We start from the raw sequence: 273438 nt of genomic DNA, 5'->3' as shown, positions 1-273438 counted from the left end.
ATATAACTCACTGTTCCTGAGATATCAATGAAATCCTCTACTCTATAGATCTATATAATACCAATTATGATTCCAGAAAGTTTTTAAAAATGCAACTTATGAGTTGAGGACTGGTGGAGTGCTTTCATAACATGGAGAGGTCCTGAATTTGATCCCTAGCTCAGCAAAATTAATAAATAAAAACAAATTCCAGGCATGATATCACTCCTATAGTTTCCAGCTACCCAGGATGCTGACACAGAAAAGTGGTTTGAATCAAGGAGAAATATAGTAAGACTCCTCATCTCTAAGTAAGTAAATAAAATGTAATCGATGATTCTAAAAATCATTTGGAAAGGACCTAGAAAACCAAAAAGTATTTGAAAATTGAAGAACCAGGTTGGAGGGATAACATTACCTAATTTCAAAATCCATTATAGTGGCATAATATAACCAAGACAGGTGACAGTGTCTAGAGATGGACAGAAAGACTGATATATTTGAATAGATCAGAAGTATTTACAAACACAACTGGACAATTGGTTTTTGACAAAGGTGCAAAGAGAATTCTGTGCAGAAGGGACAGTTATTCTGTCGAATGGTATTAGGGTAGCTGGGCAATAGATGTACTGAAAAAACAATTTTTATTTATTTTTGAAGCTGTGTTTTAATTACATTTCCCCTTCCCTTTCCTCCCTCCAAACCTGTCCATGTATCCTTTTCAACTCTCCTGAGAAAAGATAAGTTTAATTGATACTTTAAATAATATACAATAATTAACTCAAACAGAGTACAGATTTCTATGTAAAGCCTGACTATAAAACTTATGGAGAAGCCAGCCCGATGTTTAGTGCGTAGAAGCACTGGTTGCCAAGCTCAACCTGAGTTCTGTCCCTGGGATCCGTGCAGTCAAAGGAGAAAACACACCCCTGAAAGTTGACCTCAGATTGCCACACACACGCAATGGCATGCCCCCAAATAAATAAATGTAAAACTATTGAAGAAAACACTTATCATATCTAGTGTGGCAAAGATCTTTTAGATAAATACCACAAGCAGTATCCATAAAAATTGATAAATCAGACTTACCAAATTAAAACAGGGTGTCAAAATATGCTGCTAAAGGAATAAAATAACTTGGAGAAGATACTTGAAAACTGTCTATCCTATAAAGGAATTACATTCAGAATTATTTTTTAAAAAAAACTCTCACAACTCAACAGGAAATGACTAAAATCAGCAAAATTCTTAATTATTATCAGTATTATTATCAAAGAAAGTTTGTGAATGGCAAGAAGCCATGTTAAAAACTGCTCAACTTCATTAGTCAGTGAGGAAATGCAAATTTAAAAAAACCACAATGGGAACCCACACTTACAGGGATGGTAAAAATAAAGAACTTGACCATATGCCAAGCATTGATTGGGGTGTGGGGGATCTGGAATTCATACACTGCTGGTGGGAACACAGAATCACACAAGTACCCTGGAATGCAGCTTTTCTGTTTCCTAAAAATTTAAATGTACACCTGCAGTATAATCTATTCATCCCTTTTGAGGGTGTCCCCAGGATAAATGAAAGCATATGTCTATAGGAGGACATGGGCATGATGCTTATAATAGCTTTATTTGTAACAGCCCCAAGTTGGCAATAACCCAAGTGCCCATTAACACGTGACTGGATAAACAAACCTTAACATAAGTAATACCATGCAATAGAGAAGAACGGACCACTTGTGCTGCTACACACGAATGAATCTCAAATCTCAGAATTATGTTGTGAAAGAAGGCAGATGAAAGAAAGAGTACACACTGAAGGACTTAACTTTATGAAGACTTTTAGAAAAAAGAGCCAGAATACAGTGGCATTCTGTGTCCAGTGGTTGTAGCCATGCAGGAAGCCATGGCAAGACTTTTGCTTGAACCCACATGTTTGAGGCCAATGTAGGAAACATAATGAGACCCTGTCTCACACAAACAAGCCAATTCGAGAATATATAAACCTGTGTATAGTTTTTAAAAATCCTAGGGTAGGTAGGAGAGGAGAGAGGAATTTCAAAGGGAGATGAGCAACTTGCATGAGTATACTTTTTGAATTATTATTTAAATTACTTTGATGATGTTTCATAGGTATACTGAACATGGCAGTACTTAGGAGATTGTGCACATGGGATATATAGTTTATTGAGTGCCAACTATACCTCACTAGCCTTTTCCAATATAAAAATATATTAATAGTAGTATACAACATTCCCGTCATCTATCTTCATTAAGTTTCAGAATTTTGCTATTCTTTTTCAAGGAGTATAGCTGTAAAGCAAAGCAGGAAAATGGGCTGTGTCTAGGAATATGAGAGAGCAAATAGGGATTGGGGATGTTTCCTAAGATGGTACATGAGAAAGTATATTTACATGCCATTGAAAGAAGGGGATGGGCAGATGCTTGTGGAAAAGGAATGGACTGAGTTCTTGAGAAACAGGGAAGCTTGGGCTGGTGGCCTGTGTGCTAAGGAGGGACAGGTCTCCTTGGCAGAGATGACAGCTCCTCTCTAAAAATGGGGAAGAGAAAGACGTAAGCAGGGTTACTTAATGTGTTATACTCACTCTTTGTTACCAGCAGTGGAGGATTGCACAAGGAGGATAGCTAACAGGCCTTTGTGTTCATTAATAAGAGGAGGCACGCAGATTCCTCTGAGCTTGGGGTTGTTGGGTGAGGTTTTCAACAAGGCCACCAATGAGTGAGTATACTGTAAGCACAGATTTCTACATATTTTCAACCAAGGAAAGATCCTGCTCCCAACTCCTACTGTCCTTAGAAGTAATGTCCACTTGGCCTGAACTGGAATGATCAATCAACAGGATGGAGAGTCCCCACCTCTGTGTTCAGTGTAAAATTAAGTTTCCATTCAGTGTTTTCAGTGTCACAGGTATTCTCATAAATGTCAACTTCTGTCCTCTAGTTCCTACCCCCCCTTGCCAGTACCACCATTATTGCTCTCAGCACCAGTACCCACAACAAAAATAACAGCAGCTGCAGTCTATTAATTGTTGCTAGGCACCACTATCTCCATCTACACAACATCCCCATGAGGTAGATGCTATGATTAGAACCTGTCATAGGTTGTGGAAAGTTTGTTTTATAGAGTTAGGTGACATTATTGCCCAATGTCACCTCTCAGAGTGATTAGAGTCAGAACAAAAATCCAAGTCCTTGGCACTCCAAAGTCACTGCTCTTCACAAGAATTGTGTGTTTCACCACTGCCTGTTCTAAATGAGTTTTACTGGCAAAAGAACATACATGCATGCTTCCTTCCAATTCTAATTCATTGTAAAACCACACTTTGACAATAATAGAAGAACCCAGAAGAATGAAAATAATTCACAGTTCCAACATCCTGTTGCAACAACTGTTTCCATTTTTTCTCCGTTTCCTTTCAATCCTTATCCATATGTACATGTTTTCCATATTGTAGATGCAATTTTAATATTCTGATTTTCTGTTTAACATTAATCCAGACATTCTTCTTGTTGCTATTTAGTCTTTACTGGATGCATAAGTATTGCCTTATATAATGCCATGATTTGGTTGAACAAAACTTGTTTCCAGGGTTTTTAGTTTTATAAACTTTACTATAGCCAATGATTGGATTTTCCCACTAACTTTGGTCATTTTATTCTTAGTTTAAGTCCCTAGGAGCTAGATCACTAAATGAGAATTGGCCTATACTTATGTGTTTGATACTTTGAAAGAGGGGGAAATTAGGAAAGCTTTATCTTTGATTTTGGTGGATAAATTTCATACCTGGCAAGAACAGACTAACAACATGAATCATTATCAAGGAAGATTAAAGTCAGATCCAGACGGTACAATGACTGCTATGGGGTACAAGGTTGATTTGGGGGGTGTTGAAATATCCTGGAATTCTGCAACAGTGAGGCTTTCACAACCTTACAAATGTGCTAAGAACACTGAGGTATATGTTACACTGAGAAAGTGGATTGTGGGGTATGTGAACTCCAGCTCAATACAACTACCATAAAAAATTACAGGAAAATTTCAGTTATTCTTCAGCATGCTTGTTTTAACCATTGTCTTTTGTGTTTGGAAAGAGTGTGTCACAGTGTTTAACAACATCAGACTTATCTGCTGTGTGACTGTTGGCAAGGGCTATAGACTGGGTCCTCCAGAAGTGGTGATGAGGAAGCTTGGGATACAGGGTGTTTATTAAAGATAAGCACTCCTGGAGGCAGGGTACAGAAACAGGATGGGGCAGAGGAAGGGGTAAGGTGAGATGTAGGCCAAACTGGATTTGAACTCTCTGAGATCCTGTACTGAATGGAAATGGCCACATCTTCATTACCTGGCCTCATGAATATTCTCCACGGACTCATGAGTTTGAGTCTTGCTCTCCAACTGGTGGTGCTGTTAGGAAGGTTGCTGAACCTTTAGGAGATGCACTGTCAGTGGAGAAAGTGTGTCACTAGGGAGCAGACCTTAGGGTTGTGGTTTAGCCCTGTTTCTGGTTGCTGTGTCTGCCATGACAGTGTGACCAGCCAGCCTCCTGGGCTCCTAACATTGTGCACAGAGCTGTTCTGCTGTCGTACCTTCCCCACTGTGATAGGTTGTACCTCCTGAGACTGTGAACCAAAATAAATGTGTCATCTCTTAAACTGCTTCTGTCATCTTTGCCACCATGAAAAAAGGTAACTAATACACTGGCCTTGACCGCACTTGGAAGTTTGATATGTGACCTGGGAAGGAGACACTTGTGTGTGTGTGTTTTGATGGCTTTGTTTTTGTTTAACAGGATCTGGCCTGGAACTCACTATGAGGACCAGATTACCCTCCCACTCACAGTGATCTTTCTTGCCTCTGCCTCCCAAATGCTATAAATTAAAAGCCTGTGACACCAGCCCCTGGCCCAAGCATGGGCTCTTTGCATGCAGTAGGCTGCATGTACCTAATCTACTGCCTGTCCTTGCAAAGACGCGGGTTAGACAGCTCTGAATATAGCTCTTTTTTTTTTTTTTTTTTTTTTTTTGCAGATTTTTTTATTTGAATTAGAAACAAGATTGTTTTACATGACAATCCCAGTTCCCTTCTCCCTCCCCTCCTCCCCTACCACTCCACACACCTAAAACCCTACCTATCACATATCCTTTCTGCTCCCCCTGGATGGTGAGGCCTTCCATGGGGGGGGTCATCAGAGTCTACTGTATCCTTTGGGATAGGGCCTAGGCCCACCCCCTTGTGTCTTGGCTCAGGGAGTAACCCTCTATGTGGAATGGGCTCCCAAAGTCCCCACCTATGCTAGGGATAAGTACTGAACTACTACAGGAGGTCCCGTAGATTTCCGAGGCTTTCTCACTGAAACCCATGTTCCTGGGATCTGGATCAGTCCCATGCTGGTATTCCAGCTATCAGTCTGGTGAGCAAGAGTTCCCCGATGTTCAGGTCAGCTGTTTCTGTGGGTTTCACCAGCCTGGTCTGGACCCCTTTGCTCTTCACTGGTTCTTCTCTGCATCTGGGTTCCAGTTCAGTTCAGTGCTGAATATATCATAGCAAGTTGTTTTGAACCATTTTTTTTTTCTTTTTGCCTCAATTCCCAACTGTGAAGTTGAGCTAACAATAGTATTTACCTCTTAGGGTGGTTAGAGAATTAAATGTGATTGAAATATAGAAGAAACTCAGAATAATGCTTGCCACACAGTAAACATTCAAACAGTATTCTTGTTATTTTTACTACTATTCAATCAAATTATATAGTTGGCTTTGCCAAGACTATGCTAAAAATTAAAATATAGTATATATATATATATATATATATATAGAGAGAGAGAGAGAGAGAGAGAGAGAAGGCTCTTAAAACCATTAGAAGAATTATATATATATATATATATATATACTTATATGTGTATAAGTATATTAATATATTATATAATGTATGTTTGTTTGTTTGTTTGTTGAGAATTTCTAGGTTCACAGCAAAATGAGCTCTAACCAGGGCATATTCCTATATTTTCTGCACTGTCCTACATGCACAGCTTTCTCCATTGTTCTTGAAGACATTCCAGCCCAGGGATGATATTTTTCAGAGGTGACATGTACAATTTGAGGAACAAATGGGAAGAACCTGCAAGGAAGGAACTGAGTGGATCGTGAAGCCCCCCTGCCTCCAGGTTCCCTATTATCTGCCTACGTGTAACCGAGACTTCTAATCTTTCAGTCACCCTTGGCACTTCCACATGGTGAATATAAGCTTATTGGTTCTTTTCCACTATGACAGTTAATGGAGAGTCAAGTCTCAAGCTAAGGAAATGAGTTTTGATAATTAGATTAGGGTAATAGTTTTATAGTGGGAGAGGTCCTCAAATGTAGGATTCATAGGATGCTGCTAGTATTGGAGCCTGCTTACCTGTGGCGAGGGCAGCCAGAGCCCTTGGATACCTTGCTTACAGAACTCTGTAGAAGGATCCAGGGAGGCAAGCCAATGGTTCAGAATGAAGGGCCACGGGGAGCCTTTGTCTAGCTTCAGCTTTTCCCAGGCATAACTCTGAATATATCTACAAAGGAATGACAGCCTAGAATCTAAGCCCTAGCTGTTTTACTTTTTGGATAATTTGAATTTTCAATTGTATCCACATTGTATAGGACAAAAAAATATTGTGTTGAAATAGCTGTGCTTTTTTTTTTTTTAATTACCATACAGTGAAATGGACTGGGGTGGGCTATGCACTTCATGAATTTTAACTTGTGCATATGTTCATGTAATCAACCACAACCAGACCAGTCAATCCCCACCACCACCACACAAAATGGCCTCTGTATTTTACTAATTTCTAGGATTCCATCACTGAGGCGGGTCTGTTAATACCCTGCAGGGAGCTTGCAAAGACATAAGTCCTCCTCCACCACTGTGTATGGGATTTAGAGGGATTAAGTAAATGCAGCATGGAAAGAAAAGGTAACAAACGCACAGGGCTCCCTGTCCCTGGAGGAGAAATCTGTCTTCTCCAACGTGACAGCTAGGCCCTTCTCAACAGATCATAATAAAATTAAGTAGGGGTCTAGACCGGTGTGATTTACGGTGGAAGGGACAGAAATTGCTTGGGGTAAGAGAATAATGGATTTGACAGGTGACATGAGAGAGGTTAAAAAGAAAAGTCTCTCATAGGCTTAGTAACTTGGCTTAGGTCATACAGGTACTGGGTGGCAGAGCCAAGATTCTGAGCCAGATAGGTGCTTACTCCTGGCCTCATGTTTTTCTACTGTTGTTTTCACAGTAAAACTGTAAAAACAGTGTTTTTGTTACAAGACTGTAACACATGGAGACAAGGAGTGCATATTGTTTTTTACATTTCACACTGCATGTAACAGCTCTGACACTTTACCTTTTTCACATAAAATAGAAATGAAAATATTTTTAAATGTATTGATATCTTTTTCCTCATTATAAAATGTCCTCTCTAAGGTTTAGGGTATAGGAAAAGGATCTCCCCAGATCCTTGGCAGAGGAATTATTAACTGCAGTTGCTCTGGGAAGGAGAGTCACTCTCAGGTGGCATAGCTCCAGTGGGCTGTCTGAGCCTCAGTGGATGGCCCCATAGCCACATTCATAGGGCAACTCTAACGGGATGCAGGGACTATCAGTCATAGCAACAATGTCAGGAACAAAAGGGGTGGAGACCAGAGGTGGGGGTGGCGAGTGCTGGAGAGAGTTGGAGGAAAGTAGTGATCAATGAAACTAGTAAGCTTCTATCTAGACTGGTTAAAGATACAAAGACAGATATGACCCTCATTAGGAGTGAAAGAGAGAAGCCACTACAGGTCCTACAGTATCATAAAATGGACTATTGTGGTCAGTTTTATGTCAGCAAACTTGATGATGCGAGTAAATTGAATTTTTTTACAGCTTCAAACATACTTCAGTTCATTGTTGTCTTGAGCCTTGGTTTTGTTTTGTTTTGTTTTTCGAGACAGGGTTTCTCTGTGTAGCTTTGGAGGCTGTCCTGGCACTCACTCTGGAGACCAGGCTGGCCTCGAACTCACAGAGATCCGCCTGCCTCTCTCCCAAGTGCTGGGATTAAAGGCGTGCACCACCAACACCCATCGAGCCTTGGTTTTTTTGGTGTAAAGAAAATTAAACAAGCATGTTTGTTCTAATTTCAAACCATAACAATCCATAACCAGTATGCTGTTTATTATAATCACATAAATATTCTTTTTACCTTTTTGCAACAGCTGCAAAAGCCTAGGGAAGAGCTATTGTAGTTGGCTTCTTTCAAAGTGAGTCCTCATGACCCTTCCCACCTAGTCTCTCCATCTTTGACTTAGAATCCTTAGAATTTGTTTCTAAGAATAGAAACAGGAAGTCATCGGATAATACTCCTAAAATTAAATGGTAAGCGATGGCGACTTGTCTTTTTCACATTTTCTCTGGGGTTCTTTTTTAAAATATAAATTCTATTTGTTCCTTAACAATTTCATACCAGCATGTAATGTACTTTGATCATAATCTCACCATTTCTCCCGATCATTGATCTCCTTCTCACTGGCCCTGGAATCTGTCTTCTCAGCATACCCACTTCCTACTGTCACGACTTCATAAATTCAAAAACAGTTAATTAAAAAACACCTATTTTGTGTGTATGTGTGTTTTGTCTGCATGTATGTCTGTGCTCCACATGCATACCTGGCCCCTGAAAGGCTGGAAGAGGGTGTCACATACCCCGGAATTGGAGTTAGGGATGGTTGTGAGTTGGGAATCAAACTCAGGTCTGCTGGAAAAGCTTTCAGTGCTCTTAACCACTTAGCCATCTCTCCAGTCTCTAAATTAAAAAAAAAAGAATATTTACTTTTAAAATTTATTCACATGTATGTGTGTGTGTGGCTGTGTGAGTTTATGTGCTCCATTTGTGTTCAGGTGCTCACAGAGGCCAAGAGGCGCCCCATCTCCTGGACTTAGAGTTACAGTCAATTGTGAGTGCTGCAAGCCGAACCCAGATCCTTAGCAAGAAGAGTAAGCACTCTTAACCAACGAGTCATCTCTCCAAGATTGAAAAATAAAATGTGTATAACCCACCGAATCTAGTTAGGATTGCTTGAGTGTGCACCCCTGCAGGATTATTTACTGGCCCATGAGCAATTTCCAGTAGCCATGGAAATTAGCTAAGGATTGGCCCTCATGTGCCTTCCTCCATCCATGCTGCAATGTTCACAGGCTCTATCTTGTGCAGGTAACCACAGCTGCTGTGAATGCAACAGCTGTTTAGAACTGTTTCACAAGACGCCTCCTCATCTTCTTGCTTTTATATTTTTCCTGCCCATCTTTTGTGATGTTCCCTGGGCTTTGGGAGGAGAGGCAGTGATACAGATACTCTGTTTAGAGCTGACTACTCAATAGTCACTCATTCTTATTTTAACCAGCTATTGGTCTCTGCATTAACTATTAAATTGCTAAAGATTGTAAAAGGAATCATATCTGGCCAAGACTGAAAGCATTTCTAATCTACGGATATAAATGTAAATATTTAGAAGACAGTTTAACAACCCTGTGTTCATTTAGCAAAACAATAGTAGTGTGTTCCTCCATCCCTAGGTATATGATAGCCTGAGCCATAAGTTTTTAACCAGGTTTATAGTGCCAAGCATGAATTCTTTCCTGCGGAGGAGGCCTCAAATCTAACCAGAAAGTGGCTGGTTACATCTAAAACCTCCATGCTCCTATTGCACCAGTGGGCATGTCTTGCCTGGAAGGTTACTACTACAGCAATACTATCCACATGGATTTTCTCTGACAGTGGCCTGCACAACACTTCTGGGTCCTATAAAGGTGGGAAAAACATTTCTAGGTGAATTCCAGCTTCATTTCTCTATGTCCCGCAACAAAAATATGTGGTGTCTTCTACAATTAGGTCTCACTCTATAGCTCTCATAGCCAATAAAGAGCAATTGCAATAGTAGTTTGTATTGTTTGGGGGGACTTGGGGTCTCCATGACTAACAACACACAGGGAGTCAACCTACACCTGACACTGAGATTTTTATTTGATAACACACAGTTTGAGGGAACAGTCATATCCATCCGTGCAGGGTATTTCTGTTCAAATTGACTTTAAATGTTTTAAAATTAGTTTGGAGGCCTGGAGAGATGGCTCAGCGGGCAAGAGCAGTTTCTGTTCTTCAGGAGACCTGGGTTCAATCCCCAGTAGCCATCTGGAAGTTCATAACCTCTGAAGGTACCAAGCATGCACATGGTGCACAGACATACATGAAGGGAAAACATCCATTTACATAAAAATATCATGAAAACTGTTTTAAAGAAAAAAATTAGCTCACAAAGTAGAGGGTTTCCACACAGCATTTTATACACCCTTAACTGGGTTAACTTCCCCCACCCACTTCTTCCCTCCAACCACAACCCCCATTTCTGCTTAAACCTCCCCACTCTACTTTCATATCGCATGTAAACATGTTTCTTGAAAGGCAAAAACCTACTTAAGCTTATTCAGGAGGAAATGAGCAGCTTTAATAGCCTTCCATTAAACAAACTGAATGAAAGAAATTTGGTTTGTAGTTAAAACCTTTTCCACAAAGAAGCCTCTTGCCTATGTGAATTCAATGTGAGTCTTAGCAAGCTTTAAGAAAAGTAGTATACATTACCTTCAAATTCTCCTAAGGAATAGACCAAGAACCTGTTGTTAAAACAAGACAAAGACACCATTGGGGTAAAACTTTACAGATCAATATTTTCATGAGGACAGATCTTACTAATACAAGAAAATGCAATCCATTAATATGTCAAAGGAATAGTGTGTAATGAGTATGAGCTTGTGGAGTTTATCTGAGGAAAGACAGATGTTTATGACGTTTATAGTGTAATTTTTAAATCACACTAACAGATGACTTAAAACAACTCTGATTATCTCAATAGATGCAGAAAAGATAGTTAACAAAATTTCTCATCAATTTGTGATTTAAATCACAGGTAGATAATAATGTCCATAATCTTATTTTTAAAAATCTATAAACAGCCTTCAGCTAACTACAAGCATAATAGTGAAAGATTCAATGGAGCATCTCTCTCTCTCTCTCTCTCTCTCTCTCTCTCTCTCTCTCTCTCGCTCTCTCTCTCTCGCTCGCTCTGTGTGTGTGTGTGTGTGTGTGTGTGTGTGTGTGTATGCAGGTGCACATGGCAATATGTGTGCCTGTGTACAGGAACAGAAGACAATATCAATATCAAGAACTGTCCAGCTAAGTTGAAGACATGGTCTCTTACTGGCCTAGGACTCACCTAGTAGGCTAGGCTGACTGTCAGTAAGATTCAGTGATTGTTCTGTCTCTAGTGCAAGGATTATGAGCATGCACTACTATTCCTCACAATTTTAAATGGGTGCTGGATATCAAACTCAGGTCCTCATGTTTGCAATGCCAGCACTTCCACAACTGAACTATCCCACAGCCTCTCAATTCCCTCTCTTTCAGGATGATGATGTGGTAAGGATGTCAGTTCTCACCATTTCTACTCAGTATTGTCTTACAGATCCTGTCCAGTGTGCTATGGCATGAAAATTATATAAAGCACACATAGATCTTTAAAGAAATAATACTCCACTTGTTCCTGAACCAATGGGGTCCTTGCTGCAGCTTGTGTCCTCGAGTCAATAAAGAAACCTTTGTCCTTGTAAAAAAAGAAAGAAAGAAAAAAAAAAGAAAGAAAAAAAGAAAGAAAGAAATAATACTGTCTTTACACATAGATTGCAGAATTGTTTACATTAAAAATTCCCAAATGATCAACTAAAGCTATTTGAAGTAATAAAATGGTTTTAATTAAGTTTACATGTTCAAGGCTCATATAGGTAGTTGGATGCTGAAACTAAAATAATTTGCAATATCACAAGGGTTGGACTCCACAGACACCTACACTCACATGTATGATCCCTCACAACACACACACACACACACACAGAGTGAGAGAGAGAGGGAGAGGGAGAGGGAACGCACATAATTTAAAAAACATGTGAAATATTTAGGGATAAATTTAATTTAAATGGCAGGATTTTCACACAGAAAACTGCAAAGCATAACTAAATTTATGATGTTTTTTTGTTGTTGTTGTTTTGTTTTTTCAAGACAGGGTTTCTCTGTGGCTTTGGAGGCTGTTCTGGAACTTGCTATGTAGACCAGGCTGGCCTCAAACTCACAGAGATCCACCTGCCTCTGCCTCCCGAGTGCTGGGATTAAAGGTGTGCGCCACCAAAGCCCAGCCTAAATTTATGACAAATATATTGTCTTCCATAGTTAAGTATCTTTTCAAATCTTGGGCTCATTTCTAAGCAGGTAGTTTGTTTTTAATTCCCTGGGTGCTGAAAAAATTTAATTGTGTTTATGGAACAGAAAATTCAATATTATAAGATGTTGATTCCCCCCTAGAATGATCATTATAGTCAACATATCCCAGTTACAATCCCAGAAAGATGCAAAACCGCAAAAGGATTCAGGCGGAACATGGAGAATAAAGGTTTTGTGGCCTTAGCTTAGGGAAAGGTTTCTTGGGTAATAGTGAAGAATCAGGATGCACAAAGAGAATCAGTCAGTAACAGGGATCACAACCTAAAGGAAGCAAAAAGCCAAGCAGTGGGTTTGGAGATGTTCGAATAGCACAACTGATAAAGGAATCCTGTGGGGAACGTAGAGCTTCCCACACCAGGAAACAGAAAATAAACTACCCGCTTAGAAATGAGCCCCAAACGCTTGTCTAAGGAAAACAAATAGCAAAAGAGCACAGGGAATAGATGAGCAGCAGCCTTAGTCACATACCAAACTGTGAGGAGGTAGCAGCACGGTGTATTTCAGTATGGCTAAAATTAGAGTAGCAATGGCAATGGTTGGTGCAGAGCACCTGGGACTCCTTTACTGCTGGCTTGGATGTGAAATTATGTAGTGTCCGCAGATTCTTTTCCTCTTCTCTTAAAAAATTTCATGGTGTGTGTGTGTGTGTGTGTGTGTGTGTGTGTGTGTGTGTGTAGGTCAGAGGACAACTTTGTGGAGTTAGTTCTTTCTTACCACCTTTACACAGGTCCTGGGGTCACACAGCTTTCAGGGCAAGCACCTTTACCCACCAAGCAATCTAATTTGCACCTTCTTTGTGTGTGTGTGTGTGTGTGTGTGTGCATGTGTAACTATCTGCACATGTATGTGGAGGTCAAAGGTCAACATCTGAGTGTCTTTCTCAGTTACCCTCCATGCTCACTGAACCTGGCAGGGCAGTTACCTCCAGGGATCCACTTGTCTCTGTCTCCCTCCCTCCCTCAGCACTAGAGTTATAGACATGCTTTACACACATGCGGCTTTTACATGGATGCTGGGGATCAAATTCATATTCTCATGATTGTGCAAAAAGCATTTTACCAACTCAGCCATCACCCCAAGTTTGACAGATTCCTGCAGAATCAAGTATATTATATATTTTCTTTGTGACTTATAACCTAGTCTTCCGTATTAACCCAAGAGAAAGAACATGTATTCATATGAAACCTCTATATGAACCTTTCTAGCAGCTTCATCCATAGCAGCTCCTAATTGGAAATCAATGTAATGCCTATCATCTAAAACATCCTCAAGTAGTGACATATCTGTGCAAAGGTATACATACAATTTAGTGGCATAGGGATTAAAATATTGATACTTGGAATAACCTAGATAAAATAAAAAAATTCATGTTGAGTGAAAGTATACAGAAGCAAAAGATTATATGGTTTGTATCTATCTAAGCTATGCCCTTTAAATTTTGTTTTTCAATGTTTTATTTTGAGCCAGGATCAGCAGCAAATACCTTTAATCCTAGCACTTGGGAGACAGAGGAAGTTGGATCTTTGTGAGTTTGAGGCCAGCCTGCTGTACATAGAACAGGCTAGCCAGGACTACATGGTGAGACCCTGCATTAAAAAAAGAAAGAAGGGGGAAAAAGAAATGGAAAGGAAAGGCTTTATGAGTACAAGTTTTTTCCTTGCATGTAATAAGTGTACCACATGTGTGTCTGGTGTCTGCATAGACTAGAGGAGGACATTGGAGCCCTGGAACAGGACTTGCAGACAGTCCTGAGCCATCAAGTGGGTGCTGGGAAGCCAACCAGATCCTCTGCATGAGCTACAAGTGCTTTTCTTAACTACCGAGCTATCTCTTCAGCCCCAACATTCTTCAAGTTTAAAAGGAAAACCTGTGGGAAGAAAAAATCTGACTACGGATGACTGAGGTCAGGAACCAGGGAGGGGATTGATCTTAAAGGGCCATCAAGCACTGTTTGGATAACTGAAACATTATGCATGTGCAATTAGTAGCCATATACATTTGCCAAGACTCATCAAATGGAGATTAAAAGACAGACTTTATGTTTGTATATTGCCTGTATAAACTTGACTTTAGAACTGTAATACAGATGTTTTTAAAAAGCATGAAAAAGAAAGAAGAGTGAAGACAGAGAACAGCAAGGACAAGGGTCAGGCTAGGGTAGGAGGGGTCACTGAATCAGAGGTACAGGATATGAGAATCCTCATCCTTAAAATCAAACTTGATACTGACTTTTGCTTTGCTGTATAACCTGAGGGATAGTAGTTAACCTTTGTGGCTGTGTCTTTTCATCTTTAACATGAGCACGGCAATGGTGGTGACCACCTCTCCTGTGACTAGTGCAGTGTCAGCAAAGGAGGTGACTAATTACCACAATTTGAATTGTATTAGGAAGGAGAAACGGTAACCTGTCATGCTTGTTGGGTGGCAGAAGTAAGGCAGTAGAAGGAGGCAAAGCTGGCTCGAGTCCTCGGGTTAGAGAACCACCAGGGGACTTGCAGATTTGAGGGGAGACTTTGAGTTCAGACTCATACCTGCAAAGATTAAAGAGATGTCTGGAGTGGCATGTAGGTGAACCTTTTACTGGGATGCATGTGGGCATCAAGGATTGTTTATAGCAAAAGGCTGTGGCTCAGACTGACCTAAGTTTTAAAGCAAAAGAATTAAAAATAAAATCTACAACTTGGAAAGTGAATTGTGTTTTAAATTTAAGCTCATGTTAAATACGTGCTCCCGAGGGGTTCGATAATACTCTAAGAGTTAATCTTATTGGGTTGATATCCAAGATAAATAAATAACCTTTCCTATCCATAGGCCCCATGTCTTCAAATCCTACCATCTGGGATTTGGAAAACCTTCTAAAGAAAGATATGCTATCTTGTTGCTGCTTTGTGCTATTAAGTTAGGCCTGTGATGGCTGCATCTGCACTGAGCATGTCATTATCCCCTACCCAGCTCCCTCACAGCTATTTCAAGTGCTCTACCATTGAGCTACATCCCCAGCCTTATGTTGTAGTTTGCATTGAAAGTAATCAAGACAGGATTAAAGTGTAGGGAAGAAAGCATGTGTGTTAAATGAAAACAATATGGCATTTAATATGGAGGGCTTGGGCATCCTTGGGTTTGAGGATCTGAGAGGGGTCCTCTAGACAATTCCTTAAGGATGAATAGGGATAATTCTATTGTTTCAGTGCTCCATGTTTTAGTGCCTGAAAAATGGTAAGTGCTCAACAAATAATGTTGATGACAAGTTTAGGAAGGGATTGAGTGTGTAAGAGCACTTGTTGCACAGCATAGAGACCTGAGATCAGGTCCCCAGTACCCACATTAAAAAAAGACAGGCATGGCTCTGTGCACCTGTGACCCCAGTGTTGGGGAGTTCGGAGAGGTGAGGATCAATAGGTTATGATGGCTGTCCATCTAGCCGAAAGATCAGCAGGATCCAGGGACAGTGAGAGACACTGTCAAGAGAAAAGCCAGTGAGTGAAAGAGGAGGGTACCTCATGTCCTCCTCTGAGCTCCACGCACATGTTCATGTACTTAGGTACACGCATGCATAAATCATATTTATACAAAAGCAACCAATAAATAATAATAATAATAATAATAATAATAATAATAATAATAATAGTAATGAGCAAATCTATTGAATACTTTCTCGTTCCTAAGTATTGAGGGAGGTGGGGGGCTCTTGGAATCCCTGGACGCTGGGATTCTAGCAGGGTAGAGATGGATTTGAGATGTGACTTGGGAAATGGTTACATGTCTTGATACTCCCTTTAAATTGGTGTCTTCTGGAACTGACTTTAAGTGTTAGTTGGTTCAGTCACTTTTCATCACACATGGGTTTCTTCGTTTGCTGTCTTCCAGGATGTTTTTCTTGACCAAAGCTGCAGTCTTCTCTTGTCCATACATGGCACTTTTTTTTTCTTTTGCTTATTGGCAGTTGGAACCATCCAGGAAAGACCTGCAAGTTCTCTGAAAATCGAAGTTTTGCATTTCCTGCTGTGACTTGGGCAACAGGGCCGGAAGGAGCCACAGAGAAAATACACTTTGCTATGTGGCAGGAAGCCAGTTTAGTCCATTGTTACCTATTCAGCCAGGGCACCAGAGTGTTGGTTAGGTTCCTAATCACAGAGCTGTGTGTGCCTGCTATTGTGGAGCAATTTCCTGCAAACTGGTTAGGATGGTTGCATTCCCTTAACTCAGCTGGGCAGGATGGCACATGTCCCAAACCTTGCTGCTGTCTCTTATTAGCAGTTCCTTCTCATTCCTCAAAGTCCAAGGAAGCAACCCTGCCCCATCTTTGATTGTTCCATAGACCCTCTGTTCTTATTGGGTTTTCTCTGAGCGTCCAGGGCATGAAAGCAGGTTGGGGTTGAATGTTAGGTTTATTGAGCAAATTTGAAAATAAGTGGGTTCACTAGAGTCAGAGTGAGACTGGTAGCTGGTTTGGTGAGGGGAGTGGGAAGTTAACGGACTGTAGGAGGGATGAGTCACAGTTGCTCTGAGCTTCAGAAACAGCTCAACCTGGCCGGCTGCAGGCCCTGGCTTGGCAATTTTAGCAAGCAAATCTGTCCCCATTCCTCTGAATGGGGTAGGGCAGGAAGGTGTTGGGGAGTCCTGAATAGGAGATTTCCCGTTTGGAAACTGTACCATGGTATCTTGGTTCCTCTCATAGGTAATCTTTGAAGTCTCGTCATCAGGTTGAGCTCAGAGGAGCAACCTGCCTAGGCAACAGAGGCTAATCTTACCTTACCTTGTGTGGGGGAGATTTAAATAGATGGATCTGATGATTGCTGTGTTTTCAAAACTGAGACAGTCTCAATGCTTTGTCGTGTTTTTTTTTTTTTTCTCAATCAGACAAAAAACGTTTACATATGTGTTTATACACCACACTGTTACACACTAATAGCACGAGTGAGGAAGGGTTTCTATCTTTTGGTTGAAAAGGAGGATGCGCACTCGAGGTTTCAGTAGGAATTTCCCAGGACTAGAGCACTAGCTAAAAGAAGCCCAGAGCTGTTAGAGAAGAGGGCAAAGAAAGGTCAGCAGATGCAGGTGGCGTCAACTATTCAGAATATCAAGGACATCTTTAGGCAGGAGCTGTCCAGAGAGATTCCTGGACCTCAGTGCCCCTGAAGGATTTTGTGTCCTAAGATCTTGGGGAGGCTAACAGGTTAAGAGGAAATGCCCCCTCCCACTCCCCACCCACCCCTTTCTGTTTTCCTTGCAAGGATCTAGAGTCCCCACTTCCTTCTTGGCTGAAGGTCCTTAGTTCTTGGGAAGAGTGTAGTGAAATGAAGATATGCTAGTTTCTTCTGAGTCCCATCCCTGGGTTCAGACATTGGGACCAGACTAGCTCTGAGAGACTCTGCAGACTCGAAATGCCAGAGTGCCTCTAAATTGAGCAGCACAAAAGTCAGAGACGCGATCTAACACTTGCCTTGGAAAACCTGGCACAGTTGGCTGTATCAGGCTCCCAATTTATTATCTGTGGAGATTGACCCCAGGATCCTCCAGTAAGGATCTTAGATTTGGGTCAACGAGAGAGGTCAGCTACAGCACCCCCACACACCAAACCCTCTTGTATTGCCTTATGCCATTGGTCTGAAAGATCACCTGTATTCAAGACATTTTGGTTTTGTGGAATAAACATTTTTGCCCCCGAGAATTAGTGTGTCATCTGGGAGCAGAAAGTTTAAATGTATGTGTGTATGTGACAGTTAAACGGTTTAAAGAAGACTTGGATGTTTTGCTCCCAGTCTGTCTCTTACAAAAGTAAATGCCACGCAGGAGGGCTTGGATGCTTACTGGAAGACAATGACAGCTATTTGCAATGTTTTCTTTTGTATTTGTGGAGAATCCATAATCATCACCTACCCAAAAATTCCTCCAGAGCATAATTAAATAGCATTGTTGGACATTTATGTTACAGATATGTGGAATGTGACTTAACTGTTATATGTTAATTCCAAATAATCTGAAAAGAAGTGACAGTCTAGCAAAAATCCAAAGCTAATAAAAACTGTGCCTGAAGTGCATTTGTAGGAAAGGACATGGGACTGAAGGCCAGCCAGGCTTCCTGGGGTAGATCGGGCTTGCCAGGCAAGTATACTGTGACCCTTCCCCCTGTCCTTCTACCACCTCAAAGACATGGAGTTTTAGAGCTGTAAGGAAACTGCCTGAACTCACAGTAATGGGGTTTTGTTTTAAAATAAAAATTCTCTTTAAAGCTGAGATGTTACAAATATCACTCTCTCTCTCCCTCTCTCTCTCTCTCTCTTTTAAACATTTAAATTAGAAACAAGCTTGTTTTACATATCAATCCCAGTTCCCTCTCCCTCCCATCCTCCCATACCCCCAACTGACCTCCCCCCCCATCCCATCACTTTTCTGCTCCCCAGGAAGGGTGAGGCATTTCATGGGGGAATCTTTAAAGTCTGTCACATCATTTGGAGAAGGGCCTAGCCCCTCCCCCATGTGTCTAGGCTGAGAGAGTATCCCTCTATGTGGAATGGGCTCCCAAAGTCCATTTGTACACTAGGGATAAATACTGACACTACCAGAGGCCCCATAGATTGCCCAGGCCTCCTAACTGACACCCAAGTTCAGGGGATCTGAATCTATCCGATGCTGGTTCCCAGCTATCAGTCTGGGGTTCATGAGACCTTTTTAAATTTTAAACCATATTAACTCATTGCTTCATCTGACACTCTTGACCTCCGATTATGTTTGCCCCTTGTGAATTAGGTATCAACTTTTAGGTGCTCAGTGTTGCATGCCAACACAAGAGGATCCAGAGATGGGGTATTACTCCTGCTTACAGGTGTGTCCTGCAGAAAGGGCTGCAGGCTGCGCTGGGCAGAGCTTTCCAATCTAGAGAGCACAGCTTTTAAAAAGCAGCTCTACTAACTCTCTGCCCCCCTCCCTCTCTTTCTTATTCATCACTGAGTCTGTAGGTCTGGAGCTTAATTGAAAAAATGTCGACAGCTCCACTGATAGGTGGCCCCTCACTGATCTTGGAAAGTGGAAAATCGGTTGCTTTTGTTCTAAAGTTGCTCCAGGGGGCAATGAACAATCTTCAAACTTCTTGCATTCAACGGTCAAACAGCTGCAGATTATTATAGAAACTGGAACACATTTTGTGATTAAAACGGAGCCCTTGCACCTTATGGCAGCTGGGGAAGCATCTGTAGAGTCAGGAGAAAGGCTCCCAGGAACTGAGCCTCTGAAACACTACACCTCAGGATAAAGGCCCCCCTGCTGCAGGGGAAGGGACATTTGCAGCAATTCCACAACCATTGCATGTGAAATCTCTAATTACATTTACTTATCTGGGTCTCTGAATTTTCTTCTCCAGGCAACCACAGGCTTTGCATGCCATCCACCTACTCTTGCTTTTGAAAATGCCTGTCACATGATGAGCTGTAACTATTAATGAAGATGCTCATTAAGTAAAGTCATATATATTTAGAATATTCATGCCCGATGAACTTTTACTACATTAGCATCAAAACGACTAAAAGGATATAAGTTATAACAATTCCAAATAGAACTTTAATCTTCCAGCAGAGAAAAACACAAGCTCACTAACACTAGGGCACATTTTTCTTGCCCAGTGAGACAAAAGCCAGATCCCTAAGAATCTTACACCTGATGATTCCCTTGACCTAATTAGATGCAAGAAAGGAACAAAGCAGCTTTTAAATGAATGAAAGTCAAGACTTTTTTTTTTTTTTTGGTCACAGATTATCTGCTTATCTCCCAGATATATGTGTCACTCAGCAAGCCAAGCACAATGCTCTTGTCTTCGCTGTGTGAACCTTGAGAATTAAACAGGTGAGAAAAGTGACTGTCACCATTTTTTCAAACGAGGAAACCAGAGTCTCCCAATGTCAGGTGGCTGAGAACTGTCTGGCAGCAGAGTTCTGCACTAAAAGGATTCACCTTTTCTTACTTTTCAAAAATAACCAAGCCAGTCCTCATACATGAGTGCCACACTATGAGCAGATGTTGAAGTGTGAAGAAAGATAAAAGTCGTAGAAGCCAGGCTGGGAGATGGCTCAGTGGATACAGCCCTTGTCAGGCAAGCGTGAGTATCCCAGCACTCTGCAATCCCAGCTCCTGGGAGATGGAGACAGAGGAACCCATCGCAACTTGGCTAGGTGGATTAGTGGAATAGATGAGCTCTGGGCTCAGGAAGATGCCCAGCCTCAGGAAATAAAATGGGGAGTGATCAAGGAAGACACTTGTCAACCTCTGTATGAGTACACAAACACAGACATGCACACTCACCTACACATATGCAGTACACACATGTGAAAACATATATACATGTGTACACATATACAAAGTAGAAGCAAAAGAAAACACATTAAAATGATGTGAAATTTATGAGGGGTTGTGCTAAGTGTCGTTTGGGCATATCTAGTCAACCCCTTGTGTTTCAGAATGAAAATATTAGAGGTGCAACTACATGCTAAATGGTTTGTCAAAACACAATCCACAAAAACCCTTTGGTTGCCACCCAAATGAGTCACAGTTTTTGTTGGTTCCTTGAAACTACAAATATATGCCAGTTCCTGGAATGACATAAGGCTCAGGTCCTTGGTGTCCAAATACAAAATATATTCATCTCCTCCCCAAGAGACCAGGTCACATTGCCATGTGGCATCAAGACAGGTCAGGGCAGAGCAGAAGTCTCGGATTCCCCTCACTTTCTGGACCCCACAGGAACTATTGTCCTCATTCCTTTGACATCAAAGAGTTTTTTCCTGGAACCTCTTCTATCTATACCATAAAAATGATTCTGGACCTCAGCTCCTATGTCATTGCCCAGAATTATTGCAGGGAAACGCTTGCCTAGCATGTGTGGAGCCCTGGGCTAGTCCCCAGCACCAGATAAACAGGGTATTGGTATGAGGATCAGGAGTCCAAGGTCATCTACCACTATGTGGTGAGTTTCAGGCCAGCCTGAACTACACAAGACCCCATATCAAATAATTATATATATATATTCATATGTGTGTGCTTATTTTGTAGAGGAGAAAACTGCCTCTCAGAGAGCACGGTCATACATACAGCTAGAGTGTTAGAGCACTGATATGGACTCACACGTCCTAACTCCAAGCCCATGGCACCATGAATCCCGGACAGCAGCCTTGACAGGTGCTAAAAGCACTCCTGAGCCCAGCCACTCTGGTTGCCACTTGGGTTGGACTGTTTTCTTCTAAGTCCCAGTTCAAAAGTTCCCTCAATAGCCTCAGTCACAAGGCTCCCCCTGGTATTTATGTTTGCCATTCTCAGTAACATCGAACGACTCCTACAGAGACCCCACTGCCTGATTGCTTTGGGAAATAATAGGCACCTTCTGAATTAAGACTGTCACACAAATGTTTTTCCCTGGCTTGGGCTTGATCTTTGACCTCTGCAGTTTGCCCCTTTCAGTATTTCCATCCCTCACCTCTGCCTAGGACAGGCAGCACCCTGCATCTCACTGTATATGTTCGTGATCTAGAAGTGTCCGTTATTTTTTCTGCCTGTATTTTTTAAAGAACAAAGTGTACATGTAAGGGTGTGCAAACTTAGTTGAATTTCATTAAGATCTTTGATATCGTGTGTGTGTGTGTGTGTGTGTGTGTGTGTGTGTGTGTGTGTGTGTGTATTACAGGGTATTCCGTCTGTAGAATTGTGTATGGCTGTTTTATGGTTTGGGGTACTAATGAAATGTTATCTATTCCTTTTACATTTGATTTAAAAAGAAGTTTTATAGATATTTTCTCATCCGATTTGACCTAATCTTTGGGATTAGGTATGTTTACATTTTGCAGATGAGGAAACAGGTTTCAGGGCCAATGACTGGTGTGGTCCTCCAGTATACTCCAGTGACTATGTGGAAAGAGGAAATCTCAGATCCGTACAAACTGATGACTCATCAACTTAAAGATCTAACTTATGTCCGAAGGGCTTCCTGGTTCCTTCTTCTGTAGATCAGTCTGCTGTAAAGTTGGAGGTCCCTTGCTCACAGTTATATTAAGGACTCAACAACAGCAGCAAACAACTCTAGGCTATAATGGGCTGGAGATATGTCTGAAATGGTACATGAGAGTTTCAGTAATATTTCCTTTGGCTCCGTGAGTCCGGGTCTTGGAATATGCAGTCCCTTCCTTCAGCTTCTAATGTGTGTTCAACAGGAGAGGGGACAGCCATTCACACTCTTTGCAGAAGGTGTCACCATGGTAATGGAATTGCACCAACCATGTTCTCACGAAAGCATTGCATTCCCTTGCTACTGCCAGAGACAAATAAAAGAATCTCAAACCAAACCTTTCCATCCAGGATCCAGAAACGAGTTTGTTGGGTGGAAAGACATGCATTCCTATCATAAGTGACTTCCTGCTGGTGTTGTGCAATATATACAGTTCAGTGAGACCTTATGAAAATAAACACTATCCAAAATGTTAGAGGAGAGCATTCTAGAAGAAGAAAGACCTGGAAATAGCGTTCTAGGAAGCAAGACTGTACAGGCTGAATTTTAAGCACAGAAAAGAGGACGGTGTGGCTCAAACAAGGGGTCCAAAACTTCTTTTGCACTGGTGAGCATTTTAATTTCTATGGGTCATTCAGTGTGGTCTGCAACAGCACAGCTCTGTTAATTGAGCACACAAGCAACCCTGGACAAAACAAACAAGCATGACTGTTGTGTACTACAACTTTGGTTATGGATACTGGTATTTGAATTACACATCATCTTCATGAGTTGAAAAATAGTGTTCATGGGCTGGAGAGATGTCTCAGAGGTTAAGAGCACTGGCTGTTCTTCCAGAGGTCCTAAGTTCAATTCCCAGCAACCACATGGTGGCTCACAACCATCTGTAATTAGATCTGGTGCCCTCTTCTGGCCTGTGGGGATACACTCAGGCAGAATACTGTATACATAATAAATCTTCAAAAAAAGAAAATTACTGTTCATTTGATTTCCCCCCACACTGAACCATTTGAAAAATGTGAAAAAATCATTCTTGGTTCAAGATCTATGAAAAAACAAGGGGCAGATACACTATGCCTATACACTGTAGTGTACTGTAAAGGATAAGGAGAGGAATGAAAGGGAAAACAATAGAGAGACGGGTGGGTCTGGGTTGGACTACATATGGGCCGTGTGATATATTTCAACAATGTGTGGTGCATCTGAACAGAACCAACTGTTGGGAAACAACAGTAGCAGCAGAAATGCTAGTTAAGAACTTGTTCCCATAGATTGGAAAACAGGGATAACTTACTGTGGTAGTTTGAATACAATTGCCCCCCATAAACTCATAGGTAGTGGCACTATTAGGAGGTGTGGCCTTGTTGCAGTAGGTATGGCCTTATTGGAGGAATTGTATCACCATGGAGGTGGGTTTTGAGGTTTCCTATGCTCAAGATACTGCCAAATGTCTCAGTTCACTTTCTGTTGCCTGCAAAAGACGTAGAACTCTCACCTACCTCTCCAGTACCATGTCTGCCTGCATACTGCCATGTCTCACCATGATGATAATGAACTGAACCTCTGAACTGCAAGTCACCCAATTAAATGTTTTTCTTTATAAGAGTTGCCATGGTCACGGTGTCTCTTCACGGCAATAGAAACCCCAAGACACATACTCAACTGGGAATTAGACCCTCAGCCCCCAAGTAATTGATCCAGGGGAGGATGAAGTGTTCAAGCATCCAGCACCAGTGAGGGACAACTACTTTACACTCAACCAATATTCCTTGTGCACAATTTCCTTCTTTCTTTGGTGGTAAAGCTAAGAGCACCTGTCTTGGCTCAAAATTCTCACCAGTCTCAGAAAATTAGCCATTCTACATAAAAGTCAGATATTAATAATAAAACTGAACAGACATGTGCTTAAGTTTTGTTATTGATTCCATGTATTCATGTGTGTACAATGGTCAGGATCATACATCAACTTCACAGAGGTACAGGTGCCAAGATTGTTTGAAGTACATTATTTTTGGGTATGTCTGACAGTGTTTCTGGTGACTAATGCTGGTTGAGTATTGGCTTTTTTTTTTTTTAAATAAAAAAGGCTATACAGAAAGTAATGTGTTTCATTATGACATTTTCATATATATATGTCAGTATATTTTGTTCTTATTTTTGCCCTCTGCTCAAGGACTAGCTCTTGAGCTGGTAGACAGAATGAAGATGATCTGCCTCAGGGATGTGGGAGACTCATCCTATGTGTTGAGGGAAATTTTGAATAAAACATAAAGGAAAATGGTAAATTCAACTTCTTCATCCAGCTTAGGACACAGCATTCCTAGTCGTTGGGCTTTCAGACTGAGGCTTGCATTCACACAATCATCTTGTTAGGTCCTCAGGCCTTCACACTTGGGCTTATTTCCACCACCATCTTGGGCCTGGTGTTCAATTCCCAGGGTCTCCAGTTGTCAGTGATAGGTGGTGAGATTTCCTAAGCACATGAGACAAAACCTGAAGTAAATATTTCCTTCCCTGTTATATAACACATAATATATACATGCATGTATGAATACATGTGTGTTATATATGTATATACATGCACTGATATGCACATGTACATACATTCATTTTTTAATTTTTTTTTATTTTTTGGTTTTTTGAGACAGGGTTTCTCTGTGTAGCTTTGGAGCCTATCCTGGCACTCACTCTGCCTCCCGAGTGCTGCGATTAAAGGCGTGTGCCACCAACGTCCGGCCATTCATGTCATATTAAGGTATGAATATACACATATATTCATGTTTCGTTGATGTATATGACATAGTGAAACGTATTCTGCTGATTAAAGTGTATTGAGATATCAAAACCATTGATCTTACAGTTGTTGCAAAAGCACATTCAGTGACTTATTTTTCCATGTTTCAGGTTTATTTGTACAAATAGTACTAGAGGACATCAGCCCCATGTGTACCTCACAAGCCAGGAGTTATAAAAGTCCTTCTGTCCTCACCTTGGTAAATATAAAGAGTCTTTATGTGGAGCCCTCGTGGTGGGTTGGACACCTTGTGGGAGCCTGTGCCCAGAGCTGGAGCTAGTCTCCAGACATACACGATCAAACATCTGGTGAAATGCTATTTTAGTACACAGGTGTTCTCCTTGGCCATAAGCTAAACATCTGGATGGAAGATATTTTCTTCAGTTTCCACCAGATGTTCGGTGTTACAGAATAGACACAGGCATGTAATTAAAGTAACTTGTGAGTGAAATGCTGAGTTAACACATAACTTGAGGCTAATCTTCCATCCATCCTGAATGTGACCACAAATAAGTCCACCACTATCATTACAGCTGCATATCTACTAATGAACGCCCTAAGAAGGGCCAGGAATTCACATCTCCGGCCATTCATCTGGTAACTGTAACTTGTCCCTTCCATTCTTGGGATTCAGCTGAAGTGTCACAAGGGAATTGTTTTCTATCTATGGCCTTAGGGGCTAAGAGCTGTCTTACAGATCTTTGTAAAGGCACACATTTTTTTTCCCTGCATTGGCTCCAGGTTTCTGCCTCTCAGTTCTAACTTCTAATTGGAAAAAACTAGGCACATATCTCTACTACTTCTTGAATAGATACTTCAACAAAATAGCTTTGGTTTAAGACTGTAACCATATTGGGTTATAGTACCAACTCAGTTTGTCAAGCTGGTGCTCTTCATGGAGGGAAGTGGATCTTTTAAAGTCTGAAAGCTCTGTCATGGTTTTAAAATGCTCGATATTAGTAATCAATGATTCACATATAAATCCCTTTTTAATTACTCTGCTGTTTACTTTTCAGCTCTTCTTTAAGGCAGAGCTCAAGTCCCACCCAGTCCTGGAAGCTGCTAAGCATTTCCTTTGCAGTGTTTTGCTGTGCTTCATTGTTTACTGTCTGTATGACGCTGGCATTTGCAGCTATGATAGAATATTCCACAATCAATGTAAATATAAAGATGTATGGGGGACACAAAAAGAGATTCCTCTGTGGCTAAAAGTTCCTTTCGCACCCATACTGGGTGCCGCACAAGCATCTGTGACTCCAGCTCCAGGGGTATGTAGTTCTCCCTGGAGCACCTATACTCGTGTGCACATAGCCTTGCACAGAATCAATCACACATAATTAAAAATAAAGCTTTATTATTATTATTATTGTTATTACTATTTAGCTCACGTTTCTGGTCATTCAAGAGCAGGTTCCAGCAACTGTTGGGTTCAGGGCAGGACTTCTGGTCACATCACAATAAGGCCAATGGCATTAGTGTAGGAAGTCATACAAGAAGAAGGGATAACAATGACAAGATAGGAAGCCAGACAAGTTCAGGGGACAAGCTTGCTTTTCTTTCCTCTTCTTTCTTATGACAACCCACTATATTTGTAACTAATCAGGGTCCCAAAAGAACTCCATTAACTCTCAAAGATGCCAACTAAGACTAAATAAGCTTTTATTAGGTCCTACCTCTGCAAAGTTCTACTCTGTCTGCACTGCCACCCTGGCACCAAGTTTCCCAGCACATGAGCCTATGGTAGGAGCTGGGGTAGGAGTGGATGGACATTACCATACACATACGCTGAAGCTATAGGCAAACTAGCCTCACTTTGTGGCTGTTTGGCTCTGTGTTTGACTGATAAGTGCCATATCAATGAAACAAGCACCCATCTCCTCCTGGTGAATAATTGTCCAGATCTGGACTTGGCTGTGGGCTTCCAAGCTGTGTTGAGCAGAAAGGTACACGGCACTTGGCTTTCAAAGTATACTCAGTGAATTGGACTCAACTAGATGTTTGCTTCCTTCCCACAACTGCGCTATCTGAGCAGGATGCCTTGTGGTCCTTAAAGATGGTATATATAGATGTTGCCTGTATGTATGTCTGTCTACCACATATATGCCTAATGCCCATGGAAGTCTGGAAAGGGTGTCAGATTCCCTGGAACTAGAGTTACAAATAATTGTGAACCTCCATATGGGTGCTGGAAATAGAACCCAGGTCCTTTGGAAGAGCAGCAAGTACTTTTAACCACCGAGCCATCTCTGAAGACCCTGATTTGGACATTAAAACAATTTCATATTGGGCTGGGCATGGCGATCCATGCCTTTAATCTCAGCATTTGTAAGGCAGAGGCAGGTGGATCTCTGTGAGTTTGAGGCCAGCCATATCATAATAGTGAGTTCCATACCAGCCAGAGTTACACAGTCAGACTCTGTCTTAAAAAAAATGTATATTTTTTTTGGAGTGGAGAAATGGCTCAGAGGGTAAGAGTTCCTGCTGCTCTTGCAGAAGACACAAGTTTGATTTCCAGCCCCCATACCCAATAGATTATGGCTGCCATCAATGCCAGCAGATCTGATGCACTTTTCTGGTCCCCTAGGAACCCCCCCCCCCCACCTAGCAATCACCCACACAGGCACATACACAGTAAACAGGAAACTTTTGAAAGGCTTATTCTTTATTAGTGTGTGCACCTGTGTGCATGATGTATGCGTGGGGCAGGGTGCGTGAGCAATGGCATGTATGTGGAAGTCAGAGGATTTCTTCCAGAGGTCAGTGTTAGCCTTCCATGTCCAGGAATGGAACTCAGGTCATTAGGCCCAAGTGGCATGCATCTTTAGCCATCAAGTCAGCCTGTCTGCTCCTTAAGCTGGATTCCTAAGAATCTAGTAATTGAACTTAAGAACTAGAAAAGACGTTTTTATTGTTATTATATTTCTTTGAACTCTTGACCTTTTTCAAATAGCACATTTAAACTGTGGTGTTTTAAATTTGAACATGAATTATGTCATTTTCATATTTTGTGAGCACTGAATTCCAGAAACGCTGCTCTTATGTGTCTATTTCTTACATGTCACATATGCTCCTTTGAGGGTGAATATTTAAATCACGAGGATCAAATTATTTTGAAAAATAAACATTTTTGAAAAAAACTAAGAAATTATATAGCAATTGTAGGAAAATGATCTTCAGTGTAACTTGATATATGGATTTTTAAAAAATCTTCAAATACTGTGCTTATGGTATCATGGATTGGGAATTCAGTGCTTTCTTTTTGAAATATTGTGGAATTAACAACTAAAAATTTCAAGGAGTTTATATAAAATTCCTAATAGTGCTATGAAGCAAATCCCTGAAATCACATGCAAAAAGTATCCCAGATTTTATGTTGATAAAAATGAAATCTATAATCAACTATTACTTTTAAATAGAAAAAGTACCTTGCATTATACATGGAAATCATTAGGCAAGCAGAATAGATGGTATGAGGAGCAAATAGGAACACTCCAGAAGAAAAGGAAGTAACTTATTCAAAGATAACTCTTGGCACTTTGAGAATTCCTTTGGGTTTTATGCATGATACCATTGAGGTGTTCACATAAAAATTTAATTTTCTCTTACCTTCAATGTGTGTCATGAATCGTGTCCACTGTCACACTGAGGTTCACAATAAACAAAGATCCACATATGAACAAGTGTTTATGTGATCTGATGCAGGTGCTGTTAAAGATGACAGGGCAAGTGATAAGATTGCTCCAGTTTCTCAGTCAGGAAAAAGAATACACCAGGATGTTTCATGGATAATGACTCTTATCTATCATAACATCTTCTTTCTGCTTTTCAACCAACAGATTCTCTTCTCCAGCCCAGAACTTCAATATAGCAAACAGGTAAAAAGTAAACCTATTTAGTTAGAAAAGAGGGGAGCCAACAGGCCATGGGAGCATGCACCTGTAACTCCAGAACTCTGGAGGTAGAGGCTACATAACAGATTTAAGGTCAGTGTGGTCTTCTCCAGACCCAGTTTCAAAAACAGACATAAAGAGTGGAGTTTAAAGCCAGGTACCCTAGATTGAAGTTCAAAAACAAACAGATGTTAAGTCATGAAGTTCCACACATGTCAATAAAACTTAAAAATTATAATAACTATTACAAAAGGATTTTTCATGGAAAAAATATCTGAAAAATGTTAGAAATCAAAACACATCCCAGAACCACTACAATTCTGTAATGAATGTTGATTTTTTTAATGATGACACAATCTCTAAAAATCATCACTTTTCACCCAAAAATCTGAGGAAAAAGTGTATGCCTGAGATCTGTCCCCCACACCCTCACAAGATAAGGTTACTTTGGGTATGTGGTGTAAAAGTGACTAAATAAATTCATTTACCCGTGGAGAAGGCAATCAGAGGAAGCTAGCTGGAAATGAGTATTTTGACTTAAGAACTTATAAAACAGGATTGAAACACTGACAGGAGAACAGCATGTTTCAGTAAATCCCTCGGGTCATGGACTGAGCTGTGATGAGGGAACAGTTACAAATTCCTCCAAAAGGCCAGCACGTTGAGAAATCTTTGCATTTCTTTGATGCTGAAGAGGCGATTGGGAAATTTGCAGCATGATTTTTGAAACCATAGGTGTATCCCACATAGACCCCCTCACAATTCCCACTGCTCACAGAATAAAATCTAGATTCCTTGAGCTAGCTCTGCCCACCTCTTGCCACATTCTATGTCTTCCTAACACTTTCTGTCAACTCCCAGAAGATTCGGGGCCTTGGACTCTGGGTGGATCCGTCCCAACTTGTTCCTCAGCTCCAGCACTTCATCAACAACTGGTATGTTGTGTTATGGGTTAAGTCTCACCCCACCCCATTACATGTTGAAATCTGCCAGTACTCAGGATGTGACCTCATATTTACTTATTTGTTTGTTTGTTTAGCGACAGGGTCTTACTGTGTAACCCTGGCTGGCCTGGAACTTGCTATGTAGACCAGGCTAGCCTGGAGCTTAGAACTCTGCTTGCCTCTGCCTTGAGATAGCTGGGATTATAGGCATGTAACTCCCCATCCGGCCTGTAGATGAGTGCTGAGGTTATGGCCCCTGGTCCCCCAGGCTTTCACAGCGAGCACTTCACCCGCTGAGCTCTACTTTGCTGACTTTAGGTTGCACATTTGAAATTTCTCTCCTTAATCCCCAAAGGCATTACAGCAGTCCTTTCTAATGAGCATCAAGATAAAGCTATGGACACTATCTCACTTGGCTTTGAAGGTAGCAGTTGAGCTCACAATCACTTGGGAAGTGATTCCAAAAAACATCCTATGACAGCTTTCTAAAGTTGAAAGCCTTCTCTTTGGACAAGAACACTCATCACACACAGGAGAGAGGGCAGGGAGAGGGGGGATAGAGACACCGAGAGAGGCAGAGAAAGACCTAACCTAGAGAGACAGAGGCAGACACAGAGAGATGGGGGGTGAGGGGGTGAGGGGAAGGGAGACTATCTTGGAAATTTTAGAGTTATGTTTCCCTTTTACTCATCAGAATATTTATTACTAAGCATTGGGCAATATATTACCCAATGTAAACTCATGATTTTGATGATTTTGTAACAAACTAAGCTTTGTTTCTGTTTCTAGTGAAATAGAAGCAATGAGCAAACATGCTCAAGAATTTTGTCAATGTCTTAGAAGTTTCACAGAACTCCATTATAGGTTTAGTACATCACTGCAGTTCCGTTGTCTTTGCTAGAATTTAACCTTTAACCCAGCTGTCTTTATTCATTTTGGACTTCACTGGAAGGTTTTTGCAGTGCAGGACTTACCTTTACATTGATTATGTTCTCTGTCAAGTGTGAAACCCTCATCTTATGCCCTTCCCACACCCCAAATTTTAGAACCTCGGAGGAGAACCCCAGTGGCCAGCACAGAAGTGGTACCAGTGACTCTGTGGACAGAACTGGAGCATTAGCTGACAGTCTGCTGAGGGTCGCTGGCTTCATCTCAAATGTACTTATACTTACCCAAGTTAACATGCCATATATTGTACCTTCTTAGAGCTATGATGTACAATTCTAAGGGATGCTATAATAACTACAGGCCATGACCCTGCCATTACTGAGATGCTACAATGGAAATGAACACAGTAACCGACTAGTCTGTAAAAAAAAAAAAAAAAAGTCGCATACAACAGTGGTTTTCATTCCTTTGGTTCATTGCTATGCAGCCAGTGCTGAGACACATTCTGGGTACCCAGCAAATATTTGCTAATTGAATGATTACTTTGTTAAAGCATCTCACTTATCAGCAAGATAAATTAAAAGCCCATTCATTTAAAAAGGAACTCTCAGTGTATTTTCAATCTTTCCCCCTTAGTCAAGATCTACTCAGAGAAATCTACCCACACTGTGTTTAAATAACCAATGTCTTTACTTAACTTGCCTGAGGAGAAAGAAAACACTATCAATATACCCTGGAAGATTCTGCAGGACATCCATTCTGCAGATGAAATGAAAAATTCAATCCCTGAGAAAATATTTTAATATCATTCAGCAAATGAGACTTTTCTCAAAGACTGTCAAAAGCATTGTATTTTGCTATATTGATTAATTTTCTGCAGAGATTAGTGTGTGTGTGTGTGTGTGTGTGTGTGTGTGTGTGTGTGTGTGTGTGTGTTGTATATCATCAAAGAGCCAAGAAATATTTCGTGACTATGTATCAGTACCATGTGGATGTTCTGAGTCATATTTATATCTATGATGAGTAGTGACATTTCATCAAGGGCATAAGAACATGGTACTATTCATCCTAGGTTTTATGAGTTTAAGGGTCTGGAAAATTGCAAGCAGTACCTATGTCTAGGGAAGCCCCAAGGGCTCAGAAAAGCTGTGTGTGTGGGGTAGGGAGCTGTGATATTTCCCAGATTTCTAACTCTTGATAAAATGACAAATCTGAGTTTGTAGGGAAAGATGTTATGAGTTTACTTTTAGACTGTAATCCCAGAATTTGTGAGGCTGATTGAGGAGGACCTTGACTTCAAGGCAGCCTGAGTGACATAGGGAGACCCTGTCTGTGTTTTCCTTGTGTGAGCATTGACCTGAATTTGGAGTATGTATGTATGTATGTATGTACGTACATACTTACATATATATGCATCTCACGGGCACCTAGAAGGTAATATGACTGTAGCTCAGAATTTTAGTTTTAAACCATCACCAAATATAGATGTTTCTCAACTTATAAGAGGTCTGACCTTCACAAACCCATCACAAGTGGAAATACTGTATCCTAAAATGCATTTGATATACCTATCCTAGGGAAAGTTATAGTTTAGCAGCTGGTACATTGCAGAGTGTGGGCTGTTTCACCTGGTGATCTTGTGGCTGCCTAGGACATGAGGATGTCTGCCATTGCTCAACAAGTATTACACAGCATAGTGCTAGCCCAGTAAAAGACCAACACTCAAAATTTCCACTGAATCCTTGTTGCTTTTGTACTACTACATAACTGGAAAATTGTAAGTAGAATGCTTGTTAAGTAGAGGACCATCTGTAGTGATATCTGGGGCTTTGGGCGTGGATGAAAGCACCCAAAGATAAAGAGCATATAAAATGAGAAAATAAGAGGGTTGAAGATAGAATGCTTGGAAACACCATAATTTAGGGGGCTGGCAGAAAAAGAGAAGCCAGCCAAGAAATGGAACAGGACAGAAAGATATCACATAAGCCCAGAGGGGGATGGGAAGTACAGTCTGCTCATGAAACGGTTAGCAGATGAAGATTGGAAATAGCACATTTGAAAAATTACTAATTGGAAGCACATACAAATATTGGTATACCTATTCTGAGGGTAAAATTTTAGGTTTCCCTCCCCGTGTGTGTGTGTGTGTGTGTGTGTGTGTGTGTGTGTGTGTGTACATTCATGCACATGGTGGGGGCTGGATTTCATGTCCTTGCTCATATTAAGAAAATAGTAACAGCTGAGCTATATCTTCAACCTTGTTTCTTTGAGTCAAGGTCTCCCTATGTAGCCCAGGCTTGCCTAGAACTCAGGATCAACCTCCCTCAGCCTCACACATGCTGGGATCACAGTTGTGTGCTACCATGCTCAGCAATTCTATTTTCTTTCAGCTACTCTGTATTTTCTGACTTTCCTATAATGGTAATCAGTTACATTTGTATTAAAATGTTATTATAAGGGTCCAGGTTGATGGCTCAACAGTTAAAAGAATACTCACCACTCTTGTAGAGGAACCAGGTTCAGTTTCTGAACTCCAAATGCAGATCCACAACCATTCATATTCCTGTTCCAGGAGTTCTGATGTCTTCTTTTGACTTCTGTGGGATCTAGGCACATACACAATGCACATATATACACCCAGGCAAAACACTCATACACATAAAATAATCTTTTAAAATGTTATTAAAGTATAAAACAAATGCTCTGAGAAAGTCTACACTATTCCTACAGAACTTAGAGAAAGAAGCAGGGAATTGTGAATTCAAACATACTTGATCATGTATGTGCTAGGCACCAAGCTAATGATAAACAAGGAATGTGAGGAATACTCTGATGTTCTATAAAAAAAAAAAGGAAGCCAGCTGGCTTAGCAAGGGATCGATGCAGGTCTTTTAGGGTGCACTGGCAGCACATGAGGTTAGATGGCAGTCTGCCACCACATTAAATTGACTTTATATGTCCTATAACTAATATGGCCTCTATTCTGAAAGCTCCAGATGGGTTTCTGAGGGGCAGAGAGAGGAGTAGAATTGAGCTTTAAGTGAGGTAAGTTTCTGCTTAACTTTGATAACAATGTGTCTACTGGCCCAGAGGAACCCAAGGAAGGAGATTGGGCAGGGTTCTCAGGAACTGCAATGATTTAAGGGAGTGCTCTAGGGATGCCCTTTATCCAGAGAAACTGGGGAATTGCACAGACATGTATGGGACATGATTGATTGTGACTGGATGCATACTGATACAACCAATTGGATGGATGTTGTGGGAAGGAAGGTATCAAGGACAACTGCAAAAACCGAAACAGCCCAAGAAAACATTTTGTTGCTTATCAAACCACAATACTTACAATGGGACATTGCTCTTTCTCAAACAGTGAGATGGAGCTGTACTCAGAGCAGGCAGGTCCAGTTCCCGATGGAGCATCTCAAGAAGACTCATGGATGGGAGGCCAATCATCAGAAGCACACAGTTGGGACACTTTCTGTACCCAGCAATGGGTGTTCCAGGCCAGCCTCTGTGCATGGCCATAAGTCATTAGGATTTGTGAGTATGTCCTGTCTAGATTCCCCGAGTTTTCACCACTGAGGCAACTATTGTCATGGATACCAGGGTGACACTGGTTGGCCCCACCAGATCTCATTGTTTCTTTCTCACCTTGGGCCTACACTTAAAGGATGGTGAACTGACACTGGAATGAACCAGAAGTTCAGACACACACCTTTCTTCCCTTCCTCTCCCTGTTCTAGGGAAGACAATCATCTGGGTACGGATTAAAATCAACAGATACAGACAGCACATGCCTATAATTCCAGGACTCAAGAGCTAAGGCAGGAACATCTTTTGTTCCAGGACTACTTGGGCTACAGTTCTGGCTAGCCTGGAAGATCCTGTGTAAAACCAGACAGAGACATGAACAAACAAACGAACAAATGAGCAAAAATAAAATGAGCAGATCAGCCTCAAAGAAAACAACAATAAGAAGGGGCTGTGGAGATGACTTGGTGGGGAAGAGTGCTTGCCTTGAAAGCATGGGGAATTGAGTTCAAATCCCAATACTCACTTGAAAAGCTGGGCTATGTGCCCACCTAATTCCAGTGCTGTGACTAGCAGAGACATGAAGACTGTTGGAGCAGCTGGCTGCCAGTCTAGTTCTAGATTCAGTGAGAAACCTTGTCTTAAAGCAGTACTGTAGAGAATGACAGAGCAGGGCACTCTGGCCTCTGTGAGTACATGACTCGCAAGCACGCGCGTGCGCGCACGCACACATACACACACACACACACACACACACACACACACACACACACACAAACACACACCACATGTACTCATGCACACAAAAAGTATGCAAGAAAAGAATGGCTGGTGGTTATGAGGTTTTTAACTTAGGTGCCTAGTTGATAAAGAGGGACAACTATCTCAAAGTTTGTATACTCTCATGGTTATTGATGTATATAAAATATGAAAGCAAGGTTTGTACAGTGTTATTAGGGGAGGAATAAAGGACAATGTGTGCCTGAGGGAAATCTATTTTTAAGACAAGACAGAGTCCTTAATCTCACCTATTTCCTTCCGCAAGTACATGGGTACACTTCCTTTTCCTGTCTGTGGAATGACAAACAGGAGGTAGAATTAGCTTTCAGATGTGTACACATAGGTAGTTACAATCTCCTAGGATGGGACCTTCTCTAATGGCTAGAGAAGGACTATGAAACTGTAAGCCAAGAAAGAAACAGGTGTAACTAAATGCAACAAAATACTTTTAAAGTTAAAAGGCCAAAGAGGAGGTTCCAAGTGAGCTGGCCCAGTAGAGCTAATAGGCAATAGCTGCTGCACCTGTCATAGGTACCCGGCCTTCTTCTTGAATTCTTTATCATCTCCACTGTACAGCGTGGAGGACAGCGGCCAAGGATGTCCAGCTAATAAGGGGTCAAATTTGAACTCGGCTATAAGTAATTTGCAGTATTAGCTTTCCCTCCAGGGCCAGCCACAACCAAGACATTTTAAGTTAAGTAATACACAGCCTTGCCCATCTCATCTTGCAAAGAATGGAACATGAAAGTAGCCTTGGAGAGTGACTTACTTGGGGAAGGCCTTTCTAATCATCCTAGCTCCCACACAGAGTGCCAGGCTGCCCCTTCACCACTCACCCCCAGTAGAAGATCCAATAAAGTAGAGAGGCAAGTAATGCTCTCTTTTCAGCTGACTTCGTTCCTAACATTCCTTTGCAACGGGCGACTCTCCAAGATAAGTTTCTGTGTGCAGCCTGAGCACAGAGGTTCTGAACAGTTAACACACAGGTCAGAAAGGGTCCCCAGGCTTCCCAGCCTCCCTCTGGTCCTTCCCACCTTCAGGTAGGATGCAGAGACAGGTACCTCCTTCCTTCCCCATGGCCACTAGCTGGTGGCCAGATCCCAAGCCTGCGCCTGGCCCGCCACTTCTGGAGCCCCCTCTCCAGCGTGGCCACGGTGAAAAGCGAGCGACCCTCGGCGCGAGCCACACACTCACGCGCTACCGCTTGTTGCTCCCCGCAGCCGCGACGTGGGGAAGTGAAAATGAAATTGACTTTTCCGAGAAATGATGAAAGCCGCGCTGCCCGCCAATGAACAGCGGCGGCGAACTTCCGCACCTCCCGGCTGGCGGCTGGAGCCCTCCCTCTGCCTCCACCTCCGGGTTGCACAAGCTTGAAACAAACACTGGGGAGGAAGGGCGGGGAGGGAGGAGGGCGGAGGGGGAGCGAGGGAGGGAGCGGGGCCGGGAGAGGGCGGGGGTGGGGGGATTTCCAGCCTCGGCTCCTCGCAGTTTCCTCTCCTTGTTTTGCTTTCGATCTGGACTGTTCTCAGGCGAGCCGGGGAGTAACTTTTAGTTTTGCTCCTGCGATTATTCAACTGACGGGCTTTCATTTCCATTTTACACACCCTAACAACACTTACACCTTGCGGGATTGTATTGGTAGCGTGAAAAAAAGCACACTGAGAGGTAACATTTTTTTCAAATAATAGTTGTGACTGTGCGTGTGTTTTCTCTCGAGGGCATGTTGATGGGGACAGGAGGAGCTCTGTATGTATGTGCGTCCTGATGCTTTGACACGATGTTTTGCAGACGGAAAATGCCGGGGTTCATAAATATTAATACCGATTTTTGGAGGAAGAGTCGGCGCAGTTATGGATCATCTGATTTTAGGGGAAGCAGGGTCTGCTGCTGTTGCTGCTGGTACTGGGGCTGCTGAGGCTGCAAGGAGGAGGAGGAGGTAGAGAGGGAGGAGGAGGTTAGTGGAGGTTTAATTTCACTTTTGGATTTGCAGATGCGAAGAGGTGGCTCCATGGACACAGATCTGCTCTGTGTGATTCTGCGCCCCAGGTGTCGTGCGTTGTGGGTGCAGGTCCGCCGGAGTCGGGCCTCATTTAAAATAATATTGGGGTGCGTGTGTGTGTGTGTGTGTGTGTGTGTGTGTGTGTGTGTGTGTGTGTGTGTATGTATGTATGTGTGTGTTTACAGACACTGTCGCCACCGAAGGTCCGAAGAAGGGAACCGGGTTCTTCTCGGTACCCGGCGGCCCTTCTCTCTCGGCAGTCTCTGGTGTAAATAGACTGGCACCCGCGGTCCCCAGATACCCATGCCCGGGCAGTGGCCACAGTAAACTTGATGGGTGCTGTGAGGCGCTCCCGGGATGTGCTCGCCCATGGGGCTCGGGATCGGGTGACGGGCGTCGGGTGCCAGCGATCACTCGGGCCGGGCGGGCTACGCGCGCGGCTGGGCGCGGGCCTGGCCGGCGCGCCCGGCTTCCTGGGGGCTGGGCCGCCGCCACTCGCTAAGGACGTCGCGTCCTCCTACCCGCCGGCCAGCGCCTGGCCTGGCCTCGGGGCTTTGTCACTGAATTTGTCTCAGCGCTCAAGGCTCCCGAGAGGCGCGTCCCAGGAGGGCTCTGTGCGCAGGGGTCACCTACCCCGGCGCGGCCTAGCTGCGAGCGCCTCCGGGTCCCCGCGGGCGCCCCCGGGCCGGCCTGGCGCGCTGGGCCCGACCCTCCTTGGCTACGGAACGGGCGAGGTGTGGGGGCGGGGAGCCTCCGGGGACTGAGCGGCGCCCCCGCGGGCAGGAGTGGGGGCCTGGCAAGCCCTCGGGGGTCTCCAGGACGCGGTGGAGATCTGAGTGCCCGCCCCGTGCCCTCCGACCCGCTCCGGGCGCCGGGTGACATTCGCCCGCCGGCCGAACATGGTTGGTGCAGAGCGGCAGCCGCCACTTCCTCTCCGCCCAGCCGGCCCGGTTCTCTGGGCGAGCGATGAGGGCCGCGGCCAATCGCGGTGCCCGGCCAGTCCCCGCCACACGGCCTTGGGGGCCGGCGCCCCTAAGTCGCCCGGGAAGCCTTAGCGAGAGCGCAGGGCCCGGACGCGGCAGCCGGTGCCTCCGCTGGGCCCCGGGTCTTGGATCCTTGGCCACCCTCAGCCCCTTGCCCCTTAGGAGCAGGGAAGTGAAGGAGGCCGGCAGCCTCAACCCTGGGCCAGGACTGTGCTCGAGCACCAGGTGAGACACCCGGGTCAGCCGGTGGAGGCAAGACCCTTGGAGGTCGGATGTAAATAAGACCCTGGGGGTTGGCAGTCGAGGTCATCACTCATCTGCTGGCCCGTTTGCAGTCCTTCTTAACCCCTCCGTGTTTGAAACTTGGGGACATGTTCCTCCTCCCCTCCTCCCTCCGGTGTGGGCACTCCCTATGTCCTTGGTTGCGTCTGTGCCAGGAAGGCAAAGTGGTGCTGGGGTTAGCTTTCTGCCACTGGCCTCCCTGTGGCTGGGACTCCGGGCTGCTCTTGATGAATGGCTCCGGAGGGTGGAGGATAGTTACATTTCCTGTTGTGCATTTTCAGGAATTACCGAGGTTGTCGTCAAGCCTGAAGTCATTTATTAGCTCTTTCACAGCGACTGACTGCAAATAACATTTGAAGTTAGCAGCCTGTACTTCTGGTACTTAAGGGCAGGTGCAGGACGGGTCTGTTAGCCCACTGTTTACAGACGGTGCATGACGGGATGGTAGGGTAGACAGATGTACACTGCCTGGTTAGGGCAGGGCCTCAGAGGTCGCCCTGTTTAACTTAATCGCTCGTACAAGTTCGGGATTCTATGATTTTCTCAGCTCTCATTCTTTTTTGCTGGAGTGGGGGGTGTCACAAAAATAGAAACGGATGCAACCTCAGAATTTGTCTTTTCTAAGGCAGATTCAAGCAAATGGAATATTTAGGATTTGAGTTGGCATCTCTTCTAAGGGGTAACTTTGGAACGTCTATTGATTGATGGGGCAAAGTCCAGAATTTCACTGTAATTGGTGAATGATTATAATTTACACCCTCGCTTGTGTAAGAAGTTAGGTGTTGGCCTGCGCTTAAACCCGGGAGATCTTGTCTGTTATGATTTGTTACTGCTTCTTAAAATTAAACATATTTCATTCTCAATGAGTTGTCTTTTTTTCTGTTGACCAAAGTTAGGAATAGTTCCACATGTTTCAGACTCACTTACCTGTAAAATTCGAGGGTTTGTAATCAAATTTGGAGCAACTTAAGTCTAAAGAGGAATTGCCATAAAGTCTTGACAGCTCTGTGAACTATAACTGTACTTTTCTCCTACTCTACCTCCTGGAAAACTCCATTAAACAAATATTTAATATAACACAACTAGTGAGAGCTACTTAAATCTAGGAGTAGAATACTTAAAACTTTGGATATCCAACATTTGAAATCCATCTATTTCCTCGCATACCCAAGGGCACTGCCCTTTTATTCTCAGCTTTATTTAGTAAAAGCTTTATTTATTTCCAACATTTTCACTTCATTTTTAAAAATAGCAAACAGACTACTGAACTGTACCTGGGGTATTACATCACAGGTCCCTTATCTGCTTTCCACCAAACAGGCTTAAAGTAATTGAGAGAGAGAACTTATTTATACTTATTTATACATTTGACAAATATTTGTGGGACATGAACAGCCAGATACAGTGGTAGGCTGTGTGAATTCAACTGGAAGCAAAGATAGCCTCCTCAGCTTCTACAAAGGTTGCCTTCTATCCATGAGCTGACAACAACCAAAAATACATGCAGTAATTACCTGTAGAGGTTAGTTTAAGAAAGGTAATAATATGTTATACTTACAGGGCTGCTTTTGGGAACAATTGTGATGCTGTGTATGAAAGAACACTGTGTAGATTTTAGCAATCCACAAACATGTCACACATTAACTTTGTAAGTTCTAGTAGATTATTGTATTATGTTGTATAACAGAATATATAATATATATATATATATATATATATAATATATATATATATATATATATGGGAGGTGAGTGTTCTGGCACTACCTCTAGTTCCAGCAATAGGGAGGCAGAGGCAGGAGGCTTTTGAGTTCAAGTTCAGATACAGACCAAGACCCTGCCTTTAAAATAGAAGTGGGAATTACAATTAAGATGATACTTTGGGGGATATATAAAATAATGGCAAGATATTAAATATGGACAACTATTACATACAAAGTATCAAGAAAATATTTAACAGAAATATTATGTGAATAAAATTTTTGTATGTGTGTGTGCTAGGAGAAAGTTAACTGGTATTCATGGAGACCAAATGATATGGCAACAACTGATTTGGATGAATGTTTTTTCTATTTATTTATACATTAATCAAATCTCTTTATTGTAATGAACTCACACATATAAACATACAGCTAGATTAAGGTAGCCAGTCAAACAAATACTTGCCTAGTCCCAAACTCTATGCATCTCCGTGAACTTCTATCCAGTTACAATGGCCTTTCTGAAGTCATGGAGCATCATTTGGGGATTTATACTTCACTATTAATTACATTTGTACGTACTTACCTACCACTAAAATGCAAACCTGTAACAGGGTTGAAACTAGAAAAATATTAGCTTTATATCCTCTTTCCCGACCCATAGTTCCCTTTGCCTACATTCTGTCCTTCCCCCTAACTCAGTAGTACCCTTTCTTGGTCTCTTTTCTAAATAGCATAGGGTATCCACATGTACAGCTGGGCACATATGTATTGTATATTAGGATCTGGGTATGAGAAGATGTTTTCCTTTTTATAACACACAGGTTTGCACTGTGCTTTGTTCTGAATGTTCTTCATTACTGTTTTATACTAGTTGAGTCATTGCTACTACAACAGATATGGCTTAGCTCTAGGCTATATTTTCTTGCTTTTTGTTTTTTTTTCGAGACAGGGTTTCTCTGTGTCCTGGATGTCCTGGAACTTCCTTTGTAGACCAGGCTGGCTTCAAACTCACAGAGATCTACCTCCTCTGCCTCCCAAGTGCTGGGATTAAAAGCGTGTGCCACCACTGCCTGGCTTGTTGCATTGTCTTTAAAGGGGCTTGGTTGACTCTCATAGACTGCTGGAGTGCTCAACACTATATGTCTAAAAATAACACGGCATGGAAGGTGAAAATAAGCATCAATAGTATATATTTATAATAAATGTAAAATACATAATCATATACACAGATAAATTTCTACAAAATAACAAGAATTATTAATAATAAAGCCATTTTTCATCTGTATGGCACCCCATGTTCCCTCCTGAATAGGGGGAGGAGATGAGTAGGACTTTTTACCTCTGTTTGCTCTATTCATTCCCTGCTCTTTGGCTTTCATGGATTAATATTTAATTAAGAATATCAGTTTAATGTATAACTGACTGGCTTGAGGGGGTGTGTTAGCTGGTAGAGGTTGTAACTAAGGAGGTTTGATTTAGTTCCCCCCTCCACACTCTGTAACAAATTATGTATAGATATCAGATTTAAACCTGGAGCCATTACTTGAAAAGAAAATACCAAAGAAAATACTACCTAGAAAAATGTATGCCTCGAGCACCTGACATGCAACTGTGGCCATGTCATGAAGATTCCCTGGGCTTTCTCTGAATTAAGAGAAAGAAGTAGGCCTGTGATTCCCAGCCTTTGACTGTCAGGGAGCCCTTTAAATTGATTTCAGCCCTTACAAGATTCATCTTAGGATAGATTCTCTGAAACAAATTGTGTCCATTTAGGAAGCCTTCATGTGACTTCTTTCACTACTTACATACCTGTGACTTCCAGTCAGAACTCCTGATCAACTTGAAAAAGCTATTTTCATCAAATCTGGTAAATGACATTCTATCCAAACACAGGGAATGTGTTGGCACTCTGGCAGGTCTGTGTTAGAGTGACAGTCCCAAGGGACTGGAACCAGCTAACGACTGCCCTCAGAACTTTGGGTTCTTCTGGGGATCCAGGAATCTCCTATCGTTACTTAAGTGAAGAGTTAGTTAAGCGTAGTAACACACAAACTTATTCACTTGTCAAACATTTGTGGACAACTGGCCATGTACAAGATTTTGTGCAGAGGAAGGTGAATGGGTTTGGAAGCCTAGAATTCAACACACACACACACACACACACACACACACACACACACACACACACTTTATATACATACAAATATATAGTACATGTATATAGATTATTTAATTTCAAGTTGTATTCATATGTAACATGAACATAAAATGTGTGTATGTGTCCTGAATTGAACCCAGAGCCTTCAGCATGTTAAGCAAGTGCTCTGTCACTAAGTTATACCCCAAGTCTTGGTGTTGACTTTTATCTCTTTTATTCATTGTTTAGTAACTTCCCCTTTTGGGACCTTAATTTCCATAAAATGTGGCTAGATAGTTCTGCAATTCTTAGGGAACCAGAAAATACATTTGTTTATTATTATTATTAAATGACCAAGGGAAAGAAACATTCACAAACCATTCAGGATTCTTTAGATTTGAGACTGGCTACAATCCTTTATATTTGAGATGGGCTATAATCCATAGTATTATAATATATTACAGTATATAATATATCTCTTCTCTTCATCATTATGAACCCTTGCTCCCTAGAGTATGCCAGGTCCTTCATTCCAGCCTCCCTCAATTGCATGGCCAGGGCAAAGGTATAGAACCACTCACACTATTCAAGGATCTCTTCCCAGGGTGAGTCTTTGGTCACGGCCTTGGCTTAGAGGTTATACCAAGCAAACAGTAAGCAAAAGCCACTTTTTTTCTACAGTTTACACATTTCTTTGAATAGGGCTCACTTGTGTTGGCAATGTCCATATTGACCTTAGTCCTCATACCAAAAATGGTATTCACATCATGGTTGTCCTACTCTGAATTTTCCATTAAAGGGTCAAGGACAACAGTGTTGTCTCCTTGTGCAGGAAGGTCATAGTTATGGTGGGTTATTTTTCCTGTCTTGGTTTGTTTCTGTCCTGGTTTATACTTCCTTCTATCAGCTCTGATAAGCCAGAAGGAACTAGAGTTGAGTAAAGAGACATGTGGAGACACATAGGAGAAACAGGAGGCTCTTGGGTGGGATTTCCTAAGCATTTTTTTTTTTTAAATCCTGAGATCATAACCAACGTAGTTGAACAGAGATTTTTTTTTTTTTTTTTTTTGGTTTTTTCGAGACAGGGTTTCTCTGTGGCTTTTAGAGGCTGTCCTGGAACTAGCTCTTGATGGCTCAGGATGGCCTCGAACTCACAGAGATCTGCCTGCCTCTGCCTCCTGAGTGCTGGGATTAAAGGCGTGCGCCACCAATGCCCAGCTCTGAACAGAGATCTTAATTTCGAATTTTGTGTGATAAAAGTCTGTCCAATTTTCATTAAACAAACTTATTTTTGGAGCAAAAAGTACTTCCCATGTCATTTTCCTAAATTATTTACAAATGTACTTGTCAATCTACTGCTCTCTGTGTACAGTATCAGAAGCCCACGCTCTGAGTGACCAAAGGAAAGTGAATGTACAACTTAATTGGTTCTTAGTGAGCTTCTGCCTGTCAGATTTAGGGACAACCCAAAGAAATCCTTTTGTAGATAGAAGATGCTGTTTGGGTCCCATGAGCTTTGAATCTTTGATTTATTCCCCCTTTCATTTGGTTGACATTGTGAATGAGAATTTGTATGAGCTTTGTACAAATTGCTTTATTTCAACCGATATCAGTTATTTTTAATTTTCTTCTCCTTACCCTAGACTTATTGAAGACAAAGAACAGTGGTGAGAAGAGAATGTCCTAACACCTAAATATGGGGTTGGTCGGAGGGTGGAGTAGAACTGGGGAGGGTGTAGCAAGGGGAAAATTGGAGAGAGAATAAGGAGTAAACTAAGTAGTGGGTTTTTGGTACTGGAGGAGAGGGAAGAGGAAGCTAGGCAGGTAGAAATTTTGTCTATGTACAGCCACATCTGGCTTGAATGGTTAACATTTATTTTTATTTCATATGTATGAGTGTTTTGCCCAAATGTATGTCTGTGTACCATGTGCATCCCTGATGCCTGTAGAGGCCAGGCCAGGGTGGAAGATCCTCTGGAACTAGAGTTAAAATGGGTGTGAGTCTCTGTGTGCATTCTGGGAACTAATCCTGGGTCCTCTGAAGACCATCAAGCTCCCACTGGGCCATCTCTTAGGCTCCGATGTTAACATTTTAAATACTTAAAAAGCGTATGCCATGAAGTTAAATTCCAGGCAATTCCTTTCAGTGCAAAGTCTCAACTATACTGTGGAGTTAAGGAGGGAGAGGTGAGCGAGGTAGTTAGTACTTACCCAAGGGTAAGCTGAAATGATAAAGGAGCCTCTACTTTTAACCTGGTGGAAGACAGAATGTGATGGGAAAACTGCCAGCCTTTATGCAAGTGAACCTGGTCTTACAAGTGATTGTTACTTGGGCATGGTAGACATCACCTTAGAGGTATTGATGTTGAAGTTTTGGGAACTGAAGGGCTGAGACTCACACTGTAAGGCCCCTAAACTTTCTCTAACCCCCAGAAGATAGGAGGCAACATAGTGAATCAGAAAAAACTGTGGCCTCTCCTTCTGCTCTTCTTTGGTTTTTACTCTTGTCGGATCACAGGTGGTGTATGTGGAAGCAGGTAAACAAAATGGCTAGTATTGTACTTCCTTGTGAAGAGTGAACTGTGAGATCCATCCACTGTTGGGAAACCTAGTGTAACGTCAAGTAGCTGAGGCTTTATACCGAGAGGAGTTTTCTGGAATTTAACTTAGTTCTATGTTTATAGTGTTAAAAATGTTAAATGTTTCAGCCAGGCAGTCACAGTGGTGCATGCTTGCCATCCTAACACCCTGGGGAACTGAGGCAGGAGGATTGCTGTAAAGTTGAGATTGTACTGGGCTACATAGTAAGCACAAGGCTAGCTTGGATACTTTGTGAGTCTTTGTTTCAAACCAAACAAACGTCAATCAAAAAGAGTTCAACGTTCTGTTCCAGTGATGGTGTTCCTAGGAACCCATTTCCTTGAGGTAACTGGAGGTTAGAACAAAGATTTATGTGTGAGGTTGTTTATTGAATTGGATTTTACCATATAGGAACCTGGGAGCCTTTTGAATAGCCAACAGTAGGAACACATGTAAATTATGGCATATCTAGAAAGGAGATAGTTTTTTAAATTCATACTTTTGGATAACATTTAATGAGGGAAAATACTTATCACATGTTGGTTGGGTTGGAGAAAAGGATATTAGATTTTGCCCCCCACTCTAAATTTTAAAATTGTGTATATTGTGTTTGTGCGACGTTAAAAAATTGCTGGAAGAAAACTGTTTGATAGTAGGGTATATTAGACTTTTTTTTTTATACCCTTTGAGACACTTTGTATTTGCTTAAATTTGAATCAACCGTAGTTACTTTCATAACTAGAGAAATGTTCCCAAGACAATGCTCATGTATCCCCACTGACCTAACTCTAGCAAGTGTGAAGTTAAGAAAAGGAAATTGGGCCAGGAAGTTTTGTTGCTTGCCTTTAATCCCAGCACTTGAGAGGCAAGCCGATCTCTGTGAGTTGGAGGCCAGCCTGGTCTACAGAGCGAGTTCCAGGAGAGCCAGTTGTACACAGAGAAACCCTGTCTCAGAAAAGACAAACAAGCAAACAAAAAGAAAGACAAGTTAGGAAATTGAATGTTGTTGAGGAGGATGCTACTTGTTGACTTAGCTGTTCTCCATCTCACTCTGCTTCCTTGTGCAGATCTGGGCTAAGAATTGTTGATCTCTTAGCCAATGCTAGGCTCATTATGCCAAGAATTAGTAGTGGTCTAAGATGTTATACCACTTGACAAATCTACATTTTATGACTGTAAATAGCATAGAGACACACAACACCTGAGGAGGAGACAAGAATTACTGGTATTTACAAGGAAGTCAACAAGATGATCATTGCAGTATTGGTACCCAACACCTAGAGCCTGATGGATCATGTTGGGGACATTCACTCTGTAGAGAAACTGTCCCTCTCCCTTCCCTAGAGGGAGGAAGGGAGAGAGGAGTGGGAGGGGGGGTCAGGAGAATGGGGGCGGGGAGGGGGGAGAAGAAGGGAGGGACAGAGACAGACAGAGACAGAAATCTCCAAACTTATGCTCCATTGAGATGGAAAGGAAAGGATTCAGGCTTCTTCTAAGATATATGACTTATCATCTAGGTCTGGCCTCTTAAGTCCTGTCCTCTATTCTTTTTGTAGTATAAATGCTTGGGCAGACCCTGGTTTTTTTTTAGCTTTAGCAACAGGGAACCCTAATTAAGTAAGAGGTCTGGACCAGGCTGTATTATTTGATCCTGTTGAGGAGATAAGAGGTTTCTCCTAGCAGATAAGAGCAGTTAATTTAGACAAATGGCCACAGATCTACTTCTCAGTATGTATGCAAATTAAGAGGTCTGAAGAACATGCCCTCCCTCTATATCCTATACCTTCCTTGTTGACCTCTCTCTCTCTCTCTCTCTCTCTCTCTCTCTCTCTCTCTCTCTCTCTCTCTCTCACGCTCACAGGGGGTGGGTGCAGTCTGGGGATAATTTTGATTCCAGGAATGGAGTCTAAAAGGACCAAAGGGAAGTAGGTAAAGTCTTTTGCTTTAGTGGGAACCTCATGATTCGCCTTTGGCCTCTCACCATTGGGCTGACTTGATTTCTTCAGCTGAAAACAGCAAATATTCCGAATGCCCACAGAGGCAGCACACAGCACATACTGTTCCTATGGCCACAAGCTGTGTGTACACCTGAGTGTCTGTGGGCCTCTGGGTGTGTTGTGAAAAGCTTTGGTTATTTGGACTTTTTCGTTTCTCTCACCTCCGTGATATGTTATTTGAGAGCTGGATCATGTGTTTCTTTGCATTCCTCACGGGTACTTGATACGCCGTAAGAACTAGATAAATATTTGTTGCTTTGCTTTTCAGTTTAAAGCAAAGGTTAGCTCAGAAAGCTGAAATTCAGCTCAGAAGGAGTGGAGGCACAGATCTGCTTTGTGTTAGAAACCTATTGGTATGTGTAACTAGCACATAGGCATGGAGTCTTGTCACTTAGCAAGGGGCCTTGTCACTATGTATAAGAGGTTCAACACCCATAAGATGAAAAATTGCTCAGCTTTTCTCTTTCCTACAAGACTTTTGAGAGAACCTGACATTTCATTCCCAGTGGTGATATTTACACCTTTTTATGAATATAAATCTATTTGGTGGTGCACTGGAGATGGGCTTCTAAGAACTGAGGCTGGATTAAACTAGCTATACCTTTGTTATTGTTATTAACCAACGCTTTTGGCCCTTAACCTGTGTAGTGAAATTCTTTTGAAATCAAGTGCAGTTTTTTTTTTTTTTTTTTTACAGCTGCCTCCATTTGTTCCCATTGGTTTTTTAATTGTTTGGGCTCAAGCACCAGGCCTGTCTACAGAGCTCAGGCAATTTATTTTTACTGAAGCCAACCTAAGAAATGCTTAGGTAGCTTGTCGCTGCGAGATTAAATGTGACCTTCATGGAATCCTGTTAGCAGGGCCAGCAGCTAGAAAAATAAAGGCTAAACCAAAACCTGCAGCAACAAAATTCCCAGCTGTTCAGTGGGGCCGGACTTTCCTGATTATTCTCCTCCATAAAAACACAGCAGATTGGTTTTTAAGTGAATTCCAGTTGATTTAGGGATTTGCAAGTGACAGAAGAACAGAAAAATATAATCGCACCTTAAAATAATAATCCAGAAGGCAAGTCTATAATGAGTGATTCTTAGGGGTATTGGGATTTTCCTCATATGGGAGAATTTAACTTCCATACACAGTTGGTCTCACCTTTCTAGTTAAGGACCTCATAGGTAGGAAGGAAAAGCTGCAATAGGGAAGGCCGACTTGAGGCTGTTGTTCCAAGAGCACCTGAGGAGGCATGTGGGGCATGCTGGTACCTGCCGCCATGTTGAGGCTCCCTTCTTCTTTCCACTGTAGTGTGAAGGTAGAAGCCTGGGGAGCCCCTAAAGGAGCCCTCACTAGGGACAGTAGTTGAAATGCCTCTTCCACTTCTAGTTGTGTTGTACGGATGCCTCCTGCCTTCAGAGTGGTAAGAAAACATTATAGGAGAGGAACTGCTGACGAGAGACAGCTTTAGGGCAGGAAAATACTGTTTACTGACTCATTTTATTTTCTTGAAAATCAGTACATTTACAGTTTGGTAGACAGGATCAAGGAAGGTGCTTGGCAGGAAGAATCAACTGTTTTGATCATGCACCAAGTTGTTTACTTGGGTGTTTGTTAACATGGTGCGGAGGAGGGATGCTGGGTTTGACTGAGCTAGGTACCTCCATTCCCAGTGTTGAGGAGCCTCAGCCATCTATAGCAGTATCAATCAACTAGGCAACTGAAAAAAATGGTTTTAGCAGCCACTAGAGATCATCTGTGAGTCCAAGTGCCACATCACAACTATCTCATCTTCTCAGGGAAGCCACAGTGAGCCTGAGACAGACTTTTGATCAGGTATATATAGCTCATTGCTTTACAAACCAGATTCTTGGTAGATTGTAAAACAGACCTAAAACCATAGATGGTTTTGATCTCGCTGGTGTTTTCCTGTGATACCTCCGAGTGTAGCTGTGGCCTGTAGAGCTCCTGTCAGAGGTCTGCTTTCTTGGAGGAACCTCATGAGAATAAGGCTGGTAGCTGTCTCCACTTGATCTTCCCTTTCCCTGGGGATAGATGCAGCCACTGATCCTGAATAAATGCTTCTGCCCTGAATGTTTCCCTGAAGCCTTGTGCCAAGAGAGCCTATCTCTTGGAGTGATTAGCGGGGCTTCTCACTTGGGCTGAGAGGACATCACCACCAAGGGAAAACTAGCCTTTAGTTAATTCAAAAAGTGCTTCCTCTCCCCCTCTCCCTCTCTCTTTGTGTGTGTGTCTATAGTGAATACTTCAAGTCACCTACGTTAAAAATAATTAATTTTCACAGGAGAAGACTGAAGAAAACAGTAGCAGCAAGTGGTGAATTAATAAGTAAATGCACTCCTTGTCACTCTAGCTTTTCTGTTGCAAAATTTAAGTCATAAAATTTGCCTTTCCAATTATCTTTAAGTGGACAGACAGTTCAGTGGCATTAAGTTCACTTACAGTATTGTGCAACCATCATCACTAACCATTTCCTGAATTAAAAAAAAAAAACTCTCAACCAGAAATTCTGTTCATATTTAACACTCACTTCATTTTTCTCAGCCCCTGGAAACCATCATTCTACTTTGTCATCGAACCTGACTCTTCATGGTAGCGGAAGCATTCCGCATTTGCCTTTCTGTGTCTGACGTACTTTACCCAGCAGCATGTTTTCTTTGTCCATCCTTGCTATGGCATGTGTCAGAATCCATCTCTGTTCAAGACTGAAAGATGTGCCTGTATTTTGTTAATCCATTCACCTGTCAGTGGACACGGGTTGTTATTACCTTTTAGCTCTCATGAGCAACACTGCTGTAAAAAATATCTGTAGAAGGTATTTTTAACCTGAGCATCTCTCCATTTCTCTGGCCCACTAAACCATCGTGGACATGTCTCCATGAAGACACTTGCTCCTCTCCCTCTATTGGAACCCACCCTTTCCCCAAAAGCCTCTCCCAGTTCAGGTATTTTCTCCTCAACCTGCTCTAACCACTCTACTGGGTGTCACTTCAGAGCTGCTTGATTTGTCTGCTGTTACTACAAAAGCCACACTGGTGTGTTAGAAATCTCCTTTAGCTCTCTTTGGCCCCTGTCTTATGGAAAGGGACATCTCTCCTATGTCATTTGGGACAATTCTGACAAGTCTCTCTGCCCTCTTTGTTCTCAGCTCTTTCTTGGAGCCTCCATGCCTCCCTCTAGGAGTTGCAGTCCCACAGTTTCCTTAAGCCCTTCTGGGCCCCTAAGATACTGGAACCCTCCCTCTGATGTTGCTCCTATCTGACCCTGCTCCTTCTGCCTCTCAGCTCCCTCCTGGAAGTCACACTGCTTCCTTATGCCCTCCTGGGCCTGTAGCTTCCTTACACCCTCCTGGGCCATATAGGACCCTTTCTGTCTTCCTCCTCTGACTCAGAGGTTTTGTTAAAACATCACTCACTATCTTACTGCCAATGGCCTGGCCTCAGTTCAGCTCAGTCAATGGCCAGAAATTGCACACTAGTTTTTCAGATTCTCTCATTTGGTAACAACAACTCCTGCCGCTGCGCAAACAAATGATTCCCACATCTCTTATATCTAAATTTTCTCTGATCTTCACTTCTAAAAGTCTCTTACCTCTCTATGCCTTTTCTGTTTTCCATGCTTAAAAAAATCTTTCATCTCTACGATTTCTCTGCTCTCTGCTCTCAAAAAAAATCTTTTAAGACTATGCTGTAAAAACCATCTTAGGATTTTTAAGTTCATTGGGTATGGTTAAAAAAAAATCTGTAACAAAATTTAGCTTAAAACTTATAGCAAAAGGCTTATAGTTAAAAGGCTATACATGGATAATCTTAATTTGCTACAACTTAATAGATATGTGGTTCAACTTTTATTTAGAATATACTGTATGAGTAATTTGGATTCAACTCTTGTTTAAAAAATAGACTTACTAGGAAAGTTGATGCTTTTATATAGCAACGACGTGGCTCACCTCCATCTTAGCTAAAGACTTCATCAGAATGGAAGCAACCATGTGGCTGGCAGCCATCTTTACTAAGGTTAAAAGAGTATGTGCAATATAACATAGAAACCATCTTGGTTAAGAAAACCACATGGCATAAACTAAGTAAGACACCACTCATAAAACTTGTTAGTCCTACTGAGCCCTCTGCTTATTGTTGTATCTCCATTTTAGACTAAGGAGGTAACAACAGGTCTTCAGAATGTCCTGAATTAGGGTGGGTTTTCCTACAATGATATATTCCTAAGGTTATAAAGATATACTCATGTTAACAGAAACTGACTTAGTGGTGTTATGTCTAACTTCTTATGTCTTTGCTAACTGCTCAACACCAGACTTCTAAAGATTTTGAGACAAGGAACAACATATGCTTGATAAATAAGACATATGATAAATAAGGTTTATAAATTCCTAAGGTCTACCTAGGTTAACAGTAATTGACTTAAAGGTCTATGTCTAGTCTCTTTGTTTTGACAAACTGTTAAGTTTTAGCTATTTGGGTAAACTGAGTCATACAAGAAGCTATGATATTATGTAATGGTGCTCTATGAACAGATCAGAAAAGTAAGGTTTCCAGTATCTATGTGAACTATATTTTTGCTCAAGTAAAGCTCCCAGTTTCTTTGGGAACTGGGATGGATTTATGGTTTAAAGTTTTATTTTTGATGCTGAAAGATCTTCAAATAAATTTACAACTCAAATTTTAAGAGTCAAACTTAGTGGGAATAAAGCTGTAAAATCCTAATTTTATAAAAGCTATTAACTTGATATGAACTTTTAAAGATAATCAAGGAGTATGTCAGTCACCTTATAAATGACCAAATTCTTTAAATACCCAGAACCATGCTCATAGTCATGCCAAGTACAAATGTAGTTCATTACAGGAACAAGCTCTATTTAGTTTCCTGTACATGTTTTCAAGGTTAAGCCTAAAACGAGTAACTAGAAACAAAGCTTGTTTAAAATCAGGTACACTTAACAGATAATGGTCCTCAAACTCTTCATAGATCTGCTGAATATAGCACTTCAAGAATTCAATGAAAAAAGCTTCCCTTGATAGAGAGAAATGCTAGCTCCTAGTGGTGACCCCAAGGTCACCATGGGGCATGGATGACTCCAACTGGATTTGATAATGCTAACCACTGGGAAAGAACTGCTCCATGCTTTTCTCTCTGCCAGAGCCCTGCTCAAACTGTGGAGACTATTTGGTTGACTGCTCTACTCTGCCTCGACAATGTAGGTCAGTTTTCCCAAGTTCCTCCTCCACAGGAGAATCTCTCAGATTTTCTGGGTCTAGTAGCTGAAGGCCTGCGCTGTTCTTTGTGACAGCAGAAGACCAGCCTCTGCCCTCAACAAAACCATCTAGGAGTCTAGGGTAGCTGGTAAAATCTCTTTCACTTTAATTGATACATAGACCATTTGGGTTATACTTCTTTGCTACAATTTATCCTTCTCAGATCTCTGATAGTGTTGACCACTAAACTGGCTTTATCAGTTTAGCAGCAGCTAGCAAACCAGCTCCTCCTGAAGGCTGCATCTGTCTGGTCAGTTGTAAAATCAGGCACCAGGACTCACTTTTCTAGAGCTACTAGGTCTCCTGTTGAAAAAGACAGACACAGATCCAGTTTACCTTGCTGGAAGACTTCACACAGAAAAAGATAAACTTACAAAACCAGTTTCAATATAGCTTTTTATGATTTGTTTGTTTGTTTGTTTTTGGTTTTCGACACACGGTTTCTCTGTAGCTTTAGAGGCTGTCCTGGAAGTCAATCTATAGACCAGGCTGGCCTCCAACTCACAGAGATCCACCTGTTGTCTCTGCCTCCCAAGTGCTGGAATTAAAGGGGTGCACCACCACCACCTGGCCCTATTTCTTTATTTAAAGGAATTTGCTTTGCAGTGACCACTCTCAGTAATTAACTACCTGTGCCATGGTAAATGCTTGAATGGAAAGAAAAGGTTTAAAGTTTATGTAAGTCATGAGGGTCTAAGAAAGTAACAAGGTATGTAAATGCAAGTTTTAAAGGTCTGAGGATGTGCAAGAGTCCCAGAAAGTGTTTTAAGGTGTGTAAATGTAAATGTAAAGGTCTAAGGAGGTGATTTAAGAAAAATGAGAAATGTTTCATTCTCTTTCCTGGTCTCTATGCTATTGTTTTACCAAGACTTCAGAAGTTCAGAGTTTTAACACTAGTCAACAGAGTTCTGATAAGCTATTAATCTAGCCCCGTTAAAGAATGACTACTAATATCATAGTCACAAGCTCAAATTTTAAAACTTCTTTTGTTGTCCCTAAGTATAGACTTAAATGTGGTTTTCATTGTACTGCAAGCATGTCTGCCCAGTCTTTCTATGCAGCGCTCCAGACAGAGGAAAGAATGTTCATGCTTTTAACTCCCAACTGTAGCTTTTGCTGTGATCTGAAGGTGTGAGTCTACCATGCTTTTCTACCATGGGGATTTCACGGCAGATTACAAACAGTGGTAATGCTAATGTCTAAAAGTTTTAACTTTTTTTTGTAAACTTAAAAAAAAATCAGGAAATCATGACTTGTATCCACCTGTCACAGGTCAAACAGACTCTAAATAAGTACTCCTGTCAATAAACAGCCTAAGTTTCCCCACCTGCCTATTCCTGAGGGTGGGATCTCTCTCTCTCTCTCTCTCTCTCTCTCTCTCTCTCTCTCTCTCTCTCTCTGGTCTTGGGACTCCTGCTCCTTACTACCAGGACTATGGACCCAGAAGTTTCAAATGTACACCCAAGATGAAAATATCCCTCTAAACTTCTTAACATTACCTTCTGTCCTTAGTTTGTATCTGTCCCTACAGATTTCAAATAGACTGCAGACTGCTCCAAAGCTGCCTGCAATGCTGAGGTCCAGTGTCATAGACTGCCAAAGCTTGCCTGCACGTCCCTAGCCCCAGGTGGTCCCACAGAACCTGGGTGGTGAGTGAAACAGAAAGAGGTGTGTTGTTCCCCAGCCTGCAAGGCTCTTCCTTACATCTCAGCCTTCCAGGACCCTGACAATGACTCCCTAATTTCAGCTAAGAAGCATTAACAAGGGATTAGTTTGCCTCTTATCATCAACAAAAAGGCTCAAATATTAGTTCCTAGGAACCACTGAACTGTTTTACATAGTTGCTGTACCATTTCTTTATGCTCCTGCTAGGGATGCACACTGGTGCCATGACTTTACTTACATCTTCACCAACATTTGTTACTCTTTCGGGGGCTATGTGTACTACTTCTTTTTAAATAACCCCACTGGTTGTGAGGGATTCCTCATTGTGATATTTTGATTCCCAGTTCCCTAGTAACTCTAATGAGGTAGAATGTCTTTTCATGATGCAAAAAGGCTATCTAAATTCTGTACCTGATTTTAAATTGTTTATTTCTTGGATGTTCAGCTATAGATCAAATCATTCTCTTGGTAGGTTCCAGATGACATTAAAATATGATCTGGAAATCGATCTTCCCAAATGAGATGTTGTAGGCGTTGGTAAAATGCACTTTGGGCAACTAAGTTTCTGATGAATGAAGTGCATGGGTAAACAGAAAACCAGAAAAAAAGTACTCAGCCTTCCCATAGAATGCTGGAATTGGGAGTTTCTTTATACATTTTTAAAAGATGTATTTTATTTTATGTGTATGAGTGTTCTGCCTGTATATATGTGTGTACACCATGTGCATGTGTGGTGTCCATGAAGAGGGCTTTAGATCTTGTGGAACTGGAGTTATGCATGATTGTGAGCCACCCTGTGGGTGCTGGGCAATGAATCTAGATCCCCTGTGAGAGCAACAAGTGCCTTTAACTTCTAAACCAACTCTCCAGCCCCTGAATTAGGAGTTTCTTTAGTGATCAGAGCCTGTCTTGCTGTCCAGGCTCTTATTTTGTTGGACTGTATAGTAAATGATTTTTTTCTATTATATTTCAAACCCTAAAATTTCTTTTAAGGGGAAAAACATCAGGGGCTGGATGTGGATGTGACTTAATTGCAGCACCCTTGCTTTTGGGATAACTGCTTAGGACTGATAAGGAAGTCCATTGGTCCCCTGGGCTTTGTTGTATGTCACTGTCCTGGGGGCATGTGAACAAATCTTTGCTCACCCCAGACAGGGGACTGATGACAGGCCAAAGTGAGGACACCACCAATGTTCAACTTGAATAATAATTTATTGGGGTCACTCACAGAGGTGTTAACTCCCAGGAGCATGGGTTATTCAAAGGTAGGAGCGTCCCTGCAAGCGGGATGCTCTACACAGCTTGTGGCAGCTATACTGCATGCTATATCTATCCTGTTCTCTAGCTATAATCTCTCCTCAGCTGACCTTTTGCTTAGGGGAGGAAGGGTCTTGTGAATCAGTTATTTAAGGGACTCCCTGAGACTGGGGAGTTATTTAATGTCCTTAGTCTCCAGGAGCTTCTCCATAGGAAGGAATGTTTTAATTCAGATGAAATCTCTACACAGTAGGCTTAGCTTTTTTTTTTGTTTGTTTTGTTTTAGCTTTTTTAAATCGTGTTCCAGGGGGATGGTAAGTCAGTTCAGCCTTAGAATGGCAATTAGGGGCTTAATAATTAAGCATAGCCCTCTCTGTAATGGCTCGGTACCACTATGTGGATGGGAAAAATATATTGCTGTAATAAACATTCTGCTAAGCGAATAAAGGCACTTGAATGTTTGTTATGAATCATCAACAGAATGAAGAACCTCCTGTTTCTGAGACAGAGTCTCAGGATGAAGTTCATGTTGGCCTCAAACTTGTGATTAATCCATTAATGTGGATGAAGGTGGGGAAATAGAAGTCACCTCTTTTTTTATCCCCTCTTTTAAAAAAGGATATGTATTTATTTTTTTATTCCTGAGTGTGGGTCTCCATGTATATCTCTGTGTACTATGTGCATGCAGTGCCCATGGGAACCAGAAGTGGGGGTCAGACCTCCTGGAACTGCAGTTACAGATGGTTGTGAGCCACTGTGTGGGTGCTGGGAACCGAACCCAGGTCCTCTGCAAAAGCAGCCTGTGCTCTGAATTGCCATTTCTTCAGCCCAAGGGACAACCCCCACCCCCAAGTATCCCTGGTCTACAGAGTGAGTTCCAGGACGGCCAGGACCGGTTTCACAGAAAAACCCTGTCTTGAACAACCAACCAACCAACCAACCAAACAATCAAACAACAACAACAAAAAAACAAAAACAGCTCCCCCACCACAAAACCCCCCAAACCACATGTGCACGCCGACACACACACACACACACACACACACACACACACACACACACCAAAATGAATTCTTAAAATTATCTGTAAGTTCTATGAACGCAAATATGACAGTGATGAAATTAAGCTGAGTCCATCTCTGCCAACCACTTTAAAGAAAACTCTGCGTGGAGTGAATTCTTGCAGCAGATACTTGTGAGCAGCTGTGTGTGCAGCACTGTGCTGTGAAGATGTAAAGTTGACAATTTCTCAGCCGTACTCTCCAAGATCTTATAGCTTATTGAAGGAGGAAGCAGGTAATATAACACGGGCGGTGACAGAAGGTGAAGAAATGTGAGCGTCAGAGAAGCATAGCAAGTAAAAAACTCAGGGAAGAAAGAGGAAGGAGGTGAGAACTTGGGGTGTGTTTTATTCACAACTTCTGGGAGGAGAGAGAGAGGGAGAGGAAGCAGGAGAGAGCTGGGAGAAGGAGGGAAGGAGAGGAGGGAGGGGGGAGACAGACAGACAGACAGACACACACACACAATGCCAGTTGGTAACTAATGGGCAAGCGAGGCATCTGTGGTTGAAGGACCAGCAAGAGAAAATAAAGTCAGAGAAGGTTGTGAATTGCTTGTGTTGCTGCAGCCTGGAAAGCTGTCCAGTGGATGAGTGAGTGGGGCAATGTCATGGCTAGTGCTTGATGGCATGCATTACACTTTCCCAGTTAGGAAAGGTTTTATCTGCAGTTGAAATAAAGTATTTTTTTTTTTTTTGAGGGCAGATCACCAGGGATTTGGAATATGTTTCAGAAAATAATGACTATGGTTGAGTGCATCAAAACTCTGAACCTGAGATGTGTGAGAAGCGGTAGAAGGGTGTGAGTGTTTGTAGGCTATACTTGATGGGCAGTGCAAAAAGGACTGGTTCCTGGCTGTGATAATAACCTGACTCATCTTTCAGATTGATTCACCTCTCTCCCTCCCTCCCTCCCTCCCTCCCTCCCTCCCTCCCTCCCTCCCTCCCTCCCTCCCTCCCTCCTTCCATAGTGATGGGGGTAAAGGACAGAAGCCTTGTACATGCAAGGCAAACACTCTCATTGAAGAACACCCCAGCATAACGGATTTGTGTGTTTCTAAGGGGAAGTAATGCAAAGATAGAAAAAATATTTTTTGTACTCTCTTGTTTTGAATTGATTCATTAAAGAAGTGGAGTGATTCTGAGTGGGTACATAGCGCTCAAAGTGAAGAACAGATAAGGGCAATGTCTCAAATCTGGCTAAGAAACCCAGGTTAGGGAAGCCAGAGAATGGCAGTGCTCCGAGGCAAGGCCTTAGCAGGGCAGACATCTGTAAGATGGGGCTTTCCTTGCTGGGGGAGTCACTTGGCTCCTCCTTCCAGCACTTGCTCTGCTTGAGGACTTTGTCCTAAGACCACACCATGCTAGCCATAGGATGGCAGGAAGAACTCCAAAGCATCAGTCTTAAACACTGGAGGACCAGATGAGGCCCCTTGTGTTGGCTGTCATGTGACTGTGACTTCTTCCCACCCAGTCCCCTGGCGTGACTGAGGTAAACATGGTGTTGCCCTTGGCTGTGGTGGGCAGAACACCTGGCCTGATGGACTGCCCTGACAGCATCTATTAGCGAGTTGCTGAACACTTCATTATAGGAATAGATCTGGAGGTCTTACTTAGAGGCCATGGCTGTATCTGGGGCTTATTTTCACTTATGACGTCCTACACTCAATTATAAATAACAACTGCCTTTTGGAAGCAGCCATGGATGTGGAGGACTGTGGAGTGCTTTTCCCAGGGAAGAGTGAAGTGGCTTGCATAGACACATCCATAAATGTGGGTCGAGTTCAACTGTTATGGTTGAATTAGTTCCCCAGTTCCTATTACCTGTCCACTGTAGGTTAGGTCATGTAAAGAGGTCATGGCCTGTGTTTCCTAGAAAGGGTCACAGCAGACAGCAGGTAGGAAACTACACCAGGCACGCTCTGGGGTGTGTTGGTGTTTCCTGCAACCAGTCAACAAGGACTCCTAGGAGAGCAAGGACAGCATGCTCTCTCTTGACTCGCCATGGTCAGTCGAGGCTTGCAGCTCTGCCTCCATCATCTGTCCATTGCCCAGTGGCACAGCTTCTTACTAATAATGGTTCCATTACATCCTTATGCTCTCCTCCTCTTGTTCTTGCCTTTCTCCCTGTTTTGTTTCTTTGTTTCCCCCCTCCTGGAATGTTTTTCCTTCTCTTCACCTGAGAAACACTATCTTTCAGGATTAGTTCAGCCGCCCTCTCTTCTTTAAAGCCTTCTACAGACCTTCTTCTGAGTTTTTATGTAAGAAAACCCTCTCAAGGCAGTTCCCAAATAACTCACCAATAGAAAACACAGGGTTACAGCCTTGTTAAATGCCTGTGAAATGATGCAGTGAGTGTGACATGGAGGGTAAGGTAGACCACTGCGTTAAATGCCCACATTGGGAATGTGCAGTACCAGGAGAGGCATCATCAACACAACTCCACCATGAGGATGCTTCTCTAGTAATGCCTTGAGGGCATCATGACTTGTCTTTGCTTGGATGTGACTGGCTCTAACATTGCACTGTACCTTCCTAGGGTATCATGTCTGAACCATCGTTGGGGCCTTCACACAGCTCTTCCTAATGCTGAATGCATAGTACTCTTCTTGGTGCACGAGTCAATGAACTTTTTATTTATTTATTTTTTAAATGAAATGTTGAATCGATTCAAGCGTTTGTTAATATACTAGACTGAATTCCCTGGATAATGTGAAAATAGTAAATTGGTTCACTTTTCAGCCCTTACGCTTTTTTGCAATCTTTTTATTTTCCTTATCACTCATGTAAGATACACTTATCACAACATATAGTTAATATGTTAATACGCCTTTCCCTCCCAGCCCCATCTGCTCTCCAGAGGGATTCATCTACTTCCTTGTTGATTAATAATTGCTGTATATCATTATGTAGAAGGTGCCATGCTTGATAAATTGAGGGGGCGTTCAACGATGTGAAGGTAAGCCTGTTGCTCATAAGGACTTTGTACATCGATAAGCCTGCTTTCAGGTACATGGTGTGTATGTTGGTGTCATTAGGTGGCCAGAATCGGTGGAAGAAAGGGATGGGAAGGTGGAATGAAGGTGAATTACAGTGGCTTGGGGTGAGAGTCCACCTTGTGGAGTGACTCAAAGATTTGGAGCCAGAAGGTGTTGGGGACATTAATCTGGTCACCCCTGTGCAGGTCAAGGATACACTTCTGTCCTGTAAAATGGACCCTGGATGCCTTTGTGGTCTCTGTGGAGAATCTGTCCCTGTCCTCTCTCTATTAGATAGAACTTGCCTTGCCATTTGATGTTTCTTTGGAGAAATCTTAGAGGAGGCCAGTTCAGTTTCATGGTAGTTCTGGCAAGAGTCTTAGATTTTGGTTGGTGGTTGAGGACTGTAGACATCTTTACAGGCTGTATGTGGGTAACATTCAAATCTAGGTGTGCTTGACACCAAACCTGAGCTATTTAAACCATATTATGTTTTAATAAGAAAAAGGAAGGAAACCACTGTGGTTTTAAAAAACTTTCAAAGCTTTAAAAGCTACATTTGCTTATTTACTGTGTGTGTGTGTATGTATGTATGTATGTATGTATGTATGTATGTATGTATATAAGTATGTATATATGTGTGTATGGGGGATGCACCGTCCACACCACATGTATGGAAGTCAAAGAAAAACTCAGAATATTCAAATCTCTCCTTGCACTTTGTGGGTTTCAGGGATTGAACTGGGGTCATCAGGCTTGGCAGCAAGTAAATACCTTTAACCACTGAGGCATCTTGTTAGACTCACTGTGGGCTTGAAAGGGGTTGCTTCAGAGGAGAACCTGGCAACCATACAATGCATACCAATTCCAGCCGTTGACAACTGTTTGGAAACTGAGAGGCAGCGGGTACTTTTTAAAAATATGTTAAGACAATTCTGCTTACAGGGCAGAGGTGTGTTCTTGTGTCAGAGAGATTCATGGACCTAGAGAAGGGCGCAATGTTAGCTCTTTACAGTTGGAAATCATTGCTAATGATGGCTTCTCCCAAGGATAGAGCCAAACTCTGAAAATTCAGTGCCTAAGTTTATCATTTGGGTTTGTATGTTGGAACCAAACTGTATCTGAACATAAGGAGCTATATTACATGTGGTGATGATGACAACAACAATAAGTAGGTACCCTTTATTGGGTGATCACCAGAAGGGCAGCTTAAAGGAAACCCCTGGAGGAATTCTGGCAAGAATGGGGTGGGCATGAACTTGGATGTGAGGAAGAGAGTCATTTCATCTCACAGGAGGACAGCACAATGGCCTTTTCTAGAGCAGATAAGTCTTTTCTCTGTATTTGGGAAGCCATTTGTCTTCAAGGTGCTCTGCAAGCAATAGGCTTGAAATAAGATAGCAGAAAAAAATTGTAGCTTTCTCCAAAGCTTCCTTAGGTGTCAGTAAGCTGGCCCTTCTAAGTATCCTGTGCTTTGGATTTTCTAACTGATGTACTGAACATATTAATTATAAGAACTGGGATGCCCTCAAAATACACCCCTTTCCCTCTTTATATCTTTCTAATGTGTGTGGGTATTTTGCCTGCATGTATGTCTGTGTAGCATGTACAAGCCTAGTGCCAGAGAAGGCTGGAAGAGTGTGTTGCATTCTCTGGAACTGGAATTACAGATGGTTGTGAGCAGCCATGTGTGTTCTGGCAATTGAACCTGGGCCCTTTGCAAGAGCAAACAGTGCTCCTAACTGCTAAGCCATTTCTCTAGCCCCTGTTATTTCTCTCTTTATTTTTGTGGTGCCAGGAGTTGGCCTCATATACGCTAAGCAATTCCTCTACCACTGAGCAATAGCTGGAACCCTGCACAGATGTCTATAGATCTGTTAAGTGCAAGAAGGATGTGGATCCATGAATAGCTCAGATCATTTAGAATCTGCCTATGTGTTGCCACGTTTTCCTCCTCAAGGTCTAAGCATCCATTTGCCCTTTCTACTCATGTACCACTTTTAAAAGCAAATCTCCGTGAGGATTAGCATCTCTTTGTCCTCCTTACTTTTATTTTATGTCTAAGTGTTTCGCATGCCTGTGTGTCTGTTTACCACATGCATGCCTTGTATCAGAGAATGCTAGAAAAATATGTCAGATTCCCTGGAACTGGAGTTACAGATGGTTGTAAGCTGCCACATGGGTACTGGGAATAGAACCCGAGACCTCTGGAAGAGCAGTAAGTGCATTTAACTTCTGAGCCATCTGTCCAGCCCCCTCATGTACCATCTTAATATACTTTTCCATATATAGCCTGTCCTTGACTTACAATGGGTTGGTTTATGAGTTTTGACCTAATGGTGTTCTTTTTTCCCCCTGGGGTGGTGATTTGCATCAGTATATTATTTTCTCATGATTGTAGGTAGTACAGCTAGCCACAGCTCCTACTCAGCTAGCTAGCTACAGGACCACAAGAAGGTCTATGTGCATGCTGCAGTATGCTGTGTGGCTGTCCTGTGGTGGATAGCTTAGGTGTGACATGTGCATTTTCAACTTGACTATGGCTTGTTGGGATGTCGCCTCCCTGAGAGCTGCAGAGCATCTTGTTGCTTTTTTTCGGGTGTCCATGAAGACATAGCAATGCTTCTGGACTTGCTGACTTAACAGTTGATGTCAGAACACCTTAGTTTCAGAAAGGAGAAGAGGGGCATCTTAAGTGGATCTTCTTTCAATCCCTGGGATTAGAAACTGTTGTAGAGCGTGTTTATGTCTCCTGTTCTGTGAGACAATGACATCTCAGAGGAGATGCTGATCAGGGGAAAAATAGGGTCCCTTGCCCTTCATTTTCCACGTAGACAGAAGACTTAAAAATGCAGCATGAACTCGAATCTGGCAGTCGATTTGCTGAGTTGCACAAAGTGGTGACACCTAGGTTCTGGGACCAGGGGCCAAGCACAACCACTTTCCCAGTTTCTAGCATGGTTTTAACTTTCTAATGTCTCAAAAGCCAGGCTACTGTTTAAGGTATAGAATTGTTCTAGGAAATAGCTACTTAAAAATTGATGGAGTAAAATATAAAATTTTGTAATTTAGTTGTATCTGGAAAAGAATTTATTTGTTGCAACTCCACACAGCTTTGTTTAAAAATACTTTTTATTTTTGCAAAATTATTACATTTGTATATGGAAAATTAATTGTTAATCGTAGATTTTTTAAAAAAAGAAAACATTTTACGCTGCGATTAAATTACTCGAAAACATTCCTAGAAGTGGCATTGCTGAGCCCAATAGGTGTCGTTTAAAATTTTTGATGCTTATTGCCAAACTTCTACCTGGAAATTTTGTACCTATTTATAGTGTAGAGTGCATGTGAAATGTTCAGTATTCTCATCCCCCCCCCAATTTGGTGTGTGTGTGTGTGTGTGTGTGTGTGTGTGTGTGTGTGTGTGTGTAGACCAGAGGACAACCTTGGGTGTCATTCTTCAGGTGCACTAGAACTTAATTTTAAAGATTTCTTTATTTTTATTATACGTGTTTGAGCATTTAACTGTATGCAAACCATGTGTGTGCAGTGCCCATGGAGGCCAGGGATGGCACCAGGTATCCTAGAATTGGAGTTAAAGGTGGTTGTGAGTTGCCATGTGGGTCCTGGGAACCAAAGCAGAGTTCAGAGCTGCCCTTTACCTTGCAGCCTTTAGCCCCAGAGGAGAGGCTTCCCTGACTGGGAAAGAGCAGTTTCTCATTGGCTGGCTCCTTCATTAGGCTAGACTGGCTGGCCAGCAAGCCCCAGTGTTCTTCTTGTCTGTCTTCTTGTGCTAGTCTTGTGAATGTGTGCCACCATGCTTGGATTTTTTTTTTTTTAATGTGGGTTCTAGGATCAAACTCAGATTTTCATGCTTCAAAAGCAAGTGTTTTACTGACAGAACCACTGCCTACTCCCTTGGTGTTGTTTTTTGTTTGTTTGTTTGTTTTGACACAGGGTCTTGCAGTATAGCCTGGGCTGGCTTGAGATGGCTGCCTTAGTCAACGGAGTAGTGGGATTGCAATAAATGTTTTACATTTCTTTTCATTTTATCCTTATGAAACTTGTTAAGAGCAGAGAGGATCAGTAATCTGCCGAAAGCCACAGAGTTAAGTAATGGAGCTGCAATTTGATGCCAGGCAGGTTCAACCAGGTCCCATGCTGTTGCCTAATATGCTATCATTGCTCTGGCAGGGGTTTTAAGAAAACTAGCCACACGATGCTGTGACAAAATTTTGCCTTTCTCCCTCTGAGTATGGATATGGCTTTGCCTTTTGGCTCTCCTCTATGCTCCTGGTAGGTTAGGGATAGAATGATTTTCCTGGAGCAAAACCTTTAGTCTTGGGCTGGAGAGATGGCTTAAGAGTGCTTGCTGCTCTTCCAGAGGATTCCATATTGGACAGCTCATAACTGCCTCTGCTCCAGCTCCAGGGACCCAATATCCTCTTCTGGCCTGGGGACATCTGCACACACTACACACACACACACACACACACACACACACACACACACACACACACACCTTAAAAACTAAATAAAATTACCCCCATCCCCAACAAAAACAAAAACAAAAAAATCCAGCAAACCTCTGCTCTTTACACTTATGGGGAAACTGTCACTTGGAAAGTGTTCTTTTGGAAAGAATCGAAAGTCGCTTAGGAGAGCAAGTCCCTGGTCAGTGTCCCCACACTTCCTCTTCTCCCCTCTCTGAGGGCTGCTAGACCAAGAAAGGCCGGGGACAAGTGCTGTGTTTTTCTTCCGGGACCTGTCTTCCTGCCTCTTTCTCCACGGAAGGATGAGTGTGGGCCCTTCTTGGCTCACTGTGTTCTCTGAATGGGTGCTGCAGAGGGAGCTGTGGGAACTCAGGCTTTGAAGCCAAGCTCCCTTTCCTCCTGGGTTTGTTGTGATGTATTGCAAAAAGCGTGTTTGTTCTTATCTGCACAACCGTGGGGGTTATGCAGGGTCACAAGACTTCCTTTTTGAGGAAAAGTCCCCAGACAGCTTGCTTATCTTCGTGTTCCATCTGTGTTTGTGGGTGATTGCATTTTTAATTGTCCTTCCTTTAATCTAAACAAGGACTGAACAAAGCTGAAAAGTGTTGTGCACAATGAACAGTGTAGACTTGTGTGTTCTATGTGATCATACATTTCAGGTTCCAGACCTGGGGAGACAGTTGCCATAGGTAGAGACATGTCCAAAAACTCTATCCCAGCATTTGTGATTGAGGACCTAAAGGGCACATGTGAAAAAATCCTGTCCCCTGGGGATTTCCTATTAGCAATGTTAACCTCTGGAGGTTGAAGGTCAGTTTTGGGGTGTGTGTGTGTGTGTGTGTGTGTGTGTAAATTTTTCCTGTCCATACCTACCTTTGAAGTTTAATTATCTGTTCAGCATAGTAGGGGATTAAGAATGAGGGCCAGAGAGATAGCTTGGAAATTAGGAGTGAGTGCTTGCTGTTCTTCTAGAAGGCACTAGTTTGGTTCCAAGATCTTACAACCACCTGTAGCTCCAACTCCAGGTGATCTGACATCCTCTGGCCTTTGCAAGTTACGTGCACTTATGTGCACATATCCACACCCCCCACAGACACACATATACACAGACACATACACACAAACAGTACAAAGAGATAAAGAATGTCAATAATAAAATCTAACAATGTAGCACAATGAGTTACTTTAAATTTATGAATTATTTATTTCTGGATTTCCATTTAATATTTTCAGACAGTGGTTGACCTCCAGTAATTGAAACCATGGAAACAATTGATAAGGGAGACGGCTGTAGTAGTGGTTATTTATTTTAAAATATTTATTAACCTTTGGCTTTTGCCATACTCTATTCAAGACCTGGCAACAGAATAATAAAAAAGAATTGGTTTTGTCCATGGAGATTTCTCAACTAATGGGGCACACAGATTTGGGGGGCTTTACTTGGGGAGGCTGAGAAATCTTGCTTAGGGAGTAATTTTGAACCTCAATCAGAAAACTGAGTAAACCAGTGAATTAGTTACCTTTTTGTGGGGTGGGAAGAGAGACACTAGGTTGCCCTAGCTGGCCTAGAACTCACTATGTTGACCAGGTTGACCTGAATTCACAGAGATCCACCTGCCTCTGTCTCTGGTGCTGGGATCAGAGGCACACGCTACCACACCTGTGAATGAGGACATGCTTGAAACTGAAGGACAACAGGTGAAGAGGTCTTGAGGGAGACACTCCCTGCCCACACCCCCAGAAGTTTGGGAGCAAGGACCGCACAGTACAGGGGCTGGAAAGGGAGTCAGTGTGTGTGTGTGTGTGTGTGTGTGTGTGTGTGTGTGTGTGTGTGTGTGTGTGTGTGTGTGTGACATCAGTGGGCTTTCAGCAGAGCGACAAGATCTTATTTGTGTTTTTTGACAGTGTTCTGGCTGCAGAGCCAATTGCTGGAGCGGGTTTGTGGGTGGGGGAGGGCAGTGGGGATGGCCATTTGGTACAGTCTTTGTAGAAGGAAGCAATTGTTCTTGAGCCACTGGCTTCACTTTCCATGCTCACAGAGTCTTAGCTGTTTCCCTGGACAATAGTTATATGTACTCCTCTTGGTACTCCGAGGTCAGCCCAGTGACTGCAGTTTCCAGGCTGGCTGGAACAAGGAGAACTGAAGGTTCATTCAGGCTTCCTTCTGCAAATGAGGAAAAGTTGCAAATGAGAAACAGAGAGTGAAGCCCTTACTCATGGTGGGACTTTGTGGAGCCAAGTACCCAAGAGGCTGTGGGAGTGGGCATTGTTGTCATGCTAGAAAATGAAATGATGCAGAGAAGGGCAACTTTAGGGACTGGTGGGAGATGGACAGACAGCCTTTAGGAAATTGCCTGCCGAGTCGAGTCGTGGTGGTGTGGGAGCCTCTAGGATGTGCAACCTGTGGCTGCCCAGGGATGCCCCCCATGGTTTTCTTTGTTACCAAATTAACCAATAGGTGGTGAGGCAGTACTTCTGGGAAATCAATGGCATTTTAAAAATGTGAAAAGCTGCCCTTAAATATTAGTATAGGAATTTCATCAGAGGTATGTCTTTGATGTCTAAACTTGAGAGACTTCTCTAAGCAAGCCAGCAACCTCTCTGGTCATCTTTTTAATTTTCTATGCACCCTAATAGTTTAAGTGAATTATGAACCGGTAGTGCCCATCTTTCCCAGGAAATGAAGTTCAGAGGCACATAATAATAGCTTCGTTGGGGTGTCCCCAGATGCAGACAGGATGGATGGGTAATGGTGTATGTGCTCAGTGTCTCAGTGCCTGATTTGGAAGAATGGTGAACACCTTAACCAAAGAGACTTTAACGAAGAGACTTTTCTAGGGTTTGTTATGTTTGTAGAAGTTTGTTTCCCTCCTGCCTTGTAAATTATTTACATACTTTGCTATTGTCTTCCCTGCCAAGTCCTTTTCTTTTGAACTCATTTCAGACTTAGACTGAAGTTACAAGAATAGCACAAAGAGCCCTTTTTTTCCACCCCACCCCCAGAATTCGAGAGAGAGTCACTTCTTAACTCTAGTGTCCTTTCTCTCCTGAATACTTGAGAGTCCTTCCTATGTTAAAGACTCTCCAGCATCACTACAGCATCACCACCAGAACCAGGAAATGCACTGGTACCATTAATCCACAGACCCATTTGCGTTTGCCAGATGTCTCAATAATGGCCTTTGTGTCTGGTCCAGGGCCCAGTATTTCATTCAGGAATCCTTCCTTTCTAATATATCCTCAGCTTGCATGGACTTGACATTTTTGGCAATTACAGGCCATTATCCTATAGAATATCTGCCAATCTGACCTCATTGGGTATTTCCTCCTGATGTTACTCAGGTCATGTACTTTTAAATAGCATCATCACAGGCATGACGCTCTCATTTAGCATCCTTGGGGCTTATACACGACTCTGGTTGGTTCCTTTACTGATGATGTTGGTTTCATCACTTGATTAAGGAGTTATTAGCTTTTTTTGTTATAAAGTTATTTTCTCCTTTGTAGTAAAAATATGTTGTGAGAGGTACTTTAGAACTATATAGATACCCAATTTATCAGTCTTTCCCTTATAGGTTAGCATTTATCAATCTTTCTTCTCCACCTCCTCCTTTTTCATTTTTGCATTTACTTATTTATTTTTGCATGTTGAATTGGGGGTGCATGCTAGGATGGGTGTGTGGAAGTCAGAAGTCCACTTGCCACAGTCAGTTCTGTTTTACAATCACGTATATTGTTGGAATTGAACTCAGACCCTCTGTCTTGGCACCCAGTGACTTCACCCACTAAGCCATCTCCCCAGCTCTGTCTTTTGCTTCTTGAGACAGGATGTCATGAAATAGCCCAGGCTGGGCTCAGACTTACTATCTATCCCCTGCAGGCCTTGAACGGCCTCAGGCTCTCAGGTGCTGAGTTTACAGTTGTGCCAACATGCTCTGCTTTTCACCTTTGCCTCTTAATTGAAGTATTACTACTTTGCTAGGTACCAAATGTTAGTCTCTGTTTCCCATTGTTCTCCTATGTTCGTTGATTGACATTCTACTCTACAGAGTGTTTACTCTGTGTTTCCTTATTCAAGGATCCCTACATCTTCTTATTTATTTGATGCTCAAGTTCTTTCTGATTTGGCCATTGTGGGCACTTTATGCTGAAATTTGCTGCCCCCTTTGTTTTTTTTCCTTTTTCGATGTGTTTTGCTACCCTTTGAAGACTTTCCTATTTTCTTGTCCCCAAATAAGTAAGTAAACATTTTGCTTAAGGCATTTGTGTCCCCTGGCCTAGCCTTGGAATTAGCCATTGCTCTAAGGATCTCTGGCTCTGATTAGTAGAGTATCCAGACACTAAGATTTGAGCAGGGAGGGTGCTTATTGCCATTGGTATGTGCCTTAGGGTTTGCTATTGCTGTACAAAAGACACCATGACCACTGCAACTCTTACAAGGAAAACATTTAATTGATGGGGTGCGCTTGCGGTTCCAGAGGTTCAGTCTATCATCATCATGGGGGGAGCAGGGCGGCATGCTGGCAGATGCGGTGCTGGAGGGATATCTGAGAGTCCTACATCTTGCAGGCAACAGGAAGTTGACTGAGACACTGAGTAGTATCCTGAGCTTAGGAAACTTCAAAAGCCACCCCCACAGTGACAAACTTCCTCCAGCAAGGCCACACCTACTCCAACAAAGCCACACCTCCTAATAGTGCCACTCCCAATGAGATTATGGGGGCCAATTATATTCAAACTACCACAACATGCTTGCTGCACATCTCAGGCTGTCTGAGAGCACAGGGATAGAGTAGACATGCATGCATGCACATACATGTATATTTATAATGTATATGTGTACATACTTACACATCTGCATGCTTTTCACATCTACATTTTTTTCTGTATTTTAATATGTGAAAAAATAAAACCATGATTCCAGACCTGTTTTCTCAACACTACCCAGTGCCCTCTATGATTCTAGCCTTCTGTCTGTGAAACTTCCTTCCATTTATTCGGACTGCATTCTGTGCTTACCCAGTGGCCTGCACATATGACTGTCAGGCTCCATGGTTGCCTCACTGTCACTGCTCCTGCACAAGGCTGCTGCCTCCTATAGAGAACCCTGCCATCTGTTTCCCAGCTGCTGTTTCCTTCCTACATCTGTCCTCACTGCCCCACATGGCCTTCCTTCTTCCATATGCAATGATGCAGCTGCCTTTTCTCTGATGAAGCTCACTCTGTGCCAGTCCGCACACTCACCACTTTGGCCTTCTTTCCTCACCGGTGTCTATTAGTTTTCATACACCGGTGACCACAAATGATGCCTCTGAAAGCCAGAAGTCTGAAATCAAGGTGTTGGCCAAGTTGCTTCCTTGTGGAGCTCAAGGGAGAAGCTGCCGGGCAGCTTCCCTGGCTTCTGGTGGTTGCTGGCAGGTCTTGAGTCTGTGGCTTGTAGATGGACTGTGGGACTGTGCCAATCTCTCTCTCTCTCTCTCTCTCTCTCTCTCTCTCTCTCTCTCTCTCTCTCTCTCTCTCTCTGTGTGTGTGTGTGTGTGTGTGTGTGATCTACATTGAAAGACATTGGTCATATGGGACTTGAAGAATGAGCTGGTTGAGGCTCAGTCTACACTATTTCAATTGTAATTAAAGGAGCCTGGATATACCACCCTAGATACATTTCTTTGGTAATTTTCAAACTGATTACCCTGAGAAACTCAGGCACAGGAGTAGATCTGGGAAGCCATGCTTTTGTAAAAACAATGCAAAATATACATCTAAGAGAAAATATGCATTAGAGAGATGGCTAGGGTCAGAGAGTGTTGCCATGACCACTCTTATTACCTACGACAGTATCTGGCCAACAATGTTTTACTCAGCACATACTCTCCATCCTTATGTAACCACAATCCCTCACAAGTTCCAAATGTTTTTGTAGCTCCAGATGTTGCTTACACTTCAATCCCCTGCTTCTTTTTGAGTCTCACATTCAGTGGGATGCCTGTGTATATGGTTTAGATAGGGGTTTAGATATGGTTTTCCTCTTGTTAATCTGCCTTACCCCATCTTAATTTGTAGCCCAGCCAAAGAGTCTATAAGAGTAGAAGAAAACCCCCCTTTTCCCTCCCGTAATATTCTCACTTTAATCCAGGATGGCCTCCTATTAATGTGAGCATATCTGTAGTGACCTCCTTCCCAAATAATGTTACAATCAAGTTTTTGTTGGATGAGAATGTTGTGGGGCTAGGGGCTTGGGGAAACTATTCAAGCTCATGGATCTGTGTGCTGTGCTCTGCTGAGTGGGCATTGGACTAAGTCATTTTCTAGAGATGTGAACGAAGGAGGAAAGCAGGGAGATGGACTCTCCTTCAGGGGTGTAGAGTAATATTGCTATATTATTCCTATTTCTCATCTAAAGTTCAGGCTTCTGCTGATATCAGAACAGACTTAGAGAATCCAGGACTTAGAGTGAGCATAGGCTAGCCCCCTTCACTCTGTTCAGGAATGTTTGTACCTTCTATACTGGTCAATGTAGTGTTGGGGTATGAGCCTATCACCCAACTGCCCAGTTTGAAGCCAGACAAATGTCTGTTGGTGCAAGTTGCAGGCCAAGCTCGTGCCCTGAATCCCATAAGTACCATTTGGCTGGAGCACCTGGGATGGATCAGCTCTGACTGTCACTAACACAGTAGAAGCCAGCTTTGTCATCATGGGTCCACACTGCCCAAGGGGAAGCCTGCTGTGGCACACAGCTCCCCTTAGTTTGTGCATGACTCTTAATTACCTTGATGGCTGAAAAAAATTGTTGCTTCCTCCACTTTTCTTTTTGAGCATCCTCATCCAAATTATACCTCTGAAGTCCCAATATTTCATTATTGGACTCTACCACGTTTTATTTAAACATCTTCCTATAATGAATGCTTCAAATGATAAACGGTGCTCCTTAAGCATTTTTCAGAGCCAAGAACTGAACCCAGGGCCTATACTTTCTAGACAAATGCTCTATCTACTACTGAGCTACACCCCCAATCTCTCCTTCAATGTCTTTAACCATAAATTTTGTATCTGCAGAAGTGAGTAGTTATTAACTAAATGCTATTGGTCAGAAGAAGTTACATTTTCAGGGGAGAAAATGTAAGCATCGGGATCTTGGGTTCTGCTACCCTCTGCATTTGTTTCTTGAAGCAGTGCTCTAGAAAGTGACTGCAGTTATAGTGTACCCCGCCTCCACTTATCAACCAATGGCTTCTAAGTTGAGGAGACAGTAGAAAGGACTAGATGGTTTCTGGATTTTATAGTGGCAGACTGATTTCTCATTTCAGATAGAAAAATCCCAATTCTTATTTCATATAAGATATCATAAAAAAGAGATGCCTGAGTGACAGGCTCACTCTGCATACTCGTGAGACCCGCAGGAGCAAGGAGGTCTTCCCTGGTACCCATTTTACCTTTGGGGACCTGAGATGTCTTGGAGGCATGGTGGCTATGACAATAAGTATCATCCTGCATCCTTCTCTGTGGCCACTGTCTTACTCCTTGATAAGTAAAGACAGTGTTGGTACCTATGGAAGTCATAATGACTATTAAGATGTTATCTCCTGAGTAAATTGGGACCATGGAGGGAAATAGGGAGGGTGGAAGAAGAGAGGGAGGAGGGAATGGGAGTGGGGGAAAATGTTTAGTTCAGTTAAAAAAAATTTAAAAAGTTTTTGAAAAAACTTGGGACTAGGGAAATGGATGAATGGTTAAGAGTGTCTGTAGAACAATTCTGAGGAGCACAATTTGTATTTGTCTGGCCTGTACCAAATATTTTGGTAGTGTTATCAAATTAGTCCCATGGTAACAGTTGGGACTCTGCTGGCCCTTGTAAAACTTTCTTGGGAGGGGTGGTTCAAATCACCCCCCCAATGTCAAGAGAGGAAGTAACTTGGTATTGAGAGGTACAGGCCAGACAAAGTGCTGAGGTATTTAAGTGGTTGGAGTAGTTCTCCAGCTTGGGGATCTGGTACTCTTATGAAGCCCTCATCATTTTGGAGTGGGAAGCAACATGGCCTCCTAGCTTCCTGCTTCTCTTCCTCCAAACTGGCAGGAGGTGGAGATGGGCAGATAGGAAGGGGTTGAGTCCTGTAGAGACTTTCAACACCTTGAGTGAGTGTAAACGTGAAGTTCACATTAGATGGTGAAACATTAGACTTCTGAGGGACGTGAGCTCCTGAAATAGCTCTCCAGGTTAATCAGAAACAGGCTAGGTGGGACGCATGCTCCTTCTCCTCTGCTTTCAAGTCCTTTTGAAGACCTGGAAGAAGCCTGTGCACTGGCAGGGTGACCCTGCTTTGGGAAGCAAGCTCCAGTGAAGCAACTGGAGAGTGTACCCAAGTGATGAAATGGGGGAAACCCCCTCTGGTTCTTTCCTCTCCCCGTTTCTTAAAGAAAGGAGGGAGGAGAAAGGCTGGAGAGGAGGAAGATACTCTCGTCTTAGAACACAGGGAGTGGGAAAATACTGTTTTGCTTGGGCAAGCTACAGAAGGAAAGCTGTGGTTGGTCAGGGTATGTAGTAACCTCTGCAATTCCTATTTTTCAGGGAAGCACCAGAGGGGTTGGATAGAGGAGGTCAGAAAATGGCCTCCTATTTAGTACACTCAGCCCCTGGATCTGGTACTACGTTTGTTGTTACTGTATTCCCTAGCCCCACCCGTGGCCCCTGCAGCATAGGTTCCCAGTATGGATGCGGTGAGATGGTGTCATCCAGCCCTGTGGACCCAAGTTTGGCCTACAAGTGTGTGTGTTCTTTATCCAAAGGGAAATAACAAAGGGTCTAAGATGGCTGTTAAAGTCCCAGCTTCCATGATCAGCAGCTCCATCACCTTGGATGCCTTATTTAACCTCCATCTTCATCTGGAAATTAGAAGTCCCAGCAGCACCTCCATGCTTATGAGTGCACCAAGCTAATGCTCTTAATGCCTACAACTTTCACAACACCATTAAGAACTTGGACCGGGTACCTATTGTTAATATTCTTCTGCCCAGTGTAGGGAGATCTGGACCTGACAGCTGGTGGTATTTGCAGGAGCTTGCAGGTCTAGACTGAATCATTTACTTATTTACACTCAAGGTCCTCCACTTACCAATAGGTTGTGTTCTGAGAGGTGACTAAACTTGTAAATATGAGTCAGGTATTTGTTTGTTTTTGTTTTGTTTTTTGCTAAGGGTCCCACTGTAGTACAGTTTCAATGTCATGTGGCTAACCTGTCTCTTCTGGCAGTTCCACAGGGGTGTCCAGTGTAATTACTTTGTTTCCGTCAGGCATCTGATAAGTGACCGTGATTGGGGAATGTGAGAAACTGTCTTGTAGGGGAAGCTGTAGCCACGCCTTCTTAGGGGCTGGCTACAGGGGTACCTGACCAGGCTGGTGAGGGCGTGGTCAGAGTGAGTAGGGGGCTGTGGTTTGGTTTCGGTTTCTCTCTTGGCTGCTTGTTGTACAGACTACCACCGGCTGGCTGGTTCGCTCTGTAAGTAAGGCTTTTCCCTATTAAATACCCTTATATTTCTACCTGACTCCGTATTGGTAATTTCCTACTATACTGTCTGGAAACTGTTCTTCCTTCTTTGGTGACAAGAATTGTCTCATTTTTGCCTGCCACATTTGAAGTGTTAGGTGGCCATAGGCGGCTAGCAACTACCGTATTGGACCATGTAAATAGAGCAAGTCATTGTTGCAAGAGTATGATGGGTAGAATTGATCTATACTTCTTAGATGCAATGTGTAAGACTGTAGTTATATGTATGTACACATATGGCATTGTCAACACAGGCTTCGAGCTCCAGAGGGACCTTTGTGTTGATGGATTAAAGCACAGAAAACTGAAACAGACTGGAAGACAGTGTAAATGTGTGTTAAGTTGTGTTATGAGTTTAAAGAAAGGGGGATGTTTGGGTCTTAAGTTGTGGGTTAGACACTGTAGAAGAGATAGCATTTGGAAATCTGCAGAGGCCTAGTTGAGTATTTCTTGATTGGGCCTTTTCAGAGCTTCAGCCTCATGCATATAATTGACCATCCAACACTATTTTGATTGTCCCAAGGAGATCTCAAACTAACAGGCCAGAAACCAACCTTGGCATGTCTTTAAGCCACACTGGGTTGCAGATGAGTAGCAATGGTTACCACCTTGTCTGAAACCAGAGGAAAGGAGGTCACAGAAGCCCCCAGAAGTTTGAAGGCAGAGGAGAGTTAAAAATTTAGAAAGAAGAGCCTGTTGGTTTCTGCATTCTCCGTGAAATTACCTGAAAGATCATTTGTTGCCCCTGAGGGAGGAGGTGAATCCCGGAAGCTTGGGGTAGATGAAAGCTGAGATGACTTGAGAACTGAGAGTAGGGACTGGGAAGTGCAAAACAGAGGAGGTCTGCAGGGGCTTTGAAAGCTCAGTGGAGGTGATGAGCTATTCATTTGACCTGTCATGAAGGTTTTCGGCATGAGCAAATGATGCAAGGTGAGGAGACCTATTTGTTGTGAGGAAGTGGTAGAGCTACTGAGATGGGATGTACATGGCTTCAAAGAACATTCTGGAGTGGGGAAGCAAGAATGTCAGGTCAAGTCAAGGAAAAGCAAGTTGGGGAGTCTGTTCTCAGTGGGCAGAGCTAAGGCACAGGGTTCTAGAGGGCCAAGGTACTAAAATGATTCTGGGGGCTCTTGTAGGTCATGGTAAGGGGTCTGGACTTTTCTGGAGGGATACCAGTTGGGAAGTCATGGAAAGTTTTCTCAACATGTGAGAGACCATGGCAGACTTGTTTCTGAGACTGCCAAGTAAAAGAACATTGAAACAGACTGAAGGCAGAATGGCCACTACAGGATTTCTGGGTAGCCCAGGTGAGGAAGGCAGCATTGGTAACCAGGCTGCATTGCTGAAGATGGAGAGGGTATGGGCTCAGGGCAGCCCCATGGAAGCAGACTGCCTGACCAGGCAGTAGGTGGGAGGGCGAGGGAAGTGGTAGTGAGTGAGGACAAATACAAAGGGGTCAGTCAAAAGTGAAAAGAGATGTAGCTGTTTTCCAGTTAGTGTGCTTGACCTGGGCTCCTTAACATTGTCTTTGTCTCAGTGCTGCTCTTCAAGCCCGATGGGACCTCTCTGCAAACACATAAGCATTGCAAGTTACATGCATCTTCAAGGCTTCCTCCCTGCCTAAAGACTTGTTCTGGTGAGGATGTAATGAGAACCACTTTCTGGGGTAACCACCCTATGAGCTATCAAACCCCAAACTGGTGATGTGATTGTGTCTCTAGAGCACACATGTCAAGACCCTTGGGCACTTCTGCTGTGTGTTTATGGTGGTGATGCTACAGTATCCATTATAACCAGAAGCTAGGCCAGACCACATTGGGTGCCAGAGTAGTCTATGCCCACAGACAATGTCGATTTTAGTAAAATTGCTGTGGTAGTTTAATATCTTCCAAAAGGACCCAGAAATCACCTAATCAGAAAATAGCAAACTATCATCCTCATGATTCTCAGCGCAGAAAGCATGTTTTGTGATAAAGGCATTCTGGAATTTTAATTTCCTACGCATTTGTTTTCCATTAGTAATGAACTCCATTCACCATTAGCCTCCCCTTGTCCCATGACTCATTTGGAGATGTTTGTTAAACATCAGGGATGCGGAAGGCCATTAGATTAATGGGTACTAAGTGGCAGTGATTCCCCTGCTTAGTGGAATATCAGAATTACTCTAGGATAATGAAAGTGATTCCTGCTCCTCAAGCCCCAGAGAGTCCTGTTAGAGTGGAGCTAGGGAATTTTCTTTCAAAGTTCGACAGGTGATAACATCTCACAGCAGTTTTAGAGATTGGGATAAATGCAAAATAGAAAAGGTATCTATGGCTTATGATGCTTTGGGGTGGCCATTTACCCAGTAATAGAATTAATGACTGACTTGCTTTTATCTTTATGGAGAAAACAATGGACTGGAAACTCATTCTGTGTGTGTGTGTTCTTTTTGTTTACTTTCTGTGTATCTGTGTGTGGCTGAGTGTATGCATGTGCGCGTAGTGTCTGCAGAGGCCAAAAGTGGGCATTAGATCCCTTGGACCTAGAGTTACAGATGGCCACGAGTTGCTCATTGTGGGTGCTAAGAGCTGAATCCAGGCCTTCTGGAAAAGTAATGAGTGATTTTTCACTACTGAACCATATCTCTAGCCCCCCTTGAAACGTATTCTTTGATGAATTGGACATATATTCTTTTAAAAGTTCCACAAAACAGTGAATTCTGAAATAAGGATGAAGTTTAACAAAACCTTTGAAAACCAGTTTTGTATTGGCGTATAGCATTAGGTTTCCCCCACTTTGTCTGGCACTCCCCTGAAATGTCAAAACATCTTTCTGGCTTCATGACTGGCAGTTGTGCCTGCCCGAATAGGTAGTGATATGTACAAATACCACAGATGGAGAAATAAGAAGCATAGCCAAGTGTGATGGTCTCAGAGCGTTTAACATACCATGTCATATTGTCTTGGCTCTGAATGTGATCTTTTTATGCAAGCAAATGCCAGAAAGCTCTTGTATATTCATTTCTATTTCCCAGTAGTCCACAGGTTACCAAGGATGGGTTATTTCTTCTTGTCTTTCTGTATCCCTCTTTTACGTCCCGTTTCTTGCCAATATCTAAATGTTCAGTCTAAATACAATTCTTTTAAAACTTTTTCAACCATAGTACTAGTATCAACTCTTATGCTACAGCACTACATATGTTAAGATACAAAGTAGAAGGCAATTTCTTAACATTATGTTGACTCTATTTGTAGGACCCTCATATTTTCTATTTCAGTACATTAAAATTAAATTAAACTTGCTGATTGTAAATCAAAAATACCAATCTTAATAGAAACAAAGAGACAACTACAAAAACCACAAACAGACTACATAGTGCCTTAGTAGGCTATTGTCAGAGTTTTGAGAGCACACGGAATACTAGAGTGGCCTTTGAAGGCAGAGAGATTTGTATTTGAACTTGACCTCCACATCTCTGAGGTCAGGCTATGCACGTGGCTAAATCTCCTGGGCTACAAGGTGGCGATGAGACGTTGTACTCAGGTGGCTGGTTGGGATGTTTAATGATTGAAAATCATGGTGACTTTCATTGTTTAGCTCCAGCTCCCTCCCCATTCATGTACTTCTGCCCAGAAGTTCTTACTGTTGCCGAGAAGCACACAGCAGTCAGTGTGAGGAGCATATCAGATAAGAAACAAGCTCAGATTTGGGGACAGCTCGTTGCAAGCTGAGGAAGAATTCCTGCTTGCTGTCATAGTCCTTTAGCTTTACCATATATTCTTTTTTCCTTTCCATTTCCAGAGGGAGCATCTCCCCCTCTTTCCTGGTCCTCCTCTCCCCGCACTCCTACTCTTCCTCCCTTTTATTTTTTCTTGCTAACTTACTACCATCTTTTCAGATGGGGTACCTTTTTAGCTGTGTTGACTCATCTCTAACATGTAAGTGATAGTATCTAATGGTTAAGGCTGTTGTGTGTGTTACTGAAGGTCGGCATTAAGTGTCCAGGAATTGTTTCTACCACAGTTGGCGACTTAGGAATGTCACCCGTGATGGTGCATGGGTCACTTTCTCTGTCCTTATCAGTCATACTCACCCCTCCTCTCCCTGCATTGACCCACTTTTATCTTTACCCATCTTGTCCGCTGAACTCTCCTTGCCCAGGAATTTCCTCCCATCCAATATGCTCTTCCTCCATCATAATGCTTCCCTTGGAAATCCAATTAATAGTGATTTATGCATTCCGTATGAACTAGTTAACTTAGTTGGCAATTAATCACAGACAAATCTCTGGTCTCCACTGCACCATTTTATTATGATAATTACAGAATTATTAGTTAGCGTTATATGATTTATGTCCTCAGCTAATTTATGAGTTCCCAGAGGGTAGTGGTCACATCTTACATATCTTTGAGCACTCCCGCCCACTACAGGACTTAGCATAGTTTCTTGTAATACCATGTTTTAGGATATACTGAGGGTAACTGGAGACCCAGACAGCCTGTGCCTGAAGACAAGAAGTAGCTAGCACCGTGAGAGAAGCCTTTCACCAGCAAAATTAGAGTTACACCAGCTTTTGTTAGGAGAGCAAAAGATCCTGGAGGTTAGAAAAAGGGCTGGAGACATAGCTCTGTGAGGAGGGCTGGTAAGTGACAAGAACCCTCACAGGCACTTTTAAAAATGGTGTAGCTGCAAAAGAACTAGGGCAGGGTGTGACTGTTGTCACCTTCCAGGACATAGGCTCAAACTTCAGTCTGTCCTTAGTCGTTGATGTCCCATCTTTTCCTTATCACATTGGGCTTTTACCTGCCCTGCTGTGACTTGTACTGTAGTGAGCCAATAAACTCTAGAAAATTCTGGGAGGTTAACAGTTCTCTCTCTCTCTCTCTCTCTCTCTCTCTCTCTCTCTCTCTCTCTCTCTGTTTTGAGTCAGGGTCTTACTGTGCAATTCATGCACATTTTGCACTTGACTCCTCCCCTTCCACTTCCTGAGTGCTGGGTTGTGGATACTCCGCCATGTGTAGTCTGTGGTGGGAATCTGTATATTCTGTCTGAATAAAAATGCCTTGATTTCATCTTTATTCCTGCCTGAGCATAAAAATCCATAAAGTGGTCACTCTCCTTGAATACTTTTTCCTTTGAAACTAAATTTTTCAGTGTGTGTGTGTGTGTGTGTGTGTGTGTGTGTGTGTGTGTGTGTCCATGCAGCTACAGTGCACATGTGTAGGTCAGAGCACAACTCGTAAGAGCTGGTTCTCAGCTTCCATCATGGTGTAGTGGGGACTGAACTCAAGTCATCTGGGTTGGTGGCATGTGGCTTTGTCTGCTAAACCAAGTTGGCCCAAGACTTTTCTAGAAGACTTTCTGTTTTTCATTGTTTTTGTGTAGATTTGTAGACATTATAACTCTGGGATGTTTTATGATTTTTTTTTAAGGTAGTGAGTCTTTTGCCCTTAGTGGATCTTTTAATTTTTCTCTGTTTCTGGTTTAGATGTGTTTTTATTTGTGTCTGCCCATTTGGGTTTTCAGTGACTTTTAATGCGATTAGAAAATGTCTGGTCATTGTCACCTCAAGAACTGTTTTTGCCTCATTCTTTTTCCTGTCTTCACAGACTTTCAAATTACCCACATTTTAAACTCTACAGTGTTTTCTCTGTGGAGTTTTTTGGTCTTCTTTTTACATGTCTTCATCTTTTTGGTTTCAGTTTCATTCTGTATATTTCCTTTGACCTGTTTTCTGTTTCACATATTATCTCCCCACCCCAGGTATAAAAGTTATTTTTAGGCCCATCCATTGAGTTCTTATTTTAATGACATCCATTAATTCTATAATTTCAAATTTTTAGTTTAGCTAACAAAAAATTTCCATCTTTGCCTTTGATTTTCTAAACATTTTACACATAGCTGCTTTTAAAACTGTCTGAGGGCTGGGTGTGGTGGTTCAGGATTTTCAGTCAGAATTTGGGAGGCAGAAACAGGCGAATCTCTGTGAATTTGAGGCCAGCCTGGTCTACATAGTGAGACCCTGTCTAAAATAAATGCCTGAAGACATTTAGTCTATGCCGTTGTATACCGTTATATCTGTTTAAGACCTGTGTCTGTTTCCAGTCATTCATTATTTCTCTTGGCTTGCTGTTTGTTGCTGTTTATCCTTAATTTCTAGCTATAGTCACTGAATGCTGGTGACTGCATATGAAGAGCCCAGAGATAATGGTTAACTCTTTGATAATGTTACTTTCTTCAATACAAGATTTACATTTACCTTTTGGAAGCTCCAGTCTAGTTTAATTTGATCAGTAGTTGAGATGATACAAAATTGGATTTCCATCTTTACCCCGTGTATTTCCACTTAGGGTAGGGTGTGCATGTGCGTGCATGTGTGTGCGCTCGAGTACATGTGAGTGCAGGTGCCCTTGGAGGCTAGAGGCATTAGATTCCTTGGAGCTAGAGTTACAGGTGGTTGGAAGGTACCAACTTGGGTGCTGAGAAACAAGCCTTGATCTTCCAAAATAGCAGCAAGTGCCCTTAACTGCTAAGCTACCTCTCCAGCCCCACTGAGTTTATTACTTACAGAGCTTGGGAAAGCTCCAGGGCCTCCTTTTCCTGATTGAGTGCTGATCTTTAGTGGTTGCCTTCGTCACTTGAATTTCCCCCAAATTCTGGTTGGCTTCTGAGCCTCACAACCCCCCCCTCGCCTTCCCAGGAGTCAGTACTGCTTCTAGGATGTTTAGACATCTCTGGAAGAACAGAACATCAACATGATTGAAATTGTATTTCAGGCAGATGCATGCGCTGGTGGCCTATAAGAAAGAGAAACTGGAAACGGAAATGTCAGGATGATAGAGAGGCCATCCTCATGAAGGGCTTTCTAGAGGAACAAGTAGAGCCTGGGCTTCCCTCATCACATAGACTTGATGGGATCCCAGCTACCCTAGCAGGTTAATTTTCAGCAGTTCTCCAACCTACCCCTCTCTAAGGGGTGGTATGTCCTCATCAAGTCCCTATCTCCTAGGGCTGCAATATTTAAATCACAAACTCAACAAAACCTTAGTGTTAATACCCAGTATGTCAGAAGATAATAGTAATAGCACTTGTTTAGCTGGAAACTGAACATGGCTGCTGATGGCACTAATCAGGACCATGATGTTGTCAACTTCATAGGGGGACCACTCCAAGGTGTGTTAATCACAACAAGTATCTTTCAGTGGTTCCATCTTATCGTGGGTTTTGCTGACTGTGGTTTCTGCTGAGCCGGGTCAACTATATTCTGAAGATATTAGGTGTAAAATTCCATAAATTAACATGAAGTTTTAAATCACACACTGTTCTGGGCAGGGCAATGAAATCTCATGCATTTGGCTCTATCACACCTGAGCAGTAAGCCATCCACGTGTCCTGCATATCCGTGTTGTGTGTTACTTGTCACTAGAGTCATCTTAGTTATCAAATCAGTATGCATTATCTGCATTCAGGTAACTCTTATTTTACTTAAGCTGGCTTCACAGGGCAAGGGTAATCTAGCTATCAGTGAGGTTGCCAAAAAGAAACCAGAAAGTGCTTTCTTCATGTTCAAAGATAAATACATGGTCTACATGTGGTGGTCAGAGGACAGCTTTGTGCAATCAGTTCTCTTTTTCCACTTTTGTGTGCTTTCCTTCGTTGAGCCAATCCTGGTTGGTTGGAGAAATTTAGCTTTTTTTTTTTTTTTTTTTTTTGGTAGATAATTATAAAAGCAAGGATAATGTCATCACTTTTTTAGAGGTAGCTATTATAGATACTAGGGCACTTCTGTCAGAATGTAGGGCTAAATGAATTCTCAAGGGGCAGAGCAAAACGAACAAATCCAAGACACTTTCTCCTTCAGCTGTGGTGTGTCTTAGTACCTATGAGTATGCTGTATACGGTGGGAGCAAAACAATGAAAATAAATACAGAAAATGTCTAAATGGTTTTACATGCTTATTTTTAGTTTATTTTATGTCTCTGAGGCTGTGCCTTTATGAAGAAAGTTTTGTGTTAAGCTTGGGGTTCTGGAGGTTCAGGAGCATGGAGGTGGCAGAGACCTGGCAGCTGACATCACAGTGACTGGAAGTGTTTGGAATTGAGATTGAGGGGAGGTGCAAGGCCTGCTTCTAAAAGCCCCCCTTTTTTGTGATTGATTGACTTTTATACTATGTGTGTTTGCCTGCGTTTATGGCTAGGCCCCACATGTATGTAGTGCCTGTAGAGGCCAGAAGAAGGCATCGGATTCCTTGGAACTGGAATTATGGACTGTTGTTAGCTGCCATGTGGGTGCTACAAACCAAACTCTGGTCCTCTACAAGAGCAGTTGGTGCTCTTAACCCTTGACCCATTTCTCCAGCTCCCTCATAACCACTCATCCAGGAACTAATCCAGTCCCAAGAGATAGCAGTGATCTGCTCATGAGAGTGGTGGCACCATAACCTAATGACATAGCAGTAGACTCTATCGATTGAAGTTCCACCAACTCACCCTATTACACTAGGAACCAAATATCTAGCATACAAACCTAGGAGGGACAAAGCAAACAACTAGTATTTTGGCTAAGGAAGATATAAGCTTTGAATTTGGCCTGAGCTGAATCACTGTTAGTGATGGGCCAACAGGGGATGAAGCAGTAAAGCCTGGCAATTAGATGAATGGAAAAAATCTGCCTGCCAGAAAGAACAGGCATTGTAGGATGCCACAGAATACCCAGGCAATTCATATGGAACAATTAAAGGGCATCTGGATCCTGGCTTCTCAGAGCATGGTCCAGGGACCTAAGAGCTTATTAGTTTTCTCTCTGGCATTAGGGGATATAACACAATGGCCTTCCAGGACCAGCTGCTGTTGACTGCTGTCTGGTTGCTGGTCCTTCTGCATCTTATGTCTTCTCCTTTTAGGGTCAGTTCTTGGGGTTTCCATAACAAAGTACCATAGACTGTGTGACTTAAAACAATAGCAGTGCACTTACCACAGTTCTATCATGAGTCAAAAATCAAGGTGTTGGCAGGGCAGTGCTTCCTCTGAAGGCTCTAGGAGAGGCTCCATCCTTGTTACTTCCAGTTCTGGAAGTCCTAGGCATTCGTTGGTTTGGAGAAGACTCACCCAGTCTCTGTTGCTGCCTTCATGTGGCTGTCTTCTCTCCATGTCTGTGTCTATAGTTCCTTCTTGGTAAGTGTCTTTGTCTTCAGTTCCCTCTTAGAATGACATCAGCTTCTAGAGGGACTCTGGTCAGGAAATCTTCACCAGTAGATAAATATAATATAGCTTTGATGTTTTAAGATGCCTTGTTTAAAACATGCTGGTGATTAATACTGAGTTTACAGAGTGAAGTGGCACACACCTTTAATCCTGGCACCCAGGAGGCAGAGACATGCAGATCTCTGTGAGCTTGAGGCCAGTCTGGTCTACATATGGAGTTTCAGGATAACTGGGACTACATAGAAAGTCTCAAAAATAAACAACAACAACAAAATGAACTCACAGCCAAGCATATATAATACTGATATGACTCATTCCTGAATTTCTGAATAAGCTTGTCTGATTACATTTATTTTCCCCATAAGGCATAACACAGCTGTGTGTGTGTGTGTGTGTGTGTGTGTGTGTGTGTGTGTGTGTGCGCGCGTGCGTGGAGAGAGAGAGAGAGAGAGAGAGAGAGAGAGAGAGAGAGAGAGAGAGAGAGAGAGCATGGGTGTGCTTAGAAACGAAACACAGTACTTTAGCACTACTTTGGGGGCATTTTAAATGACAAGGTGATCAACAAAAAGCACAGAGATATTAAAAATGCCATACTAAGCAGACTGTGAAAAGGACTCTGGTTTGTGGTAGGAGAGGGGCAGTAAGAATGTAGACAAAGCAAGAATGTTGCTTTGTTTGATCTCAGCAGCTGCATTCATATGCGGCATCTACATTTTCCCCTTTGGCACAAATCTGTAATGACCAGGCAAACACTGTAAGGATGTGTTTTGTAATTACAAATACATTTCCAGTAAGATAATTCCCATGTACAGAACTTGGAAATAATGTGCTCCAGCTATACAAATAGGTTATTTATGAATAAAAAATGAAAGGAAACCTACTGTGATGATTGATTTTGCACTGGAAGCAGGGCTACTCTTGTACTGTGCCTCTTGTACTGTCTTGTCACTGAGTTTAGGTATGCCCGTAGCAGTTCTCTTATTGTCACCTCCACTAATGGCTCCTGTAACTGTCCCTAATTTTGCTATTCTGTCCCCACTCTATGTCTTGAGGTTGTCTTCTGAGGGAAGATTTGAGTAGGTTGTGGTCACCACTCTGCAGGGCAGAGCCTCTATGGCGTCAGCAGTGAGTGTGGCTTTTCCCATGTTTCCAGAATTCCTTGCTAACTCCATACACCTATACACAGGGCTCCTTGTGTTTCTCATTCCCTTCTTTAGCAAGTCCTGAGTCCTGTAAGAATCAAGATGTCAGGGAATGTTTTATCATATCTAACTCCCAGACTCTCATTTTCAATCCAAGATCTTTGAATGGATGGATGATGGCTGTGCCAATGAGTGAATGAATGCATGAATGGGACAATTTGAGATTCATGAAAAGCAGCTGTCTTGGTGACTGCTCATCATCATCACGTGTCCTTTTGTAATGTCTCTAAGGTTCCCATTACTGTCTCAAAGAATGACCACCTGGAGCCTGCAGATGTTGCACAAGGCCCCTGTTCCATAGCAGCTTTGCCTGACTTGCTTAGAACTTGCCTGTCTCTTCTGTTGAACACTTAGCACATAAAGCCAAGGCAGAACTTGGCTTTACAGGATTATTCATTTTACTCGAAGGAGTGAAGTTCACCCTCTCAAAGAACTCCCAATTTGCATGGGAAGCGAGGCTGTGCACAGCTGAAAACTTTATAGGCATAATAAGAGATGAGATGAAAGCCAAGACTAAAGCAGCTGCCCTAAAGCAATGTCTGCTTCTCAAGTCAGCAGAGTAAGATCTGTGAGGAGTGTAGGAGTTGGAGGAGGAAGGGTTGCTTCAGGCTGGAGTGATCCCGAATGACTTTTCAGGAGAAGTGTAGAGCTTAGGTCTTGGAAGACAGATAAAGATTGACAGGGCCAAGGAGGTAGGGAGGGCTTGGTGCAAGCAAGGAGCACAGTGGGCTTGAGCTTTGGGAGGGTTCTAGAGAAAAAGTGGGTGGCTCCCATGTACAAAGGTGAGGCCCTTGCTGATTTACACAATGGTTCTTGTTCTCTTGGCACTGGCTGGGGCCAGAGCATAGGGGAGAGCTTGGCAAATAGAGGAGTGAACAATGAGGCACGGATCATCTTGACCCACATTCATCTGAATAGACTCTTCAGTTAATTTTGGAGGAAGAGTTAAAGAAATGAGAGGGCTCCAGGTTGGAGGGAGGACTGTAATGTCACATTGCCTACCAAATCTTGAAGAGTGGAAGCCTGGTTCATTGTCATCTTTGGTTTCATGTGTCAGGCTGAATGGAAATTTACAGACATAAGCATCATGAAATTTCAGGGTGGAAAACTGAAAGCCACTTTATTAGTGATTCCACCGTAGCTGTGTTTGGGTGGGAAAAGGCAAGACTATCATAGAAGGAGTCTGGTAGGAGTGGAAAGAGGCATTTCGTGCACTGGTGGGGGAAAGATATTCCAACCATGCAAGTGACTTTCAAAGGGAAAGTGAGCATAGAGTAAATGCGTGCAGCTGAGTCAGAGCAGGAAGGCTGGTACTGAAGAAAGATGCTGGATAGAGTGACTAAGAGATGGCATTAGGGTCGATGGAGAAGGGAAGATGAGAACAGGAAAAAGGGCTGGCGAGCCCTCAACATAAAGTAAATCAGAAGGAATGACTTGTCGGTGACAAACCTTTAGTGAAATCAAATTAATAAGTGCTCTAGAGTCAGTATTGAGAGGTCAAATTATTTATGCTCTCCAGATCCTCCAAAGAATGAATTGGTAACCATAGTTGGTTTCAGAACTGTTTGCTTGGCATTTCTTGGCATTTGGAAAGTAAAATGTTGGCCCTTGAATGTCTGATATGTTGACCGTTTATGCTATATGCTCAGCTTAGAGAGGACGGAGGTGGGTAAAATTTGGCTTGAGGCAAAGTCACTAGGAGGCATCTGGGCCTCCGGCTAGTTGGGTGTGTGGCATACCATGTCAATAAAAACTTTCTTTAGCTGAGAGTCAGCATAGAGACAGTCAGGCCTGGTCCATTTTGCCACCCATTGAGAGAGCGGGATAGGTAAAAGAGCAGGTGGCAGGCAGGAAAGCTGAATATAGCCAACTCTTCCCTCAGAAGGGGAGCCTAGGGTGTAGAACTTTGTGGTGCAGATAAGACAGTCAGTCGCAGAAATAACCAATACTATGCTTCTCTTCTGCCACAGGGTACCATGCCGGTAGAAAGAATGAGAATGCGCCCATGGCTGGAAGAACAGATAAATTCAAATACGATACCAGGGCTAAAGTGGCTGAACAAGGTAGGTCTGTTGGGTGTGTGTGTATGTGCATTGTGGGGGAGAGAGAGGGAGGGAGGGTAGGGAAGGAAAGAGAAGGGAAGGGAGGGAAGGGAAAGGAAGGAGGTGTTTCCTGTTGAAAATGTGCCCATTGGACCACTAAATAAAGTTGTGTTCAGAATCTTACGCTCATTCATACAGGAAGCACCCAGCTAACAATGACAACAAAGCGCGACTTTTTCATGTCATAAAGGTTTTGGTCACATTTCTGAAATAAAGTGGGGTACAGAGAAAGGGTGAATTTAGGTGACGAGGAAAGATGGGATCTGGGTAATGGGCACGTGAGTCATGAAGGGGAATATAAAGCTAATTGCTTTTCTAGTTGTAACTGTCAGTGGTTTGTCTTCTTTTGTGTTGTGCATAAGTACACAAAAATACAGCAGACAGGGGAAGTGTCGATCCAGTGTGGAGTCCCACAGCCTCAGCACGGCTGCTCCACTGTTCAGGAGTTCACTGAGATGTGTAGACTTTGGGTCTGGTTAATCTCCTACGAAATGCTTTTCTCTTGCAAGTTCTTTATGGTAAAGTTTTAATTTTTTTTTTTTTTTTTGTCATCTTCTCAGATTGTCACCTCAGTCTGAGTACCAGTTGTAGCCTTTGGTTTTCAGGTGACATTGTGAAGGTCCTCTGTAGTTTCTCCACTGGCCCTGCCCTTCCATCCCTTCCTGAGATCCCAAAGGGCACAGGGGATCCAAGGTGGTGTTTCTTTTTGTCTTTGTAGAGGATCTTAACCTTTAAAAGCTTCTTTATTTCTGGAACTTTTGCTTTTTTTTTCTCTTAAAAAAAGTATTGTTGTGCTGGGTGTGGTGTTGCTTACCTTTAATTCCAGAACTTGGGAGGCAGAGGCAGGGAGGTGAGGATCTCTGTGAGTTTGAGGCCAGTCTGGTTGACAGAGTGAGTTCTAGGCCAGCCTGGATACACAGCAAGACCCAATCTCAGAAAACAAACACAAAGGTACTGTCATTATATGAAACCCTGTTTGTATGTCCACTTACCCTAAAAAAGTAGTTGGTAATCGTTTACATTTCCCCAAACACACACACACACACACACACTTTGTTAACCACAACACTCTCAATTTAACTGATCATAGCTATTAGGGATGAATCAAGGAGAGATAATGTGGGCAATTTTGTTTTAAATCTAAAAATGCACACCTACAGACTAGAGCAGTGGTTCTGAACCTTCCTTTTGCTGCGACTCTTCAATACAGTTCCTCATGTTGTGCTGACTCCCAAATCATAAAATTATTTTCATTATTGCCCCATAACTATAATTTTTCTACTGTTATAAATCATAATGTAAATATCTGATATTCAGGATATTTGATATGTGACTCCTGTGAAAGGGTCATTCATTCCCAAGAGGGTCATGAACCCATGGTGGTCATGTCCCATGAGGATCACGTTCCCACAGGTTAAGAAATACTGGTTCCGAGTAACAGCTAAGTAGAATGGTTATGCCTTTTTTAAGGAGGCCCAAGGGAGGATTTTTTCTCCTACTACCAAGGACATCAAGAATTCTGAGCAAATGTCCCCTTCTTCCTTTCCACTCTCCCCCCTCATTTTTTAATCTTAAAGACATGGTGAATAATTTAATGGGTCAAGCTTTATTTTCGCTCCAGATATAAGAGCTTAAAGCCAGAGAGAGATTGTGGCTTGCTTTTAATTAGTGAAAAGGATATTGTGGAGCAATTAAAAAAAAATCCTCAAAACTTCTGGTTTCATTTTATCTTTTCAGATCCCTCTCAAATCTTATTCTTTCCTCTAACCCATTTATTTTGAAGTCAATATGAGTGTAATTGAATACTTGTTTGAGTCTTTTATGAAATAAGGTGAACCACAGAGAAAATAGAAATAAATAATCCACATACTTACTTCACAGGTTCTATCATGTACTGGAACGTTTTGTGGCAAGCAGTGTATTTTTTTTCCAAGCTTGCAATATCTGTAGTTAGTTGTGGTTTAGATATATTGTTGGTCTCTTCTAAAAATACAAACAAGAACTCAGGTCACCCTTGATTGCTCACTGAGCAACAGCACAAATATGGGTAAAAGGAAAGAGGGTGGTGGTAGTTCAAAGACAGTATGGGGAGATGTAGGGTAACAAATAATAGTAATAGCAGCTCATATTCTCTAGTATTTTGTGCTACTTCCTCTTGTAAGCAGAGCATCACATACACCAACTTACTCTGGGAAAGGGCTGGTTTTTTTTTTTTTTTTTATGTTGCAGACTGGGAAACAGAGAGGTAAGGGAGATTTGTTTTGACTCATGGTCTGAGATTGAAGTATGTGTTTCTCAATTCTCAAGAAAAGCAAGTGGTCTATTTCTGCTATTTCTTTTTCTACCACCTGAGTTTTCTATTCTCACTTTTGTTTGTCCTGAACCACATCTGCATGTGGAGAGCAGGTGGTGTCATTGTGTCTATTGTGTAAACTAGGCACTGGAAACCTATAGTTAGGTGTCCTCTGCAGGAGGTTGACCAGTGGTCTCTACCTCCAAAATCTCATCTCAACCTTTAGAACTTGGGAGTACGACTTTATTTGGAAAAGGGTTTTCAGGTATAGTTAAGGACTTCAAGATGAGAGCATCTGGATTATCTGCCTGGGATGCCCCAATTTCAAAGGCAAGTGCCTTTAAAAGGGACAAAAGAAAACACACACACACACACACACACACACACACACACACACACACACACACACACACACACCTTTGTGAAGACAGAGGGGGTGCAATGAAGCCATGGTGAAGGGACTTCTGGATCTAACAGAAGCTGCAAGAGGGAGAAAAGACTCTTCTAGACGTTTTGAAAAAAATGAAAGCCTGACAACACCTTAATTTTGGATTTCTGACTTTCAGAATTGTGACAGAATGCATTTCTATTGTAAACCATATAGGGTGTTGTCATTTTTTTTGTAGCAGCCATAGAAAACAAGTGTACCCTCCAAGTACTTCCTTCTCTGTGGAGACACCTTTTCCACTACCCACTACCTCCGGTGCTGGGGATAAAAACGTCTTGTGCTACTGGGCAAGTACTCTGCCAGTGAGATGCATCCCCAGCCTTGTCCATATTTTTCTGCTCTAGGGCTAGAGACAATAATTTTTTATTATATAACCAAACCCTTAGCATGCTCAGGGACCCCTTCTCTGCTATGTTGGCACCACAATTCTCTTCTCCAAAGAAGAGTAAGGAAGTGGACTTCCTTGACATCTTATGAACACTTTTGCTAGAAATGGACTTGAGGCCATCTGATTGAAAAGAGCATGTCACTGGCTCTAGTTACTTTGGCTTCTCAGGACAACATTGATACAGGAATGCCTTGGCTGCTCTGTGTCTGAGGGTCCCTGTTAGGCAGGTGACCCACAAGGGCTAGGCTACAGCAGGTGTTTATCTTGTGCACATGAACAATACAGGCCTGAGATGGGTTAGGGTGTTTTCTATTCATACCTAAACTCACATGGGCATCTTGGCTTGTTGGCATTTATCTGTCACCAAGAGCCTGCTGTTTTTCCCTCACTAGCACTCCCAGAACCCTGTTATTATTTTGAGTGGTTTGAGGTCTTTCTAAAACCTTGTTTCTGATTGAAGACAGTTGGGATTCTATGAAAAGAGATGCAGCATTCCTAAGACTTTGTGATCCTCTTATGTCACAGTTGGTGTCTTGGTGCACTTTGTGTTGCTGTAACAGAATGCATTAAACCACATGGCATAGAATTTATCTGACTCATAGTACAGGTGGCTGGAACAGTACAAGTCCTGGTGAGGGCTGCTTTACAACATGACTGACTATAGAAGAGGCAAATCTATAAGCTAGGAGAAAAGACCTGGGCAGGGCCCAGCTTGCTGTTAAAAATATACAAGCAAACAAACAAATGAACAAAAACGCTAGCAGATTCTTTAAGGAGCTAGGATACTCCTACCAGACCTGACCCACTTCCCAAAAACAGTGCTAACCCATTCATTAGCATCAAGCCTATGATCTAATTATTCTCCACTGGACCCCCCACTTAAAGCTTCCATCATCTCCACCCATCTATGCTGCAGTCCAAGAAAGCCATACAAGAAGCACTCAAACCATACCCAAACCATAGCAGTTGATGCTCAGATTGCACCTTTACCTATGCCTGGAAGCTGTCAGTGCAGGGCATGGCTGTCCTGATAGTTACTCTATGCACAGTGCTGGACCTAATGCCTGAACAAGTAGGAAGCTCTCTATATAGAGGGGCTTGTGAACCTATGAATGAAGGTAATGGGCCCAAATTCACAGATTTTTTAAAAAAATACTAAGATTAATAAGCTTGGTGGTGTAAATCTGCAACCTTCATACTCTTTATTGCTGAACATTTGAGTCTAGATGGACTACCTATGGAAATCCTGCCTCAAAACAAAACAAAATAAAAACAAAAAGTAAACAAATAAGAGAACAACAACAATAAAAATAAGCCAACAAAAATAAAAAAGGAAGAAAAAGAGAGATCAAAGTTAGGACTAGGGGGTTGGCTACTATCTTATCTATCTCTAAGGAAGAATCCAGCCAGTGTAGGACATTCTTAAAAAGACACAAGACGGTGATGAATTATGCTTTAATTTGTTTCCATTTCTTACTTCTAATAAAACTGAAGGAGACCTGTCATTTAACAAGGTCCAACCACAGTGGAAGAGTTCAAATGAACATCTAGGATGTTGCTGGAGCAGGATCTGTATCACTTGAGAATGAGGCCCAGGAAGTACTTTTTATGACAGTATTTGTAAATGATATAGTATAGCCTAGTCATATGTCTAGAATGAATAGGAGGCCAAATTCCCATAGGCCCTCATCGAGATTTCTTGCTATTTGCTTCATCTTTTCTGTGTGGGTAGGAAGGGGTGGTATCTTAAAGCCATTGGATGATGGTGTACATCTGTAGGATTTTCTCACCTATCTGCCATATCATTATAAATTGGACAAAGCCAATAGTAATATTTTTAGTATCATTGTCCCCCTTATATTCAGATGCCTTGTGTATTCCCAAGATAACATTTAAAAATAAATTGTTTATTTTTTGAGATTATAAATATAATCACATCGCTTCCTCCTTCTACATCCTCCCATACACCCCCCTACTCTCTTTTAAATCCATGGCCTCTTTTTCTTCAATTGTTTTTTATGTGTCTATTCCCAAATGTAATGCTGGTTGTCCTTGTGGTTCATAGAGGTCAAAGCTGGGTTGGATTGTTGGCTGCCTCCCTCCTTTGGGATGGCACCTTCTGATATCACAAGAGCTAGTCTTCAGGGAAGAAGCTTTCAGGTTAAAACCAGCCAGCTGAGAGCTTCTGGGTCCTTGATCTGAAATGCATAGTGTCCTAAACAATGGGACTTAGCTTCTGTCTTGGTGCTGGTGTGGGGTGGTGTGTACACCTCAAGACAATAACAAGAGCCTAGAATGTTTTGGGAATCTCTTGGACAACGGTGACCAACAACTCAAAAGAGGGCTTCTTATGTCTGTTGTTGGAGTTGTTTTTTAAGTGGTCTATGGCTTTTGGGGTAAGGATTGCGAGCCCAAATGGGAAAATTTCATTTAAACTATATATATATCTACATATCTACACACCAATGTACAGATATTACAGATATTTTTGAGTAAGTAGTTAATTGTATGGTTCCTTGTGCTTTTTCAAACATCCTTACTGTTATTTTACCCTCCTCTATCCTTCTGCTGTATTCCTCTCCTTCCCCTTCCTAATTAGAGTGCCCATGGTTTTCCCATTTCCCCTTTCAGATCCCCTTTTACCCTGCTATTCTTCTCTGTTGCTATCCCACTCCAACCACTGCAATGGTCTTCTACCTTCCTGGTTTCTGTGGGTACTCCATGTTATATACTCACACCTGAAGATTTGGAGCTGGAAACCTCAAGTGAGAGAGACCATTTATTTGATGTTTGTCCTTCTTGGTCTGGGCTATTTCACTCAGTACTATTTTCTAGTCCCATCCATTTACCTGCAAATTTCATGATTTCACTTTTTTTGGGGGGGTGGTTTCGACACAGGGTTTCTCTGTGTAGCTTTGGAGCCTATCCTGGCACTCGCTCTGGAGACAAGGCTGGCCTCGAACTCACAGAGATCCGCCTGCCTCTGCCTCCCGAGTGCTGGAATTAAAGGCGTGCGCCACCAATGCCCGGCAATGATTTCACTTTTTCTTTGCAGCTTGATTTCCTGTGTGTGTGTGTGTATAACATTTTCATTATATGTGTATTGGTTGAAAGACATTGAAATTGTTCCCATTTCCTAAGTATTGTACATAGAGCAGCAATGGACATGTTAAGCAAAATATCCATGGAGTGAGTAGGCTGTGCCACCGAGTGGTAAAACTGGTCACGGGTGTTAGGTCTCCTTTTAGCTTCCCCACAATGATTTACAGAGTGGTTGGGCTAGTTTGCAATCCTACCAGCAGTGAATGAGGGTTCCTCTTTTTCCACATCCCTTTTCCAACAGTCTTTGTCAATCAATTGTTGATTTTTGCCATTCTGACAGCGGTGAGATTAACCCTCAAAATTGTTTTGATTTGGGTTTCCCTAATTGCTAGGGTCAATGAATATTTTTGGAGGGATATTTCTTAGACATTTTTTTCTTCTCAAGAACTGTATTAAGATTCATATTCACTTTTTGAATAGGTATTTTGTTTTGTTTTGCTTGGCCTTTTCATTTTTGAGTTCTCTATATAGCCTGGATATTAATCCTCTATCATATGTGTAGCTGACAATGATTTCCACCCATTCTCTGGGCTTCCTCGTCACCCTACTGATTATTTTTTTAGTTGTGTGGAAGACTTTTGATTTCATGAAATCCACTTGTTGTCAATTGTTGGCCGTAATTGTTGGTCCACTGCAGGCCTGTCCAGGGAGTCATTTCCTATACCTATATCATGTAAATACTGCCTATGTTTTCTTATAGGAGTTTCACCTTTAGGTCTTTGATCTCTTTGGAGTTAGTTGTTGTGAAGATACAAGTCTAGTTTCTTTCGTTTGCATGTGGACAGTAGGCTTCCCCAGAATCATTGTTGATGCTTGACTCTATATCCTGCCACATTGCTGAATTTATCATTTCTAGATATTTACCAGTAGAATTTTTAGGATTTCTAAGATATGGTATCATGTCATTTGCAAATAGAGATGGTTTGGCTACTTTCCTTATTTATATCTCTTTAATTTACTTCTTGCCTTATTGCTCTAGCACTAGCTAGAGCACAGTATTGCAAAGGAATGAGGATGGTGGACATACCTGTCTGGTTCCTGATTTCAGTGGGATTGATTTATGCTTTTCTTCATTTAGGATGACATTGTCTTGAGTTTCTTACATATAGCATTTTTATGTTCCTTTTAACCTACTTTATCTAGGACATCTAGGACTTTTATCATGAAGACATGTTGGATCTTGCATCTATTGAGATGATCATGTGATTTTTGTCTTTAAGTTCATTTGTGTGGTTCATTACTTTATTGACTTGCATATGTTGAACCATCCTGCACCTCAGGTATAAAGCCTACTTGAATACAGTGCATAATCTTTTTGATATATGTCTGTGTTTGGTTTGCAAGTTCAGTTTTATGACTCTCAGGTCTCTTCTGACTGTGAGCACTAAGTGCCCTGTTTTTGTTTTCTTTCTTGTCATTGACTTGTTGGAGAATCCAGGCTAGTTCCAGATTTGTCTGTATGGTTACTTGTAATTTTTTTAGGTCATTCATCTAGGAATAAAGACAGCATCCACTGCTGGGTTCATCATTTCTCTCATAGCTCTGTGTGAATTCCATTCTGGCTGTTGATATTCACAGTAGCGGTCCATTTAGACCAAGGCACTGTGGCCTCTCCTCAGATCAAAGAGCTTTCTCTTTTCTTCACTTTGAAACAGGCTTGTGTCTTTTAAGGCTATCTCTGTACAGGGTAAAAAGTCTAAACAGAAAGAACAAACCAGTTAGACCATCTTATCAATGTTGGAGGAAAATGAAGCAGAGAGAGATGACAGAACTAGTTTCCATGGGGACCAAGGTACATGCAGTTCACTCTGCTCAAGAGAGCCTCAGGTGATTTTCTCAACTCAGCCAGTTCTTCCTGAGTTGGGTAGGTCTGTTCATATGCACACATGGTAGGACTCAGGAGCAGTCTTTCCATTCAAAGTGTGTACAAACACTGTGTATGCAGAACTATAAGGCACTAGGACTCAGGAGCAGTCTTTCCATTTGAAGTGTGCACAAACACTCTGTATGTAGGACTATGAGGCACTTGGGACCACTGGACTCTGAGGATGCATCAGTGACTATGCAGTCATGTAGCTACACTGTTTCTGTTTATGGAAGCACAGGAATCTCTGACAAGAATGCTTGTTTCAAATCTCAATCTTAAAATAAATCTTGGATCTGGAGAGATGGTTCAGCAGTTGAGAGAGGATACTTCTCTTAGAGGGGACTCTACTTCAGTTCCCAGCACCCTCATTGGGTGACGCCAAACCAGTTGTAACCCCAGCTCCAGGGAATCCTCTGATTCTGCACTCACCTATACACAGAATGTCCCCCACAACACACACACACACACACACACACACACACACACACACACACACACACAGACACACACACACACCACACACACACACACACACACACACACACACACACAGACACACAATACACACACTAAAATGGATGTTTAAAAGGAAACTCATAGTTTTCCATTAAGTATTTTTAAAGCTCTGGGATATATTTATTTAGAAGTGCTTTTTATACAGTTTATATGAAAAACTAGTTAAAAGTTAGATGAAGTTTTCAAAAAGCTTACCACTTTAACTATTTTAGAGTATACATTCCGAGATAATAGGCATCTTCACAGTTTCCTGTAGCCATCACCACTATCTCCTTCCAAACATTTTTCACCCCACCCAAATAAAACACCATATCCATTAACCAGTCACTGCCCATTTCTTCCTTCCCTAGTTCTTGGAAACTGCTGAGCTGCCTTCAGCTGGCATAGCTTTGCTCTTCCTGGTTATTCCCTAGAAATTGAGCCATTTGATGTTTGTGCCTTTGTGTTGGGGTTCTTTATGTCAGACAGTCTTGCAAAGTTCACCCATGTGGTTGCGTGTGCCAGTACATTGTTCCTGACCTGTATAAACTAAGTGGAATGATTCCAATTCAGTGCATGAAAGGGATACTTCTTTGTATGCGTGTGGTTCACTCAGTTTATGGGCATTTGGGCTGTTTCCATCTTTGGGCTTGGTTAGTGTGTTCACAACCACATGTCAGTTTTTGTTGAATTCTTGTAATTCTTTGAGGACACATCCAGACATTAAGTGAAACCATGGCATTGCCAGCAGGCAACGTATGTGTCTAACTTTCTGAGGAATAGCCAGAGTATTTCCCACAGTGGCTCTGCTACTCCACATCAGCAGTGCATGGGAATTCCAGTGTCTCCCAAACCTCACAAATGCTATTTATCTTCTGGTTTTCTCTTATTCCCTTTCTAACCATTGGGAGGGGTGAGATACTTGTTTTAGTTTGTAATTCTTTAGTGATTCAGGTCTGTTTGGATTCTTTACCCATGTCAGGAAGATCTGTACTGGCAATTGCTAGGTTTAGTCACCATTTTTATGATTTTATGATTTTTGTTTGATTCCTGTGAGACCACATTTGTGTGTATATGCAAAAAATGTATGTGTATGCACGTGTGTGTGTGTGTGTGTGTGTGTGTGTGTGTGTGTGTGTGCGCGCGCGTGCACACATGCATGCAATGCTTGAATCCGTGTCTATGGAATAGAATTCAGATTGTGTTACATTAGAACTCTTTAAATCTAGAAAAAAAGCACAACACATTCTTCAGAGTCTGTATTTTTCTTCTGTTTTTTTGTTTTGAGTCAGCCCTGGCTGTCCTGGAATTCATTTTGTAGAGCAGACTGACCTTGAATTCACAGAGATCCACCTGCCTCTGCTTCCCAATTGCTGGGTTTAAAGTCATGTGCCATCACTGCCCAGTTAAAGTCTATACTTTTAAGCAGGAAGCTTTAAATTATAGGAGTGAATTCCAGGGAAAAAATGCCTGGAATCTTTTTAAAAGAGTATTTTATATTTATTCATGCATGTAAACAATATACAATATCCCTCCCCAATTCCTCTTCCCACTCCTCCTGGACCTTTCCCAAATATATCCCCCATCCAACCTTCGTGTTCACTGTCTTTTGTTTTTAAGTCATCCACTGAGTTCCATTAGTAACTCCAACATGTGCATGGCTGTGAGGCCAGCAGCCAGGGCATGAGCAGTGTATTAGCAGCCACACTCCCAAAGGAAAATGCCCTCCCTCCTGGATCACCCCTCAATTGACAATAGAGCTCCTCAGCCTTGGTGAGACTTTGAGAGCACATCCTCCTTCCGGTCTGAACTTTGACTGGCTTGGTTTTGTGCAGGTAACCACAGCTGCTGTTAGTTTATAAGTGCAGTGGTCATGTCTTGCCACAATACTCCTCCCCATTCTCCCACTATTAAAGTCTTTTCACCCCTTCTTCTGTGATGAACCCTGCGTCTTGAGGAGATTGATGTAGATGTCGTGTTTAGGGTTGAACACTCAATAGTCACTTATTCTCAGCACTTTGACTAGTTACAAGTCTGCATGGAATACTACCCACTGCAAAAAGAAACTTCTCTAGCTAATGTTGAAAACAACACTATTTTATGGGTATAAACAAAAATATCCAGAAAGAAGTTCAACAACATGGAAACTTAGCAAAAGAAGTTGTACTAGGTTCCTAACTTAGGGCCTATGACTTTCACGGTCATGGCTTTTGAATAGGTTTACAGTGCCAGGCACAAATTCCCACCTGTGGAGCAGGCCTCTAATACAATCCAAAAGTAGTTGGTTACTAACATCCATGCCACTATTGCACCAGTGAACACATCTTGCCTGGCTGCATTACAGCATATATTACATACAGCATGCAGAGTCCACTGCTGGACCATTGGTGGTTTAATGCCGTTGATGTGTTTTCTCCCCCAGCATCCTGGTAGCACCCCTTCTAATATTCTGAAACTTAGCCAGCAGGGAAAACTTTTCCACAAAATCAGTTCTGTTTTATTTATGTTCATTTTCACAAGAGCATCATCAAGGAATCCTGTTCTCTGGTTTTCGCACACATTAAAAAAAAAAAAAAACAAAACTCCACTAAACCTTCTGATCCCCACAGGTGGGCAACACACAGTGAACAATGAAGAATTTATGAAAATGCCTGTTGCTTTCAGTTCTTCTTTATTAACGGACTGTTATAAATACAGTAGATCCCCTCCTCCCCATAACAGTTTTGGAAACTCTGCAGCATTTTAAAATATTATCAGTTCAGTCTTTGTGTGTGGTTCTGTATAGAGATCTCTTTGGGACTGCTGGGACCTTTTCTAGATTTTACTGTGTGAGATCCACTGGTGGAAATCCCCTACTGACCTCTTTCTTTTTTTCCCCATTGTGTGATGCAGGGAGGTATCCCTGGTAGTTAGCAATGATCAGAACTACCAAAAAGCTTTAAATAGGCAAACAAACAAAACACACCTCCCCACCTTGCCCCCTAACCCCACCACATTGTATCCAAGACAGCAGGGCAGAGAATCTGAATCTAGAGAGTGAGAGACAACATGTGGATTAATAAGGGATCACATGACTGTGGCTCTGGATTTACATAACTTGAACCAAAAGTTTCTTGGCAAAATAATCGAGTTCCTTTCTTTGGGTTCCCTCACTTGTAAAATGGAAACTGTCATCATCTACTTAGCTCCTTGAGGGACTGCAAGAAACAAAAGTGGGCCTCACATGGTCACACATAGTCAGATGTGCAGTACACGGGCAGAGCTGGAGGGTGGGCCTACCCACCTTTCTTTCACCCACCAGATCTCGCTATGAGCAGGACCTTTTTCTAGAGCATTGGTTTCTGAGCATGTGTTTGCTGGGTTTGATTTAAGCAGTTGTGAGTTGTATTCAGGTGGTAAGAAAGATAAGAGTCCAGTATGATGTTTGTATTGAACTTTTTGCTGGAGAATGAATTTGACCTCACAGACTGGATATCTTTGCGTTTCCTGCTCTTATGTCCAGGACGGTGGACTTGGAGTGACACAAATAAGCTCTATGCTTGGTAAATACCCATGCAAAACTGAAGATACTTGTTTTCTGTGGCAGTGGTCTCCAATAAACTAGACATTTCTTTAGCAGCGTGCCAAGAAGAAATAATAAAATACATACTAGAAGTTTCAGCCAGTGACCGTTTATCCATGGCTGTATGAAAGGGAAGGGAAACAAAGCAAGGAACACAGCATTGTAGCTTAAATCTTCACCTTTGATCTTACAGTGCACTTCTGTTCTGCCAGGCAGTGCAAGACTCTGAATTCCCTCCTGTGTAGATTGTCAGAATTAGGGACCCAGTGGGGCAGTGGAATTTTTTTTTTTAAATTTAAGTTTTCTTCAAATTATATGTGTGTGTGTTGCATGTGTACATGCTCCTATGTTTGCCATGTGCATGTTTGATGTTGGATGTCCTTCTTAATGGCTCTCCACCTTATTTTTTTGAGACAGTGTCTCTCACTGAACCTGGAGCCTACTGATTGAACAAATTAGTTGGCCAGCATGGGGTCTGCTGGTCTCTACTTTCCCAGATCTAGGATTATAGGCTGTGCTGGATAGATTAATGTCAACTTGACACAAGTCATCTGAGAGGAGGGAAAATCAATTAAGAAAATGTGTCCATAATATCTGGCTGTAGGCAAGCCTGTAGGACATTTTATTAATTAGTGATTGATGGGGGAGGACCCAGCCCAGTATAGGCAGTGCCATCCCTGGGCTGGTGGTCATGGGTTCTATTAACAACAACAACAACAACAACAACAACAACAACAACAACAACAACAAAACAGGCTCATGGGGAGCAAGCTAGTAAGCAGCTCTCTTCTATGTCCTTTTTTGATCTCCTTCCTGCATCCAGCTGCCTGCCCTTTTTGAGTTTCTGTCCTGATGATGAACAGTGATGTTGAAGCATAAGCCAAATAAACCCTTTCCTCCCAAATGCTTCAGTCATGGTGTTTGATCACAGCAATAATAACCTTAACCAAGACACAGGCACACCCCACACCTGGCTTTTTATGTGGGTGCCTGAACTTGGGTCTTCAGGTTTGCATGGCAAGCACTTCAAGTGAGCCACTAAGTGAGCCACTTTCCCAGCCCAAAAGCTTGTTTTACAGTCGACATCATTGCAGACCCCCACATGCTCAGTTTTGCTTAGTTGTGAAATTTATCACGAAGACTTCGGCAATCTGTACTATCCTCAGTCAAACCCCATGACTTCAGTTTTTACTTAACTTTCCCCCACCCCCATTTCAGGAAAAGAAGATTTTCCAGATCCCCTGGATGCATGCAGCTAGACACGGGTGGGATGTGGAGAAGGACGCGCCACTCTTCAGGAACTGGGCGATCCACACAGGTAGTAACCCTTGCCTTGCTTATTTACACAGTTGTTATTGGTGAATTTTGCTTCCATTACACAAATATCCTGGCTTAGGACCTCATGAAGACAGCTCTGAAATCCAGAGACTTGTCCCCAGGTACCTCTAGGGAATGTATGAGGAATGTAGACAACATCACTCAGAAGTGATGTCTCACCCATCCTAAGGGTTCCCAACCCTTAAAATTCCCATGGTTGTGGCATTCTCATAAGTTTTAGGGGTTAGTTACTAGGGGAACTTCAGCACTTTTAACTTTTAGTAATGTATTTATTTATTACAAATTTTCTACAGGGAGCTATCTATAGAAGTGGACCTTTTACTTAATATTTGAAGCTAGTTAATTCTGCTTGTTGGCTTTTTAGTCATGTGTATAGTTTGATTCCTCAATCTACCATTATGTTTTCACTTCAAGCTGTATGATAGAAACAAAGAGGCCAATGTGGTTCCTGTTGTCTAGAGTTTTGAAATAAAATGCCAGTACCCTAGAAATGTTTCAGCTTCCAGCAAAGTGGGATTGTTAATCATCTGGAACAAGAGGCTTTACATTGTCTGTCTGTCTGTCTTTCTGTCAGTACTGTTTTGAGACCTTTACCTCTGTGTTAATGTCCCCCTTCTTTTTCTTTATCTTTGACTATTTTGCTAGGAAAGCATCAACCAGGAGTAGATAAACCTGATCCGAAAACATGGAAAGCAAATTTTCGATGTGCCATGAATTCCTTGCCTGATATCGAAGAAGTGAAAGATAGGAGTATAAAGAAAGGAAACAATGCCTTCAGAGTGTACCGGATGTTGCCCTTATCTGAACGACCTTCTAAGAAAGGTAAAGCTATTTACTGACTAAATAAATGATCCCTCACTATAGACCACGGTACCCTTAGTTTCTTCATTTCTGCTTCTGTCGTCACTTTGAAGGGTAGAATACTTGTTCACTCTAGAGGTGATAATTCTGTCATTGCTTGGCTTGGAAAAATGACTTTCAAGGCACCAAAGGCACAAAAAGCTACATTTGTACTTTTGCTCTTGTATAGCTGAGGCTCAGTGGGTTTCGGAAAGAATTTAATGTAGGAAAGCCCATCTTTCTCTGTTCTTCATGAATTGATCCAGAACTACCTTTTTGTTGCCACAGGAAAGAAACCAAAGACAGAAAAAGAAGATCGAGTTAAGCATATCAAGGTAATCTTGATTGTTTAGAAAGCCCATGTTGTGGCCGTATATTAATGATTCATATTCTGGCTCATCAAAGCAAGTAACAGGACCTTTGTGGAGGCTTTGCCCTTTTTCCTTTTGCTGTTGTGTTTTATGTGCTATTTATATTTCCTCCTCTGCATATAGCCACTTGTAGACTCAAGTACACATATACTTAGCTTACTCCAGTGTCCCAGCGAAAAGTGCAAATGATGTAACAGATTCACAAAGCTTGACTGTCACCTCTCCTTAGCTGGTTGCTCAGCTCCAGCCAAGTTCCAGCAACCTACTTATGTCTAATACTGTGGAATATGTTTTCAGTCTATGAAATATGCTTGAAAGCTACAGCAATTATTATGTACATCTGTCAAGAAGTATAAACTATCTTTCTGTCTGTCTTATTGGGGACACAGTAAGTAGTTCAGACACTTCATTAGTGTGAGTCTCAGTGGTTCTTTCCTGTTCTGTGACTGAATCAGTCCCAGGAGTTCTCTTTTGGGGATGGGGATTGAGTCGACTAGGTAGTCTAACCATCCCTTGTTGCACAGAAGGTGTAGCCCTTGTTAAATAGTGAGAGAAGTGTCGAATTCCATGCCTGACTGGGGAAGCCCATCAATTGCTAAGCAAAGGGCAGATAGTAAGTACAGTTAGAGACCCAGGGGCCACTCAGGAAGTGACAGACAGAAGTCACTGGCTTCTGTGTGCAGAGGAAGGGACTAACTGACATATAAGAGTTGAGTGGCTTGTGTGCAAGGTATCATGGCTCCTTAGAACTGAGCTTGAAGTAGATGTAGAACCTTCTGATTTATAATAAAAAAATAAGCAAAAAACACTAAGTGACTTAATTTAGGTATCTCATTAGGTTTGGGAAGGGACAGCATCCTTGCTATCATTGGGGCCTGGTTCCTAGGATTCCCCTCCCCTGCAAGGTATCCTCATGGAAAATGATGTAATGTGCTTGCATAGAACCTATTCATATCACCCATTTACTTTAAATTACCCCTTAGTTATTTTTAGTATCTAATAGTGCATAAAAGTTGTTGTGTTGTATCTTTAAGGGACTAATCACAAGAAAAGAAGTCTGTATATGTTTAGCATAGGTCAGTGGTTGGTTGAATATTATGTATAGAATTGTGGTATACATATGGCTAACTGCTGTTAGATTTATTTATTTTTAATGTGTATAGGCTGCCTGCCTGTATGTCTGTGTACCATGTACATGCCTGGTACCTATAGAGGCTAGAGGGCCTCAGATCCCTTGGAGCTGGAGTTATGGACAGTTTTGAGCCTCCATCTGTGCCCTAAGAATTAAACACCAATCCTCTAGAAGAGCAGCAAGTTCTTGGAATGGGGAAGCCATTTCTCTGGTCCCTGTAGTTAGAGTTTGGGGAAAAACTTATCTAGTTGTTTAAGGTTTAGAGGTGTTTATCTCTGCAGTGGAAAGTAAGTATTTACAGACTGGTTAACAGTGATATTTTATTTCATTTTTTATATCTTAAAATGTCTTATTTATTTTAAAAATAATACAGGATTAGGAATTGGGGAGGTGGCTCAGTGGTTAAGAGTGATTCTAGGAGACCCAAGTTTGGTTCCTAGGGCCCATGTCAGGTGGCTCACAACCCACCTTTATTTTATTTTATTTTATTTTATTTTATCAGTTCAAATTAGGAACAAGCTTGCTTCAGATGTCAATCCCTTCTCCCTCTTCCTCTCCTCCCTCCCAACATCCCACCTGCCCCTAGCCATCCCCCCTCCACTCCCCAGGCAGGGTAAGGTCCTCAAAAGGGGCTCCCCAAAGTCTACCACATCATCCTGGGCCAGACCTAGGCCCTTCCCCATCACAACCCACCTTTAACTTTAAGCTCAGAGAGATCCAAAGCCCTCTTCTTTCTTCTACAGACATACACATCAGTAATACACACACACACACACACACACACACACACACACACACACACACACAAATAATAATTTTAAAAGTGCAGGATTAATAATGAATTTTGTTGTAGTTTTATTGTGGAACAATTTAATACACATAGGAAGTAGTAAAATTTACACTAGAGCACACCCTAATTTTAGTATTAATCAACTCCTGACCACATTTGTTTCATTAGTGCTTCTGGACTTTCAATATGACATCATAGATATTTGACTCATTTTGACTTATAGAAACAATTTCTGATAATTGTCAAAATATTGTGAAGCAAATTTCAAATATGTTATTTCTTCCCTAGATATTTTACTACTATGTGTCTTTAAAAGTAAATACTCTAAAAATATTATGGTGTCATTATTTTAGCTGATGAATTTGACAAATTCCCTGGTATCATTAAATATCTAGACAATGCTCATGGTTCCAGTTATCTTGGAAATGTTATTAAGGCTTCTATATAATTTTTAACCTTAATTAAGACCCATATTATGGGCTGGGTATGATAGGGAGCACATATCTATAATCCTTGAAAACAAGAGGGTAAAATAGGGAGATCTTAAGAAGGAGGTTGTCCTGGACCATAGAATACAGAAACTTTGTTTCAGAAAGAAAAAGAAATTGATATGAGAACCATATATGTATATGTAAATATATATATATATATATATATATGGTGGTTATATATATATGCCAATCATATATATATGATTTTTCTTTGTTTGCTTGGTTGGCTGGTTTTTCTTTGAGACATGGTCTCACTGCATAGCCTACCCATGCACCAGATTTGCAGTAATTCTTTTTACTGAGCCTCTCTTTCCAGTGCTGGGATTATGGACAGGAACCATCACAACCAGCTTAAGTGGTTTTGTTTTTAATCAATGGATTTTTTCCTACATCTCTTTTTATTTAAAAAAAGATTGTTTTCTCCCTGTGATTATAAAAAAAACCTAGTTATTAGCCATATTGTTTTCCATTGTGCTACTTCTTTAAACCTAAATTTTGAGCATCTTGTTCATTAAGTGATGTATAACTGTTTTTCTCCCCACAATATACATAGTTTGAAGAATTTTTTGCAATCTTAGGTGTGATTATATCATATTTACTATTTTCACAGCATTCAGTGACTAGTTCATAGGACAAATATTTCATGTTTGATAAGTGAGTGGATACAGGCATTTATTGAATAAATACATGAATAAAATATGTGTGGTGGGAGTCAAGGACTTTATATTAGGGTACAGATTTAATTTCATAATTGTAGCTAGAAAAATGACAGCAGAATAATGTCTGCTTTTCAAGATATTTTGCCCACATGTGAGCACTATATTCCATTTGATATCAAATACCAAAGAATAGTGATAGATGATCATATTATGTCTCTTTAAGACAGAATAGCTGCTTCCTGGGAAACTGGGGCCCACAGTCAAGGTTAAGACATACAGTATTTCAGGGACTGTGGCAGTGTGAGGAAATGTGAATCCGAAGGTGGATGGCATGTAGGGTTTTCACAAGTAAAGAGTACCTTCAGTTACATCAGCCTTGTGGGGCTTATCTTTTGTGGGGCCACTAAAATGAGCATGCTGTGGAAGGCACAGCCCTGGGCAGGGCTTAGCCATGTTGACCCAGGAACTGAGAGGCCTTAGGTGCAACCATGTGAAGTGAAGCTCCTGCTTAGCAGCGAATGTTGTGAAATCCTTGTGTAACAAAGATATGACTAACACTGTGTTCCTCAAGGGACATTGTTCCTTCAGCAGAGAGCTGATGAATCATACAGACATAGTGCAACCTAACTATTGGATGTGGATCTTTTTTTTTTTTTTTTTTTTTTTTTTTTGGCATATGCCTTGCAATGTTACATAGTGGGACAGGAATCAGGCTTCCCCAGTTCTGGGGTTCATAGTTGCTAAAGATGTTGCTTGACTTAGGGTACCTGCAGAATGTTTCCAAAGTTAATTCCATGGTTGTTCTGGAATCTTGTAGTCAAAAGATTTTCTTTAATAAACTTTTAAAAGTTTACTCTTTTTTGTTGCAAGTCAAAAATATATAAATTGAGCTAGGCTTAGTGGTACATGCCTATAATCCCAGAGCCTGGGAGGTGGAGATAAAAGGACCAGGAGTTTCAAGGTAAGCCTTAGCCACGTAGCAAGCTTGAGGCTAGCCTGTGCTACACGAGGTCCTGTCTCAAAAAATAAAACAAACCCTGACAAAACAACAATGAAACTAACAAAATACCTAAGTTGAATTCTTCAGCTGTATGCAAATGTGTGTGGCTAGACTAGCTAGATGCCTACTGAGAAAACTGTCCATATGTTCCTACAACTGCAATTGCTTACAGTTGTTGGAGCAAGCACTTCCCAATCTTCAATTCAAGCTAAAGTTTCAATTAGCAAACAATATTGAGGGCATGCTAGCCAGGTACTTGAAGTTTTTCCCTGGGCCACAGACATTTTCATTGTTGCCCCCACAAAACAGTTTCTCCAAGATTCGTGACTTTATAGTGGAAGTGGTGATAAGGAGAGAAGTTGTCAGGGTTAGAATGGAGTCATACTGGGTGTGGTAGTGTGTTCCTGTCATCCACACTTACAAAGCTGAAGAGGTAGGATATTAAGTTTAAGGCAAGTCTGGGCTTCATGATAAGCCCTTTCTCAAACCAAGGTAAAGTTGCTTGTGCCAGTTCTTCCCAAAGTCAAGGGGTTAGGAAAAGTGCTTAGGGAGGCATACCTGATGCAGACTAAATATATCCTAACTTTGTTCCTGTCCACATTGGGAAGAACAGAGAAATCCATGGAAGCCCTCAAGTCCATCTTTGGGCCCCTGAGAGGCAATTAAAGTTTAAAAAGAGGGCAGAGAACACAAGCATCTTCCCAGGCCTGGTCAAGGTGTGGTCCTGCCTGCCACTGGCCCATCATTTTCTGGGCTTCAGTCACATTTTGTAATGTGACAGTCTAATTGAGACAGATGCATCTCTAAAGTTTCTTCATTTCCACCACTCTTGATCTGAGAGTGTACCCTTTGCTTTTAGTGAGCCACCCATCACTGAACTAAACCTGTCTACATGGGGCTGCTTGTCTACTAAGGAAACTAGAATAAAAGAAACATCAATGAGAAGTCCTTCATCAGTGAATGTATGTGTTTCAGAAAATATCGTGGAACAGATTGCTCTGTGAGCAATATAGGCAAGACCAAGAACAATAAGGCTAAAAGTGGGTAGAGCAGTAGGTGTTGACAATTTTTAGTTTCTCTAAGTGATCTTGTTACCTTATTTAGTTCTTCCTGTGATGGTCAGATTTTTCTCCCCTTTCCATATCAAGGAAGTATAGGCACAGGGACTGAGTCATTTTCCCAAGGTGGCATAGCTTCATAGAGTCAGTGGACTTGGGCCTCAGCTTTTTGGAAACCATAGAACCTGAGGCAGATCTTGAGGAGGGAAATGTGGCCCATATCAGATGGTCCACATTCACTAGTTCTAGGAGCTTCATGAATGAAGGTCTAGAGGTTAGAGTTATTTGATTTTCTCTGAATGAATATGGAAACTGGCTTAATTTGAGTTTTGTGTGGAGAACAATGGAAAATAAAGACACACAGGTAAGATGGATATGAATGAGTGCTTCCTGCCTTGGGGGTTTGGGGTGTTGTTTGCAGAAGAAAACACAAAGCATCAACATCATTATGGAAACAGAATAGCAAGGGACCTAAAGTCACTTTGTAAGAGTTGGTCTCTGTTAGTTCTGAGGGCAGACTTGTGGATAGAAGTTACGGAAGAGCAGATACAGTTCCGTAGAACTTTCTTGCAGGACTATTTCCTCCAACAGAGACCAGAACTGGTTTCAATCTGTGAATTCCCAGTTAGACAGTACAGTGACTGCCTGTGGGAGCTGTTCCTGCAGCAGCCCCTTCCTTGCTTGGGAAAGCTCTTTAGGGTGGAAGCTGTGGTTACAAGAGAACCTGTATCAGCGTTCTACCTGAAAACACACCAGAGCTGCTCTGGATAAAGCAGTCTCGGAGGATGAAGTTGCCTGGGGGCATCTCCAGTCCTCCCCTTCCCCTGCTGGTGGGCTAAATCACTTCTGTGGACACAGAAATGGTAGCTTTCACCTTAAAGGAAAGAAACAATAGTTTATTCTAGAGCTAAATTTGAGTGACTGTGGCTCTGGTACATAGATTTAGGTCACTCCAAATTCCATGTTCCCATGTGGTAGCAGTTCCATGAAGTTTTATAGTTTTACAGAATCAAGAAAATCACAAGTCACGAAAGTTTAAAATACATGGATGGGTACATCAGAGAAGTGCTTACAGAGAGATGGGGCAGCTTTTCCATCTTTGATGTATCTGATGGCATTTGTAGTTTTGGAGTTGGTGGAAGGGAGTAGACTAATATGTTAATGTAATTTTTAAAGTTCTTATTGATTAGTTCCAGGAAGTTAGCTTTGAGGGGGCAAGGATGGTTATTATGGAGGCTAAAGCTAGCTCACGATAAGCTAATTGGCCCTGGCTCTACAACATTCCAATCTCCTTATATTACTGAAGTTCTATTCAGTGGATCAGTCTCTCCAGACCACAGCTTCTTACCAGGAATTTTTGTTCACACTTCTATGGATAACTTCAGGAAATAAAGTTGAACTACTTTGGGCAAAGTTTCAGAGCCTAGTGGGGTTTATATTTAATGGCAGTTCTTGGTAGGAGGAAGAGAGTGACAGACTCTAGCAAATACCGACTGAGATGGTGACCAATGCGATGGAGAGAAGGGGACATTTCTCCTGAGCATGGCCAGTAAAGGCAGGAGCAGATGAAAGAGGAGGATCCAGGGAGGGGACACTAAGCCTGGAGCTTGTTTGTGAGTGAAATGAGAGAGCGCCTTGGCAAGCAAATGGCATGCTGTCTGAGGGTCAAAGGTGTGATTATTCATTCCAGAACAACTTTGGAAGCCTTGAGAGAGGGCCTTCTCTAAGACAGAAATTCTCTGAGATGAAGGGAAAGAAACGGAAGTGAAGAGTGAGCCGAGGAGAAAGGTCAAAGGGGAAGCTGCGGTGAGAGATGGGGAAGAGTCAAATAATGATGGCCTTGCTCCAGGGAAGGAAAGGTCAAGGTAGGCTGAAGGCTGTGCTGCAGCTTGTTCTCTGTGGTTCTCTGTGCAGGGTGTTTCACAGTTGTAAGGATGGCCACCCCTCACCCTTAAAATCCTCTATTGTGCCCATTTCCTTTTGCTAAAAAATCCTTCAAGCTCTACACTACATCTTAGATTCTGTAGATGCAGAAGATGTCATTGAGCTTTAATATTTGGCAGCGTTGTTGCAAAGTGGAGGGAATCTGCCTGACATGGTTTGTTTGTTTAGTTACTTTGGAGTGAGGCAAGAGGCGTAGAAACCAAGGTAGCCACAGGTATCACTTTGTACAAGAGCCTCTGTCTTACTTACTGGGCTAGAGTGAGGTTTTGTTGAGACAAGGGAGAAATGGATCATTAGAGGTGATCAGGACAGACTATCTGTCTTTGTGGTTGCTCATAGAGGACTGTCACCTCTTTTCACAGTTTGGAATCCTTGGGTTTATAATGTAATTTAGGTTTTAAAAAAGTATTTGCATTATATTATTATTTATATATTTATATATTATATATATAAATATATAAATATATAAATATATATATATTTATATATTATTTATATGTCTGTCTGTACATATGCATATAGTCACACATTCACAGTGTATAGTAGAGGTCAGAGAGCAACCTAGGGGAGTAGATTCTCTCCTACCACCATGCTGGTCTCAGGATTGAGCCCAGGTCATCAGGCTTGGCAGCAAATGCCTTTATCACTGAGCCATCTTGCTGGCCCAGTTTAGCTTTTGACATCCCCATTTCTAATTATTTCAAAACTTTTGACTGAGTTCTTGAAGAAGCTTCTCTCTTGGGATCATCTGTTCCACACCCTCAGAAGAGACTTGGCAGGGAGATAGATGTACAGCACATTATGTTAGTGTCTCATCCCTTTGAGTGGCAGTAGCAATGAGAGTTTGCCCAGAGTGGTGATAGGAGGAGTAAGGCAAGTTCCAAATCATCTCTCAGTAGCCATTGGTTGAAAGTTCTGCCTCAGGCAGGACATCAGGTAGGCAGAGGGCAGCAGGGGTCCACCCCATCCATCTCTGTTCCACCCTGGTCCTGCTGGGCCTCCGTTGGGATGGGTACGGAAGACAGAGGTTCCTGCATTTGAACCTGCTGCACAGCTCCCGCCTCTCACCAGGCTAAATGGAACATGATCTTGGAAAATTAATTTAGTGAGTCATAATTTTCTCTCACAAGAAGTGACAAAAGTATCACTTGCCACCAGTTACACCGTAGATCACGTGAAACACTTAGAGGTCTCTGTTGCAAAGTCAGAATAATTCAATTTTTGAACAATGCAAACCTGACTGTTTTATTACTTTGATAAGAAATCTAGAAATAGAATGATTTTTTTTTAAAGGAAACAAAAGAAGATCACAGTGAAGCAGTTCTTCCTATCCTTTCTTTAGAGACCCGTACTTAGTTCCCCGGGGAGGGATTGAGGAAATGAAGTGGCATAATAGAATGTGGAACATGATTAGGGAGGAGGAAATGTAACAGGATCCCTGAGAGATCCACAGGGAAAGGATGGTGCCATGCGGAGGTGGGTACCACAGCAGCATCTCAGGATTCAGGCTACGGAAAAGGGAGACATAGTGCAACCTTCAACCCCAGCACTCAGGAGGCAGAGGCAGGTGGATCTCTGAGTTCAAGGCCAGCTTGGTCTACAGAGAGAGTTCCAGGACTGTCAGAATTATTCAGAGAAACCCTGTCTCTCTTCATTTCTTTTAAGCTTCACCTCACCCCATGGCATGGTACCCATTACTGTTCTCAGCACACAGATGTCTGCAATGCTGTAACAAGGGAGTACAGGGTTAAATTCAGCCTGCAGACTAGTGAGGAGCAGAGTCAGACAGAACCTGGCTCCATAGTCCTCTTCTTAGCATGTCCTCTGGGAACTTCATTCTGCAGATGGAGGCGAGATGGGACTGTAGGCCTTTTCAAGAGTGTGCATGGAGGAGGCAGAGTTAGCAAAGGCAGGAATTTGTTCAGACGTTTGACTATAAAGGAAGAAAAACCTGGTAAGGTCCCCCCTCCATGAAACGACAAGCCTTTTATTGGAACTTATTAACAAGGAGAAAATACAAGATGCTGAGGAAGAAAGGGCTGAAATTATGGCTCAGTGGGATGGCCCTGGGCCCTTCCGGGTATCTGACCTTTGGTAAAGCTGGCAAACTTTACTGTGAGTTTTTTGTTTTGTTTTGTTTAGCTTTCCTCAAGCTGAGTTGAACATCAAGGCAATGCCTTTAAAGCCATAATTGTCATGGGAGTTTGACAGAGGATGGTGGAGACTGTATGCAATTTGATCTTTATTTCCCAGTATGACCAAGTGATAAGAATGTTTCATATACCTTATAATGCCAAGTACTCCTGACTTTACCACTCCTACAGTCCCCCTCTGCTTGCAGCCCTTGTCCTCATTCTCCTTCTCCGGCCTCTTCTTCCATTTTGGATCCCTGGGGAGTTGGCTATGTGGCTTTTTTTGGGGGGGAGGAGGCTTATTGCTATCATTGAAACAAATGTAGTCTTACTGGAAGGAAGGGTTCTCATCAAAGCTCCAAAAGTCACGTATACCCCAGGACTGGTTTTCCTTGATTGGTTGGTCCTCTCGGGGAGTTGGTCCACTCAGGTTCAAGTGCACTTGAATGAAGAAGAGATGCAGAGTTCAAACAAGGAAAGAGTATATTCTCCTTTTGTCAGTGTCAACATGTACCTTATGGGGCTGGGTGAGAGTTTTAGGCACAAGGACATTTGTGTCAAGTTGTGGAGGTGGGGTTGCCTGCCTGGTGATGGGCCAGTGAGAGGAGAGTTCAGCTGAGGTAGTGTGCCATGTTATCATCGGACCGCCAGAGCAGTGTGCTCAAGGGGCTGTTCCTCACCCCAGAGTGTACCTGAATGCTCACCACCTCCCACTGAGCTCCTGTCACTGGCTAATCATGGAGACAGAGTTTGTCCTAAGAGTGGCTGCAAAAGCAGGGATATGACTTCTCCCTTGGAGAGAATCCAGGAGTTGGTCCCTATGTCCTCCTTCAGAGGAGGAAGACTCCGACCCATGCAGCATGGGACTTCCGTGACAGTGCTGCAGCTCTGTTCAAGCACAGAGCTCACCTCTACAGCTGCAGGTATTTCCTGAAGGCAAGCCAGATGTGCTGAGAACATTTCCTTGAAGGCAAATGAAAGAAACTGAATAGCCAGCTTCTTTAATGTCAGGCTAATTTAGAGAGGCAGGGGATACATTTGGGACATGACGTGAATGACTAACCCTAGGATCCAACAAATTAGACAGGGGGAGAATGTAAGCTAAGAAAAGGGAGGGAAAGGAAGTGTTCTCAATTCTTTTTTCTTTTCTTCTTCCTAGCAAGAACCAGTTGAGTCATCTTTGGGGCTTAGTAATGGAGTAAGTGACCTTTCTCCTGAGTATGCGGTCCTGACTTCAGCTATAAAAAATGAAGTGGATAGTACGGTGAACATCATAGGTAAACTGTTTTGACATCTTATTTTTATACTCACGAGCAGCCTCCAAGGTCTAAAATTTGCAAAACAGTAATCTCAAAATAACATAGTCAGTAAGAGGTAGTCTTGGAACATGTCCAAATCCAAGTTCTGGTGCCTAGATTTCAGGGCTTCACAGATGAGATCAAGGTCTGTAGACGAGTTAGGTCCAAGAAAAGAAAGCCAGGCGTTTGAAATGCTTCCTCCCTGGTAGCTAGAGGTTAGCAATTCTTCATCACTCGTTGTTCAGTCACAGGGACAAAAATGTCATTTATTTAACTTGGGAACCAAGGAGAAAAAAGGCCAGCCTTGTGAGTCCTCCCAGCTTCTGCCTTGTGACACCTGCCCAGAGGTAGCACTGGTTTTACAAGCCAAGAAACTGAGGCACAGAAACTTTTTGTCAAAGGACTGACTGGCTCTACAGATTCAACGAGCATTCTCTACTGTCCAGATACAGTTCTGAGGCTAGGAAGTAAATAGGGGACAAGTTCAACTCTATTTCCATTTTATGGGGATGCAGTAAACAAAGACACAAGTAAGCATAGCACCCCCATTTGTGGGAGAAAGCAGAGGTGATTTGGAACAGTCTAGAAACCATATTTACATGGTGGTAGCAGTGGTGTCCTCAGAAGAGCAACATTCCCCTATAGTGGGTGTGTGACGAGCAGCCAGTGACACATGGAGGAGGCAGACATGATGCTGACAGAAACCCTGGGTATTAAATTTGGTGATCAAACTGACCAGTCCTGAATGCACATAAACAGCCTAAAGATTTCTAAGTGTTCCCTGAAAGACAATCTTCTCTACAGCAGCCATGGAGTGCAAGTTGTGGAAAATCAAACCAAAGCCCTCATAAGGTTGGCTGAGTAGCAGTGAAAATTCAAGCCACAGCCTTGGAGAGTGTCAAGTTGGAGAGTGTTGATGGTTACAGTAAAGGCGTTAATTTGTGAAGAATGGGATCCTGTAACTTGGGGTGGAGATGAGTGGGAAGACCCTATTAGAGTTGAGAACTTTGAACGAATGCTCAAGGGTTTATCTTACCTTAGGAAGAAATCTCTCCACTCTTAGTCGATGGTGTACTCACATATCTAGCCCCTGAAATACTGCCTTTTTCCTCTTTGACAGGAAATTAATCCTTCATTGTCTGCTAAATCATCAGTGACTTTCTCTGAAGGAGATGACAGGCAAGACAATGCTTCTGTCCCTCAGGGCCCACCCAGTAGTTTCTTCTAGACCTATAACCAGACAAGGCTAAGCAGGCTCCTAGAGGAGAGATAGAAAGTATAGACCATAAGAGGTGCACCAAATACACTGCTAAAGGGCTTAATGAGTTTGCTAATTTGTTCAAGCACAAGTCCAGGGAATATGTGTGGTAATGGATTTTAGGGGTGTGGGATAATGGTGGAAGGAACATAAAACTGGATAAGGCTGAGTTTACTGATATGAATCCATAGAGTGGAGGTTTTATTTTTAGTATGGAAGCATGTCAAAAGTTTGAATGGTTAATGGAAGCATTTGTCAAAAGATGGCAGACTGAAAAGGAATTGGAGATGTCTGATATCCCTGGGCTTAGTGTTGGTGAAGGGATTTTACGGACCAGGGAAAAAGCAATGCTAGAGTGAGTGTGCTATGTAAAACTAATCCTCCACAGTGGGAAAACCCTGAAGACATGCCCTTTGCTGATCCTATGAGACAGCAAAAATGGTGAGGGGGCACTAGCACATTTGAAGAGCTTTGTTGCCCTTTCCCTTGTGTCAGACCTTAGGACTGGAGATGCTACTGCTCAGTTGGATGAATTAATTGCAGTGGGTTTAACTGGGGCCCAAAGTAGCAGGGGCCAGGTGGCACCATTGAATTACCAAAGGCAAGGTGATCATATTATCGTCATGAGCCAGCAAAGCCAAAGCAATGATCATAACAGCCTAACCCATAATGGGCAACACAGTTAAAATGATTTTTATGGTGGCATGACTTATATGGACCATTGATACTGGCTAATCAATATGGTGTTTCTAGGGATGAACTAGATAAAAAAGCCTACTATATAAGTGAAAAAACTCAAACAAATAAAAGTTACACTGGATCCTGGCAAAAGAGAATTTCAGCTTATGAACTAATTTCCAGACTTGAGACAGTTTGCAGACCCAGAACTCCTTGAATGAAGGGACCTCCAGGTTCTCCTGTGGAAGGACTTTGGTAAAGTACATAAAGGTTTTACTGTTAACATTTCTCCAGTCATTCCCCCAGAGGAATCTACAGTTACAAGGGTAACTGTCCACGGGGGGGGGGGGGGAAGGGGGAGGAAACAGGCAGACTTCCCAGGGTCTATTGGATACTGGCTCTGAATTGATGCTGATTCTTGGAGATCCCAAGGAATGTTGTGGCCCAATTAAAATAGGGGCTTACAGAGGTCAGTGATCAATGGAGTTTTAGCCCAAATACAGCTCACATTAGGCCCACGGGTTCTGCCAGTTCATCATGTGGTCAGTTCCCTGGTTTCAGAATGTGTAATTAGGATAGATATATATTTAGAAGTTTGCAGAATTCTCACATTAGTTGCCTGATCTGTAGAGTGAGGGTTATTATGGTTGGAAAGGCTAAATGGAAGCCAATCGAGTTGCCTCTGCCACAGAACATAATGAGTCAAAGACAATGTTGCATTCCAGGAGGAACTAAAGAAATTAGTGCTACCATCAAGGACTTGAAAGATGCAGGGGTGTTGGCTCCAACCATATCTCCCTTTAACTTTCTTATCTAGCCAGTGCAGAAGACACATGGACCATAGAGATTGACAGCTGGCTATGGAAAACTTAATCAAGTAGTGACTCCAATTGCAGCTGCTGTACCAGATGTGGTGTTCTTACTTGAGCAGATTAACACATCTCCTGGTATGTAGTGGTATGGAGCTATGAATCTAGCAAATGCCTTTTTCTTAGTACCTGTCCATAAGGACCACCAGAAGCAGTTGGCTCTCAGTTGGCAAGGCCAGCAGTATACCCTTACAGTTTTGCCGCTAGGGTATATTAACTCTCCAGCCCTGTATCATAACTTTGTTCAAAGAGATATCCCATTGATCCACAATATCAATGACATGATGATTGGATCTAGTGAGCAAGAGGTAGCAACCACCTTGTACTTTTTGGTAATATGGGCTTATCAGAAGATGAGAAATAAATCCAACCAAAAATTCAAGGGCCTTCTACCTCAGTCAAATTTTTAGGAATTCAATGGTATGGGGCATGCAAAGATATTCCTTCTTAGGTGAAGGTTAAGTTAGTGCATTTGGCCCCTCCTGCCAAGAAAGAAACACATTTAGTAGACCTATTTGGATTCTGGAGACAGCACATTAACCACTTGGGTGTGTTACTCCCACCCATATACCTAGTGATTTGGAAAACTGCTAGCTTTGAGTAGAGCCTGGAACAGAAGAAGGCTCTTCAGCAGGCCCAGGCTGCTGTGCAGGCTGTTCCACCACTTGGACCATATGATACAGCAGGCCTGATGGTGTCAATGACAGATAGGGATGCTGTACGGAGCCTTTTGGAGCAAGGCACTACCATCATCTGCAGACAACTATTCTCCCTCTGAGAAACAGCTCTTGGCCTGTTGTTGGGCCATAGTGGAAACTGAATGTTTGACAATGGGCTACAAAGTTACCATCCAAATTGAATTGCTCATCATGAGCTGGGTGTTGTCTGACCCAACATGTCATGAAGTAAGATGTACACAACTGAAATCCATTATCAAATGGAAGTGGGCTATATGTGATCTGGCCCAAGCAGGTCTTGAGGATACAAGCAAGTTACATTAAGAAGTCGCTCAAATGCCCATTACCATGGGCTGATTGTGCCCATGCATGCACCTATAGCCTCATGGGCCATATATGCCCTGTGGTCAGTTGAGTGAGGAAAGAAGACTATGGCCTGTTTTACTGATGGTTCTGCACTTTACGAAGACATCACTCAGAAATGTACAATTGCAGCATTACAACCCCTTTCTGGGACAACCTTGAAACTCATTGGTGAAGGGAAATCTTCACAGAGGGCAGAACTTTGGGCAATTCATGTGTTCATACATTTTATTTTGGAAAGAAAAATTACCAGCTTTGTAATTCCTCACTGACGCATAATGAATGGGCTGTAACCAATGGATTTGCTGGATGGTCAGGGACTTCAAAAGAACATGGTTGGAAAACTGGTGAGAAATGTATCCAAGGAAGAAGTATGTGGATAGAGCTCTCCAAATGGACTAAGGATGTGAAGATACTTATATCCCGTGTAAATGCTCATTAAAAGGTGACTTCAGCAGAGGAGGAGTTCAGTAATCAGGTCCATAGGATGACCCATTCCGTGGACAGTCCGCCTTTTTCCCCAGCCATTCCTGTCATTGCCCATGAACAGCGTGTCATGGTGGCAGAGATGGGGGTTGTGCATGGGCTTGGCAACACGACTTCCACTCACCAAAGCTGGCCTGGCTGCAGTTACTGCTGAATGCCAGATCTGCCGACAGCAGAGACCAACAATGAGCACCCGCAGATATGGCATCATTTTCTGAGGTGAGCAGCCAGTGACCGGGTGGCGGGTTGTTACACTGGACACTTCCTCCGTGGAAAAAGCAACACTTCCTCCTTACTTGAGTAGATAATTATTCTGGTTCTGTATTTGCCTTCCTGCACATAATGCTTCTGCCAAAATGATCATCTGTGGATTTACAGAATGCCTGATCCACCGACATAGTAATCCACACAGTATTGCCGTTGACCAGAACTTACTTCACAGCCAGAGAAGTGTGGCAGTGGGTCCATGATCATGGAATCCACTGGTCTTACCATGTTTCCCATCATTCTGAAGCAGCTGCCTTGACAGAAAAATGGAGCGGCCTTCTCAAACACATAGTTACAGCACTAATTAGGAGGCAGCAACATGGATGGCCGGGGCAAGGTTCTCCGGAAGGTGGTATATGCTTTGAATCAGCAGCACCCAATATATTGTACTGTTTCTCCCACAGCCAGATTTCATGACTCCAGGAATTAGGGGGTGGAAAGGGGGAATAGTTCCACTCAACATCACCCCTAGTAGCCCACTGGGGAAAGTTTTGATTCCTGTTCCTATGACCTTGAGTTCTGCTGGCCCAGAAGTTTGGGTTGCAGAGGGAAAGCACTCATGCCAGTAGCCATAACATTCTACTGAACTAGAAATTCAAACTTCCCTTTTCCATGCTTAGGGCTACTGATACCCTTAAGCCAAGGCTAAGAAAGGAATACCAGTGTTAGATGGGGTGATTTATCCAGATCGTCAAGGGGAAGTTAGATTGCTTCTCCACCATAGAGCTAAGAAAGATTATGTCTGGGGTATAGGAGATCCTTTAGGGCATGTGTTGGTGCTACCAATCCTAGGATTAAAGTCAAGGGGAGCTACGACAACCTAATCCAGACAGGGGGAAAAGGACACAGACCCTTCAGGAATGAAGGAATGGGTCACTCTTCCAGGAAAAGAGCCAAGACCTTTTGAGATTTTTTTGCCAGGGGTGGAGAAAATACAGAATGGACAGTAGAGGAAGGAAGTTACAAATACCAGCTAAGGTCATGTGATACAGAATGGACAGTAGAGGAAGGTAGTTACAAATACCAGCTAAGGCCTTGTGACCAGTTGCAGAAATGAGGAATATAACTGACATGAATATTTCTGTCATATTTTGTTAAGAATACAGATATTTAGGTTTTCCTTTCTTGGTTTCTTTATCACCTAATTTAATAGTAATTAAGAAAATATCAGTGTTATATTTAAGTTTTGAGATACCAAAAGCATGTCCATCAAGGCACATTGCCACCTATTGAAAAAATTTTTAGGAAATATTTTAATAAATTTTAGTATATAAACACTCACTTTAAGTAATACCTAGCATTTTATTTTTAAAACAAACTATTATAAATTTTTCCTCATCTATTCTTAATCAAATTCCTTTTATTATTTAAAACAATTTTTAAATTTGAAAATATTTTGATCATATTCTTCTTCTCCCCAAGTTTTTTCAGAACCTGCATTTGCAGTTATATGAGGATAGTTGTATCATGTAAACATAATTATGACCTGGTTAAACATATGATGCAATTGTGACTGTATGTATGATAATCGTATCCTGTTAGGCATAATTATGACCTGGAAATTAATCATGACATAAGGAGATGAGTGTGTATCAAGTTGACAAGGAGTGGACTTATGAGGGCTATTGTTAGCTGTCAACTTGACAACTAGAATTAGCTAAAAACCCAAGTGGCTGGGTACACCCTTGATGCTTTTTCCCCCTCAATTAAATCATTTGAAGTGGGAAGACCCACTGTTAATGTAGATCTCTTGAGGTGGGACTATCCACCTTTAACCTGGGCCACACCTCCTGGAAGAAGGGAGCACTTGCTCTTTGCCTTCTTGACCTCACTCTTGCTGGCAAGGCCATTTCTTTACTGGTTTAGAGCCCACTTCTTCAGAATTTCTGTATATCCTGATGATGAGCTGAGATATCCAACCTCATGGACTGAACCTCTTGGACTTCCTGTTGGTCGACAGCCATTGTTGGACTAACAGGACCACAGCCTCTAAATCTAATATATGTGTTAGATGTATTAGAGTATACATTCATTCTATCTACACTGTTCCTCTAGAGAACCCTGACTGATACAGGTAGGCAGGAAATGTCATAGGGACTTTGTAGATCATGGTTAAGAAATTTGGGTTTTATTCAAATTGTTGGGGAGTGTTTAAAATTGGCATTGGGGCCTGGAAAGTTGGCTCAGCAGTTAAGAGTGCTTGCTGCTCTTCCAAAGGATCAGAGTTCAGTTCCAAGTACCAGTGTTGGGCAACTCACAACTGCCTGTAACTCCAGCTCCAGGCAATCTGACATTATTGTCTAGCCTCTGTGGGTACCTGAAAAATGCATCCATGTACAAAGACATACATACAGACAAACATAGACAAAAATGTGCACAAACAAATACATGAACACATAAATAAAAAAAATCTTTTTTTTTTTGCATTGAAGCATAATATGAACAGTAAAGTGCCCCAAAGCAGGCACTACTCCTTCAGAGTTTCAGGCAAGTGGGTGACAAGTCACGAATTACATCACAATAATATCTTGCAGAGATGCTGTGACGATTTGGATTGGACTGGACTCTGGAGATGCCTTGTAAAACTAGAGGCCTGGCAATGAGCTTGGCTTGAATATGTATTTAGAATTCAGAATTGAGGCTTCCTGGCCCAGGGATACCTTTCCATCCATAAAGCTTTGCTTCCATCTGGACTTCTGATGTTACTAAGAACTAGAAAGAACTAACAAAGATATAACAGGCCTCTTGAATAGATAACTTTCTGTCTGAAGTCTTAGCTGAACACTGACTCATAGGAGGCTATAGCAGAGGCTGTCAGTACCCATCATTCCCCTTGATTTTTAGAGATTCATTCCTATTTTGGAGGTATCCCTTCTTTCCTGCCTCCTGCCCCTGTGGAAGTATCTCCCTTTCCTGTCTTTTGCCTTGTTGTACCACTTAGCTTTCTTAGCAGACAGGCCTGGAGAATGTACGTATGAGTTGGAGCCCTTAAAAAAAATCCCCCAAACTCCAGGCACAATTTCTTAAGACTTAGCTCATTTTGAATGTGTTGGATGGTTCTGGAGTTTCCCTTCATTTATTAGGTGAAGTCAGCCTCAAAAGATCTGCCAAACTCAAGCTAGGGTTGTGCCATGATTTTTCACGATTGTTGTTAATGCTGTTCACTTACTTTTGATTGACATGTAATAATTGTGAATATATTAATTCATCATGGTAATGAAAGAATCTGCTACCCCATCAACTTTTGTGGTATTAGGATTTTTTAAGACATCAATTCTTTCAGCCATTTGGAAGTACACAGTACAGTATTACTATCGCTGACAACATGCAGTGCTGAAGACCTCTAAAAGTCACTCCTCAACTCTAAACATGCTCTGAGCCCTTGGATCCGCAGCTTCCCTCACTCCCACTGCAGCCTCCAGTGGTGACCTTTCTTCTCTGTTTCTAATGAGATAGAATTTCTTTTGACTCATGGGCTGGGGACAAGCAGCACTGGTTTTGTGTGCCTGAGTTACTTCCCTTAGCAGTGTGTCCTCTAGTTCTACCCTGCAGTGCGTGCAGGCTTTCTGATAATTCTTTACCCTTTTGCATGGCTGGTGTAAGACTGAGTCATTACTCTTTTCTGGGACAAAGATGCTGCTCAGATTTCCTGAGACCATCACCCACAGGATTAATGATTCCTTTCCTGGTCTTAATAGTGACCAGGCAGTTAATAGTTAATAGACTTAATAGTACATTAATAATGAATGGCAACAAAATGAGTCTGAAGATGTCTTTCTGTTCAGCTGGTTGCTCTTACAAAATAAATCACATTGAAATGAGGTAGAGTCAATGCTGTTGTTCACCATGTTATTGTCTGAGACCTTAAACCCAAATGGGGCTTTTGCCTGCAGCCTTCCATGTGTTCCTCATTAACCATTGGTCTTTGAGACTTGTAGGTAGAGCTAAGAAACAGGGATCTGGATCCATGGCTGCAATGGCTTTTGAGATACTCTATCTCTTTACCTTGAAAATTGCTTCATTTACAAATGACACCATTTCTCACTTTCCACTGACTTGCTTCAAAACCTGGCCTGCATTTTAGATAGTATGATAACATTTCATGTGCTGTCTGGTGGCTCTCTAGCCAGGAAGCTGGACTGAAAATCACTGAGGTCCCTGGAGATTAGCTACCAGTATGTTTTTACTGTGGTCAGGGTGGACTGGTCTCATAAGTGAAAACTCTACAACCTGAAATGCACTGTTGCCTTGACATATTAACTCTTGGTTAGTGTCTACAATGTTTGACTCACTTTTGCCATAAGTCACAGCAGCAACACACACACACACACACACACACACACACACACACACACACACACACACGACACACACAGAGAGAGAGAGAGAGAGAGAGAGAGAGAGAGAGAGAGAGAGAGAGAGAGAGAGAGAGAGAGGCAGAGACTGGACTCTGCTACTGCCACCTTCTCTGTAACATCTAGTAGCATCTTTGGGCAGTTCAAAAAGAGAGCAATGCCCCCTTGCTGAATTGTGTCTTCTAAAGTTCCTTTGCTCTAAATGGTTAAAGTCACAGGTATAGCATCCAGAACACCTGCCCCTGTTTCCCCTCTAAGGTAGGGAACTTTATTTTTCCTTTAGCATTGAATTGGTTGTGTATGTGGTGGCTTATATGTTTAGGACATAGAGAAAGTCAGCAACATGTTGAAATGTTCTGAAGGTGCCCTGCTCACCTCCTGCCCTAGGTAGTAGAGCTTTTGCTGAGCTGTGTGGGAAGGATCTGCAGGCTAGCCCAGGACGCCCACAGGTGCCTCGCTCTGCCAGACTCACTGAGGCCATGCTTTACAGCCCCATTGTCTTTCTTGATAACAGGGAACCCCACCCTTGGCTAAGGCAGAGATCACCAGAAACAAGGGGCACTATTCAACAGTCTGATGGGCATGAAGCAATCTAATGTGACTGGACACAGGGCAATTAGGAAGTGATGTATTTTGTCTTAATTTTAGCTACTGAAAACACACCTTGGAGCACTGTCTTTTGCCCGTTTCTTCCAATTTGATTAGCTTTTATGGAAAGTAAAGCTCGAGTTTCAGGACTCTGATTTTCTTTCCCTTTTATTCTGAGTTGCTGGGGAGCCAATCCAGGACCTCGTGTGAGTTAGATTAAACACTCCAGCACTGAGCTGTGCAACCTTAGCCTCAAACAGGGTTTTTGTTTCTTCGTTTTTTTTTTTTTTGTTTTGTTTTTTGTTTTTTGTTTTTTTTCAGAGCCTCAAAATCCAGGTATCAGCACAGAACAGACACTATACTGTCTGTTTAGTTTTTGTCCCCCCTTTGCCAGCTGAGCCCCCCACTCCAAGCTGAGTCATGCAGGTGGGACAGCTACCATGTGCTAACCAGGAGCCATAGGTGGTAGAGTTTGGCTGTTGTTTTGCTTTTCTAACCTTATCAAGGTTTTTTTTTTTTTTTTTTTTTTTTTTTTTTTTTTTTTTTTTTTTTTTTTTGTGCTTAGGAAGGCTGTTATACTTCCATGAGGTTTTCTCTCCTCCCCTTATCCTAGCCACCTCCACCTGTTGATAATTAACTGCCGGGTCCTCCTGCCCTCCTCCTCTGTCCTCTGCTCCACCTCCTTCTAGTTCCCACACTGTTTCTAATCATTCTTTGGTTCTCACCTGGGCTCTGCTTCCATTCTCCCCTCTCCCTACTCATCCCTCAGTCACACAGTGATTTTTTTTTTAAATGCCCTTATTACTGTGTTCTCATTGCCTCCAACGCAAAACACACAGGAGTCATCTTCATGTCTGGCATCACCTGTGCCTGCCTATCATGTGCAGACCATGTTTGAACTTTAATTAGCCTGGTTGATCTAACTGTATGTGGAAAGCTGTTGAAAAGGAGGTTGATGGGAGACTTTAGGAGCAAGTGGCAGCAACGGGGCTCTCACTTCCATTGCGAAGCTGCTAGCCCAGCACAGCATGCTCATGTTTTTGCTTCCAGATCATCGGCCTCTGAGATGCTGATGAGCTCTACTGAGTTTCACTTGGAAACCTTGTGTGGCCTGCTCTGTGCAGTAGCTGGCATATGATGCAGTGTGCTCTCAGGTCTCAGAGTTCCCTCTGCGGCATCTATACTCTTGCTTCTTCCTACACCCTTCTCAACTAGTTGAGGTAGGAGTAGCCTTGGGCCCGAGGTAGCCTAGACAGCTGAGCCATGCTAGGACTCAACCCTGGCCTTCTGTTCCTAACCTTATTATGACTCTCTCTCAACCTAGTGTTGACTATCATTTTATAAAAACAGATGGTTGCCATATTTGACAAAGATGAGTACCAGGTTAGCTGTTCATGGACTTGAATTGTCGGCCCACTTGTGCAGGTTTTGATTCATACCCCTTTAAATCTGAGACTCTGTGTATGTGCAAATTGGAAATGGGACATGCATATTATCTGTAAATGGAAAGATACACTATTGTTTAAAATGGAAAGCTACAGTATTGTATAAAAGGAAAATGCATGCAGTTGGAAGGTCAAATGAAACATGCAGTTGATCGTCCTCTGTTTAGAAGGAAGATAGGGTGGTTATATTTCCAAAATCAAATTGACATGCATCTGAGTAGAAAACGTGTTTCCCTGTATGCCGTGTCAGCAGAGTCGGTATTAGCAGTCTCAATTCTCAACCAGTCTAAGGATACATTTCTCCCGATAGTGAGATGTTCATTGTCTGGCTTTATAACACAGCCAATAAGTTGATTGCTTAACCCTGTAGTTACCTGGTAACCCTGGCCATTTACCTTACCTCAGTATTTCAGCTTTTTAAACTGTAAAATGATAGGCCCCTGTCCCTCTCAAGGGCTTTTCAGTTTCCAATATTCCCTGCTCTAAATCGCTTTCTATGAAGCCGGGGAGCAAGCTGCTTTCTCAGGTGGGGCCCCCGAATCAACTCAACAATTGTTAATAAAGAATGACCTTTTAAGCCATCAAACCGGTCCATCAGTAACCACCTATGAATAATATTGTTGTGATTCTCGGAAACTAGATTCAGATAAAGTTACATTCCGGAGGGTGACTTTGCTTAAGGGCCTGGCTGTATGAAGTTGGATGAGCTTGGTGGATTGCTTGCTTGCTGACCCAGATGAGAATTTCTGGCACCAAACAGGAAGCTGGTGAAAAAAAAATTCACTGTTGGTTATGGGCTCAACGATTCATGATGGTGAGATTTGGAAGGTTTTATCTTGAAAGAGGCCTAGGAAGTAATAGTCGAACAGTTTGAACTGTATGGGTCACTTTTATTTAAGGAGACCATGTCACAGAGGAGTTGAAATTTGGAGTCAAAGGAAAGCTAACCTGGACTCCTCAGATCTGTCATGTACTAGCTAGCTGACCTTTGCTTGATTATTATGTCTTTAAATTCTATCTAAAATGGGGATCATAATCACAGTGCACTTTCTTATAAGACTGGGAGGCTTTCTGGGGGTGTGCTCAGGAAGTTGGATTTTATTGTTATTTTTCAGTCAGGTTACTCATTATCTAGTACATAGAGGCGTGTTGTAGAAAGAGTGGCAGTGTAGACACACACCCACAGAACTTCTCAGACTCTGGGTTTTTCCTGTTTCTATGGAGGGACAGCCCTTGAGAGTTAGGACTTTTCCAAAGGGCTCTCACCAGCATGTGTTGGAGAAACTTGCCTCCCTCTCAAAGTAGCATAGTCCTATGAAGGAAGTCTGGCCTCAGAGATGACCATGTAACTGTGTAGATATGGTGTCTAGTTCTTAGCCCAGAAGACAAAAACTTAGCTGTCTGTCCTCGTAGCTAGTGCTCAGGATCCACTCACAATTGAAATGGAGCTCCTTGTCAGCATTTTTCTCTCAAGTCATGTATATTAATTGAAATAGAGGACAAAATTAATTCATTTTAGGTGTAGAACTCAACACACCCAGCCCTGGCAATTCTCCAAGTTTAGACAATGCCTTTGGTTGTGTAACTAGCAGCACATTCAAGCTAGAATGTTTTCATCAACCCAAAACGTTCTCACCCCTAACTTCTCATAGAAACATAGTCTGCCATGTCTTTGTCACTTTGGAAAGTTCTAAAAAGCCCACTTATGGCAATCCTTGACATTTATGGAAAGCACGAGTTGTCATGTCCCACATTTTCGAGTTGTTGAACTCCTTGAAGACTCTGGCTTTAGTCACTGAGTCTGGCTCCATTCACTTATTACTTGTTCAGGAAATGTCTATTGAGCTCTTTTCTGGAGCCAGCCATGAGCCTGGACCGTGATGGAGTGCAGAAAGTGTTGATGGCAGTTCCCAACTCTCGGGAGATACTGTGCACACAAGTAAAGGGTTAAATAAAGATGATAGGGTTAACTAGCAACCAAGGCAGAAAATCAAGATGTGCTGCAAGATCTTATAGTTGGGGCTGAGCTTCAACTACAGGGTATGAAAGGCGCTTAGGGGAAGGTCAAGTGCATGGGGCTCAGGGAGGGCGCTACAAAATAAAATAGGGCCACCTGAGCAGTACCCATAGCTCAGCTTCCATCTCCTCTAGTCCTGCCTTATTGAAGCCTTTGGTTTTCCAGCTGGGGGAAAAACAAAAACAAAAATGAAGCAACAACAACAAATTTTACTTCCTCAGTTTTGATCTCCCTTTGGATTTCATCCCTTGCCTTTTCCCTTTCAGTCTTTCTCTGCCTTCCACTCTTCCATAGATGGCTACATGCTGGCCCATTGCCCTCTAGACTTCTTACAAATCTATTCCTCATCTCCATTGCATCCTCTCTGCCCCTTTCAGTACCAGATAGCAGTGTCTGTGCCAGGCAGGTGCTCCACCTGTCTGGGTTGGTTGAATAACTAAACTGAGCATTGTGAGGAAAAGAACAGAGAGAAAGAACTCCTGGGTAGAACAAAGGGACAGATGCAAAAGATACCTGAGCTGCAGCCATTGTTTACAGTCCTAGCCAGCTTCCTGTTGCTGTTAGGAATGACAGCATAAAGGAGAAAGGAGCTTTGTGGCATTGAAATCAAGGAGGCTTTGATTGTAAAGTTATGGTAGGACCCTATTTTCATTGCTCCTTCTGCTTCCTCCATGAGCACGAGCGTGCACGAGTACACACACACACACACACACACACACACACACACACACACAGAGGAGGGGAGGGAGGGAGGGAGGGAGGGAGGAGGGGAGGGAGGGAGGGAGGGAGGGATGGAGAGAGACACACAGACACACCAAGCACACACAGACACATACTACACATACATACAGACATACACACAGACACACACACACACAGACACAACACACAGAGAGAGAGAAAGAGGGAGAGATACACAACAGACACATCAAGCACACACAGACACATACAACACACAGGCACACATACACACAGACACACACACATACATACAGACATACATGCAGACACACACACACACAGACACAACACACAGAGACATACAGACACAGACACAACAGACACAGACACACAGACACACAGACACACACACACACAGACACACACACAGACACACACACACACACACACACACACACACACCTGCTTAGTTTTTAGCATCACCCAACTACTTTGTAGAACTTTGAGTAGGGTGAGACTTTGCTTCGTGCCATTTTCTCTGACCCTCTTTCATTTGCTTTGCTTGGGGAAAGAGACAGAGGAAGCCACAGAGGACACAATGTCAGCAGCCAGAGTCTAGTGAACTGCACAGCTGACGTCCTCACACTCAAAATGGTCCATTCGGAAGTGTGAAATAAGACTTTAGGTCTCTGCCTCCATGTGCAGCTTATCTTTCTTCTCTTTAATTTTTTGCTGCCAGGAAAACTTAGATAGTATCCAGATTCCCTCCCATTCTGTGTGTCATGGCTTTGATTGATCTTTTATCACTCCATGGTCCCCTACCTAACCTCCCTTTACTATAGATAATATGAAATCTCACTACCCCTGAAGCTCTCCCTGAGTAGAAGCCAGATAATAGCCTCACTGTGCTCTTAAAGCAATTAAAACATAAACTTACTTAAAAATAAGTCAGCCTAGGGCTCTTTTCTTCCAGAGAACCTCAGTTTAATTCTCAGCACCCACTCTGGAGGGCTCAAAAGTCAGCTCCAGGGGATCTGATGCTTTATTCCTATCTCTGAAGGCACTCACACAGTGCCACAGGCACACACACACACACACACACACACACACACACACACACACACACACACACAAAACAAACAAACAAAAAACACGGGCACAATCACTTGTGTTCATATATGTCTGTGACTGGCTGTGAACTTACTCTATTGACCAGCTGGCCCAGAACTCAGATAGCTTCTGTCTGCCTCTCACATGTTGGGATTAAAGCTATGACCACCATGCCCAGAGATATTAATGTTGAAAAGAGATGGCTTGATAATTAAAATTTTTGTCCTGCTCTTGCAGAGGACCTGAGTTCAGTTCCCAGGACTTGTGTTGTACAAAGCACAACTGCCTGTAACTTGAGCTCCAAGGGAATCCAAAGCCTCTGGCCTATGGGGGCACTTACACTCACATGCACACACACACACACACACACACACACACACACACACACACACACACACACTTAATAATAAAATAAATCTTGGCCAAAGAGAAGCTTTGAGTGGCTGACACCAGAGCTGTTGACATTAGATAACTTTCAGAGAGACTGGCATGTGGCCTCTTCTGGCAAAAACTGAGCATTTTGCCTTTACAAAAGGATGGGAAGGGGAGAGGAACAGAGGACTGTGCAGAACCACACTGTGAGCTTGTGGGTAAGTGGTTCTGCCTCTCTGAGACCTGGTTTCCTTTTTGTATCAGGATCCTGGTGCTTCATTCTGATGACTTAAATGTTAAAATAACCTCCATATGCATAAGTACAATGTTGATCATGGTAGCCTTGTGCTTTGAGGACCTCAGGGAAATGTTTTAGCATAGCACTTTCTTCCCTTTTATTAATTAGAGAGAATTTTCAGAGACATTTAATGCAATTAGCTGCTGACAACAGTATACAGTCAATTCCATTTGGAGGTAAAGCATAGCATCAGAGACATTATAATGAAAAACTTAGTGGACTATCATTATTTACCCAGAAGAATGGTTAAAATAAAAAACGGTAACAACACCAAATGCTGGCAAGGACGCAGAGAAATTAGATCACTCTAACATTGCTGATGAGAATGTAAAATATGCACTCGCCCCGGGAAACAGTTTGGCTGGTTCTCGGGAGCTAAACGTGGAATTTCCGTATGAGCCAGCAATTACACTCTTGGATGTTTATCCCAGAGAAATGGAAACATGTTTATGGAAAACTTGAACACAAATGTTCACAGTAACCTTGTTTGTACTAGGCAAAGACTGGTATCAACACAAGCATCCTTCAATGGGTGGATAGTTAAACAGATGGAATATGTTCTCCAACAGTTTGCAAAAGTTAAACAGCAGAATATGTACACCAGCAATAGGGAGCCAGCTAGGGGTACGCACAACTTGGTGGCTTGCTGGGGAGTTATGCTAAGTGAAAAGAAGCCAACCTCAATGGCTTGCAGTATGAATCAGAGGAGAAGACCGATTTTCCTTCTCTCAGTAGTCATCAATTACCTAAAGGTGGGGCCACATGAGGTGTCCCCCATGTCAGCTGGTGTTGTTATGTTCAGTCCTTGGTTAGACAACTATTTGGTTGAGATTTCCTAGGTACAATTTCTCTGTCTTCTATAGAAGAAACTATCTATAGTAGACTACCTGGTCCTCTGGCTCTTAGTGTCTTTCTGCCCTCTTTTCTCTGATGTTCCCTGAGCCTAAGTGAAGGGGTTGTATTGTCAATGTATCAGTTGAGACTGGGTACCCCACAGTCACTTGTCGTCTTCACCAAAATTAAGATTTTAATTTAAAACATGTGGAAGCAGTTTCGGAGTCTTTAGATCCACCTTGCCAGTGTTTGGGTCATTAATGTGCTTAGCATTTGTTGGGTTCAAGGACTTCTTCATTATTTCAATATTCTGGACAGTCGATCACATTCAGATCCCAAAAGGTATGAAAACTTCCCCTTTCCATTCAACATAAAATGGCAGAGCAGAAGGGTTTTTGTGTCTTTTCCTTCTCATGAAGGTTTGACAATGTCTGTCTGGACCACAGAATCCTGAAAAATAAGCACAGCACCGTCTTGCAGAGCAAGAGCAGAGAACAGACTAGGTTGGGTTTAGAGAATTTGGATATCTGGCCTGAGATTTGGTCAAGATGAAGCCTGAGGTCTTGGCCATGATCAGGTTGAGAGTGATACTCAGAACATTGTCACCAGGGTATACCATTAGCAGGCATGTGAGGGACACATCTGGGCCAACTTACTGTAGGCTACTTCTCTGAGATGTTAACTCAGAACTCAAGTTTGGGTTTTAGATTTCCAGGACACACGGGGAGTTCTGGAATCTGAACCCTAGTTGGCTGCCTGCTTGAGCTGAGGAAGACTTTATGTTTGAGAGTGTGTGCTATAATCGTGAAGTCTCGAGACTCTGAGGCATGATAGTCTCCTGTTCTTTGAAGTTGTAGGACAGTCCCATCTGGACAGCAGCATTGAAGATCAAGAGATTGTCACTAATCCGCCAGACATTTGCCAAGTTGTGGAAGTGACCACAGAGAGTGATGACCAGCCAGTCAGCATGAGTGAGCTCTACCCTCTACAGATTTCTCCTGTGTCTTCCTACGCAGGTAAGGGGAACAGGAGGGTGACTTTGAGACTAAAAAGGGAGCACATCACCAAGTCTAGCACCACCCAGGTTTACCACACCACAGGAATCTCTATTCTGTACTAGAAATTATTTTTGGGGGATTATTCTTACTCTTATGTTCTTGACAACGTCTTGGACACCTCTGTTAGAAGATGTATCCATGGTATTCCTTTACTTGACTGCCCATGATATGGTTCATTTAGGTCTACAAATAACATTTCCTGGAATAAATGCTTCATGGTCATGATAAATATACAAGAATTGATATAGTTATTGAGAACTGGCAAAGACTGAAAAGCACTGGCACATATGAATTCAAATTCACTTGTAATGTATTTACCTAAATTAACAGAATTGGGCTCAGAGTGGTTTGATGGAATCTAGATTTTATTAAGGTAGATAAGATTTCAGAAATCGTCTTTTCTAGATTCTCTGTTTGTGGAAGTGAACTACTTTTCTCAAGGTCACTTGGTCAGTAGTTACCAGCCTTCAGCTTCGAGGTCATTGCTAGATCTGGTTCATTCCTCTAGCTTTACTTGCCACTTCCATGTATTTCCTCCCTCCCTCCCTCCCTCCCTCCCTCCCTCCTCCCTCCCTCCCTCCCTCCCTCGCTCTTTCCTTTCGTGTTATACAGTGCTGCTTCTAGCTGAACTGGGCCACTGAGCCCATTTCTGCTTCTCCTGGGGACTGGCCCTATCATTGCAGAAATTAGTGTAGGCAGAGTTATAGGATTCAACACAGACTAAGAAAATGAAGCCTCCTTTTGTCACCAGAATTACAGCATCTTACACTCCCTTCCTGACCATCTCCATTTAAGCTTTTTGGGACTCAATCACAATTAGGAAATCTAAATTCAGAGTCAGTGTTAATGCTTGCGGCTATTAAAAATAAAAAGCAGAGGCCCAGGCATGGGAAAGGTCAGTCAGCTCTAGCAAATGGATCATTTTCTCCCCAGATCTTTTTTGCATGCGTTGGAGGCCACACAGGGATAGTATGGTTGTTTGTAAATTATCAGCAGATAAACTAACCTCATATAAATTAACCTGCCATCTTTCTTTTCCAATTTAGTTTTTAGTAGTAGTAAAATACATACTACAGGAATTTGCGATTTGGTCAGTATCCAGTTGAATGGCTTTGAGTATGTTCACAGCAACCTTCACTGCCACCTATCTCCAGCAGTCTTTCATCTTCTAGAACTAAAATGATGTATCCATTAAACATAAACATCCATTAAACATGTATCCATTAAACAAACTACCTGAGTCTTGAGAACCATGCCCATTTTCTGTCTACTCAGTGGGGTCTTGTGAGTGGAGTTGTGCGGTCTTTACCCTTTGAGGACTGGCTTATTTTACTTGGAATACATCACAACTTGCTTTTGTGTTAGGAGCATACAAAGAATGTGAGAATGAACCTCAGTGACAGGAATCCTATAACCCATCAAACAACTTGCCATCAGTAACTTCATTCATCACACATAGTTTGAACTCGGATATGTGTCCATCTCTTTTTGGTCTTTGCCAGGGCCCAACAACTATATTATTTGTTGTATGTTTTAACTGCTTATAGGAATTTATATTGATTGACCTGCTTAATTATCAAGAGAATGAATGTCATTCTCTCCTCTTCAAAAAACAAAAACAAAAACAAAACACCGAGGACTCTAATACTAATGTGAGTCTAGGAATGAAAAACTATTGACATATAAACCCATGTGTAGCTGATGCTGTTAGACATTCATCAGGGTGCTACACAGGGTCACATGCGATAGTCTCATTTGACTGTCAAGGGACACACCAGAGGAAGAGACCAAAATCTTCCATGTAGAACCAACGGAAACATTAAGCACTGAGCTATTTTTCCCGCTATTTGTGGAGCTAAGGCTAAAGTCATGGCTTTCTTCGAAGTCACCCACCTGCTGTGGGGTTTAAGGGGTGGAGCCTTAAAGTAGACGAGTTTGCCTGTTTGAGGTTTTCTTGTGGACTTTGGAAAGACCTTCTTGTTCTTCTGTCAGCTGTGGCATTTTGCCTTAGCAAATGCATCCTGAGAACAGATGTTGTGTAGAGAAAAATGAATATTTCATTTCCCGCTCTGGGACATTTGCAAAGATTTCAAAGGAAGGGTTTCAGCTCCAGGGTGGAGCAGCAAGAACATGAGAGTCTAGCTTTTCAGCTGGGTATTTGGTTTATCCCATTGTTTTCATTGTCAGGGAGGGAGGTTCATTGCATGGAGTCAAAATGTTTCACTGTTGGTCCCTTTGTAGATTTGAAGACGTGTTACAAAGTGCTCTGTTACTGACCATGGCCCATTCAAGGCTCCCAGTCAGGATGTTGGTAACATTCTGTAGCTCTCTGTTCTCACCTTCTGATTTTATGTTCCTCAGTAGCATAGGCTGTTTGCATGTTTTTGATGATAGAGTTCCTTGGTACAAACTGTACATCCAAATATCAACCACCTTCATTCACCTGTCCAGGAAACTACTCTTTGGAGGCTGTTGTTGAATATTCCTTCCCTGTAAGGCTCACTGACATATCATTCTAGGAGCATCACAAAGTCACAGTCAGCTTTGCAGCTCTGTCTCCTAATGTATTATTTAGCTGTCAGGGTAAGAAGGAGTTGAGACAGTGTCTTTGGGTGGAAGGAAGTATTTGCATTGGATAATTTAAGCTGATAGAAAATTCCACTTTGATTGTAAAATTTTCAGAGCGCCCAAGTATGTTTCAAAGGTCAGGCTGAGGAAGCACTAAGACAGAGTCATTTTTCCTTTTGCTTGTTTGTTTACTTCATTATTTTTGCAGTGCTGAAGAGTGAATCCAAGGCTTCAGACATGATAACAACAAGCCCTCCGCCACTGGACTGTATCTACCAGCTTTTGATGTATTTTGATGTGGCTATGTGTCACATCTTCCTAGGATTTAACTAGATTGTTGGTGGTTTAGTAAAAGAAAACCATGATGGCAATTCAGAAGAAAGGAGGTGGAAAAACAGGTTGTGTAGGAAGCAAAATAAGAATCAGTTAGTTATATGATCAAGAGAACAGAGATTGCATGGGCAGCCAGCCATCATTCTCCCAGAAACCACATGTATGTTATGAATGAGGCAAAGCACATTGACATGGAAACTAAGGTTCAGAGTTAAGCTGCTGAGTGATCAGTTGCATCTTCTAGTGAACATAATTGAGGAAATTATATGGAAAGAAATCAATGCTAATCATATTTTGTTGAATGAGAGCCTTCCAGAAAATATATTAGATATCACATAATACAATAATGTGTTCCATAAAATATATCATCTCCTTCCCTGTGATGTTCTCAAAGTGGTTTGGCAATATGTATCCTCCAGGCAGATGTTAAAAACTGGACTGGAGTGGCATGATTCTAGAACTGCCTCTCTGGAAGAGTCCTTGATGTCAACTGATCTGAGTCCAAATTACTTTCTTCCCTCTTGGCTGCTTGTAAGAAAACAGGCCAGAAAGGTTAAATCAATTAGTCGTGTATCTGCTACTACTATGTAAATATTTCAGCTTGTTCTGACCACCCTTGCAAAGCAACTTGAATATTTTTTTTTTTATCCATTGTATTGGAAGTCAGTTTGAAAAGTATCCAAACTAATAAAACGGGGAAGTGACATAATCCACATTGACATTTTGGCAGTCACATCGATCTGGAAGCCACAGCTGCAGTGAACTCATTTGTCATGTAAGAAGTCATTTTGGAAATGGAGTAAAACCAAGAGAACAGGAATGAGGACTTGGAGCCAACTATTGAGTAATAGTTAGAAAAACCGCCATTCATCCAAAAGCAAACTTTGGGATCCTTACTATGGGAGTCCCAGGCACCTGCATCTCCTACACTGAAGGCTCTCAAGGCTCTAAAAGAGTCAGAATTATAAAGCCAGTGTGTTAGTACATTTCACATTGCTTTAAACACATGAGGTAATCAACTTTAAAAGAGCAAAAGATATCGTGGCTCACAGTTTCAGAGATTTCAATGCAAAGCTACCTGGATCCGGTGCTTTGGGCAAGTGATGGAGCAGAACAGTGTGGCCAGAAGTGCTTGGTAGAGCAAAGCTGCTCAGATCATGGCTATGAAGAGAAAGAAAAATAAGAAGAATCTGGGGATCCCCCATATCCTCTGCACTGGTATGAGTGCAAGAATCTTCACCTCCTTAAGTTCCCAGTCCATCCCAACATCACTTTCAGCACTTGAACCTTTGGGATACAGTTAAGATCCAAACTCTTAATCCACTGCCTGAAGTGGAGAGATTCCATAGGTACATCAGGAACAGTTGGTCTTAATTTAGAAATGATTCTCTCCAACTTGCATTTGTGACAGCCGAAGAAACAAGGACAGAGTATGTGTGCCATTACTTAGCCACAACTTCATTCCTCTAGTTGAATGCTGGGTTCCTTACAGGAAATTGACGTTCTTATCCCCTACCAGTTCTGTTCTAAGTCTTACCAAGGAGTTTAGCCTGGCATCTAACTTCCAAACCCTCCAACAACTGTGGCTTGAGATTGTGGGATCCTAGAACCTTGGTGTCAACAGCTCCTTTCTCTGAATCTTCTGCCTTCCAAGGCATGCCTGCTGTCTTTGTGCGCTTGCTTTTATTGGAAGGGAAAAGGCACAGGAAGATTTATGGAGAGTCATTAGGAGGAGAGGGGGCTTGATGCATGTGGAAGGAAGAGAAACTTTGGCTTCAGAGCACAAACAAAACTAAGCATGAAAATAGAAAGGGGATCTTGAAGTTTTGCCAGCAGGAAGGCAGTCTCTGTGCTGTGTTTGTGACTCTGGGATCCGAAGTACAGTTTTGTTTTCTTTCCTCTGCTGACTCAGTCTACAACTTGGCAAGTTTCTCAACATCTCTGTTCCTCGTTTTTTCTTCTTGGAAGTAGCAGTCCGGCCTCCTCTGGAGGCCAGGCTCATGTGGCCTTTGTGTTTGGAGGGTTGTTTCCTTTTCTGGTCTTCGTTTACTTGTGCCTGAAAACATTTGTTGTGCCCGTTGTCAGATTGTCTTTGTAGCTCAGATCATTGTCAGCTAAGACCTAGGCTTCCTCATGGCATCTGTGGCCCCTATATGGGAATGTGTGGGACAGATCATTCTGAGTTGGAGGAACAAATGATTTGATTTTTGGTCAGTCCCTGGCAATCTCCCAGGCCTGTCTAAAATCCCTGGAGAACAGTGGCTAAGAATCATACAAAAAGCATTCCTGGGTGAGACTGGTCGCTCTCACATGCTTGCTGTCTGTTTAAGGAATGCGCTGGGGGTACAGTTTGTCCATTTGTTCTTTAACTTGATATATGTGGGGAGACCAGTCTCTGGCCGGGGCTCTGAATGGTGGAAAGGGCTCTGGCTGGCCTGGAGCCATAGGAGCTTAATTCTGCTATCAGGTAGGCATTCGACTGGAAGCTAATCTCCCTCAGTAGTGGCAGGGTGGAATAGGGTAGAAAGCTGTAGACAACTTATTGCCAGATGATAGCAGCTGCTTCCCGACTTAGGATTGTTGTAAGGGATGAACAAGACTGCTACACAAAGGTCCTAGCTGAGCCTTTCTATGGTTCTCTAAATGTCCAGCTCTTGTCATTAAAATTAATGACCCAGACAAAATGACCTCCAAGAGTCTGTGTATTTTAGATGTTCTACCCTCTATGCATTAATTTTTGCAGTGGCAATGAACAGTGAAAAAAAAAAACTGTTGCGTGTCATTTTTTAATTTGTAGAAGTTAACACACAGATGATGAATAATCACCAGTTAGTGAATTTGACTCTGCTGAATCCAGCCCAGTGTGCAAACTTGGTGTTGAATACCAAGGACATTGCAGACACTGTGTGTCAGCTCTGTGCTTTCCAGACACCCAGCACTCTCTCAGTAACTCATCATGTAATCCTCTTTGAAAAGGGGCAGGTAACTGTAGCTCACTGTGGTTAAGAATTGTTCTTTGGGTCTCACAGCTGGCAGGTCCAATAGGTTTATAATGGATTGTCTATTGCCCTGTAGCAGTATGACCATAAGCATAGTGGCTTAACACAATACACAGTTAACTGTCTCACAGTCTCTGTGGGATGGGAGTCCAGGTATGGCCTAGCTGGACACTCTGCATCAGAGCCTTGCTAACCTGTCATCAGAGAGTCAACTGTTGAGCCACTGGCTCACATGGCATTGGACAGAATTGAATTCCTTGCAAGTGTTGAACAGAGATCCCCAGTTTCTTGCTAGCTTTTACCTGGAAGCAGTGCTTAGCTTAAATTTGCCATGTGGGCCTCCCTAACACAGCCAGCAAACAAAAGACAGGTTAAATCTTTTTTTTGTTTTCTTTTTTTATTTAAATTAGAAACAATCTTGTTTTACATGTCAATTCCAGTTCCCTCTCCCTTCCCTCCTCCCCTACGCCCCACCAGGCCCCCTTTCCCATCTCCTTTCTGCTTCCCAGGGAGGGTGAGGCCTTCCATGGGGGACCCTCAAAGTCTGTCATACCATTTGGAGCAGGGCCTAGGCCCTCTCCCGTGTGTCTAGGCTGAGAGAGTATCCCTGCTTAGCACTTGGATGGGAGACAGGTTAAACCTTATAAGATGACATGGTCATGGCCATACAATATTTATCTTTGCTGTGTTTTGTTGGCTAAAAGCAAGTCAGAGTTCCTACCCACAGTCAAGAGGGCGGGCCCAAAGATGGTAAACACAGAATGAAGGTCTTGGGCCATCTAGAACATGGCCACCTGCTAAGACTCCAGTAGAAGCTGGATCTCTATAAATCCAAGGGGAGGACACTATTGTTAGGAGGAGGCAAGGAGAGATTTAGGAAGATTTCTTGGAAAATTTCACTGTGTCAGGACTTCCTGTGACTACTGGGATGGACTAGAAGAAGACAGTGTGTGGCATTGTGGACAGAGCTTCAGAAGAAGATGTCTCAGGGGTGGCATGGAACCCCAGGAGGCAGACTATGGCAGCATGGCATTGAAAGTGAGCCTCTCCACTCAGCTCCAAAGCCCACTCCTGCTGGGGAACCAAGCAAAGAACTGAAATTCACTCTGCCTTGTCTCGCTTGGAAGTGTGTGACCTCGCAAAGTGGAGGGAGAGGGCGTGTGCAGTTTCTTATTTCTGAAGTGCTGGCATAGGTTTTTAAGGTACTTCCTGAGTCTCTGAAACAGCTTGAGCAACAAGAATATTTCTGTTTTTCTTTCCATACAGAAAGTGAAACTACCGACAGTGTGCCTAGTGATGAGGAGAGTGCTGAGGTGAGCTATTGCCTCTTGTTTTAAAGCACAGGTTTTTCTTTTGGATCTGTGTGTGAGTGAGCGTTGTGTGTGTATGAATGTGTGATTGTATGTGCGAGAGTGTGACTGTGTGAAAGAGACAGAGACAGAGACAGACACAAGACACAGAATGCACATAGCTTAAAATTTACCTTAGCTTTTCATTCCGAATTGTAAAATGTAGTACTGAGCACTGGGTGGGAGGAGGGGGAGTAAAATGTGCCCATCAGAGGGGTGAATACAACATGGCAGGAAGAGAAAATTGAAGGCAAGGCCAGGAAATGTTGATATTCTTATGGCTGTAAACATCCTGGTTTGTCAGCTGGAGTAGAACGGCCTGCCCAGCCCAAAGCAGTGGACAGAAGTAAACATCGGGAACAGCTGGCAAAATTATCTTCACACAGATCAGTCCCTTCTTTGAGTGGTCCTGCAGAGGCTGGTGTGTGTCCAGCCTCCACTCCCTGCCAGCCTGCTTCCAGCTTCCCTCTGTAGGCTAGGCTCCCACAATGGCAGGAAATGGGCTACGATGCTGATGGGGAAAAGAGGGGCATGGGGAAGACGCTGATGTTTGGTTGAATTCCTAATATTCCAAAGTCAGGAATTCTGAGAAGACAGTGGGCACCCATGGGGGCATATTGGATGATCCGTCTTCTTCAAGGACTTTAACTCATTTTCTGCCTGGCAACTGTGATGCCTGTTGTGGTTCAGAAAATGTGGCTCTCAGCCCCATCCACTTAAAAAGCAATCAAAGGGCATTTGCTGACTGTTTCTAAGTTCCTTATTCTCTTCTGAAAATTCAGGGTAACTCATTAGGTTGGGCCATCCATTGTGGCTGGAACTGGAAGCCAAGTTGCCACCTTATTTTGTGTCTTTGCAGAATAGTCTTGGCCAGGTTTCTGGGAGATAGCAAATGGGAATTGATTTGAGAAGTAAGAGAAGCCATTGCTTTACATATGGCATTCAGTGGAAAGGAAAAGAACATATATATGTTGATTATTTTTTCTCAAAGGGGAGACCACACTGGCGGAAGAGAAACATTGAAGGCAAGCAGTACCTTAGCAACATGGGGACACGGAGCACCTACCTGCTGCCCAGCATGGCCACCTTTGTCACTTCCAACAAACCAGATCTGCAGGTCACCATCAAAGAGGAGAGCTGTCCAATGCCTTACAACAGCTCCTGGCCCCCGTTTACAGACCTCTCCCTCCCTGCCCCAGTGACCCCCACGCCCAGCAGCAGTCGGCCTGACCGGGAGACTAGGGCCAGTGTCATCAAGAAGACATCTGACATCACCCAGGCGCGTGTCAAGAGCTGCTAAGCCTTTGACTCTCTCTGGTGGTTGTTGGGATTTCTTAGCTTTGTGTTGTTATTTGTTTGTATTTTATTTTTCTCTCTGATCCCTATCTTAGACAAATCGAAGGGAAAAAGCCTTGACAATAGAATATTGATTGCTGTGTCCAACTCCAGGGCTGGAGCTTCTTTTTAACTCAGGACTCCAGCCCCTTGGTAGATGCATATCTCTAGAACCTGCTGGATCTCCCAGAGCTACTCCCTCAAGTTCATGGACCAACAGCCACAAGGGCAGTGGAGGTGCTGCGTTGCCTACGGTCAAGGCCAGCATGGTGGAGTGGATGCCTCAGAATGGACGAGAAAATGTGAACTAGCTGGAATTTTTTATTCTTGTGAATATGTACATAGGGCAGTACTAGCAACGTTGCAGTCTGCTTCTGCACCTTATCTTGAAGCACTTACAATAGCCTTCTTGTGATCTTGCTCTTCTTCACAGCACACTCGGAGCCCCCCTTCTGTGCCCGTTACCTCACTACCCACGCCTCCCAACCCATCCAACCCCACCCACCCCACCCACCCCGTTCCTTTTCCCCTTTTCTCTCCTCAAAGGCAATGTTCCACATCTTGGAGGAGGAGGAGGAGAAGAAAATTAATTTCTCCACAGCTGTCCCACTTTAAGACTGCTTGAAAAAAAAATCTTTCTAATCTGCTATGCTTGAACGCCACGCGGTACAAAGGATAACTGTCATGGAAATATTATGCAAATTCCCAGATTTGAAGACGAAAATACTCTAATTCTAACCAGAGCAAGCTTTTTTATTTTTTATACAGGGGAATATTTTATTCAAGGTAAAATTCTAAATAAAATATAATTGTTTTTTATCTTTTCTACAGCAAATTTATAATTTTAAGATTCCTTTTCTTGTTTATCAGCAGTTGTTATTACATCCTTGTGGCACATTTTTTTTTAATTTTGTAAAGGTGAAAAAAAAAAACTTTTATGAGCTCATGTAGCAATCAAATTATCCTGTGGATTGATAATAAATGAATATGGTATATAGTTAAAATTTTTAACGGGTATCACTCCTGGCTTTATCTGTGTCTATTTGCATAATCGTGGATCAGGGCAGACAAACTGTTTATTCTTGGAGTCCAACATGCTTTCCTTTACTGATCAAAAAACAAACAAACAAACAAAAAACAATAGCAACACCTTAGGAGGTTCCTATGGTGAGTCTGTGAATAATTTCTTCTTTCAAATGCCCACTGCACTGGGCCCTGGGCGGAATGTCCTACACCAGTTTCCATTTTTGCTCATCACAGTTGTGCCCAGAAAGGGCATTCATCACTATTCCATATGGTAGAAGTGGAGAGCTGAGATGAAGAGCCTCTGCTCAGTTTATCCAGGCAGCACAAGATGAGGATGCTGGTGGAGCCCAAGTCTGGAGAGTTTCTGAAGGAAGTCTGTTTCCTTTTCCCCAGTTCTCTGCTGTGAGTAGATTCCTCTCATCTCGGTGTGTTTTCTGTCCTATCTGTGGGCTTAGACATAGCTCACGTTTGTGTTGTGTTAAAAATCTGAGCACAGATAAAACACTTTGAGTAGTGAGAAATAGTTGTTGGATTCTACCTTTCTGTTACTCTAGCTTCTAAGAAAGACCTGGGCTCTTTAAATGAAGGCCCTGCTCTGAAAGTATACGACTTTGAGAACACTGGTTTCCATCACCTAGTTGGAATTTTGTTTTCTTCCCTTTTGAATTACCCTATTGCCTTCACATACACAACTTGGTATTTCAAGGTACAGCCCCAACCTTGAGAAGGTTACCTCCTTTACCTCCCAAGCTTCCTCAGAATACTAAAACTTAGCTTGCCTTCCTGCCACCTTTGAGGGTTGTGAAAAGATCACCAAGTTAATGTTTGAAAGGTCCTTTCAATTTATGAAAGGACAAAGGGCTCTTTTTATGTCTATCTCTATGTGTGGCTGCATATACAGCAATGACCATAAAATTATCGTCCCTGAACACAAATCAATGGAAACACGTTACTGTTTGGTGAGTTTGAAATGTCTCACACAGGTGACCAGTTGTTTCTTTTCAGAGCTCCGTTGTGGGGAGTGTTTATTTGGATTCCTTAGCACAAGTTGTAAGGTCCTCAGTATATGAGCCCTCCCCTTTGGTAGTTTATATTTTAAAATCTCATTAATCACCCTGTTTTGTTTGCAAAACAACAAAAACCCAGTAATAGATGTTGGCCCTGACTCCCGTGGTGATTGGTAGGTCTAGGATTGTCTGCTGTCCCTTCTGCACCCATAATGCCATGCCACTGCTTTGTTCTATTCCTGTGGCAGTAATCAGACTAGCAGCCAAATTCAGGATTCAGACATACACAATTTAGGTGCTCAAGATAATGCTCTATTGCCAATAAGACCACAAAGAGAATGATGCTTAAAATATCCCACACGGAAGGCTGAGTTATTTCTAAGTCACACTTGCCAGTAGTACAGGAAAACAAGTGAGTTACACAATGCCTGGGGTAGGTGTGAGGGAGCCAAACAAACCAGATGGGCAGCTCCGGAACTGGAGCACCAGACCTTGTTGTCACTTAAAGGAAGCGCTGGGGACACGTGATTTATTTAGTTGGCCTCTGTGTGTGCTGATATGGCTTTTATGATGTGTTTTGCTGTGGGTGTGTTTAAGTAGCTGTGTAACCGCCTTTCGGACAATAGTTTCCATTCTCAATAGGTCACACCCGTAACAAAGTTCCTTATACATCTGTGATCTGAGAATTCATTAACAGCAGTAAGGTAGGGCTAACTGAGCCCCTTGATGAGATTGGCCGCCACAATGTTGTTTGGGTGCCTTCCATAAGTTCATCTTCAACCATAGGCTTCTTTCCCTATCTCAATGCCAAAGCAGTATTGCATCTACTTGAGTATATCAGATGTGGGCAGCTAAGAAATACAAATCCTTTGGCCATCAAAGCCCTTTTTGTTGTTGTTGTTGTTGTTGTTGCCCCAAGTGCAAAGGGTACTATCGTGTAACCCGCTCCTTAGGTAGAAATTTTAGGAACGAGGAAGATGAGTGATTTGGTTTCAGAATTCTGAGTTTCCAAGTTGATGCTTTTAAAAGTGTTTTCCATGTGAATGAAAAAAAAAAGTGTTAAGCCCCAAATGGCCTCTTGCCCCTACATCTGAGAGGTGAAACTTTAGACCCTACGTTTGCTAGAGGCTGTCCTTTGAGTGTTGAATTCATTAGGCTTTAAAAGCCCCATGTCACTTTAGCTTTGGACAAACAGATGCAGATAAAAGGAGGAAATCAAAACCCAAGTCTTCCGCCAAATCTTTACTGATGACAGACAAAGAAACTTAGGAAAAGGCTGGCAAACAGATAGCTGGGTCTCACGCTTGCAGGGGTAGAATATCCAATACTTTACTACTTTGGGGTTTGGAAATAGTATGGAGGCAGAAACGTGTTTTAACTAGTTATATTCAGCCATTTCATCTGAAACTCTTGTTATAACCTAAGGCCAGGATGACTGAACAGAGCCACAGGGGTAGGAATCTGACCTGCCAGGGAGCCTGGAACATCACCCCACTGTGTTCTGGCGGCAGTGGACCCCTTCCAAGGGGTATCCCAATTGTTTTTCTATCTCTCACAGGACTGTAAGCCTCTTGAAGTGGCATCTCCACCATGTTCCCATTCTCATAAGTGGCACAAGTCAGGTACCTATAGATAATCACACCAGCATCCCCTGCACCAAACGCCACCATTCCTAGTGTTACGAGGACAGTGTCAGTCCCCAGCTGTGTCCTTCAGCAATGACTTGGATTTCTGCTGCAGACCTGGAGAAGGGGATCTTGCCATGGGTGTGTGGAGCTTTGGGTGAGGAGATACCAAAAAGTACGTGCGATGATAGGGAGGGATTGTTCCTGAAGCTGGCTGGCTTCTGCACCCCTAGTGGACACAGAAATGATTCTATGCGGGGCCTTGGGCATTGGTGGTCCTGCTGTGATCATAAATGAGGGTTCTAAAGAGATTTGCCTCTGTGGCTGTTCTAACAACAGGTGCTGAGGCACTGTCTGAAAATAGAGCCTCAGAGGAAGGAAGTGGCCAGGCCTGATAGCTGGTTTTAGCAAAAATGTCTGTCCAAGAACTTGGTCATGCTGCAAAGGGATCGGAGTAGTTTACATAGTCTAGGGGTACAGCTTAGTGAGAGTGCTTGTCTGACATCTGCAGGGCCTTATGCAATCCCCAGAACCCTGAAAATAAATAAGTAGCAAATAAGAAAAAAAGAATAGTTAAGAGTCTCTACAGTCTGGCAAGACCACATTCTAGAATCCCTTGGCATGACTTCAAAAGAAAGCAGAACATGTGTCCCGAGCCTCTAGGTTTGGTCACGTTCTCCATATCTACTCTCTCACCATGTTCAGACAGATTGCTGGCTCTGTGGGAAATACTGTGTTGTTGACTTAATACCTTATACTCACTGCTGAAGTGTCACCTCTATCACACTCACACAGTGTGTTTGAGTGACACCACCTTTTGTGCAGGTCTGAAAAAACAAGTCTAGGCCACTAATATCTCTAAACTCCAGTTTTTGCTGAGAAGGATGTATTAAAATTGGAACCCCTAACACGCACCCACACAAACTGTCAAAGGGAAAAGACTCCAGATAGCTTCCTTCTGATTAAAGCTTGGGTCTTCTATCCAGGATTGCTCCTGTTGCCCTCAAACTCCCCAATATACCATTTTGAAGAAAATTTAGGTCCACATATTGTATTGGGGATGCACCTGGGGTCCAGGACAATGTAAACAGCTAGTTGGAAGTAGTTCCTATAGGTAGTGATGAGCCAGGCTTTATCCACTCTGAGCATGAACACTGACAAATATTCTCTGTAGAGCACACTACTCTGTCTGCCAACAATTCCCCTCCAGGGCTGTAAATCCAGCTCTTATCTTCATCTGCAGCATCTTTGCTGTGGGAAGCCTATACATCATGTTTTTATGTGGCTGTGAAATGCAGAAGAGGGTTCATAATCTCGACTCCACAGCATTCCCCCAATAGGGAAATTAGAATTTTAGGAGAAGTGCGAAATACAGCCAAAAGCTATTGCTTAAATTCGAACTAGTGACTTTAGGGGGTCACATGGCAACCAGGCCACTGGATGGTTTAGTGTGTTTTTAAGTTTCTATTTGCAGGGTTTAAAGTGGGATAATTTTAAGTGCTTTTCTTCTAGCAGCTCATGGCTTTAATTTGGTAACTAATGACGGAAAGGTTCTGCAGAATAAGGGATTTTCACTGTCGAAATTGGGACTGTCTCAGGTAAAGGACAGGTTTTAGTTGCCCTGATTATAATGCTAAAATCAGAGGATAATGTGTTATGCTCTTTTGGGGATGTCAAAAAACCATTTAAGCTTCACAAGAAGGTATTATTGGAGGTATTTTGCTGATGAGTCTATTACTAATCCATTCATTTAGGCATGGTGTGTTTTATGAAGAGACATAGACTTTATTCATGCAACACTATCAAGGTCCCAGTATGTGCTGGTCTTACGTGTTAAAGCCACACAGAAGTGACTGGAACTTCTAAGAGAGCATGCATTCCAGTGGTGAGTGGGTGGGAGATATTTAATCAATGAATAGTAATCATTGGATGACAATAAAGGCTATGGAGGAAGATAAGGTGGGGCAAGGCAGACAGGGCAGTGGAGATACTCCAAGCCATCATTTTCGTGTTTGCAGGGCTGGCAGTTACAAAGCTCAGCAGTTAGAGGAAAAGAAGGAAAATGGTTCGTATCAGCAGTACTCTGTTGTAGGAAGCAAAAACCACATTAGCTATTTTAAGCACAATGACATTGACTAGGGAGAAGCAGGCGCTTATGCAGGCAAGCTGGACAAGCCTCTGAAGGGTGGGTTCCACCTCCATCACCACTGTAGAGGTGGGATACTAGGAAAGGTCAACTCTGTGAGCGAATTGCATTAGCTTCAATCTCTTCAGAGAGTTCCTGTCACAGCCACCTCAACTATCTCTTGCTATAAACGACTTTCGTAAGTGAACCCCAAGCCATTGCTTTAAAAAGTCCCAAGGCTCTGTGTCACATATGGAACTGGTTACAGTTGAATCAGGAAAATGGCTTCGGTCTCACTACTGACTTCCTGTTCTTGTACAAGTTGAGCCCAATTTTGCAGTTAGGATCTCAGCTGTGACCAAGACTGAGAAATAGGGTTCCGGATTTCCAGCCACAGCAACAGAGAAGGGTACACCATGGGCAGGTGAGAATGGAAGTTACAGGTTGTTCTGGGCATCTAACCTACCTCCAGAAACCGTTGCAAGAATGCTACAGGCAGTGAGAATAGCCAGAGGGAAGCAACTTCATCCTGCACACTTCAGCAAATGTGTAAAGGTAACTTGACACAGTGGCTGGAACAAGGCTTTTTGTTTGTTTGTTTTCTTCATTTTTTAAACATTTTCATTATTTTATGTATATTGGTGCTTTGTCTGAATGTAAATCTGTGCACCATGTGTGTGCCCTCAGAAACAAAGAGAGGGCACGGGATCCCCTGGAACTGGAGTTACAGACAGTTGTAAACTGTCATGTGGGTGCTAGGAATTGAATTCATGTCCCCTGGAAGAGCAGTGGGTGCTGTAACTTCTGGATAATCTCTCCATCCTTGGTGATGTTTGTTTGTTCTTAAGACAAGATCCCACTGTGTAGCCCAGACTGACTTCATACTTGCTATATTTGCTATGTTGCTGAGGCTGGCCTGGAACTCAGTCCTGCCTTTCCATCCAAGTGCTGGCATATGCTACTATATCAAGTGCAGGGTATACGTTTGAAGTCAGATCAGCCTGTATTCAATTCATACTTACTTGCTAATGGCTTTAGGCAACTGTCTTGACATTTTGAAAGAACAGTTTCTTTCTAAAAATGGAGCTGTTAACACCTTACTTGTAAGGCTGTTATATAATTAAACATGATAGTGCTAGTTATATAGGAAGAATAGTGTAGATACTCACTTGCAGCCTCTATAGTACCTGTGTATAAGATAGCTATGGATTGTGGTTTGGAGAACTAGTGCCAGATTATCCATAGTTTCCCAGACTCATATGAATTCAATAGTTTATCAGTGAGGAACTCAGATCTCAAACATGTGACTGCAATACACACACACACACACACACACACACACACACACACACACACGGGGGGTGGGGGTGGGGGGGAGGCGGTTTGAATGAAAATGGCCCCCAACCTATGGGAGTGGCACTATTATGAAATGTGGCTTTATTGGAGGAAGTATGTCACTAGGGGTGGGCTTTGAGGCCTCAAGCCAGGCCTGGTGGCTCACTGTCTCTTCCTGCTGTCTGCTGATCCTTAGAACTCTCAGCTACTTCTCCAGCACCATAACAATAACAGACTAAATCTAAAATGTAAATCAGCCCCAATTAAATGTTTTCCTTTATAAGAGTTGCCATAGTCATGGTGGCTCTCACAGCAATAAAACCCAAAGACTATATAAATTAACCTCACCCCCAAGCCTCATGTCTTGGACTTCATTGAAAGAGCCTACTTCTACTATGGCACTGGTCTAAAAGCATCAATGGGTAAATTCTTCTCTGGTAAACACTGAAGAAACAAAACTTTCTGGAAGTTTAAATTTTAAACAAATAGATTCAAACAACATTTGAAGCACCTTGTAAAACATGTGGGTAGACTCACACAATGTGTGATGTTGGGCATGTTGCAATTTGTATCATTCTGGGTCATCAATATAAATTCCATTGAGGGCAAGTTTTTGCTATCATTCTCACCAGATTTGTCATGTGGGGTACTTTGACTCAATAATTTTCAAAGTAGAAATTTTTTATCACATTCATTGAAACAGAGCAGTGAATTGCTGGGTCTTTGTGCTTTCTTGTTATCTCCTCATTCTGATAGAATCTTATTCGAGCTCATGCACAGGATGATCAACTTTATGAGGATGATGCCTTTTAAATAAAGATTTATTTTATATTAATTATATGTGTGCATCCACATGTACTCACATGCACACACCCAAGGGTGCTTGGGATATGTGCATGCAAGTGCAGGTGCCTGTGGAGGCCAGAAGAGGGCATGGGGTCCCCTGGAACTAGAGTTATAGGCAATTGTGAACCTCTTTGTATGAGAGCGTGGAACCAAACTGGTCAGTGTGTTCTCTTGACTGCTGAGCCATTTCTCCAGCCTGGAGCAGCTGCTTTTTAAGAGTTTAGACATATGCCAGGTTTGAAGCTATGAGTCACCTTTCTATGGCATCTGCTTAGATGAACTCATAGACACATATGCCATGGAGCTTCATGGGAGAAGAACTGTCCCAGTGTGTTAGGGACTGAAGTCCAGTGAAAGGATGAGACAAGCTAGAGCCAGTTCTACCCTGAAGGTGGAAGAAGCTGCCTTGGGTAACAGGTTGGAACTACTACTGAATCCCATAATGTATCCATTGTGAAGGGCTTGCATACCTGAAGAATAAAATGGCTCTGAGTGATGGCTAATGTTCTGGCCATCCTTCTGTGGAAGTGTCTGTGGTCCAAGCCTGGGTGACAGTGAGGTAAAGAGATAAGACCTTCCTGGAAGGAAGCAGTGGGGAGCACACTATAGAGTTCCCTGGACATTTTGTAATAGGATTGTTTTAATTGTCTGCTTGACACAGCCTAGAATCACCTGGGACAAGGATGTCAGTGAAGAACTGCCTAAATCAGGTTGGCCTGTGGGCATACCAGTGAGGGATTTTTTTTTCATAATTAAGTTAATTGAGATGGAAAGAAACAGACCATCACAGGAAGTGCCATTCCTTGGGTCTGAATCTTGGCCTGTAGAAGAGTAGAGGAAGCTAGCTCGGCACTAGGTTCACATGCATTTATTCTCATTCTGCTCTTGGATGTGATGCAACTGTTGCTTCAAGTGCCTGTTTTGACTTTGTTGATATGATGTATTGTAACCTAGAACTATAAGACAAGTAATCCCATTTTCCCAAAGCTGATTTTGCCAGGGTGTTTTGTTTTGTTTTGTTTGTCACAGCAGCATAAATGAAACTGAGGGAGACTACATAACTAGATGATATGGTGTGAGTGTTTGTATTCACTCCACACTCCATATGATGTAAACTAATTCCTAGAGCAGTGGTTCTCAACTTTCCTAAAGCTGGAAACCTTTAATACAGTTTCCTCATGTTGTAGTGACCCTAAACACAAAATTATTTCTGTTGCTCTTCATAACTATAATTTTGCTACTGTTATGAATTATAATGTGAACATCTGTGTTTTCTGATGGTCTTAGGTGACCACTGTGAAAGTGTCCTTTGACCCCCAGGTTGAGAACCACTGTCCTAGAACAACAGGACAAAAATGGAGGCAACTAGGTCCTGAAGACAGATCCCTCAGATTTATCGCTAGCATCCTTCTAAAAGAGGCACAAAAGTTGTGTGTGCCTACTATGTGCCGGAGCACATAGTAGGTACAAAATTCTGGTGCCTGAGTGTTGGGATTTCTGTGCTCCCAAAATGTCAACAATGAATTTCTATTTGCAGACGACATAGTCAGGGATATGTTTTTACATTTTCCTCAACTGACAACAACAGTAGAGTAAGCAGAAGAAGCATTAAGTAAGGGATGAAAACTCGATTGGAAGCAAGGCAGGGATTGGGATCAGAACATTAGCAGCTCAGACACCAGTGTAGAAGCATACATAGTGGATCCATACACAAAGGCGGAGACCTGGAGGAGAAGGAATCGGGCAGATGGAGGTCACTGGTGGCACTGAGGTGCTGCCGCCATAGCTTATGCTAGACTTGAATTTCAGACAGCTGGCCTATTAGCATGCATCCTGTGCACGTACACATGGGAAATCCTTCAGCATGCCCATTATAACCTGATAACAAAAACAAGGGTCTTCGTTGTGATGTGACAACAATGCTGTGAAAAATCAGCTCTCATTTCTTCTCGAAAGTCTTCCCCCTTCATCTTTTTCTTTGCCCATTCTGCAAAGAGCACCACTCATTTTCCATACACTGGTCAAATGAGACCTGATATGTACATAATGAAAGCCCTGGGAAGAAGAGAAGCCAGCAACGGAACAGAACTGAAATCCAAGAAAACCTTACATAAATAAGAGAAAATGTAAAATTATACATTGAGAAGACCCACTGTTTATTTAGGAAAACTGACCTAGAAAGAGCAATTTTGAGGCATTTTCTAGAAGACTCTGAAATTTCAACCTCTCTTTTTCTGTGTGTGTATGTCTGTCTCTCACTGATACTGTCTCTTTTCCCCTCCCTCCCTCCCTCCCTCCATCCCTCTTTCCCTCCCACCGTCCCTCCATGGTTCTATTTGTAGACAACATAGTCAGAGATATGTTTTTACATTCTGACCAAGCAGTCTGTATGAATTTCCTAATGTTTCTCTACAAGTGACCATAAATCTGATGTTTAAAATAACATACATGCATTCTCTCACAGGTATGTCAACAGGACCATGATTCCTTGAGGGCTCAGGGGAGAGTTCTCCCTTATGTCTTCCAAGCTCTGGTGACTTCTGGTGTTTTTTGGCTTGTGGCTATATCGTTCCAGTCTCTTCCTGTCTCCACATGGCACTCTTCCTGGTCAACTTCATGCCTTCCCTCTATTTTTCTCTCTCTGAGAGCTACACCTTGTGCCTCCCTGTTATAGGAAGATTTTTCACTGAATGTAAGGATCACCTGGATAATCTATGACAATCTTGTCTCAAGATCTCTTAATGACAGCTGCAAAAGTTGTTTTCTAATTAATCTAGTAGTCACATGAGCCAGGAATTTGAGACTGGATATATCTTCCCAGGGCAATTTTTCAGCTCATTCCAGAACCTCTAGGTAAAAGATCAAATAGTTTATGACCTTCAAGCTTCTCATGAATGACATGAAGTGAAGTAAGGTCGAAGAGTTCGAGCTGGCACTTTCGAATCCAGCTAAGCTTCAAAGTTTCAAAGAAAAACAGCTTAGAAATAACTCCAGGAATACTGTTCTGGTATCAGTTGATTTTTAGGAGGTGAGTTTCATACAGGCAAGAGGCAACTGGGATAAACATCAGCAAAAATACTGGCAGCACACATGTGCCTTCTCATGTCATTTTATCACATGATAAAAATCACTATGTTTAGTTGTATAGCTCAGGCTGTGTGTTGAAAAGTAGTATGTAAATATTGTATATTCTATAAAAATAACAGACATGGCTGGAAGCGGTGGGAGAAAAAGGAAAGTAGAATGGCACAATGGGCAGATCTACATTCAGTGTGCCACAGGGAGCCTACAAATAGTCTACAAATTTCAGCAGGAAGGGAAGGGGATGATGCACACTGCAATCAAATAAATAAAAAATAACAAAAGTAACAAATACATAAATATCTGGAAATACTGAAAGAAATGAAAGACAGGTAGCAAATAAAACAAGCCAGTTAAAGTATAAAATAAAGGATAACAATCCAATAATTATAAATTAGTATGACATGACTAAATATAGCAGCAATGCTAATTAATGGAATAGGTTTTTACCTTCTTTCTTCTTTCTCTTGTTTTAGTGACAAATATAGGTCAATTTTCAACTTGATCCATAACACAAAAGCTAAACCCATACTATGTATAATAAACACACCTCAAATATGGTTAATCAAGGGCCCCTAATTAAAACTCAGAGTTAGCAGAGGTATACTATAGAAATAAACACATGAGGAGGGTGGATTGGTGATTCTGATCAGATAAGTGAATTTAACCCCAAATTCTCCATGATGTAGGTTTTGAAAGTCACATGGATTACATTTGAAAGATGTAATAAAATGTAGAAAAGTGTGATTCACACAATGAAGACAGAACAGTTAGAAATATCTATGTGCCATGTACCATAGCAACTACCATATGAAACATAAATTTCATGAAATAGAAACACATTAATAATAGGTGATTTTAACACCCCATCTTCAGTACAGACAGTACATGAATTAAAGAAAAAACGATCTAAGCATAAATAATTCAGATAATAATAATAGAACACACACACACACACACACACACACACACACACACACACACACACACACACATATATGTAAAGCATATACCCCAAAGATGAAGAATGTCTTCCTATATGTATCATTTTAGCAAATATTCATTTTGTGGCTGTATGAAATGACCCTGGACTGAAGCAATACCATTGCTTATATTTTATCCTATCTTTTGCCAAGGTCTTTGTAATGTGAGACACATATGCGGGTCAGCCAGTTCTCACTGTAATGTGTGATCAGATCTGAAGCTTGGTACTGTTTCTTTCCTGACCTTTCCAGACACTGCATACTATTATCTCCCTTTAAAGCACAGCATGTGGGGTGACTATAAATGAAATGTACTTTAGACAGGCGTTTGGGAATACATAAGTCCTTTAGGCCCCCCGGCCTGGATTCAGGAGTTTTGAATGTTTCCATAGGACTAATGCTCTGTGTTGTGGTCTGTGGCATGCACAGTTTTGTCATGTTCCATTCACAGGGTCAGCAGGAAGCATGGAAAATGTAGGTCAGGGGCATATAAAATATTTATGAAAGACAAAAGCACAGATGTCCCCTCTCAGTGCATCTGCAAAGTACAGAATACTTGAAAATAGTGGTTTTGAGTTGTAGTTAAGATATGTACCTTAACTATTTACATTGCTATTTAGAAATTCCTTTCCTTTTTACTTTTGCAGTAATTCTAGCAGTAGTGATTTTTTTAAGTGAATAGTTGGAGCTGAAGAGAGGGCTCAGCAGTGAAGATCATGCTGCCCATGCAGAGGCCCAGAGTTTGATTCTTATCATTTATGACTGATGGCTCACAACCACCTGGAATTCTAGAGCCAGGGGATCTGATGCCCTCTTCTGGCTTCTGTGAATACTTGCATTCATGTGGCATGCATTCATACAGACCATACACATATATACATAATCAAAAGTAAAGTGTATCTTTAGAAAGGGAAAAAATTAAACAGTACATATTTAGTGAAAAAAGCATTACTGTCTTGCGGTTTCTCAAAACTTTTTGATAAACAAGTGCACATTTAATGGGAAATGATTATTGTCTTTTGATTTCTCAAAGAACTGGTGGCAAATCCATAATTTGTGGAAAATATTTGTAGACCCTGCCATCCCCTGGGGCCCCGTGGTGATTTCACTGACCATAAGAGAACTTGAAGCCAAAATCTTCTGGAGATTTAAATATCAGCATCTATCTCAAGATCTCGTAATTATTTTAAGGAAGTTGTGCTGAAAAAAAAATGGTTAACATAAACAGATGCAGAAGAGGAATTTATGTTTCCCTGTGAAGCAGTAATGATTTTTTATTTAGTTCAAACATCTGTTCTTCTAAGTTCTTTGCCCCACCCCTTTTTCCAGTAGGGCCTCCCCGGTGAAAGGCCATTGATGCTGATAGGTTTGACAATAGGTGGAAAAGTCCAAGACTTCACTCTGCCACACAGACACATTTAATAGTCAAAAAATGAGCCTTTGGAGGCCTAGGAAGATAGTTCAGTCAGTGAAATGCTTGCTGGGCAAGTGTGAGGACCCAAGTTCATATCCCTAGCTCCCATGCCACATAAAATAATCCAGGTATTGGTAGCATGTGCCTGTAATCCCAGCAGTAGGGAGGCCAAGACAGAAGGATCCCTGGAACTTATTGGCCAATCCCCCTAACCAAATTGATGAGCTCCGCGATCCACGAGAGATCTTGTATTAAGAAATAATGGGGGAAGGAGACTGGAGAGGTGCTTTAGCAGTTACTAGCTGCTCTTCAGAGGACCTGAGTTCACTTTCTCCATTCACATGGCATCATACAACTATGATTCCAATTCTAAGTGATCTGTCATCCTCTTAGACTTCTAAGGGCACTGCATACAAGTGGTACAAAGACATAATATTCACACATTAAAATAATAAAGTAAAAATTTAAAAGAAATAAAAGGGTAGGGGAAGAGATTGAGAAAGATATTCAATGTTGACCTGGCTTCTCTATGTATGTGCATGTACACACATACACACATAAACACACATACAGAGAGAGGTGGGGCACATATGTAGACACAGATACACAGGGAGAGAGGGCGTGCAAATAGGTAAACACACATGCAAACACATACACACACATACACAGAGAGGGGGCACATATGTAGAAATATATATATATATACATATACATATACATATACATATACATATATATATATATATATATAATGACAGACACACTCATAGAGTGAGGCTTTGTGTTTGTAAAAAAATTGACTTTTTTTTTTTTTGGTTTTTCAAGACTGGGTTTCTCTGTGGCTTTGGAAGCTATCCTGGAACTAGCTCTTGTAGACCAGGCTGGTCTCAAAACTCACAGAGATCTGCCTGCCTCTGCCTCCTGAGTGCTGTGATTAAAGGTGTGCGCCACCACCACCCGTCACTTTTGTTTGTTTGTTTGTTTGTTTTGGAATATACAAATATAGGAGATATATCTGAACACCAGTGTGATGAGTGAGGGGCATAAGTGTGGAGCCTGTGGCCAGGAATAAAAAGACAGGGTTTCTAGCTGTCCCAGTGATGCTGCTGAGCAAGGCAGTGTGGCTGAGGTTGAGGAGCAGCGGCCCTGAGGCTTGGCTTGTGTGTCTCGTGGTTCAAGTGTATTGATAGATCTGCAGGGTCAACTGGCCATCCAGGACAACACAAACCATGTTCATTTCTCATCTGGGCCGACTGAGGGAGAGGGCACTGAGCTTCACAACACAGTTCTTCTAGGCCTTTGTAAATTCCTTGCAGAGGTTTCTGATCACTGGCCTGCTTTGGTTTGCTTCCTCCTCTGTAGATTCTTAGCACAGGCTCCTAGCCTGTACAATTTACCCTTCCCCCTTTTCCAGAGCTGGCTGGGAACTGTGCAGAGTCTATGAAGCAAAGTGATTACTGTTTTATGTGTGAACTTTTAACCACCGAGAAAAAAGTTGTTTGAAGAAGGTGGAAGAAAAAACAATGCTCACACTAAGCAAAAATAACCACCCACAGGAACAAGAAAACAGCAGAATACTTTCATGGGATTAATTCTTAATTCCTCTATGAGATTCAGATGGGTGTTTCACACAGCCATATGTCAATATCAATTCAGAGGTTTAAAAACCTAGACTACGGAGCCTTCTTTTCTTAGCAAGCAGTGAAAATATGTATTTACCCATGAGCCTTCAGGCAATGAAGTCCGATCTATGAGAAATTACTCTGCTGGCAGCTCAGGCAGGAGACTTCAAATAAGCTTAATTACTGTCTTTTCCCTCCAGAAGGCTTTCCCTCCAAGCTGAGATTTGAACTCTCTTGTCACTAGTGTTGGAGCTGGAGGCAGGCTGCGAAAACAGAAAATGAAGACGAGACAGTCTCTAACAGAGGGACGGTGCTCCAGCTCCGCAGGCCAAACGGAATTCTCAAGGCTTCAACATCTTTGAGAACTGCCCTCTTTTTGCTAGTGTGTGTCACTTCATTTGTTCACATGTGAACTTTTTTTAAAAATTGAGATATAAAAAGAAAAAAAATGCCAGTTGCTGAGCCTTGGAGTGAAGTGCTAACATGGTTGGCATTGCCTTCGGGCACAGGAGCTTCGCCAGAGTCGTAGAACTAGCTGTTCATGTCACTTCCATTTTGCTGTTCGCATCTGTGGCAGCCCTGCATTTGCTTAGATTCATGATCCTAATTGTCATGGAAAATGTCTTCACAAAGTTGTCATTGCTTTACTCTATTGAACAGAAGTCGCCATGTGCACACTGGGTTGCCTGGTGTGTGTCAGCTGGTGCACAGAGCCTCATTGCAACTGAATAAATGATACTCCTTTTTAAAGCTGGAGGGAGTTGGCATGACAACTTCAGGCATCATTGAAACAATTATCCAGGCTCCAAAACCTACCAAAGGCTTCTAGTGATTTCAAAAGAAGCCGCTTGCTATTTAGCTTTAAGAAAAGACAAGCAAAATGAGAAGTATGTTAACTGTTTTGGTTAGCTTTCTGCTGCTGTGATAAAAACACTGACCTAAAGCAAGCTGGGCTAGAAAGGGCTTTATTTGGCTTATGAGTGGCAGTTCATTATCAAGGGAAGCCAAGGCAGGAACTCAAGGCAGGAGCTTGACATGAAAAACATGGAGCAACACTGCTTATTAGATTGTTTATCTTGTCTGGGACAGATAGTTTACTTATGCAGCCAGGGCCCTCTTGACAAGGGGCAGTACCACCTACAGTGGGCTGGGCCATCCTACATCAATTATCAATAAAGGAAAAGCATCCGAAGACATGTCCGGAAGGCCAATTTGATAGAATCAATTCCATGGCTGAGAGAGCCTGTCTTCCCTGGTATGTCTTGGTTTGTATCAAGTTGACAAAAAGTGAGCAACACAGTAACATGCCGCCAGGAATTTTCATGATGCTATCAATCGTAAGTGTGCTAAAGAGACCAAGCTCACAAACACAGCAGGCAGGTGCCGTGCCTCCACAGGCCTGTGAATGACTGTGGGTGTCCAAAAACGATTTAGAAGATTTAGCGTTTGACTGTGAAATGCATTGCAGCTAAACTCTGGGAACGCAAGCAGCATATAACTGCAGCATTACGATTTGAGCTCCCACAGGTTCATTGTTTAAAAGCTTGTTCCCCATCTGCTGGTGTTACTTTGGGAACTGTGGAACTTTTAGGATACACGGCTTCATTGGAAGAAGTAAGTCACTAGTGATGGGCTTTTAAGGTTACCTCTTGGCCATCCCTGGTGCCCAGCTCCCTCTCTGCTTCTTCATTTTCACACGAACAGTTCACTAGTGCTCCTCTTGCTACAAGTAGAACTGTTTCACCATGCCCTTTCTGCCATGATGGACTGAAACCATGAGCCAATGTAAGTGGTTATGTCAGGTAACATGGTCACTGTGTTGTATGAGTAACTAATGGGTGCAGATGAATGAACCAAGGTCATTCAAGGATCTTCACAATATGCTTAGCCTCCTTCTTGCTGTCTACTCTCTCCTCTCCGCTCTTCTATGTCTTCTCTTTTCTTTTAAAAATCTCACTTTCTTTCTTCTCCTCCATCCCTGCCCCCCCAAAAGGCCACTGTTAAGTTGAGATAGCATTATACAGGTGATGGAATCTTAAGCTTGGGAAATAGAGTATTTTCCAAGTTACTTGAGCTAGCCATTGGTGGTGGCGGTGGGAGATGAAAGATAAACATGATTTCAAATCAACAAGTGTCTTAAGATTTCCATTGCTGAGATAAAACCCCATGGAACTTGGGGAGGAAAGGGTTTAATTCAACTCACAACTTTCAGGTCACACTCCATCACCGAGGGAAGTTGGGGCAGGAACTCAAGGCAGAACCTGAAGCAGAGGCTGTAGAAGAACACTCTCCTTCCTGGTCTGATCCATATGGCTTGCTTCTCAAGGCTTGCTGAGCCTGCTTTCTTATATAACTCAGGACCACCTGCTAATGGGTAGGACCACCTACCACAGTGAGCTGGGCCTTCCCACATCCATCATTCTGCTGTCTAGTTTTATGTCAACTTGACACAAGCTAAAGTCATCTGAAAGGGGGAATCTTAATAAAGAAAATGTTTCCAAAGAAAATGTTTCCAAAATATCTGGCTGTAGGCATGCCTGTAGGGCATTTTCTTAATTAGTGATTGATGGGGGGCGGCGCTAGTCCATTGTGAGTAGTTCCATCCTGGGCAGTTGGTCCTGGGTTCTATAAGAAAGCAGGCCAAGCAAGTAATGAGAAGCAAGCCAGTAAGCAGCACTCCTCTATGGCCTCTGCATCAGCTCCTGCTTCCAGGTTTCTGCACTGTTTGAGTTCCTGCCCTGATTTTCGTCGATGATGAGCAATGATGGGGAAGACTAAGCCTAATAAACCCTTTCCTCCCCATATCACTTTTGGTCATTGTGTTTCATCACAGCGACAGTTAACACTAACTAATACAATCATTAAACAACAAAATGTTGGGGTGGGGGTGGCACGCACCTCCAATCCTAGCACTTTGGAGGCAGAGAAAATTGAATCTCTGTGAGTTCAAGGCCAGCCTGGTCTACAAAGTGAGTACAAGGACAGCCAGAGCTACTCAGAGAAACCCTGTGTCAAAAAATAAATAAATAAATAAATAAAAAGTATCTCATAGGCTTGCTGACAAGCCAATCCAGTGGGGACATTTTTCTCGGTTGAGGTCTTTCTTCTCAAATGACTCTAGCTGATGCAATCTCGACAAAATCCTCACTAGGACAGGGAGATGACTAAGTCTCATTAGAAAAGGCACTTATGAAATGAAATGACCAGAGCAGAGACAAAGGCAGATGAAAAACATGAGCAAAGGACAGGTCCCTCAACCCATTTGGAGTGGATAGAGGAAAATAAATATGTCGGGCTTTGGAAAATGGCAAGTGGGTTCTGTTGAGGCAAAAATATAAAAAATAAAAAAATAATAAAAAAAATAAAAAAAGCAAGGGGCAGTCTCAGAAGATGGTGAGGAGTAGAGTTTGCACACTAGGAGTCTAGGTTCAAGATGGAGAAAATCATGCCACCCCATTGCTGAATGTCTTCACTTCATGGAGGGAGAATATGTTGCACACATGCCATAGGTCCTTAGAACCAAAGGGAAATACTAGGTGTCCAGTTATGGCTTCAAAAGCACCCTCTTAAGCTACAGAGCCTCTGTACTTCTGCCTCACCGGAACCCCCATTCTTGCCCTACCCAGTCCTGTGTCTTTCTTCCTTACCTACCTCACATTTTTTGCCAAAATTTCCATTTCTCAGTGAGATTTTCTCTGAGAAGTCAGGATAGGCCACCTAGAAATACAATTGCAAGATTTTAGAATATGCCACTCCTAAGAAGGCCCCTTGGCCTGAGGATTATTTTAAGCTGATTATTTGAGAAACTGTTGAAGTGCAGGCTCCCCTGTGCTTTACAACTGTTCGTCTTAATCATCAGCTGGACTGGATCTGGACTCAAATGAGTGAAGTGCCTCTGGCGGGTCTGTGACAGCACTTTCTGGAAGGACTAACTGAGTGGGAAACCTTTCCTTGACTGGGGGAAACCCTTTCCTATGGTCGGCAGCTTCCCACAGCCCAGACATAGAGAACCCCAAGAGACAACCCATGCTACTTTTTGTCCACTTGCCCTCACTCCTCATTGATGAGTATATCCACCCTACCTTCAGCACCACCCTCACCCTCTCCTTTGCTGACATTCAAAGCCAGCATCTTCAGCCCTCCAGCACAGACTGAAGCAGGACTTTACCTTCGATGAGGATTATGCTTCAGGGTGATGACTCAAGGTCAAGTGAAAAAAATCTTGAGTTGTCAAATTAGCATGAAGTTTATGCAGTCTTTAACAATATTTAAATGTTTTTTAAAAAGATACAGAAATGGAATTCTGGGAAGAAATGAAAGCAAGAAGGGGGAAAGTCTCTCCTGACTTAATTTCAATTTGTGTCTGCACTAGAGCAGCTGGAACGAGGTGTTTGGTGGAGGCCTACTATTTGTAGATGAGTGAATGATGGATCCTGGTGTGTGATTATACAAGAGCTTAATCTGACTTCAATCCCTGTTTACAAACTGTTCTATGTAAGAATTATCGCACAGACATGAATAGGTGTTTTGCTTGTTGGCCATCTATTCTCTATGTGGTTCTTTTTTTTTTTTTTGCTTAGTCTTATTTTTGTTTTTTAAGATTGCTATTTAATTCATATGGAATAAAATTAGTCTTTAAAAATCTACGTTCTATGAGTTTTGACAAAGCACAGCAATGGAACATGGCTTGTCCTGATATACAAAGGAACAAGAGAAAGTTACATCAAGATTAGCATAGGCAAAAGCCAGCTTGCAGGGTAATACTGGAAACCCTTTCCCTCCTTGGCTATATGAATCAAACAGAACATGCTCAGGGAAAGCCCAGTGACACAGAGCTGGGCATATAGAAGAATCTACCAGCCCTTGGAATTCTCCTGTATTTGTTATCAAAAAGAAGTCTGGTAAATGGAGGATGCTGACAGACCTGAGAGTCATCAATAAAGCCTATGGGCTCTCTACAGCCTGGAATGCCATTGCCTTCCTTGATTCCTAAAGGATGGCCTATCATAGTCATTGATCTAAAAGATTGCTTCTTCACTATTCTGTAATTTATTGGGGAGTTATACTTACATGAGGAGTCAGTAACCAGATTGGCACTTTGAGCGGTCCGGTCCAATGCTGGTTCAACAGAGAGAGAAAGAGAGAGAGAGAGAGAGAGAGAGAGAGAGAGACAGAGACAGAGACAGAGACAGAGACAGAGACAGAGACAGAGCGAGCTCGGGTCTCCCGCACCCTTATCTACACACTTCTACATATCCATATGGGTGTGGTCAGCAGTACGTGAATCAGGGTCCCTCCCTACAGTGGGTAGCATTCCTTTTGGCAGAGCTGAATGACCCTTTCACAGGGGTCGCCTAAGACCATATGAAAACACAGATATTTACATTACAATTCATAACAGTAGCAAAATTACAGTGATAAATTAGCAACAAAAATAATTTCATGATTGGGGGTCACCACAACATGAGGAACTGTATTAAAGGATCGCAGGGCAGCATCAGGAAGGTTGAGAACCACTGTTGTAGAAAGAATACGAGGTCACAGTAAGGGGTCCCATCTTGAAAGTCAGTAATAGAACCCTCACCGAAAGCAACTGTGCTGGTAACTGAATTCTGGCTTCTAAAACTGTAAGGAATGTCTGTCTATAAGCTATTGGTTTTATGGTATTCTAGCACAGCAGCTCCAAGTGACTAAGTACACATTTAGTTTTATCTGAAAAGACTTCCAAGCTGTTTCCCAAAGATAGGGCACCATTTTGCACTCTAACCAGCCATGTGCAGATGTTTCAAGTGCAGGGTTGAGAGATGGTTCAGCAATGAAGAGCACCAGAAGAGGCTCAAAGTTCCATTCCCCACACCCAAAGGCTCATCACTGTAACTCCAGCTCCAGGGAGTGTGATGTCCTCTCACCACTTCCATGGGTACCTGCCTGCACATGTTCATACATGAACATACATCCCTGTGGCCATTTGATATTATGAAAGTATCTCTCATAGTCTAAGAGACTGGAACTTTCACTGGATCTCAGGGCCAGAGTTACTAGTACATCCTGAAGTGACTAACTGCTAGCCTACTGTGTATGCAGCCTTTTGGTTAAGTCTCTTTTAAGAGAATAGTACAACAGCCAGCCACATATGCCTGAGACTTCCCTTATAATCAACTTTGCCATCTAAGCTAATACTACAATCTTCAGTTATGTGTTCTCTCTCCCATGCTCCTCAACCGGAACAACGCCTATGTATCCTTTTCAGAAAGCAGCAAATAGAGAAGTTGAAAGCAACCTTCCAAAATTAATATCCACCATAAATGTTGAATATAATATTTGGATATTGGTTAATAAACAACAATACATCTAGCACTGTTTGTTGTCTGGGTCAGTTGAGATTGGTTGGGGCCAGTGACTTAATCCCTTGTTAAAGATGTCTGTAAAATGTCCCACCCCTCCCCCATGTGATACTTTCTGTACTGTTCAATAGTACATTGATTGTACTATTGAACGACAGATAAAGACAGGCACAGATAGACACACGGATACACACTGGCAGGCATAGACAGACACACACAGAACACACTGTCACAGACACAGGGACAGATTCGAGACAGGCACAGATTCAGACTCAGATTCAGACTCATACAAGACACAGACAGGGCAGAAGACACAGGAAGCACAAAGTAGAGAATTCAAATCTGGACTTGCCCTTGGTTATATAAGTCCAAGAAAAAGTGCTTTTTATTTCTTTCCTTAACATGACACGGATGTGATTTTGGTGACTCAGAGTTAATCACTAGTGTGTTTAATCCATGCACATCCCTAAGAAATTTTTTTTTTTCTAATCTTAAAAAAAACCCTCTCTTAAAAAAAAAAAAGCCAATTTCTTGAAATCCTCATTAACACCTGGTATCACCATTCTCATTTTCCTCGGAATGCAAAGTATTCTAATAGGTCTATTGTTCTTTTAATTTCCATATCTCCAATTACTAATGACGATGATCTTTTATGTTTAATAGAGCTTGACACTCACCTAAGTGTGTTCCTTTACTAGACTACTTAGTCTTTACTAGGTATAACGCACAATGTGCAACTCAGAGTCACAGAGAGCTGGGAAATCTTTACCCCAGTGAAGGTTCCCAGTGAGGACAATCTGGAAAGTATTGGTCTCATTATTGAAGGGATCCAGAATATGATAGTCTAAAATATGCCACTTTGTCATGAGCAGTATTTTGGGCTGAAAGCAGCTGAAAAGCAGTAGATGCATGAAAAGTTATTCTCTCTTTTCTCTGCCTGAAAACCAAGTAGTAAAACTCCACATGGGAGGTTTTCTCTCCGAGTTCTGTGCCTGGAGGAGCTGATGAGAAATGGAGAGCAGCACTGAGATAGATGTGTGTACACAAACACCACCACCATTCCATTACTTTCTTCGTGTTTCCCAGTCACTTTCTCAACCCCACTTTCCTTTGTTACAGTGACATAATGAGGCCCCAGGTGTCATGCTGCTAGTTATTGGGATGCTTTATTACATATCAATGAACAAATGAAACACACAAAGCCTTTTCACTTATCCCCTACTCCAAGTACCACCCTCTGTGTCCTTGTCTTTCCAAAGGGAAGAATCAACACGTTGAGCCACTTTGGTATTCTTCCTGCATTTCAGTTGTCGTCAGAACACATTTCACAGATGAATTAGTTTCCTAGAGCTGTTGTAAGAAGTTACCATAAGCCTAGAAGCTTCAAATAAAAATTATTCTCTTAGACTTCTGGAGGCCAAAAGTTTCAAAGCAGCATGTGACAAGGACATCGTGTCTCTGAAAACTTGAGCTTCTAGTGTCCTGAGACATTCTTGGCTTATGGCTAAGCAACTCCAAGCTCCACCTCCATCGTCATGTGTTCTTGTCTGTATTTCTCTGTGCCCATTCCTTTTCTTATGGAGGTGCCCATCATTGTAATTAGAGCCCATCTTACAGCCATCATGACTTATTTTGACTGGATTCAAAAGCTCTTAGAAGGACAGATGATGCCTCCTGGCGATCTGAAGTTTAACTTATTCTGCGTTCTTCATATTTTTCATAGTATGTTGTATCTTCAGAGCAAGAAGTTGGGACATTTGGAGTAACAAGACACTGAGTTTTGGGGACTTTAGTCCTGGGCTTCTTATCTTCTTTGTCTAAGGACTTTCTGACAAGATTTCTGCAGACGTCATCTTCTGTAGAGAAATTGGAAAGCTTTTGGATTCTGCTAGCTCTTTTGGACCCCAACTTCTGAGGCAGAATACTATCAGCCAGTCCAGGAATAGCTCCCTGCATCTTTTCTTCTTCTTTACAATACATAGATGACAATAAAACTGTTGACAATACAGTTGACAATACATAGATGGAATCCTCAATGCATCTCTAAAAAGACTTGCACTTCCTAAAAGTGCTCCCTGGTCTGTATAACAAGAATGCCCCTTACTCAACAGCAGGTACACTCTGCTGTGGGTCAAACAGAGAAAACCTTGTTTGTCATTCCTACTATGGATTCATACCACATAACCTTTCCATCTTCACCAGAGCATTAGCAACCACTTCTGTGGCCATGGCTTCTCGTGGACAGTGTGACGCTTGCAGTCATCTCGAGTTTCTAAAAGAGGATGGCTGCCAAGGAGCTATTCATCTTCCTGGTGATACAACTGCTGCCTAGGAGACACCACAGAGGGGAAAAAAAAAGGCTTGGCTTCTTCTTGATGTCATATTATGGTTGTACCTTAGAGTATCCTATTTCCCAATAGGTTCTCATTCTCCCGATGCTTTACTCAAATCTCTATTGGAGTGACAAAGTGCCAGAGATAGATCAAATCAAAGGAAGAACTGGTCCAGAAATTTCAGGCCACGGCTGTCTGGCAACCAGTTAGGTCTGTGAGGAGGAGAACATCATTGCGGAGAGCATGCAATTGGGCAATGCTGTTTATTATGAAGAGAGGAGAGAGGAGAAAGGACAGAGGAGAGGTGGGAGGGTCTCTTCAAGGGCACATCCTCAATGATGCTCTTAACCAGTAGTACCATCTCTGAAGGTTTATACTAGTTCCAAGAAGCATTATCAGCTGTGGACCATCCCTTCAATACATGAACTTTCAAAGGACATTTAAGACCCAAACAACATTTCCTTCTTAGTTCCTGAAGATTCTTGTCGATCTCAAAATGTGGATTGCAACCAGAGTGTCTTTATCATCTTAATTGGACTGCTCAAAAGACCAAGCCAATTCCCCTTTGAGACTCAAGATAAACTCCCAGCTATAAGAGTCTAAAGGAAGTCATTTTTCTAAGGCAGCATAATTCATAACTAAGTTCCAAATACTTATTATTATACCCACAGATGAATGTATCTCTCACCCTTTACTGTTGCTCCATTTGCTACCTACATCATTCTTGGATAGACAGTCCTGGTTCCTGATCTTCCCAGGGTTTCCAATGCAGGCTCAGCTGCGGTCTCACAGCTTCACACATCACCCTTCAGAGGCTGCCTGGTTCTGCCACGCCACCTAGACTCCTAGAGCCTCTTTCACAACTTCATTGGAAGACTCCATGAACCCATGACTCATGAATTCTGGATCCAAGTGAAACCAGAATCAAATAGGACAATCCAATTTCTGGGGCTGACTTCAGCAGTAGCTGGGTCTACTTGGAGCCAACTACAGCGGCTTCTGAGTGCCTAGACAGCTAAGCACGGGGAAACAAATCCAGGGAAATGATTTACTGGGTTGCTCAGAGGGAGAGCAGTATACCACAGGGGTCTCTTTTTACCAAAGCCTTAAACCCGAGAGCCTGGGTGAGTCTTACTGATTCCTGGCATGCCCTGGCACATCTTTTATAATGTTACAATGCAAAGAAATGAGCTCCTTTGTTTGCTTGGGTTTTTAATCTTCTTTGTTATTTCACGCATGTATAAGATGCATATTGGTAATTTTCATCCCCTCCTACACTCCCTGAACCCTCGCTCCTTCCTCATGCCCTTCCTGTTTTCATGCCTTATTTCGTTTTCAGTGACCCACCGAGTTTGGCCAGTGCCCCTAGCATGAGCGTGCTGGCTTCTTGGTTGTTGTCAAACATTGCTAATTTCCTCAGCACACACACCTTCCTTGGCTACAACTTTAAAACTTATGTTTTGACTATTAACTATTTCCCATGGGCCCATGCCTTCATAGTTTTTATCCAGCTAGTTCTGAAAACTTCATAAGCTAGGATCTATTGAAGAAAGTTAAATACTTCTGTAGGTCCTGGGGATCTTGTCCCTAGGCCTCTTGTCCTTTGCCATGCCTCCTGTACCTGAAAAAGTGAAGAATTCTTCTCCTATGTACTTTTACCACCACTGTATTCTGTGGAATTGAAGGGAACCAAGCAGCCACCGACACTCTAAGACCATGAGCTGTCAGTTTTCCTTTAAGTCAGCAGTTCTCAACCTGTGGTCAGGACTGCTTTGGGAGTCAAACAACCCTTTTACAGGGGTCTCAATCAGATATTTACATTATGATTCATAACAGTAGAAAATTGCAATTATGAAGTAGCAATTAAAATAACTTTATGTTTGGAGGTCACCACAACATGAGGAACTGTATCAAGTAGGAAGGTTGAGAACCACTGCTTTAAGTTATTGTCTCAGCCTGCCCACTACAAACACTCTTTTCCTCTCGGCGGTTTGATCCTGATTCTTATTGCAAATCTGAGTGGAGGGTTTGCCATGTCGCAGCCCAAATGTTCTCCTAACTTAGTGCTTTCTCACAAGCTAAAAGACCATCACCTTTAAGCTCAGCCACTTACCCCTTCTCAGAGCATGTCAAATGTAGCCAAGTTCTTTGCCAGAATGTACCACAAATGGCTTCTTAATCAGTCCCCCAGGAGACCTTGTTTCTAGCTGAAATCGTATCAGTGCAATCTTCACTGTTCACATTCCTGTCTGCATTCTGGGCTTGAGATCCTGCCTCCCCTGCCCATTAAACACCACTCACCGCAGTGCATGCGAGGCTTTTTCTAGTTCTTCCAAAACTTCCCTAACTCATCCAGATGATTCCAGCTGACCCCACTTCTCAGTGCCAGGTTTTCTCTGTCAGTCAGGTTTCTGCCACTGCAACAAAGTAATGGCGGTAGAACCATGTAAAGAGGACATGCTTATTTTAGTCATTGGTCTCTGAGGGTTCAGCCCACAGTTTTATGGACACATTGCTTTGGGTCTATGGTGAGGTAGAATCACGCTGGGAAGAATGAGGTAGAGGAAAGGTGCTAACATTGTGGTGGGAAAGGGAAAGTCAGAGAGAGAGAGAGAGAGAGAGAGAGAGAGAGAGAGAGAGAGAGAGACAGAGACAGAGACAGAGACACAGAGACAGAGGAACTGGCTTGGGTACTGATAGCCCCTTTAATGATACATCCCCAAGAGATGTAACTTACTTCCTCACTAGGCCCTGCCTCCCCAAGTTTTAGCTACTTTCCAAGATGTGAATTTTAGGGCTTTTCTTTCATTTATTTTATGTGTATAAATGTTTCCTTCCTTCCTTTTTTCCTTCTTTCTTTTCTCCCTCCCTCCCTTCTTCCCTCTCCGTCTCTCTGTCTCTGTCTCTGTCTCTGTCTCTCTCTTTCTCTCTCCCTGCATGCAGTGCCCATGGAGGCCAGAAGGTATTAGACTTTCTGAAAAAGGAACTACAGGTGTAAGCTGTCATGTGAGCTATCACATGTGTGCTGGGAACCCAGTTCAGGTCCTTTAGAAGAGCAACCTGTTCTCTAAACAGCTGCGTCTCTTTGAGAATTTTTTTTTTTTTTATGCTCTGTAAGACATTGATGACACAGGGGTCATGGCATGAGGCTAGTGGCACATCCTATACAGGATCTGAGACTTGCTTGGGCTGCTTCTAATGTGGTGTGTGTGTGTGTGTGTGTGTGTGTGTGTGTGTGTGTGTGTGTGTGTGTGTTCAAATGTTCATGTGTTCGTGAAATTTGCAACAGCACAATAATTTTGAAAGGACTGACTCTTTTCATCCTGGCTTCCTTTCTGTTTCTATTTTCCTTGTGTTGGCATTGGGAGTAGCCTTGAGTATCTTTGTACTTGCCTTAATGACATTTGTGTAGGGAATGCATTTAGTTTGGGTGAAATGGGATATATTTATGTGGTTTCTGCCAGGCTATTTTGCATATGGCTGAGTTATGAATAACCACCATGCTGAGGAATGACTTCCAGGAATACTCCCAAGCCCACAGGGTTGATTTGCTCGATGTCAAGACAAATGTGCAGAGCCAGAGAAAGCATGGCAATTTGCAGCAGCACCAGAGTACGTGGGGAGTGGAGGAAATATGGGGCTGCAAACACATAAAACCAGAAGTCAGTCTGTGGGAAATCCTTCCATTCATCAAAGTAAAGGATTGAGTTTCCAGTAATGTCCATTCCAAAGTGTATCTCTTCCTAGTCAAGGCTAACTCTTGCCATGCAGCATATAGGAGTTCACCATGTTTATGCTTTTGTTTACCACAGCATTTTCATGAGATAAAATCTGTAGGGTGGTGATGTAACTCAGTTGTTCTAGGTTTGAGTCATGGCATTGCATAAAATAGGTATGAGCAGTGGTGGCACATGCCTTTAATATCAACAGTTGGGGGAGGCAGAGGCAGGAGGATATCTATGATTTTGAGGCTAGTCTGGTCTACAAAGCAAGTGCTAGAACAGCCAGGGCTACATAGAGAAACCCTGTCTTGGGATGGGGGGGATAGCATTATAAAAAACCCAAATAATCAAACATACCTGATATACAGCTATAATCCCAGTTCTTAGGAGGTGAAGGCTGAAAGACCAGAGGATTAAGGTCATTCTTGACTACACAGTGAGTGTGAGGCCTGGGATATATGAGGCTCTGTGTTAGTATTGGGCACAATCTCTAACAGAATTACAGACAGTAACTATATCTATAACAAGTCTTATACAAAAAAAGACTATATAGGTTTCCCCAAACATGAAAACAATCCCAACGTTTATTACAACATCAATAATAAATTTGTGAGAAGCAATCTTTCCTAAATTTCTCAATAATAAAAGCATGTTTTGATTAAAGATATAAAGAAAATAATGTATAATATTTTTTTCTTTCCATTTAAATATGACATTATAGCTAGGCATGGTTGCATACATGTGACATAGTAGCACTCATGAGGCTGAGGCAATATCGTGAGTTTGAGGCTAGTCTATGTTATATAATGAGATACTCCCTCAAAAATATATATCATTAGATTACTACAGAGTAGATAATAATTTTATGGAAAGTATAAAAGAGGTGCTTTAAGGATCCAATTAATAAATATTTCAAGTTTCATGATGCTCATTGTGGTGTTTTGAAAGAAAATGTCCCCCAAAGGGAGTGGCACTATTGGGAAGCATGCCTTTGATGGAGGAAGTGTGTGGGGATGGGATGGGCTTTCTCTCAAGCTTCCCTCAGTGTGACAGTTGACTTCCTGTTGCCTGCAAGATATGGCACTCTCAGCTCCAGCACCACAGCTGCCTGCACACAACCATGTTCCCCATCATGACAACAATGGACTGAACCTCTGAAACTGTAAGTGAGCCACCTCAATTAAATACTTTCTTTTTAAGAGTTGTTGTGGTCATGGTGCCTCTTCACAGCAAAAACAAAAACAAAAACAAAAACTGACATTCATGTTGACAAATTTTAAAAATGTATATATTATATAATCTTTAATTCTAAATATTAAAGCTCATTTCTAATTTGTAATTATAATTTTACATTTTCTCTTAAAACATATTTTCCAGTTATGTAGGCTTTTGGATGCCACAAATTCTAAATTTAGTTATGTATCTCTCCTAATCTGTTCAATGCAGGCAGCAATTTTCATTAGTTTTTCTTCTATTCTTCCATACCAAGAACTTGCCCCAATAATAGGTTTCTGGCTGATGTCTAAGATTTTTTCAAGCTATTGGTCAAAACAGGAAGCTAGCTTGTACAAGGCTTTCTGTGGGTTGTCTCTCTTGATGGTCAAAATGAATTTTAATACAGAAGAGGGCCATGCTACTTGGGAAGGAATTCTTGCCTCATTCATCCTTGAGTGGGATGAAGGAGAAGCAAATCACTGTGGGGACAAAGCAGGGGGTCTGGCTATGGTTCTTAGACTATAAAGAAGCATGTCGAAAAGTTATCCTAAGCTGAGGGATCAGGAAGATAACATTTCTTCCAGATACAAAGCCCTTTCATGCACCTACAAAGAAACAGTAACAGTGAGATCTCTTGAGAACTGGGAGCATCAACGGTTGGTTTTATTTAACATTTTTTAGAATGAACTAGGAGACAGGGCTGTTTGCTACATTTCTCCAGGTCTGTGGTGTGATCAGAATTTTTCCAGAATTGAAGTATGAATGTCCTGTTAGGGATTTCTGTTGCTGTGAAGAGACACCATGACCATGACAACTCCTATAAAGGAAAACATTTAATTGGGGCGGCTCACTTACAGTTTCAGAGGTCCAGTCCATTATCATCATGATGGGGAGCATGGTGGCATGGTGGTGCTATGGCTGAGAGTCCTACATCTTGCAGGCAACAGGAAGTCAACTGACAAGCTGGGTGGTATCTTGAGCATCAAAGCCCACTGTTCAGTGACACAGTTCTGCCAACAAGGTCACACCCCTCTCCAGTAAAGCCACATCTCCTAATAGTGCCACTCCCCATGAGATTATGGGGCTAATTACATTCAAACTACCACAATGGTGTTCAACTCCATGAAGTTTTTTAATAGTCCTGGAAAAATCTGGAATGATGTTGGTTTACTTTACCCTAGGCTACAATAAGGTTAGGTGAATGAGGAAGAAACCAAGAAGCTCAGATCTGGCAGAGCAGAGGTTTTCTTAAGATTCTTGTTGTATAGTCATGCTATGTACTAAAAGAGTGAAGGCCTATGGGTGTCATCAAGAATAAAACTAAAAGCTTAGTGTTATCCATTATGCATGGCAGTCATCTTAAGGGGAAACTCATTTTAACACACCTTCAAAGGATCCTTTGTGTTTCAGCTAGAAGTTTATGATGAAAGCCAAGCATCCCAAAGACCTTCTGTTCACCATGCTTATTGCAAGTTGAGCATGCCCACAAATGTTACTGTCTGTCATTTTAAGCTTGACATATGTTGAACATATGTTCCATGACCTTGATGTGTCCGCCATCTTTCTTTCTTAATTACGACTGAACATGCTCAGGACTATACTTATTGAGCATGCTTAAGAATGCACCTTCCCTCTAACGTGCTTTTCTGTATGAATGAATATGTGTAGACGATCCCAACAAAACCCCCATGAACTCATTGATAGAAAAGTGTATTACTCTGCACATAACTCCTGTGCTTTTCTTACCTCCACAAATAATGAATCTGTGTCCACTTTTTATTTTTTGGGAGTGCTTGATTTTACTCTGTATTTACCAAGAGTCAAAGCTACATCAGCATTGTTCCACATGCTATCAACGCATAATATCTCTACTCTAGAGACACTCTCAGCTCACCCCAATTCTTTTAGAGGAGCAGAGAAAGAGGTTAGTGTGGTCCAGTGGATGGAAGAGCCCCAAGGTGTTCTCACATTTTAATAATAGTGTCTTATGCCTGAAAGTTCTCTCTGATCACAAGTGCTATGAAGGAACTCAAAAAGAAAAGCTAAGAATCCTGTGACGTGAGGCTCAAAAAGAAGATGGCTTCAGGATCTCTGATATGATGTGCCACTTCCCTTAGCACAGAACAGGCTCTGGTAGTATTGATGTGTGTATAACATGGGCTAATGGGGGCTGTCTATATAAATTAGCAACCTGTACATGCATAGGAGCCCTTTCCCCCTATGCCCAAGGATTTTCTAGAAGCTTCAGAGGGCTAGAAACTTCAGTGATGCTGGAGTCTGCAGCTGCTCAGACTTACGTGCTTAGGCACGTAAGCAACTGGGGATAAAAAAGGTCAGGTTTGCTACTGAGAGACATAAAAGTGGACCTGATTTGGAAATAGAGTGAGATGGCTCGGTGGTAAAGGCACTTGCCGCTAAGCCTGAGGACCTGAGTTAAAGCTAAAGGACCCATTTGGTGGATGGAGAGAACCATTCTGACAACTTGTCTTCTGACCTCCACATGTAAAGCAGTACCTATGTGAGAACATAAACACACACACACACACACACACACACACACACACGGAGTCGTATACACACTTACTCTCTCACACACTCACTCTCTCTCACACACACAATAAATAAATAAACAAATATATAGATGTAATGAGGAAGAGTGACCTGGGCTTGAATCTGAGCTCAGCTATGTACTACTCCTTTAGATTTAACCTCTCTGAACTTTAGTTTCTTAAAAATTTTTTTGATGTTTTCAATCATGTGTATGTATGTCTCTGAGTGAGTATGTGTACTTGTGTGTAGGGGCTCACAGAGGACAGAAGAAGGTGTCTGATCCCCTGGAGCTCAAATTACAAGGAACTGAACTTGTGTGCTCTGCTAAATTTCAGTTTATCTGTGTTATAGTTAACAGAATATTTTTTTGTCACAAACTCAGAAGTTGTCAAGGTTATATGTAGAGTAAGACAAGTTGAAAACACTCAGTGACGCACTTCATGGATTCATTTATGCCTGTAAGTTCTTAAAGCCAATAGTTACAAATACATTATAAGATAAATGGGCTTTTTAAGTAAAACTTTTTGTCGATTTCCTTGTAGATTTCACGTCAAGTGCCCCAATCCCACTTGTCTCCCCATCCCTTCATTACCACCCTCTGCCTTTGCAGTCTCCCCCCAAAATAAAATTAAAAAAAGACAAAAATGATAAAAACAGTCTCATTGTGGAAGCTGGAGGGTGTCATAGTGAGTCATCCAGTGAACCTGTTAGTCTGTACATTTTACTTGCAGATGTTCATTGGTCTAGTTCAAGGCATCTGGCTTCTGGGACACTATTAATACTGGATCCTCACTGGGACTCCTCTTGGATATCCTGCTGTTGCCTGTGTGCCGGAGATCCTGTAGTTTTGGCTCTGCAGGACCCTCCACTTCACATGCTCCAGCAGTTCATGGATGGGGTAGATGTTAGGGAGGGCCAACTCATACTCCTGGACCTGGGCCTGGGTGGTTGCTGAGTTGGTCAGTCTGCCAGCTTTCCCTCATCCTCATCACCAAGGTCATCTCTCCAGCACCGCCCCGGCTAGCTCACCCAATGCTGCAAGCAGCAAGGGTTGGGACCAGTTCTCAAGCTCTCAAGCCCTGCAGGCTCACTGGCACCCACACTACCAGGGCCAGCTCTACTGTGCTGCTCAGGCAAGGTGCAGGGCCCATTCTCTACTGTGCTGCAGCCAGTGAGGAGCAGGACCAGCTCTTCCACTTTTATGTCCCTGATGCCAGCTCTCCTGCCTCACATGGGTGAGGAGGGGTGAAGAAGGAGGGCATCTTTCCCTCACTGACACCATAGCATGGCATCACATCAAGAGGGGAGAGGTGAGTCCAGCTCTCCCTCTCTCCTGATCTTAGGGCTGGCTTACACCCCTCCTGCCTCCAGGGCCAGCGCTACAGAACTGCCCAGTCTTTTTTTGTCTGCATATATTTGTTGCTTAAAGCATATGAATCACTTCTTATGGGTGCCTGACCATTTATTTATTTATTTATCTATTTGTTTATTTATTTATTTTGAAGAGACATTTTGGTAGAGGTCTTTTATCTAATCCCATCTTACTACTGTTGCCATAAATGGCCGTGAATCTCAAACGGACAGCATTAGATCCATGACTGAGGGCAAAGGCAGTGCTGACAAATTTTAAAAATTCCTTCTATCAACAAACACCAGTTGTGGAATCTTCCCTATCAAAGCTCACTCCCAGCTTCTTTGGAATTCTTAAAAAAATAGTCCAGAGAGTATTTGGGACTAGTTATAAGTAATGACACCATTTGTTAAGGAAGAAACAAACTATCTAAAATGCACACACTCACAGAACAGGCACTGCTGTCACAGTTTTCAGTACTCTGAGGGCTGTGTCACTTGGTCAAGCAGTACACAAAAGGATCCTTCTGAGATCACAGTCCAGCAAGGGATTAGTCAGAACCGTGTCTGATGGATTCCATTTGCTCTGTTTACAGTTCTTGTGCAACTTCAGGACACTGTGTTCCCTTTCCAGTAACTGTGCAACAGCAGCCCCACTGGGTAGCTCCAGAAGCGGCTTCCTGCTCCACGTCAGACCTTCCTCCTGGCATCCTTTACTACCAGCTGTGAGATCTATAGGTAAGCTGCAAAGGAGAAAAGAAGTAGTCAGGCAGACCTGGGCTAGAGAGCTCCTAACATCATTTGCTTTGTCCTTGTTTAATCTGACTCTAAATTTGCTTATGTTTCCTTCTGTAAAGTCAAAATGATTTAGTCTTTGTAGGATCATTGCAAAGGTTAAGCAAGACAGTGTGTGTTAAACACTTAGCACAATGCCTAGAAATATTGATCCCCTAACAAGTGACGCTATTGTTCTCCTACGAGCCTAAGGAAATGTGCAACATGCTTCCTTGATATCTCTGATCCCCAAATGTTCTACCACCATTTAGAGTCTTTAAACACATGCACACAAATATTTCCACCAGGGAAAATAATAGTAAGTGGTTCTTCGCTACAGTGACCATTTTAATGACTGGTTGGTCAGCTATGCTTTTACAATATTTCTGGATACAGAAAAGGGATGCCTGGTTGGTTGACTGTGGAGAAGCAGTTATGTGAAACAAAGAAGAGTGGGCCTCATGAGATTGATGGTGACATGAACACTTGGCATTGGTCAGTCTTTTCATTGCTGTAACAAATACCTAGGAGTCAATTTAAAGGAGAAACAGCTTATTTTGGCTCACAGTTTCAGAAGTTTTAACCTATGACCCCACTGGCTCTGATGTTTGCTTGAAAACCATAGCAGGGAGCATGTGGTAGAGCAAAGCAGCTAATGTCAAGGAGACTCGGAGGCAGACTAGAGCTTAGCTTTCCGGAACCTGCTACCAGTGTCTTAGTTAACGTTTCGAGCACCTCCTAAAATTGTGCTGTGTGCTGACTACCAAGGATTCCACAAGTGAGCCTATGGAGGGAAGTTCATATTCAAGCCATAAAGCACTCATAAGCATCCAAGACATCTGTTACACTTTTGCCTTTCATGCTGTGTGAGACTGAAGAGGGGCAGGGGTGGCCACAGACTACACATTTTATAGATATAATTATATATGATGAATACATACTGTTGAGTGAGTGAAAGGTATTGCATGTGGGGGCTGCTCTGTGAGTTTCATTTTGGCCCCAAGCATTCTGAAGAAACCTCATTTGGGAGACTCTTGCCAGGAAGGGATGTATGGGCTGGTGATTGCCTTGTGTCTTTTGCCAACTGGTTATTCCTATCATAGGACAAGAAGGAAGAACACTTTAGAATCACAGAGGTCTGGACTCAAGCTCTCAGTCACCTGCTCACCACTCACTTTGATCTTCTGAACCCTGCTGTAGCATCTCATTTATTAAAACTAAAATCATGTCTACCTTATAGTGTTATTGCTGTGATTATAATTAAAGTACTGTCCTTGTACAGACAGTACAATAAGATGACAATAAATGGAGATTCCTATTGTCATCACTTAAGTGAAAGGAAATGAGGGGACCACAGAGCTCACCAACTCGTTATGTAGATGAACAGGTCTCTAAATAAACTTGCCTTTTCTTCACATCAGAGCACAACCTTTATGATATTAGTGGCTAGTCACTGAAAAAGGCATCTACAGTTTGTTACTAAATGAAACCATGGCTAAGAGCTAGTCTCAATAAATCTTCTGGATACTCTGAGCTGGCTTCCCAAAGTTTCTCTGAGGGCGATGAAGACAGTAATGTGTTCATTTATCATTAGGAACATAGCTCACTTTCCATTCATAAAACTATCCCCCATTGGCTGGACTTCTTTAGGCGAATGAGCAATGAAGCAGGAAGGGCCAGAGCACTAGTGTGCTGTAAGTGTGAGCTAGGCAGGCATAGCCTTGTCCATCTTCACTACATTTCCATGGGAAAGGCTATCTCTCACCTTCACATTAAACCAAATTTAATACAAATCAAGACTGTGAAGCACAACCTTGTGGATCTGTTGGGACTGGGCTTCACTCTGGCACTATCCATGCTAAGGCTTGAAGGATGGGGAGTGTCCTCAGTGTAAATATGTGTGGCCAAACTGTTGGTTATTCATCAGAGATCTCTGCTGGTACCCAATCAGAGATGACAATTTCCAGAAAGATTTGTATTAAATTTGGATGATATGTCTTAGGTCTGTAATTGGAAGACAGGCAGAAGTGATGTAGAATGCTTCTAGGCTTGTCCAGTAAAAAATAAAAAAAATCCAGTATACTCTCTTGCTTTCAGTATCCTGTCTGTTGGATGGCTATCAATGCCTTGGCAGCACTGAGAGTCTGTTAAATATGATTTAGAAAATGAACACCAACAGTTGGTCCAGACAGGAATCTGACACATAACTCCTTTAATGAGGTTTATTAGAATGGAAGGGCCTTGAGGCCATGATTGAGCCTTGAGGTGAAAGGAAGAATATTAGGCAGAAATAATATACCACGTGGAGATCTAAAGATGGCAGAGTCACAAAGGGAGGAGAGACTCACCTTTAAAGTTTCGGGAGGAGCATCACCAAAAGTGATGATGATGGTGACAAAGATGATGATGATGATGATGATGATGATGGTGAAGATGATGACAATGATGATAGTGGTGATGACAATGATAACAGTGGGGAGAGGAGACAGAGAGAGAGAGAGAGAGAGAGAGAGAGAGAGAGAGAGAGAGAGAGAGAGAGAGAGAGCTGCTATAAGAGAGATGGTTGGGGGAATACCTTCTGAGAAATATTCCTCAGAGGATTCTTCAGACCAAAATCCACAGAACAAAGAGAACAGAGGAGCTATCTGACCTTTTCTAACCTTTTAGGAGTGGTGGGAGGTTTCAGATAGCATGATTTACTTTAGCATAGCATACAAGACAAAGAGCACGGAGGAGCTGGATAACAAAAATTGAATACTGTCAAGTCACAGCTGAGATGTCTTCTTAACTGTCTTAGAGAAAGGTGCAGAAAGGCATGACCTGACTCAGGCTGTGGACTTAAAGATACAGACCCATGTGCTAAGAGTCATATCTCTAACATGGCATTGCCTCTCTCAGATGGAACCTCCACAGGATGGTCATATAAATACACAGAGCATAATAAAACATTAAAAGTGAGAGGGGATAAATGTTATAATCAAAGTATAATCTAAAAAATATACTCATACCTCCATGTTCAAAAAGTGAATTATATAAAAGCAACCACAACCAAGATCATTTCAATTAACTTTCCCTAGCCTATCAGCTTGAGTATGCCAGAAATGATCAAGTAATTGAGGGCATTTGGAAAGTAAATACACTGAGAAGATCAAGATACCTTCTGGCAACTTTCAGTGCACATTTACATGTTCCAGGACAAGAAAAGGGAAACCAGATATTTCTATTTTAAATGCATCATTTGACTGATAAGCAGATCCTGAATGCAAAATGAAAGAGATACATTCATTGCAGATTTAAAATGTCATTTCTTGAAGTTTCTATATCCAAATGAACATCTGGAGTTAACTGCTCAGTAATTATTGATAGATGAATTAAAATTTAAGTGGTTAGATATCTTACACAAAGGGAAAAAGTCAAAACAATTATCATTTGGGTACCCAAATACTTAAAGAATATCTATATACTACTTTACTGTACTAAGATAGAATCAGCTCTATTCTTTCTCATGCTAACCTTTTTCTATGTAAGGCAGGGTCCCTGAGTGAGAATCGCTCACTTTCACTTCATGACTCTGGCGGGGATTACTTTCCTATAATTACAGTATGTTTCATAGACTTCTTGGGAAGTTTGCCAACTTCCTCACATTTTTGCCACAGAAGGCAAAATTCACCAGAAGCTTGTACTTCCCTTTTCTTCCAGCAGCAATTGCTTTCCTTATTCACCAGGAAGTCCTGCCCACTGCCAGCTGCTAGGAGCCTGTATGTGTGCATCTGTGTGTTGCACTGTGACATAAAAGGGCAAGTGTGTGAAGCAATGGAGGAGGCTTTTTGCAGCATTGCCTGGAACTCTTACTATACTATTCCCATAAGCACTTTGGTGGCTATCTTCCTGTAGGGCTCAAGCCAGCCCCAGTTGGACAGTGGTCTTCCCACATCCATGGGCAGTACACTGTGAGGAACACAGCTGGGACTGTCAGCCTATTCGCACTGATCTTTGGGAATTCAAATTTTGCTCTTTTAGAACAATTATTTTTTTCTTTGTTATACTGTATCATTGCTCTTGGAAATGGTTCTTTGCATATTCCCTTGACGCCTGTCACTGCATCGGAGATTCTAGAGAGGCCATTCATGCTCCACTAGCCGTCCTAGTATTGGTTTGTCTGTTATAATAGTGGCTGTGATCATAGCTCTGATCCAGGAAACTTTATTTAACAATAAACTCAGTGGAAATATGTGTGCTGCTGTTCAGTAGGAATTACAGAAGCCTATTGTTTGGTCTAAGCTGTCACAGATAAGCCCAGCAGACCAGGCTAAAAATCAAAATGGAGGTACTCACACTAAACTACCTCCTCACCAAGTTTAAACAAAGCTGTTTATTTGACCTTTCAAGTAATAGGGATTACAGAGATAACAAGCAAACTTCCCCAGAAGGCCAGTTTCGTTTGGCATGGTCAGAAAGTTTCCTCTATCTTAGTCCTTACCACAAAATTAACCTAAAATAACCTGATGCTAGCCAATTGATTATTTATTATTGTTTTATCTCCCTGCCATCACTTGAAAGAGAAAGTAACTTTGAAATTACTAATGTTAAACCATAAAAATGGGCAATTATTATGAGTCAATTTAGAAAATACTGCAAAAAAATTCACCGCTTCCCCCCCCCCTGCCATGAAACCAGCATCCTTTGCCTTGCTGGTTGGAACACTTCTTCTACCATGCAGTATTTTGAGATGGGGAACCTTTCACAGCCCAACTGAGCATGTCAAGGGACCTAAAATGTCAGATACTTACTGTTGTCAAAGATGAACCTGGGACCATGGCTCCAGAGTTGGTTGTCTTATGCCAATGAATAGTAAAGTTGTAGACTTTTATGGCAATAAGCTAAGTGGAAACAAGTTTTTATTAAAGGTTATTATAGAAAAATAAGAAAATGAATAGTAGTGAGAAACTAAGGAAAACCTAGGGAAATTTCCAAGAGCTGGGAGGGGTTTCCAAGAGAGGGAAAGACTGTTCAGTTTCTTTGGTGGTTTTTAATGGAGCAGTGGCAGAAACTGGACAAAGCTGAGATACTCTCTATTGAGATTGGTTAACTCTCTGGGTTGCTGCAGGCTGAGCCAATGAGGGCCCATATACTCCATGCCTATCTCCCTGGCCCAAACAGAATATGACTATGTGCTGTTTGTGCTCCGTCCACCCAGTTAAGGGCAGCTGAAGTCTCTGTCTGCCTATGTCTGACTTGTACTTTGTTAGTTGTTGACCTTGACTGTCAGCTAGCTGTTAGTCACTTGGCAAGTGTTAGGACTTTCTGACCCTGCAGGTGTTCCAAACACTGTTAATTGTCCTGAGATATGTCTGTTCTCTTGGTAACCAGGAAGTGGACGAAATGTTTTGGGCTATGTTTTTGTCTACAGCAGGATGGCTCGGGGTCTCTGTCCTGAAAAGGAGCAGACTTATTAGACATCATTCTTACACACAACTTAGTCTTTTATATACAGCTGCATTAGAAGCAGTCACTTAAGAATATGTACTAAACAATGTTGCCTAGCTTGTGTTTCCCAAATGAGAAAGGTCATGTGGAAGCTAGCCAGACATCCTCTATAACTGGCCTTGCTTCTGAGAGCCTGGTTGTCTCTTATCAGGCCCATTTGTCTATCTCATTTCTAACTAAGCATCTTTGTCCCTCTAACCTTTTGTGCTCCTGGTGGAACCATTTTAACCCTTACTTTCCTTTCTCACCTCAACTTCCATTGTCATGGTAGAATAAATAGGCAACTTGTAGTTTTCGCCATGGCCCTTTTCTCTCATTGCCTACTATGAGCTAACTCCTGCCTCACCATTTTATGGAATGAAAGATTACTGGATTAGAGAGTAAAAAAAATAATAATGTTATTTTTGTCATTTGATCCTGCTCATATCTAGGGTCCTAGTTACTAGTTTCATAGATGAAATAACCCCCATATTTAGGAGTTTAATAAGTCATCTTGTCAGGTATGAGGGTGCATACTTATAATTCCAGCACTCAGGAGGCAGAGAAAGGAGGACTCCCTCAAATGCCAGGCCAGCCTGGGATACACAGCAGTACCTGCAGGAGCCTGAAGAGGGCATCAGATCTCCTGGGACCAGAGTTAATGACAATCATGAGCCACCATGTGGGTGCTGAGAAAGGAACCCAGTCCTTGACAAGAGAAGCCAGTGTTCTTCACCACGGAGCCACCTGACCAGCGTTCTTCACCACGGAGCCACCTGTCCAGCGTTCTTCACCACGGAGCCACCTGTCCAGCGTTCTTCACCACGGAGCCACCTGACCAGCGTTCTTCACCACGGAGCCACCTGACCAGCGTTCTTCACCACGGAGCCACCTGACCAGCGTTCTTCACCACGGAGCCACCTGTCCAGCGTTCTTCACCACGGAGCCACCTGACCAGCGTTCTTCACCACGGAGCCACCTGTCCAGCGTTCTTCACCACGGAGCCATCTGTCCAGTGTTCTTAACCACGGAGCCATCTGTCCAGTGTTCTTAACCACGGAGCCATCTGTCCAGCTCCCTTTGCTATCTTTCAGCCTCTCATTATTGAACTACTTCATTTTAACTCTCTCTACTATTGTGGCGTCCCCCCCCCCCCGTAGCATTATTAAAAGTTTGAGGGAAACATATCTTTTGGCTCCCTTTCTACCTGGTTCTCCTTTCTACCCTTTCTTGTCTCCTCAGCCTACAGAACTGCATAGTCTCTAACAGCACATTTTTGTATTTAGTTTTATGTGTTATGCATGCTTCAAAAGCCTACATTCAGAATACTGGTCAGTCATTTGGAACATTTTGCAAGGCAAATTTATGGGAAACTGAGGGCAATAATGAATCATCTTTGCATCCCTATGGCTAACAAAAAAGTAAAATAGGGTTGGCATAGCATAGCCCACACCTTAAAATAGATTTTGTGTGATTCAAATCAACTCAAGGGGAAAAGTTAATTGAAAATAACCCCTGAGTCTTTACTGTTGGACACAGAATGAAAAATAGGCATCTAACTTCTTGGGATAGCAAAGTACAATTCGCAAAAGAGTAAATAAATAACAGCTAACTGGGAAGGAGAACAGTGGGCCCCCTCAATTGCCTGCATTTTAATCCTGGAACCCGTGGACTTTGTTGAAGATCTAAGAAGAGGAGGTGCATTTAGGTTGTGGCGGTAGTCTTGGTGTATCTTGAGAGTCTCTGTAAGTGGAGAGGGTGGGTGAGGGAGTCACAGTGTGCAGAAGGCTAGACTGGCTTCAATGGATTCTGAAGTGTGAAGAGGACTGTGCATTTGAATAGTGTTCCCCTATTTTCAAGGATTGAATGCTTAGTTCCCAAACAGTGCTGCTGTTTGGAGATGTGTGGAAGACTTTAGGAGATAGATGGCTGTGGTTGGAGGAAGGTGAGCAGGGTGGGCCTTCGAAGAGTGTATGTAGCTGGTCCAAAAATCCCTTCCTTGCTCCCAGCCTCTTGCCTGGCATGAGATGAATAGTCTCTTCGACATGCTCCTGCACCATGAGGCTCTGCCTAAGCATGTCTCTGGCTAAGAGACCATGGACTGAACCTTCTATAACCATGAGCCCAAATTGATCCTTCCCCCCTTGAGTCACCTTCCTTAGATGTTAGCTCACAGCAAGGATAAAATTAGCACAGGGGTGAAGGGATAAATGTATTCTCTAGGAACTGGAAGAGAAGGAAAGTGCTCTTGCTTACAAATCACAGTACAATAACCCCCCCCCCCACACACACACACTGTAGACATCTGCCTTTAGACAGTAAGCCAACCCATTTATGTTACTTCAAGCCTCTCAGCCTCTAGTAATTTGTTATGGCGGCATTAGGAAACCAACACAGATGACAAAGTTAAATGAAACAAGAAGTGGGGGAGGAAGCGTACGAGGTCAGTAAGGCACAAATTGCCAAATTCCTCATTTTCTACTGTCACAGCATATATCCGCCCACCCCACCTCTCCTTGTGGTTTCACTTCTGCAAAACCAAGTATGAAAAAAATAATTGGACTTATGGGAAAATTAGAGTTGGCACAGTCTTCTCAAAACACGTGGAATTTATAACTGAAGCACTAGCAAGAGTGAGAATGATGTAGATAGCAACATCAATTTAGTTGACTGGGCTTTTCATCTCCATCGGTGGTTCACTCTTTCCACTCTTATAATCTGGGCTTATCATTTCTCCAATAGAATAGAGTGCTTTCAAAGGCAATTGTTTGTAGGGAAAGGCTCCATTTAAATTAAGAACCCAACCCAGGGGCTGGAGAGATAGCAGTTGGTAAAATACTTGGTGTGCAAGCATGAAGACATGCAGTGGGATCTTAGTACCCTCGTAAAACCCAGTCATAGCTGCATGTGTCTGGAATCCTAGCATTGAGGAGGTGCCTTCTGCTCCAGCCACCATGCCTTCCCCACTGCTACAGTCTGTATCACCTTGAACTGTGGGCTCAAATACACCTTTCTTTTCTTAAATTGCTTTTGTGAGATGTTTACATTACAGCAAGGAGAAAAGTAACAAATAGAAGGCTTCCTCCTTCACATAGCAGTCATGGACATGTGGGTTTTCAAACCATAACCTGACCCCAGAGAGATTAAGGCTGTCCATATATTAATATATGTGACAAATTCATACTAATTTCTTTCTTTCATGGGTGTGATTTTTTGGAAGGATTTTACTATCTAATAGCCCAGATTAGCCTTGAACTCTGGTTCTTACTGGCTTAGACCCCAAAGAGCTGGAATTACAAGTTTGAAGTACCATGCCTCTCCTCTTAGGCATATATATATATATATATATATATATATATATATATATATATCTTTTATTCATGTGTGTGTGTGTGTGTGGTGTGTGTGTGTGTGTGTGTGTGTGTGTGTGTGTGTGTGTGGTATGTGTGTGAGTAGAAGACATATGTGTATGGGTGCCTGAAGAGGCCGGGAGAGGGTATCAGATCCCCTGGAAGGGTAGGCCATTGTGATCTGCCTAGTGTAGATGCTGGTTTCTGAACACATATCCTTTTAAGAATAGCAATTGCCCATAACTGCTAAACCATCTTTCCTAAGCCTTAACTTACTTTTGATTAGGGCATATTAATTGTACAAAATAATGGGTTCCCTTGTGTTATTATACATAAGCATATGCTTTGATCGTATTCTCCTGTGTAATTCTTTTCTCTCCCCTTCTCCTTTTCTTCCCCCTTTCCTCCCACTACTTATGAGTCTTGTTTTCCACATCTCACTTCCAGTCCACTCTCTATCTTGAGGGTGACACTCCTGATTGAGAGGGCCAATATGTATGCTCCTGCCAAGGCTTCAAAGCCCTGCACATCCATAGGGCTCCCTCATACTGTGGACACACAAGAGCCCCACACCCCAGCACTATGTTCTCAGGCTTTATTCTACTGCCTGCTCAACAAACACTTTGGTATTCAGGCTAGCTCACATCTGGCACAGCCAACTATTTGGGTTGGAGGAACAAATTCTCAAGAGTACAAAGGAGAGCTGGATGGGTGATCAGTGAACCTTAGGCCATTCATCCTAGGAAAAGAAGCTGTAGTACTGGGAGACTTATTTTCCAACACAGAATAGGAAGGCCCTTCATATCTGTGCAACAAGAAAGAAATCCATTGAAATTTTCCTCAGAGTAAAGGGCTATGGAAGGGTGGGGGTATCAAGGCAATAATATGTGGAGTACTCTCTAATATCATGTCCAAAGTTTTAGAAGGAGATCAGGGAGTCAGGAACGAAAGTGTGATTTCTTCACTCATTCATGTAAGAAATAATCTTAAAAAAACAAGCTCCACGCTAGAAATTAGTACACGCTGATCAGATTTGAAGATGTAAGTGGACTGGATATAAATTGCCCATGAAGGACCTCTACCAAGCACAGCTGGGAGTTCATTGGAAGGTTCGAAGAAGAAAACCAATTAAACTTGGTTGAAATGGGGGAATTTGTTAATTGCAAGAGGAATGAGAAACTGTGAAGAGATTTTTTTTTCTTTTCTTTGCGCATTCAGCCCCTGTTCTGTGAGGCAGTGCTTGCTGGTGCAAATAGTTGCTTACTTGTTAGTTCAGCAGATCATTGTAGACTACACCCAGCTTGCTTCCCAGGTGTTAGACTTGAAGCTAGTATGTGAAAATGATACCTGCCTGCCTTTGTGTTCTAGAGGAGCTGCACGAAGGGCAGTTAACCTTAACCTTAGTTAACACCACAGTCTTCATGACCCCATGAACCCAGATCATGCCACCGGATTAGCAAGCCTACTGCATTGTATTTTTCCATGAGGCCATACAGAGCCCTGAAGAATAGCCTGGGGAATTGACACAACCCAGCACAGTATAGCGAGCCAGCAGCAGAGAGAAAGGAAAGGAGTTTAGGTGTTTGCTTTTTGAAAAACTGCTGCCAAAAGATAAGGTTGTTTATGCAGGTTCTAATACCAAGAGAGGAAGGACTATGAAATCAGAAGTGAAAGAACTGTAGTCAGCAAATAAATACAGAGTTCACTGTAGCTAGGGGTGGGGGAGCCAGCAGGGGAGGGCCTGAGCGTACAGATGTATGTGAAGGGGTGATGCGAGAACCCTGCTTCTTGTGAGGACTGGTGACTGGTTTCATTTTCCTTGTGCAGAGGGATTATTTGCAGTCTGCTTTCGGAAAAGGTGTCAATCCAGTGACTACAAATAGAGGATGTTCAGCAGACCCCTCCTGTATTAGCCACCAAATAGCTCTACTATTGACCTGTCAGTGATCTCTGGGTCACAGAGCCTTGTCTTCAGGGACAAGGCTTTGGAAATCATTGAGGCAGTAGAAAATGACAAAGGACTTATGTCAGACGTTCCTAGTATGTTCAGACAATGTCCTATAAAGCTGTGAATAAATACGCATGTCAGAAGTTGGAAACAAGACCTTTGCTCAAGGGAAACTTGGAGAATCTATTCACTGATGGTGCTAAGATGCATCTTCTCTCCTTCAAGGAACTGCAGTGTCTTCGGGCTGCTCTGGCTCCAGTGTGTTACTAGACAGTGCCCTAGTAACATCAGGTATGGTAGGCAGCAGGGACCTTCACTTTGCTGATGTGGTGGAAGCAGAGGGTTTTGTGTGTGTGTGTGTGTGTGTGTGTGTGTGTGTGTCTGTGTGTGTGTGTGTCTGTGTCTGTGTCTGTGTCTGTGTGTGTATGTGTATCTGTGTCTCTCTCTGTGTGTATCTGTATCTGTGTGTGTATATCTGCATCTCTCTCTCTCTCTCTCTCTCTCTCTCTGTGAGTGTGTATCTGTGTGTGTATCTCTCTGTGTGTATTTCTCTGTATGTGTATCTGTCTCTGTCTCTGTCTCTCCCTCCCTCTCTCTCTCTTCCTCTCTCTCTTCCTCCCTGTGTGTGTGGTCTGTCTCTCTCTGTGTATATCTGTGTATGTGTATCTGTCTCTCTCTCTCTCTCTCTGTGTGAGTGTGTACCTGTGTGTGTATCTCTCTGTGTGTATATCTGTGTATCTCTCTCTCTTCCTCTCTCTCTCTCTCTCTCTCTCTCTCTCTCTCTCTCTCTCTCTCTCTCTGTGTGTGTGTGTTGGTGGCCAGAGCACAACCTTGGGTTTCATTCTTCAGGCACCATCTGTCTCTTCTTTTCTTCCCTCCTCTCCATTTCTGTCTTTGTCTCTCTCTGTTTCTATCTTTGTCTCTATCTCTCTGAGGCAAGGTCTTTAGAATGTTGGGCTGGCTGGCAAGCCCTAGGGATACACCAGACTTCACTTTATCAGTGCTGGGATTACCAGTTTGTGCCATCACACCCAGCTTGTTAAACTTAGGTTCTGGGGTTACAACTCAGGTCCCTGTGCTTGCCAGTTCAGTGGTTCCCTGTAGGAGAAAATAGGTGTGACCTGGCAGTCAGCCTAGTTGGCACACTGTGCTTCTAAATAAGAAGCATGGCACACCGTGCTCCTGAAGTCAGAACACTGAATTCTGAAGTAGCTTGAGTAGGCGGTAGCTGGCCTGCAGGAGAGTCTGCACTCTCCACATCTACTTTAATGTGTGTCTTCCCATAGAGACCCTGATGATGGGAGCGCCCACCATCCAATCCAAGGTAATGTACTAACCAATCACGGTAGATAGGCTTCCACTGTATAAGTGGTTGTTGATGTGCAATAAAGCAGATACTGTTCACTAAAGTTGTCTCTATGCCCTTACCAGCCAGTGGGCATTGCCATCTTGGTGGGGGGCACCCTGATAATAATGGCAGTTCCCAGCCCCAAACTAAAGACTTTGATAGAATTATTTATTTACTTGCTTATTTGTTTATTTATTTTTAGACAATGATCATCTGTGATTAAAGTCCAGGAGGCAAGTAGAACTTGAGATTAGCGCACTAGCCATTCCCTTCGGCTGCAATTTTTCTCCCTGAGGAATCTACCACTGGTTAGATGAACACAGTGGCAATGGGTGGGTATAGGACTCAAACCCAGAGAAGTCTTTTGGACTTCACTGAGTCAACAATCCTAGTTATGTGAAGAATCCAGCTCAAGTCATGCCTCTGTATGAGGTTTCTTATTACTAAACTTTCCATGCTGGTCTGATGCCTATGTGTGAGTTTTATTTTTAACTTATGACTTCCCTTCTGCAGATACATGAAAAGATGGAGGACAGAGTTAGTTTTCCAGGTTTCTGGGTAGAATCCCAGGTTAATTAGAATCTTCCACCACTGAGAACACAGGCTCAAGGGCTCAGAGGGAGGAGTCAGACACTGTCAACCCATGCAGCCCACTTGGAGCTGAAGACTCCAAGACTGTAGGAAAGGTTATTTGAGTAGTAGTCCTTGCTGTTCCACATGTAAAAGAGGAACTCAAATGTAAGGCAGGAAAGCGACATTTCAAAGCATCTGCAGAGTCCACTGAGAGTTGGGAGGCAGTTTGTCACTGGACTATTCTACAAATTACCAGGAGGTATGTCTTCTTTCAAATGTCTTCAATGATCCGCATGTGCATTCCAAGAGGGAGGTGTGGCAGCAGTGCCGCCATTGCTTCTCTGAGCCCTGGTTGGAAAGACAGTGGGTGCAGAGTCAGAAGACAGTGTGAAAGAGGAGATACCCTTCTTTCGGTCCTTGGAAGTTGCACTTCCCACGGATGCTTTTCCCAAAACCATGTGGACCAACCAAAGCATTTTCTATGGGTGATGTTCTCCAACAGTAGCTTAGTTTAGTTATGACCTTAAATGAAAACTAACATCCTCCCCCCTCTCTCTCTTCCTCATCTTCCCTGCCCTTCTCCCCTCCTTCCATTTCTGAGCATATATGTGTCTCCCTTGCACCAGTGAGTGGATCTAGGTTGAGAGGGCAAAATCCTGAGCTAGAAGGAATTTCTAGCTGCCGGTTATGCAATAATGCAAGCTCTCTTCTTTTTGTCTTCGTCAAAGGACAGCTGGGTATAGAAGGGTAAGGACATGACTACAACCCATGGGGAGAAAATGTTGATGTATCTGTTAGCTTCACCCTTTATGCCATTTAATGACACCAACTCTCTGTGCCCTGAGGCTGCTCACATGTGGCTTGCAAATTTCAGTGTGATCCCATGACATTAGCTTCAGAGTAACACTTCCTAAGATGATGGGGATTAAAAAGATAAGTTAAGGTGCTTTTTCAGATGCCCAAGAGATGGTTATGGACCATTTGCTAGGTTCAGAGTGACCCAGTAATCTCTAGGGATTGCCTTGGGTCCTGCCTTGCTACACCCAAGAAGACGACCTTGCATCTGTCACGAAAAGAGCTTCTTCTGGGGAGCCAGTCCTCAAATTAGGGTGTAGGTGGTAAGAAGAATTGCATCCATTGTGGGTTATCAGTAGAATTATTTGATTGGGTTCAAATATTCAGGCTTCTTCTAAGTGCCAGAAAAATAAAAGTGGACTGGGGTGGGCATCTCTGAACTTCTGAGAGACACAGAGGCCACAAAAAGTCAAATAACTATGCAAGTGTATCATCATCCCAATCCCCAACTTTCTCCTGTTGCTACATGCCGTCACTGCTCAGTTGCATGGCTCTTGTCCTATCAGCAACTGTATTTTAGATACTTACACTCTAAATTCCAAGATAGATTAACAGATGCCATAGAAAAATGACTTGGGAGAAAGTCAAACTTGTGTTTAAACCCTCTGTTTCCACAAACTTGTGACATTAGTCTTTGTTTCTACTCCATAAAACAGAAGATCACTCAGGGTGCTTAGGAAGAGTAGAGTAGGCAATTTGTGTCCCAATTGGTAACATAGTGCCTCGTGTACAAAAGTTGACCAGGGGTCATGACTTATCTCTATTTCTTGCTGCAAGAGCGACAGGCCTCATGTGTTAGCCGGTACTAGCTTGTGCATATAGTGGACAGACAATGAATCCCACTCTGTTACTTTCCAGATGTGAGCTCTCGTTTCCTATTCCTGACAAGGAGATAACACAAGGCTGTTTATACATATGAATTAAAATGAGAAAATGACAAAGCATGGCCGTAACATATCTAGGAAGTCAAGAAATGTGATGTCCTCACATATGGCTGCACCTGTTGGCCACCTCTTACCCCTGTCTCTGCTCCCTGCATTCTTCATGACCTTAGGAGGAGCCAGGAATGGAGGCAGACTCAATGCTCCATAGCAAGTATGTGGGACTTCCACTTCCAAAAGAAACCTTCTCCACTTTCCATCTTTGCAGCTGCTTGTTTGTGTCGTTTGATATAATCTGGTTTTACCTGTGAAATGAACCACAGGACAGGGATAGCACTCCCCAAGTTCTGACTAATGTGTGACAGTGGCTCTGAGCGATCACATTCTCCTGTTGTCCACCTGTTTACATGGACAACAGTGTGGTTGTCACTTCCAAACATCAGTGTGGTTTGAACCTATAAAGAAAAAAATTCCATTTCAATAAACCTATGAGAAAGTCTAAGAAGAATCTGTTGGCCTTAGAGCTCATGTCTCTAGATCCAAATCTATTGTTTCAAAAGACACAGTCACTGCTAGCTCAATGGAATAACATTTTACATAATTGTGGATCTATCTGACTTCATATATAATCATTTGCAAAAATGTTGATTTTTTTTTTTTTTTTTTTTTTTTGCTGTTTGAAGTTTGGTCACTTTCACCCTTCATTTTCTTCCTCCCTCCTCCCCTTTCCCACTGAAACTCTTCTTCCCACAAGTCTTCCTCCCACTTTTGTGTCTTGTGTGTGGACCACTGGGTTTAATTAGAGTTCTTTGCCTGGATATGGATGGGATGTTGGTCCACCAGAGCAAGGACAACTTATCAGTGGCTGTACTACCAAAGAAAAGTGATACTTCCTCCCCCAGCAACCAGGAACTGCCAAAAATCCCTCAGGTATGGTGGGGCCTCCTGGACCTCTCCATGACCTGTGATGAAATGTTGATGGATTCAGTCTTGTACAGATCTTATGCAGGCTACCACAACTTCAGTAAGTCCACGAATCTAAAACTTTGCCATGTCTAGAAGACTTTTTGCTACATATCTCCCCATCTTCTGGCTCTTCTATGCTTTTTGCTTATTCTTCCATGATGTTCCAGAACCTTGGAAAGGTGACACAGATGTTTGATTTGGGGCTGAGAATTCCTCCATCACTTATTCTCAGCACTGTGGCCAGTTTTGAGTTTCTGCATGAACTGCCATCCATTGGTGCAAGAAGCCTCCCAGAGAAGGCTGGGAGTTTATGGGTATAAACATGAGCATTTAGAAGACACTTTGCCAATACGACCATTGTCATATAGCAGAAGAATAGGTTCTTCCCTAGGGCCTATGGCCTCTCTGTCTTGGTTACTTTTCTATTGCTGTGAAGAGACACTACAACCAAGGCAACTTATGAAAGAAAACATTAAACTGGGGATTTGCTTATAGTTTCAGAGGGTAAGTCCATGACCACCATGGAGTGCATGGCAGCAGGCGGCAGGTACAGTACAGGAGCAGCAGCTGAGAGCTTACATCTTATCCAAACGTCAGATGCAGAGAGTTCTTACTAGGCCTGTTGTGGGCTTTTGAAACCTCAGAGCCCACCCCCAGTGACACACCTTCTTCAAGGCCACACCTCCTGATCCTTCCCAAAACAACTCCACCGACTAGGGATCAAGCATCCAAATACATGACCCTATCAGGGCCATTCGCATTCCAACTACCACACTTCCTTTCTATAGGTTCTTGAGCAAGTTTAGGGAAGAAATGAGGGATAATTTTGAGGAAAAAATAAGAAGCATCTCTTTTTAAAATTTTTTTTATTAGTTCAAATTAGGAACAAGCTTGTTTCACGTATCACTCCCTTCTCCCTCACCCCACATCTCCTCCCCCACCCCTGACCTACCCCCACCCCATCCACCCTCCACTCCCCAGGCAGGGTAGAGCCCTCAATGGGGGCTTCCCCAAAGTCCACCACATCATCCTAGGCCAGGCCAAGAGTGTATCCCTTCACTTGGGATGGGCTCTCAAATTCCCTTCTTACACTAGGGAAAAATACTAATCCATTACCAGGGTCCCCCTAGAGTGCAGGGGCTGCCTCATTGACATCCATGTTCAGGGGTCTGGATCAGTCCTGTACTGGCCTCCCAGACAGCAGTCTGGGGTCTATGTGCTCCCCCTTGTTCAGGCCAGCTGTTTGTGTGGGTTTCACTACCCTGGTACCACCCCTTGTCTCTTCATTCCTCTCTCTCTGCAACTAAGTTCCAGAGTTCAGTTCAGTGTATATCTGTGGGTGTCTGCCTCTGCTTCCATCAGCCAGTAGGATGAGGGCTCGATGATGGCATAAAAAGTAGTCATCAATCTCATTTTAGGGGAAGGGCGTTTAGGTTATCCTCTCCACCATTGCTTCGATTGTCAGTTCGTGTCATCCTTGTAGAACTCTGGAAATCTCCCTAGTGCCAGATCTCTCCTTGGACCTATAATGGCTCGCTATGATATGGTATCTCTCATTCTGCTCTCCTCTATTCTTTTCCCAACTCAATATTTCTGTTCCTCTATTTACTCCTCTCCTCTCCTCTCCTCTTCTTCTCCTCTCATTCTAGCAGGTCCATCTCCCCTACCCTCATGTTCCCAATTAGCTCAGGAGATCCTGCCCCTTCCCATTCTCTGGGGTCCATGCATTTTTCTCTTAGAAGCTTTCTTGTTTCCTAGTTTCTTTGGTGAAGAGGATTGTAGGCTGGTAATCCTTTGCCCTATGTCTAAAATTCATATATGAGTGACATAAAATTCATATATGAGTGACATATTCATATATGAAAGACATACCATGTTTGTCTTTTTGTGACTAGGTTACCTCACTCAGGATAGTTTCTTCTAGTTCCATCCATTTGCCTGTGAATTTCAAGATTCCATTGCTTTTTTCTGCTGAGTAGTACTCCATTGTACAAATGTACCACATTTTCTCTATCCATTCTTCAGCTGAGGGGCATCTAGGTTGCTTCCAGGTTCTGGCTATTACAAACAATGCTGCTATAAACATGGTTGAACATATGTCCTTGTTGTATGAATGTTCATTATTTGGGTATATGCCCAAGAGAGGATTGCTGGATCTTGAGGTAGACTGATTCCCATTTTTCTAAGCAACTGCCATACTGATTTCCAAAGTGGTCTTACAAGTTGTCACTCCCACCAGCAATGGAGGAGTGTTCCTTTTCCTCCACATCCTCACCAGCATCGATTGTCATTGGTGTTTTTGATTTTAGCCATTCTGACAGGTATGAGGTGGTATCTCAGAGTTGTTTTGAGTTGCATTTCTCTGATGGCCAAGGATTTTGAGCACTTTCTTAAGTGTCTTTCAGCCATTTCAGATTCCTCTGTTGAGAATTCTCTATTTAGTTTTGCACCCCACTTTTTAATTTCATTGTTTGGTGTTTTGGTGGCTAGCTTCTTGAGTTCATTGTATATTTTGGAGATCAGCCCTCTGTCAGATGTGGGGTTGGTGAAGATCTTTTCCCATTCTGTGGGTGGTTGTTTTGTCTTACTGACTGTGTCCTTTGCTTTACAGAAGCTTCTCAGTTTCAGGAGATCCCATTTATTAATTGAAGATCTCAATGTCTGTGCTAGTAGTATCAGGAAGCAGTCTCCTGTGCCAATTTGTTCAAGGATATTTCCCACTTTCTCTTCTAGAAGATTCAGAGTGGCTGGATTTTTGTTGAGATCTTTGATCATTTGCACTTAAGTTTTGTGGTGACAGATATGGATCTATCTGCAATCTTCTACATGTCTGAATCCAGTTGTGCCAGCACCATTTGTTGAAGATGCTCTCTTTCTTCCATTGTATAGATTTAGCATCTTGTCAAAAATCAGGTGTTCATAGGTGTGTGGGTTAATATCAGGGTTTTTCAATTCAATTCCATTGGTCTATCTGTCTATTTTTGTGCCAATACCAAGCTGTTTTCAGAACTATGGCTCTATAACAGAGCTTGAAGTCAGGGGTGGTGATGCCTCCAAAAGTTCCTCTATTGTACAGCATTGTTTTGGCTATCCTGAGTTTTTTGTTTTTCCATATAAAGTTGAGTATTGTTCTTTCAAGGTCTGTGAAGAACTGTATTGGGATTTTGATGGGGATTGTGTTGACTCTGTAGATTACTTTTGGCAAAATTGCCATTTTGCTTTGTTGATTTGACCTATCCAAGAGCATGGGAGATCATTCCATTTTCTGGTATCTTCTTTAATTTCTTTCTTTAAAGACTCAAAGTTCTTACTGTACAGGTCTTTCACTTTTTTGGTTAGCATTACCCCAAGATATTTTATGTTGCTTGTGGATATTGTGAAGGGTGATGTTTCTCTGATTTCTTTCTCATTGGATTTATCATCTGTATATAGTAGGGCTACTGATTTTTTTTAGTTAATTTTGTATCCCGCTACTTTGCTAAAAGTGTTTATCGGCTGTATGAGTTCCCTGGTAGAGTTTTTCAGGTCACTTATGTAGACTATCATATCATCTGCAAATAGTGAAAGTTTGACTTCTTCCTTTCCAATTTGTATCCCTTTGATCTCCTTTTCTTGTCTTACTGCTCTAGCTAGAATTTCAAGTACAATATTGAAGAAATATGGAGAAAATGGACAGCCTTGTCTTGTTCCTGATTTTAGAGGAATCGCTTTGAGTTTCTCTCCATTTAGTTTGATGTTGGCTGTTGGTTTAGTGTATATTGCTTTTATCATGTTTAGATATGTTCCTGTTATTCCTGTTCTCTCCAAGATCTTTATCATGAAGGGATGTTGGATTATGTCAAAGACTTTTTCAGCATCTAGTGAGAATATCATGTGTTTTTTCTTTTTCAGTTTATTTATATGGTGGATTACATTGATGGATTTTCATATGTTGAACCATCCTTGCATCCCTGGGATGAAGCCTACTAGATCATAGAGGATGATTTTTCTGATGTGTTCTTGGCTTCGATTCACCAATATTTTGTTGAGTATTTTTGCATCACTGTTCTTGAGGGATATTGGTCTGTAGTTCTCTTTTTTAATTGTATTTTTATGTAGCTTGGATATCAAAGTGATTGTAGCCTCATAAAAAGAGTTTGGCAATGTCCCTTCTGCTTCTATTGTGTGGAACAATTAGAGGAGTACTGGTATTAGCTCTTGTTTGAATTTCTGGTAGAATTCTGCAGTGAAGCCATCTGGCCCTGGGTTTTTTTTTTTTTGGTTGGGAGGCTTTTGATGACTCCTTCCATTTCGTTAGGGGTTATAGGTTGATTTAAACTGCTTATCTGTTCTTGGTATAATTTTGGTAAGTGATATCTATCCAGGAAACTGTCCATTTCCTTTAGATTTTCGAATTTTGTGGAGTACAGGTTTTCAAAGTATGACCTGATGATTCTCTGGATTTCCTCAGTGTCCGTTGTTATATCCCCCTTTTCATTTCTGATTTTGTTAATTAGCATGCTCTTTCTCTGCCTTTTGGTTAGTTTGGATAGAGGTTTGTCTATCTTGTTAATCTTCTCAAAGAACCAACTCTTTGTTTCATTGATTCTTTGTAATGTTTTCCTAGTTTCTACTTTATTGATTTCAGCCCTCAGGCTGATTATTTCCTGGCGTGTACTCCTCCGTGGTGAGTTTACTTATTTTTGCTCTAAAGCTTTCAGTTGTGCTGTCAATTCTCTCGTGTGACTATTCTCCAGTTTCTTCATGTGGGCCCTTAGTGCTATGAACTTTCCTTTTAGCACTGCTTTCAAAGTGTCCCATAAGTTTGGGTATGTTGTGTCTACATTCTCATTAAATTCTAGGAAGTCTTTAATTTCTTCTTTTTTATTTCTTCCTCCACCCAGGAATGGTGCAATTGGTTGTTATTCAATTTCCACGAGTTTGTAGGTTTTCTGAAATTTGTATTGCTGTTGAATTCTAGCTTCAAAGCATGGTGATTTGATAAGATATAGGGAATTATTTCAATTCTTTTGTAGCTTTGGAGGTTTGCTTTGTTGCCAACTATGTGGTCAATTTTAGAGAAGGTGCCATGTGGCACTGAGAAGAAGGTATATTCTTTTATGTTTGGATGGAATGTTCTATAGATATCTGTTAAACCCAGTTGGGTCATAACTTCTGTTAGATCCTTTGTTTCTTTGTTAAGTTTCTGTCTGGTGCTCCTGTCTAGTGGTAAAAGCAGGGTGTTGAAGTCTCCTACTGTAAGTGTGTGTGGCTTTATGTGTGGTTTGAACTTTAGTAATATTTCTTTTACAAATGTGGGTGCTTTCGTATTTGGGGCATAGATGTTCAGGATTGAGATTTCATCTTGATGGACTTTTCCTGTGATGAGTATGAAATGCCCTTCTTCATCTCTTTTGATCGATTTTAGTTTGAAGTCTAAATTGTTAGATATTAGGATTGCAACACCAGCTTTTTTTCTTGGGCACATTTGGTTGGAAAATCTTTTCCCAACCCTTTACTCTGAGGTAACGCCTGCCTTTGAAGTTGAGGTGTGTTTCTTGTATACAGCAGAAGGATGGATTCTGTATTCGTATCCATTCTGTTAGCCTGTATCTTTTTATGGGCAGGTTAAGACAATTGACATTGAGGGAGATTAATGTCCATTGATTGTTGGTTCTTGTTTGTTTTGGGTTTATTGTTGGTGGTGTCATTGTATGTGTATTTCGCCCTCCTGTTTATTTTCATGTTTGGTAAAATTGGATTATCTATTGCCTTTGTTGGGTTGGAGTTTTCCTTCTAGAACTTTCTGTATGCTGGATTTGTGGATATGTATTGTTTAAGTCTGGTTTTGTCATGGAATATCTTTTTTTCTCCATCTATAGTGATTGAAAGTTTTGTTGGGTACAGTAGTCTGGGTTGGAATCCATGGTCCCTTAGTGTTTGTAGGATATCTATCCAGGACCTTCTGGCTTCCAAAGTTTCCATTGAGAAGTCGGGTGTGATTCTGATAGGTCTGCCTTTTTATGTTACTTGGCCTTTTTCCTTTGCAGCTCTTAATATTTTCTCTTTATTCTGAAGGTTTGGTGTTTTGATTATTATGTGTTGACGGGGCTTCTTTTTGTGGTCCAGTCTGTTTGGTGTTCTGTAAGCTTCTTGTACTTTCATAGACATATCCTTCTGTAGGTTAGGGAAGTTTTCTTTTATGATTTTGTTGAATATGTTTTCTGTACCTTTGAGCTGTATTTCTTCACCTTCTTCTATACTTATTATTCTTAGGTTCAGCCTTTTCACCATGTCCCATATTTCCTGAATATTTTGTGTTAGGGGTTTGTTGGACTTGAGATTTTCTTTGGTTGATGACTGTATATCCTCTACAGAGTCTTCAATAACTGAGATTCTCTCTTCCATCTCTTGAATTCTATTGGTTATACTCACATCTTTAGTTTCTGATTGTTTATCCAGTCTTTCTATTTCCAGCATTCCCGAATTCTGTGTTTTCTTTATTGTGTCTATTTCAGCTTTCATGCCTTGAACTGTTTTGAGTGCTTCCTTCACTTGTTTGGTTGTTTTTTCTTGGCTTTCTTTAGATTCTTTAAGAGATTTGTTTACTTCTTGAATTTTTTGATTTGTCTTTTCCTTCATCTCATGTAATTTTTTGCTTGTTTTTTCTTCTATTTCTTTAAGGGATTTTCTTGTTTCCTGTTTAATGGTCTCTATCATCTTCCTAAGATAATTTTTGAGGTCCATCTCTTCTTCATCTTCTGTGTTGGGCTTTTCAGATCTTGCTGGTGTGGAGTCCCTAGATTCTGGTGGTGTCATATTGGTTTTTCTGTTGTTGTGTTCTTACTCTGTCTTCTTCCCATCCCTTCTTCCAGTGAGTGAAGGTGGGGTCCCTCTTTCTCTCAGGTGGCTGGCAGAGGGCTCAGCCTCTGGTGGCAGCACAGCGGGATGGCAGAGGGTGGTAGGTGGACAAGGGTGGGGTGTATCTGGACTCAGGGTGGGCCTTCCTGGACTGTTGAGGTCCACTCTTTCCCAGGTGGGCTCAGGCAGAAGCAAGCAGGTGTTGATTTGGGAGTTTGGGGGGGGCAGAGCAAACGCCCAGACTCACCTGAGGTTCGGGCATCTGCCGAGGACAGAGCTAAGAAGCATCTCTTGAAGTCATTTATTGAAAGACAAGCAAAAGTTGTCCCCCACATCATACATAATGCACCTGGAATTTTATAAAGCACTATCAATTGGACAAGAATCAGGAGAGTCGAATGATTTCCCCAGTGTTCTGGAAAGCAGAGCATGAAGTGCAAGTGGCATTTTGTTTGTTTTGCCAGAATTTACATAACCTGTCTCTCCCCCACCTCAGTGAGGAAAAGAGCAGATGGCCAGAAGGAAGAGAAGTTTGATTGGTAGATGGCTTAATGTGATGAGATAGTGTTCTATTAGAAGTTTTGAAACATTCAGCAGATGTTCAGTTTACTTCAAACAAACCAAATAGAAAACATCTGGAGACACAGAGCAGTGCTATGAGGACATCTGTGTTTAAGTCACACACTGTACTGGCTATTTGTCTGTCGGCTCTCAACTCCACTCTCACTCTCCCTGTCTTCTCTATGGGGGTCTAGAAGGCTGCAAATTACATTTCCCCAGCTTGCCAGCTGGCTGGCTTCCAATTAGCCTCTACCAATAGGAGAAACTGCTGGCAGTCTGCAGGGAGGTAGAAGGCAGAAGCCTGTTTTATGTCTTCATTGGTCCAAGTCCTTGACAGAGGCAGCAGTAGTGGTGGAATAGGTGGATGAGCCTGAGTTTCTGCTCCGATAATGAATTCCATTGCTTAGGACACAAGGATGCTCCTACAGCCTCCCGGGCACTGGAGTTGCACTTATGTGGAATCCATGACAGGTCCCACCAGTAGGAATTTAGCTTCTCAGCTTCCTGAGAGTTTCTGCCCCAGCAGTGTGACAGTGGGTAGCCACACTTTCCTTTCGTTGTGCAGCCTAAGGATGGTCCTCGTTTGCAGCAGTTACAAATCTCTGTGGTCTTAGCTTTGCTTCTCTAGCCCTCCAACACATTTTTAATCAGTCTCCTATGCTAATTCTCCTGTGCTAATTTCTCTCTACTGAAACTCCTAGAGTTTCTGTGTTGCTGACTGTGATGCTGGCCAGTGCACACACATATACATTGAATACAAAAAGTGAAGGAAAATCAAATGAAAAATTTGAGTGTTTAATCCCTTACTCTTTTTATTTAGGGGGTTAAAAATGGGGTGGGGATAAGGAACTTTAACCCCAAACATTTGATCACAAAATCCAGTTTCCATGCACCTTGACACAGTATTCTAGTCAATAGACTTCCCTTCTGAGGGATCCAGGCCCATAACCTTCTTCATAATGACACCAATAATAAGCAACTTCTACCAAGTATTCCTTTATATATTATAATAAAACTATATTGTTTCATTTAATTATTATAACCCTAGAATTAAGGTTTTATATTTTCCATTTTACCGATTAGGAAAAGAAAATATTTTTATTAGCACTATACGTTGTTCAGTGGTATCAAAGAGGAAAATTTCAAGAAAATGAGCTTTAATGGTCTAGCTGGAGTTTGTAAGTGAGTCATCAACCTGGCAATCCAGGCTGCTAAAGGGTGTGCTGTCGGGAGTGGATTTTGTAAGGTAGTTTGAGCAGGAACAAGGAAGCAGGATTGCACGCTGAAATGTGGGCAGCAGGTTACTTCAGGTCATTTCCCCATCTCCCTTGGGCTAATGCAGAGGGAACTTTTCTCATCACACCAGCTCAAATGGTCCCCTTTTGGATTGGTTGTTGTTAATCTCTGGTCACTTTGGACAACTGGTTTATCTAAAGGATTGTCCTGCTTTTCTGTTGTTTTGTTTTTTAGGTTTCAGTTTGATTACATGGTCCTGAATACAAGTAACTACAGTTCTATTTGCTCTATTATAGGCTAATCCAGGAACACAGTCTAAAATAGGCTTCTCTCACCCTCTAATTTTATTTATCAGTTGCAACATTAAAAGGGGGGAATCTTTTTTTTTCATGTGTGTACTTTTAAAAAAGATGCATCTCACTATGTAGCCTTGGCTGACCTGGAACTCTCTATGTATGCCAGGCTGGCTTTTGACTCAGAAAGATTGCCCCTGCCTTCCAGAGTACTGATATTAAAGGCTTGCACTCCTAGGCCTGACCTTAACATGGATTTTTTTTTCTTAGCCACTCCTTCTATCCAGTGATTCAATCTGTTTCTTCACTCTCTAGATTTTAAAATGATGTTATAGTTACTCTAGCCTATAGAATATGCTAGGATGTGATTACTACAGAGCAGGTGCAAGAGTCTGATAGGCCCTGCCTTGCTTAACTCATGTAGGTTAGTGTCCTCTAGTGTCCATGGATGCCCAGCCTGTAGCAGAATGAAAGTCCATGTGGAAAAGACACAGACGGCTTAGTCAGTGGGCAATTACCAACTTCCCAAGATGTGAGTGTGGCCATGTTTAAAGGTTTAACCCAGTTGCCTTACAGTAAAGACAACTATATTAGCTGACAGGAGAAACCTTAGAAAGGGATAGATTAATTAGCTAACCCAACTTACAGAATTCTGAAATGATGTTGAACTCAGCTACTAAGCATAGACAGTTACAGCCAATGAGTGATATTTTGTGGGGGTTTGTTTTGGCATTAATAACCATTCTGCTTTTGCTTCTTTATAGCTTTTCAATGTCCCTTTTAGACCTGTTGCTAAGATGTTCATCTACCCAAGTCAAATGCATGCATGGGAATTAAGCTGGTCCATTGGATGCTCTATGATTTGTGTAAAGACTTTGGCTTAACAATAGAGAAATGCAAATTTTGGCATGAGTTTAAAAGTTGACTATTTCTTTAACCAAACTGCTTAGGACCAGAAGTGTTTTAGATGTTGGATTATTTAAGATTCTGGAATGTTCTCATTTATATTTAAGATCACTTGAAGTTAAAGCCAGACTTTGAGTGTGAAATTTATTTATGAACCATATATACATTGCCTGCAAATAATTTCATAGGACATTTGTAATAAATTTGTGCACAAAATAAAGTTTCATGACTGTCTTAGCTAGGGTTTCTGTTGCTGTGAAGAGACACCATAACCATGGCAGCTCTTATAAAGGAAAACGTTTAACTGGGTGACTTACAGTTCAGAGGTTCAGTCCATTATCGTCATGATGGGACATGGTGGCATGAAGGCAGACATGGTTCTAGAGAGGCAGCTGAAAGTTCTACATCTTGGGCAGGCATCAAGAAGTGGCCTGACACTTAGCATGGCTTGAGCATATAGGGAATCTCAAAGTCTGCTTCCACAGTAACATGTGTCCTCTAACAAGGCCACACCTACCTCAACTCCCAGAATCCACCACTCTCTGCCCCCAGTGCTGGGGTTACAAGCAGCACAGCTATCCCTGGCTTTCTCTTCTTCATGTGGGTAGCAGGAGATAGACTCAAGACTTCCGTCATGCTTGTACAACCAGCACTCTTCTCTGATGAGCCATCTCCCTAGCTTGAGATGAAAATTTCAAACTACAGAAATACTACATTGAGCACCAAATAGTGATTCAGAAGGTTAACATAAGTGGCATATCATATAATGTAACTAAGTGAACATACTTCAGGGACATAATTTAACCAGTCTTCTTGAAGTCATTACAGTCAGGGCAATGAGTACATCTACTATCCTGGGACTTACTTTCTGGAATGTGCTTTATATTGGTAAAATGCCATGTGCTCTTTGAACTCACTGAGAAGTTTCCTCTGGAAGTGGGCTTTCCGCCTCTTTATTTCAGACTCAATCATGTTCATCTAAAAGTGTCTTCTAAGGTCTGGGGTTGAGCTGGCCTCCCTAACTCTGTAACTGGGAGGGAAGAAAACAGCAAAACAACCCAGAGGAAAACACTGCACCTTCCTTTTCCCCATCAAACCTCAAACTCAATACTCTGAAGACAAGGATGATTTGGTCACTGGATATCTTATCTGTACCTCTTCCCAGTGTGGGTTAATTAAATCGCCCCTCTGTTCTCACAATTCCTCTTCACTTTGGTTGGTATACTGGGATGGGTAGCCAAGCCTAGTCTGTTGGGATTTCTGAAGTCTGAAGCCAAAGGTTCCCCTCCAAAAAAACTCTGGTTATAGTCAATCTATGTAGCCAAGACTTGCCTTGAACTCACGATCCTCCTGCCTCAGTTTCCCAAGTGCTGGGACTATCAGTGTGTATCTCCATATTCAGTGCTTTCCCCAACTCCATGAGACACTTAGCAGTTAGCATTACTTCAGGAAAATCCCTTCAAACGCTCAGAGTCCCTGAAGGTCCAGTGCCATCCGTTCCAGTTAAATGTCGATTGAGATTTAGTGGCTAATGGGATACTTTTAAAAACAGCAAGATCTAATTCAGCATCGAGAGACCCTCACAGTTGGTAGTAGTTGTCTCCTCAAAGGGGCAACACTGAGCACTGAGCACAGTGACATGGTGAGAGGTACCACTTTATCTCTCACCACCCGAGATGAGTTTTCGTAAGTTATCCTGCTTCCTTACCCAAAAGTGCTGCCACAGCGCCATCATGCCTATCTCTAACCCTAATGGTCTCAAGCTGGTTCCTTGGGTCTGACAGGCTCCGGGGATATTGAGACTGTTGTTTTGTGCTCGGCCACACTTGGCTGCTGATAGGATTCCAGGTCAGGTGAAAAGCCCCTCCCTCCACTAACGCTCGATTGCAGGAGAGAAATATACATAGTATGTATTCTGGGTAGGAGGGGCATTTCTCACCTCAGGGACAGGCTTAATCTTTTTCACCTGAACTGTTTTATTACTCTATCCTACCCTGCTGCTCTTTGTTCACAGGACTTCTGGGAATTACTGCGAATGAAGGATAGCCTCACTTCCGGCTATCCACTTAAGCTTAGGTATTCTTCACATTTAGAAAGACACCAACACTTCTTCAATTTAGTGCAATTCAGGTTGTCACGTTCGGTCCTCACTTGCCAGGCAACCTTGGCACCATCAGAGAGGAGCAGCTAGGATGATGTGTAACCAAGGAGATGTCTTGCCTCTGTAGCTGGCGCTGCAATGGGGATCACCTGTACATCTTTCTTCTCACCTGTGTTCATCCCTTTAGTGAACAAGTTTAAGGCCTTCTGAAGGCTCGCGAGTGCAGCATTTGGCTTTCCTTCAGCTTCTTCCCTAGGAACTCCAGCTCACCGCACATCTTGCGGCATTTGCCACTGAGTGCCTAACAGCCCCTGGGCTTGCTTTGTCCTTTCCCCATCACTTCACAATTGTTTTAACGCTTCACAAGCACGAATCATGTGCCAGCCGCGACCACTTAGACTAGCCAATGCCTTCCCTATCTTGTAAAGATAGTGCCCATCCTGGAGTTCAGAAAAGCCACCGAAGCCTTCTGTTGATCCCAAGGGCTCTACTGAGTTAGCCCCTCTCTTTAGTGGGTACCTTCTTTTCTATCCCAGTGAACTGAGCACTAACTTCGATCTGTCCCAGGCCCAGATTCCTCGGTCACACCAGCCTTTCCTCATTTGTCTAGACCCCTGATGCTCATGGGGACCTCGGCTGGCATTTCAAAGTATTCCTAACAGATCGATCGAACTAGTCCAGCAGGGATTGATTTCCTCATGCCTCTTAGAACATTATGAAGTATTTGTCTCAGGGGACACAGGTGGTAATATTGGTCATTTTCTATATCCATGGTACTGGAATTGATTCCACTTTCCCCCATGTCTGCCAGCCTAAGAGGGTCTTACATAGAGTGTTCCTAATGTCTTTCCCAATGCTCAAGCTGTTCACAGGCAGAATACACCCTGGCTATGTAGTTTTCTGTTCTAAGAACCCTGCCTACATGCTGAGCCACGGAATCTCCCTTCTTCTATGTTGAAGGTTGGACCTGAGGGGTAGCTACTCTCTCTTCTATCCTATCTCATTTTCTCTTTCCTCACTGTTCAATTCTTCCATAGGTTCTTTGCTTTTAGATCCCACACAGGGCTCCAGCATTACCTTTATTTGTTCTCTAATTTTTTTAGGGCCTCTAGCTATAAAAAATGGCTGATCAGCACCTTCATCTTGTAAGACCCTTGAAAAAGCTCAGGCTTCCAGAATCTTAGCCCAGGACCTTGGCCACCCCAATCACAGAATGGAGGCGAAAGCTTGATGCAAATTGCATGAGGCTTTATTGTAATTTAACGAGTCTTTAGCTCGGGTCTTTGATCCACCACCATGGCGAATGGCAAGCAAAGACAGTTCGAAGCTGCTGCGTACAGATCTTTATAGGACAGCGTAAGGGGAGTGTCTAGGGGTATGCACAGGCTCAGGATTGGTGTGCCTCCAGGCTTGGAGGGTTTGCCCTGTGTTGATTGGTCAACTGGTTGTTATGGCCCATAGGCCCTCCCAGGGTGGTTGCTATGCTCTCTGCCTCATTGCTGAGCGCTTGTCTGTAAAGCACACCCAGAGCCATAAAGCATAGCGCCACCAGCTAACTTCTGATTGGTTCCTTGTCACGAGGCAGGCATCTGACTTTCTAGTGACTAACTAACTTCTGATTGGTTCCTTGTCACAAGGTAGGCATCTGACCTCTAAGTGACCAAGGCAAGTTTATGGCAAGCACGTGTTTGTCTGTTATGGTTGCCGAAAGGGGAGCTGGTCCCTTCAATCTCATTTTCTGTTACCCAATTTACTCATAAAATCAGAGGCTACCATGGAGGACACTATCTGCACATTCCTTTCATATCATGTACTCCATAACACGGGCAGGTTCCCTCTGGACAGAGATCCAGCCTCATTTACTGTGCATGTCCCACAGCTGGTGCTATGCTACTGATATCATGGGTTCTCGTGGCAACAGCATAGCATTTGTCCTATATATGCTACTCTCAGAGACCACAATGCATTTTCCAATTTTGTGACCATTTTAGGGCATCCCCATACTCATGTGGCAGACCCCATTCAACAAGAAGCTCCATCACTCCATTCCACACAGGAAAAGATGGCTCTCTCCACTCCGTGCACAGTCCACCTTCAGATGGCCCAGCCTCAGCTTCATGTCCTAGTAATTCACAGTAGGGGCCCTGCAACTGCTTCTCTCAAGATCTTTGGTTTTGCTATGCCATATTTAAGATACAATTTGTTGCCTTATGCTTCCTGAAGAAATTTGAACCAATGCCTATTCACTCCAGATAGGGCACCGATGACAAACCAAAGATATGACTTCACCAAAGTCTAACCGAGTGACCAGTGAGAGTTTATTTGGCTTGCTTATGGGAGGCATATGAGTGAAGGGTTACTTAGAGGCCCATGGGGGGCATAAAAACAGCTGTATCATCAAATGTTCTCTTCCCAGCATAAATGACAACATAATGAAAGTTTCATTAGTGGAGTCTCACCTTCAGTAAACCTTTCACTTTCTTTCCACCTTCTATATACTTCATGGTGTGAAGTTGTGTGGCAGGAGGAGGCAATGTCTGAAATCTCAGATGCGGGTCCTATGGCACCTCCCCATCTCATGTACTAGTGAGTATTAGCAACACTATTATGATTATCATAAACATATCCATCACTGTGGTAGTCTGTTCATTTCATGGACGTGACTATGGGGTCAAACATTCTGAAGGTCACTATGGTAACCCCCATCAGATGATGATGGCCATGAACACATCTCTACAGGAGGAAACAACTGTAGCTCAACAGAGCATCACTGGGGGGTGATGAAAGGTAGGAGATGGGTCCTAATTGGAGGAAGTAGGTCACTAATGGCATGTTCTTGATGACTATATCCTTGACCACTCCTTGCATTCCATCTTTCTGCTTCTATCCACCCTGAGACGAGCAAGGGTCCCTGCCATATGTTCCTGCCCTGTGATGTTCTACCCAAGCTCACAAGACCAAGAAATTATAGACCAAACTTTCTGAAACCACAAGCAAAATTAAAGCTTCCCTTCTTTACATTGCCTTGTTAAGTATTTTGGTAACAAATATGTAAGAGTCCCATAATTCATATACATTTATTTGATCAGTATGGTACAAGGTGACAAAAAGAATGTATTTTGTAATAGATTCAAACAAATTGAAACTCTCTGCATTGTATGCAAATAAGAAACTAAAATACAGAGTTAAATCTATGATTAGTTTTAAAAGCACAACATAAATGTATGCCTCATGTATTAGCAGCTTATTTTAAAATATTAATTAATATCTTTTTAAAGATTTATTTATTCTATTTAAATGTTTAGATGCGTGTGTGTGTGTGTGTGTGTGTGTGTGTGTGTGTGTTGTGTGTGTACCATATGCATGCCCGAGGCTTCCAGAGCCCAGAGATCACCCATACTGGGTGGCTCACAGCTACCTGTAACTGCGGTTCCCAGGGATGTGATACCCTCTTCAGGATTCCACACACAAGCACACACATGTACACACACACACACACACACACACACACACACACACACACACACAACTTAGGAACAAGTGCACAATTTGGAATAAGGCACTTTTTTATATGGAAAAGACTGTTCTGACATCTGATGTCTGGTTCCAGAGGCAGTTGTAGGTGTTCCCTATGCCTTTGTCCCTAGTAAACACCAACCGCATTGCTATTTATCACATATATTCTAGAAACATTGGTGAAAAAGAGATGCTCCATATATGTGGATTCATTGTGCTTTCAAAAACTGGGTTTCTCATCTAGGAAGCCTGAATGGTAATCCCAGAGGCTCCCCCTGATTTAGGATTTAAAGTAGGGCCTGCCATTGGGAGATTTGCACTGACTGTGACTAATGGTCAGCTAACTACTGCTGACAGAATACCCACCTTAACTGAATCTTTTGTGCAGGGCATTTGTCAAAGTGCCAGAAATGAGAAGAGCCAGTCCTTCATGGACTTTACAGAACTGGTTAGACAGCTTTTTGTTTGTGTGTGCCTAGTAACTTCTAAATGTTTGTTCAAAGGCTGGGTTCAGTCTGAGAATTGCTTTCACTGTAACACAACACCCACTCTTAGTTAAGGAGAGGAGGCCTATGGCCTTCACCATTTCTATTGCAGGCATGTATGCCATGTGTGAGTATTCACATTTCTTAGCTTAGGGAGTGCTGTGGCTTGAACTGGAATGTTTCCCACTGGTCAGACTTCAAATGCTTGTTCTGCAGCTGGTGGTGCTATTCTGTGAGGCTGTGGAGCCTTCTGGAGGTGGGACCCAACTGACAGAAGTGTATTGCTAGGTGTGGGCCTTTAAAGGTTATAGTTTTGGCTCCTCTCTTTTTGCTTGCTCGTCTGCTGTGCTTTGAGAAGCTTCCACGGCCTGACCTTACTGACTGCCTATCACAGTGGACTGAAAGCTTTCTGAAACTATGAGCCAAAATAACTCTTTTTTCTCCCATGAATTTTTACTTTGGTACAGTGATGCAGAAGTCATCAATACACAAGGGTTTCCAAGAGCCTCAAGATGTCTATGGCCCACAAATCAACCGTCAAGAGCCCTTGTTGAAGCAGAACTATTTTAACACTGTGTTTATTTAACCTCGTACATTCTTTCATGTTAATATTATGCTACTTCCATTCTTTTATTAGAAGGTAACTGAGGTCATTTAATTAGAAGATAATTAACTCTCTACCAACTGAAGTAGATCGTTGGAAGAAATGCCTATCAAACTAAGCACTGTCTTTAAAATCTGCTTGTGTTTGTAAGTTAATATATGTGTATTGGAGTGCATCTTAGCATTTGAATGGCACTTAAAACAGGACTAAATGAATGAAGTAGAGAGACTTCAGACGGAAGGCAAACCCAGACTGTTGGGGAAAGTGTGTTTAGTGTTTAGGGCCGTATCAAAAAGAAAAAGAAATGGAAAAGGGGAAAATGAAAAGTCTGCTTTTTTATTAGAACTCAGAAAAGTAGGCAGGCTTAACAGAGCTATACAGAAGATCTGTAAGCAACTGTGTAGGAGCAAGGACTCCTGGGACATATAAGTACACTATCTCATTATGGAATAATTAATGCTCCCATCACCCTAGCACCCATCACCCTACCATGTCCTCATGAAACATGTTCCCTGAAGGGTGGTCTCTTGGCCAGGTGATTGATACACCCAGGTAGATTAATTCCTAAGGAAGGAGACAATAGTCTGTAATGTTAAAATACCATGTCTCCACTCAGGGCCAGAGGTAGAAGCCATTCTTTTGATCAGGAGGAAGTAGCTTTCCCTTAGTGGGCACCAAAAATGCTCTAAAACCTCCCTCTTTTCAGATGGCAATTTTAATACTAAGAATAGGGAGTAGTGATGTTTCCCTTCCCAGTATTATAAGGGAAGCAAGAGGTGGAGTCTGAGGCTTCGAGAGAGGTCCTTCACAATGGTCTCCAAGCCTGCTAACTCTTGTAACATTATCTAACATTCTTAATGTTAGGATCACTAGAAGCGAGATTTTTAGTTTCCACAGTCACAGTGATGTTAGATGACACACAGAGGTGAGTAATTAATGTTTCAAAGGGACTAAGGTTAACATCAGAGACTTCAGATCTACAACATTTTAACTCATCTATGGTCATTCCTTCTTGGGGAACTGTCAACATAGTGTGACTTTTTTTTTCCTGGTAACTGTAATTTATAATTCTTTCATCCAAATGTGTAACTTTTATTGTTAGGTTTGATGTAATTAAATGATTCCTGAATCAGAAACTATAGGTGAGAAACGCTGTTTAAAGTTACTACAAGGGAGGAAATAGTTTCCTTATCCTTCCCAGGGGCATGGCTGAGGCTGAAGCAGGATAGAAACACCAAGGTCGTAGGGGAAGAAAAAGAAGCTTTATTCTAGAATCTTCTATGGAGCCAGGCCTTTAACACAATCAACAAAGCCTTCAGATGAAGTACTGATTTTCCTAAAAACATTTTTATCTAATTAAATTAATTAAAAGTTTTCACTGCTGTAATTCTGTGGAATTTTACCACAGAATTACATCCTCCAGTAGCTCTAAGGACATTTTAACATGGGTGTTAAAAGCAACAAGTAGGCTGTGCTTTCTTCAGGCCAGAATGCTTATAACCTTGTTTAACTACATTAGCATTCATCTCTCATGCTTAAATATAAACAAACCATCAAATACAAACGTCAAATCACTTTACAAAAGAAAACTCTTAAAAAGAAATCACCTTGTTGAGCAATGTACCTTAGAAGCCACAGAAGCTGGAGACCCTGGCGAGATGCTTCACTGGTTCAAGGCACTAGCTCCTCTTATAGAGGACCTGGGTTCAAGTACCAGCACCCACATGATGGCTGAGAACTTTTCCCAAAGGATCCAATGCCTTCTCTGGCCTTTGCAGGAACAGTACACATGCACATGGCACACTGACATACAAGCAAGCAAAATACCCAGATACGTAAAAAAGAAAAATATCTGAAAAAAAAAAAAAAAAAAAAAAAAAAAAAAAAAAAAAAAAAAAAAAAAAGGAAAACAGAGCTCCCTTCTGCATTCCTTGCCTGAGAACCAAGGAGAGTCCTGGAAGCTCTGCTTGATCTGCAATGTGGCTCAGAGGTTAGGAGCATGGGTCACCTTTGCAGAAGACCCTGATTCAATCCCCAGAACCCATACGATGGTTCACAACCATCTGTAACTCCAGTTCCAAGGGATGGAATACCATCCTCTGACCTCTGAGAGCAGCAAGCATGCATGTAGTATGTAGTGCAAATGCACCCATGCAGGCAAAACACTCATGCACACTAAATAAAACCAGCGGGCAGCAAGTATACATGTGGTGCAAATACATGCATGCAGAGACAAACACACACACACACACACACACACACACACACACACACACATACACACACACACATAAAAAAATCAGTTAATTTAAAAAGAGAGAGAAAGAAAAGCAAGAATTTTCCATTTAGCCACTTTAGGCATTTAGCCAATTTAGCCGATTTTAACTTGGTGAGCAGGGGCCTCTAAGAGGCAAACTCCTTAGGCCCAGTGACAGTGTTGGGCTGGATGTCCTCACAGCTAGAAGCAAAGCTACCACAACAATAAGCAGATTGACAAGAGGAAAGCAAACAAATACAATTTTTATGTCACACGAGGTCATCAAAAGGAAATGAAGACCCCTGAGACAGTTCGACATAGTTATTTTGTATAGGTTTGGTGGAGGGGACAGATGTGAAAAGATATGATTGACAAAAAGCATGTATTCTGATGGTGATAAAGTTATTAGCATCACATGGAATTTCTGCAAAAAGTTCCTCTCAGGCTTGGGCCAAGTTTCATCCTTCTCTAGCGTGAGATTCCTGAGGGAAATTCCAATGCCGTCCCCCTCCCCCCTGCCTCCTCACTTTCAGGTGCTTTGTTTCAATGGCCCAGATAGGTGGACTACAGGACACACGTCAAGTTAGGATAGCTTCATTTCTCCCAGGCATGCCTGCTCCATAAGAACTTTATACTATCTTTTGGTTTAAAAAACAAGAACAAATATAAAGAATTAGCGCTGAAAGACATTTTGTTTTCAAGTAATTTCTGCTGCTCCTTGAAAGTACTTTAGAAAAAAAAAATGAAAAGAATTCTAATATTACTTTTTTTTTCTTTAATCTCTGGAGACATCAAGCAGAGTGCCCTTCTGACCCAGTTAAGAAGGCCTCTCTGGGTCCTGAGGATTGGAAAAGTGGGCTGAAGTGAGGAGTTCAGAGAGCGCTTGAGAAAATGCCCTTGACCTCAGGGTTTGTTCTCTGTCATGTGAGACACGATGCTCCAGCTCACCGCTCTGCAGGCCACACCTCTGCTTCTATCCATTACCCCCGTGCAGGGAAAGAGGCACACGTTATTTGGGTTCTCTACTGGATCATTTGGGTAAACTGAGGGCTCAAGTCTACAAAGTCCCCGCTCTCCATGCAAGCACATGAATAACTTCCTTGGGTACTGGTTGAGACAACAAACAACATGCCATCTGAGGGCCATGTTGAAGGCCTTGACATAAGAAGTGTCCATTTCACTTTGCTTTGATTAAATTCATTACAGTTGACTGAAGCATGTTTTTCTTTCTTTGTATTTTTTATTTTACTTCCTTTCCTTGCAAAACATGAGATTGGGAAAATATAGGGGTTTTAATACTCCCAAAACACCAAGCCCTCAAAATGAAGACGCCCTCAATACATCTGAAACACTTTTGTCTTTTGCAGAATACAATGTACTGCAGAATCAATCCCCTTTCTGTGTTTACCTGTCAGCCCATTAAAACACAGCTGTCTGTTTTGAATCTGCTAAGCCTGGGTTTGGTCAACAATTTTTAATTCCATGGCTGTCAGCCTTTCATTTATCCCCTTATTTAGTGCCTCCAACATCTGCTGTATTGCTATTGTGTACCAATAACAGAATGTTATAGGTGAACACATTGAAACCCAAAGGATAACTAGCTTCTCCAATGCCAATAGCTGCTTGTAGTGGTTCTCAACCTGTGGGTCGTGACCCCTGAGGGGGTTGAAGGACCCTTTCACAGGGTCACCTAAGACCATTGGAAAACTGTGATTCATAACAGTAGCAAAATTACAGTGATGAAGTAGCAATGAAAATAATTTTATGACTGGGGGGCAGCACAACATGAGGCTGCAGGTTTACAAAGGTTTGAGAACCACTGTTAAGGGGTAGAACTGAGCTTTGTTAAAGTGGCTTCCAGTTCATGCCCCATTCTTCTTATGCAAAGCATCCAGCCTCTAGCAAGAACAGAAAAGCAATTATGATTCATTTCACTCAAGGGACTTTTCTAGCTATTCTACTTAACTGGCTGACACTGTCACCTCCCCAAATATGTTTGTCTTTACCTTTTGAAAGTTAGAACACTGTCAACTGAAGTCCTCTGAGGAAGCTACTGCTGTAACTAAGAGCTTTCACCCTGTTTAGCCAACTAGAGCATTGTGAATGTGGAGAACTAAAATGTTGTAGGCCAAGTACCAAAGTTTTCTTTGGGTTACCTTAGTCCATTTTAATTACCATTTGCCATTCAATTCTGCACCTGGCCTCATGACTAAAACTCTTCAAATGTATCCCTAATCCAGACAGATCTTTAGCCTCCACCATCCCTAAAGCTAAGAACACAGTAAAGTCACACTGGCTTCCTCTAGAGTCCCCTGCCTCATGCTAGCCTGAATTGCTGATGACCCCACTAACATAGTTTGTAAATTTAGGAAATTTTGTGTTTTGTGTTTTGTGTGTTTTGTACTTGCTCTGTGACCATAAAGTTCACATAAACTCTTCCAAAATGACTTGAACTTGAACTCCCAGCCCGTGGTTATCCATGATTCAGTTTGGAGGGCTTTGTTTCTCCTGGCTTTTAAGATAACTATGCTGAATATAGACATCTTGATTGGCAGTGACTCTCTGAACTTGAGGTATATTGTTCCAACTTGCCTGGCAGTTAGTGCTTCTGCTACAGGGTCTGATGCTACTCTGATAACTCTGCCTGTGGGAGTTGGCATTTAGGAGTTGGCTTTTGGGAGTTGGCATTTTGCTCTTGTAGCTTTTAATGCTTTTATTTTTCTCCATGGTCTTACACTTTTAACTGTAGTGTGACTTAGAGAAGTTCCTTTCTGGCCATGTCTATTTTGGATTTTAACTGCTGCAGGTCCTTTGATAGCCATATCTTTCCCAAGGTTTGGGGAATAACCTAAGTTTGTTAAATGGGTTTCCTATTGATTTAGTTTAGTTTGTGCATTAGGTATGGTCTCTTGATCTTCCCCCAGAACACCTGAAAGCTACGGTAGTGCTTATTTCTTGTCACTGTTTATTGCTGTCTCAGTGTAACGGGTCCTTGGTTTTGTTTTCAAACCCTGATATTCTTTCTTCTGCTTGACCTGGTTCATTAGTGATGTTTTTTCTTCTTTAATTTGATTTATTGAATTTTTCATTTCCAACATTTTTGATCAAAACATCAATTTCTTTAATTTTATTTTATTCAATTGTGTGTGGATATGTATGTATTTGTGTATCCATTCGTGTGCATGTGCATATCTGTGCAACTCTGTGTGTGTGCTTCTGTGTGTGTGTGTGTGTGTGTAGGCTGGAGGTTAACTTAATGTATCTTACTTGATTGCACCCCACCATATTTTTGGGGACCAACTCTCTCAGTGTACCAGGAACTCAGTGACTTTCCAGGCCGGCTAGCCAGTGAGTTCTAGAACCTGCTTCCCAGAGCTGGGAAACGAGATTTTAAGTTTTTATACTTAAACAAAGCCACTTTATTCTTCCCTTTTTGCAATGCCAGAAAAGCAAACTAAATTAGGCTGACCACGTAAGAAATAGTAAAAAACCGTGTGTGAATGGAGCTCACCTAAAGTTGGTTTCTGAGGCTGCTTTGAACTGTAGTTTTACCTGTAAGGCGTGAAAGTGTTTTAATATATGTTTTCATGTTTAATTGTGTGTGGTTGGGGGAGGGTAGCACACATGTGTGAGTGAAGGTGTCCTTGGAGTGGAAACGAGGGGTTTGGCTTCTCTGGAGGTAGAGTTACTGGCAGCTGTCAGGTGTGATATGGGTTCTGGGAAATGAACTCAGGTCCCCTGCCAGAGCAAGCACTCTTGACTGCTGTGCTGTCTTCCCATCTCCAAGATATTTAAACATCTCAACTAAGGAAAATTTCAAGGCTTTAAGAAAACTTATTTCTCAAAATGTGCTTTTGAATGACGGGTTGATTTTTGTGATTTTGATGGGCTGGCATAAGAATCGGAGGGCAGTAGTGGAATGCGAAGACAGACGAATCTTCCAGTTATCTGTGTCTGAAAAGCACTAGAAACACAGCTTTGACTAGTCTTTCATAGGCGGCACACAGTGGCCCAGAGCATCTCCTGTTGTGATTTGCATATGTTTTTAATTGCAGTAAAATGGACATCAAATTTACCATTTACATCGTTTGGGGTAGCCAAGAAAGTGTCCTTAGTTACATTCACAATGATGTGCAGCCACCATCATCAGGTATTTCCATGTATTTCATCATTCCAGATAGAACTCTGTCCTTTAGGCACTAACTCCCAACCCCTTACCCTGCAACCCCTGGTTACCTTCCTGTTAGTTTCTGTCTCTACCAGTTTTCAATTTTTAGGTATCTTTTTCATGCCTGGGTTCTTAGCAAGGTTCATCTGTCATAATTTGTTTCTTTTTTATGGGTTAACAATGTTTCATTGTACGGAAATACCATATCCTGGTTTTGCATTCATTTCTTAATGTTAATTTGAGAAAAATTGCTCCTGAAATAAAAAGAAAAGAAAAACAATTCCTCAAAGTGATTAGTTAGCTTTTGTTTGTGCTGAACCAGATGTGATTGGTAGGTATCAGCTTAAGGCAGTTAACTCAGAGTGCAGGCAGCATCTGGGTGACTAGCACAAAGCCTAACACACCATTCTCTACCCTGGATTTACAGAATAAGTTAATTTCCCAGGGGGGCCAGGGTTTGAACTGTTCCCTTGATGCAGGAGAAAGCACGTCTCTCTGCCCTAAATTTTGTGTGGTAAGAATATTTTTACCTGGAGAAATGTTTGCAGCTGACTGCTTTTGAGGAATATTGGACTACTTCATTTTTTTTTTATCAAAAATCTTGACAAATGTATTGTTTGAAAATTGGGTAGAAGGATTTGAAGCTTTAACACAGCTAAGTGATAACAAAAGGCAAAAGAAAATGTTTTTACATACAATCTTATTCTTTTCCTATTTTTTCTCTCAATCCATTTTGTCATTTATGCATTCATTGATTCAGTGATGTCAAATAATTAATATTTATCACTAAATAAACTAATAACTATATTTTAAATAATTATCTAAAAACAAATTAATATTGTTAATAATAATTCATTCCTTTATCATAGGCAGTTAATACTCACTAATAAAATAAGATGGACTCATTTTAGTGATATTCACAATTCTCTAAAAGGCTCCCATCAGCTCGTGGTGACTCATATACTGGCCTGATCCCTCGAGGCATCCTGCAAAGCCAGCCATTTAGTCCTGGAAACATAAGTGTGCCTCAGAGGGAGAGACTGAATGTAATAAGAGAATGTGTGTACTTAGTTTGCACGTACAAAATTAGTGTCAAATTATCTCACAGAAGTTTAGTGCTTCCCGGATGATGGTGAACAGCTAGCTTCATATGAGGATTTGCAACACATTGTTTCCCCACTGTGAAGGATGAGCTCCTTCCACGGGTTAGATAGCTCGAACAAACAAGGGAAGATCTGGAGAGCATTCAGACTGTGCAGAAGGAACCTGACCCCAAATCGTCCCCAGAGATCTTGCCTCTTTCCTTCTCCTCCAAGTAACCGAAGCTGGGAGAATGGATTCAGGGAGAAGCACAAGGACCTTTGCAAAGTTTAGCTGAATTGGATGAATGAAGTACTTTGGGTAGTTAAGGACCCAGTATCCAATTTAGACCTTCATTCACCAGAAAGTTCATTGGTGTGGGCGGAAATTGTACTACTAGTTTGAACATGGCAGAGCTGACATTATATCCATGTGTTCCTGGGAGAAACCCCAGAGCAATGTGGCTAGAGGTGGGTTTCTCTGCAGACTGAATTAAGGTCCTGATCTCCAGGGTCAGACCTGGTGTTCTTTGACATGGAAGGAGTTTCCTGGTGTGAATTACTCTACACATTGTGTCTTAGGTAGGAGAACAGAACTGAAAAGGGCCTCAGACAGGCTGGGGAAGGGATCCTGAAATTTCTTCCGAATCTTCCTGGATCTGAAGTGTAGGGTGTTTAACCAATGTGGAAGAATTCTACATAGTAGGACTTAAGTCAGACTCCAGGGGCTTGGGGACAGTAGAAGAATCATACCCCAAAGATTGCAAAGCTATAGTTCCTAAGACTAAGTACAAAAGAACTATAAAGATGGATGCCCATGCCGAAAGGCTAGTTTGAGTATAATGGTTAAGGATGGGTTAATGGTATTAGGGCACGGTACATAAAGGAGTGGCCTTGGCTCTGTAAGAAAAACAAAGGGAAGGTTGCTGTCTAATTGGGAGGGGAGAAAATCTCCTTGATGTTTTTGAGAGAAAGCTCATAGTTGCCTGTGGTATTAGTGGAGGTACCCTGGAGCTCTGACTGACAAGTGAGCAGAGAGCTAGGTTACACCAGAGTCCAAACAGGCTGTTTAGTTGTCCAGGTTTACAAGACAGTGTATCAGGCAAGTGTTCTCGTATGATCTGATATCCTTTAAGTTGCTTGGCTCTCCTTGTGATGTGGAATATCACTTCGGGAGTGTACGCATGACAACCCTCCTTTCATGGCTTCCTTGGCTCCACTTGTCCATTTTGAATCTGATAACTGTCACATCTAAGAGAGAAAATTCGGGGTTCTGTGTTTGTTTTGCTTCCCTGTCAAGTGAGGAACATTTTAGGGAGAGGTGTGTTTGCTGTGTAGAGTGAGAAGGTGGAGTGATGGTACAGGCAGCTGAGGAGGGTAATAGAGAGTCATGCTCACCTTTGCTCTAGAATGCTAAAGGAGAGGGGAGTGGCTTTTCCTGTGAGCTAAGCAAGGAAAGGAAGACCTCAGGGCCTTGAACTTCCCTCCTGCAGTCTTGCTTCACAGTGACTGACAAATGAAGGTGTGTGAAGGCAGTCACAGAACCCCAGATTTCTATCCTTCTTTCCCTTCTACATCTCCTGGGACTTTGGATGTATGACCCCCCCCCCCACACACACACACACTAATGCCCTGGTATTGGGCGGGAGATGAGGCTTCGACATTTTCTGCACAGAGCAGATTCCTAGGGTCAGCCAGAGGAAGAAGTGACTGACACTGCTCACATCCTACCTGCCTTGGCTCCTCATCAGTACCCTTCTAGAAATAGGCAAACCCCACCTCCCACTGTCGAAATTCAGCATCTACTGGAGTGGATGACCAGGATGGCTGATTTCAGTTGCATCAGTAGTAGTACTACCCAAAGGTTTGAGAGAGGAAGTAGAAGAAAAGCCCATCAAAGCCCACCCAGAACAGCAGGGAAATTCCACACAGTTAATGTCTAGTTCTTTCCACACTAGGGGTAGGTGGCTTGTTCTGTGGTGAGCCACCAACTCAGCAGCTACCCTGCTGTGACTTTGAAGGATGACCCAGTGAGGCCTGTGCCAGAGCCCATGCAAATGTCAACACCAGCCCCTGCCATCAGCTAAAGGGCAGCAAGTGAGTCCTCTGACATTTGGGGTCTACAGGTGCAAATGAGTTCTGTAACTGCCTGGAGTGCAAAGTCAAACCCATCTAATTGGCTTCCAGGAGGCCATGTGTTTCCAGATGCTGAAGCTCCACTGATGGAATCATGGGTGGCCAGGGGTTTATTCTCTGCCTGATGATCATACTCTTGTACTCAGTGGCCAGACATAGTAACGTTTGCTTACCCTTCATGATAAGTTATATCTCTTGGCTTTTCTTTCTTGGCTTGAGCACAGCATTCAAGACAGACATACCTTCTCTAGGCTGTGGTGAAAAATAATTTGATTAAGATATCTCAAGCCAAACACATGATGTTACTTTCAAGCTTCACCCTGCATCACATTTAGCTATATGGGACAGAGCATCTGGGCTGGGGGAGGCCCTACTCCATCTGCTGTCTCCAATGGAAGGGCTGTGTTGCAGTGGCCTATGTCCTGTCCTCAGAGTCTCCATGGTGATCTCAGGGTTTTGCACTACGTTGCTGTAATAACGCAGAGATGTGTAAATGGGAACAGAAACATTGTACAGATGTTGGCTTTACCACAGTGTTGCAGAATTGTATGCTTCAAGCTCGTGGCTTTGAGGAATGATGATAGACGTGTGGTTTGCGTCAGCTTCCAAGAATTAAGGGTCGATTCTAGGAGGGAATGGGGCAGCTTGGATTTAAATATAGTGGCAAATCACATCTGCTGAAGGGATGGAGAGGGAACTGGAATGGGCAAAGCAGGAGGTGGGCTGTGGCCAGTTCCTCCAGTCTATGCCCCTGCTTTACCCTGCAAAGCCAGTTTCTGGGACTTCTGCCACCTCTTAAGGTTGTGGGTTGATAACGATTCCCTCCAGATGGGCACACACCTTTAATCTCTGTGCTTGGGAGACAGAGACAGGGAGTTTGAGGCCAGCCTGCTCTACAGAGTGAGTTCCAGGACACCCAAGGCTACACAGACTCCGGGAAAAAAAAACTATACATGTATATATTTCCTCCAACTTCTAATGTTCGCAAAGAACAGTGAGCACACTAGTGGAAATATATGTTCACATTGCCTTGGAGAACATTTTAATGCTATGTATCCGTGTCTCTTTACTGTAAATCCATCATTGTTGTCCAGCCCCAGCAAGCCCATGTAAGTCCTCTCCTGCTAGGTTCCCACTCATCTCTTAGGCAAATCACTCAGCTCCACAGTCGGTTACCTCTGCTCCCATTTTCCTTTCTGCTTGACCTCACTTGTGTTGTGAAATTCAGGCCTCTGAGTTCTGGGATGGCTGCCCAGCACTTCCCACCCTCATCTGGGTTGGGGGGGTGGGACCCCACAGTGTCACTCTGAATTGTTTGTGTTCTCATTGTGTGGTGGGATCCTCAGGAGGCAGGAACCAAAGCTCTTCATCATTTCCACAGTACATTTTTTTTTCTTTCACTAAATTTGAATTTGACTTTTATCCCAGTTGCTGTGCTAATCTGTGCTGCAGATACAAAAGGACAGAAATAATGGAGGAGTGACTGTTGCCTGCATTTGTTTCCAAGAATACTAAATCGCCATGGAGTGGCTTCATCAGCAGATTGACTCTCAGTTCTGAAGGTTAGAAGTCCCTGATCAGCATGTGAGTGGCTTTGGTTCTTCCTGAAGACTGTGACAGAAGATCTGCCCTGTGCCAATCCTTGCCTCCAGTACTTTCTGGTCATGTTTATGGCTCATCAAAGCATCTCTGCCTTCATCTTGACACAGCCCTCTTCCCACATGGATGTCTTTAAGGAGGACATTAGCTAGATTAGATTACAGCCCCCTTTGATGTCCACACTTTTTAACTCTATCAATAAAAACTTACCTCCAAATCAGGCTGCAAGTGGAGGATGGGACTTCAGACTATTAACTCGTGAAACAACTCAATGCATAACTAGGTCAGGATGAGGCTTGCAATTCAACTGAGGGTGTAGGTGATGCAGAATGAGGGTGGCATGGACTACAGTCACATGCCTTTACATCTTCATGATCAAGGATGTCTTCCTGTGAACGATGAGGGGCAAATAAGAACTATTTACCATATGAGATATAAAAGGAATGCAAAAGACTGTTCAGACTCAAGTGAACAGCATGAGGGGACATGAGGTAACATCCTGAGGGAAAATATGGCTCCTCTGGGAAGCCTGGAGAACTTGGATGTAAAGTGAACATAAAGAGAAAGGAAAGAGGGATGGTGTTCTTAGTATTCAGGCATCTATACTGGTCTGTCTTTGGGGTTCTGGCAGGATACACCCTCAGCTGCAGCCACTAAGAGCACCACCTATGAGTATTCACTATGTTCCCCTTTAAAAGGGCCCTGCCCACCTCCCATCCCTCTCTCTTTTTCTCCCTATCTCTGTCTATTCCTCCTCTCTCTTTCTTCTCTCTCCCCTCTTTCCTTTTTCCTGCTGCTCCCATCCCCAGAGGCAAATCTACCCCTCCCCTTTCCCATTTTTATGATCCCTCCCCCCCCCAAAAAAAAACACCTCTGCTTGAACCCTGTCTCATGGCATCTTTCAAGAGCTGCTTTTCTTAAATTACAATAGGTGGAGCTAAAAGGAAAGGAAGGCAGGTCTTGATGTGTTTCTTTGTGTGCATTTAGAAGCAACACTGGACTTTATTCTACATCCAGGGAAGAATCAATAGATTTTTTAAAAAAGATTTATTTATTTATTTATTATGTATACAGTATTCCGTCTTCATGTGTGTTTCCACATAAGAAGAAGGCACCAGATCTCATTATAGATGACTGTGAGCCACCATATGGGTGTTGGGAATTGAACTCAGGACCTCTGGAAGAACAGCCAGCCAGTGCTCTTAACCTCTGAGCCATCTCTCCAGTCCCAATAGATGGTTTTAAACAGTGGGGTAGCATAATTAGTGCACAGCCTTCAGGAAATCCAGCGTTGTAGGGAAACAGATCTGTGAAGAATTCAGTAACACTGAACAATGGTGGCCACGCTCAACAAATGCATGAGCTACAGTGGGACCACCAACTCGGAGGAAGGGTTAGCAGAAAAAAGCAAAACCAAGGGCCATGAGGTGTTGTGGGGGGCCATTGAGTAGTGCTGGCTCAAGTTTTTTTGAGCGTGGAGGGGGTCAGAAAGATGCTTGGGGCATCAGTTGCTCTTCAATGTTTCCTGGTTTGAACCCAGAGCTCACACTTTCGTTGTCATGGTCACCATCACAGTCACCATTATCAGTGAAGAAATTTAGCAACACTGCATGGTATAATAATCACACAAGCCAGCTATGAGCTTGCTGTGGTAGTTTGAAAGAAAGTGCCCCCCAAAGGGAGTGACACTATTGAGAGGTGTGGCCTTGTTGGTGTAGGTATGGACCTGTTAGAGGAAATGTGCCACTGTGGAGGTGGGCTTTGAGATCTCTTTTGCTTAAGCTTTACTCGGTGTCACAGAACGCTTCCTGTTGCCTTCTGATCAAGATGTAGCCAGCACCATGTCTGCCCTCATACCGCATGTTCCCTGCCATGATGATAATGGACTGAACCTCTGAAACTGTAAGCGAGCCAGGAGTTGCTTTGGTCTGTAGAGTGCAGCTGGGGGGGGGGGGACAAACTGCCCCTGCAATTTTTGCAGTCTGGCTTCCAGGTTAGCGTTTGTCTGCATCTGCACCATGTCCATGTTTGAGAAGCCTCAGATCATTGTCCACATTCAAAAAGGCCTCAACGACACAGTGTTCGACTGCAAATGGGTGCCCTGCAGTGCCAAGTTCGTAAGGATGGGCAACTTCGCTCGGGGCACCGATGTTATCTAAGTGTATGAGATCCAGCGTGGGGACCTGAAACTGCTGAGGGAGATTGAAAAGGCTAAGCCCCATAATGTGGAACATTTGGTGCCGCATCTTTGCAGCAGAGGTACTTAGCTACCGGAGATTTTGATGGAAATCTTCATATATGAAATTTGGAAGCTCCAGAGATGCCAGTGTATTCTGTAAAGGGCCACAAGGAAATTATAAACACTATAGATGGTATAGGTGGACTTGGAATTGGGAAGGAGTGCCTGAAATTGTGACTGACAGCCGGGATGAAACTGTAAAGGTGTGGGACCCAAGACAAAAAGATGATCCCGTGGCTAACATGGAACCCGCACAAGGAGAAAACAAGAGAGACTGTTGGACTGTGGCATTTGGCAATGCTTACAATCGGGAAGAGCGTGTTGTTTGTGCTGGCTATGACAACGGGGATATCAAGCTGTTTGATCTCAGAAACATGTTACTGCGATGGGAGACAAACATTAAAAATGTGGTGTGTAGCTTGGAGTTTGACAGAAAGGACATAAGTATGAATAAGTTAGTATCTACATCTCTAGAAGGCAAGTTCCACGTCTTCGACATGGAATGCAGCATCCTACCAAAGGCTTTGCTTCCGTTACGGAAAAGGCCCATAAATCCACCATATGGCAAGTTCGACACCTGCCTCGGAACAGAGAGCTCTTTTTAACAGCGGGAGGTGCTAGCAGTCTTCACCTTTGGAAGTATGAATACCCTACCCATCGGTCAAAGAAGGATTCGGAGGGAGTAGAGATGGGAGTCGCAGGTTCCGTCAGTCTCCTGCAGAATGTGATCTTGTCCACTCAGCCCGCCTCGAGTTTGGACTGGAGTCCTGACAAAAGGGGGCGCTGCATCTGTAGCTCCTTTGACCAGACAGTGCGCATGCTGATTGTTACGAAGCTCCAGGCCATTTGACCCAATGCTTTGAACTTGACGTTTTCCAGAGGGTTACTCAGAATTTGAGCTATGTTCTACATCCTCTGGCCTCATTGAAGACATTGGATTTGACTGATGAATGACAGTCGATGGCACAAAGCCTGAGAGTCAGCCTCCAGCTTCTCTGGGTGTTTGGTGGCCCGACTGGTATGCTGCTGCATGTGAAAATGCCACACAACAAGGCCAGCTTTGTTCCTTCCCCCATATTTCTGCTAAAAAATGTTGGACCAGGTGCTGTGGTATTTGTTCTTTGTCCCAGCTACTTAACAGGCTGTGGCAGGAGGATCAGTGTAGTCCATAAGATCAATACTAACTTGGACAGTATAGTCAGACCCTGCTTTTAAATACAGTTGGGGGTGGCACTGAAGAGATGACTTGGTGATGATAGTGCCTGATACCCTTACAGAAAACCCAGGTTTGGGTCTCAGTAGCCATATCAGGTGGCTTCCAATCCCTGATAACTCCAGCTGCAGGGCATCTGATGCCGATTTCTGGCCATATCAGGCAATGGTACTCATAGACACATGCACACACTCAGAGATTTTTAAAAATCTGTATTTAATTTTTATAAAAAAATCAAAGACAACCTAAGTCAGTAGTTATTTAACTGTATTTTTAGTTTGTTCTCTATCTCAAAAGTTTCATATTTTCTCTGCACATTTGTGTTTCATTTTAGTGTATCCATATTGTAAGAATCACTTAATTTGCTCTGTAAAGTACTCTAAATACTGTTTGACTGGACAGACTGCAGACCATTTCAGCAGTGTAGCTGGTAAAACACTGTGACTTACAACCATCTCTCTTTTACTCAAATACATCTCTGAGTTAGTGGGACTTTGTGAGGAGCTGCACTCACATTCGCCATTACAAGATGGTGCTGACATCCGCTGCCGGATCAAGTAAACAACGTTGGTGCGCATGTGTCAAGTGTTTTTCCACTTGCCTAGTCTTGCCTCTCCCGTGGCATCATATAGGGTGATGAGTCATCCACCTATCCCAGCTGTACCTGCATTGCTCGGAGCTTATGAGCCTTTATAAGGGGACGGGATTCTTGGCTCGGGGTCTCCCTAATCAGAAGCTGATCATCTGTCTCTCAAGATGCATTAAAGCTTTACTGCAGAAGGATCCGAGTGTCCTGTGTCGTTCTTGCTGGCGAGACGATCGCGTGGGACAGGACTTGGTTTGTTTTTGACTATGGTAAGCAAGATGAGCGGTTGAAGATTGGAGTGCTTTTTTTTAAACATTTGAAATATAATTTTTAAAATAAAAACGTTTTCAAGTCTGTAAAAAAAAAAAAAAAGAGTTGCTTTGGTCATGGTGTCTCTTCACAGCAATAGAAATCCTAGCTAAGACAGGAGTCTTTTAGAGTGCCCTTAAAGATGGAAAAAAGAAAAGAGCATTTGTTCCCAGATACCAGTTGTTATCAGTTACTTTTATCATCTTGTAATAAAATACCCAATAAAGACAACTTAAGGAAGGAAAGAAGGTTCATTTGGCTCACAGTTTGAAGGTGCAGTCCATTATGGCAGGGAAGTCAAGATAGTAGATGCTTAAAGTAGCTGGTCCCATCACATCCACACCCAGGAAATAGAAAGAGCTAGCTCCCCTTTTATGCAGGCCAGGTCCCAAGACCATGGAATAGTGGCCCCCATTTTGGATAGGTCTTCTGACTTCAATTAATCTAATTAAGAAACTCCCTTACAAGCATACCCAAAGGCTAACCCAGTTTAGATGCTTCTTCACAGGTATGCTAGGAGGCTTGTCTCTTTAATGATTCTAAGTTCTGTCAACTTAACAACATAAATGATCACACTAACTTAGAAAGTCAGTAAATGAATGGAAATGATGGTTATGGCCAGTGTTAGTAAAAATGTTTTACTACTGTTGCATAGTGTTGATAAATATGGATGATTTACTTGGGCTTATGGTTTCAGAGAGGTCCATCCATGACCACTTGGCATTTTGTTTCTTAGCCTGTGATGAGGGCAGAACACTGTGCTGTGGCTGGGATGGAGAGAGAGAGAGAGAGAGCGAGAGAGAGAGAGAGAGAGAGAGACAGAGACAGAGAGAGAGACAGAGACAGAGACAGAGACACACACACACATAGAGAGTGAGGAGGTGGAGATGAAGAGAAAGCTTGGGATGTTGTGTGTCTTGGATATACCCCATGTGACCACTCCTCCCACTAGGTTGTGAGCAATGGTCAGAAGCAGCCAGCAAAATATACATGTTTAACCACAATGCTTTTAAAGAGTTGGCACAAATAAAAGTATATAACTAAACACTTTCCAATAGTGCCTTCTTAAATATAATATGGTTACAGTAGCTGCTAAGGTTCTCATTATTGTTTTTATGATTTATATTTTACAATTAATTTCCCCCTCACTACTGCAGGGTATATTATCTCACTTCTTCAACAACTGGTCATTTAAAAGTTTTAAGTATTTGTTTGGTGATTTTGTATATGAATACAATGTATTTCTATCACAGCCACCCTCACAGCTCCTCTGGGATATGCCTCCATCCCATCCACATCTTCATGTTTTCTTCTTTTTAGTTAAAATATTTATAACCTATATAGTGCTGCCCATATATGGAGGGGCAGGGGGTGTTCGTGAGTGTCAACCTGCCCCGGGGCCACAGCACTGAGGAAAAGAACCTTCCTTTTCCAGAAGTCATAAACAGCACCTGGCTCCTCAGCTAGGTAAGGGGTCTCATGACCCTCTCCCTGTCCCTGCAAAGCTGGATTGTTTGTGGGCTTAAAGTTGGGCAGGTCTGTGCCAGCAATGACGGCCACTGTGAGTTCATGAATACAGAGGCCCCTCACCACAACAAGACATTGCTTTACAGTTATATCCTCCAGCCTCTGGCTCTTCCAATCTTTCTTCTCCCTCTTCTACAAGAGTCCTGAAGCCATAGGGGGAAAGGTGACAAGATGCAAATTTCTCACTTAAGGCCAAGAACTCCCAACTACGTCATCTCTGCACTTTGACCAACAACTGCTAATTTTTCATCAGATGCCTGGCATCCTGACTGTGACTCAAGTACAGGAAACATTCATATTTGCCTCATTATTCTTGAGCTTGGTTCTAGCAACGAAGTTACTTGGAGCAGTCTGATTGATCGGCTGGTGGATTTTTCTGAAACAATTTTATGCTTCCTCAGGGAGAGGAGAGTGTTAGTCCGGGGCTAATTCTTCCCAACACTAAGGCCAAATTCTTCTGAGATTTTTATGAATCATAATGTTTTCCAGGTCTGGCTTGGTGGAAACCTAGTTCTAGCCAGATGTGACCCTCAGAGCTCATTAGTCACTACTCCCCCAGCACACCTTTCTCCAGCTGTGGTGATTTCCCTGGAGACATTCCCTGGTCAGTGTTCAGCTGAGATCTCAAGGGTGACCTTCTCTAGACCTTTGTCACTCTCTGTCTATGGCACTCTCCTCTCCTGTCCTCTGTCCTTCAAGGTCTCATTGCCACCAACTCTTCAGACTCCTATCATTGGTCACCTTGGGAAGTCTGCAGGACTCAGGAAGTCACACTTCCCTGTTGCTCTGGGGACATGCTTCCAGGGCTGTCAGCTGGGTCAGCAGAACCGTTTCTAAAAGCTGGAAAGAAGAATCTCAGCTGTGAAACTCCCATGGCTTCCTTGGTCTCACAGGACTAGGGGTCTGTATCATGTGCTGATTTCCAAATGCATCCTCAAGGTCACTGTTTTGTGTCACTGTGGGGGTGAGCTTTGAGCCTTCCTATGCTCAGGATAGCACCCAGTGTGTCAGTTGACTTCCTGTTGTCCACCAGATGTAGGACTCTCAGCTACTTCTCCAGCACTGTATCTGCTTCACGACACCATGCTCCCCAGCATGATGATAATGGACTGAATCTCTCAACTATAAGTTGCCCCCTCAATTAAATGTTTTCTTTTATAAGAGTTGCCATGGTCATGGTGTCTCTTCACAGCAATAGAAACCCTAAGACAATGCCTGTGGTAGTTTGTATGTAAGCCCCCACAAGCTCATAGGGAGTGGTGCTATTTGGAGATCTGGCTTTGTTGGAGTAGGTATGGCCTTGTTAGAGAATGTGTGTCACTGTGGAGGTGGACTTTGAGCTCTCATATATGCAAAAACCATGCCCAGTGTCTCAGTTTACTTTCTGTTGCCTGCAGATCAAGATGGAGAACTCTCAGCTCCTTCTCCAACATCATGTCTACTTGCATGCTTCTGTATCCCACCTTGATGATAATGGACTAAACCTCTGATTTGTAAGCTGCTCCATTACATGTTTTCCTTTTGTAAGAGTTGCGGTGCTCATGGTGTCTCTTCACAGCAATAGAAACCTTAACTAAGACAATACCCAAAGCTACCTTCTGGAATTCCCACATGTTCACACATTCATGCAGGTATATCTATCTGCAAGCACACATCTCAATGAACATGTGTCTTCACTTTGAGTGCATGGACACACACACACACACACACACACACACACACACACACACTCACACACACACACACTCACAACACACACACACACACACACACACACACACACACACACACACACACACTTTTTCTACTACTATGATTACTACTATGATAAAACCCTAACAACAGCAACTTAGGAAGGAAGGGTTCATTTGGGCTCATAGTTGAGGATACAGGATACATCAGTGGAGAGGTCAAAGCAGCATCCACAGTCAGGAAGGAGAGAATAATGGATGCCCATGCTCAGCCAGATTCTTGCTTTTTGTGTTGTCCAGGTCCTAAGCCCAGGGACTGGGAATCCCTACTTAGGGTGAGTTTTCCCACCCCTATCAGACCAGTTCCCTGCAGGCAGGCTCAGAGGCTAATCCAATCTAAATAACCCCCATAGTGTACTTGTAGACTCTTCTCCTAGTTAAAAATACACAGGGTGAAGAAACACAGCTGAACTACTCTGAAGCCCTTGGTCATTAAAATATTTCGAATTTAGGTTGTTTGAATGCAATGTTTGAATTTAGAGTGTTTCCTGTATCTACATTGTAATGTAATCTACCAGACACCATGTGCAATTTACAAAATATGCAGAACCGTTTCTAAAAGCTGGAGAGAAGAATCTCAGCTGTGAAACTCCCATGGCTTCCTTGGTCTCACAGGACTAGGGGTCTGTATCATGTGCTGATTTCCCAAATGCATCCTCAAGGCCAATGTTTTGCTGGGTGTAACTCTGTCTTGGAAATATGGCTCCTTCAAGTTTTCATGTCCTTCCCCACTTACCTTTCCAACCAACGGATATGGGCTCAGCTGCTATCATCATGGAATTTTCAGAAACAGTTCCTCCTTCTGAATGCCACTGTGGTTGGTGCTTAAAATAACTGTGATTTGGGGCTGGAGAGGTAGTTCAGCAGTTAAGGGAACTTGTTTTAGTAAAGCATCTGGCTTCAGTTCCCAGCACTGACATGGAGGGGGGCTCACAACCATGTATAATTCCAGTTCTATGGAATTCAATACCTTCTTTTGGCCTCCACAGGCACCAAAGGTATGTGTGTGGTCACATACACACATATGCAGACAAAATACTCATACGGAAGACAAAATAAATAAGTCTAAGACTTAAAAAAAAGAAATAACCAGGCTTTGTAGATAGCATCCATATTTTTCTACTGCTTCTGTAAGCATAAACGGGGTGGCTCTAAACAACCCAGATATATTATGTCATATTTATGGAGGTCAGAGGGTTAGAAATGAGTCTCATGGGGCTAAAGGTACTGGCAGGGTTGATTGCTTCTGGGCGTTCCAGAGGACAATGGATTCATTCCTTGCTTCTTCTAGCACCTAGAAGCTGTCAACATCCCTTGGCTTTTGGCTCACCCACCCCAGTTTCCTCTTGCATGCCATGCTCTTCTGCTCCTCACAGGGATCTACCTCCTTCTGACAAAGACCCTTGGGACTGTTTCAAGACAATACAACCTTGTCTCATTTCAAGATCTGTGACTTTCTCATGTCCAGAAAATTACCGATGGGTCTCAGAGATTATGATATATATATATATATATATATATATATATATATATATATATTGAAAAGTAGGCATTATGGACTGTTTCCTTCTCCAGCCTCATGTTGAAATCCTCATTCCATGTATGATGGAGTTAGAAGGGAGATCTTTTGCAAGGTAGGTAGGGTGGGGGTTGGAGCTCTTGTTAATGGGATTGATGGAGAGAGAGAGAGGGAGAGAGAGAGAGAGAGAGAGAGAGAGAGAGAGAGAGAGAGAGAGAGAGAGAGAGAGAATGTCCAGATGTTCCGTTATGTAAGGACATTGTAAGAGGATGTGTCAGTGGACCAGGAAGTAGCATCATTCTAGTAGTTAATTCAGAAAGCAGAGCCCGTGTGGCTCATCCATCTTCACCCCACTTGAAAACCTTCCTGCAGGGTGAGTGGAAGGATGGACTCATGTAACCTACAACAGAAGGCCACCTGTGTGCAGTTGTATCTGTCTGTGTGGAGTGACACTGAAGGCACAGAAGGCTTCTTCCAGTGTGATGAGGTGCACTGATTTCCTCGGAAAGGACAAGGCTGTGGTTTTAGACTCACTGTTCCATCATTCTTGTTTTATAGTCAATAGGCACTTAATAACAGCCACTGTTGACCTCAGCCACTGTTGATCTTAGAGACTCCTGACAATTCAATAGTAAATATTGCTAGGAGGCTTGTTTTTACTTCCTCCTTGCAGCCATAGTAACCATTGTTGTCTAGTTCATGCTTTGAAGACTCCTAAATGACAGTGAGACTCACACACACACACACCATAAAACACCACCACCAACAAAACAGATTGTCATATACAGGAAAGAGAAAACAAGTCTTTTAAACTTTACTAGACTCTTTTGGAGGTAGAATAACAGAAAAAAAATTATATGAATTAATTGCTGTGTCTGACTATTTTGGAAATTGTAAACCACACAGAGAGATCTATTGTTATCCTAAAATAGAAGAAGAAATGCTGATTAAAGATATTATAGACAAACACTGGCGAGCCAGGATCTGTAGGTAAACCTACTCAGTTCATTCTCATAACTGCCTTATAGGTAGTGGATAACATCATCTTTGTTGCCACTGAGTTAGAATTACCTGAAAGACTAACTTAAGGATGTGTCCAAGAGTGTTTCTGGAGAGGGGTCACTGAGGTGGGAAGACCTAACTCCAAATGGGCAGCATCATTCCATGGACTGGGATCCTGGACTGAAAAACAGGAGGAGGTGAGTGGAGCATCAGAGTTCATTTCCCTCATCCTCCTGACTGTATGTGTAATGGGTCCAGCTGCCTCTTCCTGTTGTCACACTTTCCATACCACGGTGGATTATATCCCTACAAACTACTAGCCAAAATCAACCATTCTATGGTGGTTTGAAAGAAAATGACCCCCAAAGGGAGTGGCACTATTAGGAGGTGTGGTCTTGTTGGAGTAGGTGTGGTCTTGTTGGAGGAAGTGTGTCACTGGGGGGGTGGGATGTGAGTTTGCCTATGCTCAAGTTACTCCCATTGCCACAGACTACTTCCTATTGCCTGCATATTAACACGTCAAAGCTCCTCTTCCAGCACCATGTCTGACTACATGGTGCCATGCTCCCCACCTTGATGTTAAGGGACTAGACCTCTGACCTATAAGCAAGTCACCCCAATTAAATGTTTTCTTTAGAAGAGTTGCGGTGTCTCTTCACAGCAATAGAAACCCTAAGACACCTTCCTTCTCTATGCTGCCTTTGTCACAATAAGAAAAATAGCATGCCATTTTTTCGCAGATGAAAAAGTTAAAGCTTATGAAGTTGAGCTGTGCTTCAAAGATGGATAGCAACAAGGATAGAAAGGACCTGCACCCACCATGACTGACTGTAGGTTAGACCTTCATGTAAAACTAGTTTGCCTGGAATTTCCCTAGTGTGGATACTTATTCCATTGCCAACTAGCTTTTTTTGTCCTAGAGTTGAGCCATGAATAAGTTATTTTCTTTCTCAATGAGTGTGCATATTCTTGGAAAAATTCAGACTCTCGAGAAATTGGCAAAACCAAGAGCAATTTTCTCTAATGGGAAAAAGGGAGGATCCATGGCTACCGACTGAGAAGGCTGCATCTCCAGGGAGACGCTCACTACTTCCATTCCAGCTAGTGGGACAACAGAACTGTGCAGGTGCAGCAGTGTGACCGGAAGCTGGGGAAATGGGCTCTGGGTGTTGGAATTTCTCCTGTGACTCCTGTGCTGAGAAGGGACAGCCTGAACACCTGGCTAGAAGGGACAGCCTGAACACCTGGCTAGAAGCATTGCATCACCCCCACCCCCCGACCTTTCCAGGAAAAAGACACCAGTTCTGATAATAACCTGACTCTCAGCTGAGGGTCTATATTTCCTGGCTTTTGCTTCAGCCATGAGTACTTTTTGCCCTTTGCCACAAGTCTTCCTCTTTTTAAACCTAAAGCTCACATGTCACCATGATGAAGAGGGGCTTTGGGGTAGGGGTGGGCCATTGGAGCCCTCTGTGGGTCTTCTAAATGTGCAACATTTATTCATTTTCTTTTTCTGCTTTTCATCATTGCTCCTCTTCAGTAAGCATATTGGGATGGGATGGCATTGGGGTGGGGTGGGATGGGATGGTATTGGGGGTGGGGTGGGATTGTATGGGGTGGTATGGGGTGGGGATAGGATGGGATGGGATAGATGGGATGGGGTGGTATTGGGGTGGGGTGGGATGGGGTGAAATGAGATGGAATGGGATGGGATGGGATGGGATGGGATGGGATGAGATGGAGTGCAGTATGCTGGGATATTACAGGTAGCTAGTTCTGTGGGGCTCACCAAACTGGAGCAAGGACTTTGCCCCAAAACTCCCACAATGCTGTGACCTTTCCTGGATCTCTATGTCCTGTTGTCTGTGATAAGCTGAGTATAAGCCCGCCTCCTATGGAGAGAAGCCAGACATCTGGGGCCTCCAGCAAAGTACCATAATCCCATCTACTGATCCTTTTACAGTGAACACTGGGAATCTGCTACTTCATCATGATGCTGCCCTAGCCAAATTTTATAAATTAGAGTCAGTACGGTTTTGATCTTATTTGTATTTGTGTTAAAGGTTTTGTCCCCACCTGATGGTGCTATTGGGAGCTGGTGGAACCTCTAGGGTGCCTGACCCTAGTGGAAAGAAAGGTGGCACTGAAAGATGGCCATGTCCTTGGGGTGGTTATTGGAACTCCCTTCTTTTCTTTCTCTCTCTTTATTCTTCTGGTCACTTTCAGGTGAGTGAGTTCCATGATGTGCTCTCTGTCCTAACATTCTGTCTTTCCATAGCCCCCCAAAGCAAGGGAACCAACTTACTATGGACCAAATGCTGGAGCCAAAATAAATGTGTCTTCCTTTAAGTTGGCTTCCTCGGGCATTTTGTGACGTGGAAAGCTGACCAACACAGAGTCTGAAGAGTCCTCGTATACAGTTGTGTTTGCTTGAAAGACTCTAATCTCCAGAGTGGATCCCACCGTGAGGAATTAATTATTCAGTGTGCTCTCCAGCTCTTATGAAGTCCTCGGATGTGGGAAATACAAACAAATGCACGATACTATTTTTAATCAGGATGGCAAAAAAAAAAAAAAAGCCTGATCACACAAAGTTAGGTTACACACACATACACACACACACACACACACACACACACACACACACACTGATTTCTTGTGGATGTGTTTTTTGTTGAGCAATTCGTAGGTATGAATTAAAACAAAATATGTTTCCTCTATGACCCGATTCCACATCTCTGATTCTTCCCAGAGAAACATTTACAAGAGTGCTGGAGGAAATGAACCAACACAGCATTGTTTAAGTTAGCAGAACACAAAACCAGCCCGACTACTCAGAAACAGGAAAACGTGTCAACGGACTGTTTTGTGCTTATGGAAACCCATGCAGTAGTTAAAGGGAACCATGCAGCTCTCTGTCACAAGCATGGCGAGTTCTCCCACTTGGCCTGACTCATGGGTACCTCTCACATTAGCACGCGTGCCCCTCTCCCAGCTTTACAAATAAAACCATCAGCATATACATTCTATTCAACTACCAGAGGATACATCTCTTTATAAAGAGACACATCAATTGACAGCAACATTTATATCGATGACAGTGTCAGATCCTAGGTTGAAGATGGCTGTGCTGGCTAGTTTACTGTCAAGTTGACACAAACTAAAGTCATTTTGGCAGAGGGAACTTCACACCTGAAAACAATGCCTCCTCAAGATTGGCCTGTGGGAAGGCCTGCAGTGCATTTTCTTGATTGGTTACTGATGTGGGATGGTCCTGATTACTATGAAGGGTGTGGCCCCCAGGCTGAGATCCTGGGTTCTACAAGAAAGCAGGCTGAACAAGCCATGGAGAGCAAGCTAGCAAGCAGCATTCTTCTATAGCATCTGCATCAGCCGCTGCCTCCAGGTTCCTGTCCTGACTTCTGTCCATGACAAACTCTGATATGGCTTTGTATGCTAAAATAAACTTTCTTCCGTAAGTTGCTCTTAGTTATGGTGTTTTATCATAACATTAGAAACCTTAAGTAAGACAATGGCTATTGGAGACTTTAGTGTTATCTATTTTAAATGTTTTCAATGAAGACTATAGGATAAATTATAACATATAATTTGAAAGAATTTAAAAGAATGATTACAAAGATTGTGCTATATTGATGTTTATCAATGTATTAATTGGTGCCATGAAAATTTAGAAATAACCACAATTGTCTAATATCAAGAAATTAGTTAAATATATTAGGGGAGTTTCATGATAAATGGCAACACAGTGATCATGTTATGTTTATCCCTGTACTAAATAACCTAGAGAAGACACTCACAGCAGTTGTCAGGGGAAATGAGCAGATTACCAACCAATGGATACATTGTTTGCACATTCAGCTCACTGGCAAATCTCAGCGCCAAAGTCCAGGCATTTGAGTCAAACATCCTTCCAAAGGTTCAGTACCACTGTCTGCCATATCAGTTATGGAAATAAAGATCCAGTGAGATATCAGACTATCTGAGGTCCAGAAGAACTGCAAAAAAGGACCCTTGTTCAAGGACAGAGGTGTTGGGGCTCAGAAAAACAATATCATAACTTGGGGTGACTTTGAGAGCCTTGAGAGGAACAGAACAGGGTGGGGGAATGAGGGAAGGTTTCTTAAAGTTCCAGTATCTTCCTAAAAAACAGATTCACCAGGCCAGGCATTAGTGGCACACGCCTTTAATCCCAGCACTTGGGAGGCAGAGGCAGGCAGATCCCTGTGAGTTCGAGGCCAGCCTGGTCTACAAAGGCTAGTTCCAGGACAGGTTCCAAAGCTACACAAAGAAACCCTGTCTTAAAAAAGCAAACAAACAAAAAACAGATTCACCAAAGAAGGGCAAAGTCACCTTCAAACTTACTCAGATCTCATTAGCCAAAGAAGAGTCAATTTATCATGAGGCAGAGACAAACTTAGTACCACAGCTGCAACACCGAGGGACGTTTGGCATTTCTTTTTCTCTAGGTTCACTCTTTCCCCTAAAGTCTCAAGAGAAATCCCGGTCTTTTCCCACTTTCCTCTCACCTGTGAGGAAGCTATTTCAATCTAACCTGTCTGGCCCCTCTTTTGGGGCTTTAAAGTCTATATGACTCTCAGCTGACCTTGTAGCATAAGCAGCATCAAATTCCTGATTCTATCTGTATTAGGTTTCACGTCTGGGACAAACGGCTGAGGTGCCTATTTAATACATCAAAGAGGTTTCTCCCAGCATGCCACAGTCGCTACCTATTTCAGGACCCCTCCTGGTTGGCACACCTGCCCCAACCCTGAACTTCTCCAGCCCAGGGCTGGGCTGCCCTTCCCCAGGTGCCCTTCCCTATAGAAGCCAACGGCTCTGGTCACCCCTCTCTTTTGGGCCTTCTAGTTTCTGCACCTGGTTCCCCTCCCCTCCCCCTCTTCTCCCCCACTCCCTCACATTGATCACGTCATGTCCACTCTGTGTTCTCCCAGATATCCCTGCCTCTGCCTATGTTTCCCTTTTATCTACAATAAACTTTCTTCTCCACATACTTAGGAGAAGTCATGCCCTTTCCTTCTTTTTCTTTCTTTCTTTTTTGAATCTATTAGTTTTTATGGTTTGGAAATTTAATATCCCCAAATGGTTGTGAGCAAAAGCCTTGGTCATTGGCCCCTGATACTGTTGAGAGGTATCAGAATCTTTAGGGCATACAGTCTAGTGAAAGGCAGTTAGACTATTGTGTCCTTGAAGGGGACCTGGGGACCCCAATATCCTCCTCTGTCCCTTTGATCCTCAGCTCCCATGAGGTGAACCCACCCCAACTTCTGCCATTTGCATCTGCCTCCATATTTCCCTCATCACAGAACTGAAGTGAGTCATCATGTTGTAAGCTAAGACGAAGTGAAACCATCAAAATTAGACCACACTCTGAGTAGAGGGAAAAAGTTTATTCAAACTGTCAAAGCTATCTCTCCAGGTTCAGAAAAGATAGCAAGGATTAGACATGATAGAGTCCTGCCAGCTATAACTGGTTATGTTGCAGTGGGAGGATGCTGGGTTAGCTGGAGCAGCCTAGAGACTGTCATGGGGCTTTGATCTGCTGGAGGCTTATTTGAGACAATAGAGAACTCGATGCCCTTTCAGGAGGCTGGGGGGGGGGGTTGTAGGAACATATAAGAAAATAATGGCTTTTCATGGCAAACAGAAACCCACTTTATAAGCTTTCTAGGGAATGCTAAGTGTTGCCAGATCCAAATCCAGCCTCAGCTGAGCCCAGATTGTCATTTTGGGGGATTGGGACCTGACACAAATGACTGTAGACTAAAACCTCTGAAACCACTAGTCAAAGAACCCTTTTGTCCTTTCAGTTGATTTATCCCAGGTATTTGTCTCAATTATAAAATGCTAATGCATCTCCTCACTGAGGCAGAGTGCCAGAGACACCACCCGGAGAACATTCTTGTTGTTGCTATAGAGCCTTTGGAAATTTAAAATCCAGGTCCAAATTAAGGTCAGCTCAAGCATCCACAGGGTAGATCATCCTTCAGCAGGTTCCCATTAATGTAGAAGTGATCTGGTCCCTGTCATCTCTTGAGCAGAGACTTGATGAGTTAAAGGACAGTGGCTTCTCACCTCTTTTCTGACTGATTAGAGAGCAAAGTTCACATCTTCACAGAGTCTCCGGGACGAACAGTCACCTGCATCCCAGCTGCATCCCAGCTGTAACTCTTCATTTCCTCTGTGGAAGACCCACACCACTTTTGAAAGCAAGTTAAGGTTCGTTAGTGCCTTTCTCTTGGACTAATCTCGAAACTGGCCATGTATATTGAATCCTATGAAATACTATGCAGCCGGGCGTTTGTGGCACACGCCTTTAATCCCAGCACTCGGGAGGCAGAGGCAGTCGGATCTCTGTGAGTTCGAGACCAGCCTGGACTACAAGAGCTAGTTCCAGGACAGCCTCCAAAGCCACAGAGAAACCCTATCTCAAAAAACAAAAACAAAAAACAAAAAACAAAAAAACAAAAAACAAAAAAACAAAAAAAAAGAGAAAGAAATACTATATAAAAAAGTCGATGTTCCCTTGAAAGCAAAGAAAAAATGTTAGAAAATTAAGTGGTCACAGTAATTAGTGAAAAAGAAACCTGTTAGCGGAATAGATTTAATGTTGTGAGAAAGGGACAGGGAGTGGAGAGAGAGAGAGAGAGAGAGAGAGAGAGAGAGAGAGAGAGAGAGCAGAAGAATGGATGGGGGGAGGAAGGCACTATCATTCTGCATTTGTAAATGACAGCTTGGAGCAGTAGCAGTTACTTTCTCCCTTCACCAGCTTGGGTAACATGGACCCTTCCCACACCAGGGAGAGGGGGAAAATCTGACCAGGCTTGGTGTAAACCCGGAGAAAAAGTGATCGACATGCCAAGTACTAAGCAGTTGTGGCTTAGAAAAAGCAATGAAACAGCAAATATAGCTGGATCCCCATGATGATGTGGAGGAGGAGGGAGGAGGGAAAGAAGAAAAAAGAGGAGGAGGAGGGGGAGTTGGATGTGAAGGAGGAAGAAGAGAAAGAGAAAAAAGCAAAAAGAGGAAATGGGAGGAGACATAAAGAAGAAAAATTCCAGTCGCTGGGAGTGAATGTTAAGTGTTTAGATGATTCTAGAGCCCATAGCCTGTCAACTAGTCTACTTTCCTTTGGCTGTCATTCTTTCTCTCTTGTGTTTACAGGGGCATGAAGCACTTATTCACTGTGACAAGGATGGACCACCGTAAGTTCTTTGTTTTATGACAAGCAGGCACCGGCATGGGTGATCGTGGAGTGGGGCAGGGGGGCTTCGAGGCAGATGCTTTGCCTAGAGGGCCAAACCCCTGTCCCAGACAGTGCCCAGGGCGCCTTGCTGCCCTCTCCTTCCCAGCAGCACATGGGCAGAAGAACCTGCCTGCCGAGCCTGCCACAAGCATCGCTGATCTTCACGGAGTAAGAAAACACACTTAACAGCTTTTCTAGGTGATTTGTCCGCAGATTTGCTTAATTTCCAGCCCGATTCTGGCAAGAAGCTCTGGCTTTGGGGCAAGACTGACACCAAGTGTTGGAATCTATAAGACTGAAAGAAAAGTGAGACAGACATGGGCCTCCACAGGATGGTATGCCCACCCTCAAGGAACAGAAACCTCATCTCGGGGAATAGTCATTGGGGACGAACTCCTGCTGTGTTCACAGTGTGGGTTTTGGCACATCCTTCCTTAGCAGAGACGATTATCCAAAGCTTATTTGGTTTTAGTTACAAAATTTTAAAAATAAACTAGTTCTTCTCAACAGTTTGTTTATCTTTTCTTCCCTGGGGATTGAACCTAAGGCTCCCTGCATACCAGGCAAGCACTCTACCATTGACCTATAGTACTGGCCCTCTTTTAACTCTTTTTTTTATGTTTGTCTTATTTTATGTATATATGTAGATGTTTTGTCTCCATGTATGTCTGTGCTTCACATGCGTGCCTGTGCACCCTCAGAGGATACCAGCACTGGAATTACAGATGTTTGTGAACTGCCCTGTGGGTGCTGAACCTGGGTCCCCTGGAAGAGCATCTAGTGCTCTTCACAACGGGGCCATCACTCTGGCCCTCTTCTGACTTTCTGAGATGGGTCTTACTCAGTTTCCCAGACTGGACTTGAACTTTCCATTCTCCTGCCTCAGCTTCCTGAATAACTGGGATACTAGTCTGGGTGACCAGGACTAGATCATTTAGTTATCGAAGTCCAGTTTCTAAACACCATTATTTGTTAGTAAAGAACATTCTTAATCATTTTCATTATTTGGAAACTCTGTTAATCAAAACTTAAATATTTTAAAAACAAATTAAAAATGTGAGAGAATACACATAAATTTTTAAGGAGACTTATTAAGATAATTATGAGATAGTCTCAGATATTGACATCTCATTTGGAAATTTGTTATCATCAGATTTCCTTTAAGCATATCAGAATAAAATGCCTTCCCAGATACATAATAACTTTATATAAAGACGGGTAAGATAAATATGTTAGGTAGTTTAAGTTAATGAAATGCCTCAACACTGTTTCCAAACTGAAAAACAATGTCATGCCTCCCAACTTAATATTATTTAAATAATTAAAAGACATTTTACACTAAAATTGTAAGTTTCCTGGATATGATCTTCAATGGGGTAAGTTATCTTTAACAGTGTATTTACATTAAATAAAAATCCATTACTGTGTAATATTACACAATAATAGTAAGATTTGGCTTGACTTACATATCAATTCAAATCTTTCTGGTACTAAAAAAAAATGCTTACCTTATAAAGAAACTGTTACTCAATCCAACTGAAGTCTGCTAAATTTCTTATCTAGACACTTGAAGGTTACTTGTCAGCCCTATTTGGACTGCACTACTGATCCTTGCCTGAAGTTCTTGCCAATAACACACATAACCACAGTTCCTGTAACCACTGTCTTTGCCTTCCAAATGGACTGGCCTAGAAGTTCAGACCTCTGATTTTGAGGTGTTGAGTTTTATTTTTGAGTTTCTCCCGCGGTATCTTCCTCCTCCTCCTCCTCCTCCTCCTCCTCCTCCTCCTCCTCCTCCTCCTTCTCCTTCTCCTCCTCCTCTTCTTCTTCTTGTAACCCACCGGAGAACAAGACCCACTGGTTCTGGTTCTGAAGTTGACTTTAAAAACATAAAACTGGTCCCCTTTGCTCTCGACTTCAGAAATGCTGCAACACACTGGCTCCCAGCCCACCTCCTCCTCACATGTTCCTATGGTTCTAAAGAGCGCTTGCTGTGTTATGGGTCTCACGACTATCTTCTGAGGCACCTGAGGTGCTGCTGAGATCTTTACAGTTAAGCATGTAATGACAGCTGTGTCATCATTATTCCTTAGGAATTATGTACATCAGGGTTAAATAATAGGCCACTTATTTTAAGTTGTCCTCAACTTGGGAGATGTCCAATGGCGTATGACACGGGCATGATGAAGCAAAGAACACTATGAACTAGATGTAAGATTAGATTCTAGGTAGAGTCCAGCATGCCACCCATAAGCAATACATATAAATATGGCTCTCTAAAGGCTAATTGCCCTTCTCTTATCGCAATACTAAAATGCAAAGAGAAACACAGAGCACTGGGAAAGACTCAGTTATTGTCAGGGTTTCTCAGTGGCCGATTTCCAGAAACCTTGATACTCCGTATTGTTAGCTTTATGGTCCACTCTCTAAGAGCTCTACAGTGCTGTGATGTCATGAGCATGGGAATCCAAACACTCCTGGATGTGGATGCTGTACTATCAACTAAAACCCAAAGTTTTGGCTCTGGGCTCCTTTGAGGAACTAGTTCTCACATGCACTCTTCTCCTTTTACTATGCTGAGACACATAGCAGCAAATGTCAGCAGAGAGGCTTGTCAGGCTTGGCTGCCCAGATTCTCTTTCCTAGGAAATAATGAGAATGTTCTGGAAGCCATATTCACCCTGCCCTCTCTGAGCAGACAAGGGACTGGTGGTGGTTTGGAAAGCAACAGGAACTATCAGATCAACAGAAGACCATCTGCCTGTCATTAGAAGCTAAGATGGGGTAATTGTGGTTTCGGGTGATCTGGCCAAGCACTTGGGCCTTGCCTAATGTAATTGACAGGGGTTCTGGAGAACACTGAAAATCTGGCAAGAGAAGACTGGCCTTCAGCCACTTCATTGGCAAAGGGAAAAAGTCTTAGTCACTTCTGAGTGGCAGTGGCAAAGTACCTGACAGTCTTATGGAAGGGAGGACAATGGCGCAGGGATTCAGAGGGGTTCAATCCATCACAGTGAAGATGGTGTGGCAGAATGGGTAGACTTCTAGTGGTACTGTTCACAGAGTGGTGGACCAAGGAGGAAAGATGGGAGCCAGAACTAGGGTCAGGCTATCACCTTCAGAACCCTAACTCTCATGACCATTTAGTACCAGTTAGTCCCAACTTCCTAAATGATGCCACCGTAGTACCCCCAAATAGCAGGATCAATAGGACAACAAGTGCTCAAGATATGAGTCAGTGGGGAACATTTCAGATTAAAGCAAGAGAGAAAGACTGACTCCAAAATGATGCTGCCCCCAGGACAGTGTGTGGATATTTTGTTTTGAAAACCTCTTGTCTTATTTCTCAGCCCCAAGAAACTCACCCTGCTGAGCTTGTCTGTGGACAGTGTTGCCATGAATGCCATTACCATGACAGAACCATAGTCTTTAGCCTGCTTGGGATGCCAGAGCAATGGCTCAGTTCTAACACTGCCTAAGTACCTGGACTATGGAGGAGGTGTTGTGTTTTGAATAAGAATGGCTCCTATGGGCTCCTATATTTGAATGCTTGGTCACCAGGGTATGGAACTGTTGAAAAGTGTTAGAAAGTATGGCCTTGTTAGAGTAGCTGTGGACCTTGTCTAGGAGATGTATCACTGCAGGTGAGCTTTGAGATTTAAAAGCCCATGATAGGCTCAGTCTCTCTGTTTCTCTCTGTCTCTGTCTTTCATGGCTTGTGGATCAGGATGTAACTCTCAGCTACTGCTCCAGCATCATGTGTGTTGCCATGCTTCCCACCATGATAAAGAAATAACCCTTAGGAACCGCAAGCAAGTCCCCAATTAAATGCTTTCTTTTGTAAAAGTTGCCTTGGCCATGGTGCCTCTTCACAGCCATAGAGCAGTGACTAAGACAAGGGGTTGCTGCCCTTCTGATGAGGGCAGGGGCAAGGCTGTGCCCAATGTCAAGGCAACACCTGAAGTGCAAGACCTAGATGAGCTGCTCTGTTGTTAAAATAGAAGGCTGCCTGGAGTTGGCTTTGAGATTCAATTTAAGACTGGGGTGTTACACAGGTGGTGGGAACAGCACATGTGGATCTCTTCTTGGCTGGGACATCTGCTTATTTGCATTCTTGAGAGATGGAATGTGCAGTCTCAGTGACCGCCCCTGACTCAAATAAACAAACAAAGGCTAGCTTTCTACATTAAAATTAAACTATCTGCTGCCACCAGGGCCGCAGCCACTTAGCCCTATCTAAACTCCCAAGTGTCAAGGGAGAGGCTTTTACCCATAATCCTCTGCAATTCAGTGATTGGCTGGGAATCTTTGGCATCGGTTATAGGCCTGAGTGCAGAGCAAAAGCGAAACCTTCCAATGACAAATAAAGCAGGTCACACTCTGGCTAAAGAACAGTCTCGTTTCTGTCAACTGGAAGAAATGAGTCACCACACTTTCAGAATTAGTGGTCAGAATTCAACTGTAGCATGGGCACAAACCTCTCACTTTTTACCCAGATGGGAGCCCAGAATGTTTACTTCTCTTTCACCGTCTGACTTTTCTCATGCGCCCACACCCTCTGGGCTACAGGAAAAACAACCCAAACTATGTTTAGCACAACGTGGTAAACTTTGAAATAATATCCACTGCCCCTGCAGCAGTTCTGTGAGTGCTCTCAGATTTCATTGCCCTCGTGGCTTGTTGTGAAGACAATGCCACTATTCGGGATGGAGTGACCATCACTGCATCTTCAGAAATGAACATCTTACATCTTGATTTTTTCAGTTTTTTGTTTTTGTTTTTGTTTTACTAACAGGACTAGGGAGTTAGTTCGGTCTACAAAGGGGCTTGCTCCCAAGCCTGATGACCTGAGTTTGATCCCTTGGACTTACATTATGAAAGGAGAGAACTAACTCCTCCAAGTTGTCCTTTGACCTCCACACACATGTCATCACACAGTCCTTACTCCTACCATACATGCACACACATGAGCACATACAAAACAACAAAAAATACATGTGTAAATAACCTCAGTCTTCCCATTTGCCACCGCACTCCCAGGTAACCTCGGCTAGCAATTTCCTTCCAAAGTGTTCTCTGCAGGTATACAGAAATGAAGGAACCTTAAGTACATTTTCCTAATTATTTCACAGAACCAGTGTGTGTCTTACGCCATAATATCTTCTTCCGAGTTTATTTTTGAGACAGGGCCTTCCTATGTAAGTCATGCTGTCCTCCAACTCCTGGGTTACAGGGACTTCCTTCCCCAAGCTTCTAGAGTAGCTGCCTGGCACAAGTCCTGCCCGAAGCCTGTGAAGTATTTATTTTATAGTCATCCCTGTTAGACAAATCCAGGGCACGATGGAGAGAGAAAGAGAGTGCTATTAATAACTGTGCTAGGAAAACAGCCAAGGTGTTGTTCACCCTACTTTTGAAGGGGAAGTAGTCCTCAGGCAACCATATGACAGAAGAGACAATTAGGTCTCTTTTGTGGCCCATTTATCCAATTTGGACTGTGCAACATAATGGCGGTGTTGTGATCCTTCCTGTACTATGGTCTCGAAGGTGCTGCTGGCTTCTTCTGGCTCTATGGGAGCGTGTGTTGAAGCCCCTGAAGGAACGTGGGAGCCATGTTTTCATCTGATGTCCATGTCTGGATTCACTCGGGTTTTTCTAAAGTCACAGGGGTTCTCAATTGGCCGCTGGCATGCTCAGCTGGCTTGCTCTCTTTTTGTGGCCCATGAAATGAATGGTTGACATTTGGGCGCCCCTCATTCTATCCCTGAGTCCCCCAGCCTGTCTCCAGTTCATCTGTTACTCACTTGCCTCGGTACCTCTGAGCCATTTGAGATGTGATGATGAGCAGGTGACTAGGTGACCTGCTCCTTCTTCGGAGTGACCCTTAAGCTCCCTGGTCCATCTCTTCCTGCTGGTCCTTCGAGGGCAGCAACTCAAGACCTACAGTTCACCTTTCTCTCTTCCTCCGTAGTTCCTCACTTCCAAAAAGAATAGGCAACATGACTTTCTTGCCAGCACATGTCCTCTGTCTGAAGACTATAGTTTGGTAGTTCAGCTGTTGTTAAGACTAGGTAAAAAAAATTTTTTTTCAAAGTGGAAAAGTCATCTGGGTCTATGATCTGGGTCACCTAATTAGATTTTTTTTTTTTTTTTTTGAGACAGGGTTTTCATTATGTAGACGAGGCTGGCCTCAAACTCGCAGAGACCCACCTTTCTCTGCCTCTTGAGTGCTGTGATTAAAGATGTGTGCTGTAGCTCCAAATACATTTTAATGCATTTTTAAAAAATGATTGCTTCAGGTCAACAGGCAAAGTACTGGGTTTTTGTCATGGAATCTTAACAAAACAAAAACAAGGACACAATAAGAGGGTGAGAATGAATGAGGACTGAGAAAAATCTGATGTAAATCTTGGAAGCTGATTATCTTGATTATCTTGTATAGATGGATATGCTAAGATCCATCTCAGTGGTCCAGGCTGAGCAGATGCTTCCTGTGACCTTGTCCGTCATCTGTACAATGGGATGCTGTGGGCACTGTGTGCTTCAGGCCTTGCATCCTTCGCTTTTGGATTACACGACCAGAGCGCCACACGGTCGGATGAGGGATAGCAGATGGCAGAGGTCTGCCTTGCCTTCAAAGCATCCAAACCCACTTTGTCACCAAGCAGGGGGCCTCTCGTGGTTACCACCTACACCTTCAGCACAAGCCCAGGTATTTCCCAGGTCTGCCCACACTCTGTGGCTGTTGTGTAGGTTATTTTATTTCTCTAGGGGAGGGAAAGAAAAGTGAGAAAGGGGGCTCCCGCCACCCCCGTAACTGCTCCAGCTCCAGCTCATCAACACAAGGATCTAAACAGTTTCTGGAAAGTACCTTTGTGAAGAGGCAGCTGCAAGGGAGGAAAAAAATGGCCATCAATGTCAACACATGGGTTCCTTCCACTTCACTGTCTTCTCCTTCTCAGGATTGTTTTCTTGTTTTTTCTACTACTGCCCAGGTCCCACTTCCCAGAGTTCTCCTCTCACTGTCTGAGAGTTTGAAGCTCTCTTCCTCCTTCCCAAGGACAGCATATTCTTAGGGAGAAAGAGGCAGGCCCTTAGTAGGTCAAGCAGTAGGTGGAAAGAAAACAGTTCAGCTAGTGTGCACCCCAAGGAAGTTTACTTTTTTGAGTCTCAGTTTCCTCATCTGTGAAATGGGAGAATTTGCATTCTATTAACAGGCTGCTGTGGGGGAATTAAAGCACAGTCATGCCATCTGGGGCTAGTTGTATGTTTCCTTTGGATGTAATGACACATGTAGACAGGTCACAGAGTGGGAGGAAAAGGTCCTAGAATTCTCCAGGAACCATTTGTCCTCCACACATAATTCACTTCCAATGCAATTCTTGTTTACCTGGCAGAGTGCTAGGAAAATGTGAAAATGGGATATGATTAAAATAATAATTTAGAGTGTAAATACTTTTCATGTCATCTTTTAGTTAGAAACCACTGGACTTTTGAGTGTGTATTTGTCCAAATCCACAAGGGAAAAAATGGTAGACTATGCCCACAGCACAACCCTTACCAACCTCAACGATATCATAGCAAAACGCAAGACACTTAATGTTCTGGCTAGTTTTATATCAACCTGACACAAGTTAGAGTTAGCAGAGAGGAGGAAACCTCAATTGAAAAACTGCCTCTGTAAGATAGGGCAGTTAGGAATTTTCTCAATTAGTGATTGATGGGGGAGGCCCCACCTGATATGAGGGATGCTATCCCTGGGCTGGCGGTCCTGGATAGTACAGGAGAGCAGAATGAGCAAGCCACAAAGAGTAATCCAGTAAGCAGCACCCCTCCACGGCCTCTGCATCAGCTCTTGCCTCCAGGTTCCTGCCCTGCATGAGTTCCCGCCCTCACTGCATTTGATGATGAACTGTTAAATGGAACTGTGAACAAAATAAACCCTTTCCTCCCCACAATGCTTTGGTCATGGTGTTTCATCACAGCGATAGCAACACTAAGAAACTTAACTTTTGTTCTGAAAACATTTAAGTATCTGATGTATCGCATCTTGTGCACAGCTTAAGAAGAAGAGGAGAAAGAGGAGGAAGGAGAAGGAGAATGAGAAGATGAAGGAGGAGGAGGAGGAGAAAGAGGAGGATGAGAGGAAGAAGCCGCCGCCCTCGGCTATCTGGAAGTTTTCTAACTCCTAGTTGTCCCCATATACTGCAGATGTGTGAAGTGCTCCCTAAGAGCAGGAAGATTGGAGTGAGGAAGGCAGGCATGAGGAATTCTGCTCTGTGAGACTGAGTAGGAGCCCAGCAGCTCCACTGGCAGGCACTGACCTCCAGTGAGATGTCTCCCAGCCACTTTCTATACCAGCACAGGGTGCATTGGCTACAGCTCTCAGGCACCTTCTTTCTCCGTAGCCCTCAGAGCAAATGGCTTTGAAAAGTGTGCTGCTTTCCCTAACCCTTTAGTGTTGTGCTTTAAATCTGAAATGGCCCCCACAAGTTCATGTGCTTGAACACGTGATTCCTAACTCATGGTACTATTTTGAGAAGGTATAGAACATTTGGGATACAGGGCTGGCTTGGTTACTGGGACACCCAGGTCTGGTTCTGACCCTAGCTGTCTGCTTCCTGATGTGCCATGGTATGAACAGACTGCACCTCAAGCTCCCACCATGGCATTTGGAATCACTCCAGCAGCTGTGCCTCCCCTGCCACAGTGGATTGTATCCTCTGAACTATGAATAATGAAAAATACTTCCTCCCTTAAGCTATCTTTCTTCTTTAAAAGATTTATTTTTACGTGTGTGTGTGTGTGTGTGTGTGTGTGTGTGTGTGTGTGTGTGTGTGTGTGCATGGCGGGGTGGGGGGCTGTGCCTGCAGAGACCAGAAGAGGTGTTGTAATCCCTGGAACTTGGAGTTACAGGCAATTTTGAATCTCGGGATGTGGAAATGAACTTGGGCCCTATAGAAGAGCAGCAAGCACTCTTAACCTCCAGGGCATCTCACCAGCTCCTCTTAAGTGGTTTCTGACCAAGCTAGACCAAGCTAGAGGGTAGTACACTTACTAATGTCATTCCAGAGATATGAAGAGTAGGAAGGATGACCTGGAATACTCAGCTGACCCCCAAACTGTGGTAACTCATTACTCAAATCAGCTTGGGCCATTCCTACTTTCCCTCTTCAAATCAAAACAACAAAGGATATGGAGAACAAAAAGGTGGAGTAGAAGAAGTTGAACCAGGAAGGTTGGGGCAGGTAGAAGCCACATTGGCTAGAATAGAAGTAGGGTTGAGTCAGTGGGGGTTGTTCACCAAAATGTTGATGGTGTCTTAGTTAGGGTTTCTGTTGCTGTGAAGAGACACCATGACCACAGCAACTCATAAAGAAAAACAGAGGTTTAATTCATTATCCTCATGTCGGGACGTGGTGGCATGCAGACAGACATGGTGCTGGAAAAGGAGCGAGACTCCTACATCTTGATCTGCAGGCAACAGGAAGTGAACTACGTACCACACTGAGTGTAGCTTGAGCAAAAGAGACCTCCAAGCCTACCTCCACAGTGACACATTTCCTCCAACAAGGTCACACCTCCTAATGGTTCCACTCCTTATGGGGGTCATTTCCTTTCACACCACCACAAATGGTAAGTGGTAGAATCCTGAGATCAACAGCCACTGATCAACAGCTCTTTCTGTCCTTACTGACTGCTGTCAAAAACAACAAAGCCAGACGCTAGAATGGTAATGGCATATTTTAACCAATAAGACCAATGCAGTAGGGAATGGAATCTAGGTCCAACTAAACTGCAGCCTTGATAGATACAAAGTGACTGCTGTGTACCATAAAGGGAGGGGGACGGAACAGGGGACAACTGAGGGTATAGTAGAGTCAGGAAAGTGAAAAGTTGCAGGAAGTAGGAAGGGGGCTGCTGGTTCATGTGACATACACGTGAGTCTGTTAACTGGTGCTTACTGGGGCTGGGACACAGGAATGGGCTGAAACAAAGAGGGGAATTCTTTTGCGTGGGCCTTGAGTTCTCTTCAATAGGGAGTTGTAGGCAGTGGAGGTCAGCTTCAGTTTTTGGCCTTGAGCTGTTCCCCTAAACTACTTTGGGCTTTATTTTTCAGAGCAAGGTTAAGGCCTAAGTAGAGAAGCCTGGCTAGAGTGGTCAAAGGAAAAATTTTCTCCTGACTTTCCCCTACCCATACCCTTCTCATAGGAAAAGTATTGGTCCAGGATCCCCCCAGACCAAGTTCTCAGAAAAAAAAAGAGATTTATTTACCCCGGAGGGACAGAGGGCAGGGAGTAAAGAGGGAGAAAGGGAGGGGACAAAAGAGAGGAGAAAAAAGGGACAAGGAAGAGCCGGAAGGGGTATCTGTCCCAGGAGAAAAAAGGACAGCATTTGGATAGAGAGGAACCAGGTGTAGCACATCAGAAAATGACAGTCTATAAAGGCACAAGGGGAAACCCTGTGTTAGGACTAAGTGTTTAATTTTAACTGGGCATGCTAATTGAGCCAAAGGGGATTTTGATTGTTGGACTTCAGTACTTTGATATCTGGGCCTTGGTAGGAGGAAGAAGTGGCTAAATACAAGAATAGACCTTGGTAGCTACCTTTAGGAAAGCAATGTAATGTTTTTGGCAAGGCCTGCCAGATCTGGCCAGCATCCCCAGACCCCGACTCCCATCTCCACACCTTTTGTTCGCATGTAGACTATCTTAAAAGGATTCCCAAGGTGATCCTTTCTGTGGGACTCCGGTTCTGAACTAATCTCGCTAAACACATGTGTAAGGTGGTTGCATTGTGCTGGGCAGCCTGCTCATGTGATGATGGAGAGCCATGGCCCCCTTTCAGTTCTGCTTGGGATGGTCAGGCAGAGGAGAGTGCCTGGAACTAGAAATTGACTCGGAGGTCCTGTGGAGACAGCTATTCCCTGGGCTTGGAACTTAGTCCACACTCTGGTTCTGTTTCTTATTGTGGACCTGCCAGGTCCCTCCTGCGAGTCTCCATGTATTCATTCCCCTATGAATGGAAGGAAAGGCCTTTGTCTTTGCACTTGTAGGTTAGACAATCACTGTGCCGAGCAAGTAACAAATAAGCAGCAGTTAATGAATATTCATTTCTTTATCTTTGGAGCAAAGTTCTGGAAGGACCTGGTTTAATTCATGAGTCAAAGACTAAATTCCCCTTGCGTTTTAGCTGTTTATGACTTAGAAAGCCATTTTATTTGGGTTCCCAAGACCTCTCCCAAACGCCTGGACTTCTGCTCCACACAGATGTTTCTCCATGTTCCAACAAAGCACAGAGGCAAAAACTACTTCGTTAGATCTTTTTCAACATGCCGGATTTCTACGAGTAAGAGGTGTGGTTCTGTGAAGGGGGCCACAGTAAAGACACTTTCGAGAGCCTGAACCCCAAGCTCTCATCTTTCCCTGGGATTCTCTGTGAATCTTAGACACCCTCGCACCAGGGCCACTTAGGTTCATGGTCTGTCTCCTCCACTTGGTAGAGTGGGGAAAGTCATTTAACTTATCTCTAATTTATCTCTGCTTTAGTTTTTCCATCTGTGAAACGGTCTAAAAACAGCATATTGCCCAGAAGGTTCTCTTCTGAGGCTTAGATGTGAGGAGCATGGAATTGTGTGGCAGAGATCCGGACAGGTCCTAGATCAAACACCATCACGGGGCACTCCTCTTCCTGCAGCAGCCAGGCTTGTGCATAAGCTGAGTTCCGAAAATGTTTGACCATGGGGCTGCTGCCTACTTTGTCCTTGGTTGCCTGAGAAGGTACAGCGTTCATGCTCACCTGGTCTACACACAGCCACACTCAGCCCTCCTTCATGGTAGACAGAACCGGTGCCAGGGAAGAGGGGAGTTCCTGCTGAGCTGTGTTCACAGAAAACAAGTGTGGAGCCAGGGTCAATAAAACTGTGGCTAAAGGCCTTTGAAATTTCTCTCTGAAAAACTTTGCAGGACGTTTTCTCAGTCCCCAAACTTCTAAGTGTGTTGACCAGCATCTACTGGAACATATTTGATACTGACGAAATGACACAGGAATTCTTGGCACACCAGTCTAGACTAGCAATGACTAAGAATTGTAGATAGACCTCTGTGAAGTCTCGAGGTTCTGATGAACTGAAAAAAATGTGCCAATATACCTGGGAAGCCAGGCTCAGAACTTCCCATTCATCCATGCAGTCATTCATTCACAAACGCATTCCCTCCTGCTTAGAACTGCCCTAAGTATGGCAGACAGAGCAGGGAGCAAAGCAGAAAGACCCCCGCCTGTCCCAGGAGACCGCTGCTGGGGTGACACAGACATGCACCTGTCTTTGAGGGATGATTCCAGGGTATGGGGTGCAGGAAGGAATCAATGGAAACAGGATTTATCAAGGGAAAAGCCATGGAGGGGAGAAGAGGGAGAGCTGGAGGCAGAGGTCAGAGCCTGCAGGAATCTTCCATGAGCTTTCAGGGTGCCTGAGATTGTTACTATGGTTGCAGGTCCCTGATAACCAGCCACCCCAGAAGCTGAAAGCCTATTTGTGTTAATTACTTATTTATTTATTTTGTACTATTCATATGTGACAGTCTTTGGCATCTGGGTGGGTAGACTAAGATCCACCAGTGCACATCAAAGACTAGGGAAACAACTGGAAGTTCTCAACATTTGGTTTTCATTTGAAAACTGGATATATGAAAAACCAAAAAACCCAGTATTTTGCAAGAAGACTAGTGAGGATGTTATTTGACCCTGTGATGAATTTATTGGACCATCGGTACAGTTTGAGGAAACAAACCCTATACACAGGCACCAGCTGAAACTTTTTGGAAACTACCTATTGAAGCTAATTTATGTAGCACTAATTGGAATCGTTGTCCTTGCAGAACCTTCCAGCAGTGTTGAGGGGTGGGGGCTGGGGTATCTTCAAACCATCCTGCTGCTTTGGATCAATATTTCTCAACTTGTGGGTCATGACCCCTTTGGAGGGTCACATATCACATGTTTTGCATATCAGACATTTTAGAAAGATTAGAGTTATGAAGTAGCGACAAAAATAATTTTATGGTTGGGAGTCACTACAACACGAGGACTGTATTGAGGGGTTTTAGGAAGGTTGAAAACCACTGCTTTAGATGAAGACATGGCCACTCTTCATGAGCTGTTTGTTTATGCTGCATTCCCAGTCCCACATAGAGCAGACAGACAGGTGGGTGGTGTGTGGGTAGATAAATAAGCAGATCATGCAACCAAAAGGAAAATGTGTAGAGGGTTAGGTGGACAGATGGTTAAAGAAGTAGGAGCTCTTCAGATACTCAACAATAGTTCTGTAGACTCTGTGACAGTGCTTCTCAACCTTCCGAAAGCTGTGGTGACTCCAACCATAAAATCATTTTCATTGCTGCTTCATAATTGTAACTTTGCTACTGTTATGAATCATAATGTTAATATCTGATGTGTAGGATATCTGACCCATGTGAAAGGATTATTCCACTCCCCAAAGAGGTTGCTACCCACAGGTGGAGAACCACTGGATTTCTATGAGGAACTGCTGGATTGTGTCTTTGAGTAGATGAGAGGCCAGAGGATTTCTAAATAAAGCAATAGCTTAGGCAACAGGCAAGAATGTCTATAGGGAGACAGATAACATGAGGTTGATCAATACAAGTTTGTCAATGTTTTGTTCAGTTGCTTCTACTTTTTTTATTTTATCATGCACGCGTGTGTGCGTGCGTGCGTGCGTGCGTGTGTGTGTGTGTGTGTGTGTGTGTGTGTGTGTGTGTGTGTGTGTGTTATGCATGTGTGTGTAAATGTTGTAGGGGGTGGATGCCCATGTGCCTGCATGCAGAGACCAGAAGAGGATATCTGGTGTCTTTTTCTATTGTTCTGCATCTTATTCCCTTGAGGCCAGTCTCTCACTGAAGAATGCCATGCTGTTTTTGTTACCATGGCTCTGTAATACAACTTGAAACCAGGGATAGCAATACTTCCAGAATTATTCTTTTTGTTCTCAAGATTACTTTGGCTACCCAGGATCTTTTATGCTTCCATATTAATTTTAAGAGTTTTTTTTTCTTTAGGTTGAGTCTGAAGCTTGTTATTTGGGCCATCTGGTTAGTGAATTCTCAGGGTCCACTTGTCTCTGCTCCCCAATGTTGAGGTTGCAGACTGTGGAGCCATGCTTGACTTTTACATGGGTACTAGAGATTTGAGTTCAGCTTTTTGTGATTTCACAACAAGTACCCTTACTTACTGAGCCACGTGCCAGCTTCTGCTTCTAAATTTATGATGAAACAATAAACAATATAATGGGGTAGAAGTTATGATGGAAAGTTGTGTGGCTACTTTCAGGAGAAAAGGGGAGTGAAGTCAGGGTGAGAAATTGGCTGGAAACTTAGGATTTATGATCTTAAACTATAGTGAGGGCAACCAGTTTTACAACAGTTTTCACCGGGTGTATTCACTGAACATGGTTCTGTGCTACATAAGTACATTTCCATACGAGTATGCACTAAGCATTGAGCAAATTCCCCCATATTCCCTCACTTTCCACCTTCTCACTTCCCTACCCTTAGTCATCTTTGTTCCCCTTGACAGTTTCATTTCTACTTTCATATCATATACATACACATACGTGATTTTATAATAAGAAAACATAATTGTCTTTCTGCAACTAGCTTAATTCCCTTGGTATGGTTATTTCCAGATATTCTCCTACAAATGAGATGAGTTCATTCTTCTTTATGATAAGCAAACTCATTCTCTCTGTCCTTCTTCTTTGATGGACACTTAAGCTGGTCCCATGGCTTTGCTACTGTGAATAGGCCTGCAGTAAATATTGATGAGCAAGCGCCTCTGTGATGTGTTGACCCAGCACCATTGTAAATGGAAGGGCAATAGCTGGATCATATGGCAAATCTTTTGTGCTTTTTCCAGAAACTCTGTACTGATTTCCGTAGAGGCTGGAGTAGTTTACACTCTCACCAGCATAGTATAAATATAATATTCCTTTTTGTCCATATCCTCATCAGCATTTGTTGGTTGGAGGCAGGAACTGATGTAGAGGCCCTGGAGGAATGCTGCTTACTATATTGCTCCGTGTGGCTTGCTCAGCTGCTTTCTTGTGGAACCCGGGACCACTAGCCCAGCGTGGTACTAGCCAAGATGATCTGGGCTCTCCCGCACGAATCACTAATTAGAAAAATGCTCTTATGAAGGCTTTTATTTTTCAGTTGATAATGACAGCTTGTGTCAAGTTGACATAAAACTAGCCAGAACAAGCCTGAACATTTTTTTTCATGGGCTTATTCACTATTTGTATTTTATCTTTTGAGAACTACCTTCCTTCATCCATTTATTAGCTGTGTTGTCTGACTTCTTAGTTTAGTTATTTTTTACATGTATAAATCCTTTATTTATATGGTATTAGTGGGTAGTGCTTATTCCATGTTGTCACTTGAAAATCAGAGGACAACTCGTAAGAGATGAGAGTTGGTTCTCTCTTTCTACCATATGGGCTTTTGAGACCCAACACAAGCTCCCGGGCTGGACAACAAACACCCTTACCCGCTGAGCCATCTTGACAGCTCTATTTATTTATTTTTTTTAGTTTGTTGTATGATCTAAATATTAATCTTCTGTCACATGTGTAGCTAGCAGAGACTTTCTCCTGTTCTAGAGACCTTTCTTTAGTTTGCAGTTTTATATGTGACCACTGGTCCATTTGGAGTTGATTTTCATACAGGTGAAGAGGTGGGGATCTAGTTTTATTCTTCTGCCTGTTGATATCTCGTTTCCCAAGCTCCATTTGTTCTTTTCTCCTCTTTGTTAAAAGCCAGGTGACTGTAGTTATGTGGTTTATATTTGGGCCCCCTATTCTGTTCCATTTATCTATGTGCCAATTTTTGTGCTGCTGCCACACTGTTTTTGTTACTATGGTTCTGTAATATAACTTGAAACTGGGTATAGTGATACTTCCAGTATCTTTTGCTCAAGATTGCTTTGGGTATCCAGGGCATTTTTGTGCTTCCATGTGAATTTTAAGATTTTTTTCTTCTATTTCTGTGAAGAACGGCATTGGACTTTTGATGGGATCGGCAATCAATCTATAGATGGCTTTTGTGACTCAGCCATTTCCCAATATTCAATCTTCCAATCCATGAGAATGGAAGAAACCCATCTTCCTGGCCCCATTCAGTTGCAGAGGATGTGGAGTGAATGTGGCATTTGGACTAAATAAAGCTCCTAGTCTTACCCAGGGAGTGACAAAATAAAGGAGAACAGATGATTGAATGTTTAGGCAAGGGAAGTGCTGTCATGATCTCTTGGGAGATTGAGGGCTGTGGGGGAAGTATAAAAAGGGAGAAAAGATGGTGTCAACATCTTAGTACTTGGGAGATGAAGGCAGGGAGGATCGGGAGTTCAAGAAAACCCTTAAATAATGAGTTGGAGGCCAGCCTGGGCTACATGAGAATCTGTCCTGAGGAAAATGTAACAAGGACAGAAGGTCACTAGGTGGGAGGAAAGGCAGCCTAGAGATGGCAGGATGAGTGGATGAAAAAGACTTCATGTGATCCAAGGGTGACAGGGAACATGGGAGATGAGGAGAGATGGTCCACTCTAGGGCAGGAGCAGCAGGGGACGTGGAAAGAAGCAGCTCGGGGTCACAGTGTGATCATGGCTCAGGGCAAATTGTGTGGCAGTGTGGTCAGGGTGGCTTGGGAAAAGTAGTGAAATCACTGATGAACTAGATCAACCCAGCCCCCTCCCTATTTCTACAACAAAGTTACATGGTGAGCTGGAGAAATGGCTCAGTGGTTGAGAGCACTTGCTACTCTAACAGAGGACCCAAGGTCACTTCCCAGCACCCACACCAGGCCTCTCACAACAGCCTGTAACTCCAGTTCCAGAGGGTCCAATAGCCACTTCTGCCCTCTGCATGCACATAGGATACACTCACTGCCTTGGTTACTTTCTATTACTGTGGTAATGAAACACAAGACTAATTGTTAAGAGAAAATTTAGCTGTGGGTATGGCTCTAGGTGGTTAAAGTGCAGGAAGTGGAGACCTAGCTGCAGGGACAGCTGAGAGCTCACATCTCAAGCCATAAGCAGTGGGCAGAGAGCACACTGGAAGGGCCTGGCTCTTTTGAAATCTCCATGTTAAGGCCACATCTCCCAATTCTCCCCAAATCTCTGCCAACCGGGGATCAAGTATTCAAATTGAGACTTAAGGGACATCTCAAGCCACCATATTTATAGAGACACAAACATTACATATAAGTAAAACATGTAAAAGTAAAGTTGGATTGGAATGCTCATTTGCATATTTCCTGATCTTGTTTGGATTCTTCAGGGCAACATCAAAGGCAGAATGTTGTGTGTTACCTATTTGGCCTCTTAGAGAAAAATGTTGTTCAGCCTGACCTTATATTACATATTGTTTATAGTTTTTAAGTGACCATGTTTATAGTTTTAAGTGACCATCATGTTGTATGATGGCAACAATAAAGTGTGAGCCAAACTCTGTTGCCTGTAATAAATTTTCATGATACAGTCATAAGCCCTTAAAACCACAAGAACAAACATTTCCACATCTCAGAAATGCCCTTTCTGTTAAGCTTTCTGACAGCAAGACAAAAAGAGTATCATTGTAATATTCACTAAACTACCTTATTTTGTTTTGGGATGGGAGCCTGGGCAGAGAGGGGAGTGGGGAGGTTACTGTCCTATAGATTAGCTAAGGCCAACATAAGCAGTAGAGCACTTGCAATTCCGATTTCTGTGCCAGCTTTGAGTTCCAGCTGTGCTACGCCCTTCCAGTGTAAGGGAATAAAGATGTAAGGAAATGCTTTTAGATTTGTGTGCTTTCAGATTCCATGTCTTAGGAAACTTATCCTGAAAAGCTGTTTTGGAAGAGCTTTTCCTCTGTAACTCGCCCATTTTCTCACAGCAGTTATGGAATCACCTAAAAGGAGTCAGGATGTTTTTAGTAACTGTCAAAGTTTTCATTCATTTCTGGAGCTTATGAATCTTCAGGTTCATGATCAAAATATATTGTATGACAAAAAATCTATTTTCAATAAAAATATTTGAAAAAAGATGCGAGGTACAATTTTTTCACCAGTGAGTAATTTTCTTTCAAGTATTATGTATACTGCATTTACTTTCTGTTTTGAGTCTATTTAAAATAACTTTTGGGTCTTTATTTCTATAGCCAAAGTAAAATTGTTATGACTTCTTTTGATCATAACTGCTCCTGACTTGTTATGTGAGAGCCAAGTCCTGCTTCTGTGGGAGGAAGCATGGTCAGTGTATTTTCTTAGCTCCTGGTGTCCTGATAACATCTTGTTGCTTTCTCATGTAAGCAATAATATCGGCTTCCTGTAAAAATTTCAAGTCATACTTGTTATGTTTCAAAGTTCTAATTATACTTCCAGCATCTCCTGGCGGTTACTGATAGGGAGCAAAAGTCCCTAGCTCACGAATTTTGCATTTGTCTCTAACTTCAAAAGCTTTAGGTTATTTACTTTAGAAAAGAAAACATTTCTGAAGGAAAGCACTTCCATTTGGATTGTAATTAATTTGCCTTGGGCATTTTAATTCTTGTACAGAGATTGTGCGTAACAGAAGATTGTTCTTTTTATAACTGTTGTTTTGGATGGTTCTGTGTTCTCTGACATCTTTCTTGTCACTTTTCCGTTGCTGTGCTCCTAGGAGGGCCTCAAGTTAGGGGAGGAAGACTGATTTGGGCTGATGGTTAATGGGAACAGGGTCCATCATGGCAGGGACAGCATGGTGCTTTTGCTCACTTCATGACCAATCAGGATGCAGAGGTAGGACTCCAAGCAGGATTTGTCTGTGACCCTCAAGTCTAGATGCAAAAGGCCTACTCTCGCCCCTAAGGCCTAGCCCCAGAGGCCCGTCAACTTTTCCAACAGCGCCACCAGCTGGAGACCAAGTGTTCAAACAGTCAAGCTCCTGAGGTTCATACTGTCTCTAAGCCATGACAGTATTACTTCCCCTCAGCCACACCAGACTCTTAGTTTGCGATGTACTTTGCGGCCTAGTAAGAAAACCTTAGGAGACCCAGTGTTTCCTAAGTTTTTAAAATTACTGCCAGTTTCTCTTTAAATTTAGTCTCTCCTTTCTATTTTTCAATCAATTGTAAACAGGTATGGGCTAAAGAAACACAAAATTGAGAACCTTGGCTGCATCAAAAAAGATGATTCTGTTTTGTACAAAATTTTGAGTATTTTTAAGGGCAAAAGATGATTAGTTGAATTCTAAAACAAGTATTACTCAATAATAGAAATAATTTAAAATGTGAATTTTAAAATATTTTCATATGTAAATTATATTTTGATATGCTACACATGAACAAAATATATATGTATTTTATATTTATGTGGAATTATAAGAATAAATTTCATAAATTCAATAAAATTTACTGAAATTTAAAATAAACAATATATGCAATGAGTATATAATATATGCAATTATGAGTTATATAACACAAATATAACAATTATATATTTAAATATATGCAATTATGTACAAATAAATCTGTTTTCTGTTCTCTCTAGAATATTACGTACATGTGTATGTTTAACACCTAATTTTTAAATATATTTAATAATATATTAAAATGTCTTAAATACATATAGATTCTCTGTTACTGAGATAAATGCACATTTTTTAAACTCCTCTGATATTTTTGAAGATACTTTAATGCACTCCTACCTCCCAACCCTGTTTTCCCACCCCACCCCTACTCCTTAGCCCTCCTCCACCACCACCCCAAGCGAATTTCCACTGAATTTGCCTTTAAATCAAGCATCTGGCCAAACTTGAGAGCTTTAGCTCAAGGTTGCAGCACAAGCTGTAGGCAATAGGTTGGCACAAAATTTGCATTGCGAGAAAATCATTGCAATAAGCCTTTTGACGTTTCAAAAGGCTAGAGCCTTTTCTACTAAATCTAGTAGAAATCTAGATTTCTGCTAGAAATCTAGAGCCATTTCTACTAAAACGTTCCGGGAGCGGGAATTAGGATTTTATTTTGGAACTAGACCGCCACCTAGTGGCCGTTTTGTCGTTGCGGGATAAAGTTTTGTAGCCTGTACTGGAGCTGAGGCAGTCAAAGAATCCTCCTATGTATACATAATGCATCAATGCGTGACCACGTGGACGGGGAAGGACTCCTGCTTGTTTGATTGTTATCACAAGTAGCTGCGAATTCTTCAGTTCCAGAGAGAACAGAGGAACAGGAGGGACTTTGGGTTCTAGTTTAGCTCTGGCTTTCCCAGAAGGCAACTCCTGTGGTTGACCCGAGGCTTAATTTAATGAGAATAAAAGGCAAGTACAAGCCTGCTTGAACAGCTAAGGGACACGGGTTCTGTCCAAAGAGGAAGACGGTTGGGAGACAGCCCCAAGGAGAGCAAACACATCCTCCCAGTGTGCCACGCACGATGAAGGGCAGCATTTAAAGTCCATCAGATTAACAAAGATTTAAAACAAAACAAAACAAAAAAATCACGTTCCATCAGATTAACAAAGATTTAAAACAAAAACAAAACAAAAAAATCACGTTCCTGCAAAAGTCCGATGGACTCAAGCAGGTGGACTTGGGGCTAATAGTCGGACAATATGAAGAGTTCTGAGAACAAGCATTATCCTTTTTTTGTTGAATTTCAATTGTTAAGGTAGAAGTGTCTGTTGGAGGATAGCTGAAAACAATCTAAATGTTTAGCTTTAGCAAAGACTTTAACTATTATAGTATTGTGCTATACCGTTGCAAAAGGTGACCTGTGCTAAAGGGTTGGTCACTGTCTTAGTTAGGGTTTCTGTGGCTGTGATTAAACACATCATAAAAAGCCAAAAGACACTTGGGGAGGAAGGAATTTATTTGGCTTCGATATTCTGAATCACAGTCAATTAACAGAAGTCAAGGCAGGAGCTGATGCAGACTACGGAGGAGTGCTACTTACTGGCTTGCTTCTCATGCCTTGCTGAGCCTGCTTTCTTATAGAACCCAGGACCACCAGCCCAGGGGTGGCTCCACCCACAATGGTCTGGGCCTTCCCCCATCAATCACCAATTTAAAAAATGCCCAACAGGCTTGCCTACTGCCAGATTTTATGGAGACATTTTCTCAGTTGAGTTTCTTTTCTCCTTTGTTGACTATAGTTTGTGTCAAGTTGACATAGAAGCTAGTTTTATGTGACAGTCACCAGCCAGTGACTCCACAGAAGATACTGGAATCTTTACTGGAAGGAAGCAGGGCACAGGGAAAGGCACGACATTGAAGGGGGTACTGGAGCCACAATGGTTGTTTTCTTTGGTTCCTTCTATTGCTATAATAAGCATCTGTGCTCCACTGATTGTCTCTTACTGTCACGCACTACCTTGCATTGGCTCCAGAAAATGGTACTAAGAAGTATGGAATGAAACCCCCGAACCTGTGAGCCAAGATAAAACCTCTCACATAATAAGTCATCTCAGGCATCTCCTCATAGGGATGTAAAGTTAGTTTATACCAGGATCAGTGTTGTTTTGCTGTTTGCTGTTTTGTCATGGAACCCAAATACACAAATGAGTGGACTGAATGCAAAGAGCTCTGCTCTGACATCCAACCTCCACTTTATCTGTGTGGTCTTCGGTTTCCATGGAGACATCACCGAGGCACTTCCATAGTTATGTAGGTTCTACAGTGCAGCTGGACAGTCCTGACTCCATCAGTCCTGAATGCTGGCAGTAGTCCTTCCCTAGGAGCTGTGAAATCATGAGTGAGTCTCTCCTAGGGCCTTTTTGCTTTTCAGGGTGTACCAAGTTTTTCATTAGGAACTTGATTTTGTTGCCACTAAAACTTTTGTCCTAAGATATTAGACATAATGCCAGCCATTATTTCAGAATCGGCCATGCCACTATCACAGGAACCACAAAGCTTGTGTCAACCCACGCAGCACATTCTGTGTGATGTGTACATATAATATATGTGTTTAAGATACACAAAATAATCTGTTGAGTATTGATATCATATCAATTTATTTTCTGTTGCTGTAAGTCAATACTACTGAATGAGTTATCTATATCAGAGTAGAGACTTATTTGGTTCACAGTTCTATAGGCTGGTGACATCAAGATGGTGACACCAGATGACAGCCTTCTTCCTCCATCATAACATGGGGGAGGCTGACACATGGCAAGATAAATCGAACATGTCTTACACATCTCTCTTCCTCTTCTTATAAGGCCACTAATACCATCACAGAGCCCCACGCCCAGGACCTAATGACCTCGCCAAAGAACACCTTCCAAATTGTGTTAGCAGGTGAATTGGGAGATTCAATTATCAACGCGTGAACTTTTGCCATAGCAGTGGTCTTACTTGATAAGCTCTCAGGAGTCCATGTAGAAGAGACTTGATGTGCATCTTTGTTCTGAAGTAGACATTAGTGTCTGACTCAGGAACAGCCTGGGTGTCTGCAGTTCCCTCTGGGTTTGTGGCAGCCACTGGCAATCAATCACAGCTTTACTGTGGAGTTCGAATGCAACCTCAGCATTCTTCTCATCACTGGTCTGGAGGTCCCTCCTTCAGCATGCTTGACCTTCCTTAGATAATTCAAGTTCGTCTTCAAGGTGCATAGGGCTCTTTGTGGGGATCACCTCATATCAAATAAATGTTCTGGATCTGGTCCGTTGTGAATTTCTTGCACGTGGATAGTCTGCAGTCCACAAAACTCAGCCAGTCAAAGGTTAATACACAGAGATGGTGAAAAGCTCCTTTAAAATTGCTAGTGAAAGGTGGATGGGGCAGTAGGAATATAGAATCACATCTCTATAGCAGCCTGAGTTCCCATAGAAACAGATGCAGCTGAATAAAGCCCATGAGTAAACTTTTCCACATTAGTTTTAAGCTTGGAATGTGGTAAGAAAAAGCAACTTACTGATGAGACAGAAAATTTCAATCAGACCCTCTGAAAAAGGCTCAAAAAAATGGAGGTGACTACACACACACACACACACACACACACACACACACACACACACACAATGGCATGAGAACCTAGCTTCAGAATCCTGTGGTTACTTGGGTGGTAACCAGCAAAATAGGCCCCCCTGAGGAGTAAAAATGGGTATAGCTCATTCTGGAAATAGCACTGTTAAGAAACCCTTAATGAGCCCACTGGTTATAATTTGGGGTGTTGAGGGTTTAATGAAATACAAAATCACAATTTGCAGATCCCAAAACCCCTCATTTACTGGACACATTTACGAAGCCAGGGGTGTGATGTTGCTCAGATGGAAAGATCTGGCTTGCACTTTGTGTGAGCTACAGGCCCTGAATCAGAGCTTTTGTTCCCCTGAGCTGTCAGCAGTAGAGCAAATACTTCTGGGAGCGCTTGCTCTGAGCCCCAGGAAGTTTAGGCGCTCTAGATGTTTTCCTTCTGATGAAAGGGGAGAGAAACCAAAGAAAGTTGAACCTGAAGGATGCTGGTAGTAGTTTGGAATCCTGATGTTTTCTCCTTCTGCTGTTCACAGAAGGGAGGATTGGGGGTCCACCCAGCTATGTTTGCAAAAGCCTTCTGCCAGCAACAGTAGGCCTCACCTTGCTTTGTTTGTTTTAAATGCACCTACTACTTCATTAGGTTCTTTGTAAAAAGTGGTGCTTCGACTTGTGAAGATAAACTTGGTTTGCAACAGAGACCACGGAACAAAGGGAACCAGAGGCTGAGTGACAACTTTAAGTTTGTCCTAATGTGGAGTCTATGGCTTTTTCATGACTCTCTCTCTCTCTCTCTCTCTCTCTCTCTCTCTCTCTCTCTCTCTCTCTCTCTCTCTCTCTCTGTGTGTGTGTGTGTGTGTGTGTGTGTGTGTCTGTGTGTGTGTCTGTCTGTCTGTCTGTCTGTCTGTCTGTCTGTCTGTCTATTCAAACTGGGTCACATATAGCACAGATTAGCTTCTAAATCTCTATGTAGTTGATCTTGGTCTTGAACTCCTAATTCTCCTACTTCCACCTCCCCAGTGCTGAGATTTATGGGCATGCACCCCCATACCTTACCCCCCAACACTCCCCCACAGTGTTGATTACTTTGAATGCTTGTTCCATCAAACTCATATTAAGTTTTCTGCCATTTATTATGACTTGAATGTAACTGTCTCCATGTGACTGTCTCCATGTGACTGTCTCCACACAGGCTCATGTTTCCATCACTTGCCTCCAGCTAGTGGTGCTGTTTGGGAGGCTAGCAGGCAGATAGATGCAGGGATTAAATAATGCAAATAGGCTATTAGCAGTAAGTCTTGAAGGTTCTCTCTTTCCCTTCTTCCGGTTCTCTCTCCCCCCCCCCCGATCCATCAAGATGTGAGCAAGCCATGTCACAAGCTCCTGCTACCACAGACCAAGCTGCCCCAGCCTCCATGTCTTCTCCTGTGCCCACACCACCATGCCATGCCAGACCATTCCTTGGATCTTGAACAGAGTATGGCCTCACTTCACTAAGCTGCTTCAGTTGGGGACTTCGTCAGAGTGGTGAGAAAATAAAAAATGAACCATTGTAATTGGACTAAGCACTGGGACCTTTAGGGGATGGTTAGGCCTTGAGGGCTCTACCACATTTATGGGTCCAGGTGGTACCATGAGAAAGGGGAGAATTCACCCTCTCCCATCCTGCCCTTTCTTGCTCTCTTGTTTCCACCATGTGATGACACAAGAAAGCCTTTGCAGATGGTAGTCCACAATAATGTATGTATATCATATCTTAAACATGGAGAACTGTCATCCGGTATATTTCTCTTCCTCATAAATGACTTGGTTTCATATATTCTGTTACAATCATAAAAAACAGACTAAGCAGTGAACTAGCTTGCATGGTTCTGCAAGCTGATAGTCCTTCCCCCATGTTGGAGACTTGGTCACTCAGGAATTCAGTGTTGCATCTTCTTCTTGAAGCATCAGAGACCTCAGGGGTTTTAACATCACCCACTAGAGGCAATGGCGATAAACTTCTGGAATGTTCTATGCATAGGAACACAATCAAAGATAGGTATGTTTAATAGTTTTAGGGAAAGCCACTTTCCCACCTATGGCCCTGGGCACAGTACTGGGTCTTAGTTCTGTCTACTGCTGAACAAAGTTTGTGAGAAACCTTTCTTTTTCCTTAGCAATACTGGATTAAACATACCGAGTGCCCCACTGTCATTCTAGGCCTTTCTGCAATACAGGCAGATGGGGAATATCTACCAATCCCTCTTGCAGAAGTAGGTCTCAGTTCCCATGGCTTTGTGGCTGAAACTGACCTCCTTTCAACCTGCTACTGAGACCGGCCTTCTTGGCCTCGGTTGCTACTCCGTGCTGTCCAGCTTCAACCTGCCATGTTGCAAGACGGAGGAGAGAGGGCTCTTGTTTTGAGGAAGCCCATCACAGAATAGATGCAGGCACAGCATGAAAGTGGTACTGTTGTCTCATCCAATGTTTGAAAGGTTAAGAATACACAGATTTATGGAACGGGGAGCCAGAAGGTACCATTGAGACTTAAAATCCATCCCCCTTATTCCATGAGAGAAGGAATATGGCCTTCTGAGAATGGCAGGGCCTTTCTCTCCCTGATAGCATGGATCACGGTGTTATGGAATATTTGTTTTACCAGACAAAGATGTGCTGCATTTGTTCCTGCTGCATTTGTTAACTATGGAGAGATGTATTGCATTTGCATTAATTAAATAAAGTTAACCTGAGCTCAGAGAGGAGGGGTTAGCAACTGGTTGACAGGAAGTAGAAGGGAGGAGCTGTGTGTGTGTGTGTGTGTGTGTGTGTGTGTGTGTGTGTGTGTGTGTGTGTGTGTGTTTTAAAGTTGGAGTGGTATGGAAGAGAGGGCACCAGCAAAGACAGAAAGTTAGCCAGTTACTATTCCAGCTCTCTGAGCTCACAGGTTTTCACCCTAGTCTTTGAATCTCAAGTTTTACTAGGAAGATATTTAGTTAGAACTACCTTTAGTGACAGCAACAGAGCCATTGTCTGGGGGTACAGAAGTCCCCCCCAGGCTATGGCCTTAGTAGCCAGGTGGCTAGTAGTTTAAAGTGTAGGCCATTGTCATGAAGGTAAAACAACAGAGTGGTACTGAGAAAGCCCACGAGAGTCCACGTTCTCAGATCTGATTCTAGCTTAATTTGATTGGTCTGATGCACAGGCAAGAACAAAACTAGCTAGCAGGTCACTTCTGATCAACATGAATACATTCAGGGCTGGAGAGATGACTCAGCTGTTAATGCACTTGCCACAGAAACATAAAAACTGGATTGTAAATGCCTAGAAACCCACATAAATGTCAGACATACCATAATTCCAGTTTCTGGAAAGCAGAGAAGGATGCTCAGAGCAAGTTGTCTAAGGGAACTAGTCACATCGGTGCACTCTGTGTTTCACTGAGAGACTCCGCCCCAATGAGTAAAATGGAAGAGCAATCAAGGCCCATTCTGGACATTAAGTGTAGGCCTCCACAAGAATGTGCATGGCACCATAGTCATGCAAAAACATACATACATACATACATACATACATACATACATACATACATACACACACACACACACACTGTCTCTCTCACACAAACACACCACATTCACATATACATGGGGGGGACAATAAATACAAAGCCTGCCCAAACTAATTTCCCCCAGGATAGTAGTTAGGGCACAGAATGGTATTCTACTGCATTTCGCACACCACCACAGGTCAAGTGGTTTTTGGCAACTCCAATGTTTTTTTTGTTTTATGGCCCCAGATGTCAGAAATGTGCAGTGGGCCTCCTGGGGCTGACACTGGGTGATGGCAGGGCCTCATCCATTTCTGCAGGCTCTAGCTAGGAATCCACTTGTCTGGTCTGTCCGCTTGTAGAGCCTGCTGTGGTTCTTGGCCTGTGGTAACTCTTCCTTTGGCTCAAGCCAGCCATGGCAATTCAGCTTCTCTCAGCTCTCTACATGGCATCATTCGGTCTCCATCTACTATTCTTCTCTCTATTCATAAGACCCTGGCGATTTTACCCTGGCAATTACTCCTCCACAGTCCAGACAATTCTCAACAACTTTATCTCCATTGGCTACTCAAATTCCATCTATCATGTGATCTGCTTGGAACCAAAGTCCAGGGATTACCACATGGCCATGTGTTGAGGGGCTCCTACAGTCTCAACTTTGGAAGAGTTAAAGATTTTTTTCTTATTGTTTTTGATTATTCTCTTTTTTATGTGCATCAGTATTTTGCTGGTATGTATGTCTGTGTGAGAATGACAGATCTCCTAGCACTGGAGTTACAGACAGTTGTTACAGACATATAGGTGCTGGGAACTGAACCTGGGTCCTCTGGAGGAACAGCCAGTGCTCTTAAGCTCTGAGCCATCTCTCCAGCCCTGACTTAAACTCTGAATGTGGTAACCAGGGTCCATGATGTTAATGTTTAAAGTCTGTGTGACAGTGCCAATGCCATCAATGTATGAGTGTGTGAGGCTTTCTCACCTGTATCTGTGACAACCAACACTCCTTTGTTACTCTCATTTCATTTGTCACACTCTTTCTCATGTGAATGTTTGAAAGCAACATTTTCTTTCCAGGATTTATGGTGAGGAAACCTAAAGTTACATGCTATGCTCCATTCTTTTTTTGTTTTTTGTTTTTTGTTTTTTTTGTTTTTTTGTTTGTTTGTTTTTCAAGACAGGGTTTCTCTGTGGCTTTGGAGGCTGTCCTGAAACTAGCTCTTATAGACCAGGCTGGTCTCGAACTCACAGAGATCTGCCTGCCTCTGCCTCCCGAGTGTTGGGATTAAAGGCATGTGTCACCACCGCCCAGCATATGCTCCATTCTTATATTCAAGGGAGGTAGTCCCTACAAAAACTACAATGCTTTTATATACTTAGGTTCCTTTGCATGATTAAAGGGATAACATGAAATCTCTTTGGCCACTAGAGGGAGACAGCTCTGAAGAATTGAAGTAGATTGTGTGTGTTTGCAGGGGGGCGGAGGGGTGGGGGTAGTGGGTACAGATAGCCCCAAATACCATTTATGTTTAACAATGGTACCCAGGGCTGCTCAACAGGCAGACGACAAAGGAACTAATTGCTGTTCTCCTCCCCAGTGCAGAGCTCAGAGAACAGCGTTTGCTCACTTTCCCAAGGAGCATCCTCCCCAGTGCCCTCTGCTATTTAGAGGCAGTTCCTGATTATTTGCCTGCCTTTAAAAGTTGCGTTGTTATTTATTTTGTATGCATGTAGGAGGTACGCACATGTTACAGCACACACGTGGAGGTCAGAGGACAATTTGTGGGAGTCAATTTTCTCATTCCACACTGTGCATCCAGGATTAACTCAGGTCTTAGGCTTGGTGGAAGCTGCTTTTACAACATGGAGCCTTCTCTCCAGCACTTTTGCTTTTTATTTTTTTAGAACAGCATTTAAAGAGTATTTATTTTGTGAATGAGTGATATGTGTAGGTGTGTATGCTCTGTGTGTGTGTGTGTGTGTGTGTGTGTGTGTGTGTTTGTAATACCTTAGCTGTTACCATAACATTTTAAAAACAAAACATCACTTTTTTTTTTAACTCCGTATAGGAGCATTTTGTGAAAGGAAATCCCTCTACATTGTCAGGACTTACACTGTGAGAAACCAAAGTCCTGAAGATTCCACATGGCAACAGGCACTGTGCCCCTAGTCTGAAACAAAGACAAGTGCTAACTAAAAAAACGCTTTTAAAAATATTTTGTCCTCAGACCTTAAGAGCAATATTGGAGAAAGAGGAAAAATGTTATTGCAACAACAATGGTCCTGATTTTAATGATTATTATTAATAACTACTAGTTGTCTACATTAATGGACGCGATGACCCCAAGAGGTCTCAGACTCGGTTACAGCTGCTTCTGTAAAATGATACTTCTATTCTGAAGCACAGGGGCCTCAAAAGCCCCAAATAAAGGATGTATACCCAAACCACTAAAAGCCCAAGAAGGGGCATATTACCAAAAATAAAGAATAGAAGGTTCTGGGGAGAAAGAGAGATGGGATAAACCTGAAATCTGAAAGGAGGTTGTAGAGTGAGGTTGAAGGGTCGGCCAGTTTCTCTTCACAGTCCCAAGGGCACACTCCTCTGACTACTTGAAGTTTAGCTTTTTCTCTGCCAGATGAGGAGTTTGTGGCTCTGCTAAAGGTTTACAGCTGTTAATTCTACCCCTCCATCAAAGCAGTGCCTCTCACTCAGCCACCACCAAGACCTGCAGATCTCCCATCAAGGTGTGTTAAGTTAATGTAGGAGGGGCCCTCCTACATTAATGTTAAGGGGCCCTCAGCGCCCCTTCCTAGTTCACAGTTTAAAGGTAAACACCAATTTGTCTGTTAGACAACCAGTCCCCTCACTTCTCCTAAGAAATAATACTTGACATGTTGGTTGGTTTTTAAATGACTCCTTTTTACATTTCAATTCTTTTATAGTTAGTAGATATCAATCAACCTTGTCTCTGCCTCCATGATGATATCTATTTTCCCAGGGAAGACATAAAGAACATGGGGTCATTTGTATCAGAGAGTTTGGGGAGGGATTCAGAATGGCTTGCTTTTCTCTGTCATGCTCAGATCACCTCTCTGGGTCTATGTGGAAGATAGAGTTCCTTTGTTACCTTGGATCATGGTTTAAATTAGCTTAACTTCCCTCCTCTTTCTGATTTATGTGATGGGGTGATTGCTTAAAGATGGAGGTTTTCCTACAGTCCAGATCTTGACAAATGACCCTACTCCGTCATCTAAGGCAGAGCCTTGGGAGTCATCCAGCGGCCTTCCTTCTCCCTCACCACCCAAATGTTCAATTAATCACCAGAAACTGCTGATTTTTTAAAAAATGTTATAATAGTGTCTGGCCTGCAAAAGGCACAATACAAATGGCATCCATAAGCCAAACGTTTGGGTGTGTGGAATTGTAATAGGTTGTCAAGTTTTTAAATAAGTAGAACACTATGTTCAGAGATGTGGCACCTTGTTGGATTTCCCAGTTTGGTGTTACTGGAGAGGATTGTGCACTTGTGCATTGACAGGCTGTACGTCCAACTGCAACTGCTTATAGCACGGAATGCTGTTTTCGAGCTCCAACCTAAAACTATTTATCTAGTTTACTCTTTTGAGTATTATATATAATATTATATAAACTAGTTATATAATATTTCATTATATGAGCACGCAGGACATCTGTTCATATTCTTGCTAGTTAATATTTAGATTGTTTCCAATGTTCTGTCTTGGCAAACAGGGCTGAAATAAATACCCATGGGCCTATCTCCATGTACAAGGAAGCCTACTGTATGTCCCTAGGCCGTAGTGGAGTGTGTGGGCTGGAGTTTTGTAAATGGGTTCAGGCGTGCAGGATATTTATCTCCTCCTCAAGTGGGACAGGTGGATGGGACCTGAAACATCAGGAAAATCTGGGCACTGGAAGGTTGCCTCCACTTACCCCCATGAACAGTGTTAATCATCCGGACACGGTACTAGTTAGCATTAACTCACAGCAAGATGTAGCCTAGAATTACTTGGGAAATGAATTTCAACAGAGTGACTGCCTAGGTCAAATTAGTGAATGTTCATGTCTGTAGGCGTTTGTCTTGATTGTTGATTGATGTAGGAGGGCCCAGCCTGCTTCGGGTGGTAGCATTCCCTGTGCAGGGGCTCTGGGTTGTATAAGGAAGCCAAGCAGCATATTTTCAGTGGTTTCTGCTTCAAATCCCTGCTTGGGTTTCCGGCCTAACTTTGCCCAATGATAGACTGTGACCTGAAAGTGTAAGCCCCACACACCCTTTTCTCCCAAGTTGCTTTTGGTCCGGGTGTTTGATCACATTGAACAGAATGAAACTAGAACAGATACCACATTCAGGGGGCTTTCTTTGCATAAAAATTACCCATTCTGTACTCAAAGCAACTACAAGCAAGGCACTGATTTTACCCATTTTACAGGCAGGGAAACTGAAGCATAGAAAGAAGTCAAGGAGCACAAGCAAGGTAAGTGATGAATGAGTGGTAAAAGTGGTGACTATCTCTCAGTGCTGCTGAGTGGGGACTATCTGTGCTGGTCCTTAGTAAGTTCCCAGACAGGACTGAGTGCCTGCAGACTCACCAGCTGATGCAGCTCATTTTCAGATGCTCCATACTCCTTCCAGGATCATCTAAGATGACAGAACCGTAAGTCTGTACTGGATGTGTCGTATCCCTCATTACCGCGAGACTGAACATTTGTTTGGTAAGTTTCCTAGCCATTTGTTGTTTTTGCTCTGCTACTTGGCTGTGCATGTCTCTTGCCCTTTTCTTCATATGTTTTCCTTACTGGTATTTTAGTATTCACTGTATATTCTATTAGAGGTGTTAGTCCTCTCTGTTTGATTTCTGTACATATCTCTTTCTATTTTACAGGTACAGCTGATGTAATGAACTGTGATAGTTCCAATACATAAAGGACACTGGATTTTAATTTGAAATCGACCTTTATTTCACAGTAAGGAATATTGATGAGCCATATTCTAGCTCTGAGGATCAGCATGATCTGTTTATCCTGGATGAGAAAATTCCAACGTCAGTGTGAGCCATCAGGCAAGGCTAGTGACTATCTTCCCCAGGCAAGCAGGTGGAAACAAACGCCTTTGAAAAAAAGGGAGCTCATGATTTCAAGTGACCACACTTTCCATGGGTTCCTTTAACAAACTTGAATGTGTTGTTTTGCTTGCTTTGGGTTACGGATTATAAACTGTTTGTCACCAGGACAACTAAAGCATCTGGATACTACAGAAAATCTCTTGCTTCAGCCAGGACACTTAGATACTTCACTGTGACAAGGTACAAGTAATTGTAGATTTGGTTCATAAGGTAGCTGGATAGATACATTTGGAGTAAGCCTTCCCTCCTAGCTTCTAAACAATGAGCAATTGTCACTCTATTGTCTTGTATTTTCAAAGACACTTTTATCCTCTCTGTGACCTCTTACTGACGACCAGGATTCTAATTTCAATTAAAAACAAAGCAAAACAAAACTTTGTATTCTGGAAAATTTTTAGATTTCCAGAAGGATTTTCAGCAAAATGGAGATGGTTCCTATAAACTCTGTTTTTAACCCTATAATAAAACATCATAGTATTGTTACCAAAACTAAGAAATTAGTAGCATTGTTGTCATAGTATTGACTAACGTTTGGCATTCACTTGGATTTACTGAGAAATTTTTTCCTAATGCTTTTTAAAAAGTTTTTTGAAGTCTCTGCTGTGTGTGTGTGTGTGTGTGTGTGTGTGTGTGTGTGTGTGTGTGTATGTTCATCTATGTGAGCATATGTGCATTAGGGGTGTGAGGATGGATATGTGTGCTTGTGCATGTGGAAGCTAGAGGTTGACATCTGTCTTTCTTGATGACTGTATACCTTATTCTTTGAGGCAGGGTCTCTCACTGAGCCCATAGTAGGCTGATTTGGCTAGACCAAGGGCCAGCAAGCCCCTGGGAGTCTCCTGTCCCCAACCCTGGGATCACAGGCACGTACCACCACAGATAGCTTTTTATGTTTGTGCTAGGGGATTGAACTTGGGTCTTCATGCTTGCCTGCCAAGCACTTTACCTGTTGAGACATCCCTGCAGGCCCCTTTAAGGTCCATTCTGATCCAAGATCTCATCCAGGGTTCCACAATGCATACAGTTGTCAGGTTTTCTCTGGTTTGTGGTAATTTCTTGGTCTCCCCTTGTTTTTATTTTATTATTTTATTTTATGTTTTTATTGAGCTATACATTTTCCCTCACTCCCCATCCCTCCTCCCTTATCCCCTCCCATTCTCCCCCTTTCCCCCACCCCTCCCACATACACTCCCAATTTACTCAGGAGATCTTTTCTTTTTTCCCTTCTAGGCAGATCCATGCATGTCTCTCATAGGGTCCTCTTTGTTACCTAGGTTCTCTGGGGTTGTGTTCTGCAGGTTGTGTCCTTTGCTTTATGTCAAATATTTAACAAGGGCAGTGGTGGCACATACCTTTAATCCTAATGCTTGGGAGGCAAAGGCAGGCGGATCTCTGTGAGTTCAAAGCTAGCCTGGTCTACGGAGCAAGTTGCAGGGCAGGCCCCAAAGCAACACAAAGAAACCCTGTTTCGAACCCCCTGCCCCCCCAAAATTAAAGATTTGCCCATGTTTGCTTTTTAATTATTATTATATTAAGAGTCCTGAGGAAGACTTGCCTACTATATTTCCCAGTCTGGGCTTGTTTCCCTTGGTTAGCCTGGGATTATGATACTTTTGGAAGAACACCAGGGATGAAGGACCCTTCACATCTTACTACATGAAGAGGCCTCTGACACCCTCATGGCAATGCAGATGACAGTAACCTTCCTCAATTAGTTGTTAGTTACCGTCGCATGTTGTAACCAAACGACTGAGGATTTAAGGGAGGAAGGACTTCTTTAGCCAGCAGTAGCAGAATTTCCACACACCATGATGAACTGGCAGGTTTCAACTCATGGCACCCAGGAAGTAGAACAAAGATGGAAAGGGGTCAAAAGAAGATTTGTCCTACACAAAACATACTCTCTGGTGATCCACTTACTTCAAGGCCTCCCTACCCATAGTTTCCATCAGAATCCATCAGTGGATCAAACCCTTGATTAGAACATCATCCTCATCTATGCCCCTCTGAAAACACTCATGTGCACCCAGGGGTATGCCTTATTAATGTAGGAATCTCCCAATTCCAAGACATTGACATGCAAACTAGTTACCACACTGTGTCCATGCCATACTTCCCGGATTTCTCCACTGCAAACTTATTTTCCTTTTTTAACTCTGTTTGTGGCAGTGAGTCTGTCAGTCTATCAACCCTCTCTGAGGAGGAGGAGGAGGTGGGGATTATATCTCTCTTACTGGGATGGGGAACATTCTTTTTAAAAAATGTATTTATTCAGTTATTTAATTAGACCAGTTGGACTTATGTATTTATTTTTATATGTTGGGTTATTTCAACAGAACATTGTTTGTGCTTTAGTTTAAGTTGTCTGCTTTCAATCATTGAATGTTCTTTCAGGTTGGCTCCTGTGTTCTTTGACATTGCCTTATTTTTTGGTTCTCTTGATAATTTTGCCATTCACAAGTAAGTGACGCCTTCAACAGTTGCTTCTTTCAAATTCTAATGATGACATTTTGGTTTTCCCATCTCCATTTAATCAATCAAGGTAACTATGAATATCTAGTACTTTTTCTTTAACACTTTTTCTAATCATGTCTGTGATTCCCCTTCCAAATTTCAAGGGTAGGATGTATTCTCCTTCCTCCAAGTGGAAAATTATCAAAGGGACTAAGGTTTGAATTTAATCTTCAGTATTACATGCTATTTGTTGTGTTTTTCAAACCATGGCTTCCCTTATGCCAGAGAAGTGCAAATACCCTCAGCAAAGGTTAAATGTGGGATGGAGATATGGCCCAGCAGCTAAGAACATTTGCTGCTCTTCCAAAGAACATGGCTCAGTACCCTTGGGCAACTCACCTCTAATTCCAGCTCTAAAAGGATCCACACCATTAGCCTCTGTGCACACTTGTACTGGTGTGTGCACCCCCCCAATAACTGAAAATAAAAACAAAATCCTTTAGGTAAAAGAAAAGACAAGCTGTAAAACCATTTCCACACTTTTTGTTTCCTTCTATACCAAAAGGACACAGTTCAGAACAGCCAAACAGAAGAGGCATGCCTGACCCTAACCCTAAAATAATCTCTCCCATTTGCTCTTCTCAACTTACCCTCTGTGGTAAATGGGTACAGAGCCCCTGAAACTGGACATTTTTATAATGGTGGGAGTGAGGGGTGCCTTTTAAATTATTCAAAATAAGCTCCTTTCAACCATGCCCGAGTTTCTGCTGACTCTTAGAGAACGGGGCTGATGGTCAGAAGAACCATGTAATTAGACAGTTGGAAATTTGTTTCCTCTTTCATGAAGGTAAGAGAGGGGGACTACTGATTGGGTAAATCATTCATAGTAATTGTCAGTCAATCATGTCTGCATAATGAGAGCTCCAAAAAAAAATTCCTCACGGTGGGGTTTCCAGGTTGATGAGTATACAGTAGAACCAGGGAAGGTGGTACATGCGAGGGGACTGTGGAGGATTTACATTTTGGGAACTCTGTTCCAGGTGGCTGGGGACAGGAACCAAATGCGTATTTCTTATTATATCACAGAACCATACAAGCTTACAGGGAGCTCTAACTGGTGATTACATGTTAAGTCCTCTGCATTACAGGACATGGATATTATTATTCTTGCTTTCACTTGCACTATTGTTGTCTCCACGCTTTGAATGCCTGCTTCTCATGGCTCACTTTTTTTGCACTGATTTATTTATGTTAACCTGTGTGTGTTTGGAAGTCAGAGGTCAACAAGGACAACAAAGAGAGAATCATTCAGGAGTTGATTCTTTGCTTCTGTCTGAGGACTGATCTGAGGTCCTCAGCCTTGGTGGAAAGTGCCCTTACTTGCTGAGCCATCTCATTGGACCTAAAGCTTCTTTTCTAAAGTATAAGTCTAGTGATGGTATGATCTTGCTCAGTCTCAGCCTTTGTTTCTTGCTGTAATGGATAGTGCTCAAGCTCAGCTTTTGATATCTATCTATCTATCTATCTATCTATCTATCTATCTATCTATGCATATATGCATACATATGTATATATGTGTATATACATATAAATATGCATGTGTCTGTTTGTCCATCTAATTTTATCCCATCTCCATTGCCTCCAATTTTAGGAAGGTGCATCTATGATCTTTTCTATATAGATTTTTGATGCCTTTTAATTGCTCAATGTGCACATACAATTATCTGAGTGATATGAGTCCACTGGAAACTGGACTTGGAGTTTGATCTTTTCCCAGGATAGCAGTATGCTGTGTGATGCTCAAAGCTGGGAATCAGCAATGCACTATTGGTGTTAAATAACAGATTAGGTATTAGCAGACTCCAAGGTCATTAGGGATGGCCCCCTCCTCATAAACAGTTGCCTGTAAAATCAGGAACTGATGCTGTAGGACTCTGACTGCTAATCGAAAGAATAGAATCTGAGTCAGATCTGTGGTCCAGAGTGGAGACATGTATTTGAGATGCTGAAAGGTCATTAATGCCTAAATGTAGAATCCTTATATGATATCTGTCTACCCAGAGGCTTTCCTATAAAGAGACTGCCCTTAAGAGTTAATTCAAAAGAGTTTGTTGAACACTGGCACAGGAAGATGCCTCTGTAGAAACTGACACAGAGACTGGAAATACTACTACAAGGCCTACCTAAAATGTAAGGTAGCACAATTACCTCATCAGCTATTGTCCACTCTCATCCCTTTGGAAGAGTGCTTGTCTTAGGGTTTCTATTGCTTGAAGAGACACCATGACCACAGCAACTCTTATAATGGAAAACATTTAATGGAGGCTCTCTTACAGTTCAGAGGTTTAGTTCATTGTTGTCATGTCAGGAAGCATGGTGGCATGAAGGCAAATATGATACTGGGGAGGTAGATGAGAGTTCTACATCTTGATCTGCAGGCAACAGGAAGGAGTCTGAGTGTCATGCTGAGTGTAGCTTGAGCAAAGGAAACCTCAAAGTCCATACCCACAGTGACATACTTCCTCCAAGGCAATGCCTACTCCATCAAGGCCATATCTCCTAGTAATGTCACTCCCTATGAACTTATGTGGGCCGATTACATCCAAATCACCACAATGCTCTACCGGAATCTTCTTTGCTCATACCCACTCTCAGCTCTGAGAACACACCCTATATAAAGGGTCACTTTGTTATTGCTCACTCTGAGCCTTTGCAAGTGCTTCACTTTATAACTAATCTTACACTGTGTTCTATGTGTCTCATCTAAATTCTCTCAATGGAAATCACAAAGACTGGAGAGCTGATGGGAAGCTGTAGCAGGATGGCAGACACACTGTGGTCACTGATGCAATGTAATGATACTCTGAGGTACACTGCATTGCTGAGCTGTGTTTAGTAGGTCTAATGTACTAATTGAATTTTCAACCTTTGATACTTCTGCCTCATAGGTTGGCATTTTTGGGGAATATAATACCATCATAAATCAAGGAATATCTGCACATGATTTTCTCTAAAGGAAATACTTCTTTGCTTTTATATATTAGAAACAACACACAAAATAAGATTCTTGCTAAAATTTTTTATTAGTTTATATATACATATGGGTGTTTCTCCTACAGGTATGACCATGTACCATAGCTGTGTGGTAACTATAGAGACCAGAATGGGGAGTCAGACATTTGGGGCTGGAGTTACAGATGGCTGTCAAACACTATGTGAGTGCTGTGAATCAAACTAGAAGCTGTGAGAGAGGGTATGGAAAAAGAACATTCTGGTAGAGCACTCAGGGATGAGGGTGGACAATGTCTGATGGGATCATTGCACTAGCCTACATTTCAGGTGGGCTTTATACTATTTCCACAGCTTCTATGTCAGTTTCCAACACTAGTTAAAAGCCAGTGCACTTAACCACTGAGCCATTTCCGTAGCTCCAAGTTACCCCCTCCCTTTAAAAGAAAGTTTGTGTTCAAAGTTAGAATCACTTTATGCCCAAATATTGAGGTTGGATTTCCAAATTGAATTCCAACCAGAAATCAGGAGAGGTCTCCAATTTTGTACCTAGGAGCCTCCCCTTCCTGGTGGGGGGTGGGGTGGGGTCAATGGTTTAGTATACTTAAAATAGTCCAACACCTTATTCAGGTGATCTCTCCAGGAGTACCCACAGATATGTCTACAATGATGGGGCCTGAAATGGACAGCCCTCCACAACTTGTATAGCTAATAGACAGACCTGTGTCTCTCAAATCCAGTCCTGTCTTGGGTGATTTCTAGATGGGGAGGGACTGTTAGGGGAAAAAAGGTTCTCTCATTTTGGATCCCAGATTTGCCTGCTGAGGCAAAGGAAAGGTATTAGTGTTATCAAGTAACTCCTTCCAACTCCCCCACCACTCCACCTTCCCTGTGGAACAATTCCAAAAGTCAGAATCAGAGGCAGTATGGATCATGGGTTTAGATGTACTTATCTGAGGCTGCCTCTTGGGATCTTTAATGAAAAGAAAGTCTTAATTTGTTCTCTTATATTTTACTGTGAGCATTTTCTGGAATATTGGTTTTTGTTTTGGACAGATAAACCCAGTTAGTAATTGGTCTTGTTGATGTTTGTCAATTTGACATAAACTAGAATCACTTGGAAAGAGGGAAGCATAATTGGGGAATTGCCTCCACTGGCCCATAGGGCAAGTCTGTGGGATATTTTTTTGATTAATTATTGGTGTGGGAGGGCCCAAGTCCACTGTGGGAGGTGTCAGTTCTAGGCAGGTGGTCCTGAGATGTATGATAAAGCAAACTGAGAGGCCATGAGGAAGAATCCAGTAAGCAGTGTTCCTGTATGGCAGTGGTTCTTAACCTTCCTAACGCTGCAACCTCTTAATACAGTTTCTCACACTGTGGTGACCCCCAAGCATAAAATTATTTTCATTGCTACTTCATAACTGTAGTTTTTCTCCTCTTACAAATTGTAGTAATACAAACACCTGACATGCAGAATATCTGATATGTGGCCCCCACAACCCATTGGTTGTGAACAGCTGCTCTATGGTCTCTTCTTCAGTTCCCGCCTCTAGTTCCTGCTTTGGCTTTCCTTGATGAGATGGTGGCCTGCAATCTGTAAGCCAAATAAGCCTCTTCCTCCACCAGTTGCTTTGGTTAGTGTTTTATCAGAACAACAGAGAGCAAATGATGACATCAATTCCCTAGAATCTGATAGTTATTTGGGGTACTTAATAAGACCCATTAGGGTCCTTTTTTTAAAGCTAGTTACATGGATTACCTTTGTAGGTCTTTAGGAAAACCAGGTCCCTAGTTGAATATGCAGGATCTTAGCCCAACCATGGAAGGCTGAGCTGGGTCTGAGGAAGGGTAAGTGTGCTGTTCCCAGGTTCCCTAGCCTCCCAGTATCCTGGAGACAATCAGAAGTATCAGGGAGTCTAGTCAAGCAGGAACTCATTTGTTGTCCCACAGCAAGCATCTTTTAAAGCAAAAAAAAAAAAACCACAGAGCAGGAAAACAGCCAGCTGTTTTTAAAGGTCAGCCTGTCTAGGCTGTGCCTAGCTGCCCTATGCTTTACCTAGCAAACACAGAGCTGTTCATGCAGTGATCTCATCTGGTTCAATCTAGGCAACCAATCATCTTTTTTTTTGTAAACAACTCAGGACTTGCCCATCTGATTTCCCTCAGTGCCATCTTTGACTGGCTCATGTGCCCTACAGGGTTTGGATGAGAATCCTGGTAAGGGGTTGGTAGAAATTTGTTTTGTTACTCAACTAAGTAATTTACTTTTTGGTTATACATTCCTCTTTGGTGTTTAAGACCATGTAGGTAGCCAAAAAACTAACATCGTCTCCTCCTCCTCCTCATCATGGCCAGTCAAGGTTGCACAGGGATGGCTCTTAGAGACCCCCTTCTGAGCATCCCCAGGGATCCTTTCATTTTTTTCCACCTAGTTGTGTTGGGCTGGGTTAAGGTCTTGCTGACTATATAGCTTTCCTTGGAAGCCCAGAGGATACTTTGTAATTAAATTACCCTGATCTTTACAGAATGCACACTGGCTATAGTCTGACCGCTGGGTCTCCATGACCTCTCTGATAAAAACAAGAGGTGACTTACCAGTTCTTCTGAGTCCTGGCAGTTGGCCGGGAGGCAAACACAAAGTTGGAAAGGGGGCACTTTTTTAAGCCCTTTCATCTTTTTTGGCTTCTTATTAATGGCTGCTGAAAACCTGGATGGTCAGGTACACTAGTCCTAGAGAGCAAGTAGTGATTTAAAATTAACTGCTGTGTAACATTTAGAGCAGTGGTTCTCAACCTTCTTGATGCTGTGACCCTTTAATACAGTTCCTCATGTTGTGGGATCCCCCAACCATAAAATTATTTTCATTGCGACTTCATAACTGTAATTTTGCTACTGTTATGAACCATAATATAAATATTTGTGTTTCCCAATGGTCTTAGGCAAACCCTGTGAAAGGGTCCATTGAGCCCAAAAGGGCTTTCGATCCCCATGTTGAGAGCCATGGATTTAGATAAAGCTTATGAGAACAAACAGATTTTTAAATAAATCTTGACTCTGTTAAGACTCAGTTTCCTCATGGACAATGCAGCACCTTCTGGCTACTCACTGACCTTTATATTTGCATTCTGGTCTGTTGCAGAGCTTTGGAGTTTAGCAAGTCCTGAGCCACAGGACCCTGGAGACTTTGGGAGAGAACACTGGCTTTCTCCAGTGCTCCTAACAGTGCACATCTGCACATCACAGCTGCTGGGTACCGTGAAAGGGCACAGTTAGAGATTCATTTCAAATGCTGGAATTTATCAAACTGAGCAACTAAATATGTGTCAACCTCCACACCCGGTAAGCAGAGCACACATCTTCTTTACCCAAACCCCTAGAGCAGCCACTGCATTGGCCAGACATAAAGTAGAACACAAATAGCATAGGTTTAATGCAGAACACTTTATCCGAAAACAATGCAATAGATAGAAACAGGCAAACTCTACCTGGAAACTCTGAAATCACTGTTAAAAATGGACAGTTATCCACTTAAAGAGTGAACTGATTTCAAACTTTGTTTGAGTCTAGTGATAATTGGAAATTTATATAGCAATCCTATTGGATCTGAAAAAAAATATGTTCATACAAGAAAAGGCATAATAATAAACATTACTTAAAAATATAATAAAAATTATTACTTAAACCAGAAATAGTGCAAATAATTAATTCTGCTTTCAAGAAGCATGAAGAAAACCAATAAAATAAAATAAGGAGAAAGACTTTAATAAATGTGTAGGTTATGTTAGTTAACTAGAAAAGAACAGAATTTATAAATACATTGGAAATCTTAATAATATAATTTAAACACTTGTAAGACAAGACCCAAAGCAGAGATAAAACCAACATAATGAAGCCAGGCTGTGGTGGCGCACACCTAAAATCCCAGCACTCAGGAGGCAGAGGCAGGCAGATCTCTGTGAGTTTGAGGCCAGCCAGGTCTACATAGCAAGTTCCAGGACAGGCTCTAAAGCTACACAGAGAAACCCTGCATGGAAAAACAAACAACAGCAACAAAATCCTCCCAAAACCAACATGGTGAAAGACAAAGTAACACTGGGGGAATTAAGAGAAGTACAAAGGAGTCTATAGATAACCTGAAAGCTAAATAAATAATCCTGAAAATTGTATCACCAAGACTGACAAAAGAAAGACAAGCTAGGCAGATTAATAATCATATAATTTTTCTAAAAAGGCTCAATTTCCTAAGTAAAAATTTGACAAACTTAGCAGAAAACACAATTATCTTGATAAAACATAAAAATCCTCTTTACAAAAAGCCAGTTATTGTAAATGTTGCCAAGAGCAGATGAATAGTTCGATGTTTTAGTGGAAACTGAAGATGCTGAAACAGAGAATGTGGACATGTTTAGTGTTAAAATCTTAACAATAATAACATAGCAATGTTGTGGAGATAAAAAAAGGCCAGAATAGAAAGCACCCCCCCCCCAACAGGGCAGAGGATTTTCTGATAATTTTAAAAGTATGAACGCTGAATTCTCTCCTAAGCTAACCCAGAGGTAACCCCAATGCACTTGTGTGGTCTTTGCCCAGCTCGCAAAACTCAGGTTTCAGAGTCCAGCTTAGTCTGCAGCTTCCTTGGGCTTCCTCGTGGGAAGAAGTTCTTTAATTTTGCATAATGCTGGGGGCGGGGCGTCCACCAGCTATTAGCATATATCCCTCCCTCTCTCCCTGCTCCTCCCTTCCCTCTGCTCCCCTCCTTTCAATTCCTCATTCTTCCCATCCCCTTCCCCTTCCTTCATGTCTCATCTTTTCTACTTAGTGAAGCAATAATATATCATTATTCAAATAGATAAGGCTAAAATTGTGTAGCCTGGTGGTGGTGGTGGTGCACACCTTCAATCCCAGCACTTGGGAGGCAGAGGCAGGCCTATCTCTGTGAGTTCAAGGCCAACCTGGTCTACAAATCCAGTTCCAGGACAACAAGGGCTACACAGAGAAACCCTATCTCGAAAAACAAAACAAGAATAAAATTGTGTTTTCAAACTAATGAACATTAAGACTAAGCTACCCTTCTTCTATTTTCTGATAAGAAAAAAATGAATTTAATTGCAAAAAGCATGACCTTTTATTAGAGAGAAAAATGAAGTTTCATTCTTATCTGAGTTAACTGAGATGTCCTTTGGCTAACTTCTTTTTATTTGACTTCAAACACAAGAGGGTGAGGAAGCAGGAGAAGGATAGCAGCCAGCCAGAAGCATGAAGATGAGAGTGACCACAGAATGACCCAGCCTGCCTGGCTCCTCACAAGCCAAGCAACTCCACAACACAAACACAATCCAATATTTTCTAAGTTGCTTCTGTGGCCACACATGTTTTATTAGCTTTTACATAAACATCTCATTCAATTTTGCACCATATAAAAGAACCACTTTGGAGAGTTCCTGCGATCTGGGCACTTAGTCCTTGCCGTCTCCTTGACGACCTGGACCATTTCTACTTCCCACACCTCCTCCTGTGACAGGCTCCTCTGCCTAGTTACTCCTGTGTTGGAACTTGCTTGGTTGTTTCAAGCTCTTTTTCCGGATCAAAGTTGCATCCTCTATCTCACCGCCACCCTCTTGGGCAATGCTG

General features: G+C 42.6%; 1 protein-coding gene and 1 pseudogene across 3 annotated transcripts; both read left to right on the top strand.

The window, feature by feature from the left end:
* The first annotated feature begins 36625 nt into the window (after nucleotides 1–36625).
* Irf2 (interferon regulatory factor 2) lies at nucleotides 36626–137743 on the top strand. 3 transcript variants are annotated; one of them, XM_027391083.2, is made up of 9 exons: nucleotides 36626–36809; nucleotides 85453–85545; nucleotides 98958–99057; nucleotides 99723–99899; nucleotides 100206–100252; nucleotides 110654–110771; nucleotides 127948–128106; nucleotides 135315–135361; nucleotides 136389–137743. In XM_027391083.2, the coding sequence occupies exons 2-9, from the start codon at nucleotides 85459–85461 to the stop codon at nucleotides 136695–136697; spliced, it is 1044 nt and encodes a 347-aa protein (XP_027246884.1). In that variant the 5' UTR covers nucleotides 36626–36809; nucleotides 85453–85458; the 3' UTR covers nucleotides 136698–137743. The 3 variants fall into 3 exon arrangements, with proteins under 3 accessions (XP_027246884.1, XP_027246881.1, XP_027246883.1); XM_027391080.2 differs by having other exon boundaries at nucleotides 127942–128106; XM_027391082.2 differs by lacking the exon at nucleotides 36626–36809 and adding an exon at nucleotides 38179–38351 and having other exon boundaries at nucleotides 127942–128106.
* Nucleotides 137744–215211: 77468 nt separating this feature from the next.
* On the top strand, nucleotides 215212–216748 carry LOC100757366 (annotated as a pseudogene).
* Nucleotides 216749–273438: the final 56690 nt, after the last annotated feature.

This window comes from Cricetulus griseus (assembly GCF_003668045.3).
Source record: "Cricetulus griseus strain 17A/GY chromosome 1 unlocalized genomic scaffold, alternate assembly CriGri-PICRH-1.0 chr1_1, whole genome shotgun sequence".
Classification (NCBI taxonomy): Eukaryota; Metazoa; Chordata; class Mammalia; order Rodentia; family Cricetidae; genus Cricetulus; species Cricetulus griseus.
This window is presented reverse-complemented; position numbering and strand designations above follow the sequence as displayed.

What these genes read in the sequence shown, in the direction of transcription:
- Irf2 (XM_027391080.2), top strand. Translation starts at nt 85,459, where the DNA reads ATGCCGGTAGAAAGAATGAGAATGCGCCCATGGCTGGAAGAACAGATA. An exon ending in GGCTAAAGTGGCTGAACAAG is followed by an intron (nt 85,546 to 98,957) that starts GTAGGTCTGTTG and finishes CCCCCATTTCAG; the next exon opens with GAAAAGAAGATTTTCCAGAT. An exon ending in TAGTACGGTGAACATCATAG is followed by an intron (nt 110,772 to 127,941) that starts GTAAACTGTTTT and finishes TGTTCTTTGAAG; the next exon opens with TTGTAGGACAGTCCCATCTG.